This window comes from Dromaius novaehollandiae, chromosome 3 (assembly GCF_036370855.1).
Source record: "Dromaius novaehollandiae isolate bDroNov1 chromosome 3, bDroNov1.hap1, whole genome shotgun sequence".
NCBI classification, from domain to species: domain Eukaryota; kingdom Metazoa; phylum Chordata; class Aves; order Casuariiformes; family Dromaiidae; genus Dromaius; species Dromaius novaehollandiae.
The window spans coordinates 113,060,248-113,337,646 of NC_088100.1; positions in this window are offsets into that span (position 1 = coordinate 113,060,248).

Sequence of the window (277,399 nt, forward strand, 5' to 3'; positions counted from 1 at the left end):
CACGCCAGCCCCCTGGCTGCCACCAGCACACCAAGCCTGCGGCCAGGGCAGCCTGCCTCCACGCCGGCCAGAACACAGAACTCGCCGACACCCCGGGCAACGCTGACAATGGCCTTGGCAACAGGCACCAACTGCCCGGCAAGAGGCACAAGCGCCCCAGCCCCAAACACACCCACCGCGCACCGGCACGCCAGCAAGCATGGCCCAAGGGCCGCGGGCAAGGCACGAGCCCTCGCTCAGAAACCCGGACACTGCTCCCGCCTCACCAGGCCTCTCCAGCACTCCGCATTTGCTCTCGCAGAGTTGTTCTCTGCAGCCCCGCCGCTTCTCTTGCATGCCTAGAGCAGCAAGCAATACCTGCCCTGCGGCACTTCCTCTTTTCACAAAACGACACCGTGCCTCCTCAGACATTGGCACAAAAATCACCATGCACCTGGCAAGGCTCATGCACCATCAAGGAAGCGCCCACAGCTTCTCTCGGGCTCCTCCGCTGTTCTTGCAGGCCTAGTCCAGTCAAACAAGAACTGCGCCGCTGCGCTTCCTCGCTCTTCCCAGACTGACACCATGCCTAACGACACATGCCGACAGACAGTGCCGCGCTGCTATAATGGCTCCCCACCTGCACGTGCTCGCACACTAGTGCTCTCCCGCGCCTCCACTGGCAGTCCTGCCTATTCCGGCCTCCACCAAAGTGCCCCTCTGCACCTCCCGACTCTTGCCAAACTTTCCCCTTACCAAAGGAGAGGTGCGCGCAGCATACAAGCTCTTCTGCAATGGCTCCGCCACCAGCAAGGGCTTGCCGAGGAGCCCTCTTCAGCCCCCACTGGAGCAGTGGCATGCCAGGTGCAGCCGCAGGAGAACTGCCCCTCCACGCTTCCACTTGCGCCTCCCAAACCCACACCGTGCCCACGCAGACACTGGCACAAAATCGCCATGCCCCTCACATGGCTCAGGCACGCAGAGGTTCACGTAGTGGCAGAACAGCTGTCTTGGGCCCCTCCGAGGCATGCCCTCAGGCAGTGCTAGGCAGAGGCCTATTGCAGAGGCAGAGAAGAGCTTGCTGAGATCCGCCCGCCTGCCTCCGCCTTCTCCTGCCCAGGCTGAAGAGGCCCAGCTCGCTCAGCCTCTCCTCGTAGGAGAGCTGCTCCAGTCCCTTCCTCCTCTTGGTGGCCCTTTGCAGGCCTCGCTCCACTCTGTCCGTGCGGATGTTGTCCTGGGGAGCCCAGAACTGCACCCCAGACTCCACGTGTGGCCTCAGCAGGGCTGAGGAGAGCGGAAGGAGCCTGCCCCTGACTCCCACCCCCTCCCTCCCCAGCGGCCCTCTGGCAATGCTCTTCCTGCGGCTTCCCAGGATACCAGCGGCCTTCGTGGCCACAAGCGCACATTGCTGGCTCACGGTCAGCTGGTGAAGAAAGCCTTCAGGACATCTGTGTTTTCAGTGTCCTTTGTCCCCAGGGCCCCTGCCCCCGCCTTTAGCAGCAGGCTGCCCTTTGCCCTCGCCTTCCTTTTGCTGCTGGTGCACTTGTAGGAGCCTTGCCGCTTGCCTTTCCTGGCCCTTGCCAGCTTCAGCTCCAGGTGGCCTTTGGCTTTCCTCACGCCAGCCCTGCAGCCTCAGGCAGTGTCTCCAGGCATTTGTCCTGGGGCACCTCTCCCTCCTTCCCCCTCACACGCTTGCAATGTTCTTGGCACGCCTGCCTGCTCCTTGGTGCCGGAATCAGTTCTGGGCAAAAAGCTACAGGCCAAAAGTTAGAAAAAGAGAGAAAGGCCAGAGTGCTGGCACACTCGGCAGCCAGGTCAGTAGGCTAAGCCCTTGGGTTAACAGGCTCGTGAGGTAAGGAGAGCTGTGCTCAAGCAGCCTCTCTCTGGCGGTGGCCAGCAGCAGAGGGCCAGTGCCGAGCAGAAGAGCAAGGCCTAGCTGGAGAGCGGCCTGTGCCAGCCCCACACCCTTCCCACGGGCAAGTGCTCAGGGATTTCCTGAGCGGGGAAAAAGAGCAGCCGTGGCAGTTTCCCGAGGGCAAAAGAGCCACCAGCGGTCTTGGGCCAAAAACGGGGTGAATGATTTTGGAAGCGCCAGGGAGGTTTTTGGCTTTGCCAGCATGCTGCCACATGGCATGCAGAATGTGCCTGTGTGGGGGCTAGCCCACCTTTGGCAGAGCATCAAGAGAAAGGGGCGAGCAACTCCCCGCCTTGGGAAAGGGCCTGGCGCAGGCAGACGCCTCTGCATCTTCCAGGCCTACAGTGCCTTCTGAAAGACATGCTGCTGCTTTGAGGTCTCAGAAGCCAAGCTCTCATAAGCATCCTTAAAAAGCTCAAAACCCAACACAGGCGCTCGCTCAGAGGTCTTGAGCGACCTCGCAGCAGGGTGTCTTCTCCGCTGCAAGGCCTTCTTACAAGGGGATAGAGGAGGGCAGCCTGGAGGAATCTCCTTTCGGAAAGGTACCCCCAGCAGCAGCAACAGCAATAGGCAAACACAAAGAGGCACTCAGCTGACGAGACACAAGTTGCTCCTGATGAGTGCGAATGCCGCCAGCTGCTGCTGGTGTGCTGGCCTCCAGCGCCGAGATGCAGGGCCCTGGGATGCCATCGGGAGCTGCTCAGCACCGTGCTCGGCCGCCGGGCAAAGCAAAAGGAGGAGTGAGGCCATCAGTGGATGATGCCAGTGCCAGCCCCCCAAGAGACAAGCCCCGCGGGAGCCAGATTCCCCGGCCCTAGGGCATTACCTTCCCGCTGCCCTGGGGCACTGCACTGAGATCCCCAAGGCACCAGGCGGCACCACCCAAAGGGCCCTGGCCCCTCTCCCCAACCTCCCCAGCACCCCGGGTCCCTGCACGCGGCCGCTGACCTGCCCTGTGGCAAAGGCCGCCCTCCGCACACCACTGCTGACGTGCTCGCCTGCACACTGCACCGCAGCAGCCCGGGACGTCCTCGGGAGCTGCCCGCAGCCACGCTCGGCCACCGGGCAGAGAAGAAGGAGGAGCAAGGCCAGCAGCGGCTGCCGCCGGGCCACAGCCCCCAAGAAACAAGCCCCGCGCAGCCCCATGGCGCCACGGCTCAAGAGGACCCTCCTCTCACCGCTGTGGCGGACTCCATCGAGACCCCCGAGGCACCAGGCAGGACCACCCAGAAGGGTCCTGCGCTCTCTCCCACCCCTCCCAAGGACCCGCAACTCCCCGGGGCCTGACACGCGACTCCTTACCTGCCACACAGCACAGGCCCCCTCCACACACCAACGCCGGCGTGCTCGCCTGTGCTGCATGGGCCCGGCATGTCCTCGGGAGCTGCTCAGCGCCACGCCACGCTCGGCCGGCGTGCAAAGCAAAGGAGGAGAGAAGGCTTCAGTGGCTGCTGCCAGCACCCGTGCCCTCAACAAGTCCCCACAGCTCCCTCTGCACCAACGCCCAGAGGCAGCTCATGGCCCCCACACACTACCCCAGGCCGATGACGGTGCCGGGCCCCACGCCAGCCCCCTGGCTGCCACCAGCACACCAAGCCTGCGGCCAGGGCAGCCTGCCTCCACGCCGGCCAGAACACAGAACTCGCCGACACCCCGGGCAACGCTGACAATGGCCTTGGCAACAGGCACCAACTGCCCGGCAAGAGGCACAAGCGCCCCAGCCCCAAACACACCCACCGCGCACCGGCACGCCAGCAAGCATGGCCCAAGGGCCGCGGGCAAGGCACGAGCCCTCGCTCAGAAACCCGGACACTGCTCCCGCCTCACGAGGCCTCTCCAGCGCTCCGCATTTGCTCTCGCAGAGTTGTTCTCTGCAGCCCCGCCGCTTCTCTTGCATGCCTAGAGCAGCAAGCAATACCTGCCCTGCGGCACTTCCTCTTTTCACAAAACGACACCGTGCCTCCTCAGACATTGGCACAAAAATCACCATGCACCTGGCAAGGCTCATGCACCATCAAGGAAGCGCCCACAGCTTCTCTCGGGCTCCTCCGCTGTTCTTGCAGGCCTAGTCCAGTCAAACAAGAACTGCGCCGCTGCGCTTCCTCGCTCTTCCCAGACTGACACCATGCCTAACGACACATGCCGACAGACAGTGCCGCGCTGCTATAACGGCTCCCCACCTGCACGTGCTCGCACACTAGTGCTCTCCCGCGCCTCCACTGGCAGTCCTGCCTATTCCGGCCTCCACCAAAGTGCCCCTCTGCACCTCCCGACTCTTGCCAAACTTTCCCCTTACCAAAGGAGAGGTGCGCGCAGCATACAAGCTCTTCTGCAATGGCTCCGCCACCAGCAAGGGCTTGCCGAGGAGCCCTCTTCAGCCCCCACTGGAGCAGTGGCATGCCAGGTACAGCCTCAGGAGAACTGCCCCTCCACGCTTCCACTTGCGCCTCCCAAACCCACACCGTGCCCATGCAGACACTGGCACAAAATCGCCATGCCCCTCACATGGCTCAGGCACGCAGAGGTTCACGTAGTGGCAGAACAGCTGTCTTGGGCCCCTCCGAGGCATGCCCTCAGGCAGTGCTAGGCAGAGGCCTATTGCAGAGGCAGAGAAGAGCTTGCTGAGATCCGCCCGCCTGCCTCCGCCTTCTCCTGCCCAGGCTGAAGAGGCCCAGCTCGCTCAGCCTCTCCTCGTAGGAGAGCTGCTCCAGTCCCTTCCTCCTCTTGGTGGCCCTTTGCAGGCCTCGCTCCACTCTGTCCGTGCGGATGTTGTCCTGGGGAGCCCAGAACTGCACCCCAGACTCCACGTGTGGCCTCAGCAGGGCTGAGGAGAGCGGAAGGAGCCTGCCCCTGACTCCCACCCCCTCCCTCCCCAGCGGCCCTCTGGCAATGCTCTTCCTGCGGCTTCCCAGGATACCAGCGGCCTTCGTGGCCACAAGCGCACATTGCTGGCTCACGGTCAGCTGGTGAAGAAAGCCTTCAGGACATCTGTGTTTTCAGTGTCCTTTGTCCCCAGGGCCCCTGCCCCTGCCTTTAGCAGCAGGCTGCCCTTTGCCCTCGCCTTCCTTTTGCTGCTGGTGCACTTGTAGGAGCCTTGCCGCTTGCCTTTCCTGGCCCTTGCCAGCTTCAGCTCCAGGTGGCCTTTGGCTTTCCTCACGCCAGCCCTGCAGCCTCAGGCAGTGTCTCCAGGCATTTGTCCTGGGGCACCTCTCCCTCCTTCCCCCTCACACGCTTGCGATGTTCTTGGCACGCCTGCCTGCTCCTTGGTGCCGGAATCAGTTCTGGGCAAAAAGCTACAGGCCAAAAGTTAGAAAAAGAGAGAAAGGCCAGAGTGCTGGCACACTCGGCAGCCATGTCAGTAGGCTAAGCCCTTGGGTTAACAGGCTCGTGAGGTAAGGAGAGCTGTGCTCAAGCAGCCTCTCTCTGGCGGTGGCCAGCAGCAGAGGGCCAGTGCCGAGCAGAAGAGCAAGGCCTAGCTGGAGAGCGGCCTGTGCCAGCCCCACACCCTTCCCACGGGCAAGTGCTCAGGGATTTCCTGAGCGGGGAAAAAGAGCAGCCGTGGCAGTTTCCCGAGGGCAAAAGAGCCACCAGCGGTCTTGGGCCAAAAACGGGGTGAATGATTTTGGAAGCGCCAGGGAGGTTTTTGGCTTCGCCAGCATGCTGCCACATGGCATGCAGAATGTGCCTGTGTGGGGGCTAGCCCACCTTTGGCAGAGCATCAAGAGAAAGGGGCGAGCAACTCCCCGCCTTGGGAAAGGGCCTGGCGCAGGCAGACGCCTCTGCATCTTCCAGGCCTACAGTGCCTTCTGAAAGACATGCTGCTGCTTTGAGGTCTCAGAAGCCAAGCTCTCACAAGCATCCTTAAAAAGCTCAAAACCCAACACAGGCGCTCGCTCAGAGGTCTTGAGCGACCTCGCAGCAGGGTGTCTTCTCTGCTGCAAGGCCTTCTTACAAGGGGATAGAGGAGGGCAGCCTGGAGGAATCTCCTTTCGGAAAGGTAGCCGCAGCAGCAACAGCAATAGGCAAACACAAAGAGGCACTCAGCTGACGAGACACAAGTTGCTCCTGATGAGTGCGAATGCCGCCAGCTGCTGCTGGTGTGCTGGCCTCCAGCGCCGAGATGCAGGGCCCTGGGATGCCGTCGGGAGCTGCTCAGCACCGTGCTCGGCCGCCGGGCAAAGCAAAAGGAGGAGTGAGGCCATCAGTGGATGATGCCAGTGCCAGCACCCCAAGAGACAAGCCCCGCGGGAGCCAGATTCCCCGGCCCTAGGGCATTACCTTCCCGCTGCCCTGGGGCACTGCACTGAGATCCCCAAGGCACCAGGCGGCACCACCCAAAGGGCCCTGGCCCCTCTCCCCAACCTCCCCAGCACCCCGGGTCCCTGCACGCGGCCGCTGACCTGCCCTGTGGCAAAGGCCGCCCTCTGCACACCACTGCTGACGTGCTCGCCTGCACACTGCACCGCAGCAGCCCGGGATGTCCTCGGGAGCTGCCCACAGCCACGCTCGGCCACCGGGCAGAGAAGAAGGAGGAGCAAGGCCAGCAGCGGCTGCCGCCAGGCCACAGCCCCCAAGAAACAAGCCCCGCGCAGCCCCATGGCGCCACGGCTCAAGAGGACCCTCCTCTCACCGCTGTGGCGGACTCCATCGAGACCCCCGAGGCACCAAGCAGGACCACCCAGAAGGGTCCTGCGCTCTCTCCCACCCCTCCCAAGGACCCGCAACTCCCCGGGGCCTGACACGCGACTCCTTACCTGCCACACAGCACAGGCCCCCTCCACACACCAACGCCGGCGTGCTCGCCTGTGCTGCATGGGCCCGGCATGTCCTCGGGAGCTGCTCAGCGCCACGCCACGCTCGGCCGGCGTGCAAAGCAAAGGAGGAGAGAAGGCTTCAGTGGCTGCTGCCAGCACCCGTGCCCTCAACAAGTCCCCACAGCTCCCTCTGCACCAACGCCCAGAGGCAGCTCATGGCCCCCACACACTACCCCAGGCCGATGACGGTGCCGGGCCCCACGCCAGCCCCCTGGCTGCCACCAGCACACCAAGCCTGCGGCCAGGGCAGCCTGCCTCCACGCCGGCCAGAACACAGAACTCGCCGACACCCCGGGCAACGCTGACAATGGCCTTGGCAACAGGCACCAACTGCCCGGCAAGAGGCACAAGCGCCCCAGCCCCAAACACACCCACCGCGCACCGGCACGCCAGCAAGCATGGCCCAAGGGCCGCGGGCAAGGCACGAGCCCTCGCTCAGAAACCCGGACACTGCTCCCGCCTCACCAGGCCTCTCCAGCACTCCGCATTTGCTCTCGCAGAGTTGTTCTCTGCAGCCCCGCCGCTTCTCTTGCATGCCTAGAGCAGCAAGCAATACCTGCCCTGCGGCACTTCCTCTTTTCACAAAACGACACCGTGCCTCCTCAGACATTGGCACAAAAATCACCATGCACCTGGCAAGGCTCATGCACCATCAAGGAAGCGCCCACAGCTTCTCTCGGGCTCCTCCGCTGTTCTTGCAGGCCTAGTCCAGTCAAACAAGAACTGCGCCGCTGCGCTTCCTCGCTCTTCCCAGACTGACACCATGCCTAACGACACATGCCGACAGACAGTGCCGCGCTGCTATAACGGCTCCCCACCTGCACGTGCTCGCACACTAGTGCTCTCCCGCGCCTCCACTGGCAGTCCTGCCTATTCCGGCCTCCACCAAAGTGCCCCTCTGCACCTCCCGACTCTTGCCAAACTTTCCCCTTACCAAAGGAGAGGTGCGCGCAGCATACAAGCTCTTCTGCAATGGCTCCGCCACCAGCAAGGGCTTGCCGAGGAGCCCTCTTCAGCCCCCACTGGAGCAGTGGCATGCCAGGTGCAGCCGCAGGAGAACTGCCCCTCCACGCTTCCACTTGCGCCTCCCAAACCCACACCGTGCCCACGCAGACACTGGCACAAAATCGCCATGCCCCTCACATGGCTCAGGCACGCAGAGGTTCACGTAGTGGCAGAACAGCTGTCTTGGGCCCCTCCGAGGCATGCCCTCAGGCAGTGCTAGGCAGAGGCCTATTGCAGAGGCAGAGAAGAGCTTGCTGAGATCCGCCCGCCTGCCTCCGCCTTCTCCTGCCCAGGCTGAAGAGGCCCAGCTCGCTCAGCCTCTCCTCGTAGGAGAGCTGCTCCAGTCCCTTCCTCCTCTTGGTGGCCCTTTGCAGGCCTCGCTCCACTCTGTCCGTGCGGATGTTGTCCTGGGGAGCCCAGAACTGCACCCCAGACTCCACGTGTGGCCTCAGCAGGGCTGAGGAGAGCGGAAGGAGCCTGCCCCTGACTCCCACCCCCTCCCTCCCCAGCGGCCCTCTGGCAATGCTCTTCCTGCGGCTTCCCAGGATACCAGCGGCCTTCGTGGCCACAAGCGCACATTGCTGGCTCACGGTCAGCTGGTGAAGAAAGCCTTCAGGACATCTGTGTTTTCAGTGTCCTTTGTCCCCAGGGCCCCTGCCCCTGCCTTTAGCAGCAGGCTGCCCTTTGCCCTCGCCTTCCTTTTGCTGCTGGTGCACTTGTAGGAGCCTTGCCGCTTGCCTTTCCTGGCTCTTGCCAGCTTCAGCTCCAGGTGGCCTTTGGCTTTCCTCACGCCAGCCCTGCAGCCTCAGGCAGTGTCTCCAGGCATTTGTCCTGGGGCACCTCTCCCTCCTTCCCCCTCACACGCTTGCGATGTTCTTGGCACGCCTGCCTGCTCCTTGGTGCCGGAATCAGTTCTGGGCAAAAAGCTACAGGCCAAAAGTTAGAAAAAGAGAGAAAGGCCAGAGTGCTGGCACACTCGGCAGCCATGTCAGTAGGCTAAGCCCTTGGGTTAACAGGCTCGTGAGGTAAGGAGAGCTGTGCTCAAGCAGCCTCTCTCTGGCGGTGGCCAGCAGCAGAGGGCCAGTGCCGAGCAGAAGAGCAAGGCCTAGCTGGAGAGCGGCCTGTGCCAGCCCCACACCCTTCCCACGGGCAAGTGCTCAGGGATTTCCTGAGCGGGGAAAAAGAGCAGCCGTGGCAGTTTCCCGAGGGCAAAAGAGCCACCAGCGGTCTTGGGCCAAAAACGGGGTGAATGATTTTGGAAGCGCCAGGGAGGTTTTTGGCTTCGCCAGCATGCTGCCACATGGCATGCAGAATGTGCCTGTGTGGGGGCTAGCCCACCTTTGGCAGAGCATCAAGAGAAAGGGGCGAGCAACTCCCCGCCTTGGGAAAGGGCCTGGCGCAGGCAGACGCCTCTGCATCTTCCAGGCCTACAGTGCCTTCTGAAAGACATGCTGCTGCTTTGAGGTCTCAGAAGCCAAGCTCTCACAAGCATCCTTAAAAAGCTCAAAACCCAACACAGGCGCTCGCTCAGAGGTCTTGAGCGACCTCGCAGCAGGGTGTCTTCTCTGCTGCAAGGCCTTCTTACAAGGGGATAGAGGAGGGCAGCCTGGAGGAATCTCCTTTCGGAAAGGTAGCCGCAGCAGCAACAGCAATAGGCAAACACAAAGAGGCACTCAGCTGACGAGACACAAGTTGCTCCTGATGAGTGCGAATGCCGCCAGCTGCTGCTGGTGTGCTGGCCTCCAGCGCCGAGATGCAGGGCCCTGGGATGCCGTCGGGAGCTGCTCAGCACCGTGCTCGGCCGCCGGGCAAAGCAAAAGGAGGAGTGAGGCCATCAGTGGATGATGCCAGTGCCAGCACCCCAAGAGACAAGCCCCGCGGGAGCCAGATTCCCCGGCCCTAGGGCATTACCTTCCCGCTGCCCTGGGGCACTGCACTGAGATCCCCAAGGCACCAGGCGGCACCACCCAAAGGGCCCTGGCCCCTCTCCCCAACCTCCCCAGCACCCCGGGTCCCTGCACGCGGCCGCTGACCTGCCCTGTGGCAAAGGCCGCCCTCTGCACACCACTGCTGACGTGCTCGCCTGCACACTGCACCGCAGCAGCCCGGGATGTCCTCGGGAGCTGCCCACAGCCACGCTCGGCCACCGGGCAGAGAAGAAGGAGGAGCAAGGCCAGCAGCGGCTGCCGCCAGGCCACAGCCCCCAAGAAACAAGCCCCGCGCAGCCCCATGGCGCCACGGCTCAAGAGGACCCTCCTCTCACCGCTGTGGCGGACTCCATCGAGACCCCCGAGGCACCAGGCAGGACCACCCAGAAGGGTCCTGCGCTCTCTCCCACCCCTCCCAAGGACCCGCAACTCCCCGGGGCCTGACACGCGACTCCTTACCTGCCACACAGCACAGGCCCCCTCCACACACCAACGCCGGCGTGCTCGCCTGTGCTGCATGGGCCCGGCATGTCCTCGGGAGCTGCTCAGCGCCACGCCACGCTCGGCCGGCGTGCAAAGCAAAGGAGGAGAGAAGGCTTCAGTGGCTGCTGCCAGCACCCGTGCCCTCAACAAGTCCCCACAGCTCCCTCTGCACCAACGCCCAGAGGCAGCTCATGGCCCCCACACACTACCCCAGGCCGATGACGGTGCCGGGCCCCACGCCAGCCCCCTGGCTGCCACCAGCACACCAAGCCTGCGGCCAGGGCAGCCTGCCTCCACGCCGGCCAGAACACAGAACTCGCCGACACCCCGGGCAACGCTGACAATGGCCTTGGCAACAGGCACCAACTGCCCGGCAAGAGGCACAAGCGCCCCAGCCCCAAACACACCCACCGCGCACCGGCACGCCAGCAAGCATGGCCCAAGGGCCGCGGGCAAGGCACGAGCCCTCGCTCAGAAACCCGGACACTGCTCCCGCCTCACCAGGCCTCTCCAGCACTCCGCATTTGCTCTCGCAGAGTTGTTCTCTGCAGCCCCGCCGCTTCTCTTGCATGCCTAGAGCAGCAAGCAATACCTGCCCTGCGGCACTTCCTCTTTTCACAAAACGACACCGTGCCTCCTCAGACATTGGCACAAAAATCACCATGCACCTGGCAAGGCTCATGCACCATCAAGGAAGCGCCCACAGCTTCTCTCGGGCTCCTCCGCTGTTCTTGCAGGCCTAGTCCAGTCAAACAAGAACTGCGCCGCTGCGCTTCCTCGCTCTTCCCAGACTGACACCATGCCTAACGACACATGCCGACAGACAGTGCCGCGCTGCTATAACGGCTCCCCACCTGCACGTGCTCGCACACTAGTGCTCTCCCGCGCCTCCACTGGCAGTCCTGCCTATTCCGGCCTCCACCAAAGTGCCCCTCTGCACCTCCCGACTCTTGCCAAACTTTCCCCTTACCAAAGGAGAGGTGCGCGCAGCATACAAGCTCTTCTGCAATGGCTCCGCCACCAGCAAGGGCTTGCCGAGGAGCCCTCTTCAGCCCCCACTGGAGCAGTGGCATGCCAGGTGCAGCCGCAGGAGAACTGCCCCTCCACGCTTCCACTTGCGCCTCCCAAACCCACACCGTGCCCACGCAGACACTGGCACAAAATCGCCATGCCCCTCACATGGCTCAGGCACGCAGAGGTTCACGTAGTGGCAGAACAGCTGTCTTGGGCCCCTCCGAGGCATCCCCTCAGGCAGTGCTAGGCAGAGGCCTATTGCAGAGGCAGAGAAGAGCTTGCTGAGATCCGCCCGCCTGCCTCCGCCTTCTCCTGCCCAGGCTGAAGAGGCCCAGCTCGCTCAGCCTCTCCTCGTAGGAGAGCTGCTCCAGTCCCTTCCTCCTCTTGGTGGCCCTTTGCAGGCCTCGCTCCACTCTGTCCGTGCGGATGTTGTCCTGGGGAGCCCAGAACTGCACCCCAGACTCCACGTGTGGCCTCAGCAGGGCTGAGGAGAGCGGAAGGAGCCTGCCCCTGACTCCCACCCCCTCCCTCCCCAGCGGCCCTCTGGCAATGCTCTTCCTGCGGCTTCCCAGGATACCAGCGGCCTTCGTGGCCACAAGCGCACATTGCTGGCTCACGGTCAGCTGGTGAAGAAAGCCTTCAGGACATCTGTGTTTTCAGTGTCCTTTGTCCCCAGGGCCCCTGCCCCCCGCCTTTAGCAGCAGGCTGCCCTTTGCCCTCGCCTTCCTTTTGCTGCTGGTGCACTTGTAGGAGCCTTGCCGCTTGCCTTTCCTGGCCCTTGCCAGCTTCAGCTCCAGGTGGCCTTTGGCTTTCCTCACGCCAGCCCTGCAGCCTCAGGCAGTGTCTCCAGGCATTTGTCCTGGGGCACCTCTCCCTCCTTCCCCCTCACACGCTTGCGATGTTCTTGGCACGCCTGCCTGCTCCTTGGTGCCGGAATCAGTTCTGGGCAAAAAGCTACAGGCCAAAAGTTAGAAAAAGAGAGAAAGGCCAGAGTGCTGGCACACTCGGCAGCCATGTCAGTAGGCTAAGCCCTTGGGTTAACAGGCTCGTGAGGTAAGGAGAGCTGTGCTCAAGCAGCCTCTCTCTGGCGGTGGCCAGCAGCAGAGGGCCAGTGCCGAGCAGAAGAGCAAGGCCTAGCTGGAGAGCGGCCTGTGCCAGCCCCACACCCTTCCCACGGGCAAGTGCTCAGGGATTTCCTGAGCGGGGAAAAAGAGCAGCCGTGGCAGTTTCCCGAGGGCAAAAGAGCCACCAGCGGTCTTGGGCCAAAAACGGGGTGAATGATTTTGGAAGCGCCAGGGAGGTTTTTGGCTTCGCCAGCATGCTGCCACATGGCATGCAGAATGTGCCTGTGTGGGGGCTAGCCCACCTTTGGCAGAGCATCAAGAGAAAGGGGCGAGCAACTCCCCGCCTTGGGAAAGGGCCTGGCGCAGGCAGACGCCTCTGCATCTTCCAGGCCTACAGTGCCTTCTGAAAGACATGCTGCTGCTTTGAGGTGTCAGAAGCCAAGCTCTCACAAGCATCCTTAAAAAGCTCAAACCCCAACACAGGCGCTCGCTCAGAGGTCTTGAGCGACCTCGCAGCAGGGTGTCTTCTCCGCTGCAAGGCCTTCTTACAAGGGGATAGAGGAGGGCAGCCTGGAGGAATCTCCTTTTGGAAAGGTAGCCGCAGCAGCAACAGCAATAGGCAAACACAAAGAGGCACTCAGCTGACGAGACACAAGTTGCTCCTGATGAGTGCGAATGCCGCCAGCTGCTGCTGGTGTGCTGGCCTCCAGCGCCGAGATGCAGGGCCCTGGGATGCCGTCGGGAGCTGCTCAGCACCGTGCTCGGCCGCCGGGCAAAGCAAAAGGAGGAGTGAGGCCATCAGTGGATGATGCCAGTGCCAGCACCCCAAGAGACAAGCCCCGCGGGAGCCAGATTCCCCGGCCCTAGGGCATTACCTTCCCGCTGCCCTGGGGCACTGCACTGAGATCCCCAAGGCACCAGGCGGCACCACCCAAAGGGCCCTGGCCCCTCTCCCCAACCTCCCCAGCACCCCGGGTCCCTGCACGCGGCCGCTGACCTGCCCTGTGGCAAAGGCCGCCCTCCGCACACCACTGCTGACGTGCTCGCCTGCACACTGCACCGCAGCAGCCCGGGACATCCTCGGGACCTGCCCGCAGCCACGCTCGGCCACCGGGCAGAGAAGAAGGAGGAGCAAGGCCAGCAGCGGCTGCCGCCGGGCCACAGCCCCCAAGAAACAAGCCCCGCGCAGCCCCATGGCGCCACGGCTCAAGAGGACCCTCCTCTCACCGCTGTGGCGGACTCCATCGAGACCCACGAGGCACCAGGCAGGACCACCCAGAAGGGTCCTGCGCTCTCTCCCACCCCTCCCAAGGACCCGCAACTCCCCGGGGCCTGACACGCGACTCCTTACCTGCCACACAGCACAGGCCCCCTCCACACACCAACGCCGGCGTGCTCGCCTGTGCTGCATGGGCCCGGCATGTCCTCGGGAGCTGCTCAGCGCCACGCCACGCTCGGCCGGCGTGCAAAGCAAAGGAGGAGAGAAGGCTTCAGTGGCTGCTGCCAGCACCCGTGCCCTCAACAAGTCCCCACAGCTCCCTCTGCACCAACGCCCAGAGGCAGCTCATGGCCCCCACACACTACCCCAGGCCGATGACGGTGCCGGGCCCCACGCCAGCCCCCTGGCTGCCACCAGCACACCAAGCCTGCGGCCAGGGCAGCCTGCCTCCACGCCGGCCAGAACACAGAACTCGCCGACACCCCGGGCAACGCTGACAATGGCCTTGGCAACAGGCACCAACTGCCCGGCAAGAGGCACAAGCGCCCCAGCCCCAAACACACCCACCGCGCACCGGCACGCCAGCAAGCATGGCCCAAGGGCCGCGGGCAAGGCACGAGCCCTCGCTCAGAAACCCGGACACTGCTCCCGCCTCACCAGGCCTCTCCAGCACTCCGCATTTGCTCTCGCAGAGTTGTTCTCTGCAGCCCCGCCGCTTCTCTTGCATGCCTAGAGCAGCAAGCAATACCTGCCCTGCGGCACTTCCTCTTTTCACAAAACGACACCGTGCCTCCTCAGACATTGGCACAAAAATCACCATGCACCTGGCAAGGCTCATGCACCATCAAGGAAGCGCCCACAGCTTCTCTCGGGCTCCTCCGCTGTTCTTGCAGGCCTAGTCCAGTCAAACAAGAACTGCGCCGCTGCGCTTCCTCGCTCTTCCCAGACTGACACCATGCCTAACGACACATGCCGACAGACAGTGCCGCGCTGCTATAACGGCTCCCCACCTGCACGTGCTCGCACACTAGTGCTCTCCCGCGCCTCCACTGGCAGTCCTGCCTATTCCGGCCTCCACCAAAGTGCCCCTCTGCACCTCCCGACTCTTGCCAAACTTTCCCCTTACCAAAGGAGAGGTGCGCGCAGCATACAAGCTCTTCTGCAATGGCTCCGCCACCAGCAAGGGCTTGCCGAGGAGCCCTCTTCAGCCCCCCACTGGAGCAGTGGCATGCCAGGTACAGCCTCAGGAGAACTGCCCCTCCACGCTTCCACTTGTGCCTCCCAAACCCACACCGTGCCCACGCAGACACTGGCACAAAATCGCCATGCCCCTCACATGGCTCAGGCACGCAGAGGTTCACGTAGTGGCAGAACAGCTGTCTTGGGCCCCTCCGAGGCATCCCCTCAGGCAGTGCTAGGCAGAGGCCTATTGCAGAGGCAGAGAAGAGCTTGCTGAGATCCGCCCGCCTGCCTCCGCCTTCTCCTGCCCAGGCTGAAGAGGCCCAGCTCGCTCAGCCTCTCCTGGCAGGAGAGCTGCTCCAGTCCCTTCCTCCTCTTGGTGGCCCTTTGCAGGCCTCGCTCCACTCCGTCCGTGCGGATGTTGTCCTGGGGAGCCCAGAACTGCACCCCAGACTCCACGTGTGGCCTCAGCAGGGCTGAGGAGAGCGGAAGGAGCCTGCCCCTGACTCCCACCCCCTCCCTCCCCAGCGGCCCTCTGGCAATGCTCTTCCTGCGGCTTCCCAGGATACCAGCGGCCTTCGTGGCCACAAGCGCACATTGCTGGCTCACGGTCAGCTGGTGAAGAAAGCCTTCAGGACATCTGTGTTTTCAGTGTCCTTTGTCCCCAGGGCCCCTGCCCCCCGCCTTTAGCAGCAGGCTGCCCTTTGCCCTCGCCTTCCTTTTGCTGCTGGTGCACTTGTAGGAGCCTTGCCGCTTGCCTTTCCTGGCCCTTGCCAGCTTCAGCTCCAGGTGGCCTTTGGCTTTCCTCACGCCAGCCCTGCAGCCTCAGGCAGTGTCTCCAGGCATTTGTCCTGGGGCACCTCTCCCTCCTTCCCCCTCACACGCTTGCGATGTTCTTGGCACGCCTGCCTGCTCCTTGGTGCCGGAATCAGTTCTGGGCAAAAAGCTACAGGCCAAAAGTTAGAAAAAGAGAGAAAGGCCAGAGTGCTGGCACACTCGGCAGCCATGTCAGTAGGCTAAGCCCTTGGGTTAACAGGCTCGTGAGGTAAGGAGAGCTGTGCTCAAGCAGCCTCTCTCTGGCGGTGGCCAGCAGCAGAGGGCCAGTGCCGAGCAGAAGAGCAAGGCCTAGCTGGAGAGCGGCCTGTGCCAGCCCCACACCCTTCCCACGGGCAAGTGCTCAGGGATTTCCTGAGCGGGGAAAAAGAGCAGCCGTGGCAGTTTCCCGAGGGCAAAAGAGCCACCAGCGGTCTTGGGCCAAAAACGGGGTGAATGATTTTGGAAGCGCCAGGGAGGTTTTTGGCTTCGCCAGCATGCTGCCACATGGCATGCAGAATGTGCCTGTGTGGGGGCTAGCCCACCTTTGGCAGAGCATCAAGAGAAAGGGGCGAGCAACTCCCCGCCTTGGGAAAGGGCCTGGCGCAGGCAGACGCCTCTGCATCTTCCAGGCCTACAGTGCCTTCTGAAAGACATGCTGCTGCTTTGAGGTCTCAGAAGCCAAGCTCTCACAAGCATCCTTAAAAAGCTCAAACCCCAACACAGGCGCTCGCTCAGAGGTCTTGAGCGACCTCGCAGCAGGGTGTCTTCTCCGCTGCAAGGCCTTCTTACAAGGGGATAGAGGAGGGCAGCCTGGAGGAATCTCCTTTCGGAAAGGTACCCCCAGCAGCAACAGCAATAGGCAAACACAAAGAGGCACTCAGCTGACGAGACACAAGTTGCTCCTGATGAGTGCGAATGCCGCCAGCTGCTGCTGGTGTGCTGGCCTCCAGCGCCGAGATGCAGGGCCCTGGGATGCCGTCGGGAGCTGCTCAGCACCGTGCTCGGCCGCCGGGCAAAGCAAAAGGAGGAGTGAGGCCATCAGTGGATGATGCCAGTGCCAGCACCCCAAGAGACAAGCCCCGCGGGAGCCAGATTCCCCGGCCCTAGGGCATTACCTTCCCGCTGCCCTGGGGCACTGCACTGAGATCCCCAAGGCACCAGGCGGCACCACCCAAAGGGCCCTGGCCCCTCTCCCCAACCTCCCCAGCACCCCGGGTCCCTGCACGCGGCCGCTGACCTGCCCTGTGGCAAAGGCCGCCCTCCGCACACCACTGCTGACGTGCTCGCCTGCACACTGCACCGCAGCAGCCCGGGACGTCCTCGGGAGCTGCCCGCAGCCACGCTCGGCCACCGGGCAGAGAAGAAGGAGGAGCAAGGCCAGCAGCGGCTGCCGCCGGGCCACAGCCCCCAAGAAACAAGCCCCGCGCAGCCCCATGGCGCCACGGCTCAAGAGGACCCTCCTCTCACCGCTGTGGCGGACTCCATCGAGACCCACGAGGCACCAGGCAGGACCACCCAGAAGGGTCCTGCGCTCTCTCCCACCCCTCCCAAGGACCCGCAACTCCCCGGGGCCTGACACGCGACTCCTTACCTGCCACACAGCACAGGCCCCCTCCACACACCAACGCCGGCGTGCTCGCCTGTGCTGCATGGGCCCGGCATGTCCTCGGGAGCTGCTCAGCGCCACGCCACGCTCGGCCGGCGTGCAAAGCAAAGGAGGAGAGAAGGCTTCAGTGGCTGCTGCCAGCACCCGTGCCCTCAACAAGTCCCCACAGCTCCCTCTGCACCAACGCCCAGAGGCAGCTCATGGCCCCCACACACTACCCCAGGCCGATGACGGTGCCGGGCCCCACGCCAGCCCCCTGGCTGCCACCAGCACACCAAGCCTGCGGCCAGGGCAGCCTGCCTCCACGCCGGCCAGAACACAGAACTCGCCGACACCCCGGGCAACGCTGACAATGGCCTTGGCAACAGGCACCAACTGCCCGGCAAGAGGCACAAGCGCCCCAGCCCCAAACACACCCACCGCGCACCGGCACGCCAGCAAGCATGGCCCAAGGGCCGCGGGCAAGGCACGAGCCCTCGCTCAGAAACCCGGACACTGCTCCCGCCTCACCAGGCCTCTCCAGCACTCCGCATTTGCTCTCGCAGAGTTGTTCTCTGCAGCCCCGCCGCTTCTCTTGCATGCCTAGAGCAGCAAGCAATACCTGCCCTGCGGCACTTCCTCTTTTCACAAAACGACACCGTGCCTCCTCAGACATTGGCACAAAAATCACCATGCACCTGGCAAGGCTCATGCACCATCAAGGAAGCGCCCACAGCTTCTCTCGGGCTCCTCCGCTGTTCTTGCAGGCCTAGTCCAGTCAAACAAGAACTGCGCCGCTGCGCTTCCTCGCTCTTCCCAGACTGACACCATGCCTAACGACACATGCCGACAGACAGTGCCGCGCTGCTATAACGGCTCCCCACCTGCACGTGCTCGCACACTAGTGCTCTCCCGCGCCTCCACTGGCAGTCCTGCCTATTCCGGCCTCCACCAAAGTGCCCCTCTGCACCTCCCGACTCTTGCCAAACTTTCCCCTTACCAAAGGAGAGGTGCGCGCAGCATACAAGCCCTTCTGCAATGGCTCCGCCACCAGCAAGGGCTTGCCGAGGAGCCCTCTTCAGCCCCCACTGGAGCAGTGGCATGCCAGGTGCAGCCGCAGGAGAACTGCCCCTCCACGCTTCCACTTGCGCCTCCCAAACCCACACCGTGCCCACGCAGACACTGGCACAAAATTCGCATGCCCCTCACATGGCTCAGGCACGCAGAGGTTCACGTAGTGGCAGAACAGCTGTCTTGGGCCCCTCCGAGGCATGCCCTCAGGCAGTGCTAGGCAGAGGCCTATTGCAGAGGCAGAGAAGAGCTTGCTGAGATCCGCCCGCCTGCCTCCGCCTTCTCCTGCCCAGGCTGAAGAGGCCCAGCTCGCTCAGCCTCTCCTGGCAGGAGAGCTGCTCCAGTCCCTTCCTCCTCTTGGTGGCCCTTTGCAGGCCTCGCTCCACTCCGTCCGTGCGGATGTTGTCCTGGGGAGCCCAGAACTGCACCCCAGACTCCACGTGTGGCCTCAGCAGGGCTGAGGAGAGCGGAAGGAGCCTGCCCCTGACTCCCACCCCCTCCCTCCCCAGCGGCCCTCTGGCAATGCTCTTCCTGCGGCTTCCCAGGATACCAGCGGCCTTCGTGGCCACAAGCGCACATTGCTGGCTCACGGTCAGCTGGTGAAGAAAGCCTTCAGGACATCTGTGTTTTCAGTGTCCTTTGTCCCCAGGGCCCCTGCCCCCCGCCTTTAGCAGCAGGCTGCCCTTTGCCCTCGCCTTCCTTTTGCTGCTGGTGCACTTGTAGGAGCCTTGCCGCTTGCCTTTCCTGGCCCTTGCCAGCTTCAGCTCCAGGTGGCCTTTGGCTTTCCTCACGCCAGCCCTGCAGCCTCAGGCAGTGTCTCCAGGCATTTGTCCTGGGGCACCTCTCCCTCCTTCCCCCTCACACGCTTGCGATGTTCTTGGCACGCCTGCCTGCTCCTTGGTGCCGGAATCAGTTCTGGGCAAAAAGCTACAGGCCAAAAGTTAGAAAAAGAGAGAAAGGCCAGAGTGCTGGCACACTCGGCAGCCATGTCAGTAGGCTAAGCCCTTGGGTTAACAGGCTCGTGAGGTAAGGAGAGCTGTGCTCAAGCAGCCTCTCTCTGGCGGTGGCCAGCAGCAGAGGGCCAGTGCCGAGCAGAAGAGCAAGGCCTAGCTGGAGAGCGGCCTGTGCCAGCCCCACACCCTTCCCACGGGCAAGTGCTCAGGGATTTCCTGAGCGGGGAAAAAGAGCAGCCGTGGCAGTTTCCCGAGGGCAAAAGAGCCACCAGCGGTCTTGGGCCAAAAACGGGGTGAATGATTTTGGAAGCGCCAGGGAGGTTTTTGGCTTTGCCAGCATGCTGCCACATGGCATGCAGAATGTGCCTGTGTGGGGGCTAGCCCACCTTTGGCAGAGCATCAAGAGAAAGGGGCGAGCAACTCCCCGCCTTGGGAAAGGGCCTGGCGCAGGCAGACGCCTCTGCATCTTCCAGGCCTACAGTGCCTTCTGAAAGACATGCTGCTGCTTTGAGGTGTCAGAAGCCAAGCTCTCACAAGCATCCTTAAAAAGCTCAAAACCCAACACAGGCGCTCGCTCAGAGGTCTTGAGCGACCTCGCAGCAGGGTGTCTTCTCCGCTGCAAGGCCTTCTTACAAGGGGATAGAGGAGGGCAGCCTGGAGGAATCTCCTTTCGGAAAGGTACCCCCAGCAGCAGCAACAGCAATAGGCAAACACAAAGAGGCACTCAGCTGACGAGACACAAGTTGCTCCTGATGAGTGCGAATGCCGCCAGCTGCTGCTGGTGTGCTGGCCTCCAGCGCCGAGATGCAGGGCCCTGGGATGCCGTCGGGAGCTGCTCAGCACCGTGCTCGGCCGCCGGGCAAAGCAAAAGGAGGAGTGAGGCCATCAGTGGATGATGCCAGTGCCAGCACCCCAAGAGACAAGCCCCGCGGGAGCCAGATTCCCCGGCCCTAGGGCATTACCTTCCCGCTGCCCTGGGGCACTGCACTGAGATCCCCAAGGCACCAGGCGGCACCACCCAAAGGGCCCTGGCCCCTCTCCCCAACCTCCCCAGCACCCCGGGTCCCTGCACGCGGCCGCTGACCTGCCCTGTGGCAAAGGCCGCCCTCTGCACACCACTGCTGACGTGCTCGCCTGCACACTGCACCGCAGCAGCCCGGGATGTCCTCGGGAGCTGCCCACAGCCACGCTCGGCCACCGGGCAGAGAAGAAGGAGGAGCAAGGCCAGCAGCGGCTGCCGCCAGGCCACAGCCCCCAAGAAACAAGCCCCGCGCAGCCCCATGGCGCCACGGCTCAAGAGGACCCTCCTCTCACCGCTGTGGCGGACTCCATCGAGACCCCCGAGGCACCAGGCAGGACCACCCAGAAGGGTCCTGCGCTCTCTCCCACCCCTCCCAAGGACCCGCAACTCCCCGGGGCCTGACACGCGACTCCTTACCTGCCACACAGCACAGGCCCCCTCCACACACCAACGCCGGCGTGCTCGCCTGTGCTGCATGGGCCCGGCATGTCCTCGGGAGCTACTCAGCGCCACACCACGCTTGGCCGGCGTGCAAAGCAAAGGAGGAGAGAAGGCTTCAGTGGCTGCTGCCAGCACCCGTGCCCTCAACAAGTCCCCACAGCTCCCTCTGCACCAACGCCCAGAGGCAGCTCATGGCCCCCACACACTACCCCAGGCCGATGACGGTGCCGGGCCCCATGCCAGCCGCCTGGCTGCCACCAGCACACCAAGCCTGCGGCCAGGGCAGCCTGCCTCCACGCCGGCCAGAACACAGAACTCGCCGACACCCCGGGCAACGCTGACAATGGCCTTGGCAACAGGCACCAACTGCCCGGCAAGAGGCACAAGCGCCCCAGCCCCAAACACACCCACCGCGCACCGGCACGCCAGCAAGCATGGCCCAAGGGCCGCGGGCAAGGCACGAGCCCTCGCTCAGAAACCCGGACACTGCTCCCGCCTCACCAGGCCTCTCCAGCACTCCGCATTTGCTCTCGCAGAGTTGTTCTCTGCAGCCCCGCCGCTTCTCTTGCATGCCTAGAGCAGCAAGCAATACCTGCCCTGCGGCACTTCCTCTTTTCACAAAACGACACCGTGCCTCCTCAGACATTGGCACAAAAAATCACCATGCACCTGGCAAGGCTCATGCACCATCAAGGAAGCGCCCACAGCTTCTCTCGGGCTCCTCCGCTGTTCTTGCAGGCCTAGTCCAGTCAAACAAGAACTGCGCCGCTGCGCTTCCTCGCTCTTCCCAGACTGACACCATGCCTAACGACACATGCCGACAGACAGTGCCGCGCTGCTATAACGGCTCCCCACCTGCACGTGCTCGCACACTAGTGCTCTCCCGCGCCTCCACTGGCAGTCCTGCCTATTCCGGCCTCCACCAAAGTGCCCCTCTGCACCTCCCGACTCTTGCCAAACTTTCCCCTTACCAAAGGAGAGGTGCGCGCAGCATACAAGCTCTTCTGCAATGGCTCCGCCACCAGCAAGGGCTTGCCGAGGAGCCCTCTTCAGCCCCCCACTGGAGCAGTGGCATGCCAGGTACAGCCTCAGGAGAACTGCCCCTCCACGCTTCCACTTGTGCCTCCCAAACCCACACCGTGCCCACGCAGACACTGGCACAAAATCGCCATGCCCCTCACATGGCTCAGGCACGCAGAGGTTCACGTAGTGGCAGAACAGCTGTCTTGGGCCCCTCCGAGGCATGCCCTCAGGCAGTGCTAGGCAGAGGCCTATTGCAGAGGCAGAGAAGAGCTTGCTGAGATCCGCCCGCCTGCCTCCGCCTTCTCCTGCCCAGGCTGAAGAGGCCCAGCTCGCTCAGCCTCTCCTGGCAGGAGAGCTGCTCCAGTGCCTTCCTCCTCTTGGTGGCCCTTTGCAGGCCTCGCTCCACTCCGTCCGTGCGGATGTTGTCCTGGGGAGCCCAGAACTGCACCCCAGACTCCACGTGTGGCCTCAGCAGGGCTGAGGAGAGCGGAAGGAGCCTGCCCCTGACTCCCACCCCCTCCCTCCCCAGCGGCCCTCTGGCAATGCTCTTCCTGCGGCTTCCCAGGATACCAGCGGCCTTCGTGGCCACAAGCGCACATTGCTGGCTCACGGTCAGCTGGTGAAGAAAGCCTTCAGGACATCTGTGTTTTCAGTGTCCTTTGTCCCCAGGGCCCCTGCCCCCCGCCTTTAGCAGCAGGCTGCCCTTTGCCCTCGCCTTCCTTTTGCTGCTGGTGCACTTGTAGGAGCCTTGCCGCTTGCCTTTCCTGGCCCTTGCCAGCTTCAGCTCCAGGTGGCCTTTGGCTTTCCTCACGCCAGCCCTGCAGCCTCAGGCAGTGTCTCCAGGCAATTGTCCTGGGGCACCTCTCCCTCCTTCCCCCTCACACGCTTGCGATGTTCTTGGCACGCCTGCCTGCTCCTTGGTGCAGGAATCAGTTCTGGGCAAAAAGCTACAGGCCAAAAGTTAGAAAAAGAGAGAAAGGCCAGAGTGCTGGCACACTCGGCAGCCATGTCAGTAGGCTAAGCCCTTGGGTTAACAGGCTCGTGAGGTAAGGAGAGCTGTGCTCAAGCAGCCTCTCTCTGGCGGTGGCCAGCAGCAGAGGGCCAGTGCCGAGCAGAAGAGCAAGGCCTAGCTGGAGAGCGGCCTGTGCCAGCCCCACACCCTTCCCACGGGCAAGTGCTCAGGGATTTCCTGAGCGGGGAAAAAGAGCAGCCGTGGCAGTTTCCCGAGGGCAAAAGAGCCACCAGCGGTCTTGGGCCAAAAACGGGGTGAATGATTTTGGAAGCGCCAGGGAGGTTTTTGGCTTCGCCAGCATGCTGCCACATGGCATGCAGAATGTGCCTGTGTGGGGGCTAGCCCACCTTTGGCAGAGCATCAAGAGAAAGGGGCGAGCAACTCCCCGCCTTGGGAAAGGGCCTGGCGCAGGCAGACGCCTCTGCATCTTCCAGGCCTACAGTGCCTTCTGAAAGACATGCTGCTGCTTTGAGGTCTCAGAAGCCAAGCTCTCACAAGCATCCTTAAAAAGCTCAAAACCCAACACAGGCGCTCGCTCAGAGGTCTTGAGCGACCTCGCAGCAGGGTGTCTTCTCTGCTGCAAGGCCTTCTTACAAGGGGATAGAGGAGGGCAGCCTGGAGGAATCTCCTTTTGGAAAGGTAGCCGCAGCAGCAACAGCAATAGGCAAACACAAAGAGGCACTCAGCTGACGAGACACAAGTTGCTCCTGATGAGTGCGAATGCCGCCAGCTGCTGCTGGTGTGCTGGCCTCCAGCGCCGAGATGCAGGGCCCTGGGATGCCGTCGGGAGCTGCTCAGCACCGTGCTCGGCCGCCGGGCAAAGCAAAAGGAGGAGTGAGGCCATCAGTGGATGATGCCAGTGCCAGCACCCCAAGAGACAAGCCCCGCGGGAGCCAGATTCCCCGGCCCTAGGGCATTACCTTCCCGCTGCCCTGGGGCACTGCACTGAGATCCCCAAGGCACCAGGCGGCACCACCCAAAGGGCCCTGGCCCCTCTCCCCAACCTCCCCAGCACCCCGGGTCCCTGCACGCGGCCGCTGACCTGCCCTGTGGCAAAGGCCGCCCTCCGCACACCACTGCTGACGTGCTCGCCTGCACACTGCACCGCAGCAGCCCGGGACGTCCTCGGGAGCTGCCCGCAGCCACGCTCGGCCACCGGGCAGAGAAGAAGGAGGAGCAAGGCCAGCAGCGGCTGCCGCCGGGCCACAGCCCCCAAGAAACAAGCCCCGCGCAGCCCCATGGCGCCACGGCTCAAGAGGACCCTCCTCTCACCGCTGTGGCGGACTCCATCGAGACCCCCGAGGCACCAGGCAGGACCACCCAGAAGGGTCCTGCGCTCTCTCCCACCCCTCCCAAGGACCCGCAACTCCCCGGGGCCTGACACGCGACTCCTTACCTGCCACACAGCACAGGCCCCCTCCACACACCAACGCCGGCGTGCTCGCCTGTGCTGCATGGGCCCGGCATGTCCTCGGGAGCTGCTCAGCGCCACGCCACGCTCGGCCGGCGTGCAAAGCAAAGGAGGAGAGAAGGCTTCAGTGGCTGCTGCCAGCACCCGTGCCCTCAACAAGTCCCCACAGCTCCCTCTGCACCAACGCCCAGAGGCAGCTCATGGCCCCCACACACTACCCCAGGCCGATGACGGTGCCGGGCCCCATGCCAGCCGCCTGGCTGCCACCAGCACACCAAGCCTGCGGCCAGGGCAGCCTGCCTCCACGCCGGCCAGAACACAGAACTCGCCGACACCCCGGGCAACGCTGACAATGGCCTTGGCAACAGGCACCAACTGCCCGGCAAGAGGCACAAGCGCCCCAGCCCCAAACACACCCACCGCGCACCGGCACGCCAGCAAGCATGGCCCAAGGGCCGCGGGCAAGGCACGAGCCCTCGCTCAGAAACCCGGACACTGCTCCCGCCTCACCAGGCCTCTCCAGCACTCCGCATTTGCTCTCGCAGAGTTGTTCTCTGCAGCCCCGCCGCTTCTCTTGCATGCCTAGAGCAGCAAGCAATACCTGCCCTGCGGCACTTCCTCTTTTCACAAAACGACACCGTGCCTCCTCAGACATTGGCACAAAAAATCACCATGCACCTGGCAAGGCTCATGCACCATCAAGGAAGCGCCCACAGCTTCTCTCGGGCTCCTCCGCTGTTCTTGCAGGCCTAGTCCAGTCAAACAAGAACTGCGCCGCTGCGCTTCCTCGCTCTTCCCAGACTGACACCATGCCTAACGACACATGCCGACAGACAGTGCCGCGCTGCTATAACGGCTCCCCACCTGCACGTGCTCGCACACTAGTGCTCTCCCGCGCCTCCACTGGCAGTCCTGCCTATTCCAGCCTCCACCAAAGTGCCCCTCTGCACCTCCCGACTCTTGCCAAACTTTCCCCTTACCAAAGGAGAGGTGCGCGCAGCATACAAGCTCTTCTGCAATGGCTCCGCCACCAGCAAGGGCTTGCCGAGGAGTCCTCTTCAGCCCCCCACTGGAGCAGTGGCATGCCAGGTACAGCCTCAGGAGAACTGCCCCTCCACGCTTCCACTTGTGCCTCCCAAACCCACACCGTGCCCACGCAGACACTGGCACAAAATCGCCATGCCCCTCACATGGCTCAGGCACGCAGAGGTTCACGTAGTGGCAGAACAGCTGTCTTGGGCCCCTCCGAGGCATCCCCTCAGGCAGTGCTAGGCAGAGGCCTATTGCAGAGGCAGAGAAGAGCTTGCTGAGATCCGCCCGCCTGCCTCCGCCTTCTCCTGCCCAGGCTGAAGAGGCCCAGCTCGCTCAGCCTCTCCTGGCAGGAGAGCTGCTCCAGTCCCTTCCTCCTCTTGGTGGCCCTTTGCAGGCCTCGCTCCACTCCGTCCGTGCGGATGTTGTCCTGGGGAGCCCAGAACTGCACCCCAGACTCCACGTGTGGCCTCAGCAGGGCTGAGGAGAGCGGAAGGAGCCTGCCCCTGACTCCCACCCCCTCCCTCCCCAGCGGCCCTCTGGCAATGCTCTTCCTGCGGCTTCCCAGGATACCAGCGGCCTTCGTGGCCACAAGCGCACATTGCTGGCTCACGGTCAGCTGGTAAAGAAAGCCTTCAGGACATCTGTGTTTTCAGTGTCCTTTGTCCCCAGGGCCCCTGCCCCCCGCCTTTAGCAGCAGGCTGCCCTTTGCCCTCGCCTTCCTTTTGCTGCTGGTGCACTTGTAGGAGCCTTGCCGCTTGCCTTTCCTGGCCCTTGCCAGCTTCAGCTCCAGGTGGCCTTTGGCTTTCCTCACGCCAGCCCTGCAGCCTCAGGCAGTGTCTCCAGGCATTTGTCCTGGGGCACCTCTCCCTCCTTCCCCCTCACACGCTTGCGATGTTCTTGGCACGCCTGCCTGCTCCTTGGTGCCGGAATCAGTTCTGGGCAAAAAGCTACAGGCCAAAAGTTAGAAAAAGAGAGAAAGGCCAGAGTGCTGGCACACTCGGCAGCCATGTCAGTAGGCTAAGCCCTTGGGTTAACAGGCTCGTGAGGTAAGGAGAGCTGTGCTCAAGCAGCCTCTCTCTGGCGGTGGCCAGCAGCAGAGGGCCAGTGCCGAGCAGAAGAGCAAGGCCTAGCTGGAGAGCGGCCTGTGCCAGCCCCACACCCTTCCCACGGGCAAGTGCTCAGGGATTTCCTGAGCGGGGAAAAAGAGCAGCCGTGGCAGTTTCCCGAGGGCAAAAGAGCCACCAGCGGTCTTGGGCCAAAAACGGGGTGAATGATTTTGGAAGCGCCAGGGAGGTTTTTGGCTTTGCCAGCATGCTGCCACATGGCATGCAGAATGTGCCTGTGTGGGGGCTAGCCCACCTTTGGCAGAGCATCAAGAGAAAGGGGCGAGCAACTCCCCGCCTTGGGAAAGGGCCTGGCGCAGGCAGACGCCTCTGCATCTTCCAGGCCTACAGTGCCTTCTGAAAGACATGCTGCTGCTTTGAGGTCTCAGAAGCCAAGCTCTCACAAGCATCCTTAAAAAGCTCAAAACCCAACACAGGCGCTCGCTCAGAGGTCTTGAGCGACCTCGCAGCAGGGTGTCTTCTCTGCTGCAAGGCCTTCTTACAAGGGGATAGAGGAGGGCAGCCTGGAGGAATCTCCTTTTGGAAAGGTAGCCGCAGCAGCAACAGCAATAGGCAAACACAAAGAGGCACTCAGCTGACGAGACACAAGTTGCTCCTGATGAGTGCGAATGCCGCCAGCTGCTGCTGGTGTGCTGGCCTCCAGCGCCGAGATGCAGGGCCCTGGGATGCCGTCGGGAGCTGCTCAGCACCGTGCTCGGCCGCCGGGCAAAGCAAAAGGAGGAGTGAGGCCATCAGTGGATGATGCCAGTGCCAGCACCCCAAGAGACAAGCCCCGCGGGAGCCAGATTCCCCGGCCCTAGGGCATTACCTTCCCGCTGCCCTGGGGCACTGCACTGAGATCCCCAAGGCACCAGGCGGCACCACCCAAAGGGCCCTGGCCCCTCTCCCCAACCTCCCCAGCACCCCGGGTCCCTGCACGCGGCCGCTGACCTGCCCTGTGGCAAAGGCCGCCCTCCGCACACCACTGCTGACGTGCTCGCCTGCACACTGCACCGCAGCAGCCCGGGACGTCCTCGGGAGCTGCCCGCAGCCACGCTCGGCCACCGGGCAGAGAAGAAGGAGGAGCAAGGCCAGCAGCGGCTGCCGCCGGGCCACAGCCCCCAAGAAACAAGCCCTGCGCAGCCCCATGGCGCCACGGCTCAAGAGGACCCTCCTCTCACCGCTGTGGCGGACTCCATCGAGACCCCCGAGGCACCAGGCAGGACCACCCAGAAGGGTCCTGCGCTCTCTCCCACCCCTCCCAAGGACCCGCAACTCCCCGGGGCCTGACACGCGACTCCTTACCTGCCACACAGCACAGGCCCCCTCCACACACCAACGCCGGCGTGCTCGCCTGTGCTGCATGGGCCCGGCATGTCCTCGGGAGCTGCTCAGCGCCACGCCACGCTCGGCCGGCGTGCAAAGCAAAGGAGGAGAGAAGGCTTCAGTGGCTGCTGCCAGCACCCGTGCCCTCAACAAGTCCCCACAGCTCCCTCTGCACCAACGCCCAGAGGCAGCTCTTGGCCCCCACACACTACCCCAGGCCGATGACGGTGCCGGGCCCCACGCCAGCCCCCTGGCTGCCACCAGCACACCAAGCCTGCGGCCAGGGCAGCCTGCCTCCACGCCGGCCAGAACACAGAACTCGCCGACACCCTGGGCAACGCTGACAATGGCCTTGGCAACAGGCACCAACTGCCCGGCAAGAGGCACAAGCGCCCCAGCCCCAAACACACCCACCGTGCACCGGCACGCCAGCAAGCATGGCCCAAGGGCCGCGGGCAAGGCACGAGCCCTCGCTCAGAAACCCGGACACTGCTCCCGCCTCACCAGGCCTCTCCAGCACTCCGCATTTGCTCTCGCAGAGTTGTTCTCTGCAGCCCCGCCGCTTCTCTTGCATGCCTAGAGCAGCAAGCAATACCTGCCCTGCGGCACTTCCTCTTTTCACAAACTGACACCGTGCCTCCTCAGACATTGGCACAAAAATCACCATGCACCTGGCAAGGCTCATGCACCATCAAGGAAGCGCCCACAGCTTCTCTCGGGCTCCTCCGCTGTTCTTGCAGGCCTAGTCCAGTCAAACAAGAACTGCGCCGCTGCGCTTCCTTGCTCTTCCCAGACTGACACCATGCCTAACGACACATGCCGACAGACAGTGCCGCGCTGCTATAACGGCTCCCCACCTGCACGTGCTCGCACACTAGTGCTCTCCCGCGCCTCCACTGGCAGTCCTGCCTATTCCGGCCTCCACCAAAGTGCCCCTCTGCACCTCCCGACTCTTGCCAAACTTTCCCCTTACCAAAGGAGAGGTGCGCGCAGCATACAAGCTCTTCTGCAATGGCTCCGCCACCAGCAAGGGCTTGCCGAGGAGCCCTCTTCAGCCCCCACTGGAGCAGTGGCATGCCAGGTGCAGCCGCAGGAGAACTGCCCCTCCACGCTTCCACTTGCGCCTCCCAAACCCACACCGTGCCCACGCAGACACTGGCACAAAATTCGCATGCCCCTCACATGGCTCAGGCACGCAGAGGTTCACGTAGTGGCAGAACAGCTGTCTTGGGCCCCTCCGAGGCATCCCCTCAGGCAGTGCTAGGCAGAGGCCTATTGCAGAGGCAGAGAAGAGCTTGCTGAGATCCGCCCGCCTGCCTCCGCCTTCTCCTGCCCAGGCTGAAGAGGCCCAGCTCGCTCAGCCTCTCCTGGCAGGAGAGCTGCTCCAGTCCCTTCCTCCTCTTGGTGGCCCTTTGCAGGCCTCGCTCCACTCCGTCCGTGCGGATGTTGTCCTGGGGAGCCCAGAACTGCACCCCAGACTCCACGTGTGGCCTCAGCAGGGCTGAGGAGAGCGGAAGGAGCCTGCCCCTGACTCCCACCCCCTCCCTCCCCAGCGGCCCTCTGGCAATGCTCTTCCTGCGGCTTCCCAGGATACCAGCGGCCTTCGTGGCCACAAGCGCACATTGCTGGCTCACGGTCAGCTGGTGAAGAAAGCCTTCAGGACATCTGTGTTTTCAGTGTCCTTTGTCCCCAGGGCCCCTGCCCCCCGCCTTTAGCAGCAGGCTGCCCTTTGCCCTCGCCTTCCTTTTGCTGCTGGTGCACTTGTAGGAGCCTTGCCGCTTGCCTTTCCTGGCCCTTGCCAGCTTCAGCTCCAGGTGGCCTTTGGCTTTCCTCACGCCAGCCCTGCAGCCTCAGGCAGTGTCTCCAGGCATTTGTCCTGGGGCACCTCTCCCTCCTTCCCCCTCACACGCTTGCGATGTTCTTGGCACGCCTGCCTGCTCCTTGGTGCCGGAATCAGTTCTGGGCAAAAAGCTACAGGCCAAAAGTTAGAAAAAGAGAGAAAGGCCAGAGTGCTGGCACACTCGGCAGCCATGTCAGTAGGCTAAGCCCTTGGGTTAACAGGCTCGTGAGGTAAGGAGAGCTGTGCTCAAGCAGCCTCTCTCTGGCGGTGGCCAGCAGCAGAGGGCCAGTGCCGAGCAGAAGAGCAAGGCCTAGCTGGAGAGCGGCCTGTGCCAGCCCCACACCCTTCCCACGGGCAAGTGCTCAGGGATTTCCTGAGCGGGGAAAAAGAGCAGCCGTGGCAGTTTCCCGAGGGCAAAAGAGCCACCAGCGGTCTTGGGCCAAAAACGGGGTGAATGATTTTGGAAGCGCCAGGGAGGTTTTTGGCTTCGCCAGCATGCTGCCACATGGCATGCAGAATGTGCCTGTGTGGGGGCTAGCCCACCTTTGGCAGAGCATCAAGAGAAAGGGGCGAGCAACTCCCCGCCTTGGGAAAGGGCCTGGCGCAGGCAGACGCCTCTGCATCTTCCAGGCCTACAGTGCCTTCTGAAAGACATGCTGCTGCTTTGAGGTCTCAGAAGCCAAGCTCTCACAAGCATCCTTAAAAAGCTCAAAACCCAACACAGGCGCTCGCTCAGAGGTCTTGAGCGACCTCGCAGCAGGGCGTCTTCTCCGCTGCAAGGCCTTCTTACAAGGGGATAGAGGAGGGCAGCCTGGAGGAATCTCCTTTTGGAAAGGTACCCCCAGCAGCAGCAGCCGCAGCAGCAACAGCAATAGGCAAACACAAAGAGGCACTCAGCTGACGAGACACAAGTTGCTCCTGATGAGTGCGAATGCTGCCAGCTGCTGCTGGTGTGCTGGCCTCCAGCGCCGAGATGCAGGGCCCTGGGATGCCATCGGGAGCTGCTCAGCACCGTGCTCGGCCGCCGGGCAAAGCAAAAGGAGGAGTGAGGCCATCAGTGGATGATGCCAGTGCCAGCACCCCAAGAGACAAGCCCCGCGGGAGCCAGATTCCCCGGCCCCAGGGCATTACCTTCCCGCTGCCCTGGGGCACTGCACTGAGATCCCCAAGGCACCAGGCGGCACCACCCAAAGGGCCCTGGCCCCTCTCCCCAACCTCCCCAGCACCCCGGGTCCCTGCACGCGGCCGCTGACCTGCCCTGTGGCAAAGGCCGCCCTCCGCACACCACTGCTGACGTGCTCGCCTGCACACTGCACCGCAGCAGCCCGGGACGTCCTCGGGAGCTGCCCGCAGCCACGCTCGGCCACCGGGCAGAGAAGAAGGAGGAGCAAGGCCAGCAGCGGCTGCCGCCGGGCCACAGCCCCCAAGAAACAAGCCCTGCGCAGCCCCATGGCGCCACGGCTCAAGAGGACCCTCCTCTCACCGCTGTGGCGGACTCCATCGAGACCCCCGAGGCACCAGGCAGGACCACCCAGAAGGGTCCTGCGCTCTCTCCCACCCCTCCCAAGGACCCGCAACTCCCCGGGGCCTGACACGCGACTCCTTACCTGCCACACAGCACAGGCCCCCTCCACACACCAACGCCGGCGTGCTCGCCTGTGCTGCATGGGCCCGGCATGTCCTCGGGAGCTGCTCAGCGCCACGCCACGCTCGGCCGGCGTGCAAAGCAAAGGAGGAGAGAAGGCTTCAGTGGCTGCTGCCAGCACCCGTGCCCTCAACAAGTCCCCACAGCTCCCTCTGCACCAACGCCCAGAGGCAGCTCTTGGCCCCCACACACTACCCCAGGCCGATGACGGTGCCGGGCCCCACGCCAGCCCCCTGGCTGCCACCAGCACACCAAGCCTGCGGCCAGGGCAGCCTGCCTCCACGCCGGCCAGAACACAGAACTCGCCGACACCCTGGGCAACGCTGACAATGGCCTTGGCAACAGGCACCAACTGCCCGGCAAGAGGCACAAGCGCCCCAGCCCCAAACACACCCACCGTGCACCGGCACGCCAGCAAGCATGGCCCAAGGGCCGCGGGCAAGGCACGAGCCCTCGCTCAGAAACCCGGACACTGCTCCCGCCTCACCAGGCCTCTCCAGCACTCCGCATTTGCTCTCGCAGAGTTGTTCTCTGCAGCCCCGCCGCTTCTCTTGCATGCCTAGAGCAGCAAGCAATACCTGCCCTGCGGCACTTCCTCTTTTCACAAACTGACACCGTGCCTCCTCAGACATTGGCACAAAAATCACCATGCACCTGGCAAGGCTCATGCACCATCAAGGAAGCGCCCACAGCTTCTCTCGGGCTCCTCCGCTGTTCTTGCAGGCCTAGTCCAGTCAAACAAGAACTGCGCCGCTGCGCTTCCTCGCTCTTCCCAGACTGACACCATGCCTAACGACACATGCCGACAGACAGTGCCGCGCTGCTATAACGGCTCCCCACCTGCACGTGCTCGCACACTAGTGCTCTCCCGCGCCTCCACTGGCAGTCCTGCCTATTCCGGCCTCCACCAAAGTGCCCCTCTGCACCTCCCGACTCTTGCCAAACTTTCCCCTTACCAAAGGAGAGGTGCGCGCAGCATACAAGCCCTTCTGCAATGGCTCCGCCACCAGCAAGGGCTTGCCGAGGAGCCCTCTTCAGCCCCCACTGGAGCAGTGGCATGCCAGGTGCAGCCGCAGGAGAACTGCCCCTCCACGCTTCCACTTGCGCCTCCCAAACCCACACCGTGCCCACGCAGACACTGGCACAAAATTCGCATGCCCCTCACATGGCTCAGGCACGCAGAGGTTCACGTAGTGGCAGAACAGCTGTCTTGGGCCCCTCCGAGGCATCCCCTCAGGCAGTGCTAGGCAGAGGCCTATTGCAGAGGCAGAGAAGAGCTTGCTGAGATCCGCCCGCCTGCCTCCGCCTTCTCCTGCCCAGGCTGAAGAGGCCCAGCTCGCTCAGCCTCTCCTGGCAGGAGAGCTGCTCCAGTCCCTTCCTCCTCTTGGTGGCCCTTTGCAGGCCTCGCTCCACTCCGTCCGTGCGGATGTTGTCCTGGGGAGCCCAGAACTGCACCCCAGACTCCACGTGTGGCCTCAGCAGGGCTGAGGAGAGCGGAAGGAGCCTGCCCCTGACTCCCACCCCCTCCCTCCCCAGCGGCCCTCTGGCAATGCTCTTCCTGCGGCTTCCCAGGATACCAGCGGCCTTCGTGGCCACAAGCGCACATTGCTGGCTCACGGTCAGCTGGTGAAGAAAGCCTTCAGGACATCTGTGTTTTCAGTGTCCTTTGTCCCCAGGGCCCCTGCCCCCCGCCTTTAGCAGCAGGCTGCCCTTTGCCCTCGCCTTCCTTTTGCTGCTGGTGCACTTGTAGGAGCCTTGCCGCTTGCCTTTCCTGGCCCTTGCCAGCTTCAGCTCCAGGTGGCCTTTGGCTTTCCTCACGCCAGCCCTGCAGCCTCAGGCAGTGTCTCCAGGCATTTGTCCTGGGGCACCTCTCCCTCCTTCCCCCTCACACGCTTGCGATGTTCTTGGCACGCCTGCCTGCTCCTTGGTGCCGGAATCAGTTCTGGGCAAAAAGCTACAGGCCAAAAGTTAGAAAAAGAGAGAAAGGCCAGAGTGCTGGCACACTCGGCAGCCATGTCAGTAGGCTAAGCCCTTGGGTTAACAGGCTCGTGAGGTAAGGAGAGCTGTGCTCAAGCAGCCTCTCTCTGGCGGTGGCCAGCAGCAGAGGGCCAGTGCCGAGCAGAAGAGCAAGGCCTAGCTGGAGAGCGGCCTGTGCCAGCCCCACACCCTTCCCACGGGCAAGTGCTCAGGGATTTCCTGAGCGGGGAAAAAGAGCAGCCGTGGCAGTTTCCCGAGGGCAAAAGAGCCACCAGCGGTCTTGGGCCAAAAACGGGGTGAATGATTTTGGAAGCGCCAGGGAGGTTTTTGGCTTCGCCAGCATGCTGCCACATGGCATGCAGAATGTGCCTGTGTGGGGGCTAGCCCACCTTTGGCAGAGCATCAAGAGAAAGGGGCGAGCAACTCCCCGCCTTGGGAAAGGGCCTGGCGCAGGCAGACGCCTCTGCATCTTCCAGGCCTACAGTGCCTTCTGAAAGACATGCTGCTGCTTTGAGGTCTCAGAAGCCAAGCTCTCACAAGCATCCTTAAAAAGCTCAAAACCCAACACAGGCGCTCGCTCAGAGGTCTTGAGCGACCTCGCAGCAGGGCGTCTTCTCCGCTGCAAGGCCTTCTTACAAGGGGATAGAGGAGGGCAGCCTGGAGGAATCTCCTTTTGGAAAGGTACCCCCAGCAGCAGCAGCCGCAGCAGCAACAGCAATAGGCAAACACAAAGAGGCACTCAGCTGACGAGACACAAGTTGCTCCTGATGAGTGCGAATGCTGCCAGCTGCTGCTGGTGTGCTGGCCTCCAGCGCCGAGATGCAGGGCCCTGGGATGCCATCGGGAGCTGCTCAGCACCGTGCTCGGCCGCCGGGCAAAGCAAAAGGAGGAGTGAGGCCATCAGTGGATGATGCCAGTGCCAGCACCCCAAGAGACAAGCCCCGCGGGAGCCAGATTCCCCGGCCCCAGGGCATTACCTTCCCGCTGCCCTGGGGCACTGCACTGAGATCCCCAAGGCACCAGGCGGCACCACCCAAAGGGCCCTGGCCCCTCTCCCCAACCTCCCCAGCACCCCGGGTCCCTGCACGCGGCCGCTGACCTGCCCTGTGGCAAAGGCCGCCCTCCGCACACCACTGCTGACGTGCTCGCCTGCACACTGCACCGCAGCAGCCCGGGACGTCCTCGGGAGCTGCCCGCAGCCACGCTCGGCCACCGGGCAGAGAAGAAGGAGGAGCAAGGCCAGCAGCGGCTGCCGCCGGGCCACAGCCCCCAAGAAACAAGCCCCGCGCAGCCCCATGGCGCCACGGCTCAAGAGGACCCTCCTCTCACCGCTGTGGCGGACTCCATCGAGACCCCGAGGCACCAGGCAGGACCACCCAGAAGGGTCCTGCGCTCTCTCCCACCCCTCCCAAGGACCCGCAACTCCCCGGGGCCTGACACGCGACTCCTTACCTGCCACACAGCACAGGCCCCCTCCACACACCAACGCCGGCGTGCTCGCCTGTGCTGCATGGGCCCGGCATGTCCTCGGGAGCTGCTCAGCGCCACGCCACGCTCGGCCGGCGTGCAAAGCAAAGGAGGAGAGAAGGCTTCAGTGGCTGCTGCCAGCACCCGTGCCCTCAACAAGTCCCCACAGCTCCCTCTGCACCAACGCCCAGAGGCAGCTCATGGCCCCCACACACTACCCCAGGCCGATGACGGTGCCGGGCCCCACGCCAGCCCCCTGGCTGCCACCAGCACACCAAGCCTGCGGCCAGGGCAGCCTGCCTCCACGCCGGCCAGAACACAGAACTCGCCGACACCCCGGGCAACGCTGACAATGGCCTTGGCAACAGGCACCAACTGCCCGGCAAGAGGCACAAGCGCCCCAGCCCCAAACACACCCACCGCGCACCGGCACGCCAGCAAGCATGGCCCAAGGGCCGCGGGCAAGGCACGAGCCCTCGCTCAGAAACCCGGACACTGCTCCCGCCTCACCAGGCCTCTCCAGCACTCCGCATTTGCTCTCGCAGAGTTGTTCTCTGCAGCCCCGCCGCTTCTCTTGCATGCCTAGAGCAGCAAGCAATACCTGCCCTGCGGCACTTCCTCTTTTCACAAACTGACACCGTGCCTCCTCAGACATTGGCACAAAAATCACCATGCACCTGGCAAGGCTCATGCACCATCAAGGAAGCGCCCACAGCTTCTCTCGGGCTCCTCCGCTGTTCTTGCAGGCCTAGTCCAGTCAAACAAGAACTGCGCCGCTGCGCTTCCTCGCTCTTCCCAGACTGACACCATGCCTAACGACACATGCCGACAGACAGTGCTGCGCTGCTATAACGGCTCCCCACCTGCACGTGCTCGCACACTAGTGCTCTCCCGCGCCTCCACTGGCAGTCCTGCCTATTCCGGCCTCCACCAAAGTGCCCCTCTGCACCTCCCGACTCTTGCCAAACTTTCCCCTTACCAAAGGAGAGGTGCGCGCAGCATACAAGCTCTTCTGCAATGGCTCCGCCACCAGCAAGGGCTTGCCGAGGAGCCCTCTTCAGCCCCCACTGGAGCAGTGGCATGCCAGGTGCAGCCTCAGGAGAACTGCCCCTCCACGCTTCCACTTGCGCCTCCCAAACCCACACCGTGCCCACGCAGACACTGGCACAAAATCGCCACGCCCCTCACATGGCTCAGGCACGCAGAGGTTCACGTAGTGGCAGAACAGCTGTCTTGGGCCCCTCCGAGGCATGCCCTCAGGCAGTGCTAGGCAGAGGCCTATTGCAGAGGCAGAGAAGAGCTTGCTGAGATCCGCCCGCCTGCCTCCGCCTTCTCCTGCCCAGGCTGAAGAGGCCCAGCTCGCTCAGCCTCTCCTCGTAGGAGAGCTGCTCCAGTGCCTTCCTCCTCTTGGTGGCCCTTTGCAGGCCTCGCTCCACTCTGTCCGTGCGGATGTTGTCCTGGGGAGCCCAGAACTGCACCCCAGACTCCACGTGTGGCCTCAGCAGGGCTGAGGAGAGCGGAAGGAGCCTGCCCCTGACTCCCACCCCCTCCCTCCCCAGCGGCCCTCTGGCAATGCTCTTCCTGCGGCTTCCCAGGATACCAGCGGCCTTCGTGGCCACAAGCGCACATTGCTGGCTCACGGTCAGCTGGTGAAGAAAGCCTTCAGGACATCTGTGTTTTCAGTGTCCTTTGTCCCCAGGGCCCCTGCCCCCCGCCTTTAGCAGCAGGCTGCCCTTTGCCCTCGCCTTCCTTTTGCTGCTGGTGCACTTGTAGGAGCCTTGCCGCTTGCCTTTCCTGGCCCTTGCCAGCTTCAGCTCCAGGTGGCCTTTGGCTTTCCTCACGCCAGCCCTGCAGCCTCAGGCAGTGTCTCCAGGCAATTGTCCTGGGGCACCTCTCCCTCCTTCCCCCTCACACGCTTGCGATGTTCTTGGCACGCCTGCCTGCTCCTTGGTGCAGGAATCAGTTCTGGGCAAAAAGCTACAGGCCAAAAGTTAGAAAAAGAGAGAAAGGCCAGAGTGCTGGCACACTCGGCAGCCATGTCAGTAGGCTAAGCCCTTGGGTTAACAGGCTCGTGAGGTAAGGAGAGCTGTGCTCAAGCAGCCTCTCTCTCTGGCGGTGGCCAGCAGCAGAGGGCCAGTGCCGAGCAGAAGAGCAAGGCCTAGCTGGAGAGCGGCCTGTGCCAGCCCCACACCCTTCCCACGGGCAAGTGCTCAGGGATTTCCTGAGCGGGGAAAAAGAGCAGCCGTGGCAGTTTCCCGAGGGCAAAAGAGCCACCAGCGGTCTTGGGCCAAAAACGGGGTGAATGATTTTGGAAGCGCCAGGGAGGTTTTTGGCTTTGCCAGCATGCTGCCACATGGCATGCAGAATGTGCCTGTGTGGGGGCTAGCCCACCTTTGGCAGAGCATCAAGAGAAAGGGGCGAGCAACTCCCCGCCTTGGGAAAGGGCCTGGCGCAGGCAGACGCCTCTGCATCTTCCAGGCCTACAGTGCCTTCTGAAAGACATGCTGCTGCTTTGAGGTCTCAGAAGCCAAGCTCTCACAAGCATCCTTAAAAAGCTCAAAACCCAACACAGGCGCTCGCTCAGAGGTCTTGAGCGACCTCGCAGCAGGGCGTCTTCTCCGCTGCAAGGCCTTCTTACAAGGGGATAGAGGAGGGCAGCCTGGAGGAATCTCCTTTTGGAAAGGTACCCCCAGCAGCAGCAGCCGCAGCAGCAACAGCAATAGGCAAACACAAAGAGGCACTCAGCTGACGAGACACAAGTTGCTCCTGATGAGTGCGAATGCTGCCAGCTGCTGCTGGTGTGCTGGCCTCCAGCGCCGAGATGCAGGGCCCTGGGATGCCATCGGGAGCTGCTCAGCACCGTGCTCGGCCGCCGGGCAAAGCAAAAGGAGGAGTGAGGCCATCAGTGGATGATGCCAGTGCCAGCACCCCAAGAGACAAGCCCCGCGGGAGCCAGATTCCCCGGCCCCAGGGCATTACCTTCCCGCTGCCCTGGGGCACTGCACTGAGATCCCCAAGGCACCAGGCGGCACCACCCAAAGGGCCCTGGCCCCTCTCCCCAACCTCCCCAGCACCCCGGGTCCCTGCACGCGGCCGCTGACCTGCCCTGTGGCAAAGGCCGCCCTCCGCACACCACTGCTGACGTGCTCGCCTGCACACTGCACCGCAGCAGCCCGGGACGTCCTCGGGAGCTGCCCGCAGCCACGCTCGGCCACCGGGCAGAGAAGAAGGAGGAGCAAGGCCAGCAGCGGCTGCCGCCGGGCCACAGCCCCCAAGAAACAAGCCCCGCGCAGCCCCATGGCGCCACGGCTCAAGAGGACCCTCCTCTCACCGCTGTGGCGGACTCCATCGAGACCCCCGAGGCACCAGGCAGGACCACCCAGAAGGGTCCTGCGCTCTCTCCCACCCCTCCCAAGGACCCGCAACTCCCCGGGGCCTGACACGCGACTCCTTACCTGCCACACAGCACAGGCCCCCTCCACACACCAACGCCGGCGTGCTCGCCTGTGCTGCATGGGCCCGGCATGTCCTCGGGAGCTGCTCAGCGCCACGCCACGCTCGGCCGGCGTGCAAAGCAAAGGAGGAGAGAAGGCTTCAGTGGCTGCTGCCAGCACCCGTGCCCTCAACAAGTCCCCACAGCTCCCTCTGCACCAACGCCCAGAGGCAGCTCATGGCCCCCACACACTACCCCAGGCCGATGACGGTGCCGGGCCCCACGCCAGCCCCCTGGCTGCCACCAGCACACCAAGCCTGCGGCCAGGGCAGCCTGCCTCCACGCCGGCCAGAACACAGAACTCGCCGACACCCCGGGCAACGCTGACAATGGCCTTGGCAACAGGCACCAACTGCCCGGCAAGAGGCACAAGCGCCCCAGCCCCAAACACACCCACCGCGCACCGGCACGCCAGCAAGCATGGCCCAAGGGCCGCGGGCAAGGCACGAGCCCTCGCTCAGAAACCCGGACACTGCTCCCGCCTCACCAGGCCTCTCCAGCACTCCGCATTTGCTCTCGCAGAGTTGTTCTCTGCAGCCCCGCCGCTTCTCTTGCATGCCTAGAGCAGCAAGCAATACCTGCCCTGCGGCACTTCCTCTTTTCACAAAACGACACCGTGCCTCCTCAGACATTGGCACAAAAATCACCATGCACCTGGCAAGGCTCATGCACCATCAAGGAAGCGCCCACAGCTTCTCTCGGGCTCCTCCGCTGTTCTTGCAGGCCTAGTCCAGTCAAACAAGAACTGCGCCGCTGCGCTTCCTCGCTCTTCCCAGACTGACACCATGCCTAACGACACATGCCGACAGACAGTGCCGCGCTGCTATAACGGCTCCCCACCTGCACGTGCTCGCACACTAGTGCTCTCCCGCGCCTCCACTGGCAGTCCTGCCTATTCCGGCCTCCGCCAAAGTGCCCCTCTGCACCTCCCGACTCTTGCCAAACTTTCCCCTTACCAAAGGAGAGGTGCGCGCAGCATACAAGCTCTTCTGCAATGGCTCCGCCACCAGCAAGGGCTTGCCGAGGAGCCCTCTTCAGCCCCCACTGGAGCAGTGGCATGCCAGGTGCAGCTGCAGGAGAACTGCCCCTCCACGCTTCCACTTGCGCCTCCCAAACCCACACCGTGCCCACGCAGACACTGGCACAAAATCGCCATGCCCCTCACATGGCTCAGGCACGCAGAGGTTCACGTAGTGGCAGAACAGCTGTCTTGGGCCCCTCCGAGGCATCCCCTCAGGCAGTGCTAGGCAGAGGCCTATTGCAGAGGCAGAGAAGAGCTTGCTGAGATCTGCCCGCCTGCCTCCGCCTTCTCCTGCCCAGGCTGAAGAGGCCCAGCTCGCTCAGCCTCTCCTGGTAGGAGAGCTGCTCCAGTCCCTTCCTCCTCTTGGTGGCCCTTTGCAGGCCTCGCTCCACTCTGTCCGTGCGGATGTTGTCCTGGGGAGCCCAGAACTGCACCCCAGACTCCACGTGTGGCCTCAGCAGGGCTGAGGAGAGCGGAAGGAGCCTGCCCCTGACTCCCACCCCCTCCCTCCCCAGCGGCCCTCTGGCAATGCTCTTCCTGCGGCTTCCCAGGATACCAGCGGCCTTCGTGGCCACAAGCGCACATTGCTGGCTCACGGTCAGCTGGTGAAGAAAGCCTTCAGGACATCTGTGTTTTCAGTGTCCTTTGTCCCCAGGGCCCCTGCCCCCCGCCTTTAGCAGCAGGCTGCCCTTTGCCCTCGCCTTCCTTTTGCTGCTGGTGCACTTGTAGGAGCCTTGCCGCTTGCCTTTCCTGGCCCTTGCCAGCTTCAGCTCCAGGTGGCCTTTGGCTTTCCTCACGCCAGCCCTGCAGCCTCAGGCAGTGTCTCCAGGCAATTGTCCTGGGCACCTCTCCCTCCTTCCCCCTCACACGCTTGCGATGTTCTTGGCACGCCTGCCTGCTCCTTGGTGCCGGAATCAGTTCTGGGCAAAAAGCTACAGGCCAAAAGTTAGAAAAAGAGAGAAAGGCCAGAGTGCTGGCACACTCGGCAGCCATGTCAGTAGGCTAAGCCCTTGGGTTAACAGGCTCGTGAGGTAAGGAGAGCTGTGCTCAAGCAGCCTCTCTCTGGCGGTGGCCAGCAGCAGAGGGCCAGTGCCGAGCAGAAGAGCAAGGCCTAGCTGGAGAGCGGCCTGTGCCAGCCCCACACCCTTCCCACGGGCAAGTGCTCAGGGATTTCCTGAGCGGGGAAAAAGAGCAGCCGTGGCAGTTTCCCGAGGGCAAAAGAGCCACCAGCGGTCTTGGGCCAAAAACGGGGTGAATGATTTTGGAAGCGCCAGGGAGGTTTTTGGCTTCGCCAGCATGCTGCCACATGGCATGCAGAATGTGCCTGTGTGGGGGCTAGCCCACCTTTGGCAGAGCATCAAGAGAAAGGGGCGAGCAACTCCCCGCCTTGGGAAAGGGCCTGGCGCAGGCAGACGCCTCTGCATCTTCCAGGCCTACAGTGCCTTCTGAAAGACATGCTGCTGCTTTGAGGTCTCAGAAGCCAAGCTCTCACAAGCATCCTTAAAAAGCTCAAAACCCAACACAGGCGCTCGCTCAGAGGTCTTGAGCGACCTCGCAGCAGGGTGTCTTCTCCGCTGCAAGGCCTTCTTACAAGGGGATAGAGGAGGGCAGCCTGGAGGAATCTCCTTTCGGAAAGGTACCCCCAGCAGCAGCAGCAACAGCAATAGGCAAACACAAAGAGGCACTCAGCTGACGAGACACAAGTTGCTCCTGATGAGTGCGAATGCCGCCAGCTGCTGCTGGTGTGCTGGCCTCCAGCGCCGAGATGCAGGGCCCTGGGATGCCATCGGGAGCTGCTCAGCACCGTGCTCGGCCGCCAGGCAAAGCAAAAGGAGGAGTGAGGCCATCAGTGGATGATGCCAGTGCCAGCACCCCAAGAGACAAGCCCCGCGGGAGCCAGATTCCCCGGCCCTAGGGCATTACCTTCCCGCTGCCCTGGGGCACTGCACTGAGATCCCCAAGGCACCAGGCGGCACCACCCAAAGGGCCCTGGCCCCTCTCCCCAACCTCCCCAGCACCCCAGGTCCCTGCACGCGGCCGCTGACCTGCCCTGTGGCAAAGGCCGCCCTCCGCACACCACTGCTGACGTGCTCGCCTGCACACTGCACCGCAGCAGCCCGGGAAGTCCTCGGGAGCTGCCCGCAGCCACGCTCGGCCACCGGGCAGAGAAGAAGGAGGAGCAAGGCCAGCAGCGGCTGCCGCCGGGCCACAGCCCCCAAGAAACAAGCCCCGCGCAGCCCCATGGCGCCACGGCTCAAGAGGACCCTCCTCTCACCGCTGTGGCGGACTCCATCGAGACCCCCGAGGCACCAGGCAGGACCACCCAGAAGGGTCCTGCGCTCTCTCCCACCCCTCCCAAGGACCCGCAACTCCCCGGGGCCTGACACGCGACTCCTTACCTGCCACACAGCACAGGCCCCCTCCACACACCAATGCCGGCGTGCTCGCCTGTGCTGCATGGGCCCGGCATGTCCTCGGGAGCTGCTCAGCGCCACGCCACGCTCGGCCGGCGTGCAAAGCAAAGGAGGAGAGAAGGCTTCAGTGGCTGCTGCCAGCACCCGTGCCCTCAACAAGTCCCCACAGCTCCCTCTGCACCAACGCCCAGAGGCAGCTCATGGCCCCCACACACTACCCCAGGCCGATGACGGTGCCGGGCCCCACGCCAGCCCCCTGGCTGCCACCAGCACACCAAGCCTGCGGCCAGGGCAGCCTGCCTCCACGCCGGCCAGAACACAGAACTCGCCGACACCCCGGGCAACGCTGACAATGGCCTTGGCAACAGGCACCAACTGCCCGGCAAGAGGCACAAGCGCCCCAGCCCCAAACACACCCACCGCGCACCGGCACGCCAGCAAGCATGGCCCAAGGGCCGCGGGCAAGGCACGAGCCCTCGCTCAGAAACCCGGACACTGCTCCCGCCTCACCAGGCCTCTCCAGCACTCCGCATTTGCTCTCGCAGAGTTGTTCTCTGCAGCCCCGCCGCTTCTCTTGCATGCCTAGAGCAGCAAGCAATACCTGCCCTGCGGCACTTCCTCTTTTCACAAAACGACACCGTGCCTCCTCAGACATTGGCACAAAAATCACCATGCACCTGGCAAGGCTCATGCACCATCAAGGAAGCGCCCACAGCTTCTCTCGGGCTCCTCCGCTGTTCTTGCAGGCCTAGTCCAGTCAAACAAGAACTGCGCCGCTGCGCTTCCTCGCTCTTCCCAGACTGACACCATGCCTAACGACACATGCCGACAGACAGTGCCGCGCTGCTATAACGGCTCCCCACCTGCACGTGCTCGCACACTAGTGCTCTCCCGCGCCTCCACTGGCAGTCCTGCCTATTCCGGCCTCCACCAAAGTGCCCCTCTGCACCTCCCGACTCTTGCCAAACTTTCCCCTTACCAAAGGAGAGGTGCGCGCAGCATACAAGCTCTTCTGCAATGGCTCCGCCACCAGCAAGGGCTTGCCGAGGAGCCCTCTTCAGCCCCCACTGGAGCAGTGGCATGCCAGGTGCAGCCGCAGGAGAACTGCCCCTCCACGCTTCCACTTGCGCCTCCCAAACCCACACCGTGCCCACGCAGACACTGGCACAAAATTCGCATGCCCCTCACATGGCTCAGGCACGCAGAGGTTCACGTAGTGGCAGAACAGCTGTCTTGGGCCCCTCCAAGGCATCCCCTCAGGCAGTGCTAGGCAGAGGCCTATTGCAGAGGCAGAGAAGAGCTTGCTGAGATCCGCCCGCCTGCCTCCGCCTTCTCCTGCCCAGGCTGAAGAGGCCCAGCTCGCTCAGCCTCTCCTCGTAGGAGAGCTGCTCCAGTGCCTTCCTCCTCTTGGTGGCCCTTTGCAGGCCTCGCTCCACTCCGTCCGTGCGGATGTTGTCCTGGGGAGCCCAGAACTGCACCCCAGACTCCACGTGTGGCCTCAGCAGGGCTGAGGAGAGCGGAAGGAGCCTGCCCCTGACTCCCACCCCCTCCCTCCCCAGCGGCCCTCTGGCAATGCTCTTCCTGCGGCTTCCCAGGATACCAGCGGCCTTCGTGGCCACAAGCGCACATTGCTGGCTCACGGTCAGCTGGTGAAGAAAGCCTTCAGGACATCTGTGTTTTCAGTGTCCTTTGTCCCCAGGGCCCCTGCCCCCCGCCTTTAGCAGCAGGCTGCCCTTTGCCCTCGCCTTCCTTTTGCTGCTGGTGCACTTGTAGGAGCCTTGCCGCTTGCCTTTCCTGGCCCTTGCCAGCTTCAGCTCCAGGTGGCCTTTGGCTTTCCTCACGCCAGCCCTGCAGCCTCAGGCAGTGTCTCCAGGCATTTGTCCTGGGGCACCTCTCCCTCCTTCCCCCTCACACGCTTGCGATGTTCTTGGCACGCCTGCCTGCTCCTTGGTGCCGGAATCAGTTCTGGGCAAAAAGCTACAGGCCAAAAGTTAGAAAAAGAGAGAAAGGCCAGAGTGCTGGCACACTCGGCAGCCATGTCAGTAGGCTAAGCCCTTGGGTTAACAGGCTCGTGAGGTAAGGAGAGCTGTGCTCAAGCAGCCTCTCTCTCTGGCGGTGGCCAGCAGCAGAGGGCCAGTGCCGAGCAGAAGAGCAAGGCCTAGCTGGAGAGCGGCCTGTGCCAGCCCCACACCCTTCCCACGGGCAAGTGCTCAGGGATTTCCTGAGCGGGGAAAAAGAGCAGCCGTGGCAGTTTCCCGAGGGCAAAAGAGCCACCAGCGGTCTTGGGCCAAAAACGGGGTGAATGATTTTGGAAGCGCCAGGGAGGTTTTTGGCTTTGCCAGCATGCTGCCACATGGCATGCAGAATGTGCCTGTGTGGGGGCTAGCCCACCTTTGGCAGAGCATCAAGAGAAAGGGGTGAGCAACTCCCCGCCTTGGGAAAGGGCCTGGCGCAGGCAGACGCCTCTGCATCTTCCAGGCCTACAGTGCCTTCTGAAAGACATGCTGCTGCTTTGAGGTCTCAGAAGCCAAGCTCTCACAAGCATCCTTAAAAAGCTCAAAACCCAACACAGGCGCTCGCTCAGAGGTCTTGAGCGACCTCGCAGCAGGGCGTCTTCTCCGCTGCAAGGCCTTCTTACAAGGGGATAGAGGAGGGCAGCCTGGAGGAATCTCCTTTTGGAAAGGTACCCCCAGCAGCAGCCGCAGCAGCAACAGCAATAGGCAAACACAAAGAGGCACTCAGCTGACGAGACACAAGTTGCTCCTGATGAGTGCGAATGCCGCCAGCTGCTGCTGGTGTGCTGGCCTCCAGCGCCGAGATGCAGGGCCCTGGGATGCCATCGGGAGCTGCTCAGCACCGTGCTCGGCCGCCGGGCAAAGCAAAAGGAGGAGTGAGGCCATCAGTGGATGATGCCAGTGCCAGCCCCCCAAGAGACAAGCCCCGCGGGAGCCAGATTCCCCGGCCCTAGGGCATTACCTTCCCGCTGCCCTGGGGCACTGCACTGAGATCCCCAAGGCACCAGGCGGCACCACCCAAAGGGCCCTGGCCCCTCTCCCCAACCTCCCCAGCACCCCGGGTCCCTGCACGCGGCCGCTGACCTGCCCTGTGGCAAAGGCCGCCCTCCGCACACCACTGCTGACGTGCTCGCCTGCACACTGCACCGCAGCAGCCCGGGAAGTCCTCGGGAGCTGCCCGCAGCCACGCTCGGCCACCGGGCAGAGAAGAAGGAGGAGCAAGGCCAGCAGCGGCTGCCGCCGGGCCACAGCCCCCAAGAAACAAGCCCCGCGCAGCCCCATGGCGCCACGGCTCAAGAGGACCCTCCTCTCACCGCTGTGGCGGACTCCATCGAGACCCCCGAGGCACCAGGCAGGACCACCCAGAAGGGTCCTGCGCTCTCTCCCACCCCTCCCAAGGACCCGCAACTCCCCGGGGCCTGACACGCGACTCCTTACCTGCCACACAGCACAGGCCCCCTCCACACACCAACGCCGGCGTGCTCGCCTGTGCTGCATGGGCCCGGCATGTCCTCGGGAGCTGCTCAGCGCCACGCCACGCTCGGCCGGCGTGCAAAGCAAAGGAGGAGAGAAGGCTTCAGTGGCTGCTGCCAGCACCCGTGCCCTCAACAAGTCCCCACAGCTCCCTCTGCACCAACGCCCAGAGGCAGCTCATGGCCCCCACACACTACCCCAGGCCGATGACGGTGCCGGGCCCCACGCCAGCCCCCTGGCTGCCACCAGCACACCAAGCCTGCGGCCAGGGCAGCCTGCCTCCACGCCGGCCAGAACACAGAACTCGCCGACACCCCGGGCAACGCTGACAATGGCCTTGGCAACAGGCACCAACTGCCCGGCAAGAGGCACAAGCGCCCCAGCCCCAAACACACCCACCGCGCACCGGCACGCCAGCAAGCATGGCCCAAGGGCCGCGGGCAAGGCACGAGCCCTCGCTCAGAAACCCGGACACTGCTCCCGCCTCACCAGGCCTCTCCAGCACTCCGCATTTGCTCTCGCAGAGTTGTTCTCTGCAGCCCCGCCGCTTCTCTTGCATGCCTAGAGCAGCAAGCAATACCTGCCCTGCGGCACTTCCTCTTTTCACAAAACGACACCGTGCCTCCTCAGACATTGGCACAAAAATCACCATGCACCTGGCAAGGCTCATGCACCATCAAGGAAGCGCCCACAGCTTCTCTCGGGCTCCTCCGCTGTTCTTGCAGGCCTAGTCCAGTCAAACAAGAACTGCGCCGCTGCGCTTCCTCGCTCTTCCCAGACTGACACCATGCCTAACGACACATGCCGACAGACAGTGCCGCGCTGCTATAACGGCTCCCCACCTGCACGTGCTCACACACTAGTGCTCTCCCGCGCCTCCACTGGCAGTCCTGCCTATTCCGGCCTCCACCAAAGTGCCCCTCTGCACCTCCCGACTCTTGCCAAACTTTCCCCTTACCAAAGGAGAGGTGCGCGCAGCATACAAGCTCTTCTGCAATGGCTCCGCCACCAGCAAGGGCTTGCCGAGGAGCCCTCTTCAGCCCCCCACTGGAGCAGTGGCATGCCAGGTACAGCCTCAGGAGAACTGCCCCTCCACGCTTCCACTTGCGCCTCCCAAACCCACACCGTGCCCACGCAGACACTGGCACAAAATCGCCATGCCCCTCACATGGCTCAGGCATGCAGAGGTTCACGTAGTGGCAGAACAGCTGTCTTGGGCCCCTCCGAGGCATCCCCTCAGGCAGTGCTAGGCAGAGGCCTATTGCAGAGGCAGAGAAGAGCTTGCTGAGATCCACCCGCCTGCCTCCGCCTTCTCCTGCCCAGGCTGAAGAGGCCCAGCTCGCTCAGCCTCTCCTGGCAGGAGAGCTGCTCCAGTCCCTTCCTCCTCTTGGTGGCCCTTTGCAGGCCTCGCTCCACTCCGTCCGTGCGGATGTTGTCCTGGGGAGCCCAGAACTGCACCCCAGACTCCACGTGTGGCCTCAGCAGGGCTGAGGAGAGCGGAAGGAGCCTGCCCCTGACTCCCACCCCCTCCCTCCCCAGCGGCCCTCTGGCAATGCTCTTCCTGCGGCTTCCCAGGATACCAGCGGCCTTCGTGGCCACAAGCGCACATTGCTGGCTCACGGTCAGCTGGTGAAGAAAGCCTTCAGGACATCTGTGTTTTCAGTGTCCTTTGTCCCCAGGGCCCCTGCCCCCCGCCTTTAGCAGCAGGCTGCCCTTTGCCCTCGCCTTCCTTTTGCTGCTGGTGCACTTGTAGGAGCCTTGCCGCTTGCCTTTCCTGGCCCTTGCCAGCTTCAGCTCCAGGTGGCCTTTGGCTTTCCTCACGCCAGCCCTGCAGCCTCAGGCAGTGTCTCCAGGCATTTGTCCTGGGGCACCTCTCCCTCCTTCCCCCTCACACGCTTGCGATGTTCTTGGCACGCCTGCCTGCTCCTTGGTGCCGGAATCAGTTCTGGGCAAAAAGCTACAGGCCAAAAGTTAGAAAAAGAGAGAAAGGCCAGAGTGCTGGCACACTCGGCAGCCATGTCAGTAGGCTAAGCCCTTGGGTTAACAGGCTCGTGAGGTAAGGAGAGCTGTGCTCAAGCAGCCTCTCTCTGGCGGTGGCCAGCAGCAGAGGGCCAGTGCCGAGCAGAAGAGCAAGGCCTAGCTGGAGAGCGGCCTGTGCCAGCCCCACACCCTTCCCACGGGCAAGTGCTCAGGGATTTCCTGAGCGGGGAAAAAGAGCAGCCGTGGCAGTTTCCCGAGGGCAAAAGAGCCACCAGCGGTCTTGGGCCAAAAACGGGGTGAATGATTTTGGAAGCGCCAGGGAGGTTTTTGGCTTTGCCAGCATGCTGCCACATGGCATGCAGAATGTGCCTGTGTGGGGGCTAGCCCACCTTTGGCAGAGCATCAAGAGAAAGGGGCGAGCAACTCCCCGCCTTGGGAAAGGGCCTGGCGCAGGCAGACGCCTCTGCATCTTCCAGGCCTACAGTGCCTTCTGAAAGACATGCTGCTGCTTTGAGGTCTCAGAAGCCAAGCTCTCACAAGCATCCTTAAAAAGCTCAAAACCCAACACAGGCGCTCGCTCAGAGGTCTTGAGCGACCTCGCAGCAGGGTGTCTTCTCTGCTGCAAGGCCTTCTTACAAGGGGATAGAGGAGGGCAGCCTGGAGGAATCTCCTTTTGGAAAGGTAGCCGCAGCAGCAACAGCAATAGGCAAACACAAAGAGGCACTCAGCTGACGAGACACAAGTTGCTCCTGATGAGTGCGAATGCCGCCAGCTGCTGCTGGTGTGCTGGCCTCCAGCGCCGAGATGCAGGGCCCTGGGATGCCGTCGGGAGCTGCTCAGCACCGTGCTCGGCCGCCGGGCAAAGCAAAAGGAGGAGTGAGGCCATCAGTGGATGATGCCAGTGCCAGCACCCCAAGAGACAAGCCCCGCGGGAGCCAGATTCCCCGGCCCTAGGGCATTACCTTCCCGCTGCCCTGGGGCACTGCACTGAGATCCCCAAGGCACCAGGCGGCACCACCCAAAGGGCCCTGGCCCCTCTCCCCAACCTCCCCAGCACCCCGGGTCCCTGCACGCGGCCGCTGACCTGCCCTGTGGCAAAGGCCGCCCTCCGCACACCACTGCTGACGTGCTCGCCTGCACACTGCACCGCAGCAGCCCGGGACGTCCTCGGGAGCTGCCCGCAGCCACGCTCGGCCACCGGGCAGAGAAGAAGGAGGAGCAAGGCCAGCAGCGGCTGCCGCCGGGCCACAGCCCCCAAGAAACAAGCCCCGCGCAGCCCCATGGCACCACGGCTCAAGAGGACCCTCCTCTCACCGCTGTGGCGGACTCCATCGAGACCCCCGAGGCACCAGGCAGGACCACCCAGAAGGGTCCTGCGCTCTCTCCCACCCCTCCCAAGGACCCGCAACTCCCCGGGGCCTGACACGCGACTCCTTACCTGCCACACAGCACAGGCCCCCTCCACACACCAACGCCGGCGTGCTCGCCTGTGCTGCATGGGCCCGGCATGTCCTCGGGAGCTGCTCAGCGCCACGCCACGCTCGGCCGGCGTGCAAAGCAAAGGAGGAGAGAAGGCTTCAGTGGCTGCTGCCAGCACCCGTGCCCTCAACAAGTCCCCACAGCTCCCTCTGCACCAACGCCCAGAGGCAGCTCATGGCCCCCACACACTACCCCAGGCCGATGACGGTGCCGGGCCCGACGCCAGCCCCCTGGCTGCCACCAGCACACCAAGCCTGCGGCCAGGGCAGCCTGCCTCCACGCCGGCCAGAACACAGAACTCGCCGACACCCCGGGCAACGCTCACAATGGCCTTGGCAACAGGCACCAACTGCCCGGCAAGAGGCACAAGCGCCCCAGCCCCAAACACACCCACCGCGCACCGGCACGCCAGCAAGCATGGCCCAAGGGCCGCGGGCAAGGCACGAGCCCTCGCTCAGAAACCCGGACACTGCTCCCGCCTCACCAGGCCTCTCCAGCACTCCGCATTTGCTCTCGCAGAGTTGTTCTCTGCAGCCCCGCCGCTTCTCTTGCATGCCTAGAGCAGCAAGCAATACCTGCCCTGCGGCACTTCCTCTTTTCACAAAACGACACCGTGCCTCCTCAGACATTGGCACAAAAATCACCATGCACCTGGCAAGGCTCATGCACCATCAAGGAAGCGCCCACAGCTTCTCTCGGGCTCCTCCGCTGTTCTTGCAGGCCTAGTCCAGTCAAACAAGAACTGCGCCGCTGCGCTTCCTCGCTCTTCCCAGACTGACACCATGCCTAACGACACATGCCGACAGACAGTGCCGCGCTGCTATAACGGCTCCCCACCTGCACGTGCTCGCACACTAGTGCTCTCCCGCGCCTCCACTGGCAGTCCTGCCTATTCCGGCCTCCACCAAAGTGCCCCTCTGCACCTCCCGACTCTTGCCAAACTTTCCCCTTACCAAAGGAGAGGTGCGCGCAGCATACAAGCTCTTCTGCAATGGCTCCGCCACCAGCAAGGGCTTGCCGAGGAGCCCTCTTCAGCCCCCACTGGAGCAGTGGCATGCCAGGTGCAGCTGCAGGAGAACTGCCCCTCCACGCTTCCACTTGCGCCTCCCAAACCCACACCGTGCCCACGCAGACACTGGCACAAAATTCGCATGCCCCTCACATGGCTCAGGCACGCAGAGGTTCACGTAGTGGCAGAACAGCTGTCTTGGGCCCCTCCGAGGCATCCCCTCAGGCAGTGCTAGGCAGAGGCCTATTGCAGAGGCAGAGAAGAGCTTGCTGAGATCCGCCCGCCTGCCTCCGCCTTCTCCTGCCCAGGCTGAAGAGGCCCAGCTCGCTCAGCCTCTCCTCGTAGGAGAGCTGCTCCAGTCCCTTCCTCCTCTTGGTGGCCCTTTGCAGGCCTCGCTCCACTCCGTCCGTGCGGATGTTGTCCTGGGGAGCCCAGAACTGCACCCCAGACTCCACGTGTGGCCTCAGCAGGGCTGAGGAGAGCGGAAGGAGCCTGCCCCTGACTCCCACCCCCTCCCTCCCCAGCGGCCCTCTGGCAATGCTCTTCCTGCGGCTTCCCAGGATACCAGCGGCCTTCGTGGCCACAAGCGCACATTGCTGGCTCACGGTCAGCTGGTGAAGAAAGCCTTCAGGACATCTGTGTTTTCAGTGTCCTTTGTCCCCAGGGCCCCTGCCCCCCGCCTTTAGCAGCAGGCTGCCCTTTGCCCTCGCCTTCCTTTTGCTGCTGGTGCACTTGTAGGAGCCTTGCCGCTTGCCTTTCCTGGCCCTTGCCAGCTTCAGCTCCAGGTGGCCTTTGGCTTTCCTCACGCCAGCCCTGCAGCCTCAGGCAGTGTCTCCAGGCATTTGTCCTGGGGCACCTCTCCCTCCTTCCCCCTCACACGCTTGCGATGTTCTTGGCACGCCTGCCTGCTCCTTGGTGCCGGAATCAGTTCTGGGCAAAAAGCTACAGGCCAAAAGTTAGAAAAAGAGAGAAAGGCCAGAGTGCTGGCACACTCGGCAGCCATGTCAGTAGGCTAAGCCCTTGGGTTAACAGGCTCGTGAGGTAAGGAGAGCTGTGCTCAAGCAGCCTCTCTCTGGCGGTGGCCAGCAGCAGAGGGCCAGTGCCGAGCAGAAGAGCAAGGCCTAGCTGGAGAGCGGCCTGTGCCAGCCCCACACCCTTCCCACGGGCAAGTGCTCAGGGATTTCCTGAGCGGGGAAAAAGAGCAGCCGTGGCAGTTTCCCGAGGGCAAAAGAGCCACCAGCGGTCTTGGGCCAAAAACGGGGTGAATGATTTTGGAAGCGCCAGGGAGGTTTTTGGCTTTGCCAGCATGCTGCCACATGGCATGCAGAATGTGCCTGTGTGGGGGCTAGCCCACCTTTGGCAGAGCATCAAGAGAAAGGGGCGAGCAACTCCCCGCCTTGGGAAAGGGCCTGGCGCAGGCAGACGCCTCTGCATCTTCCAGGCCTACAGTGCCTTCTGAAAGACATGCTGCTGCTTTGAGGTCTCAGAAGCCAAGCTCTCACAAGCATCCTTAAAAAGCTCAAAACCCAACACAGGCGCTCGCTCAGAGGTCTTGAGCGACCTCGCAGCAGGGCGTCTTCTCCGCTGCAAGGCCTTCTTACAAGGGGATAGAGGAGGGCAGCCTGGAGGAATCTCCTTTCGGAAAGGTACCCCCAGCAGCAGCCGCAGCAGCAACAGCAATAGGCAAACACAAAGAGGCACTCAGCTGACGAGACACAAGTTGCTCCTGATGAGTGCGAATGCCGCCAGCTGCTGCTGGTGTGCTGGCCTCCAGCGCCGAGATGCAGGGCCCTGGGATGCCATCGGGAGCTGCTCAGCACCGTGCTCGGCCGCCGGGCAAAGCAAAAGGAGGAGTGAGGCCATCAGTGGATGATGCCAGTGCCAGCCCCCCAAGAGACAAGCCCCGCGGGAGCCAGATTCCCCGGCCCTAGGGCATTACCTTCCCGCTGCCCTGGGGCACTGCACTGAGATCCCCAAGGCACCAGGCGGCACCACCCAAAGGGCCCTGGCCCCTCTCCCCAACCTCCCCAGCACCCCGGGTCCCTGCACGCGGCCGCTGACCTGCCCTGTGGCAAAGGCCGCCCTCCGCACACCACTGCTGACGTGCTCGCCTGCACACTGCACCGCAGCAGCCCGGGAAGTCCTCGGGAGCTGCCCGCAGCCACGCTCGGCCACCGGGCAGAGAAGAAGGAGGAGCAAGGCCAGCAGCGGCTGCCGCCGGGCCACAGCCCCCAAGAAACAAGCCCCGCGCAGCCCCATGGCGCCACGGCTCAAGAGGACCCTCCTCTCACCGCTGTGGCGGACTCCATCGAGACCCCCGAGGCACCAGGCAGGACCACCCAGAAGGGTCCTGCGCTCTCTCCCACCCCTCCCAAGGACCCGCAACTCCCCGGGGCCTGACACGCGACTCCTTACCTGCCACACAGCACAGGCCCCCTCCACACACCAATGCCGGCGTGCTCGCCTGTGCTGCATGGGCCCGGCATGTCCTCGGGAGCTGCTCAGCGCCACGCCACGCTCGGCCGGCGTGCAAAGCAAAGGAGGAGAGAAGGCTTCAGTGGCTGCTGCCAGCACCCGTGCCCTCAACAAGTCCCCACAGCTCCCTCTGCACCAACGCCCAGAGGCAGCTCATGGCCCCCACACACTACCCCAGGCCGATGACGGTGCCGGGCCCCACGCCAGCCCCCTGGCTGCCACCAGCACACCAAGCCTGCGGCCAGGGCAGCCTGCCTCCACGCCGGCCAGAACACAGAACTCGCCGACACCCCGGGCAACGCTGACAATGGCCTTGGCAACAGGCACCAACTGCCCGGCAAGAGGCACAAGCGCCCCAGCCCCAAACACACCCACCGCGCACCGGCACGCCAGCAAGCATGGCCCAAGGGCCGCGGGCAAGGCACGAGCCCTCGCTCAGAAACCCGGACACTGCTCCCGCCTCACCAGGCCTCTCCAGCACTCCGCATTTGCTCTCGCAGAGTTGTTCTCTGCAGCCCCGCCGCTTCTCTTGCATGCCTAGAGCAGCAAGCAATACCTGCCCTGCGGCACTTCCTCTTTTCACAAAACGACACCGTGCCTCCTCAGACATTGGCACAAAAATCACCATGCACCTGGCAAGGCTCATGCACCATCAAGGAAGCGCCCACAGCTTCTCTCGGGCTCCTCCGCTGTTCTTGCAGGCCTAGTCCAGTCAAACAAGAACTGCGCCGCTGCGCTTCCTCGCTCTTCCCAGACTGACACCATGCCTAACGACACATGCCGACAGACAGTGCCGCGCTGCTATAACGGCTCCCCACCTGCACGTGCTCGCACACTAGTGCTCTCCCGCGCCTCCACTGGCAGTCCTGCCTATTCCGGCCTCCGCCAAAGTGCCCCTCTGCACCTCCCGACTCTTGCCAAACTTTCCCCTTACCAAAGGAGAGGTGCACGCAGCATACAAGCTCTTCTGCAATGGCTCCGCCACCAGCAAGGGCTTGCCGAGGAGCCCTCTTCAGCCCCCACTGGAGCAGTGGCATGCCAGGTGCAGCCGCAGGAGAACTGCCCCTCCACGCTTCCACTTGCGCCTCCCAAACCCACACCGTGCCCACGCAGACACTGGCACAAAATCGCCATGCCCCTCACATGGCTCAGGCACGCAGAGGTTCACGTAGTGGCAGAACAGCTGTCTTGGGCCCCTCCGAGGCATCCCCTCAGGCAGTGCTAGGCAGAGGCCTATTGCAGAGGCAGAGAAGAGCTTGCTGAGATCCGCCCGCCTGCCTCCGCCTTCTCCTGCCCAGGCTGAAGAGGCCCAGCTCGCTCAGCCTCTCCTCGTAGGAGAGCTGCTCCAGTGCCTTCCTCCTCTTGGTGGCCCTTTGCAGGCCTCGCTCCACTCCGTCCGTGCGGATGTTGTCCTGGGGAGCCCAGAACTGCACCCCAGACTCCACGTGTGGCCTCAGCAGGGCTGAGGAGAGCGGAAGGAGCCTGCCCCTGACTCCCACCCCCTCCCTCCCCAGCGGCCCTCTGGCAATGCTCTTCCTGCGGCTTCCCAGGATACCAGCGGCCTTCGTGGCCACAAGCGCACATTGCTGGCTCACGGTCAGCTGGTGAAGAAAGCCTTCAGGACATCTGTGTTTTCAGTGTCCTTTGTCCCCAGGGCCCCTGCCCCCCGCCTTTAGCAGCAGGCTGCCCTTTGCCCTCGCCTTCCTTTTGCTGCTGGTGCACTTGTAGGAGCCTTGCCGCTTGCCTTTCCTGGCCCTTGCCAGCTTCAGCTCCAGGTGGCCTTTGGCTTTCCTCACGCCAGCCCTGCAGCCTCAGGCAGTGTCTCCAGGCATTTGTCCTGGGGCACCTCTCCCTCCTTCCCCCTCACACGCTTGCGATGTTCTTGGCACGCCTGCCTGCTCCTTGGTGCCGGAATCAGTTCTGGGCAAAAAGCTACAGGCCAAAAGTTAGAAAAAGAGAGAAAGGCCAGAGTGCTGGCACACTCGGCAGCCATGTCAGTAGGCTAAGCCCTTGGGTTAACAGGCTCGTGAGGTAAGGAGAGCTGTGCTCAAGCAGCCTCTCTCTCTGGCGGTGGCCAGCAGCAGAGGGCCAGTGCCGAGCAGAAGAGCAAGGCCTAGCTGGAGAGCGGCCTGTGCCAGCCCCACACCCTTCCCACGGGCAAGTGCTCAGGGATTTCCTGAGCGGGGAAAAAGAGCAGCCGTGGCAGTTTCCCGAGGGCAAAAGAGCCACCAGCGGTCTTGGGCCAAAAACGGGGTGAATGATTTTGGAAGCGCCAGGGAGGTTTTTGGCTTTGCCAGCATGCTGCCACATGGCATGCAGAATGTGCCTGTGTGGGGGCTAGCCCACCTTTGGCAGAGCATCAAGAGAAAGGGGCGAGCAACTCCCCGCCTTGGGAAAGGGCCTGGCGCAGGCAGACGCCTCTGCATCTTCCAGGCCTACAGTGCCTTCTGAAAGACATGCTGCTGCTTTGAGGTGTCAGAAGCCAAGCTCTCACAAGCATCCTTAAAAAGCTCAAAACCCAACACAGGCGCTCGCTCAGAGGTCTTGAGCGACCTCGCAGCAGGGCGTCTTCTCCGCTGCAAGGCCTTCTTACAAGGGGATAGAGGAGGGCAGCCTGGAGGAATCTCCTTTCGGAAACGTACCCCCAGCAGCAGCCGCAGCAGCAACAGCAATAGGCAAACACAAAGAGGCACTCAGCTGACGAGACACAAGTTGCTCCTGATGAGTGCGAATGCCGCCAGCTGCTGCTGGTGTGCTGGCCTCCAGCGCCGAGATGCAGGGCCCTGGGATGCCATCGGGAGCTGCTCAGCACCGTGCTCGGCCGCCGGGCAAAGCAAAAGGAGGAGTGAGGCCATCAGTGGATGATGCCAGTGCCAGCACCCCAAGAGACAAGCCCCGCGGGAGCCAGATTCCCCGGCCCTAGGGCATTACCTTCCCGCTGCCCTGGGGCACTGCACTGAGATCCCCAAGGCACCAGGCGGCACCACCCAAAGGGCCCTGGCCCCTCTCCCCAACCTCCCCAGCACCCCGGGTCCCTGCACGCGGCCGCTGACCTGCCCTGTGGCAAAGGCCGCCCTCCGCACACCACTGCTGACGTGCTCGCCTGCACACTGCACCGCAGCAGCCCGGGACGTCCTCGGGAGCTGCCCGCAGCCACGCTCGGCCACCGGGCAGAGAAGAAGGAGGAGCAAGGCCAGCAGCGGCTGCCGCCGGGCCACAGCCCCCAAGAAACAAGCCCCGCGCAGCCCCATGGCGCCACGGCTCAAGAGGACCCTCCTCTCACCGCTGTGGCGGACTCCATCGAGACCCCCGAGGCACCAGGCAGGACCACCCAGAAGGGTCCTGCGCTCTCTCCCACCCCTCCCAAGGACCCGCAACTCCCCGGGGCCTGACACGCGACTCCTTACCTGCCACACAGCACAGGCCCCCTCCACACACCAACGCCGGCGTGCTCGCCTGTGCTGCATGGGCCCGGCATGTCCTCGGGAGCTGCTCAGCGCCACGCCACGCTCGGCCGGCGTGCAAAGCAAAGGAGGAGAGAAGGCTTCAGTGGCTGCTGCCAGCACCCGTGCCCTCAACAAGTCCCCACAGCTCCCTCTGCACCAACGCCCAGAGGCAGCTCATGGCCCCCACACACTACCCCAGGCCGATGACGGTGCCGGGCCCGACGCCAGCCCCCTGGCTGCCACCAGCACACCAAGCCTGCGGCCAGGGCAGCCTGCCTCCACGCCGGCCAGAACACAGAACTCGCCGACACCCCGGGCAACGCTGACAATGGCCTTGGCAACAGGCACCAACTGCCCGGCAAGAGGCACAAGCGCCCCAGCCCCAAACACACCCACCGCGCACCGGCACGCCAGCAAGCATGGCCCAAGGGCCGCGGGCAAGGCACGAGCCCTCGCTCAGAAACCCGGACACTGCTCCCGCCTCACCAGGCCTCTCCAGCACTCCGCATTTGCTCTCGCAGAGTTGTTCTCTGCAGCCCCGCCGCTTCTCTTGCATGCCTAGAGCAGCAAGCAATACCTGCCCTGCGGCACTTCCTCTTTTCACAAAACGACACCGTGCCTCCTCAGACATTGGCACAAAAATCACCATGCACCTGGCAAGGCTCATGCACCATCAAGGAAGCGCCCACAGCTTCTCTCGGGCTCCTCCGCTGTTCTTGCAGGCCTAGTCCAGTCAAACAAGAACTGCGCCGCTGCGCTTCCTCGCTCTTCCCAGACTGACACCATGCCTAACGACACATGCCGACAGACAGTGCCGCGCTGCTATAACGGCTCCCCACCTGCACGTGCTCGCACACTAGTGCTCTCCCGCGCCTCCACTGGCAGTCCTGCCTATTCCGGCCTCCACCAAAGTGCCCCTCTGCACCTCCCGACTCTTGCCAAACTTTCCCCTTACCAAAGGAGAGGTGCGCGCAGCATACAAGCTCTTCTGCAATGGCTCCGCCACCAGCAAGGGCTTGCCGAGGAGCCCTCTTCAGCCCCCACTGGAGCAGTGGCATGCCAGGTGCAGCCTCAGGAGAACTGCCCCTCCACGCTTCCACTTGCGCCTCCCAAACCCACACCGTGCCCATGCAGACACTGGCACAAAATCGCCATGCCCCTCACATGGCTCAGGCACGCAGAGGTTCACGTAGTGGCAGAACAGCTGTCTTGGGCCCCTCCGAGGCATGCCCTCAGGCAGTGCTAGGCAGAGGCCTATTGCAGAGGCAGAGAAGAGCTTGCTGAGATCCGCCCGCCTGCCTCCGCCTTCTCCTGCCCAGGCTGAAGAGGCCCAGCTCGCTCAGCCTCTCCTCGTAGGAGAGCTGCTTAGTCCCTTCCTCCTCTTGGTGGCCCTTTGCAGGCCTCGCTCCACTCCGTCCGTGCGGATGTTGTCCTGGGGAGCCCAGAACTGCACCCCAGACTCCACGTGTGGCCTCAGCAGGGCTGAGGAGAGCGGAAGGAGCCTGCCCCTGACTCCCACCCCCTCCCTCCCCAGCGGCCCTCTGGCAATGCTCTTCCTGCGGCTTCCCAGGATACCAGCGGCCTTCGTGGCCACAAGCGCACATTGCTGGCTCACGGTCAGCTGGTGAAGAAAGCCTTCAGGACATCTGTGTTTTCAGTGTCCTTTGTCCCCAGGGCCCCTGCCCCCCGCCTTTAGCAGCAGGCTGCCCTTTGCCCTCGCCTTCCTTTTGCTGCTGGTGCACTTGTAGGAGCCTTGCCGCTTGCCTTTCCTGGCCCTTGCCAGCTTCAGCTCCAGGTGGCCTTTGGCTTTCCTCACGCCAGCCCTGCAGCCTCAGGCAGTGTCTCCAGGCATTTGTCCTGGGGCACCTCTCCCTCCTTCCCCCTCACACGCTTGCGATGTTCTTGGCACGCCTGCCTGCTCCTTGGTGCCGGAATCAGTTCTGGGCAAAAAGCTACAGGCCAAAAGTTAGAAAAAGAGAGAAAGGCCAGAGTGCTGGCACACTCGGCAGCCATGTCAGTAGGCTAAGCCCTTGGGTTAACAGGCTCGTGAGGTAAGGAGAGCTGTGCTCAAGCAGCCTCTCTCTCTGGCGGTGGCCAGCAGCAGAGGGCCAGTGCCGAGCAGAAGAGCAAGGCCTAGCTGGAGAGCGGCCTGTGCCAGCCCCACACCCTTCCCACGGGCAAGTGCTCAGGGATTTCCTGAGCGGGGAAAAAGAGCAGCCGTGGCAGTTTCCCGAGGGCAAAAGAGCCACCAGCGGTCTTGGGCCAAAAACGGGGTGAATGATTTTGGAAGCGCCAGGGAGGTTTTTGGCTTTGCCAGCATGCTACCACATGGCATGCAGAATGTGCCTGTGTGGGGGCTAGCCCACCTTTGGCAGAGCATCAAGAGAAAGGGGCGAGCAACTCCCCACCTTGGGAAAGGGCCTGGCGCAGGCAGACGCCTCTGCATCTTCCAGGCCTACAGTTGCCTTCTGAAAGACATGCTGCTGCTTTGAGGTCTCAGAAGCCAAGCTCTCACAAGCATCCTTAAAAAGCTCAAAACCCAACACAGGCGCTCGCTCAGAGGTCTTGAGCGACCTCGCAGCAGGGCGTCTTCTCCGCTGCAAGGCCTTCTTACAAGGGGATAGAGGAGGGCAGCCTGGAGGAATCTCCTTTCGGAAAGGTACCCCCAGCAGCAGCAGCAACAGCAATAGGCAAACACAAAGAGGCACTCAGCTGACGAGACACAAGTTGCTCCTGATGAGTGCGAATGCCGCCAGCTGCTGCTGGTGTGCTGGCCTCCAGCGCCGAGATGCAGGGCCCTGGGATGCCATCGGGAGCTGCTCAGCACCGTGCTCGGCCGCCGGGCAAAGCAAAAGGAGGAGTGAGGCCATCAGTGGATGATGCCAGTGCCAGCACCCCAAGAGACAAGCCCCGCGGGAGCCAGATTCCCCGGCCCTAGGGCATTACCTTCCCGCTGCCCTGGGGCACTGCACTGAGATCCCCAAGGCACCAGGCGGCACCACCCAAAGGGCCCTGGCCCCTCTCCCCAACCTCCCCAGCACCCCGGGTCCCTGCACGCGGCCGCTGACCTGCCCTGTGGCAAAGGCCGCCCTCCGCACACCACTGCTGACGTGCTCGCCTGCACACTGCACCGCAGCAGCCCGGGACGTCCTCGGGAGCTGCCCGCAGCCACGCTCGGCCACCGGGCAGAGAAGAAGGAGGAGCAAGGCCAGCAGCGGCTGCCGCCGGGCCACAGCCCCCAAGAAACAAGCCCCGCGCAGCCCCATGGCGCCACGGCTCAAGAGGACCCTCCTCTCACCGCTGTGGCGGACTCCATCGAGACCCCCGAGGCACCAGGCAGGACCACCCAGAAGGGTCCTGCGCTCTCTCCCACCCCTCCCAAGGACCCGCAACTCCCCGGGGCCTGACACGCGACTCCTTACCTGCCACACAGCACAGGCCCCCTCCACACACCAACGCCGGCGTGCTCGCCTGTGCTGCATGGGCCCGGCATGTCCTCGGGAGCTGCTCAGCGCCACGCCACGCTCGGCCGGCGTGCAAAGCAAAGGAGGAGAGAAGGCTTCAGTGGCTGCTGCCAGCACCCGTGCCCTCAACAAGTCCCCACAGCTCCCTCTGCACCAATGCCCAGAGGCAGCTCATGGCCCCCACACACTACCCCAGGCCGATGACGGTGCCGGGCCCCACGCCAGCCCCCTGGCTGCCACCAGCACACCAAGCCTGCGGCCAGGGCAGCCTGCCTCCACGCCGGCCAGAACACAGAACTCGCCGACACCCCGGGCAACGCTGACAATGGCCTTGGCAACAGGCACCAACTGCCCGGCAAGAGGCACAAGCGCCCCAGCCCCAAACACACCCACCGCGCACCGGCACGCCAGCAAGCATGGCCCAAGGGCCGCGGGCAAGGCACGAGCCCTCGCTCAGAAACCCGGACACTGCTCCCGCCTCACCAGGCCTCTCCAGCACTCCGCATTTGCTCTCGCAGAGTTGTTCTCTGCAGCCCCGCCGCTTCTCTTGCATGCCTAGAGCAGCAAGCAATACCTGCCCTGCGGCACTTCCTCTTTTCACAAAACGACACCGTGCCTCCTCAGACATTGGCACAAAAATCACCATGCACCTGGCAAGGCTCATGCACCATCAAGGAAGCGCCCACAGCTTCTCTCGGGCTCCTCCGCTGTTCTTGCAGGCCTAGTCCAGTCAAACAAGAACTGCGCCGCTGCGCTTCCTCGCTCTTCCCAGACTGACACCATGCCTAACGACACATGCCGACAGACAGTGCCGCGCTGCTATAACGGCTCCCCACCTGCACGTGCTCGCACACTAGTGCTCTCCCGCGCCTCCACTGGCAGTCCTGCCTATTCCGGCCTCCACCAAAGTGCCCCTCTGCACCTCCCGACTCTTGCCAAACTTTCCCCTTACCAAAGGAGAGGTGCGCGCAGCATACAAGCTCTTCTGCAATGGCTCCGCCACCAGCAAGGGCTTGCCGAGGAGCCCTCTTCAGCCCCCACTGGAGCAGTGGCATGCCAGGTGCAGCCGCAGGAGAACTGCCCCTCCACGCTTCCACTTGCGCCTCCCAAACCCACACCGTGCCCACGCAGACACTGGCACAAAATTCGCATGCCCCTCACATGGCTCAGGCACGCAGAGGTTCACGTAGTGGCAGAACAGCTGTCTTGGGCCCCTCCGAGGCATGCCCTCAGGCAGTGCTAGGCAGAGGCCTATTGCAGAGGCAGAGAAGAGCTTGCTGAGATCCGCCCGCCTGCCTCCGCCTTCTCCTGCCCAGGCTGAAGAGGCCCAGCTCGCTCAGCCTCTCCTCGTAGGAGAGCTGCTTAGTCCCTTCCTCCTCTTGGTGGCCCTTTGCAGGCCTCGCTCCACTCCGTCCGTGCGGATGTTGTCCTGGGGAGCCCAGAACTGCACCCCAGACTCCACGTGTGGCCTCAGCAGGGCTGAGGAGAGCGGAAGGAGCCTGCCCCTGACTCCCACCCCCTCCCTCCCCAGCGGCCCTCTGGCAATGCTCTTCCTGCGGCTTCCCAGGATACCAGCGGCCTTCGTGGCCACAAGCGCACATTGCTGGCTCACGGTCAGCTGGTGAAGAAAGCCTTCAGGACATCTGTGTTTTCAGTGTCCTTTGTCCCCAGGGCCCCTGCCCCCCGCCTTTAGCAGCAGGCTGCCCTTTGCCCTCGCCTTCCTTTTGCTGCTGGTGCACTTGTAGGAGCCTTGCCGCTTGCCTTTCCTGGCCCTTGCCAGCTTCAGCTCCAGGTGGCCTTTGGCTTTCCTCACGCCAGCCCTGCAGCCTCAGGCAGTGTCTCCAGGCATTTGTCCTGGGGCACCTCTCCCTCCTTCCCCCTCACACGCTTGCGATGTTCTTGGCACGCCTGCCTGCTCCTTGGTGCCGGAATCAGTTCTGGGCAAAAAGCTACAGGCCAAAAGTTAGAAAAAGAGAGAAAGGCCAGAGTGCTGGCACACTCGGCAGCCATGTCAGTAGGCTAAGCCCTTGGGTTAACAGGCTCGTGAGGTAAGGAGAGCTGTGCTCAAGCAGCCTCTCTCTCTGGCGGTGGCCAGCAGCAGAGGGCCAGTGCCGAGCAGAAGAGCAAGGCCTAGCTGGAGAGTGGCCTGTGCCAGCCCCACACCCTTCCCATGGGCAAGTGCTCAGGGATTTCCTGAGCGGGGAAAAAGAGCAGCCGTGGCAGTTTCCCGAGGGCAAAAGAGCCACCAGCGGTCTTGGGCCAAAAACGGGGTGAATGATTTTGGAAGCGCCAGGGAGGTTTTTGGCTTTGCCAGCATGCTGCCACATGGCATGCAGAATGTGCCTGTGTGGGGGCTAGCCCACCTTTGGCAGAGCATCAAGAGAAAGGGGCGAGCAACTCCCCGCCTTGGGAAAGGGCCTGGCGCAGGCAGACGCCTCTGCATCTTCCAGGCCTACAGTGCCTTCTGAAAGACATGCTGCTGCTTTGAGGTCTCAGAAGCCAAGCTCTCACAAGCATCCTTAAAAAGCTCAAACCCCAACACAGGCGCTCGCTCAGAGGTCTTGAGCGACCTCGCAGCAGGGCGTCTTCTCCGCTGCAAGGCCTTCTTACAAGGGGATAGAGGAGGGCAGCCTGGAGGAATCTCCTTTCGGAAAGGTACCCCCAGCAGCAGCCGCAGCAGCAACAGCAATAGGCAAACACAAAGAGGCACTCAGCTGACGAGACACAAGTTGCTCCTGATGAGAGCGAATGCCGCCAGCTGCTGCTGGTGTGCTGGCCTCCAGCGCCGAGATGCAGGGCCCTGGGATGCCATCGGGAGCTGCTCAGCACCGTGCTCGGCCGCCGGGCAAAGCAAAAGGAGGAGTGAGGCCATCAGTGGATGATGCCAGTGCCAGCCCCTCAAGAGACAAGCCCCGCGGGAGCCAGATTCCCCGGCCCTAGGGCATTACCTTCCCGCTGCCCTGGGGCACTGCACTGAGATCCCCAAGGCACCAGGCGGCACCACCCAAAGGGCCCTGGCCCCTCTCCCCAACCTCCCCAGCACCCCGGGTCCCTGCACGCGGCCGCTGACCTGCCCTGTGGCAAAGGCCGCCCTCCGCACACCACTGCTGACGTGCTCGCCTGCACACTGCACCGCAGCAGCCCGGGACGTCCTCGGGAGCTGCCCGCAGCCACGCTCGGCCACCGGGCAGAGAAGAAGGAGGAGCAAGGCCAGCAGCGGCTGCCGCCGGGCCACAGCCCCCAAGAAACAAGCCCCGCGCAGCCCCATGGCGCCACGGCTCAAGAGGACCCTCCTCTCACCGCTGTGGCGGACTCCATCGAGACCCCCGAGGCACCAGGCAGGACCACCCAGAAGGGTCCTGCGCTCTCTCCCACCCCTCCCAAGGACCCGCAACTCCCCGGGGCCTGACACGCGACTCCTTACCTGCCACACAGCACAGGCCCCCCTCCACACACCAACGCCGGCGTGCTCGCCTGTGCTGCATGGGCCCGGCATGTCCTCGGGAGCTGCTCAGCGCCACGCCACGCTTGGCCGGCGTGCAAAGCAAAGGAGGAGAGAAGGCTTCAGTGGCTGCTGCCAGCACCCGTGCCCTCAACAAGTCCCCACAGCTCCCTCTGCACCAACGCCCAGAGGCAGCTCATGGCCCCCACACACTACCCCAGGCCGATGACGGTGCCGGGCCCCACGCCAGCCCCCTGGCTGCCACCAGCACACCAAGCCTGCGGCCAGGGCAGCCTGCCTCCACGCCGGCCAGAACACAGAACTCGCCGACACCCCGGGCAACGCTGACAATGGCCTTGGCAACAGGCACCAACTGCCCGGCAAGAGGCACAAGCGCCCCAGCCCCAAACACACCCACCGCGCACCGGCACGCCAGCAAGCATGGCCCAAGGGCCGCGGGCAAGGCACGAGCCCTCGCTCAGAAACCCGGACACTGCTCCCGCCTCACCAGGCCTCTCCAGCACTCCGCATTTGCTCTCGCAGAGTTGTGCTCTGCAGCCCCGCCGCTTCTCTTGCATGCCTAGAGCAGCAAGCAATACCTGCCCTGCGGCACTTCCTCTTTTCACAAACTGACACCGTGCCTCCTCAGACATTGGCACAAAAATCACCATGCACCTGGCAAGGCTCATGCACCATCAAGGAAGCGCCCACAGCTTCTCTCGGGCTCCTCCGCTGTTCTTGCAGGCCTAGTCCAGTCAAACAAGAACTGCGCCGCTGCGCTTCCTCGCTCTTCCCAGACTGACACCATGCCTAACGACACATGCCGACAGACAGTGCCGCGCTGCTATAACGGCTCCCCACCTGCACGTGCTCGCACACTAGTGCTCTCCCGCGCCTCCACTGGCAGTCCTGCCTATTCCGGCCTCCACCAAAGTGCCCCTCTGCACCTCCCGACTCTTGCCAAACTTTCCCCTTACCAAAGGAGAGGTGCGCGCAGCATACAAGCTCTTCTGCAATGGCTCCGCCACCAGCAAGGGCTTGCCGAGGAGCCCTCTTCAGCCCCCACTGGAGCAGTGGCATGCCAGGTACAGCCTCAGGAGAACTGCCCCTCCACGCTTCCACTTGTGCCTCCCAAACCCACACCGTGCCCACGCAGACACTGGCACAAAATCGCCATGCCCCTCACATGGCTCAGGCACGCAGAGGTTCACGTAGTGGCAGAACAGCTGTCTTGGGCCCCTCCGAGGCATGCCCTCAGGCAGTGCTAGGCAGAGGCCTATTGCAGAGGCAGAGAAGAGCTTGCTGAGATCCGCCCGCCTGCCTCCGCCTTCTCCTGCCCAGGCTGAAGAGGCCCAGCTCGCTCAGCCTCTCCTGGCAGGAGAGCTGCTCCAGTGCCTTCCTCCTCTTGGTGGCCCTTTGCAGGCCTCGCTCCACTCCGTCCGTGCGGATGTTGTCCTGGGGAGCCCAGAACTGCACCCCAGACTCCACGTGTGGCCTCAGCAGGGCTGAGGAGAGCGGAAGGAGCCTGCCCCTGACTCCCACCCCCTCCCTCCCCAGCGGCCCTCTGGCAATGCTCTTCCTGCGGCTTCCCAGGATACCAGCGGCCTTCGTGGCCACAAGCGCACATTGCTGGCTCACGGTCAGCTGGTGAAGAAAGCCTTCAGGACATCTGTGTTTTCAGTGTCCTTTGTCCCCAGGGCCCCTGCCCCCCGCCCTTAGCAGCAGGCTGCCCTTTGCCCTCGCCTTCCTTTTGCTGCTGGTGCACTTGTAGGAGCCTTGCCGCTTGCCTTTCCTGGCCCTTGCCAGCTTCAGCTCCAGGTGGCCTTTGGCTTTCCTCACGCCAGCCCTGCAGCCTCAGGCAGTGTCTCCAGGCATTTGTCCTGGGGCACCTCTCCCTCCTTCCCCCTCACACGCTTGCGATGTTCTTGGCACGCCTGCCTGCTCCTTGGTGCCGGAATCAGTTCTGGGCAAAAAGCTACAGGCCAAAAGTTAGAAAAAGAGAGAAAGGCCAGAGTGCTGGCACACTCGGCAGCCATGTCAGTAGGCTAAGCCCTTGGGTTAACAGGCTCGTGAGGTAAGGAGAGCTGTGCTCAAGCAGCCTCTCTCTGGCGGTGGCCAGCAGCAGAGGGCCAGTGCCGAGCAGAAGAGCAAGGCCTAGCTGGAGAGCGGCCTGTGCCAGCCCCACACCCTTCCCACGGGCAAGTGCTCAGGGATTTCCTGAGCGGGGAAAAAGAGCAGCCGTGGCAGTTTCCCGAGGGCAAAAGAGCCACCAGCGGTCTTGGGCCAAAAACGGGGTGAATGATTTTGGAAGCGCCAGGGAGGTTTTTGGCTTCGCCAGCATGCTGCCACATGGCATGCAGAATGTGCCTGTGTGGGGGCTAGCCCACCTTTGGCAGAGCATCAAGAGAAAGGGGCGAGCAACTCCCCGCCTTGGGAAAGGGCCTGGCGCAGGCAGACGCCTCTGCATCTTCCAGGCCTACAGTGCCTTCTGAAAGACATGCTGCTGCTTTGAGGTCTCAGAAGCCAAGCTCTCACAAGCATCCTTAAAAAGCTCAAAACCCAACACAGGCGCTCGCTCAGAGGTCTTGAGCGACCTCGCAGCAGGGTGTCTTCTCCGCTGCAAGGCCTTCTTACAAGGGGATAGAGGAGGGCAGCCTGGAGGAATCTCCTTTCGGAAAGGTACCCCCAGCAGCAGCAACAGCAATAGGCAAACACAAAGAGGCACTCAGCTGACGAGACACAAGTTGCTCCTGATGAGTGCGAATGCCGCCAGCTGCTGCCGGTGCGCTGGCCTCCAGCGCCGAGATGCAGGGCCCTGGGATGCCATCGGGAGCTGCTCAGCACCGTGCTCGGCCGCCGGGCAAAGCAAAAGGAGGAGTGAGGCCATCAGTGGATGATGCCAGTGCCAGCCCCTCAAGAGACAAGCCCCGCGGGAGCCAGATTCCCCGGCCCTAGGGCATTACCTTCCCGCTGCCCTGGGGCACTGCACTGAGATCCCCAAGGCACCAGGCGGCACCACCCAAAGGGCCCTGGCCCCTCTCCCCAACCTCCCCAGCACCCCGGGTCCCTGCACGCGGCCGCTGACCTGCCCTGTGGCAAAGGCCGCCCTCCGCACACCACTGCTGACGTGCTCGCCTGCACACTGCACCGCAGCAGCCCGGGACGTCCTCGGGAGCTGCCCGCAGCCACGCTCGGCCACCGGGCACAGAAGAAGGAGGAGCAAGGCCAGCAGCGGCTGCCGCCGGGCCACAGCCCCCAAGAAACAAGCCCCGCGCAGCCCCATGGCCCCACGGCTCAAGAGGACCCTCCTCTCACCGCTGTGGCGGACTCCATCGAGGCACCAGGCAGGACCACCCAGAAGGGTCCTGCGCTCTCTCCCACCCCTCCCAAGGACCCGCAACTCCCCGGGGCCTGACACGCGACTCCTTACCTGCCACACAGCACAGGCCCCCTCCACACACCAACGCCGGCGTGCTCGCCTGTGCTGCATGGGCCCGGCATGTCCTCGGGAGCTGCTCAGCGCCACGCCACGCTCGGCCGGCGTGCAAAGCAAAGGAGGAGAGAAGGCTTCAGTGGCTGCTGCCAGCACCCGTGCCCTCAACAAGTCCCCACAGCTCCCTCTGCACCAACGCCCAGAGGCAGCTCATGGCCCCCACACACTACCCCAGGCCGATGACGGTGCCGGGCCCCACGCCAGCCCCCTGGCTGCCACCAGCACACCAAGCCTGCGGCCAGGGCAGCCTGCCTCCACGCCGGCCAGAACACAGAACTCGCCGACACCCCGGGCAACGCTGACAATGGCCTTGGCAACAGGCACCAACTGCCCGGCAAGAGGCACAAGCGCCCCAGCCCCAAACACACCCACCGCGCACCGGCACGCCAGCAAGCATGGCCCAAGGGCCGCGGGCAAGGCACGAGCCCTCGCTCAGAAACCCGGACACTGCTCCCGCCTCACCAGGCCTCTCCAGCACTCCGCATTTGCTCTCGCAGAGTTGTTCTCTGCAGCCCCGCCGCTTCTCTTGCATGCCTAGAGCAGCAAGCAATACCTGCCCTGCGGCACTTCCTCTTTTCACAAAACGACACCGTGCCTCCTCAGACATTGGCACAAAAATCACCATGCACCTGGCAAGGCTCATGCACCATCAAGGAAGCGCCCACAGCTTCTCTCGGGCTCCTCCGCTGTTCTTGCAGGCCTAGTCCAGTCAAACAAGAACTGCGCCGCTGCGTTTCCTCGCTCTTCCCAGACTGACACCATGCCTAACGACACATGCCGACAGACAGTGCCGCGCTGCTATAACGGCTCCCCACCTGCACGTGCTCGCACACTAGTGCTCTCCCGCGCCTCCGCTGGCAGTCCTGCCTATTCCGGCCTCCACCAAAGTGCCCCTCTGCACCTCCCGACTCTTGCCAAACTTTCCCCTTACCAAAGGAGAGGTGCGCGCAGCATACAAGCTCTTCTGCAATGGCTCCGCCACCAGCAAGGGCTTGCCGAGGAGCCCTCTTCAGCCCCCACTGGAGCAGTGGCATGCCAGGTACAGCCTCAGGAGAACTGCCCCTCCACGCTTCCACTTGCGCCTCCCAAACCCACACCGTGCCCATGCAGACACTGGCACAAAATCGCCATGCCCCTCACATGGCTCAGGCACGCAGAGGTTCACGTAGTGGCAGAACAGCTGTCTTGGGCCCCTCCGAGGCATGCCCTCAGGCAGTGCTAGGCAGAGGCCTATTGCAGAGGCAGAGAAGAGCTTGCTGAGATCCGCCCGCCTGCCTCCGCCTTCTCCTGCCCAGGCTGAAGAGGCCCAGCTCGCTCAGCCTCTCCTCGTAGGAGAGCTGCTCCAGTCCCTTCCTCCTCTTGGTGGCCCTTTGCAGGCCTCGCTCCACTCTGTCCGTGCGGATGTTGTCCTGGGGAGCCCAGAACTGCACCCCAGACTCCACGTGTGGCCTCAGCAGGGCTGAGGAGAGCGGAAGGAGCCTGCCCCTGACTCCCACCCCCTCCCTCCCCAGCGGCCCTCTGGCAATGCTCTTCCTGCGGCTTCCCAGGATACCAGCGGCCTTCGTGGCCACAAGCGCACATTGCTGGCTCACGGTCAGCTGGTGAAGAAAGCCTTCAGGACATCTGTGTTTTCAGTGTCCTTTGTCCCCAGGGCCCCTGCCCCCCGCCTTTAGCAGCAGGCTGCCCTTTGCCCTCGCCTTCCTTTTGCTGCTGGTGCACTTGTAGGAGCCTTGCCGCTTGCCTTTCCTGGCCCTTGCCAGCTTCAGCTCCAGGTGGCCTTTGGCTTTCCTCACGCCAGCCCTGCAGCCTCAGGCAGTCTCCAGGCATTTGTCCTGGGGCACCTCTCCCTCCTTCCCCCTCACACGCTTGCGATGTTCTTGGCACGCCTGCCTGCTCCTTGGTGCCGGAATCAGTTCTGGGCAAAAAGCTACAGGCCAAAAGTTAGAAAAAGAGAGAAAGGCCAGAGTGCTGGCACACTCGGCAGCCATGTCAGTAGGCTAAGCCCTTGGGTTAACAGGCTCGTGAGGTAAGGAGAGCTGTGCTCAAGCAGCCTCTCTCTGGCGGTGGCCAGCAGCAGAGGGCCAGTGCCGAGCAGAAGAGCAAGGCCTAGCTGGAGAGCGGCCTGTGCCAGCCCCACACCCTTCCCACGGGCAAGTGCTCAGGGATTTCCTGAGCGGGGAAAAAGAGCAGCCGTGGCAGTTTCCTGAGGGCAAAAGAGCCACCAGCGGTCTTGGGCCAAAAACGGGGTGAATGATTTTGGAAGCGCCAGGGAGGTTTTTGGCTTTGCCAGCATGCTGCCACATGGCATGCAGAATGTGCCTGTGTGGGGGCTAGCCCACCTTTGGCAGAGCATCAAGAGAAAGGGGCGAGCAACTCCCCGCCTTGGGAAAGGGCCTGGCGCAGGCAGACGCCTCTGCATCTTCCAGGCCTACAGTGCCTTCTGAAAGACATGCTGCTGCTTTGAGGTCTCAGAAGCCAAGCTCTCACAAGCATCCTTAAAAAGCTCAAAACCCAACACAGGCGCTCGCTCAGAGGTCTTGAGCGACCTCGCAGCAGGGCGTCTTCTCCGCTGCAAGGCCTTCTTACAAGGGGATAGAGGAGGGCAGCCTGGAGGAATCTCCTTTTGGAAAGGTACCCCCAGCAGCCGCAGCAGCAACAGCAATAGGCAAACACAAAGAGGCACTCAGCTGACGAGACACAAGTTGCTCCTGATGAGTGCGAATGCCGCCAGCTGCTGCTGGTGTGCTGGCCTCCAGCGCCGAGATGCAGGGCCCTGGGATGCCATCGGGAGCTGCTCAGCACCGTGCTCGGCCGCCGGGCAAAGCAAAAGGAGGAGTGAGGCCATCAGTGGATGATGCCAGTGCCAGCCCCCCAAGAGACAAGCCCCGCGGGAGCCAGATTCCCCGGCCCCAGGGCATTACCTTCCCGCTGCCCTGGGGCACTGCACTGAGATCCCCAAGGCACCAGGCGGCACCACCCAAAGGGCCCTGGCCCCTCTCCCCAACCTCCCCAGCACCCCGGGTCCCTGCACGCGGCCGCTGACCTGCCCTGTGGCAAAGGCCGCCCTCCGCACACCACTGCTGACGTGCTCGCCTGCACACTGCACCGCAGCAGCCCGGGACGTCCTCGGGAGCTGCCCGCAGCCACGCTCGGCCACCGGGCAGAGAAGAAGGAGGAGCAAGGCCAGCAGCGGCTGCCGCCGGGCCACAGCCCCCAAGAAACAAGCCCCGCGCAGCCCCATGGCCCCACGGCTCAAGAGGACCCTCCTCCCACCGCTGTGGCGGACTCCATCGAGACCCCCGAGGCACCAGGCAGGACCACCCAGAAGGGTCCTGCGCTCTCTCCCACCCCTCCCAAGGACCCGCAACTCCCCGGGGCCTGACACGCGACTCCTTACCTGCCACACAGCACAGGCCCCCTCCACACACCAACGCCGGTGTGCTCGCCTGTGCTGCATGGGCCCGGCATGTCCTCGGGAGCTGCTCAGCGCCACGCCACGCTCGGCCGGCGTGCAAAGCAAAGGAGGAGAGAAGGCTTCAGTGGCTGCTGCCAGCACCCGTGCCCTCAACAAGTCCCCACAGCTCCCTCTGCACCAACGCCCAGAGGCAGCTCATGGCCCCCACACACTACCCCAGGCCGATGACGGTGCCGGGCCCCACGCCAGCCCCCTGGCTGCCACCAGCACACCAAGCCTGCGGCCAGGGCAGCCTGCCTCCACGCCGGCCAGAACACAGAACTCGCCGACACCCCGGGCAACGCTGACAATGGCCTTGGCAACAGGCACCAACTGCCCGGCAAGAGGCACAAGCGCCCCAGCCCCAAACACACCCACCGCGCACCGGCACGCCAGCAAGCATGGCCCAAGGGCCGTGGGCAAGGCACGAGCCCTCGCTCAGAAACCCGGACACTGCTCCCGCCTCACCAGGCCTCTCCAGCACTCCGCATTTGCTCTCGCAGAGTTGTTCTCTGCAGCCCCGCCGCTTCTCTTGCATGCCTAGAGCAGCAAGCAATACCTGCCCTGCGGCACTTCCTCTTTTCACAAAACGACACCGTGCCTCCTCAGACATTGGCACAAAAATCACCATGCACCTGGCAAGGCTCATGCACCATCAAGGAAGCGCCCACAGCTTCTCTCGGGCTCCTCCGCTGTTCTTGCAGGCCTAGTCCAGTCAAACAAGAACTGCGCCGCTGCGCTTCCTCGCTCTTCCCAGACTGACACCATGCCTAACGACACATGCCGACAGACAGTGCCGCGCTGCTATAACGGCTCCCCACCTGCACGTGCTCGCACACTAGTGCTCTCCCGCGCCTCCGCTGGCAGTCCTGCCTATTCCGGCCTCCACCAAAGTGCCCCTCTGCACCTCCCGACTCTTGCCAAACTTTCCCCTTACCAAAGGAGAGGTGCGCGCAGCATACAAGCTCTTCTGCAATGGCTCCGCCACCAGCAAGGGCTTGCCGAGGAGCCCTCTTCAGCCCCCACTGGAGCAGTGGCATGCCAGGTACAGCCTCAGGAGAACTGCCCCTCCACGCTTCCACTTGCGCCTCCCAAACCCACACCGTGCCCATGCAGACACTGGCACAAAATCGCCATGCCCCTCACATGGCTCAGGCACGCAGAGGTTCACGTAGTGGCAGAACAGCTGTCTTGGGCCCCTCCGAGGCATGCCCTCAGGCAGTGCTAGGCAGAGGCCTATTGCAGAGGCAGAGAAGAGCTTGCTGAGATCCGCCCGCCTGCCTCCGCCTTCTCCTGCCCAGGCTGAAGAGGCCCAGCTCGCTCAGCCTCTCCTCGTAGGAGAGCTGCTCCAGTCCCTTCCTCCTCTTGGTGGCCCTTTGCAGGCCTCGCTCCACTCTGTCCGTGCGGATGTTGTCCTGGGGAGCCCAGAACTGCACCCCAGACTCCACGTGTGGCCTCAGCAGGGCTGAGGAGAGCGGAAGGAGCCTGCCCCTGACTCCCACCCCCTCCCTCCCCAGCGGCCCTCTGGCAATGCTCTTCCTGCGGCTTCCCAGGATACCAGCGGCCTTCGTGGCCACAAGCGCACATTGCTGGCTCACGGTCAGCTGGTGAAGAAAGCCTTCAGGACATCTGTGTTTTCAGTGTCCTTTGTCCCCAGGGCCCCTGCCCCCCGCCTTTAGCAGCAGGCTGCCCTTTGCCCTCACCTTCCTTTTGCTGCTGGTGCACTTGTAGGAGCCTTGCCGCTTGCCTTTCCTGGCCCTTGCCAGCTTCAGCTCCAGGTGGCCTTTGGCTTTCCTCACGCCAGCCCTGCAGCCTCAGGCAGTCTCCAGGCATTTGTCCTGGGGCACCTCTCCCTCCTTCCCCCTCACACGCTTGCGATGTTCTTGGCACGCCTGCCTGCTCCTTGGTGCCGGAATCAGTTCTGGGCAAAAAGCTACAGGCCAAAAGTTAGAAAAAGAGAGAAAGGCCAGAGTGCTGGCACACTCGGCAGCCATGTCAGTAGGCTAAGCCCTTGGGTTAACAGGCTCGTGAGGTAAGGAGAGCTGTGCTCAAGCAGCCTCTCTCTGGCGGTGGCCAGCAGCAGAGGGCCAGTGCCGAGCAGAAGAGCAAGGCCTAGCTGGAGAGCGGCCTGTGCCAGCCCCACACCCTTCCCACGGGCAAGTGCTCAGGGATTTCCTGAGCGGGGAAAAAGAGCAGCCGTGGCAGTTTCCCGAGGGCAAAAGAGCCACCAGCGGTCTTGGGCCAAAAAACGGGGTGAATGATTTTGGAAGCGCCAGGGAGGTTTTTGGCTTTGCCAGCATGCTGCCACATGGCATGCAGAATGTGCCTGTGTGGGGGCTAGCCCACCTTTGGCAGAGCATCAAGAGAAAGGGGCGAGCAACTCCCCGCCTTGGGAAAGGGCCTGGCGCAGGCAGACGCCTCTGCATCTTCCAGGCCTACAGTGCCTTCTGAAAGACATGCTGCTGCTTTGAGGTCTCAGAAGCCAAGCTCTCACAAGCATCCTTAAAAAGCTCAAAACCCAACACAGGCGCTCGCTCAGAGGTCTTGAGCGACCTCGCAGCAGGGTGTCTTCTCCGCTGCAAGGCCTTCTTACAAGGGGATAGAGGAGGGCAGCCTGGAGGAATCTCCTTTCGGAAAGGTACCCCCAGCAGCAGCAACAGCAATAGGCAAACACAAAGAGGCACTCAGCTGACGAGACACAAGTTGCTCCTGATGAGTGCGAATGCCGCCAGCTGCTGCTGGTGTGCTGGCCTCCAGCGCCGAGATGCAGGGCCCTGGGATGCCGTCGGGAGCTGCTCAGCACCGTGCTCGGCCGCCGGGCAAAGCAAAAGGAGGAGTGAGGCCATCAGTGGATGATGCCAGTGCCAGCCCCCCAAGAGACAAGCCCTGCGGGAGCCAGATTCCCCGGCCCTAGGGCATTACCTTCCCGCTGCCCTGGGGCACTGCACTGAGATCCCCAAGGCACCAGGCGGCACCACCCAAAGGGCCCTGGCCCCTCTCCCCAACCTCCCCAGCACCCCGGGTCCCTGCACGCGGCCGCTGACCTGCCCTGTGGCAAAGGCCGCCCTCCGCACACCACTGCTGACGTGCTCGCCTGCACACTGCACTGCAGCAGCCCGGGACGTCCTCGGGAGCTGCCCGCAGCCACGCTCGGCCACCGGGCAGAGAAGAAGGAGGAGCAAGGCCAGCAGCGGCTGCCGCCGGGCCACAGCCCCCAAGAAACAAGCCCCGCGCAGCCCCATGGCCCCACGGCTCAAGAGGACCCTCCTCCCACCGCTGTGGCGGACTCCATCGAGACCCCCGAGGCACCAGGCAGGACCACCCAGAAGGGTCCTGCGCTCTCTCCCACCCCTCCCAAGGACCCGCAACTCCCCGGGGCCTGACACGCGACTCCTTACCTGCCACACAGCACAGGCCCCCTCCACACACCAACGCCGGCGTGCTCGCCTGTGCTGCATGGGCCCGGCATGTCCTCGGGAGCTGCTCAGCGCCACGCCACGCTCAGCCGGCGTGCAAAGCAAAGGAGGAGAGAAGGCTTCAGTGGCTGCTGCCAGCACCCGTGCCCTCAACAAGTCCCCACAGCTCCCTCTGCACCAACGCCCAGAGGCAGCTCATGGCCCCCACACACTACCCCAGGCCGATGACGGTGCCGGGCCCCATGCCAGCCCCCTGGCTGCCACCAGCACACCAAGCCTGCGGCCAGGGCAGCCTGCCTCCACGCCGGCCAGAACACAGAACTCGCCGACACCCCGGGCAACGCTGACAATGGCCTTGGCAACAGGCACCAACTGCCCGGCAAGAGGCACAAGCGCCCCAGCCCCAAACACACCCACCGCGCACCGGCACGCCAGCAAGCATGGCCCAAGGGCCGCGGGCAAGGCACGAGCCCTCGCTCAGAAACCCGGACACTGCTCCCGCCTCACCAGGCCTCTCCAGCACTCCGCATTTGCTCTCGCAGAGTTGTTCTCTGCAGCCCCGCCGCTTCTCTTGCATGCCTAGAGCAGCAAGCAATACCTGCCCTGCGGCACTTCCTCTTTTCACAAACTGACACCGTGCCTCCTCAGACATTGGCACAAAAATCACCATGCACCTGGCAAGGCTCATGCACCATCAAGGAAGCGCCCACAGCTTCTCTTGGGCTCCTCCGCTGTTCTTGCAGGCCTAGTCCAGTCAAACAAGAACTGCGCCGCTGCGCTTCCTCGCTCTTCCCAGACTGACACCATGCCTAACGACACATGCCGACAGACAGTGCCGCGCTGCTATAACGGCTCCCCACCTGCACGTGCTCGCACACTAGTGCTCTCCCGCGCCTCCGCTGGCAGTCCTGCCTATTCCGGCCTCCACCAAAGTGCCCCTCTGCACCTCCCGACTCTTGCCAAACTTTCCCCTTACCAAAGGAGAGGTGCGCGCAGCATACAAGCTCTTCTGCAATGGCTCCGCCACCAGCAAGGGCTTGCCGAGGAGCCCTCTTCAGCCCCCACTGGAGCAGTGGCATGCCAGGTACAGCCTCAGGAGAACTGCCCCTCCACGCTTCCACTTGCGCCTCCCAAACCCACACCGTGCCCATGCAGACACTGGCACAAAATCGCCATGCCCCTCACATGGCTCAGGCACGCAGAGGTTCACGTAGTGGCAGAACAGCTGTCTTGGGCCCCTCCGAGGCATGCCCTCAGGCAGTGCTAGGCAGAGGCCTATTGCAGAGGCAGAGAAGAGCTTGCTGAGATCCGCCCGCCTGCCTCCGCCTTCTCCTGCCCAGGCTGAAGAGGCCCAGCTCGCTCAGCCTCTCCTGGCAGGAGAGCTGCTCCAGTCCCTTCCTCCTCTTGGTGGCCCTTTGCAGGCCTCGCTCCACTCCGTCCGTGCGGATGTTGTCCTGGGGAGCCCAGAACTGCACCCCAGACTCCACGTGTGGCCTCAGCAGGGCTGAGGAGAGCGGAAGGAGCCTGCCCCTGACTCCCACCCCCTCCCTCCCCAGCGGCCCTCTGGCAATGCTCTTCCTGCGGCTTCCCAGGATACCAGCGGCCTTCGTGGCCACAAGCGCACATTGCTGGCTCACGGTCAGCTGGTGAAGAAAGCCTTCAGGACATCTGTGTTTTCAGTGTCCTTTGTCCCCAGGGCCCCTGCCCCCCGCCTTAAGCAGCAGGCTGCCCTTTGCCCTCGCCTTCCTTTTGCTGCTGGTGCACTTGTAGGAGCCTTGCCGCTTGCCTTTCCTGGCCCTTGCCAGCTTCAGCTCCAGGTGGCCTTTGGCTTTCCTCACGCCAGCCCTGCAGCCTCAGGCAGTGTCTCCAGGCATTTGTCCTGGGGCACCTCTCCCTCCTTCCCCCTCACACGCTTGCGATGTTCTTGGCACGCCTGCCTGCTCCTTGGTGCCGGAATCAGTTCTGGGCAAAAAGCTACAGGCCAAAAGTTAGAAAAAGAGAGAAAGGCCAGAGTGCTGGCACACTCGGCAGCCATGTCAGTAGGCTAAGCCCTTGGGTTAACAGGCTCGTGAGGTAAGGAGAGCTGTGCTCAAGCAGCCTCTCTCTGGCGGTGGCCAGCAGCAGAGGGCCAGTGCCGAGCAGAAGAGCAAGGCCTAGCTGGAGAGCGGCCTGTGCCAGCCCCACACCCTTCCCACGGGCAAGTGCTCAGGGATTTCCTGAGCGGGGAAAAAGAGCAGCCGTGGCAGTTTCCCGAGGGCAAAAGAGCCACCAGCGGTCTTGGGCCAAAAACGGGGTGAATGATTTTGGAAGCGCCAGGGAGGTTTTTGGCTTTGCCAGCATGCTGCCACATGGCATGCAGAATGTGCCTGTGTGGGGGCTAGCCCACCTTTGGCAGAGCATCAAGAGAAAGGGGCGAGCAACTCCCCGCCTTGGGAAAGGGCCTGGCGCAGGCAGACGCCTCTGCATCTTCCAGGCCTACAGTGCCTTCTGAAAGACATGCTGCTGCTTTGAGGTCTCAGAAGCCAAGCTCTCACAAGCATCCTTAAAAAGCTCAAAACCCAACACAGGCGCTCGCTCAGAGGTCTTGAGCGACCTCGCAGCAGGGTGTCTTCTCTGCTGCAAGGCCTTCTTACAAGGGGATAGAGGAGGGCAGCCTGGAGGAATCTCCTTTTGGAAAGGTAGCCGCAGCAGCAACAGCAATAGGCAAACACAAAGAGGCACTCAGCTGACGAGACACAAGTTGCTCCTGATGAGTGCGAATGCCGCCAGCTGCTGCTGGTGTGCTGGCCTCCAGCGCCGAGATGCAGGGCCCTGGGATGCCGTCGGGAGCTGCTCAGCACCGTGCTCGGCCGCCGGGCAAAGCAAAAGGAGGAGTGAGGCCATCAGTGGATGATGCCAGTGACAGCACCCCAAGAGACAAGCCCCGCGGGAGCCAGATTCCCCGGCCCTAGGGCATTACCTTCCCGCTGCCCTGGGGCACTGCACTGAGATCCCCAAGGCACCAGGCGGCACCACCCAAAGGGCCCTGGCCCCTCTCCCCAACCTCCCCAGCACCCCGGGTCCCTGCACGCGGCCGCTGACCTGCCCTGTGGCAAAGGCCGCCCTCCGCACACCACTGCTGACGTGCTCGCCTGCACACTGCACCGCAGCAGCCCGGGACGTCCTCGGGAGCTGCCCGCAGCCACGCTCGGCCACCGGGCAGAGAAGAAGGAGGAGCAAGGCCAGCAGCGGCTGCCGCCGGGCCACAGCCCCCAAGAAACAAGCCCCGCGCAGCCCCATGGCGCCACGGCTCAAGAGGACCCTCCTCTCACCGCTGTGGCGGACTCCATCGAGACCCACGAGGCACCAGGCAGGACCACCCAGAAGGGTCCTGCGCTCTCTCCCACCCCTCCCAAGGACCCGCAACTCCCCGGGGCCTGACACGCGACTCCTTACCTGCCACACAGCACAGGCCCCCTCCACACACCAACGCCGGCGTGCTCGCCTGTGCTGCATGGGCCCGGCATGTCCTCGGGAGCTGCTCAGCGCCACGCCACGCTCGGCCGGCGTGCAAAGCAAAGGAGGAGAGAAGGCTTCAGTGGCTGCTGCCAGCACCCGTGCCCTCAACAAGTCCCCACAGCTCCCTCTGCACCAACGCCCAGAGGCAGCTCATGGCCCCCACACACTACCCCAGGCCGATGACGGTGCCGGGCCCCACGCCAGCCCCCTGGCTGCCACCAGCACACCAAGCCTGCGGCCAGGGCAGCCTGCCTCCACGCCGGCCAGAACACAGAACTCGCCGACACCCCGGGCAACACTGACAATGGCCTTGGCAACAGGCACCAACTGCCCGGCAAGAGGCACAAGCGCCCCAGCCCCAAACACACCCACCGCGCACCGGCACGCCAGCAAGCATGGCCCAAGGGCCGCGGGCAAGGCACGAGCCCTCGCTCAGAAACCCGGACACTGCTCCCGCCTCACCAGGCCTCTCCAGCACTCCGCATTTGCTCTCGCAGAGTTGTTCTCTGCAGCCCCGCCGCTTCTCTTGCATGCCTAGAGCAGCAAGCAATACCTGCCCTGCGGCACTTCCTCTTTTCACAAACTGACACCGTGCCTCCTCAGACATTGGCACAAAAATCACCATGCACCTGGCAAGGCTCATGCACCATCAAGGAAGCGCCCACAGCTTCTCTCGGGCTCCTCCGCTGTTCTTGCAGGCCTAGTCCAGTCAAACAAGAACTGCGCCGCTGCGCTTCCTCGCTCTTCCCAGACTGACACCATGCCTAACGACACATGCCGACAGACAGTGCCGCGCTGCTATAACGGCTCCCCACCTGCACGTGCTCGCACACTAGTGCTCTCCCGCGCCTCCACTGGCAGTCCTGCCTATTCCGGCCTCCGCCAAAGTGCCCCTCTGCACCTCCCGACTCTTGCCAAACTTTCCCCTTACCAAAGGAGAGGTGCGCGCAGCATACAAGCTCTTCTGCAATGGCTCCGCCACCAGCAAGGGCTTGCCGAGGAGCCCTCTTCAGCCCCCACTGGAGCAGTGGCATGCCAGGTGCAGCCGCAGGAGAACTGCCCCTCCACGCTTCCACTTGCGCCTCCCAAACCCACACCGTGCCCACGCAGACACTGGCACAAAATCGCCATGCCCCTCACATGGCTCAGGCACGCAGAGGTTCACGTAGTGGCAGAACAGCTGTCTTGGGCCCCTCCGAGGCATCCCCTCAGGCAGTGCTAGGCAGAGGCCTATTGCAGAGGCAGAGAAGAGCTTGCTGAGATCTGCCCGCCTGCCTCCGCCTTCTCCTGCCCAGGCTGAAGAGGCCCAGCTCGCTCAGCCTCTCCTGGTAGGAGAGCTGCTCCAGTCCCTTCCTCCTCTTGGTGGCCCTTTGCAGGCCTCGCTCCACTCTGTCCGTGCGGATGTTGTCCTGGGGAGCCCAGAACTGCACCCCAGACTCCACGTGTGGCCTCAGCAGGGCTGAGGAGAGCGGAAGGAGCCTGCCCCTGACTCCCACCCCCTCCCTCCCCAGCGGCCCTCTGGCAATGCTCTTCCTGCGGCTTCCCAGGATACCAGCGGCCTTCGTGGCCACAAGCGCACATTGCTGGCTCACGGTCAGCTGGTGAAGAAAGCCTTCAGGACATCTGTGTTTTCAGTGTCCTTTGTCCCCAGGGCCCCTGCCCCCCGCCTTTAGCAGCAGGCTGCCCTTTGCCCTCGCCTTCCTTTTGCTGCTGGTGCACTTGTAGGAGCCTTGCCGCTTGCCTTTCCTGGCCCTTGCCAGCTTCAGCTCCAGGTGGCCTTTGGCTTTCCTCACGCCAGCCCTGCAGCCTCAGGCAGTGTCTCCAGGCAATTGTCCTGGGCACCTCTCCCTCCTTCCCCCTCACACGCTTGCGATGTTCTTGGCACGCCTGCCTGCTCCTTGGTGCCGGAATCAGTTCTGGGCAAAAAGCTACAGGCCAAAAGTTAGAAAAAGAGAGAAAGGCCAGAGTGCTGGCACACTCGGCAGCCATGTCAGTAGGCTAAGCCCTTGGGTTAACAGGCTCGTGAGGTAAGGAGAGCTGTGCTCAAGCAGCCTCTCTCTGGCGGTGGCCAGCAGCAGAGGGCCAGTGCCGAGCAGAAGAGCAAGGCCTAGCTGGAGAGCGGCCTGTGCCAGCCCCACACCCTTCCCACGGGCAAGTGCTCAGGGATTTCCTGAGCGGGGAAAAAGAGCAGCCGTGGCAGTTTCCCGAGGGCAAAAGAGCCACCAGCGGTCTTGGGCCAAAAACGGGGTGAATGATTTTGGAAGCGCCAGGGAGGTTTTTGGCTTTGCCAGCATGCTGCCACATGGCATGCAGAATGTGCCTGTGTGGGGGCTAGCCCACCTTTGGCAGAGCATCAAGAGAAAGGGGCGAGCAACTCCCCGCCTTGGGAAAGGGCCTGGCGCAGGCAGACGCCTCTGCATCTTCCAGGCCTACAGTGCCTTCTGAAAGACATGCTGCTGCTTTGAGGTCTCAGAAGCCAAGCTCTCACAAGCATCCTTAAAAAGCTCAAAACCCAACACAGGCGCTCGCTCAGAGGTCTTGAGCGACCTCGCAGCAGGGTGTCTTCTCTGCTGCAAGGCCTTCTTACAAGGGGATAGAGGAGGGCAGCCTGGAGGAATCTCCTTTTGGAAGGGTAGCCGCAGCAGCAACAGCAATAGGCAAACACAAAGAGGCACTCAGCTGACGAGACACAAGTTGCTCCTGATGAGTGCGAATGCCGCCAGCTGCTGCTGGTGTGCTGGCCTCCAGCGCCGAGATGCAGGGCCCTGGGATGCCGTCGGGAGCTGCTCAGCACCGTGCTCGGCCGCCGGGCAAAGCAAAAGGAGGAGTGAGGCCATCAGTGGATGATGCCAGTGCCAGCACCCCAAGAGACAAGCCCCGCGGGAGCCAGATTCCCCGGCCCTAGGGCATTACCTTCCCGCTGCCCTGGGGCACTGCACTGAGATCCCCAAGGCACCAGGCGGCACCACCCAAAGGGCCCTGGCCCCTCTCCCCAACCTCCCCAGCACCCCGGGTCCCTGCACGCGGCCACTGACCTGCCCTGTGGCAAAGGCCGCCCTCCGCACACCACTGCTGACGTGCTCGCCTGCACACTGCACCGCAGCAGCCCGGGACGTCCTCGGGAGCTGCCCGCAGCCACGCTCGGCCACCGGGCAGAGAAGAAGGAGGAGCAAGGCCAGCAGCGGCTGCCGCCGGGCCACAGCCCCCCAAGAAACAAGCCCCGCGCAGCCCCATGGCCCCACGGCTCAAGAGGACCCTCCTCCCACCGCTGTGGCGGACTCCATCAAGACCCCCGAGGCACCAGGCAGGACCACCCAGAAGGGTCCTGCGCTCTCTCCCACCCCTCCCAAGGACCCGCAACTCCCCGGGGCCTGACACGCGACTCCTTACCTGCCACACAGCACAGGCCCCTCCACACACCAACGCCGGCGTGCTCGCCTGTGCTGCATGGGCCCGGCATGTCCTCGGGAGCTGCTCAGCGCCACGCCACGCTCGGCCGGCGTGCAAAGCAAAGGAGGAGAGAAGGCTTCAGTGGCTGCTGCCAGCACCCGTGCCCTCAACAAGTCCCCACAGCTCCCTCTGCACCAACGCCCAGAGGCAGCTCATGGCCCCCACACACTACCCCAGGCCGATGACGGTGCCGGGCCCCACGCCAGCCCCCTGGCTGCCACCAGCACACCAAGCCTGCGGCCAGGGCAGCCTGCCTCCACGCCGGCCAGAACACAGAACTCGCCGACACCCCGGGCAACGCTGACAATGGCCTTGGCAACAGGCACCAACTGCCCGGCAAGAGGCACAAGCGCCCCAGCCCCAAACACACCCACCGCGCACCGGCACGCCAGCAAGCATGGCCCAAGGGCCGCGGGCAAGGCACGAGCCCTCGCTCAGAAACCCGGACACTGCTCCCGCCTCACCAGGCCTCTCCAGCACTCCGCATTTGCTCTCGCAGAGTTGTTCTCTGCAGCCCCGCCGCTTCTCTTGCATGCCTAGAGCAGCAAGCAATACCTGCCCTGCGGCACTTCCTCTTTTCACAAACTGACACCGTGCCTCCTCAGACATTGGCACAAAAATCACCATGCACCTGGCAAGGCTCATGCACCATCAAGGAAGCGCCCACAGCTTCTCTCGGGCTCCTCCGCTGTTCTTGCAGGCCTAGTCCAGTCAAACAAGAACTGCGCCGCTGCGCTTCCTCGCTCTTCCCAGACTGACACCATGCCTAACGACACATGCCGACAGACAGTGCCGCGCTGCTATAACGGCTCCCCACCTGCACGTGCTCGCACACTAGTGCTCTCCCGCGCCTCCACTGGCAGTCCTGCCTATTCCGGCCTCCGCCAAAGTGCCCCTCTGCACCTCCCGACTCTTGCCAAACTTTCCCCTTACCAAAGGAGAGGTGCGCGCAGCATACAAGCTCTTCTGCAATGGCTCCGCCACCAGCAAGGGCTTGCCGAGGAGCCCTCTTCAGCCCCCCACTGGAGCAGTGGCATGCCAGGTACAGCCTCAGGAGAACTGCCCCTCCACGCTTCCACTTGTGCCTCCCAAACCCACACCGTGCCCACGCAGACACTGGCACAAAATTCGCATGCCCCTCACATGGCTCAGGCACGCAGAGGTTCACGTAGTGGCAGAACAGCTGTCTTGGGCCCCTCCGAGGCATGCCCTCAGGCAGTGCTAGGCAGAGGCCTATTGCAGAGGCAGAGAAGAGCTTGCTGAGATCCGCCCGCCTGCCTCCGCCTTCTCCTGCCCAGGCTGAAGAGGCCCAGCTCGCTCAGCCTCTCCTGGCAGGAGAGCTGCTCCAGTCCCTTCCTCCTCTTGGTGGCCCTTTGCAGGCCTCGCTCCACTCCGTCCGTGCGGATGTTGTCCTGGGGAGCCCAGAACTGCACCCCAGACTCCACGTGTGGCCTCAGCAGGGCTGAGGAGAGCGGAAGGAGCCTGCCCCTGACTCCCACCCCCTCCCTCCCCAGCGGCCCTCTGGCAATGCTCTTCCTGCGGCTTCCCAGGATACCAGCGGCCTTCGTGGCCACAAGCGCACATTGCTGGCTCACGGTCAGCTGGTGAAGAAAGCCTTCAGGACATCTGTGTTTTCAGTGTCCTTTGTCCCCAGGGCCCCTGCCCCCCGCCTTTAGCAGCAGGCTGCCCTTTGCCCTCGCCTTCCTTTTGCTGCTGGTGCACTTGTAGGAGCCTTGCCGCTTGCCTTTCCTGGCCCTTGCCAGCTTCAGCTCCAGGTGGCCTTTGGCTTTCCTCACGCCAGCCCTGCAGCCTCAGGCAGTGTCTCCAGGCATTTGTCCTGGGGCACCTCTCCCTCCTTCCCCCTCACACGCTTGCGATGTTCTTGGCACGCCTGCCTGCTCCTTGGTGCCGGAATCAGTTCTGGGCAAAAAGCTACAGGCCAAAAGTTAGAAAAAGAGAGAAAGGCCAGAGTGCTGGCACACTCGGCAGCCATGTCAGTAGGCTAAGCCCTTGGGTTAACAGGCTCGTGAGGTAAGGAGAGCTGTGCTCAAGCAGCCTCTCTCTGGCGGTGGCCAGCAGCAGAGGGCCAGTGCCGAGCAGAAGAGCAAGGCCTAGCTGGAGAGCGGCCTGTGCCAGCCCCACACCCTTCCCACGGGCAAGTGCTCAGGGATTTCCTGAGCGGGGAAAAAGAGCAGCCGTGGCAGTTTCCCGAGGGCAAAAGAGCCACCAGCGGTCTTGGGCCAAAAACGGGGTGAATGATTTTGGAAGCGCCAGGGAGGTTTTTGGCTTTGCCAGCATGCTGCCACATGGCATGCAGAATGTGCCTGTGTGGGGGCTAGCCCACCTTTGGCAGAGCATCAAGAGAAAGGGGCGAGCAACTCCCCGCCTTGGGAAAGGGCCTGGCGCAGGCAGACGCCTCTGCATCTTCCAGGCCTACAGTGCCTTCTGAAAGACATGCTGCTGCTTTGAGGTCTCAGAAGCCAAGCTCTCACAAGCATCCTTAAAAAGCTCAAAACCCAACACAGGCGCTCGCTCAGAGGTCTTGAGCGACCTCGCAGCAGGGTGTCTTCTCCGCTGCAAGGCCTTCTTACAAGGGGATAGAGGAGGGCAGCCTGGAGGAATCTCCTTTCGGAAAGGTACCCCCAGCAGCAGCAACAGCAATAGGCAAACACAAAGAGGCACTCAGCTGACGAGACACAAGTTGCTCCTGATGAGTGCGAATGCCGCCAGCTGCTGCTGGTGTGCTGGCCTCCAGCGCCGAGATGCAGGGCCCTGGGATGCTGTCGGGAGCTGCTCAGCACCGTGCTCGGCCGCCGGGCAAAGCAAAAGGAGGAGTGAGGCCATCAGTGGATGATGCCAGTGCCAGCACCCCAAGAGACAAGCCCCGCGGGAGCCAGATTCCCCGGCCCTAGGGCATTACCTTCCCGCTGCCCTGGGGCACTGCACTGAGATCCCCAAGGCACCAGGCGGCACCACCCAAAGGGCCCTGGCCCCTCTCCCCAACCTCCCCAGCACCCCGGGTCCCTGCACGCGGCCGCTGACCTGCCCTGTGGCAAAGGCCGCCCTCTGCACACCACTGCTGACGTGCTCGCCTGCACACTGCACCGCAGCAGCCCGGGATGTCCTCGGGAGCTGCCCACAGCCACGCTCGGCCACCGGGCAGAGAAGAAGGAGGAGCAAGGCCAGCAGCGGCTGCCGCCAGGCCACAGCCCCCAAGAAACAAGCCCCGCGCAGCCCCATGGCGCCACGGCTCAAGAGGACCCTCCTCCCACCGCTGTGGCGGACTCCATCGAGACCCCCGAGGCACCAGGCAGGACCACCCAGAAGGGTCCTGCGCTCTCTCCCACCCCTCCCAAGGACCCGCAACTCCCCGGGGCCTGACACGCGACTCCTTACCTGCCACACAGCACAGGCCCCCTCCACACACCAACGCCGGCGTGCTCGCCTGTGCTGCATGGGCCCGGCATGTCCTCGGGAGCTACTCAGCGCCACACCACGCTTGGCCGGCGTGCAAAGCAAAGGAGGAGAGAAGGCTTCAGTGGCTGCTGCCAGCACCCGTGCCCTCAACAAGTCCCCACAGCTCCCTCTGCACCAACGCCCAGAGGCAGCTCATGGCCCCCACACACTACCCCAGGCCGATGACGGTGCCGGGCCCCATGCCAGCCGCCTGGCTGCCACCAGCACACCAAGCCTGCGGCCAGGGCAGCCTGCCTCCACGCCGGCCAGAACACAGAACTCGCCGACACCCCGGGCAACGCTGACAATGGCCTTGGCAACAGGCACCAACTGCCCGGCAAGAGGCACAAGCGCCCCAGCCCCAAACACACCCACCGCGCACCGGCACGCCAGCAAGCATGGCCCAAGGGCCGCGGGCAAGGCACGAGCCCTCGCTCAGAAACCCGGACACTGCTCCCGCCTCACCAGGCCTCTCCAGCACTCCGCATTTGCTCTCGCAGAGTTGTTCTCTGCAGCCCCGCCGCTTCTCTTGCATGCCTAGAGCAGCAAGCAATACCTGCCCTGCGGCACTTCCTCTTTTCACAAAACGACACCGTGCCTCCTCAGACATTGGCACAAAAAATCACCATGCACCTGGCAAGGCTCATGCACCATCAAGGAAGCGCCCACAGCTTCTCTCGGGCTCCTCCGCTGTTCTTGCAGGCCTAGTCCAGTCAAACAAGAACTGCGCCGCTGCGCTTCCTCGCTCTTCCCAGACTGACACCATGCCTAACGACACATGCCGACAGACAGTGCCGCGCTGCTATAACGGCTCCCCACCTGCACGTGCTCGCACACTAGTGCTCTCCCGCGCCTCCACTGGCAGTCCTGCCTATTCCGGCCTCCACCAAAGTGCCCCTCTGCACCTCCCGACTCTTGCCAAACTTTCCCCTTACCAAAGGAGAGGTGCGCGCAGCATACAAGCTCTTCTGCAATGGCTCCGCCACCAGCAAGGGCTTGCCGAGGAGCCCTCTTCAGCCCCCCACTGGAGCAGTGGCATGCCAGGTACAGCCTCAGGAGAACTGCCCCTCCACGCTTCCACTTGTGCCTCCCAAACCCACACCGTGCCCACGCAGACACTGGCACAAAATCGCCATGCCCCTCACATGGCTCAGGCACGCAGAGGTTCACGTAGTGGCAGAACAGCTGTCTTGGGCCCCTCCGAGGCATGCCCTCAGGCAGTGCTAGGCAGAGCCCTATTGCAGAGGCAGAGAAGAGCTTGCTGAGATCCGCCCGCCTGCCTCCGCCTTCTCCTGCCCAGGCTGAAGAGGCCCAGCTCGCTCAGCCTCTCCTGGCAGGAGAGCTGCTCCAGTGCCTTCCTCCTCTTGGTGGCCCTTTGCAGGCCTCGCTCCACTCCGTCCGTGCGGATGTTGTCCTGGGGAGCCCAGAACTGCACCCCAGACTCCACGTGTGGCCTCAGCAGGGCTGAGGAGAGCGGAAGGAGCCTGCCCCTGACTCCCACCCCCTCCCTCCCCAGCGGCCCTCTGGCAATGCTCTTCCTGCGGCTTCCCAGGATACCAGCGGCCTTCGTGGCCACAAGCGCACATTGCTGGCTCACGGTCAGCTGGTGAAGAAAGCCTTCAGGACATCTATGTTTTCAGTGTCCTTTGTCCCCAGGGCCCCTGCCCCCCGCCCTTAGCAGCAGGCTGCCCTTTGCCCTCGCCTTCCTTTTGCTGCTGGTGCACTTGTAGGAGCCTTGCCGCTTGCCTTTCCTGGCCCTTGCCAGCTTCAGCTCCAGGTGGCCTTTGGCTTTCCTCACGCCAGCCCTGCAGCCTCAGGCAGTGTCTCCAGGCATTTGTCCTGGGGCACCTCTCCCTCCTTCCCCCTCACACGCTTGCGATGTTCTTGGCACGCCTGCCTGCTCCTTGGTGCCGGAATCAGTTCTGGGCAAAAAGCTACAGGCCAAAAGTTAGAAAAAGAGAGAAAGGCCAGAGTGCTGGCACACTCGGCAGCCATGTCAGTAGGCTAAGCCCTTGGGTTAACAGGCTCGTGAGGTAAGGAGAGCTGTGCTCAAGCAGCCTCTCTCTGGCGGTGGCCAGCAGCAGAGGGCCAGTGCCGAGCAGAAGAGCAAGGCCTAGCTGGAGAGCGGCCTGTGCCAGCCCCACACCCTTCCCACGGGCAAGTGCTCAGGGATTTCCTGAGCGGGGAAAAAGAGCAGCCGTGGCAGTTTCCCGAGGGCAAAAGAGCCACCAGCGGTCTTGGGCCAAAAACGGGGTGAATGATTTTGGAAGCGCCAGGGAGGTTTTTGGCTTCGCCAGCATGCTGCCACATGGCATGCAGAATGTGCCTGTGTGGGGGCTAGCCCACCTTTGGCAGAGCATCAAGAGAAAGGGGCGAGCAACTCCCCGCCTTGGGAAAGGGCCTGGCGCAGGCAGACGCCTCTGCATCTTCCAGGCCTACAGTGCCTTCTGAAAGACATGCTGCTGCTTTGAGGTCTCAGAAGCCAAGCTCTCACAAGCATCCTTAAAAAGCTCAAAACCCAACACAGGCGCTCGCTCAGAGGTCTTGAGCGACCTCGCAGCAGGGTGTCTTCTCTGCTGCAAGGCCTTCTTACAAGGGGATAGAGGAGGGCAGCCTGGAGGAATCTCCTTTTGGAAAGGTAGCCGCAGCAGCAACAGCAATAGGCAAACACAAAGAGGCACTCAGCTGACGAGACACAAGTTGCTCCTGATGAGTGCGAATGCTGCCAGCTGCTGCTGGTGTGCTGGCCTCCAGCGCCGAGATGCAGGGCCCTGGGATGCCATCGGGAGCTGCTCAGCACCGTGCTCGGCCGCCGGGCAAAGCAAAAGGAGGAGTGAGGCCATCAGTGGATGATGCCAGTGCCAGCACCCCAAGAGACAAGGCCCGCGGGAGCCAGATTCCCCGGCCCTAGGGCATTACCTTCCCGCTGCCCTGGGGCACTGCACTGAGATCCCCAAGGCACCAGGCGGCACCACCCAAAGGGCCCTGGCCCCTCTCCCCAACCTCCCCAGCACCCCGGGTCCCTGCACGCGGCCGCTGACCTGCCCTGTGGCAAAGGCCGCCCTCCGCACACCACTGCTGACGTGCTCGCCTGCACACTGCACCGCAGCAGCCCGGGACGTCCTCGGGAGCTGCCCGCAGCCACGCTCGGCCACCGGGCAGAGAAGAAGGAGGAGCAAGGCCAGCAGCGGCTGCCGCCGGGCCACAGCCCCCAAGAAACAAGCCCCGCGCAGCCCCATGGCCCCACGGCTCAAGAGGACCCTCCTCTCACCGCTGTGGCGGACTCCATCGAGACCCCCGAGGCACCAGGCAGGACCACCCAGAAGGGTCCTGCGCTCTCTCCCACCCCTCCCAAGGACCCGCAACTCCCCGGGGCCTGACACGCGACTCCTTACCTGCCACACAGCACAGGCCCCCTCCACACACCAACGCCGGCGTGCTCGCCTGTGCTGCATGGGCCCGGCATGTCCTCGGGAGCTGCTCAGCGCCACGCCACGCTCGGCCGGCGTGCAAAGCAAAGGAGGAGAGAAGGCTTCAGTGGCTGCTGCCAGCACCCGTGCCCTCAACAAGTCCCCACAGCTCCCTCTGCACCAACGCCCAGAGGCAGCTCATGGCCCCCACACACTACCCCAGGCCGATGACGGTGCCGGGCCCCATGCCAGCCCCCTGGCTGCCACCAGCACACCAAGCCTGCGGCCAGGGCAGCCTGCCTCCACGCCGGCCAGAACACAGAACTCGCCGACACCCCGGGCAACGCTGACAATGGCCTTGGCAACAGGCACCAACTGCCCGGCAAGAGGCACAAGCGCCCCAGCCCCAAACACACCCACCGCGCACCGGCACGCCAGCAAGCATGGCCCAAGGGCCGCGGGCAAGGCACGAGCCCTCGCTCAGAAACCCGGACACTGCTCCCGCCTCACCAGGCCTCTCCAGCACTCCGCATTTGCTCTCGCAGAGTTGTTCTCTGCAGCCCCGCCGCTTCTCTTGCATGCCTAGAGCAGCAAGCAATACCTGCCCTGCGGCACTTCCTCTTTTCACAAAACGACACCGTGCCTCCTCAGACATTGGCACAAAAATCACCATGCACCTGGCAAGGCTCATGCACCATCAAGGAAGCGCCCACAGCTTCTCTCGGGCTCCTCCGCTGTTCTTGCAGGCCTAGTCCAGTCAAACAAGAACTGCGCCGCTGCGCTTCCTCGCTCTTCCCAGACTGACACCATGCCTAACGACACATGCCGACAGACAGTGCCGCGCTGCTATAACGGCTCCCCACCTGCACGTGCTCGCACACTAGTGCTCTCCCGCGCCTCCACTGGCAGTCCTGCCTATTCCGGCCTCCACCAAAGTGCCCCTCTGCACCTCCCGACTCTTGCCAAACTTTCCCCTTACCAAAGGAGAGGTGCGCGCAGCATACAAGCTCTTCTGCAATGGCTCCGCCACCAGCAAGGGCTTGCCGAGGAGCCCTCTTCAGCCCCCACTGGAGCAGTGGCATGCCAGGTGCAGCCGCAGGAGAACTGCCCCTCCACGCTTCCACTTGCGCCTCCCAAACCCACACCGTGCCCACGCAGACACTGGCACAAAATTCGCATGCCCCTCACATGGCTCAGGCACGCAGAGGTTCACGTAGTGGCAGAACAGCTGTCTTGGGCCCCTCCGAGGCATGCCCTCAGGCAGTGCTAGGCAGAGGCCTATTGCAGAGGCAGAGAAGAGCTTGCTGAGATCCGCCCGCCTGCCTCCGCCTTCTCCTGCCCAGGCTGAAGAGGCCCAGCTCGCTCAGCCTCTCCTGGCAGGAGAGCTGCTCCAGTCCCTTCCTCCTCTTGGTGGCCCTTTGCAGGCCTCGCTCCACTCCGTCCGTGCGGATGTTGTCCTGGGGAGCCCAGAACTGCACCCCAGACTCCACGTGTGGCCTCAGCAGGGCTGAGGAGAGCGGAAGGAGCCTGCCCCTGACTCCCACCCCCTCCCTCCCCAGCGGCCCTCTGGCAATGCTCTTCCTGCGGCTTCCCAGGATACCAGCGGCCTTCGTGGCCACAAGCGCACATTGCTGGCTCACGGTCAGCTGGTGAAGAAAGCCTTCAGGACATCTGTGTTTTCAGTGTCCTTTGTCCCCAGGGCCCCTGCCCCCCGCCTTTAGCAGCAGGCTGCCCTTTGCCCTCGCCTTCCTTTTGCTGCTGGTGCACTTGTAGGAGCCTTGCCGCTTGCCTTTCCTGGCCCTTGCCAGCTTCAGCTCCAGGTGGCCTTTGGCTTTCCTCACGCCAGCCCTGCAGCCTCAGGCAGTGTCTCCAGGCAATTGTCCTGGGGCACCTCTCCCTCCTTCCCCCTCACACGCTTGCGATGTTCTTGGCACGCCTGCCTGCTCCTTGGTGCCGGAATCAGTTCTGGGCAAAAAGCTACAGGCCAAAAGTTAGAAAAAGAGAGAAAGGCCAGAGTGCTGGCACACTCGGCAGCCATGTCAGTAGGCTAAGCCCTTGGGTTAACAGGCTCGTGAGGTAAGGAGAGCTGTGCTCAAGCAGCCTCTCTCTCTGGCGGTGGCCAGCAGCAGAGGGCCAGTGCCGAGCAGAAGAGCAAGGCCTAGCTGGAGAGCGGCCTGTGCCAGCCCCACACCCTTCCCACGGGCAAGTGCTCAGGGATTTCCTGAGCGGGGAAAAAGAGCAGCCGTGGCAGTTTCCCGAGGGCAAAAGAGCCACCAGCGGTCTTGGGCCAAAAACGGGGTGAATGATTTTGGAAGCGCCAGGGAGGTTTTTGGCTTCGCCAGCATGCTGCCACATGGCATGCAGAATGTGCCTGTGTGGGGGCTAGCCCACCTTTGGCAGAGCATCAAGAGAAAGGGGCGAGCAACTCCCCGCCTTGGGAAAGGGCCTGGCGCAGGCAGACGCCTCTGCATCTTCCAGGCCTACAGTGCCTTCTGAAAGACATGCTGCTGCTTTGAGGTCTCAGAAGCCAAGCTCTCACAAGCATCCTTAAAAAGCTCAAAACCCAACACAGGCGTTCGCTCAGAGGTCTTGAGCGACCTCGCAGCAGGGTGTCTTCTCCGCTGCAAGGCCTTCTTACAAGGGGATAGAGGAGGGCAGCCTGGAGGAATCTCCTTTCGGAAAGGTACCCCCAGCAGCAGCAGCAACAGCAATAGGCAAACACAAAGAGGCACTCAGCTGACGAGACACAAGTTGCTCCTGATGAGTGCGAATGCCGCCAGCTGCTGCCGGTGCGCTGGCCTCCAGCGCCGAGATGCAGGGCCCTGGGATGCCATCGGGAGCTGCTCAGCACCGTGCTCGGCCGCCGGGCAAAGCAAAAGGAGGAGTGAGGCCATCAGTGGATGATGCCAGTGCCAGCCCCCCAAGAGACAAGCCCCGCGGGAGCCAGATTCCCCGGCCCTAGGGCATTACCTTCCCGCTGCCCTGGGGCACTGCACTGAGATCCCCAAGGCACCAGGCGGCACCACCCAAAGGGCCCTGGCCCCTCTCCCCAACCTCCCCAGCATCCCGGGTCCCTGCACGCGGCCGCTGACCTGCCCTGTGGCAAAGGCTGCCCTCCGCACACCACTGCTGACGTGCTCGCCTGCACACTGCACCGCAGCAGCCCGGGACGTCCTCGGGAGCTGCCCGCAGCCACGCTCGGCCTACGGGCAGAGAAGAAGGAGGAGCAAGGCCAGCAGCGGCTGCCGCCGGGCCACAGCCCCCAAGAAACAAGCCCCGCGCAGCCCCATGGCGCCACGGCTCAAGAGGACCCTCCTCTCACCGCTGTGGCGGACTCCATCGAGACCCCCGAGGCACCAGGCAGGACCACCCAGAAGGGTCCTGCGCTCTCTCCCACCCCTCCCAAGGACCCCCAAGTCCCCGGGGCCTGACACGCGCCTCCTTACCTGCCACACAGCACAGGCCCCTCCACACACCAACGCCGGCGTGCTTGCCTGTGCTGCATTGGCCCGGCATGTCCTCGGGAGCTGCTCAGCGCCACGCCACGCTCGGCCGGCGTGCAAAGCAAAGGAGGAGAGAAGGCTTCAGTGGCTGCTGCCAGCACCCGTGCCCTCAACAAGTCCCCACAGCTCCCTCTGCACCAACGCCCAGAGGCAGCTCATGGCCCCCACACACTACCCCAGGCCGATGACGGTGCCGGGCCCCACGCCAGCCCCCTGGCTGCCACCAGCACACCAAGCCTGCGGCCAGGGCAGCCTGCCTCCACGCCGGCCAGAACACAGAACTCGCCGACACCCCGGGCAACGCTGACAATGGCCTTGGCAACAGGCACCAACTGCCCGGCAAGAGGCACAAGCGCCCCAGCCCCAAACACACCCACCGCGCACCGGCACGCCAGCAAGCATGGCCCAAGGGCCGCGGGCAAGGCACGAGCCCTCGCTCAGAAACCCGGACACTGCTCCCGCCTCACCAGGCCTCTCCAGCACTCCGCATTTGCTCTCGCAGAGTTGTTCTCTGCAGCCCCGCCGCTTCTCTTGCATGCCTAGAGCAGCAAGCAATACCTGCCCTGCGGCACTTCCTCTTTTCACAAAACGACACCGTGCCTCCTCAGACATTGGCACAAAAATCACCATGCACCTGGCAAGGCTCATGCACCATCAAGGAAGCGCCCACAGCTTCTCTCGGGCTCCTCCGCTGTTCTTGCAGGCCTAGTCCAGTCAAACAAGAACTGCGCCGCTGCGCTTCCTCGCTCTTCCCAGACTGACACCATGCCTAACGACACATGCCGACAGACAGTGCCGCGCTGCTATAACGGCTCCCCACCTGCACGTGCTCGCACACTAGTGCTCTCCCGCGCCTCCACTGGCAGTCCTGCCTATTCCGGCCTCCGCCAAAGTGCCCCTCTGCACCTCCCGACTCTTGCCAAACTTTCCCCTTACCAAAGGAGAGGTGCGCGCAGCATACAAGCTCTTCTGCAATGGCTCCGCCACCAGCAAGGGCTTGCCGAGGAGCCCTCTTCAGCCCCCACTGGAGCAGTGGCATGCCAGGTGCAGCCGCAGGAGAACTGCCCCTCCACGCTTCCACTTGCGCCTCCCAAACCCACACCGTGCCCACGCAGACACTGGCACAAAATCGCCATGCCCCTCACATGGCTCAGGCACGCAGAGGTTCACGTAGTGGCAGAACAGCTGTCTTGGGCCCCTCCGAGGCATCCCCTCAGGCAGTGCTAGGCAGAGGCCTATTGCAGAGGCAGAGAAGAGCTTGCTGAGATCCGCCCGCCTGCCTCCGCCTTCTCCTGCCCAGGCTGAAGAGGCCCAGCTCGCTCAGCCTCTCCTCGTAGGAGAGCTGCTCCAGTCCCTTCCTCCTCTTGGTGGCCCTTTGCAGGCCTCGCTCCACTCCGTCCGTGCGGATGTTGTCCTGGGGAGCCCAGAACTGCACCCCAGACTCCACGTGTGGCCTCAGCAGGGCTGAGGAGAGCGGAAGGAGCCTGCCCCTGACTCCCACCCCCTCCCTCCCCAGCGGCCCTCTGGCAATGCTCTTCCTGCGGCTTCCCAGGATACCAGCGGCCTTCGTGGCCACAAGCGCACATTGCTGGCTCACGGTCAGCTGGTGAAGAAAGCCTTCAGGACATCTGTGTTTTCAGTGTCCTTTGTCCCCAGGGCCCCTGCCCCCCGCCTTTAGCAGCAGGCTGCCCTTTGCCCTCGCCTTCCTTTTGCTGCTGGTGCACTTGTAGGAGCCTTGCCGCTTGCCTTTCCTGGCCCTTGCCAGCTTCAGCTCCAGGTGGCCTTTGGCTTTCCTCACGCCAGCCCTGCAGCCTCAGGCAGTGTCTCCAGGCAATTGTCCTGGGGCACCTCTCCCTCCTTCCCCCTCACACGCTTGCAATGTTCTTGGCACGCCTGCCTGCTCCTTGGTGCCGGAATCAGTTCTGGGCAAAAAGCTACAGGCCAAAAGTTAGAAAAAGAGAGAAAGGCCAGAGTGCTGGCACACTCGGCAGCCATGTCAGTAGGCTAAGCCCTTGGGTTAACAGGCTCGTGAGGTAAGGAGAGCTGTGCTCAAGCAGCCTCTCTCTCTGGCGGTGGCCAGCAGCAGAGGGCCAGTGCCGAGCAGAAGAGCAAGGCCTAGCTGGAGAGTGGCCTGTGCCAGCCCCACACCCTTCCCACGGGCAAGTGCTCAGGGATTTCCTGAGCGGGGAAAAAGAGCAGCCGTGGCAGTTTCCCGAGGGCAAAAGAGCCACCAGCGGTCTTGGGCCAAAAACGGGGTGAATGATTTTGGAAGCGCCAGGGAGGTTTTTGGCTTCGCCAGCATGCTGCCACATGGCATGCAGAATGTGTCTGTGTGGGGGCTAGCCCACCTTTGGCAGAGCATCAAGAGAAAGGGGCGAGCAACTCCCCGCCTTGGGAAAGGGCCTGGCGCAGGCAGACGCCTCTGCATCTTCCAGGCCTACAGTGCCTTCTGAAAGACATGCTGCTGCTTTGAGGTCTCAGAAGCCAAGCTCTCACAAGCATCCTTAAAAAGCTCAAAACCCAACACAGGCGTTCGCTCAGAGGTCTTGAGCGACCTCGCAGCAGGGTGTCTTCTCCGCTGCAAGGCCTTCTTACAAGGGGATAGAGGAGGGCAGCCTGGAGGAATCTCCTTTCGGAAAGGTACCCCCAGCAGCAGCCGCAGCAGCAACAGCAATAGGCAAACACAAAGAGGCACTCAGCTGACGAGACACAAGTTGCTCCTGATGAGTGCGAATGCCGCCAGCTGCTGCCGGTGCGCTGGCCTCCAGCGCCGAGATGCAGGGCCCTGGGATGCCATCGGGAGCTGCTCAGCACCGTGCTCGGCCGCCGGGCAAAGCAAAAGGAGGAGTGAGGCCATCAGTGGATGATGCCAGTGCCAGCCCCCCAAGAGACAAGCCCCGCGGGAGCCAGATTCCCCGGCCCTAGGGCATTACCTTCCCGCTGCCCTGGGGCACTGCACTGAGATCCCCAAGGCACCAGGCGGCACCACCCAAAGGGCCCTGGCCCCTCTCCCCAACCTCCCCAGCATCCCGGGTCCCTGCACGCGGCCGCTGACCTGCCCTGTGGCAAAGGCTGCCCTCCGCACACCACTGCTGACGTGCTCGCCTGCACACTGCACCGCAGCAGCCCGGGACGTCCTCGGGAGCTGCCCGCAGCCACGCTCGGCCACCGGGCAGAGAAGAAGGAGGAGCAAGGCCAGCAGCGGCTGCCGCCGGGCCACAGCCCCCAAGAAACAAGCCCCGCGCAGCCCCATGGCGCCACGGCTCAAGAGGACCCTCCTCTCACCGCTGTGGCGGACTCCATCGAGACCCCCGAGGCACCAGGCAGGACCACCCAGAAGGGTCCTGCGCTCTCTCCCACCCCTCCCAAGGACCCCCAAGTCCCCGGGGCCTGACACGCGCCTCCTTACCTGCCACACAGCACAGGCCCCTCCACACACCAACGCCGGCGTGCTTGCCTGTGCTGCATTGGCCCGGCATGTCCTCGGGAGCTGCTCAGCGCCACGCCACGCTTGGCCGGCGTGCAAAGCAAAGGAGGAGAGAAGGCTTCAGTGGCTGCTGCCAGCACCCGTGCCCTCAACAAGTCCCCACAGCTCCCTCTGCACCAACGCCCAGAGGCAGCTCATGGCCCCCACACACTACCCCAGGCCGATGACGGTGCCGGGCCCCACGCCAGCCCCCTGGCTGCCACCAGCACACCAAGCCTGCGGCCAGGGCAGCCTGCCTCCACGCCGGCCAGAACACAGAACTCGCCGACACCCCGGGCAACGCTGACAATGGCCTTGGCAACAGGCACCAACTGCCCGGCAAGAGGCACAAGCACCCCAGCCCCAAACACACCCACCGCGCACCGGCACGCCAGCAAGCATGGCCCAAGGGCCGCGGGCAAGGCACGAGCCCTCGCTCAGAAACCCGGACACTGCTCCCGCCTCACCAGGCCTCTCCAGCACTCCGCATTTGCTCTCGCAGAGTTGTTCTCTGCAGCCCCGCCGCTTCTCTTGCATGCCTAGAGCAGCAAGCAATACCTGCCCTGCGGCACTTCCTCTTTTCACAAAACGACACCGTGCCTCCTCAGACATTGGCACAAAAATCACCATGCACCTGGCAAGGCTCATGCACCATCAAGGAAGCGCCCACAGCTTCTCTCGGGCTCCTCCGCTGTTCTTGCAGGCCTAGTCCAGTCAAACAAGAACTGCGCCGCTGCGCTTCCTCGCTCTTCCCAGACTGACACCATGCCTAACGACACATGCCGACAGACAGTGCCGCGCTGCTATAACGGCTCCCCACCTGCACGTGCTCGCACACTAGTGCTCTCCCGCGCCTCCACTGGCAGTCCTGCCTATTCCGGCCTCCGCCAAAGTGCCCCTCTGCACCTCCCGACTCTTGCCAAACTTTCCCCTTACCAAAGGAGAGGTGCGCGCAGCATACAAGCTCTTCTGCAATGGCTCCGCCACCAGCAAGGGCTTGCCGAGGAGCCCTCTTCAGCCCCCACTGGAGCAGTGGCATGCCAGGTGCAGCCGCAGGAGAACTGCCCCTCCACGCTTCCACTTGCGCCTCCCAAACCCACACCGTGCCCACGCAGACACTGGCACAAAATCGCCATGCCCCTCACATGGCTCAGGCACGCAGAGGTTCACGTAGTGGCAGAACAGCTGTCTTGGGCCCCTCCAAGGCATCCCCTCAGGCAGTGCTAGGCAGAGGCCTATTGCAGAGGCAGAGAAGAGCTTGCTGAGATCCGCCCGCCTGCCTCCGCCTTCTCCTGCCCAGGCTGAAGAGGCCCAGCTCGCTCAGCCTCTCCTCGTAGGAGAGCTGCTCCAGTCCCTTCCTCCTCTTGGTGGCCCTTTGCAGGCCTCGCTCCACTCCGTCCGTGCGGATGTTGTCCTGGGGAGCCCAGAACTGCACCCCAGACTCCACGTGTGGCCTCAGCAGGGCTGAGGAGAGCGGAAGGAGCCTGCCCCTGACTCCCACCCCCTCCCTCCCCAGCGGCCCTCTGGCAATGCTCTTCCTGCGGCTTCCCAGGATACCAGCGGCCTTCGTGGCCACAAGCGCACATTGCTGGCTCACGGTCAGCTGGTGAAGAAAGCCTTCAGGACATCTGTGTTTTCAGTGTCCTTTGTCCCCAGGGCCCCTGCCCCCCGCCTTTAGCAGCAGGCTGCCCTTTGCCCTCGCCTTCCTTTTGCTGCTGGTGCACTTGTAGGAGCCTTGCCGCTTGCCTTTCCTGGCCCTTGCCAGCTTCAGCTCCAGGTGGCCTTTGGCTTTCCTCACGCCAGCCCTGCAGCCTCAGGCAGTGTCTCCAGGCAATTGTCCTGGGGCACCTCTCCCTCCTTCCCCCTCACACGCTTGCAATGTTCTTGGCACGCCTGCCTGCTCCTTGGTGCCGGAATCAGTTCTGGGCAAAAAGCTACAGGCCAAAAGTTAGAAAAAGAGAGAAAGGCCAGAGTGCTGGCACACTCGGCAGCCATGTCAGTAGGCTAAGCCCTTGGGTTAACAGGCTCGTGAGGTAAGGAGAGCTGTGCTCAAGCAGCCTCTCTCTCTGGCGGTGGCCAGCAGCAGAGGGCCAGTGCCGAGCAGAAGAGCAAGGCCTAGCTGGAGAGTGGCCTGTGCCAGCCCCACACCCTTCCCATGGGCAAGTGCTCAGGGATTTCCTGAGCGGGGAAAAAGAGCAGCCGTGGCAGTTTCCCGAGGGCAAAAGAGCCACCAGCGGTCTTGGGCCAAAAACGGGGTGAATGATTTTGGAAGCGCCAGGGAGGTTTTTGGCTTCGCCAGCATGCTGCCACATGGCATGCAGAATGTGCCTGTGTGGGGGCTAGCCCACCTTTGGCAGAGCATCAAGAGAAAGGGGCGAGCAACTCCCCGCCTTGGGAAAGGGCCTGGCGCAGGCAGACGCCTCTGCATCTTCCAGGCCTACAGTGCCTTCTGAAAGACATGCTGCTGCTTTGAGGTCTCAGAAGCCAAGCTCTCACAAGCATCCTTAAAAAGCTCAAAACCCAACACAGGCGTTCGCTCAGAGGTCTTGAGCGACCTCGCAGCAGGGCGTCTTCTCCGCTGCAAGGCCTTCTTACAAGGGGATAGAGGAGGGCAGCCTGGAGGAATCTCCTTTCGGAAAGGTACCCCCAGCAGCAGCCGCAGCAGCAACAGCAATAGGCAAACACAAAGAGGCACTCAGCTGACGAGACACAAGTTGCTCCTGATGAGTGCGAATGCCGCCAGCTGCTGCCGGTGCGCTGGCCTCCAGCGCCGAGATGCAGGGCCCTGGGATGCCATCGGGAGCTGCTCAGCACCGTGCTCGGCCGCCGGGCAAAGCAAAAGGAGGAGTGAGGCCATCAGTGGATGATGCCAGTGCCAGCCCCCCCAAGAGACAAGCCCCGCGGGAGCCAGATTCCCCGGCCCTAGGGCATTACCTTCCCGCTGCCCTGGGGCACTGCACTGAGATCCCCAAGGCACCAGGCGGCACCACCCAAAGGGCCCTGGCCCCTCTCCCCAACCTCCCCAGCATCCCGGGTCCCTGCACGCGGCCGCTGACCTGCCCTGTGGCAAAGGCTGCCCTCCGCACACCACTGCTGACGTGCTCGCCTGCACACTGCACCGCAGCAGCCCGGGACGTCCTCGGGAGCTGCCCGCAGCCACGCTCGGCCACCGGGCAGAGAAGAAGGAGGAGCAAGGCCAGCAGCGGCTGCCGCCGGGCCACAGCCCCCAAGAAACAAGCCCCGCGCAGCCCCATGGCGCCACGGCTCAAGAGGACCCTCCTCTCACCGCTGTGGCGGACTCCATCGAGACCCCCGAGGCACCAGGCAGGACCACCCAGAAGGGTCCTGGGGTCTCTCCCACCCCTCCCAAGGACCCCCAAGTCCCCGGGGCCTGACACGCGCCTCCTTACCTGCCACACAGCACAGGCCCCTCCACACACCAACGCCGGCGTGCTCGCCTGTGCTGCATGGGCCCGGCATGTCCTCGGGAGCTGCTCAGCGCCACGCCACGCTCGGCCGGCGTGCAAAGCAAAGGAGGAGAGAAGGCTTCAGTGGCTGCTGCCAGCACCCGTGCCCTCAACAAGTCCCCACAGCTCCCTCTGCACCAACGCCCAGAGGCAGCTCATGGCCCCCACACACTACCCCAGGCCGATGACGGTGCCGGGCCCCACGCCAGCCCCCTGGCTGCCACCAGCACACCAAGCCTGCGGCCAGGGCAGCCTGCCTCCACGCCGGCCAGAACACAGAACTCGCCGACACCCCGGGCAACGCTGACAATGGCCTTGGCAACAGGCACCAACTGCCCGGCAAGAGGCACAAGCGCCCCAGCCCCAAACACACCCACCGCGCACCGGCACGCCAGCAAGCATGGCCCAAGGGCCGCGGGCAAGGCACGAGCCCTCGCTCAGAAACCCGGACACTGCTCCCGCCTCACCAGGCCTCTCCAGCACTCCGCATTTGCTCTCGCAGAGTTGTTCTCTGCAGCCCCGCCGCTTCTCTTGCATGCCTAGAGCAGCAAGCAATACCTGCCCTGCGGCACTTCCTCTTTTCACAAACTGACACCGTGCCTCCTCAGACATTGGCACAAAAATCACCATGCACCTGGCAAGGCTCATGCACCATCAAGGAAGCGCCCACAGCTTCTCTCGGGCTCCTCCGCTGTTCTTGCAGGCCTAGTCCAGTCAAACAAGAACTGCGCCGCTGCGCTTCCTCGCTCTTCCCAGACTGACACCATGCCTAACGACACATGCCGACAGACAGTGCCGCGCTGCTATAACGGCTCCCCACCTGCACGTGCTCGCACACTAGTGCTCTCCCGCGCCTCCACTGGCAGTCCTGCCTATTCCGGCCTCCGCCAAAGTGCCCCTCTGCACCTCCCGACTCTTGCCAAACTTTCCCCTTACCAAAGGAGAGGTGCGCGCAGCATACAAGCTCTTCTGCAATGGCTCCGCCACCAGCAAGGGCTTGCCGAGGAGCCCTCTTCAGCCCCCACTGGAGCAGTGGCATGCCAGGTGCAGCCGCAGGAGAACTGCCCCTCCACGCTTCCACTTGCGCCTCCCAAACCCACACCGTGCCCACGCAGACACTGGCACAAAATCGCCATGCCCCTCACATGGCTCAGGCACGCAGAGGTTCACGTAGTGGCAGAACAGCTGTCTTGGGCCCCTCCGAGGCATCCCCTCAGGCAGTGCTAGGCAGAGGCCTATTGCAGAGGCAGAGAAGAGCTTGCTGAGATCTGCCCGCCTGCCTCCGCCTTCTCCTGCCCAGGCTGAAGAGGCCCAGCTCGCTCAGCCTCTCCTGGTAGGAGAGCTGCTCCAGTCCCTTCCTCCTCTTGGTGGCCCTTTGCAGGCCTCGCTCCACTCTGTCCGTGCGGATGTTGTCCTGGGGAGCCCAGAACTGCACCCCAGACTCCACGTGTGGCCTCAGCAGGGCTGAGGAGAGCGGAAGGAGCCTGCCCCTGACTCCCACCCCCTCCCTCCCCAGCGGCCCTCTGGCAATGCTCTTCCTGCGGCTTCCCAGGATACCAGCGGCCTTCGTGGCCACAAGCGCACATTGCTGGCTCACGGTCAGCTGGTGAAGAAAGCCTTCAGGACATCTGTGTTTTCAGTGTCCTTTGTCCCCAGGGCCCCTGCCCCCCGCCTTTAGCAGCAGGCTGCCCTTTGCCCTCGCCTTCCTTTTGCTGCTGGTGCACTTGTAGGAGCCTTGCCGCTTGCCTTTCCTGGCCCTTGCCAGCTTCAGCTCCAGGTGGCCTTTGGCTTTCTTCACGCCAGCCCTGCAGCCTCAGGCAGTGTCTCCAGGCAATTGTCCTGGGCACCTCTCCCTCCTTCCCCCTCACACGCTTGCGATGTTCTTGGCACGCCTGCCTGCTCCTTGGTGCCGGAATCAGTTCTGGGCAAAAAGCTACAGGCCAAAAGTTAGAAAAAGAGAGAAAGGCCAGAGTGCTGGCACACTCGGCAGCCATGTCAGTAGGCTAAGCCCTTGGGTTAACAGGCTCGTGAGGTAAGGAGAGCTGTGCTCAAGCAGCCTCTCTCTGGCGGTGGCCAGCAGCAGAGGGCCAGTGCCGAGCAGAAGAGCAAGGCCTAGCTGGAGAGCGGCCTGTGCCAGCCCCACACCCTTCCCACGGGCAAGTGCTCAGGGATTTCCTGAGCGGGGAAAAAGAGCAGCCGTGGCAGTTTCCCGAGGGCAAAAGAGCCACCAGCGGTCTTGGGCCAAAAACGGGGTGAATGATTTTGGAAGCGCCAGGGAGGTTTTTGGCTTCGCCAGCATGCTGCCACATGGCATGCAGAATGTGCCTGTGTGGGGGCTAGCCCACCTTTGGCAGAGCATCAAGAGAAAGGGGCGAGCAACTCCCCGCCTTGGGAAAGGGCCTGGCGCAGGCAGACGCCTCTGCATCTTCCAGGCCTACAGTGCCTTCTGAAAGACATGCTGCTGCTTTGAGGTCTCAGAAGCCAAGCTCTCACAAGCATCCTTAAAAAGCTCAAAACCCAACACAGGCGCTCGCTCAGAGGTCTTGAGCGACCTCGCAGCAGGGTGTCTTCTCCGCTGCAAGGCCTTCTTACAAGGGGATAGAGGAGGGCAGCCTGGAGGAATCTCCTTTCGGAAAGGTACCCCCAGCAGCAGCCGCAGCAGCAACAGCAATAGGCAAACACAAAGAGGCACTCAGCTGACGAGACACAAGTTGCTCCTGATGAGTGCGAATGCCGCCAGCTGCTGCCGGTGCGCTGGCCTCCAGCGCCGAGATGCAGGGCCCTGGGATGCCATCGGGAGCTGCTCAGCACCATGCTCGGCCGCCGGGCAAAGCAAAAGGAGGAGTGAGGCCATCAGTGGATGATGCCAGTGCCAGCCCCCCAAGAGACAAGCCCCGCGGGAGCCAGATTCCCCGGCCCTAGGGCATTACCTTCCCGCTGCCCTGGGGCACTGCACTGAGATCCCCAAGGCACCAGGCGGCACCACCCAAAGGGCCCTGGCCCCTCTCCCCAACCTCCCCAGCATCCCGGGTCCCTGCACGCGGCCGCTGACCTGCCCTGTGGCAAAGGCTGCCCTCCGCACACCACTGCTGACGTGCTCGCCTGCACACTGCACCGCAGCAGCCCGGGACGTCCTCGGGAGCTGCCCGCAGCCACGCTCGGCCACCGGGCAGAGAAGAAGGAGGAGCAAGGCCAGCAGCGGCTGCCGCCGGGCCACAGCCCCCAAGAAACAAGCCCCGCGCAGCCCCATGGCGCCACGGCTCAAGAGGACCCTCCTCTCACCGCTGTGGCGGACTCCATCGAGACCCCCGAGGCACCAGGCAGGACCACCCAGAAGGGTCCTGCGCTCTCTCCCACCCCTCCCAAGGACCCCCAAGTCCCCGGGGCCTGACACGCGCCTCCTTACCTGCCACACAGCACAGGCCCCTCCACACACCAACGCCGGCGTGCTTGCCTGTGCTGCATTGGCCCGGCATGTCCTCGGGAGCTGCTCAGCACCACGCCACGCTCGGCCGGCGTGCAAAGCAAAGGAGGAGAGAAGGCTTCAGTGGCTGCTGCCAGCACCCGTGCCCTCAACAAGTCCCCACAGCTCCCTCTGCACCAACGCCCAGAGGCAGCTCATGGCCCCCACACACTACCCCAGGCCGATGACGGTGCCGGGCCCCACGCCAGCCCCCTGGCTGCCACCAGCACACCAAGCCTGCGGCCAGGGCAGCCTGCCTCCACGCCGGCCAGAACACAGAACTCGCCGACACCCCGGGCAACGCTGACAATGGCCTTGGCAACAGGCACCAACTGCCCGGCAAGAGGCACAAGCGCCCCAGCCCCAAACACACCCACCGCGCACCGGCACGCCAGCAAGCATGGCCCAAGGGCCGCGGGCAAGGCACGAGCCCTCGCTCAGAAACCCGGACACTGCTCCCGCCTCACCAGGCCTCTCCAGCACTCCGCATTTGCTCTCGCAGAGTTGTTCTCTGCAGCCCCGCCGCTTCTCTTGCATGCCTAGAGCAGCAAGCAATACCTGCCCTGCGGCACTTCCTCTTTTCACAAAACGACACCGTGCCTCCTCAGACATTGGCACAAAAATCACCATGCACCTGGCAAGGCTCATGCACCATCAAGGAAGCGCCCACAGCTTCTCTCGGGCTCCTCCGCTGTTCTTGCAGGCCTAGTCCAGTCAAACAAGAACTGCGCCGCTGCGCTTCCTCGCTCTTCCCAGACTGACACCATGCCTAACGACACATGCCGACAGACAGTGCCGCGCTGCTATAACGGCTCCCCACCTGCACGTGCTCGCACACTAGTGCTCTCCCGCGCCTCCACTGGCAGTCCTGCCTATTCCGGCCTCCGCCAAAGTGCCCCTCTGCACCTCCCGACTCTTGCCAAACTTTCCCCTTACCAAAGGAGAGGTGCGCGCAGCATACAAGCTCTTCTGCAATGGCTCCGCCACCAGCAAGGGCTTGCCGAGGAGCCCTCTTCAGCCCCCACTGGAGCAGTGGCATGCCAGGTGCAGCCGCAGGAGAACTGCCCCTCCACGCTTCCACTTGCGCCTCCCAAACCCACACCGTGCCCACGCAGACACTGGCACAAAATCGCCATGCCCCTCACATGGCTCAGGCACGCAGAGGTTCACGTAGTGGCAGAACAGCTGTCTTGGGCCCCTCCGAGGCATCCCCTCAGGCAGTGCTAGGCAGAGGCCTATTGCAGAGGCAGAGAAGAGCTTGCTGAGATCCGCCCGCCTGCCTCCGCCTTCTCCTGCCCAGGCTGAAGAGGCCCAGCTCGCTCAGCCTCTCCTCGTAGGAGAGCTGCTCCAGTCCCTTCCTCCTCTTGGTGGCCCTTTGCAGGCCTCGCTCCACTCCGTCCGTGCGGATGTTGTCCTGGGGAGCCCAGAACTGCACCCCAGACTCCACGTGTGGCCTCAGCAGGGCTGAGGAGAGCGGAAGGAGCCTGCCCCTGACTCCCACCCCCTCCCTCCCCAGCGGCCCTCTGGCAATGCTCTTCCTGCGGCTTCCCAGGATACCAGCGGCCTTCGTGGCCACAAGCGCACATTGCTGGCTCACGGTCAGCTGGTGAAGAAAGCCTTCAGGACATCTGTGTTTTCAGTGTCCTTTGTCCCCAGGGCCCCTGCCCCCCGCCTTTAGCAGCAGGCTGCCCTTTGCCCTCGCCTTCCTTTTGCTGCTGGTGCACTTGTAGGAGCCTTGCCGCTTGCCTTTCCTGGCCCTTGCCAGCTTCAGCTCCAGGTGGCCTTTGGCTTTCCTCACGCCAGCCCTGCAGCCTCAGGCAGTGTCTCCAGGCAATTGTCCTGGGGCACCTCTCCCTCCTTCCCCCTCACACGCTTGCAATGTTCTTGGCACGCCTGCCTGCTCCTTGGTGCCGGAATCAGTTCTGGGCAAAAAGCTACAGGCCAAAAGTTAGAAAAAGAGAGAAAGGCCAGAGTGCTGGCACACTCGGCAGCCATGTCAGTAGGCTAAGCCCTTGGGTTAACAGGCTCGTGAGGTAAGGAGAGCTGTGCTCAAGCAGCCTCTCTCTCTGGCGGTGGCCAGCAGCAGAGGGCCAGTGCCGAGCAGAAGAGCAAGGCCTAGCTGGAGAGCGGCCTGTGCCAGCCCCACACCCTTCCCATGGGCAAGTGCTCAGGGATTTCCTGAGCGGGGAAAAAGAGCAGCCGTGGCAGTTTCCCGAGGGCAAAAGAGCCACCAGCGGTCTTGGGCCAAAAACGGGGTGAATGATTTTGGAAGCGCCAGGGAGGTTTTTGGCTTTGCCAGCATGCTGCCACATGGCATGCAGAATGTGCCTGTGTGGGGGCTAGCCCACCTTTGGCAGAGCATCAAGAGAAAGGGGCGAGCAACTCCCCGCCTTGGGAAAGGGCCTGGCGCAGGCAGACGCCTCTGCATCTTCCAGGCCTACAGTGCCTTCTGAAAGACATGCTGCTGCTTTGAGGTCTCAGAAGCCAAGCTCTCACAAGCATCCTTAAAAAGCTCAAAACCCAACACAGGCGTTCGCTCAGAGGTCTTGAGCGACCTCGCAGCAGGGCGTCTTCTCCGCTGCAAGGCCTTCTTACAAGGGGATAGAGGAGGGCAGCCTGGAGGAATCTCCTTTCGGAAAGGTACCCCCAGCAGCAGCCGCAGCAGCAACAGCAATAGGCAAACACAAAGAGGCACTCAGCTGACGAGACACAAGTTGCTCCTGATGAGTGCGAATGCCGCCAGCTGCTGCCGGTGCGCTGGCCTCCAGCGCCGAGATGCAGGGCCCTGGGATGCCATCGGGAGCTGCTCAGCACCGTGCTCGGCCGCCGGGCAAAGCAAAAGGAGGAGTGAGGCCATCAGTGGATGATGCCAGTGCCAGCCCCCCCAAGAGACAAGCCCCGCGGGAGCCAGATTCCCCGGCCCTAGGGCATTACCTTCCCGCTGCCCTGGGGCACTGCACTGAGATCCCCAAGGCACCAGGCGGCACCACCCAAAGGGCCCTGGCCCCTCTCCCCAACCTCCCCAGCATCCCGGGTCCCTGCACGCGGCCGCTGACCTGCCCTGTGGCAAAGGCTGCCCTCCGCACACCACTGCTGACGTGCTCGCCTGCACACTGCACCGCAGCAGCCCGGGACGTCCTCGGGAGCTGCCCGCAGCCACGCTCGGCCACCGGGCAGAGAAGAAGGAGGAGCAAGGCCAGCAGCGGCTGCCGCCGGGCCACAGCCCCCAAGAAACAAGCCCCGCGCAGCCCCATGGCGCCACGGCTCAAGAGGACCCTCCTCTCACCGCTGTGGCGGACTCCATCGAGACCCCCGAGGCACCAGGCAGGACCACCCAGAAGGGTCCTGCGCTCTCTCCCACCCCTCCCAAGGACCCCCAAGTCCCCGGGGCCTGACACGCGCCTCCTTACCTGCCACACAGCACAGGCCCCTCCACACACCAACGCCGGCGTGCTCGCCTGTGCTGCATGGGCCCGGCATGTCCTCGGGAGCTGCTCAGCGCCACGCCACGCTCGGCCGGCGTGCAAAGCAAAGGAGGAGAGAAGGCTTCAGTGGCTGCTGCCAGCACCCGTGCCCTCAACAAGTCCCCACAGCTCCCTCTGCACCAACGCCCAGAGGCAGCTCATGGCCCCCACACACTACCCCAGGCCGATGACGGTGCCGGGCCCCACGCCAGCCCCCTGGCTGCCACCAGCACACCAAGCCTGCGGCCAGGGCAGCCTGCCTCCACGCCGGCCAGAACACAGAACTCGCCGACACCCCGGGCAACGCTGACAATGGCCTTGGCAACAGGCACCAACTGCCCGGCAAGAGGCACAAGCGCCCCAGCCCCAAACACACCCACCGCGCACCGGCACGCCAGCAAGCATGGCCCAAGGGCCGCGGGCAAGGCACGAGCCCTCGCTCAGAAACCCGGACACTGCTCCCGCCTCACCAGGCCTCTCCAGCACTCCGCATTTGCTCTCGCAGAGTTGTTCTCTGCAGCCCCGCCGCTTCTCTTGCATGCCTAGAGCAGCAAGCAATACCTGCCCTGCGGCACTTCCTCTTTTCACAAACTGACACCGTGCCTCCTCAGACATTGGCACAAAAATCACCATGCACCTGGCAAGGCTCATGCACCATCAAGGAAGCGCCCACAGCTTCTCTCGGGCTCCTCCGCTGTTCTTGCAGGCCTAGTCCAGTCAAACAAGAACTGCGCCGCTGCGCTTCCTCGCTCTTCCCAGACTGACACCATGCCTAACGACACATGCCGACAGACAGTGCCGCGCTGCTATAACGGCTCCCCACCTGCACGTGCTCGCACACTAGTGCTCTCCCGCGCCTCCACTGGCAGTCCTGCCTATTCCGGCCTCCGCCAAAGTGCCCCTCTGCACCTCCCGACTCTTGCCAAACTTTCCCCTTACCAAAGGAGAGGTGCGCGCAGCATACAAGCTCTTCTGCAATGGCTCCGCCACCAGCAAGGGCTTGCCGAGGAGCCCTCTTCAGCCCCCACTGGAGCAGTGGCATGCCAGGTGCAGCCGCAGGAGAACTGCCCCTCCACGCTTCCACTTGCGCCTCCCAAACCCACACCGTGCCCACGCAGACACTGGCACAAAATCGCCATGCCCCTCACATGGCTCAGGCACGCAGAGGTTCACGTAGTGGCAGAACAGCTGTCTTGGGCCCCTCCGAGGCATCCCCTCAGGCAGTGCTAGGCAGAGGCCTATTGCAGAGGCAGAGAAGAGCTTGCTGAGATCTGCCCGCCTGCCTCCGCCTTCTCCTGCCCAGGCTGAAGAGGCCCAGCTCGCTCAGCCTCTCCTGGTAGGAGAGCTGCTCCAGTCCCTTCCTCCTCTTGGTGGCCCTTTGCAGGCCTCGCTCCACTCTGTCCGTGCGGATGTTGTCCTGGGGAGCCCAGAACTGCACCCCAGACTCCACGTGTGGCCTCAGCAGGGCTGAGGAGAGCGGAAGGAGCCTGCCCCTGACTCCCACCCCCTCCCTCCCCAGCGGCCCTCTGGCAATGCTCTTCCTGCGGCTTCCCAGGATACCAGCGGCCTTCGTGGCCACAAGCGCACATTGCTGGCTCACGGTCAGCTGGTGAAGAAAGCCTTCAGGACATCTGTGTTTTCAGTGTCCTTTGTCCCCAGGGCCCCTGCCCCCCGCCTTTAGCAGCAGGCTGCCCTTTGCCCTCGCCTTCCTTTTGCTGCTGGTGCACTTGTAGGAGCCTTGCCGCTTGCCTTTCCTGGCCCTTGCCAGCTTCAGCTCCAGGTGGCCTTTGGCTTTCCTCACGCCAGCCCTGCAGCCTCAGGCAGTGTCTCCAGGCAATTGTCCTGGGCACCTCTCCCTCCTTCCCCCTCACACGCTTGCGATGTTCTTGGCACGCCTGCCTGCTCCTTGGTGCCGGAATCAGTTCTGGGCAAAAAGCTACAGGCCAAAAGTTAGAAAAAGAGAGAAAGGCCAGAGTGCTGGCACACTCGGCAGCCATGTCAGTAGGCTAAGCCCTTGGGTTAACAGGCTCGTGAGGTAAGGAGAGCTGTGCTCAAGCAGCCTCTCTCTGGCGGTGGCCAGCAGCAGAGGGCCAGTGCCGAGCAGAAGAGCAAGGCCTAGCTGGAGAGCGGCCTGTGCCAGCCCCACACCCTTCCCACGGGCAAGTGCTCAGGGATTTCCTGAGCGGGGAAAAAGAGCAGCCGTGGCAGTTTCCCGAGGGCAAAAGAGCCACCAGCGGTCTTGGGCCAAAAACGGGGTGAATGATTTTGGAAGCGCCAGGGAGGTTTTTGGCTTCGCCAGCATGCTGCCACATGGCATGCAGAATGTGCCTGTGTGGGGGCTAGCCCACCTTTGGCAGAGCATCAAGAGAAAGGGGCGAGCAACTCCCCGCCTTGGGAAAGGGCCTGGCGCAGGCAGACGCCTCTGCATCTTCCAGGCCTACAGTGCCTTCTGAAAGACATGCTGCTGCTTTGAGGTCTCAGAAGCCAAGCTCTCACAAGCATCCTTAAAAAGCTCAAAACCCAACACAGGCGCTCGCTCAGAGGTCTTGAGCGACCTCGCAGCAGGGTGTCTTCTCCGCTGCAAGGCCTTCTTACAAGGGGATAGAGGAGGGCAGCCTGGAGGAATCTCCTTTCGGAAAGGTAGCCCCAGCCGCAGCAGCAACAGCAATAGGCAAACACAAAGAGGCACTCAGCTGACGAGACACAAGTTGCTCCTGATGAGTGCGAATGCCGCCAGCTGCTGCCGGTGCGCTGGCCTCCAGCGCCGAGATGCAGGGCCCTGGGATGCCGTCGGGAGCTGCTCAGCACCGTGCTCGGCCGCCAGGCAAAGCAAAAGGAGGAGTGAGGCCATCAGTGGATGATGCCAGTGCCAGCCCCCCAAGAGACAAGCCCCGCGGGAGCCAGATTCCCCGGCCCTAGGGCATTACCTTCCCGCTGCCCTGGGGCACTGCACTGAGATCCCCAAGGCACCAGGCGGCACCACCCAAAGGGCCCTGGCCCCTCTCCCCAACCTCCCCAGCACCCCGGGACCCTGCACGCGGCCGCTGACCTGCCCTGTGGCAAAGGCCGCCCTCCGCACACCACTGCTGACGTGCTCGCCTGCACACTGCACCGCAGCAGCCCGGGACGTCCTCGGGAGCTGCCCGCAGCCACGCTCGGCCACCGGGCAGAGAAGAAGGAGGAGCAAGGCCAGCAGCGGCTGCCGCCGGGCCACAGCCCCCAAGAAACAAGCCCCGCGCAGCCCCATGGCGCCACGGCTCAAGAGGACCCTCCTCTCACCGCTGTGGCGGACTCCATCGAGACCCCCGAGGCACCAGGCAGGACCACCCAGAAGGGTCCTGCGCTCTCTCCCACCCCTCCCAAGGACCCCCAACTCCCCGGGGCCTGACACGCGACTCCTTACCTGCCACACAGCACAGGCCCCCTCCACACACCAACGCCGGCGTGCTCGCCTGTGCTGCATGGGCCCGGCATGTCCTCGGGAGCTGCTCAGCGCCATGCCACGCTCGGCCGGCGTGCAAAGCAAAGGAGGAGAGAAGGCTTCAGTGGCTGCTGCCAGCACCCGTGCCCTCAACAAGTCCCCACAGCTCCCTCTGCACCAACGCCCAGAGGCAGCTCATGGCCCCCACACACTACCCCAGGCCGATGACGGTGCCGGGCCCCACGCCAGCCCCCTGGCTGCCACCAGCACACCAAGCCTGCGGCCAGGGCAGCCTGCCTCCACGCCGGCCAGAACACAGAACTCGCCGACACCCCGGGCAACGCTGACAATGGCCTTGGCAACAGGCACCAACTGCCCGGCAAGAGGCACAAGCGCCCCAGCCCCAAACACACCCACCGCGCACCGGCACGCCAGCAAGCATGGCCCAAGGGCCGCGGGCAAGGCACGAGCCCTCGCTCAGAAACCCGGACACTGCTCCCGCCTCACCAGGCCTCTCCAGCACTCCGCATTTGCTCTCGCAGAGTTGTTCTCTGCAGCCCCGCCGCTTCTCTTGCATGCCTAGAGCAGCAAGCAATACCTGCCCTGCGGCACTTCCTCTTTTCACAAAACGACACCGTGCCTCCTCAGACATTGGCACAAAAATCACCATGCACCTGGCAAGGCTCATGCACCATCAAGGAAGCGCCCACAGCTTCTCTCGGGCTCCTCCGCTGTTCTTGCAGGCCTAGTCCAGTCAAACAAGAACTGCGCCGCTGCGCTTCCTCGCTCTTCCCAGACTGACACCATGCCTAACGACACATGCCGACAGACAGTGCCGCGCTGCTATAACGGCTCCCCACCTGCACGTGCTCGCACACTAGTGCTCTCCCGCGCCTCCACTGGCAGTCCTGCCTATTCCGGCCTCCACCAAAGTGCCCCTCTGCACCTCCCGACTCTTGCCAAACTTTCCCCTTACCAAAGGAGAGGTGCGCGCAGCATACAAGCTCTTCTGCAATGGCTCCGCCACCAGCAAGGGCTTGCCGAGGAGCCCTCTTCAGCCCCCACTGGAGCAGTGGCATGCCAGGTGCAGCCGCAGGAGAACTGCCCCTCCACGCTTCCACTTGTGCCTCCCAAACCCACACCGTGCCCACGCAGACACTGGCACAAAATCGCCATGCCCCTCACATGGCTCAGGCACGCAGAGGTTCACGTAGTGGCAGAACAGCTGTCTTGGGCCCCTCCGAGGCATCCCCTCAGGCAGTGCTAGGCAGAGGCCTATTGCAGAGGCAGAGAAGAGCTTGCTGAGATCCGCCCGCCTGCCTCCGCCTTCTCCTGCCCAGGCTGAAGAGGCCCAGCTCGCTCAGCCTCTCCTCGTAGGAGAGCTGCTCCAGTCCCTTCCTCCTCTTGGTGGCCCTTTGCAGGCCTCGCTCCACTCCGTCCGTGCGGATGTTGTCCTGGGGAGCCCAGAACTGCACCCCAGACTCCACGTGTGGCCTCAGCAGGGCTGAGGAGAGCGGAAGGAGCCTGTCCCTGACTCCCACCCCCTCCCTCCCCAGCGGCCCTCTGGCAATGCTCTTCCTGCGGCTTCCCAGGATACCAGCGGCCTTCGTGGCCACAAGCGCACATTGCTGGCTCACGGTCAGCTGGTGAAGAAAGCCTTCAGGACATCTGTGTTTTCAGTGTCCTTTGTCCCCAGGGCCCCTGCCCCCCGCCTTTAGCAGCAGGCTGCCCTTTGCCCTCGCCTTCCTTTTGCTGCTGGTGCACTTGTAGGAGCCTTGCCGCTTGCCTTTCCTGGCCCTTGCCAGCTTCAGCTCCAGGTGGCCTTTGGCTTTCCTCACGCCAGCCCTGCAGCCTCAGGCAGTGTCTCCAGGCAATTGTCCTGGGGCACCTCTCCCTCCTTCCCCCTCACACGCTTGCGATGTTCTTGGCACGCCTGCCTGCTCCTTGGTGCCGGAATCAGTTCTGGGCAAAAAGCTACAGGCCAAAAGTTAGAAAAAGAGAGAAAGGCCAGAGTGCTGGCACACTCGGCAGCCATGTCAGTAGGCTAAGCCCTTGGGTTAACAGGCTCGTGAGGTAAGGAGAGCTGTGCTCAAGCAGCCTCTCTCTGGCGGTGGCCAGCAGCAGAGGGCCAGTGCCGAGCAGAAGAGCAAGGCCTAGCTGGAGAGCGGCCTGTGCCAGCCCCACACCCTTCCCACGGGCAAGTGCTCAGGGATTTCCTGAGCGGGGAAAAAGAGCAGCCGTGGCAGTTTCCCGAGGGCAAAAGAGCCACCAGCGGTCTTGGGCCAAAAACGGGGTGAATGATTTTGGAAGCGCCAGGGAGGTTTTTGGCTTCGCCAGCATGCTGCCACATGGCATGCAGAATGTGCCTGTGTGGGGGCTAGCCCACCTTTGGCAGAGCATCAAGAGAAAGGGGCGAGCAACTCCCCGCCTTGGGAAAGGGCCTGGCGCAGGCAGACGCCTCTGCATCTTCCAGGCCTACAGTGCCTTCTGAAAGACATGCTGCTGCTTTGAGGTCTCAGAAGCCAAGCTCTCACAAGCATCCTTAAAAAGCTCAAAACCCAACACAGGCGCTCGCTCAGAGGTCTTGAGCGACCTCGCAGCAGGGTGTCTTCTCCGCTGCAAGGCCTTCTTACAAGGGGATAGAGGAGGGCAGCCTGGAGGAATCTCCTTTCGGAAAGGTAGCCCCAGCCGCAGCAGCAACAGCAATAGGCAAACACAAAGAGGCACTCAGCTGACGAGACACAAGTTGCTCCTGATGAGTGCGAATGCCGCCAGCTGCTGCCGGTGCGCTGGCCTCCAGCGCCGAGATGCAGGGCCCTGGGATGCCGTCGGGAGCTGCTCAGCACCGTGCTCGGCCGCCAGGCAAAGCAAAAGGAGGAGTGAGGCCATCAGTGGATGATGCCAGTGCCAGCCCCCCAAGAGACAAGCCCCGCGGGAGCCAGATTCCCCGGCCCTAGGGCATTACCTTCCCGCTGCCCTGGGGCACTGCACTGAGATCCCCAAGGCACCAGGCGGCACCACCCAAAGGGCCCTGGCCCCTCTCCCCAACCTCCCCAGCACCCCGGGTCCCTGCACGCGGCCGCTGACCTGCCCTGTGGCAAAGGCCGCCCTCCGCACACCACTGCTGACGTGCTCGCCTGCACACTGCACCGCAGCAGCCCGGGACGTCCTCGGGAGCTGCCCGCAGCCACGCTCGGCCACCGGGCAGAGAAGAAGGAGGAGCAAGGCCAGCAGCGGCTGCCGCCGGGCCACAGCCCCCAAGAAACAAGCCCCGCGCAGCCCCATGGCGCCACGGCTCAAGAGGACCCTCCTCTCACCGCTGTGGCGGACTCCATCGAGACCCCCGAGGCACCAGGCAGGACCACCCAGAAGGGTCCTGCGCTCTCTCCCACCCCTCCCAAGGACCCCCAACTCCCCGGGGCCTGACACGCGACTCCTTACCTGCCACACAGCACAGGCCCCCTCCACACACCAACGCCGGCGTGCTCGCCTGTGCTGCATGGGCCCGGCATGTCCTCGGGAGCTGCTCAGCGCCATGCCACGCTCGGCCGGCGTGCAAAGCAAAGGAGGAGAGAAGGCTTCAGTGGCTGCTGCCAGCACCCGTGCCCTCAACAAGTCCCCACAGCTCCCTCTGCACCAACGCCCAGAGGCAGCTCATGGCCCCCACACACTACCCCAGGCCGATGACGGTGCCGGGCCCCACGCCAGCCCCCTGGCTGCCACCAGCACACCAAGCCTGCGGCCAGGGCAGCCTGCCTCCACGCCGGCCAGAACACAGAACTCGCCGACACCCCGGGCAACGCTGACAATGGCCTTGGCAACAGGCACCAACTGCCCGGCAAGAGGCACAAGCGCCCCAGCCCCAAACACACCCACCGCGCACCGGCACGCCAGCAAGCATGGCCCAAGGGCCGCGGGCAAGGCACGAGCCCTCGCTCAGAAACCCGGACACTGCTCCCGCCTCACCAGGCCTCTCCAGCACTCCGCATTTGCTCTCGCAGAGTTGTTCTCTGCAGCCCCGCCGCTTCTCTTGCATGCCTAGAGCAGCAAGCAATACCTGCCCTGCGGCACTTCCTCTTTTCACAAAACGACACCGTGCCTCCTCAGACATTGGCACAAAAATCACCATGCACCTGGCAAGGCTCATGCACCATCAAGGAAGCGCCCACAGCTTCTCTCGGGCTCCTCCGCTGTTCTTGCAGGCCTAGTCCAGTCAAACAAGAACTGCGCCGCTGCGCTTCCTCGCTCTTCCCAGACTGACACCATGCCTAACGACACATGCCGACAGACAGTGCCGCGCTGCTATAACGGCTCCCCACCTGCACGTGCTCGCACACTAGTGCTCTCCCGCGCCTCCACTGGCAGTCCTGCCTATTCCGGCCTCCACCAAAGTGCCCCTCTGCACCTCCCGACTCTTGCCAAACTTTCCCCTTACCAAAGGAGAGGTGCGCGCAGCATACAAGCTCTTCTGCAATGGCTCCGCCACCAGCAAGGGCTTGCCGAGGAGCCCTCTTCAGCCCCCACTGGAGCAGTGGCATGCCAGGTGCAGCCGCAGGAGAACTGCCCCTCCACGCTTCCACTTGTGCCTCCCAAACCCACACCGTGCCCACGCAGACACTGGCACAAAATCGCCATGCCCCTCACATGGCTCAGGCACGCAGAGGTTCACGTAGTGGCAGAACAGCTGTCTTGGGCCCCTCCGAGGCATCCCCTCAGGCAGTGCTAGGCAGAGGCCTATTGCAGAGGCAGAGAAGAGCTTGCTGAGATCCGCCCGCCTGCCTCCGCCTTCTCCTGCCCAGGCTGAAGAGGCCCAGCTCGCTCAGCCTCTCCTCGTAGGAGAGCTGCTCCAGTCCCTTCCTCCTCTTGGTGGCCCTTTGCAGGCCTCGCTCCACTCCGTCCGTGCGGATGTTGTCCTGGGGAGCCCAGAACTGCACCCCAGACTCCACGTGTGGCCTCAGCAGGGCTGAGGAGAGCGGAAGGAGCCTGTCCCTGACTCCCACCCCCTCCCTCCCCAGCGGCCCTCTGGCAATGCTCTTCCTGCGGCTTCCCAGGATACCAGCGGCCTTCGTGGCCACAAGCGCACATTGCTGGCTCACGGTCAGCTGGTGAAGAAAGCCTTCAGGACATCTGTGTTTTCAGTGTCCTTTGTCCCCAGGGCCCCTGCCCCCCGCCTTTAGCAGCAGGCTGCCCTTTGCCCTCGCCTTCCTTTTGCTGCTGGTGCACTTGTAGGAGCCTTGCCGCTTGCCTTTCCTGGCCCTTGCCAGCTTCAGCTCCAGGTGGCCTTTGGCTTTCCTCACGCCAGCCCTGCAGCCTCAGGCAGTGTCTCCAGGCAATTGTCCTGGGGCACCTCTCCCTCCTTCCCCCTCACACGCTTGCAATGTTCTTGGCACGCCTGCCTGCTCCTTGGTGCCGGAATCAGTTCTGGGCAAAAAGCTACAGGCCAAAAGTTAGAAAAAGAGAGAAAGGCCAGAGTGCTGGCACACTCGGCAGCCATGTCAGTAGGCTAAGCCCTTGGGTTAACAGGCTCGTGAGGTAAGGAGAGCTGTGCTCAAGCAGCCTCTCTCTCTGGCGGTGGCCAGCAGCAGAGGGCCAGTGCCGAGCAGAAGAGCAAGGCCTAGCTGGAGAGCGGCCTGTGCCAGCCCCACACCCTTCCCACGGGCAAGTGCTCAGGGATTTCCTGAGCGGGGAAAAAGAGCAGCCGTGGCAGTTTCCCGAGGGCAAAAGAGCCACCAGCGGTCTTGGGCCAAAAACGGGGTGAATGATTTTGGAAGCGCCAGGGAGGTTTTTGGCTTCGCCAGCATGCTGCCACATGGCATGCAGAATGTGCCTGTGTGGGGGCTAGCCCACCTTTGGCAGAGCATCAAGAGAAAGGGGCGAGCAACTCCCCGCCTTGGGAAAGGGCCTGGCGCAGGCAGACGCCTCTGCATCTTCCAGGCCTACAGTGCCTTCTGAAAGACATGCTGCTGCTTTGAGGTCTCAGAAGCCAAGCTCTCACAAGCATCCTTAAAAAGCTCAAAACCCAACACAGGCGCTCGCTCAGAGGTCTTGAGCGACCTCGCAGCAGGGTGTCTTCTCTGCTGCAAGGCCTTCTTACAAGGGGATAGAGGAGGGCAGCCTGGAGGAATCTCCTTTTGGAAAGGTAGCCGCAGCAGCAACAGCAATAGGCAAACACAAAGAGGCACTCAGCTGACGAGACACAAGTTGCTCCTGATGAGTGCGAATGCCGCCAGCTGCTGCTGGTGTGCTGGCCTCCAGCGCCGAGATGCAGGGCCCTGGGATGCCGTCGGGAGCTGCTCAGCACCGTGCTCGGCCGCCGGGCAAAGCAAAAGGAGGAGTGAGGCCATCAGTGGATGATGCCAGTGCCAGCACCCCAAGAGACAAGCCCCGCGGGAGCCAGATTCCCCGGCCCTAGGGCATTACCTTCCCGCTGCCCTGGGGCACTGCACTGAGATCCCCAAGGCACCAGGCGGCACCACCCAAAGGGCCCTGGCCCCTCTCCCCAACCTCCCCAGCACCCCGGGTCCCTGCACGCGGCCGCTGACCTGCCCTGTGGCAAAGGCCGCCCTCTGCACACCACTGCTGACGTGCTCGCCTGCACACTGCACCGCAGCAGCCCGGGATGTCCTCGGGAGCTGCCCACAGCCACGCTCGGCCACCGGGCAGAGAAGAAGGAGGAGCAAGGCCAGCAGCGGCTGCCGCCAGGCCACAGCCCCCAAGAAACAAGCCCCGCGCAGCCCCATGGCGCCACGGCTCAAGAGGACCCTCCTCTCACCGCTGTGGCGGACTCCATCGAGACCCCCGAGGCACCAGGCAGGACCACCCAGAAGGGTCCTGCGCTCTCTCCCACCCCTCCCAAGGACCCGCAACTCCCCGGGGCCTGACACGCGACTCCTTACCTGCCACACAGCACAGGCCCCCTCCACACACCAACGCCGGCGTGCTCGCCTGTGCTGCATGGGCCCGGCATGTCCTCGGGAGCTACTCAGCGCCACACCACGCTTGGCCGGCGTGCAAAGCAAAGGAGGAGAGAAGGCTTCAGTGGCTGCTGCCAGCACCCGTGCCCTCAACAAGTCCCCACAGCTCCCTCTGCACCAACGCCCAGAGGCAGCTCATGGCCCCCACACACTACCCCAGGCCGATGACGGTGCCGGGCCCCACGCCAGCCCCCTGGCTGCCACCAGCACACCAAGCCTGCGGCCAGGGCAGCCTGCCTCCACGCCGGCCAGAACACAGAACTCGCCGACACCCCGGGCAACGCTCACAATGGCCTTGGCAACAGGCACCAACTGCCCGGCAAGAGGCACAAGCGCCCCAGCCCCAAACACACCCACCGCGCACCGGCACGCCAGCAAGCATGGCCCAAGGGCCGCGGGCAAGGCACGAGCCCTCGCTCAGAAACCCGGACACTGCTCCCGCCTCACCAGGCCTCTCCAGCACTCCGCATTTGCTCTCGCAGAGTTGTTCTCTGCAGCCCCGCCGCTTCTCTTGCATGCCTAGAGCAGCAAGCAATACCTGCCCTGCGGCACTTCCTCTTTTCACAAAACGACACCGTGCCTCCTCAGACATTGGCACAAAAATCACCATGCACCTGGCAAGGCTCATGCACCATCAAGGAAGCGCCCACAGCTTCTCTCGGGCTCCTCCGCTGTTCTTGCAGGCCTAGTCCAGTCAAACAAGAACTGCGCCGCTGCGCTTCCTCGCTCTTCCCAGACTGACACCATGCCTAACGACACATGCCGACAGACAGTGCCGCGCTGCTATAACGGCTCCCCACCTGCACGTGCTCGCACACTAGTGCTCTCCCGCGCCTCCACTGGCAGTCCTGCCTATTCCGGCCTCCACCAAAGTGCCCCTCTGCACCTCCCGACTCTTGCCAAACTTTCCCCTTACCAAAGGAGAGGTGCGCGCAGCATACAAGCTCTTCTGCAATGGCTCCGCCACCAGCAAGGGCTTGCCGAGGAGCCCTCTTCAGCCCCCACTGGAGCAGTGGCATGCCAGGTGCAGCCGCAGGAGAACTGCCCCTCCACGCTTCCACTTGCGCCTCCCAAACCCACACCGTGCCCACGCAGACACTGGCACAAAATTCGCATGCCCCTCACATGGCTCAGGCACGCAGAGGTTCACGTAGTGGCAGAACAGCTGTCTTGGGCCCCTCCGAGGCATCCCCTCAGGCAGTGCTAGGCAGAGGCCTATTGCAGAGGCAGAGAAGAGCTTGCTGAGATCCGCCCGCCTGCCTCCGCCTTCTCCTGCCCAGGCTGAAGAGGCCCAGCTCGCTCAGCCTCTCCTCGTAGGAGAGCTGCTCCAGTGCCTTCCTCCTCTTGGTGGCCCTTTGCAGGCCTCGCTCCACTCCGTCCGTGCGGATGTTGTCCTGGGGAGCCCAGAACTGCACCCCAGACTCCACGTGTGGCCTCAGCAGGGCTGAGGAGAGCGGAAGGAGCCTGCCCCTGACTCCCACCCCCTCCCTCCCCAGCGGCCCTCTGGCAATGCTCTTCCTGCGGCTTCCCAGGATACCAGCGGCCTTCGTGGCCACAAGCGCACATTGCTGGCTCACGGTCAGCTGGTGAAGAAAGCCTTCAGGACATCTGTGTTTTCAGTGTCCTTTGTCCCCAGGGCCCCTGCCCCCCGCCTTTAGCAGCAGGCTGCCCTTTGCCCTCGCCTTCCTTTTGCTGCTGGTGCACTTGTAGGAGCCTTGCCGCTTGCCTTTCCTGGCCCTTGCCAGCTTCAGCTCCAGGTGGCCTTTGGCTTTCCTCACGCCAGCCCTGCAGCCTCAGGCAGTGTCTCCAGGCATTTGTCCTGGGGCACCTCTCCCTCCTTCCCCCTCACACGCTTGCGATGTTCTTGGCACGCCTGCCTGCTCCTTGGTGCCGGAATCAGTTCTGGGCAAAAAGCTACAGGCCAAAAGTTAGAAAAAGAGAGAAAGGCCAGAGTGCTGGCACACTCGGCAGCCATGTCAGTAGGCTAAGCCCTTGGGTTAACAGGCTCGTGAGGTAAGGAGAGCTGTGCTCAAGCAGCCTCTCTCTCTGGCGGTGGCCAGCAGCAGAGGGCCAGTGCCGAGCAGAAGAGCAAGGCCTAGCTGGAGAGCGGCCTGTGCCAGCCCCACACCCTTCCCACGGGCAAGTGCTCAGGGATTTCCTGAGCGGGGAAAAAGAGCAGCCGTGGCAGTTTCCCGAGGGCAAAAGAGCCACCAGCGGTCTTGGGCCAAAAACGGGGTGAATGATTTTGGAAGCGCCAGGGAGGTTTTTGGCTTTGCCAGCATGCTGCCACATGGCATGCAGAATGTGCCTGTGTGGGGGCTAGCCCACCTTTGGCAGAGCATCAAGAGAAAGGGGCGAGCAACTCCCCGCCTTGGGAAAGGGCCTGGCGCAGGCAGACGCCTCTGCATCTTCCAGGCCTACAGTGCCTTCTGAAAGACATGCTGCTGCTTTGAGGTCTCAGAAGCCAAGCTCTCACAAGCATCCTTAAAAAGCTCAAAACCCAACACAGGCGCTCGCTCAGAGGTCTTGAGCGACCTCGCAGCAGGGCGTCTTCTCCGCTGCAAGGCCTTCTTACAAGGGGATAGAGGAGGGCAGCCTGGAGGAATCTCCTTTCGGAAAGGTACCCCCAGCAGCAGCCGCAGCAGCAACAGCAATAGGCAAACACAAAGAGGCACTCAGCTGACGAGACACAAGTTGCTCCTGATGAGTGCGAATGCCGCCAGCTGCTGCTGGTGTGCTGGCCTCCAGCGCCGAGATGCAGGGCCCTGGGATGCCATCGGGAGCTGCTCAGCACCGTGCTCGGCCGCCGGGCAAAGCAAAAGGAGGAGTGAGGCCATCAGTGGATGATGCCAGTGCCAGCACCCCAAGAGACAAGCCCCGCGGGAGCCAGATTCCCCGGCCCTAGGGCATTACCTTCCCGCTGCCCTGGGGCACTGCACTGAGATCCCCAAGGCACCAGGCGGCACCACCCAAAGGGCCCTGGCCCCTCTCCCCAACCTCCCCAGCACCCCAGGTCCCTGCACGCGGCCGCTGACCTGCCCTGTGGCAAAGGCCGCCCTCCGCACACCACTGCTGACGTGCTCGCCTGCACACTGCACCGCAGCAGCCCGGGAAGTCCTCGGGAGCTGCCCGCAGCCACGCTCGGCCACCGGGCAGAGAAGAAGGAGGAGCAAGGCCAGCAGCGGCTGCCGCCGGGCCACAGCCCCCAAGAAACAAGCCCCGCGCAGCCCCATGGCGCCACGGCTCAAGAGGACCCTCCTCTCACCGCTGTGGCGGACTCCATCGAGACCCCCGAGGCACCAGGCAGGACCACCCAGAAGGGTCCTGCGCTCTCTCCCACCCCTCCCAAGGACCCGCAACTCCCCGGGGCCTGACACGCGACTCCTTACCTGCCACACAGCACAGGCCCCCTCCACACACCAATGCCGGCGTGCTCGCCTGTGCTGCATGGGCCCGGCATGTCCTCGGGAGCTGCTCAGCGCCACGCCACGCTCGGCCGGCGTGCAAAGCAAAGGAGGAGAGAAGGCTTCAGTGGCTGCTGCCAGCACCCGTGCCCTCAACAAGTCCCCACAGCTCCCTCTGCACCAACGCCCAGAGGCAGCTCATGGCCCCCACACACTACCCCAGGCCGATGACGGTGCCGGGCCCCACGCCAGCCCCCTGGCTGCCACCAGCACACCAAGCCTGCGGCCAGGGCAGCCTGCCTCCACGCCGGCCAGAACACAGAACTCGCCGACACCCCGGGCAACGCTGACAATGGCCTTGGCAACAGGCACCAACTGCCCGGCAAGAGGCACAAGCGCCCCAGCCCCAAACACACCCACCGCGCACCGGCACGCCAGCAAGCATGGCCCAAGGGCCGCGGGCAAGGCACGAGCCCTCGCTCAGAAACCCGGACACTGCTCCCGCCTCACCAGGCCTCTCCAGCACTCCGCATTTGCTCTCGCAGAGTTGTTCTCTGCAGCCCCGCCGCTTCTCTTGCATGCCTAGAGCAGCAAGCAATACCTGCCCTGCGGCACTTCCTCTTTTCACAAAACGACACCGTGCCTCCTCAGACATTGGCACAAAAATCACCATGCACCTGGCAAGGCTCATGCACCATCAAGGAAGCGCCCACAGCTTCTCTCGGGCTCCTCCGCTGTTCTTGCAGGCCTAGTCCAGTCAAACAAGAACTGCGCCGCTGCGCTTCCTCGCTCTTCCCAGACTGACACCATGCCTAACGACACATGCCGACAGACAGTGCCGCGCTGCTATAACGGCTCCCCACCTGCACGTGCTCGCACACTAGTGCTCTCCCGCGCCTCCACTGGCAGTCCTGCCTATTCCGGCCTCCACCAAAGTGCCCCTCTGCACCTCCCGACTCTTGCCAAACTTTCCCCTTACCAAAGGAGAGGTGCGCGCAGCATACAAGCTCTTCTGCAATGGCTCCGCCACCAGCAAGGGCTTGCCGAGGAGCCCTCTTCAGCCCCCACTGGAGCAGTGGCATGCCAGGTGCAGCCGCAGGAGAACTGCCCCTCCACGCTTCCACTTGCGCCTCCCAAACCCACACCGTGCCCACGCAGACACTGGCACAAAATTCGCATGCCCCTCACATGGCTCAGGCACGCAGAGGTTCACGTAGTGGCAGAACAGCTGTCTTGGGCCCCTCCAAGGCATCCCCTCAGGCAGTGCTAGGCAGAGGCCTATTGCAGAGGCAGAGAAGAGCTTGCTGAGATCCGCCCGCCTGCCTCCGCCTTCTCCTGCCCAGGCTGAAGAGGCCCAGCTCGCTCAGCCTCTCCTCGTAGGAGAGCTGCTCCAGTGCCTTCCTCCTCTTGGTGGCCCTTTGCAGGCCTCGCTCCACTCCGTCCGTGCGGATGTTGTCCTGGGGAGCCCAGAACTGCACCCCAGACTCCACGTGTGGCCTCAGCAGGGCTGAGGAGAGCGGAAGGAGCCTGCCCCTGACTCCCACCCCCTCCCTCCCCAGCGGCCCTCTGGCAATGCTCTTCCTGCGGCTTCCCAGGATACCAGCGGCCTTCGTGGCCACAAGCGCACATTGCTGGCTCACGGTCAGCTGGTGAAGAAAGCCTTCAGGACATCTGTGTTTTCAGTGTCCTTTGTCCCCAGGGCCCCTGCCCCCCGCCTTTAGCAGCAGGCTGCCCTTTGCCCTCGCCTTCCTTTTGCTGCTGGTGCACTTGTAGGAGCCTTGCCGCTTGCCTTTCCTGGCCCTTGCCAGCTTCAGCTCCAGGTGGCCTTTGGCTTTCCTCACGCCAGCCCTGCAGCCTCAGGCAGTGTCTCCAGGCATTTGTCCTGGGGCACCTCTCCCTCCTTCCCCCTCACACGCTTGCGATGTTCTTGGCACGCCTGCCTGCTCCTTGGTGCCGGAATCAGTTCTGGGCAAAAAGCTACAGGCCAAAAGTTAGAAAAAGAGAGAAAGGCCAGAGTGCTGGCACACTCGGCAGCCATGTCAGTAGGCTAAGCCCTTGGGTTAACAGGCTCGTGAGGTAAGGAGAGCTGTGCTCAAGCAGCCTCTCTCTCTGGCGGTGGCCAGCAGCAGAGGGCCAGTGCCGAGCAGAAGAGCAAGGCCTAGCTGGAGAGCGGCCTGTGCCAGCCCCACACCCTTCCCACGGGCAAGTGCTCAGGGATTTCCTGAGCGGGGAAAAAGAGCAGCCGTGGCAGTTTCCCGAGGGCAAAAGAGCCACCAGCGGTCTTGGGCCAAAAACGGGGTGAATGATTTTGGAAGCGCCAGGGAGGTTTTTGGCTTTGCCAGCATGCTGCCACATGGCATGCAGAATGTGCCTGTGTGGGGGCTAGCCCACCTTTGGCAGAGCATCAAGAGAAAGGGGCGAGCAACTCCCCGCCTTGGGAAAGGGCCTGGCGCAGGCAGACGCCTCTGCATCTTCCAGGCCTACAGTGCCTTCTGAAAGACATGCTGCTGCTTTGAGGTCTCAGAAGCCAAGCTCTCACAAGCATCCTTAAAAAGCTCAAAACCCAACACAGGCGCTCGCTCAGAGGTCTTGAGCGACCTCGCAGCAGGGCGTCTTCTCCGCTGCAAGGCCTTCTTACAAGGGGATAGAGGAGGGCAGCCTGGAGGAATCTCCTTTTGGAAAGGTACCCCCAGCAGCAGCCGCAGCAGCAACAGCAATAGGCAAACACAAAGAGGCACTCAGCTGACGAGACACAAGTTGCTCCTGATGAGTGCGAATGCCGCCAGCTGCTGCTGGTGTGCTGGCCTCCAGCGCCGAGATGCAGGGCCCTGGGATGCCATCGGGAGCTGCTCAGCACCGTGCTCGGCCGCCGGGCAAAGCAAAAGGAGGAGTGAGGCCATCAGTGGATGATGCCAGTGCCAGCACCCCAAGAGACAAGCCCCGCGGGAGCCAGATTCCCCGGCCCTAGGGCATTACCTTCCCGCTGCCCTGGGGCACTGCACTGAGATCCCCAAGGCACCAGGCGGCACCACCCAAAGGGCCCTGGCCCCTCTCCCCAACCTCCCCAGCACCCCGGGTCCCTGCACGCGGCCGCTGACCTGCCCTGTGGCAAAGGCCGCCCTCCGCACACCACTGCTGACGTGCTCGCCTGCACACTGCACCGCAGCAGCCCGGGAAGTCCTCGGGAGCTGCCCGCAGCCACGCTCGGCCACCGGGCAGAGAAGAAGGAGGAGCAAGGCCAGCAGCGGCTGCCGCCGGGCCACAGCCCCCAAGAAACAAGCCCCGCGCAGCCCCATGGCGCCACGGCTCAAGAGGACCCTCCTCTCACCGCTGTGGCGGACTCCATCGAGACCCCCGAGGCACCAGGCAGGACCACCCAGAAGGGTCCTGCGCTCTCTCCCACCCCTCCCAAGGACCCGCAACTCCCCGGGGCCTGACACGCGACTCCTTACCTGCCACACAGCACAGGCCCCCTCCACACACCAACGCCGGCGTGCTCGCCTGTGCTGCATGGGCCCGGCATGTCCTCGGGAGCTGCTCAGCGCCACGCCACGCTCGGCCGGCGTGCAAAGCAAAGGAGGAGAGAAGGCTTCAGTGGCTGCTGCCAGCACCCGTGCCCTCAACAAGTCCCCACAGCTCCCTCTGCACCAACGCCCAGAGGCAGCTCATGGCCCCCACACACTACCCCAGGCCGATGACGGTGCCGGGCCCCACGCCAGCCCCCTGGCTGCCACCAGCACACCAAGCCTGCGGCCAGGGCAGCCTGCCTCCACGCCGGCCAGAACACAGAACTCGCCGACACCCCGGGCAACGCTGACAATGGCCTTGGCAACAGGCACCAACTGCCCGGCAAGAGGCACAAGCGCCCCAGCCCCAAACACACCCACCGCGCACCGGCACGCCAGCAAGCATGGCCCAAGGGCCGCGGGCAAGGCACGAGCCCTCGCTCAGAAACCCGGACACTGCTCCCGCCTCACCAGGCCTCTCCAGCACTCCGCATTTGCTCTCGCAGAGTTGTTCTCTGCAGCCCCGCCGCTTCTCTTGCATGCCTAGAGCAGCAAGCAATACCTGCCCTGCGGCACTTCCTCTTTTCACAAAACGACACCGTGCCTCCTCAGACATTGGCACAAAAATCACCATGCACCTGGCAAGGCTCATGCACCATCAAGGAAGCGCCCACAGCTTCTCTCGGGCTCCTCCGCTGTTCTTGCAGGCCTAGTCCAGTCAAACAAGAACTGCGCCGCTGCGCTTCCTCGCTCTTCCCAGACTGACACCATGCCTAACGACACATGCCGACAGACAGTGCCGCGCTGCTATAACGGCTCCCCACCTGCACGTGCTCGCACACTAGTGCTCTCCCGCGCCTCCACTGGCAGTCCTGCCTATTCCGGCCTCCACCAAAGTGCCCCTCTGCACCTCCCGACTCTTGCCAAACTTTCCCCTTACCAAAGGAGAGGTGTGCGCAGCATACAAGCTCTTCTGCAATGGCTCCGCCACCAGCAAGGGCTTGCCGAGGAGCCCTCTTCAGCCCCCACTGGAGCAGTGGCATGCCAGGTGCAGCCGCAGGAGAACTGCCCCTCCACGCTTCCACTTGCGCCTCCCAAACCCACACCGTGCCCACGCAGACACTGGCACAAAATTCGCATGCCCCTCACATGGCTCAGGCACGCAGAGGTTCACGTAGTGGCAGAACAGCTGTCTTGGGCCCCTCCAAGGCATCCCCTCAGGCAGTGCTAGGCAGAGGCCTATTGCAGAGGCAGAGAAGAGCTTGCTGAGATCCGCCCGCCTGCCTCCGCCTTCTCCTGCCCAGGCTGAAGAGGCCCAGCTCGCTCAGCCTCTCCTCGTAGGAGAGCTGCTCCAGTGCCTTCCTCCTCTTGGTGGCCCTTTGCAGGCCTCGCTCCACTCCGTCCGTGCGGATGTTGTCCTGGGGAGCCCAGAACTGCACCCCAGACTCCACGTGTGGCCTCAGCAGGGCTGAGGAGAGCGGAAGGAGCCTGCCCCTGACTCCCACCCCCTCCCTCCCCAGCGGCCCTCTGGCAATGCTCTTCCTGCGGCTTCCCAGGATACCAGCGGCCTTCGTGGCCACAAGCGCACATTGCTGGCTCACGGTCAGCTGGTGAAGAAAGCCTTCAGGACATCTGTGTTTTCAGTGTCCTTTGTCCCCAGGGCCCCTGCCCCCCGCCTTTAGCAGCAGGCTGCCCTTTGCCCTCGCCTTCCTTTTGCTGCTGGTGCACTTGTAGGAGCCTTGCCGCTTGCCTTTCCTGGCCCTTGCCAGCTTCAGCTCCAGGTGGCCTTTGGCTTTCCTCACGCCAGCCCTGCAGCCTCAGGCAGTGTCTCCAGGCATTTGTCCTGGGGCACCTCTCCCTCCTTCCCCCTCACACGCTTGCGATGTTCTTGGCACGCCTGCCTGCTCCTTGGTGCCGGAATCAGTTCTGGGCAAAAAGCTACAGGCCAAAAGTTAGAAAAAGAGAGAAAGGCCAGAGTGCTGGCACACTCGGCAGCCATGTCAGTAGGCTAAGCCCTTGGGTTAACAGGCTCGTGAGGTAAGGAGAGCTGTGCTCAAGCAGCCTCTCTCTCTGGCGGTGGCCAGCAGCAGAGGGCCAGTGCCGAGCAGAAGAGCAAGGCCTAGCTGGAGAGCGGCCTGTGCCAGCCCCACACCCTTCCCACGGGCAAGTGCTCAGGGATTTCCTGAGCGGGGAAAAAGAGCAGCCGTGGCAGTTTCCCGAGGGCAAAAGAGCCACCAGCGGTCTTGGGCCAAAAACGGGGTGAATGATTTTGGAAGCGCCAGGGAGGTTTTTGGCTTTGCCAGCATGCTGCCACATGGCATGCAGAATGTGCCTGTGTGGGGGCTAGCCCACCTTTGGCAGAGCATCAAGAGAAAGGGGCGAGCAACTCCCCGCCTTGGGAAAGGGCCTGGCGCAGGCAGACGCCTCTGCATCTTCCAGGCCTACAGTGCCTTCTGAAAGACATGCTGCTGCTTTGAGGTCTCAGAAGCCAAGCTCTCACAAGCATCCTTAAAAAGCTCAAAACCCAACACAGGCGCTCGCTCAGAGGTCTTGAGCGACCTCGCAGCAGGGCGTCTTCTCCGCTGCAAGGCCTTCTTACAAGGGGATAGAGGAGGGCAGCCTGGAGGAATCTCCTTTTGGAAAGGTACCCCCAGCAGCAGCCGCAGCAGCAACAGCAATAGGCAAACACAAAGAGGCACTCAGCTGACGAGACACAAGTTGCTCCTGATGAGTGCGAATGCCGCCAGCTGCTGCTGGTGTGCTGGCCTCCAGCGCCGAGATGCAGGGCCCTGGGATGCCATCGGGAGCTGCTCAGCACCGTGCTCGGCCGCCGGGCAAAGCAAAAGGAGGAGTGAGGCCATCAGTGGATGATGCCAGTGCCAGCACCCCAAGAGACAAGCCCCGCGGGAGCCAGATTCCCCGGCCCTAGGGCATTACCTTCCCGCTGCCCTGGGGCACTGCACTGAGATCCCCAAGGCACCAGGCGGCACCACCCAAAGGGCCCTGGCCCCTCTCCCCAACCTCCCCAGCACCCCGGGTCCCTGCACGCGGCCGCTGACCTGCCCTGTGGCAAAGGCCGCCCTCCGCACACCACTGCTGACGTGCTCGCCTGCACACTGCACCGCAGCAGCCCGGGAAGTCCTCGGGAGCTGCCCGCAGCCACGCTCGGCCACCGGGCAGAGAAGAAGGAGGAGCAAGGCCAGCAGCGGCTGCCGCCGGGCCACAGCCCCCAAGAAACAAGCCCCGCGCAGCCCCATGGCGCCACGGCTCAAGAGGACCCTCCTCTCACCGCTGTGGCGGACTCCATCGAGACCCCCGAGGCACCAGGCAGGACCACCCAGAAGGGTCCTGCGCTCTCTCCCACCCCTCCCAAGGACCCGCAACTCCCCGGGGCCTGACACGCGACTCCTTACCTGCCACACAGCACAGGCCCCCTCCACACACCAACGCCGGCGTGCTCGCCTGTGCTGCATGGGCCCGGCATGTCCTCGGGAGCTGCTCAGCGCCACGCCACGCTCGGCCGGCGTGCAAAGCAAAGGAGGAGAGAAGGCTTCAGTGGCTGCTGCCAGCACCCGTGCCCTCAACAAGTCCCCACAGCTCCCTCTGCACCAACGCCCAGAGGCAGCTCATGGCCCCCACACACTACCCCAGGCCGATGACGGTGCCGGGCCCCACGCCAGCCCCCTGGCTGCCACCAGCACACCAAGCCTGCGGCCAGGGCAGCCTGCCTCCACGCCGGCCAGAACACAGAACTCGCCGACACCCCGGGCAACGCTGACAATGGCCTTGGCAACAGGCACCAACTGCCCGGCAAGAGGCACAAGCGCCCCAGCCCCAAACACACCCACCGCGCACCGGCACGCCAGCAAGCATGGCCCAAGGGCCGCGGGCAAGGCACGAGCCCTCGCTCAGAAACCCGGACACTGCTCCCGCCTCACCAGGCCTCTCCAGCACTCCGCATTTGCTCTCGCAGAGTTGTTCTCTGCAGCCCCGCCGCTTCTCTTGCATGCCTAGAGCAGCAAGCAATACCTGCCCTGCGGCACTTCCTCTTTTCACAAAACGACACCGTGCCTCCTCAGACATTGGCACAAAAATCACCATGCACCTGGCAAGGCTCATGCACCATCAAGGAAGCGCCCACAGCTTCTCTCGGGCTCCTCCGCTGTTCTTGCAGGCCTAGTCCAGTCAAACAAGAACTGCGCCGCTGCGCTTCCTCGCTCTTCCCAGACTGACACCATGCCTAACGACACATGCCGACAGACAGTGCCGCGCTGCTATAACGGCTCCCCACCTGCACGTGCTCGCACACTAGTGCTCTCCCGCGCCTCCACTGGCAGTCCTGCCTATTCCGGCCTCCACCAAAGTGCCCCTCTGCACCTCCCGACTCTTGCCAAACTTTCCCCTTACCAAAGGAGAGGTGCGCGCAGCATACAAGCTCTTCTGCAATGGCTCCGCCACCAGCAAGGGCTTGCCGAGGAGCCCTCTTCAGCCCCCACTGGAGCAGTGGCATGCCAGGTGCAGCCGCAGGAGAACTGCCCCTCCACGCTTCCACTTGCGCCTCCCAAACCCACACCGTGCCCACGCAGACACTGGCACAAAATCGCCATGCCCCTCACATGGCTCAGGCACGCAGAGGTTCACGTAGTGGCAGAACAGCTGTCTTGGGCCCCTCCAAGGCATGCCCTCAGGCAGTGCTAGGCAGAGGCCTATTGCAGAGGCAGAGAAGAGCTTGCTGAGATCCGCCCGCCTGCCTCCGCCTTCTCCTGCCCAGGCTGAAGAGGCCCAGCTCGCTCAGCCTCTCCTCGTAGGAGAGCTGCTCCAGTGCCTTCCTCCTCTTGGTGGCCCTTTGCAGGCCTCGCTCCACTCCGTCCGTGCGGATGTTGTCCTGGGGAGCCCAGAACTGCACCCCAGACTCCACGTGTGGCCTCAGCAGGGCTGAGGAGAGCGGAAGGAGCCTGCCCCTGACTCCCACCCCCTCCCTCCCCAGCGGCCCTCTGGCAATGCTCTTCCTGCGGCTTCCCAGGATACCAGCGGCCTTCGTGGCCACAAGCGCACATTGCTGGCTCACGGTCAGCTGGTGAAGAAAGCCTTCAGGACATCTGTGTTTTCAGTGTCCTTTGTCCCCAGGGCCCCTGCCCCCCGCCTTTAGCAGCAGGCTGCCCTTTGCCCTCGCCTTCCTTTTGCTGCTGGTGCACTTGTAGGAGCCTTGCCGCTTGCCTTTCCTGGCCCTTGCCAGCTTCAGCTCCAGGTGGCCTTTGGCTTTCCTCACGCCAGCCCTGCAGCCTCAGGCAGTGTCTCCAGGCATTTGTCCTGGGGCACCTCTCCCTCCTTCCCCCTCACACGCTTGCGATGTTCTTGGCACGCCTGCCTGCTCCTTGGTGCCGGAATCAGTTCTGGGCAAAAAGCTACAGGCCAAAAGTTAGAAAAAGAGAGAAAGGCCAGAGTGCTGGCACACTCGGCAGCCATGTCAGTAGGCTAAGCCCTTGGGTTAACAGGCTCGTGAGGTAAGGAGAGCTGTGCTCAAGCAGCCTCTCTCTCTGGCGGTGGCCAGCAGCAGAGGGCCAGTGCCGAGCAGAAGAGCAAGGCCTAGCTGGAGAGCGGCCTGTGCCAGCCCCACACCCTTCCCACGGGCAAGTGCTCAGGGATTTCCTGAGCGGGGAAAAAGAGCAGCCGTGGCAGTTTCCCGAGGGCAAAAGAGCCACCAGCGGTCTTGGGCCAAAAACGGGGTGAATGATTTTGGAAGCGCCAGGGAGGTTTTTGGCTTTGCCAGCATGCTGCCACATGGCATGCAGAATGTGCCTGTGTGGGGGCTAGCCCACCTTTGGCAGAGCATCAAGAGAAAGGGGCGAGCAACTCCCCGCCTTGGGAAAGGGCCTGGTGCAGGCAGACGCCTCTGCATCTTCCAGGCCTACAGTGCCTTCTGAAAGACATGCTGCTGCTTTGAGGTCTCAGAAGCCAAGCTCTCACAAGCATCCTTAAAAAGCTCAAAACCCAACACAGGCGCTCGCTCAGAGGTCTTGAGCGACCTCGCAGCAGGGCGTCTTCTCCGCTGCAAGGCCTTCTTACAAGGGGATAGAGGAGGGCAGCCTGGAGGAATCTCCTTTCGGAAAGGTACCCCCAGCAGCAGCCGCAGCAGCAACAGCAATAGGCAAACACAAAGAGGCACTCAGCTGACGAGACACAAGTTGCTCCTGATGAGTGCGAATGCCGCCAGCTGCTGCTGGTGTGCTGGCCTCCAGCGCCGAGATGCAGGGCCCTGGGATGCCATCGGGAGCTGCTCAGCACCGTGCTCGGCCGCCGGGCAAAGCAAAAGGAGGAGTGAGGCCATCAGTGGATGATGCCAGTGCCAGCACCCCAAGAGACAAGCCCCGCGGGAGCCAGATTCCCCGGCCCTAGGGCATTACCTTCCCGCTGCCCTGGGGCACTGCACTGAGATCCCCAAGGCACCAGGCGGCACCACCCAAAGGGCCCTGGCCCCTCTCCCCAACCTCCCCAGCACCCCGGGTCCCTGCACGCGGCCGCTGACCTGCCCTGTGGCAAAGGCCGCCCTCCGCACACCACTGCTGACGTGCTCGCCTGCACACTGCACCGCAGCAGCCCGGGACGTCCTCGGGAGCTGCCCGCAGCCACGCTCGGCCACCGGGCAGAGAAGAAGGAGGAGCAAGGCCAGCAGCGGCTGCCGCCGGGCCACAGCCCCCAAGAAACAAGCCCCGCGCAGCCCCATGGCGCCACGGCTCAAGAGGACCCTCCTCTCACCGCTGTGGCGGACTCCATCGAGACCCCCGAGGCACCAGGCAGGACCACCCAGAAGGGTCCTGCGCTCTCTCCCACCCCTCCCAAGGACCCGCAACTCCCCGGGGCCTGACACGCGACTCCTTACCTGCCACACAGCACAGGCCCCCTCCACACACCAACGCCGGCGTGCTCGCCTGTGCTGCATGGGCCCGGCATGTCCTCGGGAGCTGCTCAGCGCCACGCCACGCTCGGCCGGCGTGCAAAGCAAAGGAGGAGAGAAGGCTTCAGTGGCTGCTGCCAGCACCCGTGCCCTCAACAAGTCCCCACAGCTCCCTCTGCACCAACGCCCAGAGGCAGCTCATGGCCCCCACACACTACCCCAGGCCGATGACGGTGCCGGGCCCCACGCCAGCCCCCTGGCTGCCACCAGCACACCAAGCCTGCGGCCAGGGCAGCCTGCCTCCACGCCGGCCAGAACACAGAACTCGCCGACACCCCGGGCAACGCTGACAATGGCCTTGGCAACAGGCACCAACTGCCCGGCAAGAGGCACAAGCGCCCCAGCCCCAAACACACCCACCGCGCACCGGCACGCCAGCAAGCATGGCCCAAGGGCCGCGGGCAAGGCACGAGCCCTCGCTCAGAAACCCGGACACTGCTCCCGCCTCACCAGGCCTCTCCAGCACTCCGCATTTGCTCTCGCAGAGTTGTTCTCTGCAGCCCCGCCGCTTCTCTTGCATGCCTAGAGCAGCAAGCAATACCTGCCCTGCGGCACTTCCTCTTTTCACAAAACGACACCGTGCCTCCTCAGACATTGGCACAAAAATCACCATGCACCTGGCAAGGCTCATGCACCATCAAGGAAGCGCCCACAGCTTCTCTCGGGCTCCTCCGCTGTTCTTGCAGGCCTAGTCCAGTCAAACAAGAACTGCGCCGCTGCGCTTCCTCGCTCTTCCCAGACTGACACCATGCCTAACGACACATGCCGACAGACAGTGCCGCGCTGCTATAACGGCTCCCCACCTGCACGTGCTCGCACACTAGTGCTCTCCCGCGCCTCCACTGGCAGTCCTGCCTATTCCGGCCTCCACCAAAGTGCCCCTCTGCACCTCCCGACTCTTGCCAAACTTTCCCCTTACCAAAGGAGAGGTGCGCGCAGCATACAAGCTCTTCTGCAATGGCTCCGCCACCAGCAAGGGCTTGCCGAGGAGCCCTCTTCAGCCCCCACTGGAGCAGTGGCATGCCAGGTGCAGCCGCAGGAGAACTGCCCCTCCACGCTTCCACTTGCGCCTCCCAAACCCACACCGTGCCCACGCAGACACTGGCACAAAATCGCCATGCCCCTCACATGGCTCAGGCACGCAGAGGTTCACGTAGTGGCAGAACAGCTGTCTTGGGCCCCTCCGAGGCATCCCCTCAGGCAGTGCTAGGCAGAGGCCTATTGCAGAGGCAGAGAAGAGCTTGCTGAGATCCGCCCGCCTGCCTCCGCCTTCTCCTGCCCAGGCTGAAGAGGCCCAGCTCGCTCAGCCTCTCCTCGTAGGAGAGCTGCTCCAGTCCCTTCCTCCTCTTGGTGGCCCTTTGCAGGCCTCGCTCCACTCCGTCCGTGCGGATGTTGTCCTGGGGAGCCCAGAACTGCACCCCAGACTCCACGTGTGGCCTCAGCAGGGCTGAGGAGAGCGGAAGGAGCCTGCCCCTGACTCCCACCCCCTCCCTCCCCAGCGGCCCTCTGGCAATGCTCTTCCTGCGGCTTCCCAGGATACCAGCGGCCTTCGTGGCCACAAGCGCACATTGCTGGCTCACGGTCAGCTGGTGAAGAAAGCCTTCAGGACATCTGTGTTTTCAGTGTCCTTTGTCCCCAGGGCCCCTGCCCCCCGCCTTTAGCAGCAGGCTGCCCTTTGCCCTCGCCTTCCTTTTGCTGCTGGTGCACTTGTAGGAGCCTTGCCGCTTGCCTTTCCTGGCCCTTGCCAGCTTCAGCTCCAGGTGGCCTTTGGCTTTCCTCACGCCAGCCCTGCAGCCTCAGGCAGTGTCTCCAGGCAATTGTCCTGGGGCACCTCTCCCTCCTTCCCCCTCACACGCTTGCGATGTTCTTGGCACGCCTGCCTGCTCCTTGGTGCCGGAATCAGTTCTGGGCAAAAAGCTACAGGCCAAAAGTTAGAAAAAGAGAGAAAGGCCAGAGTGCTGGCACACTCGGCAGCCATGTCAGTAGGCTAAGCCCTTGGGTTAACAGGCTCGTGAGGTAAGGAGAGCTGTGCTCAAGCAGCCTCTCTCTCTGGCGGTGACCAGCAGCAGAGGGCCAGTGCCGAGCAGAAGAGCAAGGCCTAGCTGGAGAGCGGCCTGTGCCAGCCCCACACCCTTCCCACGGGCAAGTGCTCAGGGATTTCCTGAGCGGGGAAAAAGAGCAGCCGTGGCAGTTTCCCGAGGGCAAAAGAGCCACCAGCGGTCTTGGGCCAAAAACGGGGTGAATGATTTTGGAAGCGCCAGGGAGGTTTTTGGCTTCGCCAGCATGCTGCCACATGGCATGCAGAATGTGCCTGTGTGGGGGCTAGCCCACCTTTGGCAGAGCATCAAGAGAAAGGGGCGAGCAACTCCCCGCCTTGGGAAAGGGCCTGGCGCAGGCAGACGCCTCTGCATCTTCCAGGCCTACAGTGCCTTCTGAAAGACATGCTGCTGCTTTGAGGTCTCAGAAGCCAAGCTCTCACAAGCATCCTTAAAAAGCTCAAAACCCAACACAGGCGCTCGCTCAGAGGTCTTGAGCGACCTCGCAGCAGGGCGTCTTCTCCGCTGCAAGGCCTTCTTACAAGGGGATAGAGGAGGGCAGCCTGGAGGAATCTCCTTTTGGAAAGGTACCCCCAGCAGCAGCCGCAGCAGCAACAGCAATAGGCAAACACAAAGAGGCACTCAGCTGACGAGACACAAGTTGCTCCTGATGAGTGCGAATGCCGCCAGCTGCTGCCGGTGCGCTGGCCTCCAGCGCCGAGATGCAGGGCCCTGGGATGCCATCGGGAGCTGCTCAGCACCGTGCTCGGCCGCCGGGCAAAGCAAAAGGAGGAGTGAGGCCATCAGTGGATGATGCCAGTGCCAGCCCCCCAAGAGACAAGCCCCGCGGGAGCCAGATTCCCCGGCCCTGGGGCATTACCTTCCCGCTGCCCTGGGGCACTCCAATGAGATCCCCAAGGCACCAGGCGGCACCACCCAAAGGGCCCTGGCCCCTCTCCCCAACCTCCCCAGCACCCCAGGTCCCTGCACGCGGCCGCTGACCTGCCCTGTGGCAAAGGCCGCCCTCCGCACACCACTGCTGACGTGCTCGCCTGCACACTGCACCGCAGCAGCCCGGGACGTCCTCGGGAGCTGCCCGCAGCCACGCTCGGCCACCGGGCAGAGAAGAAGGAGGAGCAAGGCCAGCAGCGGCTGCCGCCGGGCCACAGCCCCCAAGAAACAAGCCCCGCGCAGCCCCATGGCGCCACGGCTCAAGAGGACCCTCCTCTCACCGCTGTGGCGGACTCCATTGAGACCCCCGAGGCACCAGGCAGGACCACCCAGAAGGGTCCTGGGGTCTCTCCCACCCCTCCCAAGGACCCCCAACTCCCCGGGGCCTGACACGCGCCTCCTTACCTGCCACACAGCACAGGCCCCTCCACACACCAACGCCGGCGTGCTCGCCTGTGCTGCATGGGCCCGGCATGTCCTCGGGAGCTGCTCAGCGCCACGCCACGCTCGGCCGGCGTGCAAAGCAAAGGAGGAGAGAAGGCTTCAGTGGCTGCTGCCAGCACCCGTGCCCTCAACAAGTCCCCACAGCTCCCTCTGCACCAACGCCCAGAGGCAGCTCATGGCCCCCACACACTACCCCAGGCCGATGACGGTGCCGGGCCCCACGCCAGCCCCCTGGCTGCCACCAGCACACCAAGCCTGCGGCCAGGGCAGCCTGCCTCCACGCCGGCCAGAACACAGAACTCGCCGACACCCCGGGCAACGCTGACAATGGCCTTGGCAACAGGCACCAACTGCCCGGCAAGAGGCACAAGCGCCCCAGCCCCAAACACACCCACCGCGCACCGGCACGCCAGCAAGCATGGCCCAAGGGCCGCGGGCAAGGCACGAGCCCTCGCTCAGAAACCCGGACACTGCTCCCGCCTCACCAGGCCTCTCCAGCACTCCGCATTTGCTCTCGCAGAGTTGTTCTCTGCAGCCCCGCCGCTTCTCTTGCATGCCTAGAGCAGCAAGCAATACCTGCCCTGCGGCACTTCCTCTTTTCACAAACTGACACCGTGCCTCCTCAGACATTGGCACAAAAATCACCATGCACCTGGCAAGGCTCATGCACCATCAAGGAAGCGCCCACAGCTTCTCTCGGGCTCCTCCGCTGTTCTTGCAGGCCTAGTCCAGTCAAACAAGAACTGCGCCGCTGCGCTTCCTCGCTCTTCCCAGACTGACACCATGCCTAACGACACATGCCGACAGACAGTGCCGCGCTGCTATAACGGCTCCCCACCTGCACGTGCTCGCACACTAGTGCTCTCCCGCGCCTCCACTGGCAGTCCTGCCTATTCCGGCCTCCACCAAAGTGCCCCTCTGCACCTCCCGACTCTTGCCAAACTTTCCCCTTACCAAAGGAGAGGTGCGCGCAGCATACAAGCTCTTCTGCAATGGCTCCGCCACCAGCAAGGGCTTGCCGAGGAGCCCTCTTCAGCCCCCACTGGAGCAGTGGCATGCCAGGTGCAGCCGCAGGAGAACTGCCCCTCCACGCTTCCACTTGCGCCTCCCAAACCCACACCGTGCCCATGCAGACACTGGCACAAAATCGCCATGCCCCTCACATGGCTCAGGCACGCAGAGGTTCACGTAGTGGCAGAACAGCTGTCTTGGGCCCCTCCGAGGCATGCCCTCAGGCAGTGCTAGGCAGAGGCCTATTGCAGAGGCAGAGAAGAGCTTGCTGAGATCCGCCCGCCTGCCTCCGCCTTCTCCTGCCCAGGCTGAAGAGGCCCAGCTCGCTCAGCCTCTCCTGGCAGGAGAGCTGCTCCAGTGCCTTCCTCCTCTTGGTGGCCCTTTGCAGGCCTCGCTCCACTCCGTCCGTGCGGATGTTGTCCTGGGGAGCCCAGAACTGCACCCCAGACTCCACGTGTGGCCTCAGCAGGGCTGAGGAGAGCGGAAGGAGCCTGCCCCTGACTCCCACCCCCTCCCTCCCCAGCGGCCCTCTGGCAATGCTCTTCCTGCGGCTTCCCAGGATACCAGCGGCCTTCGTGGCCACAAGCGCACATTGCTGGCTCACGGTCAGCTGGTGAAGAAAGCCTTCAGGACATCTGTGTTTTCAGTGTCCTTTGTCCCCAGGGCCCCTGCCCCCCGCCTTTAGCAGCAGGCTGCCCTTTGCCCTCGCCTTCCTTTTGCTGCTGGTGCACTTGTAGGAGCCTTGCCGCTTGCCTTTCCTGGCCCTTGCCAGCTTCAGCTCCAGGTGGCCTTTGGCTTTCCTCACGCCAGCCCTGCAGCCTCAGGCAGTGTCTCCAGGCAATTGTCCTGGGGCACCTCTCCCTCCTTCCCCCTCACACGCTTGCGATGTTCTTGGCACGCCTGCCTGCTCCTTGGTGCCGGAATCAGTTCTGGGCAAAAAGCTACAGGCCAAAAGTTAGAAAAAGAGAGAAAGGCCAGAGTGCTGGCACACTCGGCAGCCATGTCAGTAGGCTAAGCCCTTGGGTTAACAGGCTCGTGAGGTAAGGAGAGCTGTGCTCAAGCAGCCTCTCTCTGGCGGTGGCCAGCAGCAGAGGGCCAGTGCCGAGCAGAAGAGCAAGGCCTAGCTGGAGAGCGGCCTGTGCCAGCCCCACACCCTTCCCACGGGCAAGTGCTCAGGGATTTCCTGAGCGGGGAAAAAGAGCAGCCGTGGCAGTTTCCCGAGGGCAAAAGAGCCACCAGCGGTCTTGGGCCAAAAACGGGGTGAATGATTTTGGAAGCGCCAGGGAGGTTTTTGGCTTTGCCAGCATGCTGCCACATGGCATGCAGAATGTGCCTGTGTGGGGGCTAGCCCACCTTTGGCAGAGCATCAAGAGAAAGGGGCGAGCAACTCCCCGCCTTGGGAAAGGGCCTGGCGCAGGCAGACGCCTCTGCATCTTCCAGGCCTACAGTGCCTTCTGAAAGACATGCTGCTGCTTTGAGGTCTCAGAAGCCAAGCTCTCACAAGCATCCTTAAAAAGCTCAAAACCTAACACAGGCGCTCGCTCAGAGGTCTTGAGCGACCTCGCAGCAGGGCGTCTTCTCCGCTGCAAGGCCTTCTTACAAGGGGATAGAGGAGGGCAGCCTGGAGGAATCTCCTTTTGGAAAGGTACCCCCAGCAGCAGCCGCAGCAGCAACAGCAATAGGCAAACACAAAGAGGCACTCAGCTGACGAGACACAAGTTGCTCCTGATGAGTGCGAATGCCGCCAGCTGCTGCCGGTGCGCTGGCCTCCAGCGCCGAGATGCAGGGCCCTGGGATGCCGTCGGGAGCTGCTCAGCACCGTGCTCGGCCGCCGGGCAAAGCAAAAGGAGGAGTGAGGCCATCAGTGGATGATGCCAGTGCCAGCCCCTCAAGAGACAAGCCCCGCGGGAGCCAGATTCCCCGGCCCCAGGGCATTACCTTCCCGCTGCCCTGGGGCACTGCACTGAGATCCCCAAGGCACCAGGCGGCACCACCCAAAGGGCCCTGGCCCCTCTCCCCAACCTCCCCAGCACCCCGGGTCCCTGCACGCGGCCGCTGACCTGCCCTGTGGCAAAGGCCGCCCTGCGCACACCACTGCTGACGTGCTCGCCTGCACACTGCACCGCAGCAGCCCGGGACGTCCTCGGGAGCTGCCCACAGCCACGCTCGGCCACCGGGCAGAGAAGAAGGAGGAGCAAGGCCAGCAGCGGCTGCCGCCGGGCCACAGCCCCCAAGAAACAAGCCCCGCGCAGCCCCATGGCGCCACGGCTCAAGAGGACCCTCCTCTCACCGCTGTGGCGGACTCCATCGAGACCCCCGAGGCACCAGGCAGGACCACCCAGAAGGGTCCTGCGCTCTCTCCCACCCCTCCCAAGGACCCGCAACTCCCCGGGGCCTGACACGCGACTCCTTACCTGCCACACAGCACAGGCCCCCTCCACACACCAACGCCGGCGTGCTCGCCTGTGCTGCATGGGCCCGGCATGTCCTCGGGAGCTGCTCAGCGCCACGCCACGCTCGGCCGGCGTGCAAAGCAAAGGAGGAGAGAAGGCTTCAGTGGCTGCTGCCAGCACCCGTGCCCTCAACAAGTCCCCCACAGCTCCCTCTGCACCAACGCCCAGAGGCAGCTCATGGCCCCCCACACACTACCCCAGGCCGATGACGGTGCCGGGCCCCACGCCAGCCCCCTGGCTGCCACCAGCACACCAAGCCTGCGGCCAGGGCAGCCTGCCTCCACGCCGGCCAGAACACAGAACTCGCCGACACCCCGGGCAACGCTGACAATGGCCTTGGCAACAGGCACCAACTGCCCGGCAAGAGGCACAAGCGCCCCAGCCCCAAACACACCCACCGCGCACCGGCACGCCAGCAAGCATGGCCCAAGGGCCGCGGGCAAGGCACGAGCCCTCGCTCAGAAACCCGGACACTGCTCCCGCCTCACCAGGCCTCTCCAGCACTCCGCATTTGCTCTCGCAGAGTTGTTCTCTGCAGCCCCGCCGCTTCTCTTGCATGCCTAGAGCAGCAAGCAATACCTGCCCTGCGGCACTTCCTCTTTTCACAAACTGACATCGTGCCTCCTCAGACATTGGCACAAAAATCACCATGCACCTGGCAAGGCTCATGCACCATCAAGGAAGCGCCCACAGCTTCCCTCAGGCTCCTCCGCTGTTCTTGCAGGCCTAGTCCAGTCAAACAAGAACTGCGCCGCTGCGCTTCCTCGCTCTTCCCAGACTGACACCATGCCTAACGACACATGCCGACAGACAGTGCCGCGCTGCTATAACGGCTCCCCACCTGCACGTGCTCGCACACTAGTGCTCTCCCGCGCCTCCACTGGCAGTCCTGCCTATTCCGGCCTCCACCAAAGTGCCCCTCTGCACCTCCCGACTCTTGCCAAACTTTCCCCTTACCAAAGGAGAGGTGCGCGCAGCATACAAGCTCTTCTGCAATGGCTCCGCCACCAGCAAGGGCTTGCCGAGGAGCCCTCTTCAGCCCCCACTGGAGCAGTGGCATGCCAGGTGCAGCCTCAGGAGAACTGCCCCTCCACGCTTCCACTTGTGCCTCCCAAAACCACACCGTGCCCACGCAGACACTGGCACAAAATCGCCATGCCCCTCACATGGCTCAGGCACGCAGAGGTTCACGTAGTGGCAGAACAGCTGTCTTGGGCCCCTCCGAGGCATGCCCTCAGGCAGTGCTAGGCAGAGGCCTATTGCAGAGGCAGAGAAGAGCTTGCTGAGATCCGCCCGCCTGCCTCCGCCTTCTCCTGCCCAGGCTGAAGAGGCCCAGCTCGCTCAGCCTCTCCTGGCAGGAGAGCTGCTCCAGTGCCTTCCTCCTCTTGGTGGCCCTTTGCAGGCCTCGCTCCACTCCGTCCGTGCGGATGTTGTCCTGGGGAGCCCAGAACTGCACCCCAGACTCCACGTGTGGCCTCAGCAGGGCTGAGGAGAGCGGAAGGAGCCTGCCCCTGACTCCCACCCCCTCCCTCCCCAGCGGCCCTCTGGCAATGCTCTTCCTGCGGCTTCCCAGGATACCAGCGGCCTTCGTGGCCACAAGCGCACATTGCTGGCTCACGGTCAGCTGGTGAAGAAAGCCTTCAGGACATCTGTGTTTTCAGTGTCCTTTGTCCCCAGGGCCCCTGCCCCCCGCCTTTAGCAGCAGGCTGCCCTTTGCCCTCGCCTTCCTTTTGCTGCTGGTGCACTTGTAGGAGCCTTGCCGCTTGCCTTTCCTGGCCCTTGCCAGCTTCAGCTCCAGGTGGCCTTTGGCTTTCCTCACGCCAGCCCTGCAGCCTCAGGCAGTGTCTCCAGGCATTTGTCCTGGGGCACCTCTCCCTCCTTCCCCCTCACACGCTTGCGATGTTCTTGGCACGCCTGCCTGCTCCTTGGTGCCGGAATCAGTTCTGGGCAAAAAGCTACAGGCCAAAAGTTAGAAAAAGAGAGAAAGGCCAGAGTGCTGGCACACTCGGCAGCCATGTCAGTAGGCTAAGCCCTTGGGTTAACAGGCTCGTGAGGTAAGGAGAGCTGTGCTCAAGCAGCCTCTCTCTGGCGGTGGCCAGCAGCAGAGGGCCAGTGCCGAGCAGAAGAGCAAGGCCTAGCTGGAGAGCGGCCTGTGCCAGCCCCACACCCTTCCCACGGGCAAGTGCTCAGGGATTTCCTGAGCGGGGAAAAAGAGCAGCCGTGGCAGTTTCCCGAGGGCAAAAGAGCCACCAGCGGTCTTGGGCCAAAAACGGGGTGAATGATTTTGGAAGCGCCAGGGAGGTTTTTGGCTTCGCCAGCATGCTGCCACATGGCATGCAGAATGTGCCTGTGTGGGGGCTAGCCCACCTTTGGCAGAGCATCAAGAGAAAGGGGCGAGCAACTCCCCGCCTTGGGAAAGGGCCTGGCGCAGGCAGACGCCTCTGCATCTTCCAGGCCTACAGTGCCTTCTGAAAGACATGCTGCTGCTTTGAGGTCTCAGAAGCCAAGCTCTCACAAGCATCCTTAAAAAGCTCAAAACCCAACACAGGCGCTCGCTCAGAGGTCTTGAGCGACCTCGCAGCAGGGCGTCCTCTCCGCTGCAAGGCCTTCTTACAAGGGGATAGAGGAGGGCAGCCTGGAGGAATCTCCTTTTGGAAAGGTACCCCCAGCAGCAGCCGCAGCAGCAACAGCAATAGGCAAACACAAAGAGGCACTCAGCTGACGAGACACAAGTTGCTCCTGATGAGAGCGAATGCCGCCAGCTGCTGCTGGTGCGCTGGCCTCCAGCGCCGAGATGCAGGGCCCTGGGATGCCGTCGGGAGCTGCTCAGCACCGTGCTCGGCCGCCGGGCAAAGCAAAAGGAGGAGTGAGGCCATCAGTGGATGCCCCCCAAGAGACAAGCCCCGCGGGAGCCAGATTCCCCGGCCCTAGGGCATTACCTTCCCGCTGCCCTGGGGCACTGCACTGAGATCCCCAAGGCACCAGGCGGCACCACCCAAAGGGCCCTGGCCCCTCTCCCCAACCTCCCCAGCACCCCGGGACCCTGCACGCGGCCGCTGACCTGCCCTGTGGCAAAGGCCGCCCTCCGCACACCACTGCTGACGTGCTCGCCTGCACACTGCACCGCAGCAGCCCGGGACGTCCTCGGGAGCTGCCCACAGCCACGCTCGGCCACCGGGCAGAGAAGAAGGAGGAGCAAGGCCAGCAGCGGCTGCCGCCGGGCCACAGCCCCCCAAGAAACAAGCCCCGCGCAGCCCCATGGCCCCACGGCTCAAGAGGACCCTCCTCCCACCGCTGTGGCGGACTCCATCGAGGCACCAGGCAGGACCACCCAGAAGGGTCCTGCGCTCTCTCCCACCCCTCCCAAGGACCCCCAACTCCCCGGGGCCTGACACGCGACTCCTTACCTGCCACACAGCACAGGCCCCCTCCACACACCAACGCCGGCGTGCTCGCCTGTGCTGCATGGGCCCGGCATGTCCTCGGGAGCTGCGCAGCGCCACGCCACGCTCGGCAGCCGTGCAAAGCAAAGGAGGAGAGAAGGCTTCAGTGGCTGCTGCCAGCACCCGTGCCCTCAACAAGTCCCCCACAGCTCCCTCTGCACCAACGCCCAGAGGCAGCTCATGGCCCCCCACACACTACCCCAGGCCGATGACGGTGCCGGGCCCCATGCCAGCCCCCTGGCTGCCACCAGCACACCAAGCCTGCGGCCAGGGCAGCCTGCCTCCACGCCGGCCAGAACACAGAACTCGCCGACACCCCGGGCAACGCTGACAATGGCCTTGGCAACAGGCACCAACTGCCCGGCAAGAGGCACAAGCGCCCCAAGGCACGAGCCCTCGCTCAGAAACCCGGACACTGCTCCCGCCTCACCAGGCCTCTCCAGCACTCCGCATTTGCTCTCGCAGAGTTGTTCTCTGCAGCCCCGCCGCTTCTCTTGCATGCCTAGAGCAGCAAGCAATACCTGCCCTGCGGCACTTCCTCTTTTCACAAACTGACATCGTGCCTCCTCAGACATTGGCACAAAAATCACCATGCACCTGGCAAGGCTCATGCACCATCAAGGAAGCGCCCACAGCTTCCCTCAGGCTCCTCCGCTGTTCTTGCAGGCCTAGTCCAGTCAAACAAGAACTGCGCCGCTGCGCTTCCTCGCTCTTCCCAGACTGACACCATGCCTAACGACACATGCCGACAGACAGTGCCGCGCTGCTATAACGGCTCCCCACCTGCACGTGCTCGCACACTAGTGCTCTCCCGCGCCTCCACTGGCAGTCCTGCCTATTCCGGCCTCCACCAAAGTGCCCCTCTGCACCTCCCGACTCTTGCCAAACTTTCCCCTTACCAAAGGAGAGGTGCGTGCAGCATACAAGCTCTTCTGCAATGGCTCCGCCACCAGCAAGGGCTTGCCGAGGAGCCCTCTTCAGCCCCCCACTGGAGCAGTGGCATGCCAGGTGCAGCCTCAGGAGAACTGCCCCTCCACGCTTCCACTTGTGCCTCCCAAAACCACACCGTGCCCACGCAGACACTGGCACAAAATCGCCATGCCCCTCACATGGCTCAGGCACGCAGAGGTTCACGTAGTGGCAGAACAGCTGTCTTGGGCCCCTCCGAGGCATGCCCTCAGGCAGTGCTAGGCAGAGGCCTATTGCAGAGGCAGAGAAGAGCTTGCTGAGATCCGCCCGCCTGCCTCCGCCTTCTCCTGCCCAGGCTGAAGAGGCCCAGCTCGCTCAGCCTCTCCTGGCAGGAGAGCTGCTCCAGTGCCTTCCTCCTCTTGGTGGCCCTTTGCAGGCCTCGCTCCACTCCGTCCGTGCGGATGTTGTCCTGGGGAGCCCAGAACTGCACCCCAGACTCCACGTGTGGCCTCAACAGGGCTGAGGAGAGCGGAAGGAGCCTGCCCCTGACTCCCACCCCCTCCCTCCCCAGCGGCCCTCTGGCAATGCTCTTCCTGCGGCTTCCCAGGATACCAGCGGCCTTCGTGGCCACAAGCGCACATTGCTGGCTCACGGTCAGCTGGTGAAGAAAGCCTTCAGGACATCTGTGTTTTCAGTGTCCTTTGTCCCCAGGGCCCCTGCCCCCCGCCTTTAGCAGCAGGCTGCCCTTTGCCCTCGCCTTCCTTTTGCTGCTGGTGCACTTGTAGGAGCCTTGCCGCTTGCCTTTCCTGGCCCTTGCCAGCTTCAGCTCCAGGTGGCCTTTGGCTTTCCTCACGCCAGCCCTGCAGCCTCAGGCAGTGTCTCCAGGCATTTGTCCTGGGGCACCTCTCCCTCCTTCCCCCTCACACGCTTGCGATGTTCTTGGCACGCCTGCCTGCTCCTTGGTGCCGGAATCAGTTCTGGGCAAAAAGCTACAGGCCAAAAGTTAGAAAAAGAGAGAAAGGCCAGAGTGCTGGCACACTCGGCAGCCATGTCAGTAGGCTAAGCCCTTGGGTTAACAGGCTCGTGAGGTAAGGAGAGCTGTGCTCAAGCAGCCTCTCTCTGGCGGTGGCCAGCAGCAGAGGGCCAGTGCCGAGCAGAAGAGCAAGGCCTAGCTGGAGAGCGGCCTGTGCCAGCCCCACACCCTTCCCACGGGCAAGTGCTCAGGGATTTCCTGAGCGGGGAAAAAGAGCAGCCGTGGCAGTTTCCCGAGGGCAAAAGAGCCACCAGCGGTCTTGGGCCAAAAACGGGGTGAATGATTTTGGAAGCGCCAGGGAGGTTTTTGGCTTCGCCAGCATGCTGCCACATGGCATGCAGAATGTGCCTGTGTGGGGGCTAGCCCACCTTTGGCAGAGCATCAAGAGAAAGGGGCGAGCAACTCCCCGCCTTGGGAAAGGGCCTGGCGCAGGCAGACGCCTCTGCATCTTCCAGGCCTACAGTGCCTTCTGAAAGACATGCTGCTGCTTTGAGGTCTCAGAAGCCAAGCTCTCACAAGCATCCTTAAAAAGCTCAAAACCCAACACAGGCGCTCGCTCAGAGGTCTTGAGCGACCTCGCAGCAGGGCGTCCTCTCCGCTGCAAGGCCTTCTTACAAGGGGATAGAGGAGGGCAGCCTGGAGGAATCTCCTTTTGGAAAGGTACCCCCAGCAGCAGCCGCAGCAGCAACAGCAATAGGCAAACACAAAGAGGCACTCAGCTGACGAGACACAAGTTGCTCCTGATGAGAGCGAATGCCGCCAGCTGCTGCTGGTGCGCTGGCCTCCAGCGCCGAGATGCAGGGCCCTGGGATGCCGTCGGGAGCTGCTCAGCACCGTGCTCGGCCGCCGGGCAAAGCAAAAGGAGGAGTGAGGCCATCAGTGGATGCCCCCCAAGAGACAAGCCCCGCGGGAGCCAGATTCCCCGGCCCTAGGGCATTACCTTCCCGCTGCCCTGGGGCACTGCACTGAGATCCCCAAGGCACCAGGCGGCACCACCCAAAGGGCCCTGGCCCCTCTCCCCAACCTCCCCAGCACCCCGGGACCCTGCACGCGGCCGCTGACCTGCCCTGTGGCAAAGGCCGCCCTCCGCACACCACTGCTGACGTGCTCGCCTGCACACTGCACCGCAGCAGCCCGGGACGTCCTCGGGAGCTGCCCACAGCCACGCTCGGCCACCGGGCAGAGAAGAAGGAGGAGCAAGGCCAGCAGCGGCTGCCGCCGGGCCACAGCCCCCCAAGAAACAAGCCCCGCGCAGCCCCATGGCCCCACGGCTCAAGAGGACCCTCCTCCCACCGCTGTGGCGGACTCCATCGAGGCACCAGGCAGGACCACCCAGAAGGGTCCTGCGCTCTCTCCCACCCCTCCCAAGGACCCCCAACTCCCCGGGGCCTGACACGCAACTCCTTACCTGCCACACAGCACAGGCCCCCTCCACACACCAACGCCGGCGTGCTCGCCTGTGCTGCATGGGCCCGGCATGTCCTCGGGAGCTGCGCAGCGCCACGCCACGCTCGGCAGCCGTGCAAAGCAAAGGAGGAGAGAAGGCTTCAGTGGCTGCTGCCAGCACCCGTGCCCTCAACAAGTCCCCCACAGCTCCCTCTGCACCAACGCCCAGAGGCAGCTCATGGCCCCCCACACACTACCCCAGGCCGATGACGGTGCCGGGCCCCATGCCAGCCCCCTGGCTGCCACCAGCACACCAAGCCTGCGGCCAGGGCAGCCTGCCTCCACGCCGGCCAGAACACAGAACTCGCCGACACCCCGGGCAACGCTGACAATGGCCTTGGCAACAGGCACCAACTGCCCGGCAAGAGGCACAAGCGCCCCAAGGCACGAGCCCTCGCTCAGAAACCCGGACACTGCTCCCGCCTCACCAGGCCTCTCCAGCACTCCGCATTTGCTCTCGCAGAGTTGTTCTCTGCAGCCCCGCCGCTTCTCTTGCATGCCTAGAGCAGCAAGCAATACCTGCCCTGCGGCACTTCCTCTTTTCACAAACTGACACCGTGCCTCCTCAGACATTGGCACAAAAATCACCATGCACCTGGCAAGGCTCATGCACCATCAAGGAAGCGCCCACAGCTTCCCTCGGGCTCCTCCGCTGTTCTTGCAGGCCTAGTCCAGTCAAACAAGAACTGCGCCGCTGCGCTTCCTCACTCTTCCCAGACTGACACCATGCCTAACGACACATGCCGACAGACAGTGCCGCGCTGCTATAACGGCTCCCCACCTGCACGTGCTCGCACACTAGTGCTCTCCCGCGCCTCCACTGGCAGTCCTGCCTATTCCGGCCTCCACCAAAGTGCCCCTCTGCACCTCCCGACTCTTGCCAAACTTTCCCCTTACCAAAGGAGAGGTGCGCGCAGCATACAAGCTCTTCTGCAATGGCTCCGCCACCAGCAAGGGCTTGCCGAGGAGCCCTCTTCAGCCCCCACTGGAGCAGTGGCATGCCAGGTACAGCCTCAGGAGAACTGCCCCTCCACGCTTCCACTTGTGCCTCCCAAAACCACACCGTGCCCACGCAGACACTGGCACAAAATCGCCATGCCCCTCACATGGCTCAGGCACGCAGAGGTTCACGTAGTGGCAGAACAGCTGTCTTGGGCCCCTCCGAGGCATGCCCTCAGGCAGTGCTAGGCAGAGGCCTATTGCAGAGGCAGAGAAGAGCTTGCTGAGATCCGCCCGCCTGCCTCCGCCTTCTCCTGCCCAGGCTGAAGAGGCCCAGCTCGCTCAGCCTCTCCTGGCAGGAGAGCTGCTCCAGTGCCTTCCTCCTCTTGGTGGCCCTTTGCAGGCCTCGCTCCACTCCGTCCGTGCGGATGTTGTCCTGGGGAGCCCAGAACTGCACCCCAGACTCCACGTGTGGCCTCAGCAGGGCTGAGGAGAGCGGAAGGAGCCTGCCCCTGACTCCCACCCCCTCCCTCCCCAGCGGCCCTCTGGCAATGCTCTTCCTGCGGCTTCCCAGGATACCAGCGGCCTTCGTGGCCACAAGCGCACATTGCTGGCTCACGGTCAGCTGGTGAAGAAAGCCTTCAGGACATCTGTGTTTTCAGTGTCCTTTGTCCCCAGGGCCCCTGCCCCCCGCCTTTAGCAGCAGGCTGCCCTTTGCCCTCGCCTTCCTTTTGCTGCTGGTGCACTTGTAGGAGCCTTGCCGCTTGCCTTTCCTGGCCCTTGCCAGCTTCAGCTCCAGGTGGCCTTTGGCTTTCCTCACGCCAGCCCTGCAGCCTCAGGCAGTGTCTCCAGGCATTTGTCCTGGGGCACCTCTCCCTCCTTCCCCCTCACACGCTTGCAATGTTCTTGGCACGCCTGCCTGCTCCTTGGTGCCGGAATCAGTTCTGGGCAAAAAGCTACAGGCCAAAAGTTAGAAAAAGAGAGAAAGGCCAGAGTGCTGGCACACTCGGCAGCCATGTCAGTAGGCTAAGCCCTTGGGTTAACAGGCTCGTGAGGTAAGGAGAGCTGTGCTCAAGCAGCCTCTCTCTGGCGGTGGCCAGCAGCAGAGGGCCAGTGCCGAGCAGAAGAGCAAGGCCTAGCTGGAGAGCGGCCTGTGCCAGCCCCACACCCTTCCCACGGGCAAGTGCTCAGGGATTTCCTGAGCGGGGAAAAAGAGCAGCCGTGGCAGTTTCCCGAGGGCAAAAGAGCCACCAGCGGTCTTGGGCCAAAAACGGGGTGAATGATTTTGGAAGCGCCAGGGAGGTTTTTGGCTTCGCCAGCATGCTGCCACATGGCATGCAGAATGTGCCTGTGTGGGGGCTAGCCCACCTTTGGCAGAGCATCAAGAGAAAGGGGCGAGCAACTCCCCGCCTTGGGAAAGGGCCTGGCGCAGGCAGACGCCTCTGCATCTTCCAGGCCTACAGTGCCTTCTGAAAGACATGCTGCTGCTTTGAGGTCTCAGAAGCCAAGCTCTCACAAGCATCCTTAAAAAGCTCAAAACCCAACACAGGCGCTCGCTCAGAGGTCTTGAGCGACCTCGCAGCAGGGCGTCCTCTCCGCTGCAAGGCCTTCTTACAAGGGGATAGAGGAGGGCAGCCTGGAGGAATCTCCTTTCGGAAAGGTACCCCCAGCAGCAGCCGCAGCAGCAACAGCAATAGGCAAACACAAAGAGGCACTCAGCTGACGAGACACAAGTTGCTCCTGATGAGTGCGAATGCCGCCAGCTGCTGCTGGTGTGCTGGCCTCCAGCGCCGAGATGCAGGGCCCTGGGATGCCGTCGGGAGCTGCTCAGCACCGTGCTCGGCCGCCGGGCAAAGCAAAAGGAGGAGTGAGGCCATCAGTGGATGATGCCAGTGCCAGCACCCCAAGAGACAAGGCCCGCGGGAGCCAGATTCCCCGGCCCTAGGGCATTACCTTCCCGCTGCCCTGGGGCACTGCACTGAGATCCCCAAGGCACCAGGCGGCACCACCCAAAGGGCCCTGGCCCCTCTCCCCAACCTCCCCAGCACCCCAGGTCCCTGCACGCGGCCGCTGACCTGCCCTGTGGCAAAGGCCGCCCTCCGCACACCACTGCTGACGTGCTCGCCTGCACACTGCACCGCAGCAGCCCGGGACATCCTCGGGAGCTGCCCGCAGCCACGCTCGGCCACCAGGCAGAGAAGAAGGAGGAGCAAGGCCAGCAGCGGCTGCCGCCGGGCCACAGCCCCCAAGAAACAAGCCCCGCGCAGCCCCATGGCCCCACGGCTCAAGAGGACCTTCCTCTCACCGCTGTGGCGGACTCCATCCGAGACCCCCGAGGCACCAGGCAGGACCACCCAGAAGGGTCCTGCGCTCTCTCCCACCCCTCCCAAGGACCCCCAACTCCCCGGGGCCTGACACGCGCCTCCTTACCTGCCACACAGCACAGGCCCCCTCCACACACCAACGCCGGCGTGCTCGCCTGTGCTGCATGGGCCCGGCATGTCCTCGGGAGCTGCTCAGCGCCACGCCACGCTCGGCCGGCGTGCAAAGCAAAGGAGGAGAGAAGGCTTCAGTGGCTGCTGCCAGCACCCGTGCCCTCAACAAGTCCCCACAGCTCCCTCTGCACCAACGCCCAGAGGCAGCTCATGGCCCCCACACACTACCCCAGGCCGATGACGGTGCCGGGCCCCACGCCAGCCCCCTGGCTGCCACCAGCACACCAAGCCTGCGGCCAGGGCAGCCTGCCTCCACGCCGGCCAGAACACAGAACTCGCCGACACCCCGGGCAACGCTGACAATGGCCTTGGCAACAGGCATCAACTGCCCGGCAAGAGGCACAAGCGCCCCAGCCCCAAACACACCCACCGCGCACCGGCACGCCAGCAAGCATGGCCCAAGGACCGCGGGCAAGGCACGAGCCCTCGCTCAGAAACCCGGACACTGCTCCCGCCTCACCAGGCCTCTCCAGCACTCCGCATTTGCTCTCGCAGAGTTGTTCTCTGCAGCCCCGCCGCTTCTCTTGCATGCCTAGAGCAGCAAGCAATACCTGCCCTGCGGCACTTCCTCTTTTCACAAACTGACACCGTGCCTCCTCAGACATTGGCACAAAAATCACCATGCACCTGGCAAGGCTCATGCACCATCAAGGAAGCGCCCACAGCTTCCCTCGGGCTCCTCCGCTGTTCTTGCAGGCCTAGTCCAGTCAAACAAGAACTGCGCCGCTGCGCTTCCTCGCTCTTCCCAGACTGACACCATGCCTAACGACACATGCCGACAGACAGTGCCGCGCTGCTATAACGGCTCCCCACCTGCACGTGCTCGCACACTAGTGCTCTCCCGCGCCTCCACTGGCAGTCCTGCCTATTCCGGCCTCCGCCAAAGTGCCCCTCTGCACCTCCCGACTCTTGCCAAACTTTCCCCTTACCAAAGGAGAGGTGCGCGCAGCATACAAGCTCTTCTGCAATGGCTCCGCCACCAGCAAGGGCTTGCCGAGGAGCCCTCTTCAGCCCCCACTGGAGCAGTGGCATGCCAGGTGCAGCCGCAGGAGAACTGCCCCTCCACGCTTCCACTTGCGCCTCCCAAACCCACACCGTGCCCACGCAGACACTGGCACAAAATCGCCATGCCCCTCACATGGCTCAGGCACGCAGAGGTTCACGTAGTGGCAGAACAGCTGTCTTGGGCCCCTCCGAGGCATGCCCTCAGGCAGTGCTAGGCAGAGGCCTATTGCAGAGGCAGAGAAGAGCTTGCTGAGATCTGCCCGCCTGCCTCCGCCTTCTCCTGCCCAGGCTGAAGAGGCCCAGCTCGCTCAGCCTCTCCTGGCAGGAGAGCTGCTCCAGTGCCTTCCTCCTCTTGGTGGCCCTTTGCAGGCCTCGCTCCACTCTGTCCGTGCGGATGTTGTCCTGGGGAGCCCAGAACTGCACCCCAGACTCCACGTGTGGCCTCAGCAGGGCTGAGGAGAGCGGAAGGAGCCTGCCCCTGACTCCCACCCCCTCCCTCCCCAGCGGCCCTCTGGCAATGCTCTTCCTGCGGCTTCCCAGGATACCAGCGGCCTTCGTGGCCACAAGCGCACATTGCTGGCTCACGGTCAGCTGGTGAAGAAAGCCTTCAGGACATCTGTGTTTTCAGTGTCCTTTGTCCCCAGGGCCCCTGCCCCCCGCCTTTAGCAGCAGGCTGCCCTTTGCCCTCGCCTTCCTTTTGCTGCTGGTGCACTTGTAGGAGCCTTGCCGCTTGCCTTTCCTGGCCCTTGCCAGCTTCAGCTCCAGGTGGCCTTTGGCTTTCCTCACGCCAGCCCTGCAGCCTCAGGCAGTGTCTCCAGGCAATTGTCCTGGGGCACCTCTCCCTCCTTCCCCCTCACACGCTTGCAATGTTCTTGGCACGCCTGCCTGCTCCTTGGTGCCGGAATCAGTTCTGGGCAAAAAGCTACAGGCCAAAAGTTAGAAAAAGAGAGAAAGGCCAGAGTGCTGGCACACTCGGCAGCCATGTCAGTAGGCTAAGCCCTTGGGTTAACAGGCTCGTGAGGTAAGGAGAGCTGTGCTCAAGCAGCCTCTCTCTCTGGCGGTGGCCAGCAGCAGAGGGCCAGTGCCGAGCAGAAGAGCAAGGCCTAGCTGGAGAGCGGCCTGTGCCAGCCCCACACCCTTCCCATGGGCAAGTGCTCAGGGATTTCCTGAGCGGGGAAAAAGAGCAGCCGTGGCAGTTTCCCGAGGGCAAAAGAGCCACCAGCGGTCTTGGGCCAAAAACGGGGTGAATGATTTTGGAAGCGCCAGGGAGGTTTTTGGCTTCGCCAGCATGCTGCCACATGGCATGCAGAATGTGCCTGTGTGGGGGCTAGCCCACCTTTGGCAGAGCATCAAGAGAAAGGGGCGAGCAACTCCCCGCCTTGGGAAAGGGCCTGGCGCAGGCAGACGCCTCTGCATCTTCCAGGCCTACAGTGCCTTCTGAAAGACATGCTGCTGCTTTGAGGTGTCAGAAGCCAAGCTCTCACAAGCATCCTTAAAAAGCTCAAAACCCAACACAGGCGTTCGCTCAGAGGTCTTGAGCGACCTCGCAGCAGGGCGTCTTCTCCGCTGCAAGGCCTTCTTACAAGGGGATAGAGGAGGGCAGCCTGGAGGAATCTCCTTTCGGAAAGGTACCCCCAGCAGCAGCCGCAGCAGCAACAGCAATAGGCAAACACAAAGAGGCACTCAGCTGACGAGACACAAGTTGCTCCTGATGAGTGCGAATGCCGCCAGCTGCTGCCGGTGCGCTGGCCTCCAGCGCCGAGATGCAGGGCCCTGGGATGCCATCGGGAGCTGCTCAGCACCGTGCTCGGCCGCCGGGCAAAGCAAAAGGAGGAGTGAGGCCATCAGTGGATGATGCCAGTGCCAGCCCCCCAAGAGACAAGCCCCGCGGGAGCCAGATTCCCCGGCCCTGGGGCATTACCTTCCCGCTGCCCTGGGGCACTGCACTGAGATCCCCAAGGCACCAGGCGGCACCACCCAAAGGGCCCTGGCCCCTCTCCCCAACCTCCCCAGCACCCCAGGTCCCTGCACGCGGCCGCTGACCTGCCCTGTGGCAAAGGCCGCCCTCCGCACACCACTGCTGACGTGCTCGCCTGCACACTGCACCGCAGCAGCCCGGGACGTCCTCGGGAGCTGCCCGCAGCCACGCTCGGCCACCAGGCAGAGAAGAAGGAGGAGCAAGGCCAGCAGCGGCTGCCGCCGGGCCACAGCCCCCAAGAAACAAGCCCCGCGCAGCCCCATGGCGCCACGGCTCAAGAGGACCCTCCTCTCACCGCTGTGGCGGACTCCATTGAGACCCCCGAGGCACCAGGCAGGACCACCCAGAAGGGTCCTGGGGTCTCTCCCACCCCTCCCAAGGACCCGCAACTCCCCGGGGCCTGACACGCGCCTCCTTACCTGCCACACAGCACAGGCCCCTCCACACACCAACGCCGGCGTGCTCGCCTGTGCTGCATGGGCCCGGCATGTCCTCGGGAGCTGCTCAGCGCCACGCCACGCTCAGCCGGCGTGCAAAGCAAAGGAGGAGAGAAGGCTTCAGTGGCTGCTGCCAGCACCCGTGCCCTCAACAAGTCCCCACAGCTCCCTCTGCACCAACGCCCAGAGGCAGCTCATGGCCCCCACACACTACCCCAGGCCGATGACGGTGCCGGGCCCCACGCCAGCCCCCTGGCTGCCACCAGCACACCAAGCCTGCGGCCAGGGCAGCCTGCCTCCACGCCGGCCAGAACACAGAACTCGCCGACACCCCGGGCAACGCTGACAATGGCCTTGGCAACAGGCACCAACTGCCCGGCAAGAGGCACAAGCGCCCCAGCCCCAAACACACCCACCGCGCACCGGCACGCCAGCAAGCATGGCCCAAGGGCCGCGGGCAAGGCACGAGCCCTCGCTCAGAAACCCGGACACTGCTCCCGCCTCACCAGGCCTCTCCAGCACTCCGCATTTGCTCTCGCAGAGTTGTTCTCTGCAGCCCCGCCGCTTCTCTTGCATGCCTAGAGCAGCAAGCAATACCTGCCCTGCGGCACTTCCTCTTTTCACAAACTGACATCGTGCCTCCTCAGACATTGGCACAAAAATCACCATGCACCTGGCAAGGCTCATGCACCATCAAGGAAGCGCCCACAGCTTCTCTCGGGCTCCTCCGCTGTTCTTGCAGGCCTAGTCCAGTCAAACAAGAACTGCGCCGCTGCGCTTCCTCGCTCTTCCCAGACTGACACCATGCCTAACGACACATGCCGACAGACAGTGCCGCGCTGCTATAACGGCTCCCCACCTGCACGTGCTCGCACACTAGTGCTCTCCCGCGCCTCCACTGGCAGTCCTGCCTATTCCGGCCTCCGCCAAAGTGCCCCTCTGCACCTCCCGACTCTTGCCAAACTTTCCCCTTACCAAAGGAGAGGTGCGCGCAGCATACAAGCTCTTCTGCAATGGCTCCGCCACCAGCAAGGGCTTGCCGAGGAGCCCTCTTCAGCCCCCACTGGAGCAGTGGCATGCCAGGTGCAGCCGCAGGAGAACTGCCCCTCCACGCTTCCACTTGCGCCTCCCAAACCCACACCGTGCCCACGCAGACACTGGCACAAAATCGCCATGCCCCTCACATGGCTCAGGCACGCAGAGGTTCACGTAGTGGCAGAACAGCTGTCTTGGGCCCCTCCGAGGCATCCCCTCAGGCAGTGCTAGGCAGAGGCCTATTGCAGAGGCAGAGAAGAGCTTGCTGAGATCCGCCCGCCTGCCTCCGCCTTCTCCTGCCCAGGCTGAAGAGGCCCAGCTCGCTCAGCCTCTCCTGGCAGGAGAGCTGCTCCAGTGCCTTCCTCCTCTTGGTGGCCCTTTGCAGGCCTCGCTCCACTCCGTCCGTGCGGATGTTGTCCTGGGGAGCCCAGAACTGCACCCCAGACTCCACGTGTGGCCTCAGCAGGGCTGAGGAGAGCGGAAGGAGCCTGCCCCTGACTCCCACCCCCTCCCTCCCCAGCGGCCCTCTGGCAATGCTCTTCCTGCGGCTTCCCAGGATACCAGCGGCCTTCGTGGCCACAAGCGCACATTGCTGGCTCACGGTCAGCTGGTGAAGAAAGCCTTCAGGACATCTGTGTTTTCAGTGTCCTTTGTCCCCAGGGCCCCTGCCCCCCGCCTTTAGCAGCAGGCTGCCCTTTGCCCTCGCCTTCCTTTTGCTGCTGGTGCACTTGTAGGAGCCTTGCCGCTTGCCTTTCCTGGCCCTTGCCAGCTTCAGCTCCAGGTGGCCTTTGGCTTTCCTCACGCCAGCCCTGCAGCCTCAGGCAGTGTCTCCAGGCATTTGTCCTGGGGCACCTCTCCCTCCTTCCCCCTCACACGCTTGCGATGTTCTTGGCACGCCTGCCTGCTCCTTGGTGCCGGAATCAGTTCTGGGCAAAAAGCTACAGGCCAAAAGTTAGAAAAAGAGAGAAAGGCCAGAGTGCTGGCACACTCGGCAGCCATGTCAGTAGGCTAAGCCCTTGGGTTAACAGGCTCGTGAGGTAAGGAGAGCTGTGCTCAAGCAGCCTCTCTCTGGCGGTGGCCAGCAGCAGAGGGCCAGTGCCGAGCAGAAGAGCAAGGCCTAGCTGGAGAGCGGCCTGTGCCAGCCCCACACCCTTCCCACGGGCAAGTGCTCAGGGATTTCCTGAGCGGGGAAAAAGAGCAGCCGTGGCAGTTTCCCGAGGGCAAAAGAGCCACCAGCGGTCTTGGGCCAAAAACGGGGTGAATGATTTTGGAAGCGCCAGGGAGGTTTTTGGCTTCGCCAGCATGCTGCCACATGGCATGCAGAATGTGCCTGTGTGGGGGCTAGCCCACCTTTGGCAGAGCATCAAGAGAAAGGGGCGAGCAACTCCCCGCCTTGGGAAAGGGCCTGGCGCAGGCAGACGCCTCTGCATCTTCCAGGCCTACAGTGCCTTCTGAAAGACATGCTGCTGCTTTGAGGTCTCAGAAGCCAAGCTCTCACAAGCATCCTTAAAAAGCTCAAAACCCAACACAGGCGCTCGCTCAGAGGTCTTGAGCGACCTCGCAGCAGGGCGTCTTCTCCGCTGCAAGGCCTTCTTACAAGGGGATAGAGGAGGGCAGCCTGGAGGAATCTCCTTTCGGAAAGGTACCCCCAGCAGCAGCCGCAGCAGCAACAGCAATAGGCAAACACAAAGAGGCACTCAGCTGACGAGACACAAGTTGCTCCTGATGAGTGCGAATGCCGCCAGCTGCTGCTGGTGTGCTGGCCTCCAGCGCCGAGATGCAGGGCCCTGGGATGCCGTCGGGAGCTGCTCAGCACCGTGCTCGGCCGCCGGGCAAAGCAAAAGGAGGAGTGAGGCCATCAGTGGATGATGCCAGTGCCAGCACCCCAAGAGACAAGCCCCGCGGGAGCCAGATTCCCCGGCCCTAGGGCATTACCTTCCCGCTGCCCTGGGGCACTCCACTGAGATCCCCAAGGCACCAGGCGGCACCACCCAAAGGGCCCTGGCCCCTCTCCCCAACCTCCCCAGCACCCCAGGTCCCTGCACGCGGCCGCTGACCTGCCCTGTGGCAAAGGCCGCCCTCCGCACACCACTGCTGACGTGCTCGCCTGCACACTGCACCGCAGCAGCCCGGGACATCCTCGGGAGCTGCCCGCAGCCACGCTCGGCCACCAGGCAGAGAAGAAGGAGGAGCAAGGCCAGCAGCGGCTGCCGCCGGGCCACAGCCCCCAAGAAACAAGCCCCGCGCAGCCCCATGGCCCCACGGCTCAAGAGGACCTTCCTCTCACCGCTGTGGCGGACTCCATCCGAGACCCCCGAGGCACCAGGCAGGACCACCCAGAAGGGTCCTGCGCTCTCTCCCACCCCTCCCAAGGACCCCCAACTCCCCGGGGCCTGACACGCGACTCCTTACCTGCCACACAGCACAGGCCCCCTCCACACACCAACGCCGGCGTGCTCGCCTGTGCTGCATGGGCCCGGCATGTCCTCGGGAGCTGCTCAGCGCCACGCCACGCTCGGCCGGCGTGCAAAGCAAAGGAGGAGAGAAGGCTTCAGTGGCTGCTGCCAGCACCCGTGCCCTCAACAAGTCCCCACAGCTCCCTCTGCACCAACGCCCAGAGGCAGCTCATGGCCCCCACACACTACCCCAGGCCGATGACGGTGCCGGGCCCCACGCCAGCCCCCTGGCTGCCACCAGCACACCAAGCCTGCGGCCAGGGCAGCCTGCCTCCACGCCGGCCAGAACACAGAACTCGCCGACACCCCGGGCAACGCTGACAATGGCCTTGGCAACAGGCATCAACTGCCCGGCAAGAGGCACAAGCGCCCCAGCCCCAAACACACCCACCGCGCACCGGCACGCCAGCAAGCATGGCCCAAGGGCCGCGGGCAAGGCACGAGCCCTCGCTCAGAAACCCGGACACTGCTCCCGCCTCACCAGGCCTCTCCAGCACTCCGCATTTGCTCTCGCAGAGTTGTTCTCTGCAGCCCCGCCGCTTCTCTTGCATGCCTAGAGCAGCAAGCAATACCTGCCCTGCGGCACTTCCTCTTTTCACAAACTGACACCGTGCCTCCTCAGACATTGGCACAAAAATCACCATGCACCTGGCAAGGCTCATGCACCATCAAGGAAGCGCCCACAGCTTCCCTCGGGCTCCTCCGCTGTTCTTGCAGGCCTAGTCCAGTCAAACAAGAACTGCGCCGCTGCGCTTCCTCGCTCTTCCCAGACTGACACCATGCCTAACGACACATGCCGACAGACAGTGCCGCGCTGCTATAACGGCTCCCCACCTGCACGTGCTCGCACACTAGTGCTCTCCCGCGCCTCCACTGGCAGTCCTGCCTATTCCGGCCTCCGCCAAAGTGCCCCTCTGCACCTCCCGACTCTTGCCAAACTTTCCCCTTACCAAAGGAGAGGTGCGCGCAGCATACAAGCTCTTCTGCAATGGCTCCGCCACCAGCAAGGGCTTGCCGAGGAGCCCTCTTCAGCCCCCACTGGAGCAGTGGCATGCCAGGTGCAGCCGCAGGAGAACTGCCCCTCCACGCTTCCACTTGCGCCTCCCAAACCCACACCGTGCCCACGCAGACACTGGCACAAAATCGCCATGCCCCTCACATGGCTCAGGCACGCAGAGGTTCACGTAGTGGCAGAACAGCTGTCTTGGGCCCCTCCGAGGCATGCCCTCAGGCAGTGCTAGGCAGAGGCCTATTGCAGAGGCAGAGAAGAGCTTGCTGAGATCTGCCCGCCTGCCTCCGCCTTCTCCTGCCCAGGCTGAAGAGGCCCAGCTCGCTCAGCCTCTCCTGGCAGGAGAGCTGCTCCAGTGCCTTCCTCCTCTTGGTGGCCCTTTGCAGGCCTCGCTCCACTCCGTCCGTGCGGATGTTGTCCTGGGGAGCCCAGAACTGCACCCCAGACTCCACGTGTGGCCTCAGCAGGGCTGAGGAGAGCGGAAGGAGCCTGCCCCTGACTCCCACCCCCTCCCTCCCCAGCGGCCCTCTGGCAATGCTCTTCCTGCGGCTTCCCAGGATACCAGCGGCCTTCGTGGCCACAAGCGCACATTGCTGGCTCACGGTCAGCTGGTGAAGAAAGCCTTCAGGACATCTGTGTTTTCAGTGTCCTTTGTCCCCAGGGCCCCTGCCCCCCGCCTTTAGCAGCAGGCTGCCCTTTGCCCTCGCCTTCCTTTTGCTGCTGGTGCACTTGTAGGAGCCTTGCCGCTTGCCTTTCCTGGCCCTTGCCAGCTTCAGCTCCAGGTGGCCTTTGGCTTTCCTCACGCCAGCCCTGCAGCCTCAGGCAGTGTCTCCAGGCAATTGTCCTGGGGCACCTCTCCCTCCTTCCCCCTCACACGCTTGCAATGTTCTTGGCACGCCTGCCTGCTCCTTGGTGCCGGAATCAGTTCTGGGCAAAAAGCTACAGGCCAAAAGTTAGAAAAAGAGAGAAAGGCCAGAGTGCTGGCACACTCGGCAGCCAGGTCAGTAGGCTAAGCCCTTGGGTTAACAGGCTCGTGAGGTAAGGAGAGCTGTGCTCAAGCAGCCTCTCTCTCTCTGGCGGTGGCCAGCAGCAGAGGGCCAGTGCCGAGCAGAAGAGCAAGGCCTAGCTGGAGAGCGGCCTGTGCCAGCCCCACACCCTTCCCACGGGCAAGTGCTCAGGGATTTCCTGAGCGGGGAAAAAGAGCAGCCGTGGCAGTTTCCCGAGGGCAAAAGAGCCACCAGCGGTCTTGGGCCAAAAACGGGGTGAATGATTTTGGAAGCGCCAGGGAGGTTTTTGGCTTTGCCAGCATGCTGCCACATGGCATGCAGAATGTGCCTGTGTGGGGGCTAGCCCACCTTTGGCAGAGCATCAAGAGAAAGGGGCGAGCAACTCCCCGCCTTGGGAAAGGGCCTGGCGCAGGCAGACGCCTCTGCATCTTCCAGGCCTACAGTGCCTTCTGAAAGACATGCTGCTGCTTTGAGGTCTCAGAAGCCAAGCTCTCACAAGCATCCTTAAAAAGCTCAAAACCCAACACAGGCGCTCGCTCAGAGGTCTTGAGCGACCTCGCAGCAGGGCGTCTTCTCCGCTGCAAGGCCTTCTTACAAGGGGATAGAGGAGGGCAGCCTGGAGGAATCTCCTTTCGGAAAGGTACCCCCAGCAGCAGCCGCAGCAGCAACAGCAATAGGCAAACACAAAGAGGCACTCAGCTGACGAGACACAAGTTGCTCCTGATGAGTGCGAATGCCGCCAGCTGCTGCTGGTGTGCTGGCCTCCAGCGCCGAGATGCAGGGCCCTGGGATGCCGTCGGGAGCTGCTCAGCACCGTGCTCGGCCGCCGGGCAAAGCAAAAGGAGGAGTGAGGCCATCAGTGGATGATGCCAGTGCCAGCACCCCAAGAGACAAGCCCCGCGGGAGCCAGATTCCCCGGCCCTAGGGCATTACCTTCCCGCTGCCCTGGGGCACTCCACTGAGATCCCCAAGGCACCAGGCGGCACCACCCAAAGGGCCCTGGCCCCTCTCCCCAACCTCCCCAGCACCCCAGGTCCCTGCACGCGGCCGCTGACCTGCCCTGTGGCAAAGGCCGCCCTCCGCACACCACTGCTGACGTGCTCGCCTGCACACTGCACCGCAGCAGCCCGGGACATCCTCGGGAGCTGCCCGCAGCCACGCTCGGCCACCAGGCAGAGAAGAAGGAGGAGCAAGGCCAGCAGCGGCTGCCGCCGGGCCACAGCCCCCAAGAAACAAGCCCCGCGCAGCCCCATGGCCCCACGGCTCAAGAGGACCTTCCTCTCACCGCTGTGGCGGACTCCATCCGAGACCCCCGAGGCACCAGGCAGGACCACCCAGAAGGGTCCTGCGCTCTCTCCCACCCCTCCCAAGGACCCCCAACTCCCCGGGGCCTGACACGCGACTCCTTACCTGCCACACAGCACAGGCCCCCTCCACACACCAACGCCGGCGTGCTCGCCTGTGCTGCATGGGCCCGGCATGTCCTCGGGAGCTGCTCAGCGCCACGCCACGCTCGGCCGGCGTGCAAAGCAAAGGAGGAGAGAAGGCTTCAGTGGCTGCTGCCAGCACCCGTGCCCTCAACAAGTCCCCACAGCTCCCTCTGCACCAACGCCCAGAGGCAGCTCATGGCCCCCACACACTACCCCAGGCCGATGACGGTGCCGGGCCCCACGCCAGCCCCCTGGCTGCCACCAGCACACCAAGCCTGCGGCCAGGGCAGCCTGCCTCCACGCCGGCCAGAACACAGAACTCGCCGACACCCCGGGCAACGCTGACAATGGCCTTGGCAACAGGCATCAACTGCCCGGCAAGAGGCACAAGCGCCCCAGCCCCAAACACACCCACCGCGCACCGGCACGCCAGCAAGCATGGCCCAAGGGCCGCGGGCAAGGCACGAGCCCTCGCTCAGAAACCCGGACACTGCTCCCGCCTCACCAGGCCTCTCCAGCACTCCGCATTTGCTCTCGCAGAGTTGTTCTCTGCAGCCCCGCCGCTTCTCTTGCATGCCTAGAGCAGCAAGCAATACCTGCCCTGCGGCACTTCCTCTTTTCACAAACTGACACCGTGCCTCCTCAGACATTGGCACAAAAATCACCATGCACCTGGCAAGGCTCATGCACCATCAAGGAAGCGCCCACAGCTTCCCTCGGGCTCCTCCGCTGTTCTTGCAGGCCTAGTCCAGTCAAACAAGAACTGCGCCGCTGCGCTTCCTCGCTCTTCCCAGACTGACACCATGCCTAACGACACATGCCGACAGACAGTGCCGCGCTGCTATAACGGCTCCCCACCTGCACGTGCTCGCACACTAGTGCTCTCCCGCGCCTCCACTGGCAGTCCTGCCTATTCCGGCCTCCGCCAAAGTGCCCCTCTGCACCTCCCGACTCTTGCCAAACTTTCCCCTTACCAAAGGAGAGGTGCGCGCAGCATACAAGCTCTTCTGCAATGGCTCCGCCACCAGCAAGGGCTTGCCGAGGAGCCCTCTTCAGCCCCCACTGGAGCAGTGGCATGCCAGGTGCAGCCGCAGGAGAACTGCCCCTCCACGCTTCCACTTGCGCCTCCCAAACCCACACCGTGCCCACGCAGACACTGGCACAAAATCGCCATGCCCCTCACATGGCTCAGGCACGCAGAGGTTCACGTAGTGGCAGAACAGCTGTCTTGGGCCCCTCCGAGGCATGCCCTCAGGCAGTGCTAGGCAGAGGCCTATTGCAGAGGCAGAGAAGAGCTTGCTGAGATCTGCCCGCCTGCCTCCGCCTTCTCCTGCCCAGGCTGAAGAGGCCCAGCTCGCTCAGCCTCTCCTGGCAGGAGAGCTGCTCCAGTGCCTTCCTCCTCTTGGTGGCCCTTTGCAGGCCTCGCTCCACTCCGTCCGTGCGGATGTTGTCCTGGGGAGCCCAGAACTGCACCCCAGACTCCACGTGTGGCCTCAGCAGGGCTGAGGAGAGCGGAAGGAGCCTGCCCCTGACTCCCACCCCCTCCCTCCCCAGCGGCCCTCTGGCAATGCTCTTCCTGCGGCTTCCCAGGATACCAGCGGCCTTCGTGGCCACAAGCGCACATTGCTGGCTCACGGTCAGCTGGTGAAGAAAGCCTTCAGGACATCTGTGTTTTCAGTGTCCTTTGTCCCCAGGGCCCCTGCCCCCCGCCTTTAGCAGCAGGCTGCCCTTTGCCCTCGCCTTCCTTTTGCTGCTGGTGCACTTGTAGGAGCCTTGCCGCTTGCCTTTCCTGGCCCTTGCCAGCTTCAGCTCCAGGTGGCCTTTGGCTTTCCTCACGCCAGCCCTGCAGCCTCAGGCAGTGTCTCCAGGCAATTGTCCTGGGGCACCTCTCCCTCCTTCCCCCTCACACGCTTGCAATGTTCTTGGCACGCCTGCCTGCTCCTTGGTGCCGGAATCAGTTCTGGGCAAAAAGCTACAGGCCAAAAGTTAGAAAAAGAGAGAAAGGCCAGAGTGCTGGCACACTCGGCAGCCAGGTCAGTAGGCTAAGCCCTTGGGTTAACAGGCTCGTGAGGTAAGGAGAGCTGTGCTCAAGCAGCCTCTCTCTCTCTGGCGGTGGCCAGCAGCAGAGGGCCAGTGCCGAGCAGAAGAGCAAGGCCTAGCTGGAGAGCGGCCTGTGCCAGCCCCACACCCTTCCCACGGGCAAGTGCTCAGGGATTTCCTGAGCGGGGAAAAAGAGCAGCCGTGGCAGTTTCCCGAGGGCAAAAGAGCCACCAGCGGTCTTGGGCCAAAAACGGGGTGAATGATTTTGGAAGCGCCAGGGAGGTTTTTGGCTTTGCCAGCATGCTGCCACATGGCATGCAGAATGTGCCTGTGTGGGGGCTAGCCCACCTTTGGCAGAGCATCAAGAGAAAGGGGCGAGCAACTCCCCGCCTTGGGAAAGGGCCTGGCGCAGGCAGACGCCTCTGCATCTTCCAGGCCTACAGTGCCTTCTGAAAGACATGCTGCTGCTTTGAGGTCTCAGAAGCCAAGCTCTCACAAGCATCCTTAAAAAGCTCAAAACCCAACACAGGCGCTCGCTCAGAGGTCTTGAGCGACCTCGCAGCAGGGCGTCTTCTCCGCTGCAAGGCCTTCTTACAAGGGGATAGAGGAGGGCAGCCTGGAGGAATCTCCTTTCGGAAAGGTACCCCCAGCAGCAGCCGCAGCAGCAACAGCAATAGGCAAACACAAAGAGGCACTCAGCTGACGAGACACAAGTTGCTCCTGATGAGTGCGAATGCCGCCAGCTGCTGCTGGTGTGCTGGCCTCCAGCGCCGAGATGCAGGGCCCTGGGATGCCATCGGGAGCTGCTCAGCACCGTGCTCGGCCGCCGGGCAAAGCAAAAGGAGGAGTGAGGCCATCAGTGGATGATGCCAGTGCCAGCACCCCAAGAGACAAGCCCCGCGGGAGCCAGATTCCCCGGCCCTAGGGCATTACCTTCCCGCTGCCCTGGGGCACTGCACTGAGATCCCCAAGGCACCAGGCGGCACCACCCAAAGGGCCCTGGCCCCTCTCCCCAACCTCCCCAGCACCCCGGGTCCCTGCACGCGGCCGCTGACCTGCCCTGTGGCAAAGGCCGCCCTCCGCACACCACTGCTGACGTGCTCGCCTGCACACTGCACCGCAGCAGCCCGGGAAGTCCTCGGGAGCTGCCCGCAGCCACGCTCGGCCACCGGGCAGAGAAGAAGGAGGAGCAAGGCCAGCAGCGGCTGCCGCCGGGCCACAGCCCCCAAGAAACAAGCCCCGCGCAGCCCCATGGCGCCACGGCTCAAGAGGACCCTCCTCTCACCGCTGTGGCGGACTCCATCGAGACCCCCGAGGCACCAGGCAGGACCACCCAGAAGGGTCCTGCGCTCTCTCCCACCCCTCCCAAGGACCCGCAACTCCCCGGGGCCTGACACGCGACTCCTTACCTGCCACACAGCACAGGCCCCCTCCACACACCAATGCCGGCGTGCTCGCCTGTGCTGCATGGGCCCGGCATGTCCTCGGGAGCTGCTCAGCGCCACGCCACGCTCGGCCGGCGTGCAAAGCAAAGGAGGAGAGAAGGCTTCAGTGGCTGCTGCCAGCACCCGTGCCCTCAACAAGTCCCCACAGCTCCCTCTGCACCAACGCCCAGAGGCAGCTCATGGCCCCCACACACTACCCCAGGCCGATGACGGTGCCGGGCCCCACGCCAGCCCCCTGGCTGCCACCAGCACACCAAGCCTGCGGCCAGGGCAGCCTGCCTCCACGCCGGCCAGAACACAGAACTCGCCGACACCCCGGGCAACGCTGACAATGGCCTTGGCAACAGGCACCAACTGCCCGGCAAGAGGCACAAGCGCCCCAGCCCCAAACACACCCACCGCGCACCGGCACGCCAGCAAGCATGGCCCAAGGGCCGCGGGCAAGGCACGAGCCCTCGCTCAGAAACCCGGACACTGCTCCCGCCTCACCAGGCCTCTCCAGCACTCCGCATTTGCTCTCGCAGAGTTGTTCTCTGCAGCCCCGCCGCTTCTCTTGCATGCCTAGAGCAGCAAGCAATACCTGCCCTGCGGCACTTCCTCTTTTCACAAAACGACACCGTGCCTCCTCAGACATTGGCACAAAAATCACCATGCACCTGGCAAGGCTCATGCACCATCAAGGAAGCGCCCACAGCTTCTCTCGGGCTCCTCCGCTGTTCTTGCAGGCCTAGTCCAGTCAAACAAGAACTGCGCCGCTGCGCTTCCTCGCTCTTCCCAGACTGACACCATGCCTAACGACACATGCCGACAGACAGTGCCGCGCTGCTATAACGGCTCCCCACCTGCACGTGCTCGCACACTAGTGCTCTCCCGCGCCTCCACTGGCAGTCCTGCCTATTCCGGCCTCCACCAAAGTGCCCCTCTGCACCTCCCGACTCTTGCCAAACTTTCCCCTTACCAAAGGAGAGGTGCGCGCAGCATACAAGCTCTTCTGCAATGGCTCCGCCACCAGCAAGGGCTTGCCGAGGAGCCCTCTTCAGCCCCCACTGGAGCAGTGGCATGCCAGGTGCAGCCGCAGGAGAACTGCCCCTCCACGCTTCCACTTGCGCCTCCCAAACCCACACCGTGCCCACGCAGACACTGGCACAAAATTCGCATGCCCCTCACATGGCTCAGGCACGCAGAGGTTCACGTAGTGGCAGAACAGCTGTCTTGGGCCCCTCCAAGGCATCCCCTCAGGCAGTGCTAGGCAGAGGCCTATTGCAGAGGCAGAGAAGAGCTTGCTGAGATCCGCCCGCCTGCCTCCGCCTTCTCCTGCCCAGGCTGAAGAGGCCCAGCTCGCTCAGCCTCTCCTCGTAGGAGAGCTGCTCCAGTGCCTTCCTCCTCTTGGTGGCCCTTTGCAGGCCTCGCTCCACTCCGTCCGTGCGGATGTTGTCCTGGGGAGCCCAGAACTGCACCCCAGACTCCACGTGTGGCCTCAGCAGGGCTGAGGAGAGCGGAAGGAGCCTGCCCCTGACTCCCACCCCCTCCCTCCCCAGCGGCCCTCTGGCAATGCTCTTCCTGCGGCTTCCCAGGATACCAGCGGCCTTCGTGGCCACAAGCGCACATTGCTGGCTCACGGTCAGCTGGTGAAGAAAGCCTTCAGGACATCTGTGTTTTCAGTGTCCTTTGTCCCCAGGGCCCCTGCCCCCCGCCTTTAGCAGCAGGCTGCCCTTTGCCCTCGCCTTCCTTTTGCTGCTGGTGCACTTGTAGGAGCCTTGCCGCTTGCCTTTCCTGGCCCTTGCCAGCTTCAGCTCCAGGTGGCCTTTGGCTTTCCTCACGCCAGCCCTGCAGCCTCAGGCAGTGTCTCCAGGCATTTGTCCTGGGGCACCTCTCCCTCCTTCCCCCTCACACGCTTGCGATGTTCTTGGCACGCCTGCCTGCTCCTTGGTGCCGGAATCAGTTCTGGGCAAAAAGCTACAGGCCAAAAGTTAGAAAAAGAGAGAAAGGCCAGAGTGCTGGCACACTCGGCAGCCATGTCAGTAGGCTAAGCCCTTGGGTTAACAGGCTCGTGAGGTAAGGAGAGCTGTGCTCAAGCAGCCTCTCTCTCTGGCGGTGGCCAGCAGCAGAGGGCCAGTGCCGAGCAGAAGAGCAAGGCCTAGCTGGAGAGCGGCCTGTGCCAGCCCCACACCCTTCCCACGGGCAAGTGCTCAGGGATTTCCTGAGCGGGGAAAAAGAGCAGCCGTGGCAGTTTCCCGAGGGCAAAAGAGCCACCAGCGGTCTTGGGCCAAAAACGGGGTGAATGATTTTGGAAGCGCCAGGGAGGTTTTTGGCTTTGCCAGCATGCTGCCACATGGCATGCAGAATGTGCCTGTGTGGGGGCTAGCCCACCTTTGGCAGAGCATCAAGAGAAAGGGGCGAGCAACTCCCCGCCTTGGGAAAGGGCCTGGCGCAGGCAGACGCCTCTGCATCTTCCAGGCCTACAGTGCCTTCTGAAAGACATGCTGCTGCTTTGAGGTCTCAGAAGCCAAGCTCTCACAAGCATCCTTAAAAAGCTCAAAACCCAACACAGGCGCTCGCTCAGAGGTCTTGAGCGACCTCGCAGCAGGGCGTCTTCTCCGCTGCAAGGCCTTCTTACAAGGGGATAGAGGAGGGCAGCCTGGAGGAATCTCCTTTCGGAAAGGTACCCCCAGCAGCAGCCGCAGCAGCAACAGCAATAGGCAAACACAAAGAGGCACTCAGCTGACGAGACACAAGTTGCTCCTGATGAGTGCGAATGCCGCCAGCTGCTGCTGGTGTGCTGGCCTCCAGCGCCGAGATGCAGGGCCCTGGGATGCCATCGGGAGCTGCTCAGCACCGTGCTCGGCCGCCGGGCAAAGCAAAAGGAGGAGTGAGGCCATCAGTGGATGATGCCAGTGCCAGCACCCCAAGAGACAAGCCCCGCGGGAGCCAGATTCCCCGGCCCTAGGGCATTACCTTCCCGCTGCCCTGGGGCACTGCACTGAGATCCCCAAGGCACCAGGCGGCACCACCCAAAGGGCCCTGGCCCCTCTCCCCAACCTCCCCAGCACCCCGGGTCCCTGCACGCGGCCGCTGACCTGCCCTGTGGCAAAGGCCGCCCTCCGCACACCACTGCTGACGTGCTCGCCTGCACACTGCACCGCAGCAGCCCGGGAAGTCCTCGGGAGCTGCCCGCAGCCACGCTCGGCCACCGGGCAGAGAAGAAGGAGGAGCAAGGCCAGCAGCGGCTGCCGCCGGGCCACAGCCCCCAAGAAACAAGCCCCGCGCAGCCCCATGGCGCCACGGCTCAAGAGGACCCTCCTCTCACCGCTGTGGCGGACTCCATCGAGACCCCCGAGGCACCAGGCAGGACCACCCAGAAGGGTCCTGCGCTCTCTCCCACCCCTCCCAAGGACCCGCAACTCCCCGGGGCCTGACACGCGACTCCTTACCTGCCACACAGCACAGGCCCCCTCCACACACCAACGCCGGCGTGCTCGCCTGTGCTGCATGGGCCCGGCATGTCCTCGGGAGCTGCTCAGCGCCACGCCACGCTCGGCCGGCGTGCAAAGCAAAGGAGGAGAGAAGGCTTCAGTGGCTGCTGCCAGCACCCGTGCCCTCAACAAGTCCCCACAGCTCCCTCTGCACCAACGCCCAGAGGCAGCTCATGGCCCCCACACACTACCCCAGGCCGATGACGGTGCCGGGCCCCACGCCAGCCCCCTGGCTGCCACCAGCACACCAAGCCTGCGGCCAGGGCAGCCTGCCTCCACGCCGGCCAGAACACAGAACTCGCCGACACCCCGGGCAACGCTGACAATGGCCTTGGCAACAGGCACCAACTGCCCGGCAAGAGGCACAAGCGCCCCAGCCCCAAACACACCCACCGCGCACCGGCACGCCAGCAAGCATGGCCCAAGGGCCGCGGGCAAGGCACGAGCCCTCGCTCAGAAACCCGGACACTGCTCCCGCCTCACCAGGCCTCTCCAGCACTCCGCATTTGCTCTCGCAGAGTTGTTCTCTGCAGCCCCGCCGCTTCTCTTGCATGCCTAGAGCAGCAAGCAATACCTGCCCTGCGGCACTTCCTCTTTTCACAAAACGACACCGTGCCTCCTCAGACATTGGCACAAAAATCACCATGCACCTGGCAAGGCTCATGCACCATCAAGGAAGCGCCCACAGCTTCTCTCGGGCTCCTCCGCTGTTCTTGCAGGCCTAGTCCAGTCAAACAAGAACTGCGCCGCTGCGCTTCCTCGCTCTTCCCAGACTGACACCATGCCTAACGACACATGCCGACAGACAGTGCCGCGCTGCTATAACGGCTCCCCACCTGCACGTGCTCGCACACTAGTGCTCTCCCGCGCCTCCACTGGCAGTCCTGCCTATTCCGGCCTCCACCAAAGTGCCCCTCTGCACCTCCCGACTCTTGCCAAACTTTCCCCTTACCAAAGGAGAGGTGCGCGCAGCATACAAGCTCTTCTGCAATGGCTCCGCCACCAGCAAGGGCTTGCCGAGGAGCCCTCTTCAGCCCCCACTGGAGCAGTGGCATGCCAGGTGCAGCCGCAGGAGAACTGCCCCTCCACGCTTCCACTTGCGCCTCCCAAACCCACACCGTGCCCACGCAGACACTGGCACAAAATCGCCATGCCCCTCACATGGCTCAGGCACGCAGAGGTTCACGTAGTGGCAGAACAGCTGTCTTGGGCCCCTCCAAGGCATCCCCTCAGGCAGTGCTAGGCAGAGGCCTATTGCAGAGGCAGAGAAGAGCTTGCTGAGATCCGCCCGCCTGCCTCCGCCTTCTCCTGCCCAGGCTGAAGAGGCCCAGCTCGCTCAGCCTCTCCTCGTAGGAGAGCTGCTCCAGTGCCTTCCTCCTCTTGGTGGCCCTTTGCAGGCCTCGCTCCACTCCGTCCGTGCGGATGTTGTCCTGGGGAGCCCAGAACTGCACCCCAGACTCCACGTGTGGCCTCAGCAGGGCTGAGGAGAGCGGAAGGAGCCTGCCCCTGACTCCCACCCCCTCCCTCCCCAGCGGCCCTCTGGCAATGCTCTTCCTGCGGCTTCCCAGGATACCAGCGGCCTTCGTGGCCACAAGCGCACATTGCTGGCTCACGGTCAGCTGGTGAAGAAAGCCTTCAGGACATCTGTGTTTTCAGTGTCCTTTGTCCCCAGGGCCCCTGCCCCCCGCCTTTAGCAGCAGGCTGCCCTTTGCCCTCGCCTTCCTTTTGCTGCTGGTGCACTTGTAGGAGCCTTGCCGCTTGCCTTTCCTGGCCCTTGCCAGCTTCAGCTCCAGGTGGCCTTTGGCTTTCCTCACGCCAGCCCTGCAGCCTCAGGCAGTGTCTCCAGGCATTTGTCCTGGGGCACCTCTCCCTCCTTCCCCCTCACACGCTTGCGATGTTCTTGGCACGCCTGCCTGCTCCTTGGTGCCGGAATCAGTTCTGGGCAAAAAGCTACAGGCCAAAAGTTAGAAAAAGAGAGAAAGGCCAGAGTGCTGGCACACTCGGCAGCCATGTCAGTAGGCTAAGCCCTTGGGTTAACAGGCTCGTGAGGTAAGGAGAGCTGTGCTCAAGCAGCCTCTCTCTGGCGGTGGCCAGCAGCAGAGGGCCAGTGCCGAGCAGAAGAGCAAGGCCTAGCTGGAGAGCGGCCTGTGCCAGCCCCACACCCTTCCCACGGGCAAGTGCTCAGGGATTTCCTGAGCGGGGAAAAAGAGCAGCCGTGGCAGTTTCCCGAGGGCAAAAGAGCCACCAGCGGTCTTGGGCCAAAAACGGGGTGAATGATTTTGGAAGCGCCAGGGAGGTTTTTGGCTTCGCCAGCATGCTGCCACATGGCATGCAGAATGTGCCTGTGTGGGGGCTAGCCCACCTTTGGCAGAGCATCAAGAGAAAGGGGCGAGCAACTCCCCGCCTTGGGAAAGGGCCTGGCGCAGGCAGACGCCTCTGCATCTTCCAGGCCTACAGTGCCTTCTGAAAGACATGCTGCTGCTTTGAGGTCTCAGAAGCCAAGCTCTCACAAGCATCCTTAAAAAGCTCAAAACCCAACACAGGCGCTCGCTCAGAGGTCTTGAGCGACCTCGCAGCAGGGCGTCTTCTCCGCTGCAAGGCCTTCTTACAAGGGGATAGAGGAGGGCAGCCTGGAGGAATCTCCTTTCGGAAAGGTACCCCCAGCAGCAGCCGCAGCAGCAACAGCAATAGGCAAACACAAAGAGGCACTCAGCTGACGAGACACAAGTTGCTCCTGATGAGTGCGAATGCCGCCAGCTGCTGCTGGTGTGCTGGCCTCCAGCGCCGAGATGCAGGGCCCTGGGATGCCGTCGGGAGCTGCTCAGCACCGTGCTCGGCCGCCGGGCAAAGCAAAAGGAGGAGTGAGGCCATCAGTGGATGATGCCAGTGCCAGCACCCCAAGAGACAAGCCCCGCGGGAGCCAGATTCCCCGGCCCTAGGGCATTACCTTCCCGCTGCCCTGGGGCACTCCACTGAGATCCCCAAGGCACCAGGCGGCACCACCCAAAGGGCCCTGGCCCCTCTCCCCAACCTCCCCAGCACCCCAGGTCCCTGCACGCGGCCGCTGACCTGCCCTGTGGCAAAGGCCGCCCTCCGCACACCACTGCTGACGTGCTCGCCTGCACACTGCACCGCAGCAGCCCGGGACATCCTCGGGAGCTGCCCGCAGCCACGCTCGGCCACCAGGCAGAGAAGAAGGAGGAGCAAGGCCAGCAGCGGCTGCCGCCGGGCCACAGCCCCCAAGAAACAAGCCCCGCGCAGCCCCATGGCCCCACGGCTCAAGAGGACCTTCCTCTCACCGCTGTGGCGGACTCCATCCGAGACCCCCGAGGCACCAGGCAGGACCACCCAGAAGGGTCCTGCGCTCTCTCCCACCCCTCCCAAGGACCCCCAACTCCCCGGGGCCTGACACGCGACTCCTTACCTGCCACACAGCACAGGCCCCCTCCACACACCAACGCCGGCGTGCTCGCCTGTGCTGCATGGGCCCGGCATGTCCTCGGGAGCTGCTCAGCGCCACGCCACGCTCGGCCGGCGTGCAAAGCAAAGGAGGAGAGAAGGCTTCAGTGGCTGCTGCCAGCACCCGTGCCCTCAACAAGTCCCCACAGCTCCCTCTGCACCAACGCCCAGAGGCAGCTCATGGCCCCCACACACTACCCCAGGCCGATGACGGTGCCGGGCCCCACGCCAGCCCCCTGGCTGCCACCAGCACACCAAGCCTGCGGCCAGGGCAGCCTGCCTCCACGCCGGCCAGAACACAGAACTCGCCGACACCCCGGGCAACGCTGACAATGGCCTTGGCAACAGGCATCAACTGCCCGGCAAGAGGCACAAGCGCCCCAGCCCCAAACACACCCACCGCGCACCGGCACGCCAGCAAGCATGGCCCAAGGGCCGCGGGCAAGGCACGAGCCCTCGCTCAGAAACCCGGACACTGCTCCCGCCTCACCAGGCCTCTCCAGCACTCCGCATTTGCTCTCGCAGAGTTGTTCTCTGCAGCCCCGCCGCTTCTCTTGCATGCCTAGAGCAGCAAGCAATACCTGCCCTGCGGCACTTCCTCTTTTCACAAACTGACACCGTGCCTCCTCAGACATTGGCACAAAAATCACCATGCACCTGGCAAGGCTCATGCACCATCAAGGAAGCGCCCACAGCTTCCCTCGGGCTCCTCCGCTGTTCTTGCAGGCCTAGTCCAGTCAAACAAGAACTGCGCCGCTGCGCTTCCTCGCTCTTCCCAGACTGACACCATGCCTAACGACACATGCCGACAGACAGTGCCGCGCTGCTATAACGGCTCCCCACCTGCACGTGCTCGCACACTAGTGCTCTCCCGCGCCTCCACTGGCAGTCCTGCCTATTCCGGCCTCCGCCAAAGTGCCCCTCTGCACCTCCCGACTCTTGCCAAACTTTCCCCTTACCAAAGGAGAGGTGCGCGCAGCATACAAGCTCTTCTGCAATGGCTCCGCCACCAGCAAGGGCTTGCCGAGGAGCCCTCTTCAGCCCCCACTGGAGCAGTGGCATGCCAGGTGCAGCCGCAGGAGAACTGCCCCTCCACGCTTCCACTTGCGCCTCCCAAACCCACACCGTGCCCACGCAGACACTGGCACAAAATCGCCATGCCCCTCACATGGCTCAGGCACGCAGAGGTTCACGTAGTGGCAGAACAGCTGTCTTGGGCCCCTCCGAGGCATGCCCTCAGGCAGTGCTAGGCAGAGGCCTATTGCAGAGGCAGAGAAGAGCTTGCTGAGATCTGCCCGCTTGCCTCCGCCTTCTCCTGCCCAGGCTGAAGAGGCCCAGCTCGCTCAGCCTCTCCTGGCAGGAGAGCTGCTCCAGTGCCTTCCTCCTCTTGGTGGCCCTTTGCAGGCCTCGCTCCACTCCGTCCGTGCGGATGTTGTCCTGGGGAGCCCAGAACTGCACCCCAGACTCCACGTGTGGCCTCAGCAGGGCTGAGGAGAGCGGAAGGAGCCTGCCCCTGACTCCCACCCCCTCCCTCCCCAGCGGCCCTCTGGCAATGCTCTTCCTGCGGCTTCCCAGGATACCAGCGGCCTTCGTGGCCACAAGCGCACATTGCTGGCTCACGGTCAGCTGGTGAAGAAAGCCTTCAGGACATCTGTGTTTTCAGTGTCCTTTGTCCCCAGGGCCCCTGCCCCCCGCCTTTAGCAGCAGGCTGCCCTTTGCCCTCGCCTTCCTTTTGCTGCTGGTGCACTTGTAGGAGCCTTGCCGCTTGCCTTTCCTGGCCCTTGCCAGCTTCAGCTCCAGGTGGCCTTTGGCTTTCCTCACGCCAGCCCTGCAGCCTCAGGCAGTGTCTCCAGGCAATTGTCCTGGGGCACCTCTCCCTCCTTCCCCCTCACACGCTTGCAATGTTCTTGGCACGCCTGCCTGCTCCTTGGTGCCGGAATCAGTTCTGGGCAAAAAGCTACAGGCCAAAAGTTAGAAAAAGAGAGAAAGGCCAGAGTGCTGGCACACTCGGCAGCCAGGTCAGTAGGCTAAGCCCTTGGGTTAACAGGCTCGTGAGGTAAGGAGAGCTGTGCTCAAGCAGCCTCTCTCTCTCTGGCGGTGGCCAGCAGCAGAGGGCCAGTGCCGAGCAGAAGAGCAAGGCCTAGCTGGAGAGCGGCCTGTGCCAGCCCCACACCCTTCCCACGGGCAAGTGCTCAGGGATTTCCTGAGCGGGGAAAAAGAGCAGCCGTGGCAGTTTCCCGAGGGCAAAAGAGCCACCAGCGGTCTTGGGCCAAAAACGGGGTGAATGATTTTGGAAGCGCCAGGGAGGTTTTTGGCTTTGCCAGCATGCTGCCACATGGCATGCAGAATGTGCCTGTGTGGGGGCTAGCCCACCTTTGGCAGAGCATCAAGAGAAAGGGGCGAGCAACTCCCCGCCTTGGGAAAGGGCCTGGCGCAGGCAGACGCCTCTGCATCTTCCAGGCCTACAGTGCCTTCTGAAAGACATGCTGCTGCTTTGAGGTCTCAGAAGCCAAGCTCTCACAAGCATCCTTAAAAAGCTCAAAACCCAACACAGGCGCTCGCTCAGAGGTCTTGAGCGACCTCGCAGCAGGGCGTCTTCTCCGCTGCAAGGCCTTCTTACAAGGGGATAGAGGAGGGCAGCCTGGAGGAATCTCCTTTCGGAAAGGTACCCCCAGCAGCAGCCGCAGCAGCAACAGCAATAGGCAAACACAAAGAGGCACTCAGCTGACGAGACACAAGTTGCTCCTGATGAGTGCGAATGCCGCCAGCTGCTGCTGGTGTGCTGGCCTCCAGCGCCGAGATGCAGGGCCCTGGGATGCCATCGGGAGCTGCTCAGCACCGTGCTCGGCCGCCGGGCAAAGCAAAAGGAGGAGTGAGGCCATCAGTGGATGATGCCAGTGCCAGCACCCCAAGAGACAAGCCCCGCGGGAGCCAGATTCCCCGGCCCTAGGGCATTACCTTCCCGCTGCCCTGGGGCACTGCACTGAGATCCCCAAGGCACCAGGCGGCACCACCCAAAGGGCCCTGGCCCCTCTCCCCAACCTCCCCAGCACCCCAGGTCCCTGCACGCGGCCGCTGACCTGCCCTGTGGCAAAGGCCGCCCTCCGCACACCACTGCTGACGTGCTCGCCTGCACACTGCACCGCAGCAGCCCGGGAAGTCCTCGGGAGCTGCCCGCAGCCACGCTCGGCCACCGGGCAGAGAAGAAGGAGGAGCAAGGCCAGCAGCGGCTGCCGCCGGGCCACAGCCCCCAAGAAACAAGCCCCGCGCAGCCCCATGGCGCCACGGCTCAAGAGGACCCTCCTCTCACCGCTGTGGCGGACTCCATCGAGACCCCCGAGGCACCAGGCAGGACCACCCAGAAGGGTCCTGCGCTCTCTCCCACCCCTCCCAAGGACCCGCAACTCCCCGGGGCCTGACACGCGACTCCTTACCTGCCACACAGCACAGGCCCCCTCCACACACCAATGCCGGCGTGCTCGCCTGTGCTGCATGGGCCCGGCATGTCCTCGGGAGCTGCTCAGCGCCACGCCACGCTCGGCCGGCGTGCAAAGCAAAGGAGGAGAGAAGGCTTCAGTGGCTGCTGCCAGCACCCGTGCCCTCAACAAGTCCCCACAGCTCCCTCTGCACCAACGCCCAGAGGCAGCTCATGGCCCCCACACACTACCCCAGGCCGATGACGGTGCCGGGCCCCACGCCAGCCCCCTGGCTGCCACCAGCACACCAAGCCTGCGGCCAGGGCAGCCTGCCTCCACGCCGGCCAGAACACAGAACTCGCCGACACCCCGGGCAACGCTGACAATGGCCTTGGCAACAGGCACCAACTGCCCGGCAAGAGGCACAAGCGCCCCAGCCCCAAACACACCCACCGCGCACCGGCACGCCAGCAAGCATGGCCCAAGGGCCGCGGGCAAGGCACGAGCCCTCGCTCAGAAACCCGGACACTGCTCCCGCCTCACCAGGCCTCTCCAGCACTCCGCATTTGCTCTCGCAGAGTTGTTCTCTGCAGCCCCGCCGCTTCTCTTGCATGCCTAGAGCAGCAAGCAATACCTGCCCTGCGGCACTTCCTCTTTTCACAAAACGACACCGTGCCTCCTCAGACATTGGCACAAAAATCACCATGCACCTGGCAAGGCTCATGCACCATCAAGGAAGCGCCCACAGCTTCTCTCGGGCTCCTCCGCTGTTCTTGCAGGCCTAGTCCAGTCAAACAAGAACTGCGCCGCTGCGCTTCCTCGCTCTTCCCAGACTGACACCATGCCTAACGACACATGCCGACAGACAGTGCCGCGCTGCTATAACGGCTCCCCACCTGCACGTGCTCGCACACTAGTGCTCTCCCGCGCCTCCACTGGCAGTCCTGCCTATTCCGGCCTCCACCAAAGTGCCCCTCTGCACCTCCCGACTCTTGCCAAACTTTCCCCTTACCAAAGGAGAGGTGCGCGCAGCATACAAGCTCTTCTGCAATGGCTCCGCCACCAGCAAGGGCTTGCCGAGGAGCCCTCTTCAGCCCCCACTGGAGCAGTGGCATGCCAGGTGCAGCCGCAGGAGAACTGCCCCTCCACGCTTCCACTTGCGCCTCCCAAACCCACACCGTGCCCACGCAGACACTGGCACAAAATTCGCATGCCCCTCACATGGCTCAGGCACGCAGAGGTTCACGTAGTGGCAGAACAGCTGTCTTGGGCCCCTCCAAGGCATCCCCTCAGGCAGTGCTAGGCAGAGGCCTATTGCAGAGGCAGAGAAGAGCTTGCTGAGATCCGCCCGCCTGCCTCCGCCTTCTCCTGCCCAGGCTGAAGAGGCCCAGCTCGCTCAGCCTCTCCTCGTAGGAGAGCTGCTCCAGTCCCTTCCTCCTCTTGGTGGCCCTTTGCAGGCCTCGCTCCACTCCGTCCGTGCGGATGTTGTCCTGGGGAGCCCAGAACTGCACCCCAGACTCCACGTGTGGCCTCAGCAGGGCTGAGGAGAGCGGAAGGAGCCTGCCCCTGACTCCCACCCCCTCCCTCCCCAGCGGCCCTCTGGCAATGCTCTTCCTGCGGCTTCCCAGGATACCAGCGGCCTTCGTGGCCACAAGCGCACATTGCTGGCTCACGGTCAGCTGGTGAAGAAAGCCTTCAGGACATCTGTGTTTTCAGTGTCCTTTGTCCCCAGGGCCCCTGCCCCCCGCCTTTAGCAGCAGGCTGCCCTTTGCCCTCGCCTTCCTTTTGCTGCTGGTGCACTTGTAGGAGCCTTGCCGCTTGCCTTTCCTGGCCCTTGCCAGCTTCAGCTCCAGGTGGCCTTTGGCTTTCCTCACGCCAGCCCTGCAGCCTCAGGCAGTGTCTCCAGGCATTTGTCCTGGGGCACCTCTCCCTCCTTCCCCCTCACACGCTTGCGATGTTCTTGGCACGCCTGCCTGCTCCTTGGTGCCGGAATCAGTTCTGGGCAAAAAGCTACAGGCCAAAAGTTAGAAAAAGAGAGAAAGGCCAGAGTGCTGGCACACTCGGCAGCCATGTCAGTAGGCTAAGCCCTTGGGTTAACAGGCTCGTGAGGTAAGGAGAGCTGTGCTCAAGCAGCCTCTCTCTCTGGCGGTGGCCAGCAGCAGAGGGCCAGTGCCGAGCAGAAGAGCAAGGCCTAGCTGGAGAGCGGCCTGTGCCAGCCCCACACCCTTCCCACGGGCAAGTGCTCAGGGATTTCCTGAGCGGGGAAAAAGAGCAGCCGTGGCAGTTTCCCGAGGGCAAAAGAGCCACCAGCGGTCTTGGGCCAAAAACGGGGTGAATGATTTTGGAAGCGCCAGGGAGGTTTTTGGCTTTGCCAGCATGCTGCCACATGGCATGCAGAATGTGCCTGTGTGGGGGCTAGCCCACCTTTGGCAGAGCATCAAGAGAAAGGGGCGAGCAACTCCCCGCCTTGGGAAAGGGCCTGGCGCAGGCAGACGCCTCTGCATCTTCCAGGCCTACAGTGCCTTCTGAAAGACATGCTGCTGCTTTGAGGTCTCAGAAGCCAAGCTCTCACAAGCATCCTTAAAAAGCTCAAAACCCAACACAGGCGCTCGCTCAGAGGTCTTGAGCGACCTCGCAGCAGGGCGTCTTCTCCGCTGCAAGGCCTTCTTACAAGGGGATAGAGGAGGGCAGCCTGGAGGAATCTCCTTTCGGAAAGGTACCCCCAGCAGCAGCCGCAGCAGCAACAGCAATAGGCAAACACAAAGAGGCACTCAGCTGACGAGACACAAGTTGCTCCTGATGAGTGCGAATGCCGCCAGCTGCTGCTGGTGTGCTGGCCTCCAGCGCCGAGATGCAGGGCCCTGGGATGCCATCGGGAGCTGCTCAGCACCGTGCTCGGCCGCCGGGCAAAGCAAAAGGAGGAGTGAGGCCATCAGTGGATGATGCCAGTGCCAGCACCCCAAGAGACAAGCCCCGCGGGAGCCAGATTCCCCGGCCCTAGGGCATTACCTTCCCGCTGCCCTGGGGCACTGCACTGAGATCCCCAAGGCACCAGGCGGCACCACCCAAAGGGCCCTGGCCCCTCTCCCCAACCTCCCCAGCACCCCGGGTCCCTGCACGCGGCCGCTGACCTGCCCTGTGGCAAAGGCCGCCCTCCGCACACCACTGCTGACGTGCTCACCTGCACACTGCACCGCAGCAGCCCGGGACGTCCTCGGGAGCTGCCCGCAGCCACGCTCGGCCACCGGGCAGAGAAGAAGGAGGAGCAAGGCCAGCAGCGGCTGCCGCCGGGCCACAGCCCCCAAGAAACAAGCCCCGCGCAGCCCCATGGCGCCACGGCTCAAGAGGACCCTCCTCTCACCGCTGTGGCGGACTCCATCGAGACCCACGAGGCACCAGGCAGGACCACCCAGAAGGGTCCTGCGCTCTCTCCCACCCCTCCCAAGGACCCGCAACTCCCCGGGGCCTGACACGCGACTCCTTACCTGCCACACAGCACAGGCCCCCTCCACACACCAACGCCGGCGTGCTCGCCTGTGCTGCATGGGCCCGGCATGTCCTCGGGAGCTGCTCAGCGCCACGCCACGCTCGGCCGGCGTGCAAAGCAAAGGAGGAGAGAAGGCTTCAGTGGCTGCTGCCAGCACCCGTGCCCTCAACAAGTCCCCACAGCTCCCTCTGCACCAACGCCCAGAGGCAGCTCATGGCCCCCACACACTACCCCAGGCCGATGACGGTGCCGGGCCCCACGCCAGCCCCCTGGCTGCCACCAGCACACCAAGCCTGCGGCCAGGGCAGCCTGCCTCCACGCCGGCCAGAACACAGAACTCGCCGACACCCCGGGCAACGCTGACAATGGCCTTGGCAACAGGCACCAACTGCCCGGCAAGAGGCACAAGCGCCCCAGCCCCAAACACACCCACCGCGCACCGGCACGCCAGCAAGCATGGCCCAAGGGCCGCGGGCAAGGCACGAGCCCTCGCTCAGAAACCCGGACACTGCTCCCGCCTCACCAGGCCTCTCCAGCACTCCGCATTTGCTCTCGCAGAGTTGTTCTCTGCAGCCCCGCCGCTTCTCTTGCATGCCTAGAGCAGCAAGCAATACCTGCCCTGCGGCACTTCCTCTTTTCACAAACTGACACCGTGCCTCCTCAGACATTGGCACAAAAATCACCATGCACCTGGCAAGGCTCATGCACCATCAAGGAAGCGCCCACAGCTTCTCTCGGGCTCCTCCGCTGTTCTTGCAGGCCTAGTCCAGTCAAACAAGAACTGCGCCGCTGCGCTTCCTCGCTCTTCCCAGACTGACACCATGCCTAACGACACATGCCGACAGACAGTGCCGCGCTGCTATAACGGCTCCCCACCTGCACGTGCTCGCACACTAGTGCTCTCCCGCGCCTCCACTGGCAGTCCTGCCTATTCCGGCCTCCACCAAAGTGCCCCTCTGCACCTCCCGACTCTTGCCAAACTTTCCCCTTACCAAAGGAGAGGTGCGCGCAGCATACAAGCTCTTCTGCAATGGCTCCGCCACCAGCAAGGGCTTGCCGAGGAGCCCTCTTCAGCCCCCACTGGAGCAGTGGCATGCCAGGTGCAGCCGCAGGAGAACTGCCCCTCCACGCTTCCACTTGCGCCTCCCAAACCCACACCGTGCCCACGCAGACACTGGCACAAAATCGCCATGCCCCTCACATGGCTCAGGCACGCAGAGGTTCACGTAGTGGCAGAACAGCTGTCTTGGGCCCCTCCAAGGCATCCCCTCAGGCAGTGCTAGGCAGAGGCCTATTGCAGAGGCAGAGAAGAGCTTGCTGAGATCCGCCCGCCTGCCTCCGCCTTCTCCTGCCCAGGCTGAAGAGGCCCAGCTCGCTCAGCCTCTCCTCGTAGGAGAGCTGCTCCAGTGCCTTCCTCCTCTTGGTGGCCCTTTGCAGGCCTCGCTCCACTCCGTCCGTGCGGATGTTGTCCTGGGGAGCCCAGAACTGCACCCCAGACTCCACGTGTGGCCTCAGCAGGGCTGAGGAGAGCGGAAGGAGCCTGCCCCTGACTCCCACCCCCTCCCTCCCCAGCGGCCCTCTGGCAATGCTCTTCCTGCGGCTTCCCAGGATACCAGCGGCCTTCGTGGCCACAAGCGCACATTGCTGGCTCACGGTCAGCTGGTGAAGAAAGCCTTCAGGACATCTGTGTTTTCAGTGTCCTTTGTCCCCAGGGCCCCTGCCCCCCGCCTTTAGCAGCAGGCTGCCCTTTGCCCTCGCCTTCCTTTTGCTGCTGGTGCACTTGTAGGAGCCTTGCCGCTTGCCTTTCCTGGCCCTTGCCAGCTTCAGCTCCAGGTGGCCTTTGGCTTTCCTCACGCCAGCCCTGCAGCCTCAGGCAGTGTCTCCAGGCATTTGTCCTGGGGCACCTCTCCCTCCTTCCCCCTCACACGCTTGCGATGTTCTTGGCACGCCTGCCTGCTCCTTGGTGCCGGAATCAGTTCTGGGCAAAAAGCTACAGGCCAAAAGTTAGAAAAAGAGAGAAAGGCCAGAGTGCTGGCACACTCGGCAGCCATGTCAGTAGGCTAAGCCCTTGGGTTAACAGGCTCGTGAGGTAAGGAGAGCTGTGCTCAAGCAGCCTCTCTCTCTGGCGGTGGCCAGCAGCAGAGGGCCAGTGCCGAGCAGAAGAGCAAGGCCTAGCTGGAGAGCGGCCTGTGCCAGCCCCACACCCTTCCCACGGGCAAGTGCTCAGGGATTTCCTGAGCGGGGAAAAAGAGCAGCCGTGGCAGTTTCCCGAGGGCAAAAGAGCCACCAGCGGTCTTGGGCCAAAAACGGGGTGAATGATTTTGGAAGCGCCAGGGAGGTTTTTGGCTTTGCCAGCATGCTGCCACATGGCATGCAGAATGTGCCTGTGTGGGGGCTAGCCCACCTTTGGCAGAGCATCAAGAGAAAGGGGCGAGCAACTCCCCGCCTTGGGAAAGGGCCTGGTGCAGGCAGACGCCTCTGCATCTTCCAGGCCTACAGTGCCTTCTGAAAGACATGCTGCTGCTTTGAGGTCTCAGAAGCCAAGCTCTCACAAGCATCCTTAAAAAGCTCAAAACCCAACACAGGCGCTCGCTCAGAGGTCTTGAGCGACCTCGCAGCAGGGCGTCTTCTCCGCTGCAAGGCCTTCTTACAAGGGGATAGAGGAGGGCAGCCTGGAGGAATCTCCTTTCGGAAAGGTACCCCCAGCAGCAGCCGCAGCAGCAACAGCAATAGGCAAACACAAAGAGGCACTCAGCTGACGAGACACAAGTTGCTCCTGATGAGTGCGAATGCCGCCAGCTGCTGCTGGTGTGCTGGCCTCCAGCGCCGAGATGCAGGGCCCTGGGATGCCATCGGGAGCTGCTCAGCACCGTGCTCGGCCGCCGGGCAAAGCAAAAGGAGGAGTGAGGCCATCAGTGGATGATGCCAGTGCCAGCCCCCCAAGAGACAAGCCCCGCGGGAGCCAGATTCCCCGGCCCTAGGGCATTACCTTCCCGCTGCCCTGGGGCACTGCACTGAGATCCCCAAGGCACCAGGCGGCACCACCCAAAGGGCCCTGGCCCCTCTCCCCAACCTCCCCAGCACCCCGGGTCCCTGCACGCGGCCGCTGACCTGCCCTGTGGCAAAGGCCGCCCTCCGCACACCACTGCTGACGTGCTCGCCTGCACACTGCACCGCAGCAGCCCGGGACGTCCTCGGGAGCTGCCCGCAGCCACGCTCGGCCACCGGGCAGAGAAGAAGGAGGAGCAAGGCCAGCAGCGGCTGCCGCCGGGCCACAGCCCCCAAGAAACAAGCCCCGCGCAGCCCCATGGCGCCACGGCTCAAGAGGACCCTCCTCTCACCGCTGTGGCGGACTCCATCGAGACCCCCGAGGCACCAGGCAGGACCACCCAGAAGGGTCCTGCGCTCTCTCCCACCCCTCCCAAGGACCCGCAACTCCCCGGGGCCTGACACGCGACTCCTTACCTGCCACACAGCACAGGCCCCCTCCACACACCAACGCCGGCGTGCTCGCCTGTGCTGCATGGGCCCGGCATGTCCTCGGGAGCTGCTCAGCGCCACGCCACGCTCGGCCGGCGTGCAAAGCAAAGGAGGAGAGAAGGCTTCAGTGGCTGCTGCCAGCACCCGTGCCCTCAACAAGTCCCCACAGCTCCCTCTGCACCAACGCCCAGAGGCAGCTCATGGCCCCCACACACTACCCCAGGCCGATGACGGTGCCGGGCCCCACGCCAGCCCCCTGGCTGCCACCAGCACACCAAGCCTGCGGCCAGGGCAGCCTGCCTCCACGCCGGCCAGAACACAGAACTCGCCGACACCCCGGGCAACGCTGACAATGGCCTTGGCAACAGGCACCAACTGCCCGGCAAGAGGCACAAGCGCCCCAGCCCCAAACACACCCACCGCGCACCGGCACGCCAGCAAGCATGGCCCAAGGGCCGCGGGCAAGGCACGAGCCCTCGCTCAGAAACCCGGACACTGCTCCCGCCTCACCAGGCCTCTCCAGCACTCCGCATTTGCTCTCGCAGAGTTGTTCTCTGCAGCCCCGCCGCTTCTCTTGCATGCCTAGAGCAGCAAGCAATACCTGCCCTGCGGCACTTCCTCTTTTCACAAAACGACACCGTGCCTCCTCAGACATTGGCACAAAAATCACCATGCACCTGGCAAGGCTCATGCACCATCAAGGAAGCGCCCACAGCTTCTCTCGGGCTCCTCCGCTGTTCTTGCAGGCCTAGTCCAGTCAAACAAGAACTGCGCCGCTGCGCTTCCTCGCTCTTCCCAGACTGACACCATGCCTAACGACACATGCCGACAGACAGTGCCGCGCTGCTATAACGGCTCCCCACCTGCACGTGCTCGCACACTAGTGCTCTCCCGCGCCTCCACTGGCAGTCCTGCCTATTCCGGCCTCCACCAAAGTGCCCCTCTGCACCTCCCGACTCTTGCCAAACTTTCCCCTTACCAAAGGAGAGGTGCGCGCAGCATACAAGCTCTTCTGCAATGGCTCCGCCACCAGCAAGGGCTTGCCGAGGAGCCCTCTTCAGCCCCCACTGGAGCAGTGGCATGCCAGGTGCAGCCTCAGGAGAACTGCCCCTCCACGCTTCCACTTGTGCCTCCCAAAACCACACCGTGCCCATGCAGACACTGGCACAAAATCGCCATGCCCCTCACATGGCTCAGGCACGCAGAGGTTCACGTAGTGGCAGAACAGCTGTCTTGGGCCCCTCCGAGGCATGCCCTCAGGCAGTGCTAGGCAGAGGCCTATTGCAGAGGCAGAGAAGAGCTTGCTGAGATCCGCCCGCCTGCCTCCGCCTTCTCCTGCCCAGGCTGAAGAGGCCCAGCTCACTCAGCCTCTCCTGGCAGGAGAGCTGCTCCAGTGCCTTCCTCCTCTTGGTGGCCCTTTGCAGGCCTCGCTCCACTCTGTCCGTGCGGATGTTGTCCTGGGGAGCCCAGAACTGCACCCCAGACTCCACGTGTGGCCTCAGCAGGGCTGAGGAGAGCGGAAGGAGCCTGCCCCTGACTCCCACCCCCTCCCTCCCCAGCGGCCCTCTGGCAATGCTCTTCCTGCGGCTTCCCAGGATACCAGCGGCCTTCGTGGCCACAAGCGCACATTGCTGGCTCACGGTCAGCTGGTGAAGAAAGCCTTCAGGACATCTGTGTTTTCAGTGTCCTTTGTCCCCAGGGCCCCTGCCCCCCGCCTTTAGCAGCAGGCTGCCCTTTGCCCTCGCCTTCCTTTTGCTGCTGGTGCACTTGTAGGAGCCTTGCCGCTTGCCTTTCCTGGCCCTTGCCAGCTTCAGCTCCAGGTGGCCTTTGGCTTTCCTCACGCCAGCCCTGCAGCCTCAGGCAGTGTCTCCAGGCAATTGTCCTGGGGCACCTCTCCCTCCTTCCCCCTCACACGCTTGCGATGTTCTTGGCACGCCTGCCTGCTCCTTGGTGCCGGAATCAGTTCTGGGCAAAAAGCTACAGGCCAAAAGTTAGAAAAAGAGAGAAAGGCCAGAGTGCTGGCACACTCGGCAGCCATGTCAGTAGGCTAAGCCCTTGGGTTAACAGGCTCGTGAGGTAAGGAGAGCTGTGCTCAAGCAGCCTCTCTCTGGCGGTGGCCAGCAGCAGAGGGCCAGTGCCGAGCAGAAGAGCAAGGCCTAGCTGGAGAGCGGCCTGTGCCAGCCCCACACCCTTCCCACGGGCAAGTGCTCAGGGATTTCCTGAGCGGGGAAAAAGAGCAGCCGTGGCAGTTTCCCGAGGGCAAAAGAGCCACCAGCGGTCTTGGGCCAAAAACGGGGTGAATGATTTTGGAAGCGCCAGGGAGGTTTTTGGCTTCGCCAGCATGCTGCCACATGGCATGCAGAATGTGCCTGTGTGGGGGCTAGCCCACCTTTGGCAGAGCATCAAGAGAAAGGGGCGAGCAACTCCCCGCCTTGGGAAAGGGCCTGGCGCAGGCAGACGCCTCTGCATCTTCCAGGCCTACAGTGCCTTCTGAAAGACATGCTGCTGCTTTGAGGTCTCAGAAGCCAAGCTCTCACAAGCATCCTTAAAAAGCTCAAAACCTAACACAGGCGCTCGCTCAGAGGTCTTGAGCGACCTCGCAGCAGGGCGTCTTCTCCGCTGCAAGGCCTTCTTACAAGGGGATAGAGGAGGGCAGCCTGGAGGAATCTCCTTTTGGAAAGGTACCCCCAGCAGCAGCCGCAGCAGCAACAGCAATAGGCAAACACAAAGAGGCACTCAGCTGACGAGACACAAGTTGCTCCTGATGAGTGCGAATGCCGCCAGCTGCTGCCGGTGCGCTGGCCTCCAGCGCCGAGATGCAGGGCCCTGGGATGCCATCGGGAGCTGCTCAGCACCGTGCTCGGCCGCCGGGCAAAGCAAAAGGAGGAGTGAGGCCATCAGTGGATGATGCCAGTGCCAGCCCCTCAAGAGACAAGCCCCGCGGGAGCCAGATTCCCCGGCCCCAGGGCATTACCTTCCCGCTGCCCTGGGGCACTGCACTGAGATCCCCAAGGCACCAGGCGGCACCACCCAAAGGGCCCTGGCCCCTCTCCCCAACCTCCCCAGCACCCCGGGTCCCTGCACGCGGCCGCTGACCTGCCCTGTGGCAAAGGCCGCCCTGCGCACACCACTGCTGACGTGCTCGCCTGCACACTGCACCGCAGCAGCCCGGGACGTCCTCGGGAGCTGCCCACAGCCACGCTCGGCCACCGGGCAGAGAAGAAGGAGGAGCAAGGCCAGCAGCGGCTGCCGCCGGGCCACAGCCCCCAAGAAACAAGCCCCGCGCAGCCCCATGGCGCCACGGCTCAAGAGGACCCTCCTCTCACCGCTGTGGCGGACTCCATCAAGACCCCCGAGGCACCAGGCAGGACCACCCAGAAGGGTCCTGCGCTCTCTCCCACCCCTCCCAAGGACCCGCAACTCCCCGGGGCCTGACACGCGACTCCTTACCTGCCACACAGCACAGGCCCCCTCCACACACCAACGCCGGCGTGCTCGCCTGTGCTGCATGGGCCCGGCATGTCCTCGGGAGCTGCTCAGCGCCACGCCACGCTCGGCCGGCGTGCAAAGCAAAGGAGGAGAGAAGGCTTCAGTGGCTGCTGCCAGCACCCGTGCCCTCAACAAGTCCCCCACAGCTCCCTCTGCACCAACGCCCAGAGGCAGCTCATGGCCCCCACACACTACCCCAGGCCGATGACGGTGCCGGGCCCCACGCCAGCCCCCTGGCTGCCACCAGCACACCAAGCCTGCGGCCAGGGCAGCCTGCCTCCACGCCGGCCAGAACACAGAACTCGCCGACACCCCGGGCAACGCTGACAATGGCCTTGGCAACAGGCACCAACTGCCCGGCAAGAGGCACAAGCGCCCCAGCCCCAAACACACCCACCGCGCACCGGCACGCCAGCAAGCATGGCCCAAGGGCCGCGGGCAAGGCACGAGCCCTCGCTCAGAAACCCGGACACTGCTCCCGCCTCACCAGGCCTCTCCAGCACTCCGCATTTGCTCTCGCAGAGTTGTTCTCTGCAGCCCCGCCGCTTCTCTTGCATGCCTAGAGCAGCAAGCAATACCTGCCCTGCGGCACTTCCTCTTTTCACAAACTGACATCGTGCCTCCTCAGACATTGGCACAAAAATCACCATGCACCTGGCAAGGCTCATGCACCATCAAGGAAGCGCCCACAGCTTCCCTCAGGCTCCTCCGCTGTTCTTGCAGGCCTAGTCCAGTCAAACAAGAACTGCGCCGCTGCGCTTCCTCGCTCTTCCCAGACTGACACCATGCCTAACGACACATGCCGACAGACAGTGCCGCGCTGCTATAACGGCTCCCCACCTGCACGTGCTCGCACACTAGTGCTCTCCCGCGCCTCCACTGGCAGTCCTGCCTATTCCGGCCTCCACCAAAGTGCCCCTCTGCACCTCCCGACTCTTGCCAAACTTTCCCCTTACCAAAGGAGAGGTGCGCGCAGCATACAAGCTCTTCTGCAATGGCTCCGCCACCAGCAAGGGCTTGCCGAGGAGCCCTCTTCAGCCCCCCACTGGAGCAGTGGCATGCCAGGTGCAGCCTCAGGAGAACTGCCCCTCCACGCTTCCACTTGTGCCTCCCAAAACCACACCGTGCCCACGCAGACACTGGCACAAAATCGCCATGCCCCTCACATGGCTCAGGCACGCAGAGGTTCACGTAGTGGCAGAACAGCTGTCTTGGGCCCCTCCGAGGCATGCCCTCAGGCAGTGCTAGGCAGAGGCCTATTGCAGAGGCAGAGAAGAGCTTGCTGAGATCCGCCCGCCTGCCTCCGCCTTCTCCTGCCCAGGCTGAAGAGGCCCAGCTCGCTCAGCCTCTCCTGGCAGGAGAGCTGCTCCAGTGCCTTCCTCCTCTTGGTGGCCCTTTGCAGGCCTCGCTCCACTCCGTCCGTGCGGATGTTGTCCTGGGGAGCCCAGAACTGCACCCCAGACTCCACGTGTGGCCTCAGCAGGGCTGAGGAGAGCGGAAGGAGCCTGCCCCTGACTCCCACCCCCTCCCTCCCCAGCGGCCCTCTGGCAATGCTCTTCCTGCGGCTTCCCAGGATACCAGCGGCCTTCGTGGCCACAAGCGCACATTGCTGGCTCACGGTCAGCTGGTGAAGAAAGCCTTCAGGACATCTGTGTTTTCAGTGTCCTTTGTCCCCAGGGCCCCTGCCCCCCGCCTTTAGCAGCAGGCTGCCCTTTGCCCTCGCCTTCCTTTTGCTGCTGGTGCACTTGTAGGAGCCTTGCCGCTTGCCTTTCCTGGCCCTTGCCAGCTTCAGCTCCAGGTGGCCTTTGGCTTTCCTCACGCCAGCCCTGCAGCCTCAGGCAGTGTCTCCAGGCATTTGTCCTGGGGCACCTCTCCCTCCTTCCCCCTCACACGCTTGCGATGTTCTTGGCACGCCTGCCTGCTCCTTGGTGCCGGAATCAGTTCTGGGCAAAAAGCTACAGGCCAAAAGTTAGAAAAAGAGAGAAAGGCCAGAGTGCTGGCACACTCGGCAGCCATGTCAGTAGGCTAAGCCCTTGGGTTAACAGGCTCGTGAGGTAAGGAGAGCTGTGCTCAAGCAGCCTCTCTCTGGCGGTGGCCAGCAGCAGAGGGCCAGTGCCGAGCAGAAGAGCAAGGCCTAGCTGGAGAGCGGCCTGTGCCAGCCCCACACCCTTCCCACGGGCAAGTGCTCAGGGATTTCCTGAGCGGGGAAAAAGAGCAGCCGTGGCAGTTTCCCGAGGGCAAAAGAGCCACCAGCGGTCTTGGGCCAAAAACGGGGTGAATGATTTTGGAAGCGCCAGGGAGGTTTTTGGCTTCGCCAGCATGCTGCCACATGGCATGCAGAATGTGCCTGTGTGGGGGCTAGCCCACCTTTGGCAGAGCATCAAGAGAAAGGGGCGAGCAACTCCCCGCCTTGGGAAAGGGCCTGGCGCAGGCAGACGCCTCTGCATCTTCCAGGCCTACAGTGCCTTCTGAAAGACATGCTGCTGCTTTGAGGTCTCAGAAGCCAAGCTCTCACAAGCATCCTTAAAAAGCTCAAAACCCAACACAGGCGCTCGCTCAGAGGTCTTGAGCGACCTCGCAGCAGGGCGTCCTCTCCGCTGCAAGGCCTTCTTACAAGGGGATAGAGGAGGGCAGCCTGGAGGAATCTCCTTTTGGAAAGGTACCCCCAGCAGCAGCCGCAGCAGCAACAGCAATAGGCAAACACAAAGAGGCACTCAGCTGACGAGACACAAGTTGCTCCTGATGAGAGCGAATGCCGCCAGCTGCTGCTGGTGCGCTGGCCTCCAGCGCCGAGATGCAGGGCCCTGGGATGCCGTCGGGAGCTGCTCAGCACCGTGCTCGGCCGCCGGGCAAAGCAAAAGGAGGAGTGAGGCCATCAGTGGATGCCCCCCAAGAGACAAGCCCCGCGGGAGCCAGATTCCCCGGCCCTAGGGCATTACCTTCCCGCTGCCCTGGGGCACTGCACTGAGATCCCCAAGGCACCAGGCGGCACCACCCAAAGGGCCCTGGCCCCTCTCCCCAACCTCCCCAGCACCCCGGGACCCTGCACGCGGCCGCTGACCTGCCCTGTGGCAAAGGCCGCCCTCCGCACACCACTGCTGACGTGCTCGCCTGCACACTGCACCGCAGCAGCCCGGGACATCCTCGGGAGCTGCCCACAGCCACGCTCGGCCACCGGGCAGAGAAGAAGGAGGAGCAAGGCCAGCAGCGGCTGCCGCCGGGCCACAGCCCCCCAAGAAACAAGCCCCGCGCAGCCCCATGGCCCCACGGCTCAAGAGGACCCTCCTCCCACCGCTGTGGCGGACTCCATCGAGGCACCAGGCAGGACCACCCAGAAGGGTCCTGCGCTCTCTCCCACCCCTCCCAAGGACCCCCAACTCCCCGGGGCCTGACACGCGACTCCTTACCTGCCACACAGCACAGGCCCCCTCCACACACCAACGCCGGCGTGCTCGCCTGTGCTGCATGGGCCCGGCATGTCCTCGGGAGCTGCGCAGCGCCACGCCACGCTCGGCAGCCGTGCAAAGCAAAGGAGGAGAGAAGGCTTCAGTGGCTGCTGCCAGCACCCGTGCCCTCAACAAGTCCCCCACAGCTCCCTCTGCACCAACGCCCAGAGGCAGCTCATGGCCCCCCACACACTACCCCAGGCCGATGACGGTGCCGGGCCCCATGCCAGCCCCCTGGCTGCCACCAGCACACCAAGCCTGCGGCCAGGGCAGCCTGCCTCCACGCCGGCCAGAACACAGAACTCGCCGACACCCCGGGCAACGCTGACAATGGCCTTGGCAACAGGCACCAACTGCCCGGCAAGAGGCACAAGCGCCCCAAGGCACGAGCCCTCGCTCAGAAACCCGGACACTGCTCCCGCCTCACCAGGCCTCTCCAGCACTCCGCATTTGCTCTCGCAGAGTTGTTCTCTGCAGCCCCGCCGCTTCTCTTGCATGCCTAGAGCAGCAAGCAATACCTGCCCTGCGGCACTTCCTCTTTTCACAAACTGACATCGTGCCTCCTCAGACATTGGCACAAAAATCACCATGCACCTGGCAAGGCTCATGCACCATCAAGGAAGCGCCCACAGCTTCCCTCAGGCTCCTCCGCTGTTCTTGCAGGCCTAGTCCAGTCAAACAAGAACTGCGCCGCTGCGCTTCCTCGCTCTTCCCAGACTGACACCATGCCTAACGACACATGCCGACAGACAGTGCCGCGCTGCTATAACGGCTCCCCACCTGCACGTGCTCGCACACTAGTGCTCTCCCGCGCCTCCACTGGCAGTCCTGCCTATTCCGGCCTCCACCAAAGTGCCCCTCTGCACCTCCCGACTCTTGCCAAACTTTCCCCTTACCAAAGGAGAGGTGCGTGCAGCATACAAGCTCTTCTGCAATGGCTCCGCCACCAGCAAGGGCTTGCCGAGGAGCCCTCTTCAGCCCCCCACTGGAGCAGTGGCATGCCAGGTGCAGCCTCAGGAGAACTGCCCCTCCACGCTTCCACTTGTGCCTCCCAAAACCACACCGTGCCCACGCAGACACTGGCACAAAATCGCCATGCCCCTCACATGGCTCAGGCACGCAGAGGTTCACGTAGTGGCAGAACAGCTGTCTTGGGCCCCTCCGAGGCATGCCCTCAGGCAGTGCTAGGCAGAGGCCTATTGCAGAGGCAGAGAAGAGCTTGCTGAGATCCGCCCGCCTGCCTCCGCCTTCTCCTGCCCAGGCTGAAGAGGCCCAGCTCGCTCAGCCTCTCCTGGCAGGAGAGCTGCTCCAGTGCCTTCCTCCTCTTGGTGGCCCTTTGCAGGCCTCGCTCCACTCCGTCCGTGCGGATGTTGTCCTGGGGAGCCCAGAACTGCACCCCAGACTCCACGTGTGGCCTCAACAGGGCTGAGGAGAGCGGAAGGAGCCTGCCCCTGACTCCCACCCCCTCCCTCCCCAGCGGCCCTCTGGCAATGCTCTTCCTGCGGCTTCCCAGGATACCAGCGGCCTTCGTGGCCACAAGCGCACATTGCTGGCTCACGGTCAGCTGGTGAAGAAAGCCTTCAGGACATCTGTGTTTTCAGTGTCCTTTGTCCCCAGGGCCCCTGCCCCCCGCCTTTAGCAGCAGGCTGCCCTTTGCCCTCGCCTTCCTTTTGCTGCTGGTGCACTTGTAGGAGCCTTGCCGCTTGCCTTTCCTGGCCCTTGCCAGCTTCAGCTCCAGGTGGCCTTTGGCTTTCCTCACGCCAGCCCTGCAGCCTCAGGCAGTGTCTCCAGGCATTTGTCCTGGGGCACCTCTCCCTCCTTCCCCCTCACACGCTTGCGATGTTCTTGGCACGCCTGCCTGCTCCTTGGTGCCGGAATCAGTTCTGGGCAAAAAGCTACAGGCCAAAAGTTAGAAAAAGAGAGAAAGGCCAGAGTGCTGGCACACTCGGCAGCCATGTCAGTAGGCTAAGCCCTTGGGTTAACAGGCTCGTGAGGTAAGGAGAGCTGTGCTCAAGCAGCCTCTCTCTGGCGGTGGCCAGCAGCAGAGGGCCAGTGCCGAGCAGAAGAGCAAGGCCTAGCTGGAGAGCGGCCTGTGCCAGCCCCACACCCTTCCCACGGGCAAGTGCTCAGGGATTTCCTGAGCGGGGAAAAAGAGCAGCCGTGGCAGTTTCCCGAGGGCAAAAGAGCCACCAGCGGTCTTGGGCCAAAAACGGGGTGAATGATTTTGGAAGCGCCAGGGAGGTTTTTGGCTTCGCCAGCATGCTGCCACATGGCATGCAGAATGTGCCTGTGTGGGGGCTAGCCCACCTTTGGCAGAGCATCAAGAGAAAGGGGCGAGCAACTCCCCGCCTTGGGAAAGGGCCTGGCGCAGGCAGACGCCTCTGCATCTTCCAGGCCTACAGTGCCTTCTGAAAGACATGCTGCTGCTTTGAGGTCTCAGAAGCCAAGCTCTCACAAGCATCCTTAAAAAGCTCAAAACCCAACACAGGCGCTCGCTCAGAGGTCTTGAGCGACCTCGCAGCAGGGCGTCCTCTCCGCTGCAAGGCCTTCTTACAAGGGGATAGAGGAGGGCAGCCTGGAGGAATCTCCTTTTGGAAAGGTACCCCCAGCAGCAGCCGCAGCAGCAACAGCAATAGGCAAACACAAAGAGGCACTCAGCTGACGAGACACAAGTTGCTCCTGATGAGTGCGAATGCCGCCAGCTGCTGCTGGTGCGCTGGCCTCCAGCGCCGAGATGCAGGGCCCTGGGATGCCGTCGGGAGCTGCTCAGCACCGTGCTCGGCCGCCGGGCAAAGCAAAAGGAGGAGTGAGGCCATCAGTGGATGCCCCCCAAGAGACAAGCCCCGCGGGAGCCAGATTCCCCGGCCCTAGGGCATTACCTTCCCGCTGCCCTGGGGCACTGCACTGAGATCCCCAAGGCACCAGGCGGCACCACCCAAAGGGCCCTGGCCCCTCTCCCCAACCTCCCCAGCACCCCGGGACCCTGCACGCGGCCGCTGACCTGCCCTGTGGCAAAGGCCGCCCTCCGCACACCACTGCTGACGTGCTCGCCTGCACACTGCACCGCAGCAGCCCGGGACGTCCTCGGGAGCTGCCCACAGCCACGCTCGGCCACCGGGCAGAGAAGAAGGAGGAGCAAGGCCAGCAGCGGCTGCCGCCGGGCCACAGCCCCCCAAGAAACAAGCCCCGCGCAGCCCCATGGCCCCACGGCTCAAGAGGACCCTCCTCCCACCGCTGTGGCGGACTCCATCGAGGCACCAGGCAGGACCACCCAGAAGGGTCCTGCGCTCTCTCCCACCCCTCCCAAGGACCCCCAACTCCCCGGGGCCTGACACGCAACTCCTTACCTGCCACACAGCACAGGCCCCCTCCACACACCAACGCCGGCGTGCTCGCCTGTGCTGCATGGGCCCGGCATGTCCTCGGGAGCTGCGCAGCGCCACGCCACGCTCGGCAGCCGTGCAAAGCAAAGGAGGAGAGAAGGCTTCAGTGGCTGCTGCCAGCACCCGTGCCCTCAACAAGTCCCCCACAGCTCCCTCTGCACCAACGCCCAGAGGCAGCTCATGGCCCCCCACACACTACCCCAGGCCGATGACGGTGCCGGGCCCCATGCCAGCCCCCTGGCTGCCACCAGCACACCAAGCCTGCGGCCAGGGCAGCCTGCCTCCACGCCGGCCAGAACACAGAACTCGCCGACACCCCGGGCAACGCTGACAATGGCCTTGGCAACAGGCACCAACTGCCCGGCAAGAGGCACAAGCGCCCCAAGGCACGAGCCCTCGCTCAGAAACCCGGACACTGCTCCCGCCTCACCAGGCCTCTCCAGCACTCCGCATTTGCTCTCGCAGAGTTGTTCTCTGCAGCCCCGCCGCTTCTCTTGCATGCCTAGAGCAGCAAGCAATACCTGCCCTGCGGCACTTCCTCTTTTCACAAACTGACACCGTGCCTCCTCAGACATTGGCACAAAAATCACCATGCACCTGGCAAGGCTCATGCACCATCAAGGAAGCGCCCACAGCTTCCCTCGGGCTCCTCCGCTGTTCTTGCAGGCCTAGTCCAGTCAAACAAGAACTGCGCCGCTGCGCTTCCTCACTCTTCCCAGACTGACACCATGCCTAACGACACATGCCGACAGACAGTGCCGCGCTGCTATAACGGCTCCCCACCTGCACGTGCTCGCACACTAGTGCTCTCCCGCGCCTCCACTGGCAGTCCTGCCTATTCCGGCCTCCACCAAAGTGCCCCTCTGCACCTCCCGACTCTTGCCAAACTTTCCCCTTACCAAAGGAGAGGTGCGCGCAGCATACAAGCTCTTCTGCAATGGCTCCGCCACCAGCAAGGGCTTGCCGAGGAGCCCTCTTCAGCCCCCACTGGAGCAGTGGCATGCCAGGTACAGCCTCAGGAGAACTGCCCCTCCACGCTTCCACTTGTGCCTCCCAAAACCACACCGTGCCCACGCAGACACTGGCACAAAATCGCCATGCCCCTCACATGGCTCAGGCACGCAGAGGTTCACGTAGTGGCAGAACAGCTGTCTTGGGCCCCTCCGAGGCATGCCCTCAGGCAGTGCTAGGCAGAGGCCTATTGCAGAGGCAGAGAAGAGCTTGCTGAGATCCGCCCGCCTGCCTCCGCCTTCTCCTGCCCAGGCTGAAGAGGCCCAGCTCGCTCAGCCTCTCCTGGCAGGAGAGCTGCTCCAGTGCCTTCCTCCTCTTGGTGGCCCTTTGCAGGCCTCGCTCCACTCCGTCCGTGCGGATGTTGTCCTGGGGAGCCCAGAACTGCACCCCAGACTCCACGTGTGGCCTCAGCAGGGCTGAGGAGAGCGGAAGGAGCCTGCCCCTGACTCCCACCCCCTCCCTCCCCAGCGGCCCTCTGGCAATGCTCTTCCTGCGGCTTCCCAGGATACCAGCGGCCTTCGTGGCCACAAGCGCACATTGCTGGCTCACGGTCAGCTGGTGAAGAAAGCCTTCAGGACATCTGTGTTTTCAGTGTCCTTTGTCCCCAGGGCCCCTGCCCCCCGCCTTTAGCAGCAGGCTGCCCTTTGCCCTCGCCTTCCTTTTGCTGCTGGTGCACTTGTAGGAGCCTTGCCGCTTGCCTTTCCTGGCCCTTGCCAGCTTCAGCTCCAGGTGGCCTTTGGCTTTCCTCACGCCAGCCCTGCAGCCTCAGGCAGTGTCTCCAGGCATTTGTCCTGGGGCACCTCTCCCTCCTTCCCCCTCACACGCTTGCGATGTTCTTGGCACGCCTGCCTGCTCCTTGGTGCCGGAATCAGTTCTGGGCAAAAAGCTACAGGCCAAAAGTTAGAAAAAGAGAGAAAGGCCAGAGTGCTGGCACACTCGGCAGCCATGTCAGTAGGCTAAGCCCTTGGGTTAACAGGCTCGTGAGGTAAGGAGAGCTGTGCTCAAGCAGCCTCTCTCTGGCGGTGGCCAGCAGCAGAGGGCCAGTGCCGAGCAGAAGAGCAAGGCCTAGCTGGAGAGCGGCCTGTGCCAGCCCCACACCCTTCCCACGGGCAAGTGCTCAGGGATTTCCTGAGCGGGGAAAAAGAGCAGCCGTGGCAGTTTCCCGAGGGCAAAAGAGCCACCAGCGGTCTTGGGCCAAAAACGGGGTGAATGATTTTGGAAGCGCCAGGGAGGTTTTTGGCTTCGCCAGCATGCTGCCACATGGCATGCAGAATGTGCCTGTGTGGGGGCTAGCCCACCTTTGGCAGAGCATCAAGAGAAAGGGGCGAGCAACTCCCCGCCTTGGGAAAGGGCCTGGCGCAGGCAGACGCCTCTGCATCTTCCAGGCCTACAGTGCCTTCTGAAAGACATGCTGCTGCTTTGAGGTCTCAGAAGCCAAGCTCTCACAAGCATCCTTAAAAAGCTCAAAACCCAACACAGGCGCTCGCTCAGAGGTCTTGAGCGACCTCGCAGCAGGGCGTCCTCTCCGCTGCAAGGCCTTCTTACAAGGGGATAGAGGAGGGCAGCCTGGAGGAATCTCCTTTTGGAAAGGTACCCCCAGCAGCAGCCGCAGCAGCAACAGCAATAGGCAAACACAAAGAGGCACTCAGCTGACGAGACACAAGTTGCTCCTGATGAGTGCGAATGCCGCCAGCTGCTGCTGGTGCGCTGGCCTCCAGCGCCGAGATGCAGGGCCCTGGGATGCCGTCGGGAGCTGCTCAGCACCGTGCTCGGCCGCCGGGCAAAGCAAAAGGAGGAGTGAGGCCATCAGTGGATGATGCCAGTGCCAGCCCCCCAAGAGACAAGCCCCGCGGGAGCCAGATTCCCCGGCCCCAGGGCATTACCTTCCCGCTGCCCTGGGGCACTGCACTGAGATCCCCAAGGCACCAGGCGGCACCACCCAAAGGGCCCTGGCCCCTCTCCCCAACCTCCCCAGCACCCCGGGACCCTGCACGCGGCCGCTGACCTGCCCTGTGGCAAAGGCCGCCCTCCGCACACCACTGCTGACGTGCTCGCCTGCACACTGCACCGCAGCAGCCCGGGACGTCCTCGGGAGCTGCCCACAGCCACGCTCGGCCACCGGGCAGAGAAGAAGGAGGAGCAAGGCCAGCAGCGGCTGCCGCCGGGCCACAGCCCCCCAAGAAACAAGCCCCGCGCAGCCCCATGGCCCCACGGCTCAAGAGGACCCTCCTCCCACCGCTGTGGCGGACTCCATCGAGGCACCAGGCAGGACCACCCAGAAGGGTCCTGCGCTCTCTCCCACCCCTCCCAAGGACCCCCAACTCCCCAGGGCCTGACACGCAACTCCTTACCTGCCACACAGCACAGGCCCCCTCCACACACCAACGCCGGCGTGCTCGCCTGTGCTGCATGGGCCCGGCATGTCCTCGGGAGCTGCTCAGCGCCACGCCACGCTCGGCCGGCGTGCAAAGCAAAGGAGGAGAGAAGGCTTCAGTGGCTGCTGCCAGCACCCGTGCCCTCAACAAGTCCCCCACAGCTCCCTCTGCACCAACGCCCAGAGGCAGCTCATGGCCCCCCACACACTACCCCAGGCCGATGACGGTGCCGGGCCCCATGCCAGCCCCCTGGCTGCCACCAGCACACCAAGCCTGCGGCCAGGGCAGCCTGCCTCCACGCCGGCCAGAACACAGAACTCGCCGACACCCCGGGCAACGCTGACAATGGCCTTGGCAACAGGCACCAACTGCCCGGCAAGAGGCACAAGCGCCCCAAGGCACGAGCCCTCGCTCAGAAACCCGGACACTGCTCCCGCCTCACCAGGCCTCTCCAGCACTCCGCATTTGCTCTCGCAGAGTTGTTCTCTGCAGCCCCGCCGCTTCTCTTGCATGCCTAGAGCAGCAAGCAATACCTGCCCTGCGGCACTTCCTCTTTTCACAAACTGACATCGTGCCTCCTCAGACATTGGCACAAAAATCACCATGCACCTGGCAAGGCTCATGCACCATCAAGGAAGCGCCCACAGCTTCCCTCGGGCTCCTCCGCTGTTCTTGCAGGCCTAGTCCAGTCAAACAAGAACTGCGCCGCTGCGCTTCCTCGCTCTTCCCAGACTGACACCATGCCTAACGACACATGCCGACAGACAGTGCCGCGCTGCTATAACGGCTCCCCACCTGCACGTGCTCGCACACTAGTGCTCTCCCGCGCCTCCACTGGCAGTCCTGCCTATTCCGGCCTCCACCAAAGTGCCCCTCTGCACCTCCCGACTCTTGCCAAACTTTCCCCTTACCAAAGGAGAGGTGCGCGCAGCATACAAGCTCTTCTGCAATGGCTCCGCCACCAGCAAGGGCTTGCCGAGGAGCCCTCTTCAGCCCCCCACTGGAGCAGTGGCATGCCAGGTGCAGCCTCAGGAGAACTGCCCCTCCACGCTTCCACTTGTGCCTCCCAAAACCACACCGTGCCCACGCAGACACTGGCACAAAATCGCCATGCCCCTCACATGGCTCAGGCACGCAGAGGTTCACGTAGTGGCAGAACAGCTGTCTTGGGCCCCTCCGAGGCATGCCCTCAGGCAGTGCTAGGCAGAGGCCTATTGCAGAGGCAGAGAAGAGCTTGCTGAGATCCGCCCGCCTGCCTCCGCCTTCTCCTGCCCAGGCTGAAGAGGCCCAGCTCGCTCAGCCTCTCCTGGCAGGAGAGCTGCTCCAGTGCCTTCCTCCTCTTGGTGGCCCTTTGCAGGCCTCGCTCCACTCCGTCCGTGCGGATGTTGTCCTGGGGAGCCCAGAACTGCACCCCAGACTCCACGTGTGGCCTCAGCAGGGCTGAGGAGAGCGGAAGGAGCCTGCCCCTGACTCCCACCCCCTCCCTCCCCAGCGGCCCTCTGGCAATGCTCTTCCTGCGGCTTCCCAGGATACCAGCGGCCTTCGTGGCCACAAGCGCACATTGCTGGCTCACGGTCAGCTGGTGAAGAAAGCCTTCAGGACATCTGTGTTTTCAGTGTCCTTTGTCCCCAGGGCCCCTGCCCCCCGCCTTTAGCAGCAGGCTGCCCTTTGCCCTCGCCTTCCTTTTGCTGCTGGTGCACTTGTAGGAGCCTTGCCGCTTGCCTTTCCTGGCCCTTGCCAGCTTCAGCTCCAGGTGGCCTTTGGCTTTCCTCACGCCAGCCCTGCAGCCTCAGGCAGTGTCTCCAGGCATTTGTCCTGGGGCACCTCTCCCTCCTTCCCCCTCACACGCTTGCGATGTTCTTGGCACGCCTGCCTGCTCCTTGGTGCCGGAATCAGTTCTGGGCAAAAAGCTACAGGCCAAAAGTTAGAAAAAGAGAGAAAGGCCAGAGTGCTGGCACACTCGGCAGCCATGTCAGTAGGCTAAGCCCTTGGGTTAACAGGCTCGTGAGGTAAGGAGAGCTGTGCTCAAGCAGCCTCTCTCTGGCGGTGGCCAGCAGCAGAGGGCCAGTGCCGAGCAGAAGAGCAAGGCCTAGCTGGAGAGCGGCCTGTGCCAGCCCCACACCCTTCCCACGGGCAAGTGCTCAGGGATTTCCTGAGCGGGGAAAAAGAGCAGCCGTGGCAGTTTCCCGAGGGCAAAAGAGCCACCAGCGGTCTTGGGCCAAAAACGGGGTGAATGATTTTGGAAGCGCCAGGGAGGTTTTTGGCTTCGCCAGCATGCTGCCACATGGCATGCAGAATGTGCCTGTGTGGGGGCTAGCCCACCTTTGGCAGAGCATCAAGAGAAAGGGGCGAGCAACTCCCCGCCTTGGGAAAGGGCCTGGCGCAGGCAGACGCCTCTGCATCTTCCAGGCCTACAGTGCCTTCTGAAAGACATGCTGCTGCTTTGAGGTCTCAGAAGCCAAGCTCTCACAAGCATCCTTAAAAAGCTCAAAACCCAACACAGGCGCTCGCTCAGAGGTCTTGAGCGACCTCGCAGCAGGGCGTCCTCTCCGCTGCAAGGCCTTCTTACAAGGGGATAGAGGAGGGCAGCCTGGAGGAATCTCCTTTTGGAAAGGTACCCCCAGCAGCAGCCGCAGCAGCAACAGCAATAGGCAAACACAAAGAGGCACTCAGCTGACGAGACACAAGTTGCTCCTGATGAGAGCGAATGCCGCCAGCTGCTGCTGGTGCGCTGGCCTCCAGCGCCGAGATGCAGGGCCCTGGGATGCCGTCGGGAGCTGCTCAGCACCGTGCTCGGCCGCCGGGCAAAGCAAAAGGAGGAGTGAGGCCATCAGTGGATGCCCCCCAAGAGACAAGCCCCGCGGGAGCCAGATTCCCCGGCCCTAGGGCATTACCTTCCCGCTGCCCTGGGGCACTGCACTGAGATCCCCAAGGCACCAGGCGGCACCACCCAAAGGGCCCTGGCCCCTCTCCCCAACCTCCCCAGCACCCCGGGACCCTGCACGCGGCCGCTGACCTGCCCTGTGGCAAAGGCCGCCCTCCGCACACCACTGCTGACGTGCTCGCCTGCACACTGCACCGCAGCAGCCCGGGACGTCCTCGGGAGCTGCCCACAGCCACGCTCGGCCACCGGGCAGAGAAGAAGGAGGAGCAAGGCCAGCAGCGGCTGCCGCCGGGCCACAGCCCCCCAAGAAACAAGCCCCGCGCAGCCCCATGGCCCCACGGCTCAAGAGGACCCTCCTCCCACCGCTGTGGCGGACTCCATCGAGGCACCAGGCAGGACCACCCAGAAGGGTCCTGCGCTCTCTCCCACCCCTCCCAAGGACCCCCAACTCCCCGGGGCCTGACACGCGACTCCTTACCTGCCACACAGCACAGGCCCCCTCCACACACCAACGCCGGCGTGCTCGCCTGTGCTGCATGGGCCCGGCATGTCCTCGGGAGCTGCGCAGCGCCACGCCACGCTCGGCAGCCGTGCAAAGCAAAGGAGGAGAGAAGGCTTCAGTGGCTGCTGCCAGCACCCGTGCCCTCAACAAGTCCCCCACAGCTCCCTCTGCACCAACGCCCAGAGGCAGCTCATGGCCCCCCACACACTACCCCAGGCCGATGACGGTGCCGGGCCCCATGCCAGCCCCCTGGCTGCCACCAGCACACCAAGCCTGCGGCCAGGGCAGCCTGCCTCCACGCCGGCCAGAACACAGAACTCGCCGACACCCCGGGCAACGCTGACAATGGCCTTGGCAACAGGCACCAACTGCCCGGCAAGAGGCACAAGCGCCCCAAGGCACGAGCCCTCGCTCAGAAACCCGGACACTGCTCCCGCCTCACCAGGCCTCTCCAGCACTCCGCATTTGCTCTCGCAGAGTTGTTCTCTGCAGCCCCGCCGCTTCTCTTGCATGCCTAGAGCAGCAAGCAATACCTGCCCTGCGGCACTTCCTCTTTTCACAAACTGACATCGTGCCTCCTCAGACATTGGCACAAAAATCACCATGCACCTGGCAAGGCTCATGCACCATCAAGGAAGCGCCCACAGCTTCCCTCAGGCTCCTCCGCTGTTCTTGCAGGCCTAGTCCAGTCAAACAAGAACTGCGCCGCTGCGCTTCCTCGCTCTTCCCAGACTGACACCATGCCTAACGACACATGCCGACAGACAGTGCCGCGCTGCTATAACGGCTCCCCACCTGCACGTGCTCGCACACTAGTGCTCTCCCGCGCCTCCACTGGCAGTCCTGCCTATTCCGGCCTCCACCAAAGTGCCCCTCTGCACCTCCCGACTCTTGCCAAACTTTCCCCTTACCAAAGGAGAGGTGCGTGCAGCATACAAGCTCTTCTGCAATGGCTCCGCCACCAGCAAGGGCTTGCCGAGGAGCCCTCTTCAGCCCCCCACTGGAGCAGTGGCATGCCAGGTGCAGCCTCAGGAGAACTGCCCCTCCACGCTTCCACTTGTGCCTCCCAAAACCACACCGTGCCCACGCAGACACTGGCACAAAATCGCCATGCCCCTCACATGGCTCAGGCACGCAGAGGTTCACGTAGTGGCAGAACAGCTGTCTTGGGCCCCTCCGAGGCATGCCCTCAGGCAGTGCTAGGCAGAGCCCTATTGCAGAGGCAGAGAAGAGCTTGCTGAGATCCGCCCGCCTGCCTCCGCCTTCTCCTGCCCAGGCTGAAGAGGCCCAGCTCGCTCAGCCTCTCCTGGCAGGAGAGCTGCTCCAGTGCCTTCCTCCTCTTGGTGGCCCTTTGCAGGCCTCGCTCCACTCCGTCCGTGCGGATGTTGTCCTGGGGAGCCCAGAACTGCACCCCAGACTCCACGTGTGGCCTCAGCAGGGCTGAGGAGAGCGGAAGGAGCCTGCCCCTGACTCCCACCCCCTCCCTCCCCAGCGGCCCTCTGGCAATGCTCTTCCTGCGGCTTCCCAGGATACCAGCGGCCTTCGTGGCCACAAGCGCACATTGCTGGCTCACGGTCAGCTGGTGAAGAAAGCCTTCAGGACATCTGTGTTTTCAGTGTCCTTTGTCCCCAGGGCCCCTGCCCCCCGCCTTTAGCAGCAGGCTGCCCTTTGCCCTCGCCTTCCTTTTGCTGCTGGTGCACTTGTAGGAGCCTTGCCGCTTGCCTTTCCTGGCCCTTGCCAGCTTCAGCTCCAGGTGGCCTTTGGCTTTCCTCACGCCAGCCCTGCAGCCTCAGGCAGTGTCTCCAGGCATTTGTCCTGGGGCACCTCTCCCTCCTTCCCCCTCACACGCTTGCGATGTTCTTGGCACGCCTGCCTGCTCCTTGGTGCCGGAATCAGTTCTGGGCAAAAAGCTACAGGCCAAAAGTTAGAAAAAGAGAGAAAGGCCAGAGTGCTGGCACACTCGGCAGCCATGTCAGTAGGCTAAGCCCTTGGGTTAACAGGCTCGTGAGGTAAGGAGAGCTGTGCTCAAGCAGCCTCTCTCTGGCGGTGGCCAGCAGCAGAGGGCCAGTGCCGAGCAGAAGAGCAAGGCCTAGCTGGAGAGCGGCCTGTGCCAGCCCCACACCCTTCCCACGGGCAAGTGCTCAGGGATTTCCTGAGCGGGGAAAAAGAGCAGCCGTGGCAGTTTCCCGAGGGCAAAAGAGCCACCAGCGGTCTTGGGCCAAAAACGGGGTGAATGATTTTGGAAGCGCCAGGGAGGTTTTTGGCTTCGCCAGCATGCTGCCACATGGCATGCAGAATGTGCCTGTGTGGGGGCTAGCCCACCTTTGGCAGAGCATCAAGAGAAAGGGGCGAGCAACTCCCCGCCTTGGGAAAGGGCCTGGCGCAGGCAGACGCCTCTGCATCTTCCAGGCCTACAGTGCCTTCTGAAAGACATGCTGCTGCTTTGAGGTCTCAGAAGCCAAGCTCTCACAAGCATCCTTAAAAAGCTCAAAACCCAACACAGGCGCTCGCTCAGAGGTCTTGAGCGACCTCGCAGCAGGGCGTCCTCTCCGCTGCAAGGCCTTCTTACAAGGGGATAGAGGAGGGCAGCCTGGAGGAATCTCCTTTTGGAAAGGTACCCCCAGCAGCAGCCGCAGCAGCAACAGCAATAGGCAAACACAAAGAGGCACTCAGCTGACGAGACACAAGTTGCTCCTGATGAGTGCGAATGCCGCCAGCTGCTGCTGGTGCGCTGGCCTCCAGCGCCGAGATGCAGGGCCCTGGGATGCCGTCGGGAGCTGCTCAGCACCGTGCTCGGCCGCCGGGCAAAGCAAAAGGAGGAGTGAGGCCATCAGTGGATGATGCCAGTGCCAGCCCCCCAAGAGACAAGCCCCGCGGGAGCCAGATTCCCCGGCCCCAGGGCATTACCTTCCCGCTGCCCTGGGGCACTGCACTGAGATCCCCAAGGCACCAGGCGGCACCACCCAAAGGGCCCTGGCCCCTCTCCCCAACCTCCCCAGCACCCCGGGACCCTGCACGCGGCCGCTGACCTGCCCTGTGGCAAAGGCCGCCCTCCGCACACCACTGCTGACGTGCTCGCCTGCACACTGCACCGCAGCAGCCCGGGACGTCCTCGGGAGCTGCCCACAGCCACGCTCGGCCACCGGGCAGAGAAGAAGGAGGAGCAAGGCCAGCAGCGGCTGCCGCCGGGCCACAGCCCCCCAAGAAACAAGCCCCGCGCAGCCCCATGGCCCCACGGCTCAAGAGGACCCTCCTCCCACCGCTGTGGCGGACTCCATCGAGGCACCAGGCAGGACCACCCAGAAGGGTCCTGCGCTCTCTCCCACCCCTCCCAAGGACCCCCAACTCCCCAGGGCCTGACACGCAACTCCTTACCTGCCACACAGCACAGGCCCCCTCCACACACCAACGCCGGCGTGCTCGCCTGTGCTGCATGGGCCCGGCATGTCCTCGGGAGCTGCTCAGCGCCACGCCACGCTCGGCCGGCGTGCAAAGCAAAGGAGGAGAGAAGGCTTCAGTGGCTGCTGCCAGCACCCGTGCCCTCAACAAGTCCCCCACAGCTCCCTCTGCACCAACGCCCAGAGGCAGCTCATGGCCCCCCACACACTACCCCAGGCCGATGACGGTGCCGGGCCCCATGCCAGCCCCCTGGCTGCCACCAGCACACCAAGCCTGCGGCCAGGGCAGCCTGCCTCCACGCCGGCCAGAACACAGAACTCGCCGACACCCCGGGCAACGCTGACAATGGCCTTGGCAACAGGCACCAACTGCCCGGCAAGAGGCACAAGCGCCCCAAGGCACGAGCCCTCGCTCAGAAACCCGGACACTGCTCCCGCCTCACCAGGCCTCTCCAGCACTCCGCATTTGCTCTCGCAGAGTTGTTCTCTGCAGCCCCGCCGCTTCTCTTGCATGCCTAGAGCAGCAAGCAATACCTGCCCTGCGGCACTTCCTCTTTTCACAAACTGACATCGTGCCTCCTCAGACATTGGCACAAAAATCACCATGCACCTGGCAAGGCTCATGCACCATCAAGGAAGCGCCCACAGCTTCCCTCGGGCTCCTCCGCTGTTCTTGCAGGCCTAGTCCAGTCAAACAAGAACTGCGCCGCTGCGCTTCCTCGCTCTTCCCAGACTGACACCATGCCTAACGACACATGCCGACAGACAGTGCCGCGCTGCTATAACGGCTCCCCACCTGCACGTGCTCGCACACTAGTGCTCTCCCGCGCCTCCACTGGCAGTCCTGCCTATTCCGGCCTCCACCAAAGTGCCCCTCTGCACCTCCCGACTCTTGCCAAACTTTCCCCTTACCAAAGGAGAGGTGCGCGCAGCATACAAGCTCTTCTGCAATGGCTCCGCCACCAGCAAGGGCTTGCCGAGGAGCCCTCTTCAGCCCCCCACTGGAGCAGTGGCATGCCAGGTGCAGCCTCAGGAGAACTGCCCCTCCACGCTTCCACTTGTGCCTCCCAAAACCACACCGTGCCCACGCAGACACTGGCACAAAATCGCCATGCCCCTCACATGGCTCAGGCACGCAGAGGTTCACGTAGTGGCAGAACAGCTGTCTTGGGCCCCTCCGAGGCATGCCCTCAGGCAGTGCTAGGCAGAGGCCTATTGCAGAGGCAGAGAAGAGCTTGCTGAGATCCGCCCGCCTGCCTCCGCCTTCTCCTGCCCAGGCTGAAGAGGCCCAGCTCGCTCAGCCTCTCCTGGCAGGAGAGCTGCTCCAGTGCCTTCCTCCTCTTGGTGGCCCTTTGCAGGCCTCGCTCCACTCCGTCCGTGCGGATGTTGTCCTGGGGAGCCCAGAACTGCACCCCAGACTCCACGTGTGGCCTCAGCAGGGCTGAGGAGAGCGGAAGGAGCCTGCCCCTGACTCCCACCCCCTCCCTCCCCAGCGGCCCTCTGGCAATGCTCTTCCTGCGGCTTCCCAGGATACCAGCGGCCTTCGTGGCCACAAGCGCACATTGCTGGCTCACGGTCAGCTGGTGAAGAAAGCCTTCAGGACATCTGTGTTTTCAGTGTCCTTTGTCCCCAGGGCCCCTGCCCCCCGCCTTTAGCAGCAGGCTGCCCTTTGCCCTCGCCTTCCTTTTGCTGCTGGTGCACTTGTAGGAGCCTTGCCGCTTGCCTTTCCTGGCCCTTGCCAGCTTCAGCTCCAGGTGGCCTTTGGCTTTCCTCACGCCAGCCCTGCAGCCTCAGGCAGTGTCTCCAGGCATTTGTCCTGGGGCACCTCTCCCTCCTTCCCCCTCACACGCTTGCGATGTTCTTGGCACGCCTGCCTGCTCCTTGGTGCCGGAATCAGTTCTGGGCAAAAAGCTACAGGCCAAAAGTTAGAAAAAGAGAGAAAGGCCAGAGTGCTGGCACACTCGGCAGCCATGTCAGTAGGCTAAGCCCTTGGGTTAACAGGCTCGTGAGGTAAGGAGAGCTGTGCTCAAGCAGCCTCTCTCTGGCGGTGGCCAGCAGCAGAGGGCCAGTGCCGAGCAGAAGAGCAAGGCCTAGCTGGAGAGCGGCCTGTGCCAGCCCCACACCCTTCCCACGGGCAAGTGCTCAGGGATTTCCTGAGCGGGGAAAAAGAGCAGCCGTGGCAGTTTCCCGAGGGCAAAAGAGCCACCAGCGGTCTTGGGCCAAAAACGGGGTGAATGATTTTGGAAGCGCCAGGGAGGTTTTTGGCTTCGCCAGCATGCTGCCACATGGCATGCAGAATGTGCCTGTGTGGGGGCTAGCCCACCTTTGGCAGAGCATCAAGAGAAAGGGGCGAGCAACTCCCCGCCTTGGGAAAGGGCCTGGCGCAGGCAGACGCCTCTGCATCTTCCAGGCCTACAGTGCCTTCTGAAAGACATGCTGCTGCTTTGAGGTCTCAGAAGCCAAGCTCTCACAAGCATCCTTAAAAAGCTCAAAACCCAACACAGGCGCTCGCTCAGAGGTCTTGAGCGACCTCGCAGCAGGGCGTCCTCTCCGCTGCAAGGCCTTCTTACAAGGGGATAGAGGAGGGCAGCCTGGAGGAATCTCCTTTTGGAAAGGTACCCCCAGCAGCAGCCGCAGCAGCAACAGCAATAGGCAAACACAAAGAGGCACTCAGCTGACGAGACACAAGTTGCTCCTGATGAGAGCGAATGCCGCCAGCTGCTGCTGGTGCGCTGGCCTCCAGCGCCGAGATGCAGGGCCCTGGGATGCCGTCGGGAGCTGCTCAGCACCGTGCTCGGCCGCCGGGCAAAGCAAAAGGAGGAGTGAGGCCATCAGTGGATGCCCCCCAAGAGACAAGCCCCGCGGGAGCCAGATTCCCCGGCCCTAGGGCATTACCTTCCCGCTGCCCTGGGGCACTGCACTGAGATCCCCAAGGCACCAGGCGGCACCACCCAAAGGGCCCTGGCCCCTCTCCCCAACCTCCCCAGCACCCCGGGACCCTGCACGCGGCCGCTGACCTGCCCTGTGGCAAAGGCCGCCCTCCGCACACCACTGCTGACGTGCTCGCCTGCACACTGCACCGCAGCAGCCCGGGACGTCCTCGGGAGCTGCCCACAGCCACGCTCGGCCACCGGGCAGAGAAGAAGGAGGAGCAAGGCCAGCAGCGGCTGCCGCCGGGCCACAGCCCCCCAAGAAACAAGCCCCGCGCAGCCCCATGGCCCCACGGCTCAAGAGGACCCTCCTCCCACCGCTGTGGCGGACTCCATCGAGGCACCAGGCAGGACCACCCAGAAGGGTCCTGCGCTCTCTCCCACCCCTCCCAAGGACCCCCAACTCCCCGGGGCCTGACACGCGACTCCTTACCTGCCACACAGCACAGGCCCCCTCCACACACCAACGCCGGCGTGCTCGCCTGTGCTGCATGGGCCCGGCATGTCCTCGGGAGCTGCGCAGCGCCACGCCACGCTCGGCAGCCGTGCAAAGCAAAGGAGGAGAGAAGGCTTCAGTGGCTGCTGCCAGCACCCGTGCCCTCAACAAGTCCCCCACAGCTCCCTCTGCACCAACGCCCAGAGGCAGCTCATGGCCCCCCACACACTACCCCAGGCCGATGACGGTGCCGGGCCCCATGCCAGCCCCCTGGCTGCCACCAGCACACCAAGCCTGCGGCCAGGGCAGCCTGCCTCCACGCCGGCCAGAACACAGAACTCGCCGACACCCCGGGCAACGCTGACAATGGCCTTGGCAACAGGCACCAACTGCCCGGCAAGAGGCACAAGCGCCCCAAGGCACGAGCCCTCGCTCAGAAACCCGGACACTGCTCCCGCCTCACCAGGCCTCTCCAGCACTCCGCATTTGCTCTCGCAGAGTTGTTCTCTGCAGCCCCGCCGCTTCTCTTGCATGCCTAGAGCAGCAAGCAATACCTGCCCTGCGGCACTTCCTCTTTTCACAAACTGACATCGTGCCTCCTCAGACATTGGCACAAAAATCACCATGCACCTGGCAAGGCTCATGCACCATCAAGGAAGCGCCCACAGCCTCTCTCGGGCTCCTCCGCTGTTCTTGCAGGCCTAGTCCAGTCAAACAAGAACTGCGCCGCTGCGCTTTCTCGCTCTTCCCAGACTGACACCATGCCTAACGACACATGCCGACAGACAGTGCCGCGCTGCTATAACGGCTCCCCACCTGCACGTGCTCGCACACTAGTGCTCTCCCGCGCCTCCACTGGCAGTCCTGCCTATTCCGGCCTCCACCAAAGTGCCCCTCTGCACCTCCCGACTCTTGCCAAACTTTCCCCTTACCAAAGGAGAGGTGTGCGCAGCATACAAGCTCTTCTGCAATGGCTCCGCCACCAGCAAGGGCTTGCCGAGGAGCCCTCTTCAGCCCTCACTGGAGCAGTGGCATGCCAGGTGCAGCCGCAGGAGAACTGCCCCTCCACGCTTCCACTTGTGCCTCCCAAACCCACACCGTGCCCACGCAGACACTGGCACAAAATCGCCACGCCCCTCACATGGCTCAGGCACGCAGAGGTTCACGTAGTGGCAGAACAGCTGTCTTGGGCCCCTCCGAGGCATGCCCTCAGGCAGTGCTAGGCAGAGGCCTATTGCAGAGGCAGAGAAGAGCTTGCGGAGATCCGCCCGCCTGCCTCCGCCTTCTCCTGCCCAGGCTGAAGAGGCCCAGCTCGCTCAGCCTCTCCTGGCAGGAGAGCTGCTCCAGTGCCTTCCTCCTCTTGGTGGCCCTTTGCAGGCCTCGCTCCACTCCGTCCGTGCGGATGTTGTCCTGGGGAGCCCAGAACTGCACCCCAGACTCCACGTGTGGCCTCAGCAGGGCTGAGGAGAGCGGAAGGAGCCTGCCCCTGACTCCCACCCCCTCCCTCCCCAGCGGCCCTCTGGCAATGCTCTTCCTGCGGCTTCCCAGGATACCAGCGGCCTTCGTGGCCACAAGCGCACATTGCTGGCTCACGGTCAGCTGGTGAAGAAAGCCTTCAGGACATCTGTGTTTTCAGTGTCCTTTGTCCCCAGGGCCCCTGCCCCCCGCCTTTAGCAGCAGGCTGCCCTTTGCCCTCGCCTTCCTTTTGCTGCTGGTGCACTTGTAGGAGCCTTGCCGCTTGCCTTTCCTGGCCCTTGCCAGCTTCAGCTCCAGGTGGCCTTTGGCTTTCCTCACGCCAGCCCTGCAGCCTCAGGCAGTGTCTCCAGGCATTTGTCCTGGGGCACCTCTCCCTCCTTCCCCCTCACACGCTTGCGATGTTCTTGGCACGCCTGCCTGCTCCTTGGTGCCGGAATCAGTTCTGGGCAAAAAGCTACAGGCCAAAAGTTAGAAAAAGAGAGAAAGGCCAGAGTGCTGGCACACTCGGCAGCCATGTCAGTAGGCTAAGCCCTTGGGTTAACAGGCTCGTGAGGTAAGGAGAGCTGTGCTCAAGCAGCCTCTCTCTGGCGGTGGCCAGCAGCAGAGGGCCAGTGCCGAGCAGAAGAGCAAGGCCTAGCTGGAGAGCGGCCTGTGCCAGCCCCACACCCTTCCCACGGGCAAGTGCTCAGGGATTTCCTGAGCGGGGAAAAAGAGCAGCCGTGGCAGTTTCCCGAGGGCAAAAGAGCCACCAGCGGTCTTGGGCCAAAAACGGGGTGAATGATTTTGGAAGCGCCAGGGAGGTTTTTGGCTTCGCCAGCATGCTGCCACATGGCATGCAGAATGTGCCTGTGTGGGGGCTAGCCCACCTTTGGCAGAGCATCAAGAGAAAGGGGCGAGCAACTCCCCGCCTTGGGAAAGGGCCTGGCGCAGGCAGACGCCTCTGCATCTTCCAGGCCTACAGTGCCTTCTGAAAGACATGCTGCTGCTTTGAGGTCTCAGAAGCCAAGCTCTCACAAGCATCCTTAAAAAGCTCAAAACCCAACACAGGCGCTCGCTCAGAGGTCTTGAGCGACCTCGCAGCAGGGCGTCTTCTCCGCTGCAAGGCCTTCTTACAAGGGGGTAGAGGAGGGCAGCCTGGAGGAATCTCCTTTCGGAAAGGTACCCCCAGCAGCAGCAGCAACAGCAATAGGCAAATACAAAGAGGCACTCAGCTGACGAGACACAAGTTGCTCCTGATGAGTGCGAATGCCGCCAGCTGCTGCTGGTGTGCTGGCCTCCAGCGCCGAGATGCAGGGCCCTGGGATGCCATCGGGAGCTGCTCAGCACCGTGCTCGGCCGCCGGGCAAGGCAAAAGGAGGAGTGAGGCCATCAGTGGATGATGCCAGTGCCAGCACCCCAAGAGACAAGCCCCGTGGGAGCCAGATTCCCCGGCCCTAGGGCATTACCTTCCCGCTGCCCTGGGGCACTGCACTGAGATCCCCAAGGCACCAGGCGGCACCACCCAAAGGGCCCTGGCCCCTCTCCCCAACCTCCCCAGCACCCCAGGTCCCTGCACGCGGCCGCTGACCTGCCCTGTGGCAAAGGCCGCCCTCCGCACACAACTGCTGACGTGCTCGCCTGCACACTGCACCGCAGCAGCCCGGGACTTCCTCGGGAGCTGCCCACAGCCACGCTCGGCCACCGGGCAGAGAAGAAGGAGGAGCAAGGCCAGCAGCGGCTGCCGCCGGGCCACAGCCCCCAAGAAACAAGCCCCGCGCAGCCCCATGGCGCCACGGCTCAAGAGGACCCTCCTCTCACCGCTGTGGCGGACTCCATCGAGACCCCCGAGGCACCAGGCAGGACCACCCAGAAGGGTCCTGCGCTCTCTCCCACCCCTCCCAAGGACCCGCAACTCCCCGGGGCCTGACACGCGACTCCTTACCTGCCACACAGCACAGGCCCCCTCCACACACCAACGCCGGCGTGCTCGCCTGTGCTGCATGGGCCCGGCATGTCCTCGGGAGCTGCTCAGCGCCACGCCACGCTTGGCCGGCGTGCAAAGCAAAGGAGGAGAGAAGGCTTCAGTGGCTGCTGCCAGCACCCGTGCCCTCAACAAGTCCCCCACAGCTCCCTCTGCACCAACGCCCAGAGGCAGCTCATGGCCCCCCACACACTACCCCAGGCCGATGACGGTGCCGGGCCCCACGCCAGCCCCCTGGCTGCCACCAGCACACCAAGCCTGCGGCCAGGGCAGCCTGCCTCCACGCCGGCCAGAACACAGAACTCGCCGACACCCCGGGCAACGCTGACAATGGCCTTGGCAACAGGCACCAACTGCCCGGCAAGAGGCACAAGCGCCCCAGCCCCAAACACACCCACCGCGCACCGGCACGCCAGCAAGCATGGCCCAAGGGCCACGGGCAAGGCACGAGCCCTCGCTCAGAAACCCGGACACTGCTCCCGCCTCACCAGGCCTCTCCAGCACTCCGCATTTGCTCTCGCAGAGTTGTTCTCTGCAGCCCCGCCGCTTCTCTTGCATGCCTAGAGCAGCAAGCAATACCTGCCCTGCGGCACTTCCTCTTTTCACAAACTGACACCGTGCCTCCTCAGACATTGGCACAAAAATCACCATGCACCTGGCAAGGCTCATGCACCATCAAGGAAGCGCCCACAGCCTCTCTCGGGCTCCTCCGCTGTTCTTGCAGGCCTAGTCCAGTCAAACAAGAACTGCGCCGCTGCGCTTTCTCGCTCTTCCCAGACTGACACCATGCCTAACGACACATGCCGACAGACAGTGCCGCGCTGCTATAACGGCTCCCCACCTGCACGTGCTCGCACACTAGTGCTCTCCCGCGCCTCCACTGGCAGTCCTGCCTATTCCGGCCTCCACCAAAGTGCCCCTCTGCACCTCCCGACTCTTGCCAAACTTTCCCCTTACCAAAGGAGAGGTGTGCGCAGCATACAAGCTCTTCTGCAATGGCTCCGCCACCAGCAAGGGCTTGCCGAGGAGCCCTCTTCAGCCCTCACTGGAGCAGTGGCATGCCAGGTGCAGCCGCAGGAGAACTGCCCCTCCACGCTTCCACTTGTGCCTCCCAAACCCACACCGTGCCCACGCAGACACTGGCACAAAATCGCCACGCCCCTCACATGGCTCAGGCACGCAGAGGTTCACGTAGTGGCAGAACAGCTGTCTTGGGCCCCTCCGAGGCATGCCCTCAGGCAGTGCTAGGCAGAGGCCTATTGCAGAGGCAGAGAAGAGCTTGCGGAGATCCGCCCGCCTGCCTCCGCCTTCTCCTGCCCAGGCTGAAGAGGCCCAGCTCGCTCAGCCTCTCCTGGCAGGAGAGCTGCTCCAGTGCCTTCCTCCTCTTGGTGGCCCTTTGCAGGCCTCGCTCCACTCCGTCCGTGCGGATGTTGTCCTGGGGAGCCCAGAACTGCACCCCAGACTCCACGTGTGGCCTCAGCAGGGCTGAGGAGAGCGGAAGGAGCCTGCCCCTGACTCCCACCCCCTCCCTCCCCAGCGGCCCTCTGGCAATGCTCTTCCTGCGGCTTCCCAGGATACCAGCGGCCTTCGTGGCCACAAGCGCACATTGCTGGCTCACGGTCAGCTGGTGAAGAAAGCCTTCAGGACATCTGTGTTTTCAGTGTCCTTTGTCCCCAGGGCCCCTGCCCCCCGCCTTTAGCAGCAGGCTGCCCTTTGCCCTCGCCTTCCTTTTGCTGCTGGTGCACTTGTAGGAGCCTTGCCGCTTGCCTTTCCTGGCCCTTGCCAGCTTCAGCTCCAGGTGGCCTTTGGCTTTCCTCACGCCAGCCCTGCAGCCTCAGGCAGTGTCTCCAGGCATTTGTCCTGGGGCACCTCTCCCTCCTTCCCCCTCACACGCTTGCGATGTTCTTGGCACGCCTGCCTGCTCCTTGGTGCCGGAATCAGTTCTGGGCAAAAAGCTACAGGCCAAAAGTTAGAAAAAGAGAGAAAGGCCAGAGTGCTGGCACACTCGGCAGCCATGTCAGTAGGCTAAGCCCTTGGGTTAACAGGCTCGTGAGGTAAGGAGAGCTGTGCTCAAGCAGCCTCTCTCTGGCGGTGGCCAGCAGCAGAGGGCCAGTGCCGAGCAGAAGAGCAAGGCCTAGCTGGAGAGCGGCCTGTGCCAGCCCCACACCCTTCCCACGGGCAAGTGCTCAGGGATTTCCTGAGCGGGGAAAAAGAGCAGCCGTGGCAGTTTCCCGAGGGCAAAAGAGCCACCAGCGGTCTTGGGCCAAAAACGGGGTGAATGATTTTGGAAGCGCCAGGGAGGTTTTTGGCTTCGCCAGCATGCTGCCACATGGCATGCAGAATGTGCCTGTGTGGGGGCTAGCCCACCTTTGGCAGAGCATCAAGAGAAAGGGGCGAGCAACTCCCCGCCTTGGGAAAGGGCCTGGCGCAGGCAGACGCCTCTGCATCTTCCAGGCCTACAGTGCCTTCTGAAAGACATGCTGCTGCTTTGAGGTCTCAGAAGCCAAGCTCTCACAAGCATCCTTAAAAAGCTCAAAACCCAACACAGGCGCTCGCTCAGAGGTCTTGAGCGACCTCGCAGCAGGGCGTCTTCTCCGCTGCAAGGCCTTCTTACAAGGGGGTAGAGGAGGGCAGCCTGGAGGAATCTCCTTTCGGAAAGGTACCCCCAGCAGCAGCAGCAACAGCAATAGGCAAATACAAAGAGGCACTCAGCTGACGAGACACAAGTTGCTCCTGATGAGTGCGAATGCCGCCAGCTGCTGCTGGTGTGCTGGCCTCCAGCGCCGAGATGCAGGGCCCTGGGATGCCATCGGGAGCTGCTCAGCACCGTGCTCGGCCGCCGGGCAAGGCAAAAGGAGGAGTGAGGCCATCAGTGGATGATGCCAGTGCCAGCACCCCAAGAGACAAGCCCCGTGGGAGCCAGATTCCCCGGCCCTAGGGCATTACCTTCCCGCTGCCCTGGGGCACTGCACTGAGATCCCCAAGGCACCAGGCGGCACCACCCAAAGGGCCCTGGCCCCTCTCCCCAACCTCCCCAGCACCCCAGGTCCCTGCACGCGGCCGCTGACCTGCCCTGTGGCAAAGGCCGCCCTCCGCACACAACTGCTGACGTGCTCGCCTGCACACTGCACCGCAGCAGCCCGGGACTTCCTCGGGAGCTGCCCACAGCCACGCTCGGCCACCGGGCAGAGAAGAAGGAGGAGCAAGGCCAGCAGCGGCTGCCGCCGGGCCACAGCCCCCAAGAAACAAGCCCCGCGCAGCCCCATGGCGCCACGGCTCAAGAGGACCCTCCTCTCACCGCTGTGGCGGACTCCATCGAGACCCCCGAGGCACCAGGCAGGACCACCCAGAAGGGTCCTGCGCTCTCTCCCACCCCTCCCAAGGACCCGCAACTCCCCGGGGCCTGACACGCGACTCCTTACCTGCCACACAGCACAGGCCCCCTCCACACACCAACGCCGGCGTGCTCGCCTGTGCTGCATGGGCCCGGCATGTCCTCGGGAGCTGCTCAGCGCCACGCCACGCTTGGCCGGCGTGCAAAGCAAAGGAGGAGAGAAGGCTTCAGTGGCTGCTGCCAGCACCCGTGCCCTCAACAAGTCCCCCACAGCTCCCTCTGCACCAACGCCCAGAGGCAGCTCATGGCCCCCCACACACTACCCCAGGCCGATGACGGTGCCGGGCCCCACGCCAGCCCCCTGGCTGCCACCAGCACACCAAGCCTGCGGCCAGGGCAGCCTGCCTCCACGCCGGCCAGAACACAGAACTCGCCGACACCCCGGGCAACGCTGACAATGGCCTTGGCAACAGGCACCAACTGCCCGGCAAGAGGCACAAGCGCCCCAGCCCCAAACACACCCACCGCGCACCGGCACGCCAGCAAGCATGGCCCAAGGGCCGCGGGCAAGGCACGAGCCCTCGCTCAGAAACCCGGACACTGCTCCCGCCTCACCAGGCCTCTCCAGCACTCCGCATTTGCTCTCGCAGAGTTGTTCTCTGCAGCCCCGCCGCTTCTCTTGCATGCCTAGAGCAGCAAGCAATACCTGCCCTGCGGCACTTCCTCTTTTCACAAACTGACACCGTGCCTCCTCAGACATTGGCACAAAAATCACCATGCACCTGGCAAGGCTCATGCACCATCAAGGAAGCGCCCACAGCCTCTCTCGGGCTCCTCCGCTGTTCTTGCAGGCCTAGTCCAGTCAAACAAGAACTGCGCCGCTGCGCTTTCTCGCTCTTCCCAGACTGACACCATGCCTAACGACACATGCCGACAGACAGTGCCGCGCTGCTATAACGGCTCCCCACCTGCACGTGCTCGCACACTAGTGCTCTCCCGCGCCTCCACTGGCAGTCCTGCCTATTCCGGCCTCCACCAAAGTGCCCCTCTGCACCTCCCGACTCTTGCCAAACTTTCCCCTTACCAAAGGAGAGGTGTGCGCAGCATACAAGCTCTTCTGCAATGGCTCCGCCACCAGCAAGGGCTTGCCGAGGAGCCCTCTTCAGCCCCCACTGGAGCAGTGGCATGCCAGGTGCAGCCGCAGGAGAACTGCCCCTCCACGCTTCCACTTGTGCCTCCCAAACCCACACCGTGCCCACGCAGACACTGGCACAAAATCGCCACGCCCCTCACATGGCTCAGGCACGCAGAGGTTCACGTAGTGGCAGAACAGCTGTCTTGGGCCCCTCCGAGGCATGCCCTCAGGCAGTGCTAGGCAGAGGCCTATTGCAGAGGCAGAGAAGAGCTTGCTGAGATCCGCCCGCCTGCCTCCGCCTTCTCCTGCCCAGGCTGAAGAGGCCCAGCTCGCTCAGCCTCTCCTGGCAGGAGAGCTGCTCCAGTGCCTTCCTCCTCTTGGTGGCCCTTTGCAGGCCTCGCTCCACTCCGTCCGTGCGGATGTTGTCCTGGGGAGCCCAGAACTGCACCCCAGACTCCACGTGTGGCCTCAGCAGGGCTGAGGAGAGCGGAAGGAGCCTGCCCCTGACTCCCACCCCCTCCCTCCCCAGCGGCCCTCTGGCAATGCTCTTCCTGCGGCTTCCCAGGATACCAGCGGCCTTCGTGGCCACAAGCGCACATTGCTGGCTCACGGTCAGCTGGTGAAGAAAGCCTTCAGGACATCTGTGTTTTCAGTGTCCTTTGTCCCCAGGGCCCCTGCCCCCCGCCTTTAGCAGCAGGCTGCCCTTTGCCCTCGCCTTCCTTTTGCTGCTGGTGCACTTGTAGGAGCCTTGCCGCTTGCCTTTCCTGGCCCTTGCCAGCTTCAGCTCCAGGTGGCCTTTGGCTTTCCTCACGCCAGCCCTGCAGCCTCAGGCAGTGTCTCCAGGCATTTGTCCTGGGGCACCTCTCCCTCCTTCCCCCTCACACGCTTGCGATGTTCTTGGCACGCCTGCCTGCTCCTTGGTGCCGGAATCAGTTCTGGGCAAAAAGCTACAGGCCAAAAGTTAGAAAAAGAGAGAAAGGCCAGAGTGCTGGCACACTCGGCAGCCATGTCAGTAGGCTAAGCCCTTGGGTTAACAGGCTCGTGAGGTAAGGAGAGCTGTGCTCAAGCAGCCTCTCTCTGGCGGTGGCCAGCAGCAGAGGGCCAGTGCCGAGCAGAAGAGCAAGGCCTAGCTGGAGAGCGGCCTGTGCCAGCCCCACACCCTTCCCACGGGCAAGTGCTCAGGGATTTCCTGAGCGGGGAAAAAGAGCAGCCGTGGCAGTTTCCCGAGGGCAAAAGAGCCACCAGCGGTCTTGGGCCAAAAACGGGGTGAATGATTTTGGAAGCGCCAGGGAGGTTTTTGGCTTCGCCAGCATGCTGCCACATGGCATGCAGAATGTGCCTGTGTGGGGGCTAGCCCACCTTTGGCAGAGCATCAAGAGAAAGGGGCGAGCAACTCCCCGCCTTGGGAAAGGGCCTGGCGCAGGCAGACGCCTCTGCATCTTCCAGGCCTACAGTGCCTTCTGAAAGACATGCTGCTGCTTTGAGGTCTCAGAAGCCAAGCTCTCACAAGCATCCTTAAAAAGCTCAAAACCCAACACAGGCGCTCGCTCAGAGGTCTTGAGCGACCTCGCAGCAGGGCGTCTTCTCCGCTGCAAGGCCTTCTTACAAGGGGATAGAGGAGGGCAGCCTGGAGGAATCTCCTTTCGGAAAGGTACCCCCAGCAGCAGCCGCAGCAGCAACAGCAATAGGCAAACACAAAGAGGCACTCAGCTGACGAGACACAAGTTGCTCCTGATGAGTGCGAATGCCGCCAGCTGCTGCCGGTGCGCTGGCCTCCAGCGCCGAGATGCAGGGCCCTGGGATGCCATCGGGAGCTGCTCAGCACCGTGCTCGGCCGCCGGGCAAAGCAAAAGGAGGAGTGAGGCCATCAGTGGATGATGCCAGTGCCAGCCCCCCAAGAGACAAGCCCCGCGGGAGCCAGATTCCCCGGCCCTGGGGCATTACCTTCCCGCTGCCCTGGGGCACTGCACTGAGATCCCCAAGGCACCAGGCGGCACCACCCAAAGGGCCCTGGCCCCTCTCCCCAACCTCCCCAGCACCCCAGGTCCCTGCACGCGGCCGCTGACCTGCCCTGTGGCAAAGGCCGCCCTCCGCACACCACTGCTGACGTGCTCGCCTGCACACTGCACCGCAGCAGCCCGGGACGTCCTCGGGAGCTGCCCGCAGCCACGCTCGGCCACCAGGCAGAGAAGAAGGAGGAGCAAGGCCAGCAGCGGCTGCCGCCGGGCCACAGCCCCCCAAGAAACAAGCCCCGCGCAGCCCCATGGCGCCACGGCTCAAGAGGACCCTCCTCTCACCGCTGTGGCCGACTCCATTGAGACCCCCGAGGCACCAGGCAGGACCACCCAGAAGGGTCCTGGGGTCTCTCCCACCCCTCCCAAGGACCCCCAAGTCCCCGGGGCCTGACACGCGCCTCCTTACCTGCCACACAGCACAGGCCCCTCCACACACCAACGCCGGCGTGCTCGCCTGTGCTGCATGGGCCCGGCATGTCCTCGGGAGCTGCTCAGCGCCACGCCACGCTCGGCCGGCGTGCAAAGCAAAGGAGGAGAGAAGGCTTCAGTGGCTGCTGCCAGCACCCGTGCCCTCAACAAGTCCCCACAGCTCCCTCTGCACCAACGCCCAGAGGCAGCTCATGGCCCCCACACACTACCCCAGGCCGATGACGGTGCCGGGCCCCACGCCAGCCCCCTGGCTGCCACCAGCACACCAAGCCTGCGGCCAGGGCAGCCTGCCTCCACGCCGGCCAGAACACAGAACTCGCCGACACCCCGGGCAACGCTGACAATGGCCTTGGCAACAGGCATCAACTGCCCGGCAAGAGGCACAAGCGCCCCAGCCCCAAACACACCCACCGCGCACCGGCACGCCAGCAAGCATGGCCCAAGGGCCGCGGGCAAGGCACGAGCCCTCGCTCAGAAACCCGGACACTGCTCCCGCCTCACCAGGCCTCTCCAGCACTCCGCATTTGCTCTCGCAGAGTTGTTCTCTGCAGCCCCGCCGCTTCTCTTGCATGCCTAGAGCAGCAAGCAATACCTGCCCTGCGGCACTTCCTCTTTTCACAAACTGACACCGTGCCTCCTCAGACATTGGCACAAAAATCACCATGCACCTGGCAAGGCTCATGCACCATCAAGGAAGCGCCCACAGCTTCCCTCGGGCTCCTCCGCTGTTCTTGCAGGCCTAGTCCAGTCAAACAAGAACTGCGCCGCTGCGCTTCCTCGCTCTTCCCAGACTGACACCATGCCTAACGACACATGCCGACAGACAGTGCCGCGCTGCTATAACGGCTCCCCACCTGCACGTGCTCGCACACTAGTGCTATCCCGCGCCTCCGCTGGCAGTCCTGCCTATTCCGGCCTCCACCAAAGTGCCCCTCTGCACCTCCCGACTCTTGCCAAACTTTCCCCTTACCAAAGGAGAGGTGTGCGCAGCATACAAGCTCTTCTGCAATGGCTCCGCCACCAGCAAGGGCTTGCCGAGGAGCCCTCTTCAGCCCCCACTGGAGCAGTGGCATGCCAGGTGCAGCCGCAGGAGAACTGCCCCTCCACGCTTCCACTTGCGCCTCCCAAACCCACACCGTGCCCATGCAGACACTGGCACAAAATCGCCATGCCCCTCACATGGCTCAGGCACGCAGAGGTTCACGTAGTGGCAGAACAGCTGTCTTGGGCCCCTCCGAGGCATCCCCTCAGGCAGTGCTAGGCAGAGGCCTATTGCAGAGGCAGAGAAGAGCTTGCTGAGATCTGCCCGCCTGCCTCCGCCTTCTCCTGCCCAGGCTGAAGAGGCCCAGCTCGCTCAGCCTCTCCTGGTAGGAGAGCTGCTCCAGTCCCTTCCTCCTCTTGGTGGCCCTTTGCAGGCCTCGCTCCACTCTGTCCGTGCGGATGTTGTCCTGGGGAGCCCAGAACTGCACCCCAGACTCCACGTGTGGCCTCAGCAGGGCTGAGGAGAGCGGAAGGAGCCTGCCCCTGACTCCCACCCCCTCCCTCCCCAGCGGCCCTCTGGCAATGCTCTTCCTGCGGCTTCCCAGGATACCAGCGGCCTTCGTGGCCACAAGCGCACATTGCTGGCTCACGGTCAGCTGGTGAAGAAAGCCTTCAGGACATCTGTGTTTTCAGTGTCCTTTGTCCCCAGGGCCCCTGCCCCCCGCCTTTAGCAGCAGGCTGCCCTTTGCCCTCACCTTCCTTTTGCTGCTGGTGCACTTGTAGGAGCCTTGCCGCTTGCCTTTCCTGGCCCTTGCCAGCTTCAGCTCCAGGTGGCCTTTGGCTTTCCTCACGCCAGCCCTGCAGCCTCAGGCAGTGTCTCCAGGCAATTGTCCTGGGCACCTCTCCCTCCTTCCCCCTCACACGCTTGCGATGTTCTTGGCACGCCTGCCTGCTCCTTGGTGCCGGAATCAGTTCTGGGCAAAAAGCTACAGGCCAAAAGTTAGAAAAAGAGAGAAAGGCCAGAGTGCTGGCACACTCGGCAGCCATGTCAGTAGGCTAAGCCCTTGGGTTAACAGGCTCGTGAGGTAAGGAGAGCTGTGCTCAAGCAGCCTCTCTCTGGCGGTGGCCAGCAGCAGAGGGCCAGTGCCGAGCAGAAGAGCAAGGCCTAGCTGGAGAGCGGCCTGTGCCAGCCCCACACCCTTCCCACGGGCAAGTGCTCAGGGATTTCCTGAGCGGGGAAAAAGAGCAGCCGTGGCAGTTTCCCGAGGGCAAAAGAGCCACCAGCGGTCTTGGGCCAAAAACGGGGTGAATGATTTTGGAAGCGCCAGGGAGGTTTTTGGCTTCGCCAGCATGCTGCCACATGGCATGCAGAATGTGCCTGTGTGGGGGCTAGCCCACCTTTGGCAGAGCATCAAGAGAAAGGGGCGAGCAACTCCCCGCCTTGGGAAAGGGCCTGGCGCAGGCAGACGCCTCTGCATCTTCCAGGCCTACAGTGCCTTCTGAAAGACATGCTGCTGCTTTGAGGTCTCAGAAGCCAAGCTCTCACAAGCATCCTTAAAAAGCTCAAAACCCAACACAGGCGCTCGCTCAGAGGTCTTGAGCGACCTCGCAGCAGGGCGTCTTCTCCGCTGCAAGGCCTTCTTACAAGGGGGTAGAGGAGGGCAGCCTGGAGGAATCTCCTTTCGGAAAGGTACCCCCAGCAGCAGCAGCAACAGCAATAGGCAAATACAAAGAGGCACTCAGCTGATGAGACACAAGTTGCTCCTGATGAGTGCGAATGCCGCCAGCTGCTGCTGGTGTGCTGGCCTCCAGCGCCGAGATGCAGGGCCCTGGGATGCCATCGGGAGCTGCTCAGCACCGTGCTCGGCCGCCGGGCAAGGCAAAAGGAGGAGTGAGGCCATCAGTGGATGATGCCAGTGCCAGCACCCCAAGAGACAAGCCCCGTGGGAGCCAGATTCCCCGGCCCTAGGGCATTACCTTCCCGCTGCCCTGGGGCACTGCACTGAGATCCCCAAGGCACCAGGCGGCACCACCCAAAGGGCCCTGGCCCCTCTCCCCAACCTCCCCAGCACCCCAGTCCCTGCACGCGGCCGCTGACCTGCCCTGTGGCAAAGGCCGCCCTCCGCACACAACTGCTGACGTGCTCGCCTGCACACTGCACCGCAGCAGCCCGGGACTTCCTCGGGAGCTGCCCACAGCCACGCTCGGCCACCGGGCAGAGAAGAAGGAGGAGCAAGGCCAGCAGCGGCTGCCGCCGGGCCACAGCCCCCAAGAAACAAGCCCCGCGCAGCCCCATGGCGCCACGGCTCAAGAGGACCCTCCTCTCACCGCTGTGGCGGACTCCATCGAGACCCCCGAGGCACCAGGCAGGACCACCCAGAAGGGTCCTGCGCTCTCTCCCACCCCTCCCAAGGACCCGCAACTCCCCGGGGCCTGACACGCGACTCCTTACCTGCCACACAGCACAGGCCCCCTCCACACACCAACGCCGGCGTGCTCGCCTGTGCTGCATGGGCCCGGCATGTCCTCGGGAGCTGCTCAGCGCCACGCCACGCTTGGCCGGCGTGCAAAGCAAAGGAGGAGAGAAGGCTTCAGTGGCTGCTGCCAGCACCCGTGCCCTCAACAAGTCCCCCACAGCTCCCTCTGCACCAACGCCCAGAGGCAGCTCATGGCCCCCCACACACTACCCCAGGCCGATGACGGTGCCGGGCCCCACGCCAGCCCCCTGGCTGCCACCAGCACACCAAGCCTGCGGCCAGGGCAGCCTGCCTCCACGCCGGCCAGAACACAGAACTCGCCGACACCCCGGGCAACGCTGACAATGGCCTTGGCAACAGGCACCAACTGCCCGGCAAGAGGCACAAGCGCCCCAGCCCCAAACACACCCACCGCGCACCGGCACGCCAGCAAGCATGGCCCAAGGGCCACGGGCAAGGCACGAGCCCTCGCTCAGAATCCCGGACACTGCTCCCGCCTCACCAGGCCTCTCCAGCACTCCGCATTTGCTCTCGCAGAGTTGTTCTCTGCAGCCCCGCCGCTTCTCTTGCATGCCTAGAGCAGCAAGCAATACCTGCCCTGCGGCACTTCCTCTTTTCACAAACTGACACCGTGCCTCCTCAGACATTGGCACAAAAATCACCATGCACCTGGCAAGGCTCATGCACCATCAAGGAAGCGCCCACAGCCTCTCTCGGGCTCCTCCGCTGTTCTTGCAGGCCTAGTCCAGTCAAACAAGAACTGCGCCGCTGCGCTTTCTCGCTCTTCCCAGACTGACACCATGCCTAACGACACATGCCGACAGACAGTGCCGCGCTGCTATAACGGCTCCCCACCTGCACGTGCTCGCACACTAGTGCTCTCCCGCGCCTCCACTGGCAGTCCTGCCTATTCCGGCCTCCACCAAAGTGCCCCTCTGCACCTCCCGACTCTTGCCAAACTTTCCCCTTACCAAAGGAGAGGTGTGCGCAGCATACAAGCTCTTCTGCAATGGCTCCGCCACCAGCAAGGGCTTGCCGAGGAGCCCTCTTCAGCCCTCACTGGAGCAGTGGCATGCCAGGTGCAGCCGCAGGAGAACTGCCCCTCCACGCTTCCACTTGTGCCTCCCAAACCCACACCGTGCCCACGCAGACACTGGCACAAAATCGCCACGCCCCTCACATGGCTCAGGCACGCAGAGGTTCACGTAGTGGCAGAACAGCTGTCTTGGGCCCCTCCGAGGCATCCCCTCAGGCAGTGCTAGGCAGAGGCCTATTGCAGAGGCAGAGAAGAGCTTGCGGAGATCCGCCCGCCTGCCTCCGCCTTCTCCTGCCCAGGCTGAAGAGGCCCAGCTCGCTCAGCCTCTCCTGGCAGGAGAGCTGCTCCAGTGCCTTCCTCCTCTTGGTGGCCCTTTGCAGGCCTCGCTCCACTCCGTCCGTGCGGATGTTGTCCTGGGGAGCCCAGAACTGCACCCCAGACTCCACGTGTGGCCTCAGCAGGGCTGAGGAGAGCGGAAGGAGCCTGCCCCTGACTCCCACCCCCTCCCTCCCCAGCGGCCCTCTGGCAATGCTCTTCCTGCGGCTTCCCAGGATACCAGCGGCCTTCGTGGCCACAAGCGCACATTGCTGGCTCACGGTCAGCTGGTGAAGAAAGCCTTCAGGACATCTGTGTTTTCAGTGTCCTTTGTCCCCAGGGCCCCTGCCCCCCGCCTTTAGCAGCAGGCTGCCCTTTGCCCTCGCCTTCCTTTTGCTGCTGGTGCACTTGTAGGAGCCTTGCCGCTTGCCTTTCCTGGCCCTTGCCAGCTTCAGCTCCAGGTGGCCTTTGGCTTTCCTCACGCCAGCCCTGCAGCCTCAGGCAGTGTCTCCAGGCATTTGTCCTGGGGCACCTCTCCCTCCTTCCCCCTCACACGCTTGCGATGTTCTTGGCACGCCTGCCTGCTCCTTGGTGCCGGAATCAGTTCTGGGCAAAAAGCTACAGGCCAAAAGTTAGAAAAAGAGAGAAAGGCCAGAGTGCTGGCACACTCGGCAGCCATGTCAGTAGGCTAAGCCCTTGGGTTAACAGGCTCGTGAGGTAAGGAGAGCTGTGCTCAAGCAGCCTCTCTCTGGCGGTGGCCAGCAGCAGAGGGCCAGTGCCGAGCAGAAGAGCAAGGCCTAGCTGGAGAGCGGCCTGTGCCAGCCCCACACCCTTCCCACGGGCAAGTGCTCAGGGATTTCCTGAGCGGGGAAAAAGAGCAGCCGTGGCAGTTTCCCGAGGGCAAAAGAGCCACCAGCGGTCTTGGGCCAAAAACGGGGTGAATGATTTTGGAAGCGCCAGGGAGGTTTTTGGCTTCGCCAGCATGCTGCCACATGGCATGCAGAATGTGCCTGTGTGGGGGCTAGCCCACCTTTGGCAGAGCATCAAGAGAAAGGGGCGAGCAACTCCCCGCCTTGGGAAAGGGCCTGGCGCAGGCAGACGCCTCTGCATCTTCCAGGCCTACAGTGCCTTCTGAAAGACATGCTGCTGCTTTGAGGTCTCAGAAGCCAAGCTCTCACAAGCATCCTTAAAAAGCTCAAAACCCAACACAGGCGCTCGCTCAGAGGTCTTGAGCGACCTCGCAGCAGGGCGTCTTCTCCGCTGCAAGGCCTTCTTACAAGGGGGTAGAGGAGGGCAGCCTGGAGGAATCTCCTTTCGGAAAGGTACCCCCAGCAGCAGCAGCAACAGCAATAGGCAAATACAAAGAGGCACTCAGCTGACGAGACACAAGTTGCTCCTGATGAGTGCGAATGCCGCCAGCTGCTGCTGGTGTGCTGGCCTCCAGCGCCGAGATGCAGGGCCCTGGGATGCCATCGGGAGCTGCTCAGCACCGTGCTCGGCCGCCGGGCAAGGCAAAAGGAGGAGTGAGGCCATCAGTGGATGATGCCAGTGCCAGCACCCCAAGAGACAAGCCCCGTGGGAGCCAGATTCCCCGGCCCTAGGGCATTACCTTCCCGCTGCCCTGGGGCACTGCACTGAGATCCCCAAGGCACCAGGCGGCACCACCCAAAGGGCCCTGGCCCCTCTCCCCAACCTCCCCAGCACCCCAGGTCCCTGCACGCGGCCGCTGACCTGCCCTGTGGCAAAGGCCGCCCTCCGCACACAACTGCTGACGTGCTCGCCTGCACACTGCACCGCAGCAGCCCGGGACTTCCTCGGGAGCTGCCCACAGCCACGCTCGGCCACCGGGCAGAGAAGAAGGAGGAGCAAGGCCAGCAGCGGCTGCCGCCGGGCCACAGCCCCCAAGAAACAAGCCCCGCGCAGCCCCATGGCGCCACGGCTCAAGAGGACCCTCCTCTCACCGCTGTGGCGGACTCCATCGAGACCCCCGAGGCACCAGGCAGGACCACCCAGAAGGGTCCTGCGCTCTCTCCCACCCCTCCCAAGGACCCGCAACTCCCCGGGGCCTGACACGCGACTCCTTACCTGCCACACAGCACAGGCCCCCTCCACACACCAACGCCGGCGTGCTCGCCTGTGCTGCATGGGCCCGGCATGTCCTCGGGAGCTGCTCAGCGCCACGCCACGCTTGGCCGGCGTGCAAAGCAAAGGAGGAGAGAAGGCTTCAGTGGCTGCTGCCAGCACCCGTGCCCTCAACAAGTCCCCCACAGCTCCCTCTGCACCAACGCCCAGAGGCAGCTCATGGCCCCCCACACACTACCCCAGGCCGATGACGGTGCCGGGCCCCACGCCAGCCCCCTGGCTGCCACCAGCACACCAAGCCTGCGGCCAGGGCAGCCTGCCTCCACGCCGGCCAGAACACAGAACTCGCCGACACCCCGGGCAACGCTGACAATGGCCTTGGCAACAGGCACCAACTGCCCGGCAAGAGGCACAAGCGCCCCAGCCCCAAACACACCCACCGCGCACCGGCACGCCAGCAAGCATGGCCCAAGGGCCACGGGCAAGGCACGAGCCCTCGCTCAGAAACCCGGACACTGCTCCCGCCTCACCAGGCCTCTCCAGCACTCCGCATTTGCTCTCGCAGAGTTGTTCTCTGCAGCCCCGCCGCTTCTCTTGCATGCCTAGAGCAGCAAGCAATACCTGCCCTGCGGCACTTCCTCTTTTCACAAACTGACACCGTGCCTCCTCAGACATTGGCACAAAAATCACCATGCACCTGGCAAGGCTCATGCACCATCAAGGAAGCGCCCACAGCCTCTCTCGGGCTCCTCCGCTGTTCTTGCAGGCCTAGTCCAGTCAAACAAGAACTGCGCCGCTGCGCTTTCTCGCTCTTCCCAGACTGACACCATGCCTAACGACACATGCCGACAGACAGTGCCGCGCTGCTATAACGGCTCCCCACCTGCACGTGCTCGCACACTAGTGCTCTCCCGCGCCTCCACTGGCAGTCCTGCCTATTCCGGCCTCCACCAAAGTGCCCCTCTGCACCTCCCGACTCTTGCCAAACTTTCCCCTTACCAAAGGAGAGGTGTGCGCAGCATACAAGCTCTTCTGCAATGGCTCCGCCACCAGCAAGGGCTTGCCGAGGAGCCCTCTTCAGCCCCCACTGGAGCAGTGGCATGCCAGGTGCAGCCGCAGGAGAACTGCCCCTCCACGCTTCCACTTGTGCCTCCCAAACCCACACCGTGCCCACGCAGACACTGGCACAAAATCGCCACGCCCCTCACATGGCTCAGGCACGCAGAGGTTCACGTAGTGGCAGAACAGCTGTCTTGGGCCCCTCCGAGGCATGCCCTCAGGCAGTGCTAGGCAGAGGCCTATTGCAGAGGCAGAGAAGAGCTTGCGGAGATCCGCCCGCCTGCCTCCGCCTTCTCCTGCCCAGGCTGAAGAGGCCCAGCTCGCTCAGCCTCTCCTGGCAGGAGAGCTGCTCCAGTGCCTTCCTCCTCTTGGTGGCCCTTTGCAGGCCTCGCTCCACTCCGTCCGTGCGGATGTTGTCCTGGGGAGCCCAGAACTGCACCCCAGACTCCACGTGTGGCCTCAGCAGGGCTGAGGAGAGCGGAAGGAGCCTGCCCCTGACTCCCACCCCCTCCCTCCCCAGCGGCCCTCTGGCAATGCTCTTCCTGCGGCTTCCCAGGATACCAGCGGCCTTCGTGGCCACAAGCGCACATTGCTGGCTCACGGTCAGCTGGTGAAGAAAGCCTTCAGGACATCTGTGTTTTCAGTGTCCTTTGTCCCCAGGGCCCCTGCCCCCCGCCTTTAGCAGCAGGCTGCCCTTTGCCCTCGCCTTCCTTTTGCTGCTGGTGCACTTGTAGGAGCCTTGCCGCTTGCCTTTCCTGGCCCTTGCCAGCTTCAGCTCCAGGTGGCCTTTGGCTTTCCTCACGCCAGCCCTGCAGCCTCAGGCAGTGTCTCCAGGCATTTGTCCTGGGGCACCTCTCCCTCCTTCCCCCTCACACGCTTGCGATGTTCTTGGCACGCCTGCCTGCTCCTTGGTGCCGGAATCAGTTCTGGGCAAAAAGCTACAGGCCAAAAGTTAGAAAAAGAGAGAAAGGCCAGAGTGCTGGCACACTCGGCAGCCATGTCAGTAGGCTAAGCCCTTGGGTTAACAGGCTCGTGAGGTAAGGAGAGCTGTGCTCAAGCAGCCTCTCTCTGGCGGTGGCCAGCAGCAGAGGGCCAGTGCCGAGCAGAAGAGCAAGGCCTAGCTGGAGAGCGGCCTGTGCCAGCCCCACACCCTTCCCACGGGCAAGTGCTCAGGGATTTCCTGAGCGGGGAAAAAGAGCAGCCGTGGCAGTTTCCCGAGGGCAAAAGAGCCACCAGCGGTCTTGGGCCAAAAACGGGGTGAATGATTTTGGAAGCGCCAGGGAGGTTTTTGGCTTCGCCAGCATGCTGCCACATGGCATGCAGAATGTGCCTGTGTGGGGGCTAGCCCACCTTTGGCAGAGCATCAAGAGAAAGGGGCGAGCAACTCCCCGCCTTGGGAAAGGGCCTGGCGCAGGCAGACGCCTCTGCATCTTCCAGGCCTACAGTGCCTTCTGAAAGACATGCTGCTGCTTTGAGGTCTCAGAAGCCAAGCTCTCACAAGCATCCTTAAAAAGCTCAAAACCCAACACAGGCGCTCGCTCAGAGGTCTTGAGCGACCTCGCAGCAGGGCGTCTTCTCCGCTGCAAGGCCTTCTTACAAGGGGGTAGAGGAGGGCAGCCTGGAGGAATCTCCTTTCGGAAAGGTACCCCCAGCAGCAGCAGCAACAGCAATAGGCAAATACAAAGAGGCACTCAGCTGACGAGACACAAGTTGCTCCTGATGAGTGCGAATGCCGCCAGCTGCTGCTGGTGTGCTGGCCTCCAGCGCCGAGATGCAGGGCCCTGGGATGCCATCGGGAGCTGCTCAGCACCGTGCTCGGCCGCCGGGCAAGGCAAAAGGAGGAGTGAGGCCATCAGTGGATGATGCCAGTGCCAGCACCCCAAGAGACAAGCCCCGTGGGAGCCAGATTCCCCGGCCCTAGGGCATTACCTTCCCGCTGCCCTGGGGCACTGCACTGAGATCCCCAAGGCACCAGGCGGCACCACCCAAAGGGCCCTGGCCCCTCTCCCCAACCTCCCCAGCACCCCAGGTCCCTGCACGCGGCCGCTGACCTGCCCTGTGGCAAAGGCCGCCCTCCGCACACAACTGCTGACGTGCTCGCCTGCACACTGCACCGCAGCAGCCCGGGACTTCCTCGGGAGCTGCCCACAGCCACGCTCGGCCACCGGGCAGAGAAGAAGGAGGAGCAAGGCCAGCAGCGGCTGCCGCCGGGCCACAGCCCCCAAGAAACAAGCCCCGCGCAGCCCCATGGCGCCACGGCTCAAGAGGACCCTCCTCTCACCGCTGTGGCGGACTCCATCGAGACCCCCGAGGCACCAGGCAGGACCACCCAGAAGGGTCCTGCGCTCTCTCCCACCCCTCCCAAGGACCCGCAACTCCCCGGGGCCTGACACGCGACTCCTTACCTGCCACACAGCACAGGCCCCCTCCACACACCAACGCCGGCGTGCTCGCCTGTGCTGCATGGGCCCGGCATGTCCTCGGGAGCTGCTCAGCGCCACGCCACGCTTGGCCGGCGTGCAAAGCAAAGGAGGAGAGAAGGCTTCAGTGGCTGCTGCCAGCACCCGTGCCCTCAACAAGTCCCCCACAGCTCCCTCTGCACCAACGCCCAGAGGCAGCTCATGGCCCCCCACACACTACCCCAGGCCGATGACGGTGCCGGGCCCCACGCCAGCCCCCTGGCTGCCACCAGCACACCAAGCCTGCGGCCAGGGCAGCCTGCCTCCACGCCGGCCAGAACACAGAACTCGCCGACACCCCGGGCAACGCTGACAATGGCCTTGGCAACAGGCACCAACTGCCCGGCAAGAGGCACAAGCGCCCCAGCCCCAAACACACCCACCGCGCACCGGCACGCCAGCAAGCATGGCCCAAGGGCCACGGGCAAGGCACGAGCCCTCGCTCAGAAACCCGGACACTGCTCCCGCCTCACCAGGCCTCTCCAGCACTCCGCATTTGCTCTCGCAGAGTTGTTCTCTGCAGCCCCGCCGCTTCTCTTGCATGCCTAGAGCAGCAAGCAATACCTGCCCTGCGGCACTTCCTCTTTTCACAAACTGACACCGTGCCTCCTCAGACATTGGCACAAAAATCACCATGCACCTGGCAAGGCTCATGCACCATCAAGGAAGCGCCCACAGCCTCTCTCGGGCTCCTCCGCTGTTCTTGCAGGCCTAGTCCAGTCAAACAAGAACTGCGCCGCTGCGCTTTCTCGCTCTTCCCAGACTGACACCATGCCTAACGACACATGCCGACAGACAGTGCCGCGCTGCTATAACGGCTCCCCACCTGCACGTGCTCGCACACTAGTGCTCTCCCGCGCCTCCACTGGCAGTCCTGCCTATTCCGGCCTCCACCAAAGTGCCCCTCTGCACCTCCCGACTCTTGCCAAACTTTCCCCTTACCAAAGGAGAGGTGTGCGCAGCATACAAGCTCTTCTGCAATGGCTCCGCCACCAGCAAGGGCTTGCCGAGGAGCCCTCTTCAGCCCCCACTGGAGCAGTGGCATGCCAGGTGCAGCCGCAGGAGAACTGCCCCTCCACGCTTCCACTTGTGCCTCCCAAACCCACACCGTGCCCACGCAGACACTGGCACAAAATCGCCACGCCCCTCACATGGCTCAGGCACGCAGAGGTTCACGTAGTGGCAGAACAGCTGTCTTGGGCCCCTCCGAGGCATGCCCTCAGGCAGTGCTAGGCAGAGGCCTATTGCAGAGGCAGAGAAGAGCTTGCGGAGATCCGCCCGCCTGCCTCCGCCTTCTCCTGCCCAGGCTGAAGAGGCCCAGCTCGCTCAGCCTCTCCTGGCAGGAGAGCTGCTCCAGTGCCTTCCTCCTCTTGGTGGCCCTTTGCAGGCCTCGCTCCACTCCGTCCGTGCGGATGTTGTCCTGGGGAGCCCAGAACTGCACCCCAGACTCCACGTGTGGCCTCAGCAGGGCTGAGGAGAGCGGAAGGAGCCTGCCCCTGACTCCCACCCCCTCCCTCCCCAGCGGCCCTCTGGCAATGCTCTTCCTGCGGCTTCCCAGGATACCAGCGGCCTTCGTGGCCACAAGCGCACATTGCTGGCTCACGGTCAGCTGGTGAAGAAAGCCTTCAGGACATCTGTGTTTTCAGTGTCCTTTGTCCCCAGGGCCCCTGCCCCCCGCCTTTAGCAGCAGGCTGCCCTTTGCCCTCGCCTTCCTTTTGCTGCTGGTGCACTTGTAGGAGCCTTGCCGCTTGCCTTTCCTGGCCCTTGCCAGCTTCAGCTCCAGGTGGCCTTTGGCTTTCCTCACGCCAGCCCTGCAGCCTCAGGCAGTGTCTCCAGGCATTTGTCCTGGGGCACCTCTCCCTCCTTCCCCCTCACACGCTTGCGATGTTCTTGGCACGCCTGCCTGCTCCTTGGTGCCGGAATCAGTTCTGGGCAAAAAGCTACAGGCCAAAAGTTAGAAAAAGAGAGAAAGGCCAGAGTGCTGGCACACTCGGCAGCCATGTCAGTAGGCTAAGCCCTTGGGTTAACAGGCTCGTGAGGTAAGGAGAGCTGTGCTCAAGCAGCCTCTCTCTGGCGGTGGCCAGCAGCAGAGGGCCAGTGCCGAGCAGAAGAGCAAGGCCTAGCTGGAGAGCGGCCTGTGCCAGCCCCACACCCTTCCCACGGGCAAGTGCTCAGGGATTTCCTGAGCGGGGAAAAAGAGCAGCCGTGGCAGTTTCCCGAGGGCAAAAGAGCCACCAGCGGTCTTGGGCCAAAAACGGGGTGAATGATTTTGGAAGCGCCAGGGAGGTTTTTGGCTTCGCCAGCATGCTGCCACATGGCATGCAGAATGTGCCTGTGTGGGGGCTAGCCCACCTTTGGCAGAGCATCAAGAGAAAGGGGCGAGCAACTCCCCGCCTTGGGAAAGGGCCTGGCGCAGGCAGACGCCTCTGCATCTTCCAGGCCTACAGTGCCTTCTGAAAGACATGCTGCTGCTTTGAGGTCTCAGAAGCCAAGCTCTCACAAGCATCCTTAAAAAGCTCAAAACCCAACACAGGCGCTCGCTCAGAGGTCTTGAGCGACCTCGCAGCAGGGCGTCTTCTCCGCTGCAAGGCCTTCTTACAAGGGGGTAGAGGAGGGCAGCCTGGAGGAATCTCCTTTCGGAAAGGTACCCCCAGCAGCAGCAGCAACAGCAATAGGCAAATACAAAGAGGCACTCAGCTGACGAGACACAAGTTGCTCCTGATGAGTGCGAATGCCGCCAGCTGCTGCTGGTGTGCTGGCCTCCAGCGCCGAGATGCAGGGCCCTGGGATGCCATCGGGAGCTGCTCAGCACCGTGCTCGGCCGCCGGGCAAGGCAAAAGGAGGAGTGAGGCCATCAGTGGATGATGCCAGTGCCAGCACCCCAAGAGACAAGCCCCGTGGGAGCCAGATTCCCCGGCCCTAGGGCATTACCTTCCCGCTGCCCTGGGGCACTGCACTGAGATCCCCAAGGCACCAGGCGGCACCACCCAAAGGGCCCTGGCCCCTCTCCCCAACCTCCCCAGCACCCCAGGTCCCTGCACGCGGCCGCTGACCTGCCCTGTGGCAAAGGCCGCCCTCCGCACACAACTGCTGACGTGCTCGCCTGCACACTGCACCGCAGCAGCCCGGGACTTCCTCGGGAGCTGCCCACAGCCACGCTCGGCCACCGGGCAGAGAAGAAGGAGGAGCAAGGCCAGCAGCGGCTGCCGCCGGGCCACAGCCCCCAAGAAACAAGCCCCGCGCAGCCCCATGGCGCCACGGCTCAAGAGGACCCTCCTCTCACCGCTGTGGCGGACTCCATCGAGACCCCCGAGGCACCAGGCAGGACCACCCAGAAGGGTCCTGCGCTCTCTCCCACCCCTCCCAAGGACCCGCAACTCCCCGGGGCCTGACACGCGACTCCTTACCTGCCACACAGCACAGGCCCCCTCCACACACCAACGCCGGCGTGCTCGCCTGTGCTGCATGGGCCCGGCATGTCCTCGGGAGCTGCTCAGCGCCACGCCACGCTTGGCCGGCGTGCAAAGCAAAGGAGGAGAGAAGGCTTCAGTGGCTGCTGCCAGCACCCGTGCCCTCAACAAGTCCCCCACAGCTCCCTCTGCACCAACGCCCAGAGGCAGCTCATGGCCCCCCACACACTACCCCAGGCCGATGACGGTGCCGGGCCCCACGCCAGCCCCCTGGCTGCCACCAGCACACCAAGCCTGCGGCCAGGGCAGCCTGCCTCCACGCCGGCCAGAACACAGAACTCGCCGACACCCCGGGCAACGCTGACAATGGCCTTGGCAACAGGCACCAACTGCCCGGCAAGAGGCACAAGCGCCCCAGCCCCAAACACACCCACCGCGCACCGGCACGCCAGCAAGCATGGCCCAAGGGCCACGGGCAAGGCACGAGCCCTCGCTCAGAAACCCGGACACTGCTCCCGCCTCACCAGGCCTCTCCAGCACTCCGCATTTGCTCTCGCAGAGTTGTTCTCTGCAGCCCCGCCGCTTCTCTTGCATGCCTAGAGCAGCAAGCAATACCTGCCCTGCGGCACTTCCTCTTTTCACAAACTGACACCGTGCCTCCTCAGACATTGGCACAAAAATCACCATGCACCTGGCAAGGCTCATGCACCATCAAGGAAGCGCCCACAGCCTCTCTCGGGCTCCTCCGCTGTTCTTGCAGGCCTAGTCCAGTCAAACAAGAACTGCGCCGCTGCGCTTTCTCGCTCTTCCCAGACTGACACCATGCCTAACGACACATGCCGACAGACAGTGCCGCGCTGCTATAACGGCTCCCCACCTGCACGTGCTCGCACACTAGTGCTCTCCCGCGCCTCCACTGGCAGTCCTGCCTATTCCGGCCTCCACCAAAGTGCCCCTCTGCACCTCCCGACTCTTGCCAAACTTTCCCCTTACCAAAGGAGAGGTGTGCGCAGCATACAAGCTCTTCTGCAATGGCTCCGCCACCAGCAAGGGCTTGCCGAGGAGCCCTCTTCAGCCCCCACTGGAGCAGTGGCATGCCAGGTGCAGCCGCAGGAGAACTGCCCCTCCACGCTTCCACTTGTGCCTCCCAAACCCACACCGTGCCCACGCAGACACTGGCACAAAATCGCCACGCCCCTCACATGGCTCAGGCACGCAGAGGTTCACGTAGTGGCAGAACAGCTGTCTTGGGCCCCTCCGAGGCATGCCCTCAGGCAGTGCTAGGCAGAGGCCTATTGCAGAGGCAGAGAAGAGCTTGCGGAGATCCGCCCGCCTGCCTCCGCCTTCTCCTGCCCAGGCTGAAGAGGCCCAGCTCGCTCAGCCTCTCCTGGCAGGAGAGCTGCTCCAGTGCCTTCCTCCTCTTGGTGGCCCTTTGCAGGCCTCGCTCCACTCCGTCCGTGCGGATGTTGTCCTGGGGAGCCCAGAACTGCACCCCAGACTCCACGTGTGGCCTCAGCAGGGCTGAGGAGAGCGGAAGGAGCCTGCCCCTGACTCCCACCCCCTCCCTCCCCAGCGGCCCTCTGGCAATGCTCTTCCTGCGGCTTCCCAGGATACCAGCGGCCTTCATGGCCACAAGCGCACATTGCTGGCTCACGGTCAGCTGGTGAAGAAAGCCTTCAGGACATCTGTGTTTTCAGTGTCCTTTGTCCCCAGGGCCCCTGCCCCCCGCCTTTAGCAGCAGGCTGCCCTTTGCCCTCGCCTTCCTTTTGCTGCTGGTGCACTTGTAGGAGCCTTGCCGCTTGCCTTTCCTGGCCCTTGCCAGCTTCAGCTCCAGGTGGCCTTTGGCTTTCCTCACGCCAGCCCTGCAGCCTCAGGCAGTGTCTCCAGGCATTTGTCCTGGGGCACCTCTCCCTCCTTCCCCCTCACACGCTTGCGATGTTCTTGGCACGCCTGCCTGCTCCTTGGTGCCGGAATCAGTTCTGGGCAAAAAGCTACAGGCCAAAAGTTAGAAAAAGAGAGAAAGGCCAGAGTGCTGGCACACTCGGCAGCCATGTCAGTAGGCTAAGCCCTTGGGTTAACAGGCTCGTGAGGTAAGGAGAGCTGTGCTCAAGCAGCCTCTCTCTGGCGGTGGCCAGCAGCAGAGGGCCAGTGCCGAGCAGAAGAGCAAGGCCTAGCTGGAGAGCGGCCTGTGCCAGCCCCACACCCTTCCCACGGGCAAGTGCTCAGGGATTTCCTGAGCGGGGAAAAAGAGCAGCCGTGGCAGTTTCCCGAGGGCAAAAGAGCCACCAGCGGTCTTGGGCCAAAAACGGGGTGAATGATTTTGGAAGCGCCAGGGAGGTTTTTGGCTTCGCCAGCATGCTGCCACATGGCATGCAGAATGTGCCTGTGTGGGGGCTAGCCCACCTTTGGCAGAGCATCAAGAGAAAGGGGCGAGCAACTCCCCGCCTTGGGAAAGGGCCTGGCGCAGGCAGACGCCTCTGCATCTTCCAGGCCTACAGTGCCTTCTGAAAGACATGCTGCTGCTTTGAGGTCTCAGAAGCCAAGCTCTCACAAGCATCCTTAAAAAGCTCAAAACCCAACACAGGCGCTCGCTCAGAGGTCTTGAGCGACCTCGCAGCAGGGCGTCTTCTCCGCTGCAAGGCCTTCTTACAAGGGGGTAGAGGAGGGCAGCCTGGAGGAATCTCCTTTCGGAAAGGTACCCCCAGCAGCAGCAGCAACAGCAATAGGCAAATACAAAGAGGCACTCAGCTGACGAGACACAAGTTGCTCCTGATGAGTGCGAATGCCGCCAGCTGCTGCTGGTGTGCTGGCCTCCAGCGCCGAGATGCAGGGCCCTGGGATGCCATCGGGAGCTGCTCAGCACCGTGCTCGGCCGCCGGGCAAGGCAAAAGGAGGAGTGAGGCCATCAGTGGATGATGCCAGTGCCAGCACCCCAAGAGACAAGCCCCGTGGGAGCCAGATTCCCCGGCCCTAGGGCATTACCTTCCCGCTGCCCTGGGGCACTGCACTGAGATCCCCAAGGCACCAGGCGGCACCACCCAAAGGGCCCTGGCCCCTCTCCCCAACCTCCCCAGCACCCCAGGTCCCTGCACGCGGCCGCTGACCTGCCCTGTGGCAAAGGCCGCCCTCCGCACACAACTGCTGACGTGCTCGCCTGCACACTGCACCGCAGCAGCCCGGGACTTCCTCGGGAGCTGCCCACAGCCACGCTCGGCCACCGGGCAGAGAAGAAGGAGGAGCAAGGCCAGCAGCGGCTGCCGCCGGGCCACAGCCCCCAAGAAACAAGCCCCGCGCAGCCCCATGGCGCCACGGCTCAAGAGGACCCTCCTCTCACCGCTGTGGCGGACTCCATCGAGACCCCCGAGGCACCAGGCAGGACCACCCAGAAGGGTCCTGCGCTCTCTCCCACCCCTCCCAAGGACCCGCAACTCCCCGGGGCCTGACACGCGACTCCTTACCTGCCACACAGCACAGGCCCCCTCCACACACCAACGCCGGCGTGCTCGCCTGTGCTGCATGGGCCCGGCATGTCCTCGGGAGCTGCTCAGCGCCACGCCACGCTTGGCCGGCGTGCAAAGCAAAGGAGGAGAGAAGGCTTCAGTGGCTGCTGCCAGCACCCGTGCCCTCAACAAGTCCCCCACAGCTCCCTCTGCACCAACGCCCAGAGGCAGCTCATGGCCCCCCACACACTACCCCAGGCCGATGACGGTGCCGGGCCCCACGCCAGCCCCCTGGCTGCCACCAGCACACCAAGCCTGCGGCCAGGGCAGCCTGCCTCCACGCCGGCCAGAACACAGAACTCGCCGACACCCCGGGCAACGCTGACAATGGCCTTGGCAACAGGCACCAACTGCCCGGCAAGAGGCACAAGCGCCCCAGCCCCAAACACACCCACCGCGCACCGGCACGCCAGCAAGCATGGCCCAAGGGCCACGGGCAAGGCACGAGCCCTCGCTCAGAAACCCGGACACTGCTCCCGCCTCACCAGGCCTCTCCAGCACTCCGCATTTGCTCTCGCAGAGTTGTTCTCTGCAGCCCCGCCGCTTCTCTTGCATGCCTAGAGCAGCAAGCAATACCTGCCCTGCGGCACTTCCTCTTTTCACAAACTGACACCGTGCCTCCTCAGACATTGGCACAAAAATCACCATGCACCTGGCAAGGCTCATGCACCATCAAGGAAGCGCCCACAGCCTCTCTCGGGCTCCTCCGCTGTTCTTGCAGGCCTAGTCCAGTCAAACAAGAACTGCGCCGCTGCGCTTTCTCGCTCTTCCCAGACTGACACCATGCCTAACGACACATGCCGACAGACAGTGCCGCGCTGCTATAACGGCTCCCCACCTGCACGTGCTCGCACACTAGTGCTCTCCCGCGCCTCCACTGGCAGTCCTGCCTATTCCGGCCTCCACCAAAGTGCCCCTCTGCACCTCCCGACTCTTGCCAAACTTTCCCCTTACCAAAGGAGAGGTGTGCGCAGCATACAAGCTCTTCTGCAATGGCTCCGCCACCAGCAAGGGCTTGCCGAGGAGCCCTCTTCAGCCCCCACTGGAGCAGTGGCATGCCAGGTGCAGCCGCAGGAGAACTGCCCCTCCACGCTTCCACTTGTGCCTCCCAAACCCACACCGTGCCCACGCAGACACTGGCACAAAATCGCCACGCCCCTCACATGGCTCAGGCACGCAGAGGTTCACGTAGTGGCAGAACAGCTGTCTTGGGCCCCTCCGAGGCATGCCCTCAGGCAGTGCTAGGCAGAGGCCTATTGCAGAGGCAGAGAAGAGCTTGCGGAGATCCGCCCGCCTGCCTCCGCCTTCTCCTGCCCAGGCTGAAGAGGCCCAGCTCGCTCAGCCTCTCCTGGCAGGAGAGCTGCTCCAGTGCCTTCCTCCTCTTGGTGGCCCTTTGCAGGCCTCGCTCCACTCCGTCCGTGCGGATGTTGTCCTGGGGAGCCCAGAACTGCACCCCAGACTCCACGTGTGGCCTCAGCAGGGCTGAGGAGAGCGGAAGGAGCCTGCCCCTGACTCCCACCCCCTCCCTCCCCAGCGGCCCTCTGGCAATGCTCTTCCTGCGGCTTCCCAGGATACCAGCGGCCTTCGTGGCCACAAGCGCACATTGCTGGCTCACGGTCAGCTGGTGAAGAAAGCCTTCAGGACATCTGTGTTTTCAGTGTCCTTTGTCCCCAGGGCCCCTGCCCCCCGCCTTTAGCAGCAGGCTGCCCTTTGCCCTCGCCTTCCTTTTGCTGCTGGTGCACTTGTAGGAGCCTTGCCGCTTGCCTTTCCTGGCCCTTGCCAGCTTCAGCTCCAGGTGGCCTTTGGCTTTCCTCACGCCAGCCCTGCAGCCTCAGGCAGTGTCTCCAGGCATTTGTCCTGGGGCACCTCTCCCTCCTTCCCCCTCACACGCTTGCGATGTTCTTGGCACGCCTGCCTGCTCCTTGGTGCCGGAATCAGTTCTGGGCAAAAAGCTACAGGCCAAAAGTTAGAAAAAGAGAGAAAGGCCAGAGTGCTGGCACACTCGGCAGCCATGTCAGTAGGCTAAGCCCTTGGGTTAACAGGCTCGTGAGGTAAGGAGAGCTGTGCTCAAGCAGCCTCTCTCTGGCGGTGGCCAGCAGCAGAGGGCCAGTGCCGAGCAGAAGAGCAAGGCCTAGCTGGAGAGCGGCCTGTGCCAGCCCCACACCCTTCCCACGGGCAAGTGCTCAGGGATTTCCTGAGCGGGGAAAAAGAGCAGCCGTGGCAGTTTCCCGAGGGCAAAAGAGCCACCAGCGGTCTTGGGCCAAAAACGGGGTGAATGATTTTGGAAGCGCCAGGGAGGTTTTTGGCTTCGCCAGCATGCTGCCACATGGCATGCAGAATGTGCCTGTGTGGGGGCTAGCCCACCTTTGGCAGAGCATCAAGAGAAAGGGGCGAGCAACTCCCCGCCTTGGGAAAGGGCCTGGCGCAGGCAGACGCCTCTGCATCTTCCAGGCCTACAGTGCCTTCTGAAAGACATGCTGCTGCTTTGAGGTCTCAGAAGCCAAGCTCTCACAAGCATCCTTAAAAAGCTCAAAACCCAACACAGGCGCTCGCTCAGAGGTCTTGAGCGACCTCGCAGCAGGGCGTCTTCTCCGCTGCAAGGCCTTCTTACAAGGGGGTAGAGGAGGGCAGCCTGGAGGAATCTCCTTTCAGAAAGGTACCCCCAGCAGCAGCAGCAACAGCAATAGGCAAATACAAAGAGGCACTCAGCTGACGAGACACAAGTTGCTCCTGATGAGTGCGAATGCCGCCAGCTGCTGCTGGTGTGCTGGCCTCCAGCGCCGAGATGCAGGGCCCTGGGATGCCATCGGGAGCTGCTCAGCACCGTGCTCGGCCGCCGGGCAAGGCAAAAGGAGGAGTGAGGCCATCAGTGGATGATGCCAGTGCCAGCACCCCAAGAGACAAGCCCCGTGGGAGCCAGATTCCCCGGCCCTAGGGCATTACCTTCCCGCTGCCCTGGGGCACTGCACTGAGATCCCCAAGGCACCAGGCGGCACCACCCAAAGGGCCCTGGCCCCTCTCCCCAACCTCCCCAGCACCCCAGGTCCCTGCACGCGGCCGCTGACCTGCCCTGTGGCAAAGGCCGCCCTCCGCACACAACTGCTGACGTGCTCGCCTGCACACTGCACCGCAGCAGCCCGGGACTTCCTCGGGAGCTGCCCACAGCCACGCTCGGCCACCGGGCAGAGAAGAAGGAGGAGCAAGGCCAGCAGCGGCTGCCGCCGGGCCACAGCCCCCAAGAAACAAGCCCCGCGCAGCCCCATGGCGCCACGGCTCAAGAGGACCCTCCTCTCACCGCTGTGGCGGACTCCATCGAGACCCCCGAGGCACCAGGCAGGACCACCCAGAAGGGTCCTGCGCTCTCTCCCACCCCTCCCAAGGACCCGCAACTCCCCGGGGCCTGACACGCGACTCCTTACCTGCCACACAGCACAGGCCCCCTCCACACACCAACGCCGGCGTGCTCGCCTGTGCTGCATGGGCCCGGCATGTCCTCGGGAGCTGCTCAGCGCCACGCCACGCTTGGCCGGCGTGCAAAGCAAAGGAGGAGAGAAGGCTTCAGTGGCTGCTGCCAGCACCCGTGCCCTCAACAAGTCCCCCACAGCTCCCTCTGCACCAACGCCCAGAGGCAGCTCATGGCCCCCCACACACTACCCCAGGCCGATGACGGTGCCGGGCCCCACGCCAGCCCCCTGGCTGCCACCAGCACACCAAGCCTGCGGCCAGGGCAGCCTGCCTCCACGCCGGCCAGAACACAGAACTCGCCGACACCCCGGGCAACGCTGACAATGGCCTTGGCAACAGGCACCAACTGCCCGGCAAGAGGCACAAGCGCCCCAGCCCCAAACACACCCACCGCGCACCGGCACGCCAGCAAGCATGGCCCAAGGGCCACGGGCAAGGCACGAGCCCTCGCTCAGAAACCCGGACACTGCTCCCGCCTCACCAGGCCTCTCCAGCACTCCGCATTTGCTCTCGCAGAGTTGTTCTCTGCAGCCCCGCCGCTTCTCTTGCATGCCTAGAGCAGCAAGCAATACCTGCCCTGCGGCACTTCCTCTTTTCACAAACTGACACCGTGCCTCCTCAGACATTGGCACAAAAATCACCATGCACCTGGCAAGGCTCATGCACCATCAAGGAAGCGCCCACAGCCTCTCTCGGGCTCCTCCGCTGTTCTTGCAGGCCTAGTCCAGTCAAACAAGAACTGCGCCGCTGCGCTTTCTCGCTCTTCCCAGACTGACACCATGCCTAACGACACATGCCGACAGACAGTGCCGCGCTGCTATAACGGCTCCCCACCTGCACGTGCTCGCACACTAGTGCTCTCCCGCGCCTCCACTGGCAGTCCTGCCTATTCCGGCCTCCACCAAAGTGCCCCTCTGCACCTCCCGACTCTTGCCAAACTTTCCCCTTACCAAAGGAGAGGTGTGCGCAGCATACAAGCTCTTCTGCAATGGCTCCGCCACCAGCAAGGGCTTGCCGAGGAGCCCTCTTCAGCCCCCACTGGAGCAGTGGCATGCCAGGTGCAGCCGCAGGAGAACTGCCCCTCCACGCTTCCACTTGTGCCTCCCAAACCCACACCGTGCCCACGCAGACACTGGCACAAAATCGCCACGCCCCTCACATGGCTCAGGCACGCAGAGGTTCACGTAGTGGCAGAACAGCTGTCTTGGGCCCCTCCGAGGCATGCCCTCAGGCAGTGCTAGGCAGAGGCCTATTGCAGAGGCAGAGAAGAGCTTGCGGAGATCCGCCCGCCTGCCTCCGCCTTCTCCTGCCCAGGCTGAAGAGGCCCAGCTCGCTCAGCCTCTCCTGGCAGGAGAGCTGCTCCAGTGCCTTCCTCCTCTTGGTGGCCCTTTGCAGGCCTCGCTCCACTCCGTCCGTGCGGATGTTGTCCTGGGGAGCCCAGAACTGCACCCCAGACTCCACGTGTGGCCTCAGCAGGGCTGAGGAGAGCGGAAGGAGCCTGCCCCTGACTCCCACCCCCTCCCTCCCCAGCGGCCCTCTGGCAATGCTCTTCCTGCGGCTTCCCAGGATACCAGCGGCCTTCGTGGCCACAAGCGCACATTGCTGGCTCACGGTCAGCTGGTGAAGAAAGCCTTCAGGACATCTGTGTTTTCAGTGTCCTTTGTCCCCAGGGCCCCTGCCCCCCGCCTTTAGCAGCAGGCTGCCCTTTGCCCTCGCCTTCCTTTTGCTGCTGGTGCACTTGTAGGAGCCTTGCCGCTTGCCTTTCCTGGCCCTTGCCAGCTTCAGCTCCAGGTGGCCTTTGGCTTTCCTCACGCCAGCCCTGCAGCCTCAGGCAGTGTCTCCAGGCATTTGTCCTGGGGCACCTCTCCCTCCTTCCCCCTCACACGCTTGCGATGTTCTTGGCACGCCTGCCTGCTCCTTGGTGCCGGAATCAGTTCTGGGCAAAAAGCTACAGGCCAAAAGTTAGAAAAAGAGAGAAAGGCCAGAGTGCTGGCACACTCGGCAGCCAGGTCAGTAGGCTAAGCCCTTGGGTTAACAGGCTCGTGAGGTAAGGAGAGCTGTGCTCAAGCAGCCTCTCTCTGGCGGTGGCCAGCAGCAGAGGGCCAGTGCCGAGCAGAAGAGCAAGGCCTAGCTGGAGAGCGGCCTGTGCCAGCCCCACACCCTTCCCACGGGCAAGTGCTCAGGGATTTCCTGAGCGGGGAAAAAGAGCAGCCGTGGCAGTTTCCCGAGGGCAAAAGAGCCACCAGCGGTCTTGGGCCAAAAACGGGGTGAATGATTTTGGAAGCGCCAGGGAGGTTTTTGGCTTCGCCAGCATGCTGCCACATGGCATGCAGAATGTGCCTGTGTGGGGGCTAGCCCACCTTTGGCAGAGCATCAAGAGAAAGGGGCGAGCAACTCCCCGCCTTGGGAAAGGGCCTGGCGCAGGCAGACGCCTCTGCATCTTCCAGGCCTACAGTGCCTTCTGAAAGACATGCTGCTGCTTTGAGGTCTCAGAAGCCAAGCTCTCACAAGCATCCTTAAAAAGCTCAAAACCCAACACAGGCGCTCGCTCAGAGGTCTTGAGCGACCTCGCAGCAGGGCGTCTTCTCCGCTGCAAGGCCTTCTTACAAGGGGATAGAGGAGGGCAGCCTGGAGGAATCTCCTTTCGGAAAGGTACCCCCAGCAGCAGCCGCAGCAGCAACAGCAATAGGCAAACACAAAGAAGCACTCAGCTGACGAGACACAAGTTGCTCCTGATGAGTGCGAATGCCGCCAGCTGCTGCCGGTGCGCTGGCCTCCAGCGCCGAGATGCAGGGCCCTGGGATGCCGTCGGGAGCTGCTCAGCACCGTGCTCGGCCGCCGGGCAAAGCAAAAGGAGGAGTGAGGCCATCAGTGGATGATGCCAGTGCCAGCCCCTCAAGAGACAAGCCCCGCGGGAGCCAGATTCCCCGGCCCTAGGGCATTACCTTCCCGCTGCCCTGGGGCACTGCACTGAGATCCCCAAGGCACCAGGCGGCACCACCCAAAGGGCCCTGGCCCCTCTCCCCAACCTCCCCAGCACCCCGGGTCCCTGCACGCGGCCGCTGACCTGCCCTGTGGCAAAGGCCGCCCTGCGCACACCACTGCTGACGTGCTCGCCTGCACACTGCACCGCAGCAGCCCGGGACGTCCTCGGGAGCTGCCCACAGCCACGCTCGGCCACCGGGCAGAGAAGAAGGAGGAGCAAGGCCAGCAGCGGCTGCCGCCGGGCCACAGCCCCCCAAGAAACAAGCCCCGCGCAGCCCCATGGCCCCACGGCTCAAGAGGACCCTCCTCCCACCGCTGTGGCGGACTCCATCGAGGCACCAGGCAGGACCACCCAGAAGGGTCCTGCGCTCTCTCCCACCCCTCCCAAGGACCCGCAACTCCCCGGGGCCTGACACGCGACTCCTTACCTGCCACACAGCACAGGCCCCCTCCACACACCAACGCCGGCGTGCTCGCCTGTGCTGCATGGGCCCGGCATGCCCTCGGGAGCTGCGCAGCGCCACGCCACGCTCGGCCGGCGTGCAAAGCAAAGGAGGAGAGAAGGCTTCAGTGGCTGCTGCCAGCACCCGTGCCCTCAACAAGTCCCCCACAGCTCCCTCTGCACCAACGCCCAGAGGCAGCTCATGGCCCCCCACACACTACCCCAGGCCGATGACGGTGCCGGGCCCCACGCCAGCCCCCTGGCTGCCACCAGCACACCAAGCCTGCGGCCAGGGCAGCCTGCCTCCACGCCGGCCAGAACACAGAACTCGCCGACACCCCGGGCAACGCTGACAATGGCCTTGGCAACAGGCACCAACTGCCCGGCAAGAGGCACAAGCGCCCCAGCCCCAAACACACCCACCGCGCACCGGCACGCCAGCAAGCATGGCCCAAGGGCCGCGGGCAAGGCACGAGCCCTCGCTCAGAAACCCGGACACTGCTCCCGCCTCACCAGGCCTCTCCAGCACTCCGCATTTGCTCTCGCAGAGTTGTTCTCTGCAGCCCCGCCGCTTCTCTTGCATGCCTAGAGCAGCAAGCAATACCTGCCCTGCGGCACTTCCTCTTTTCACAAACTGACACCGTGCCTCCTCAGACATTGGCACAAAAATCACCATGCACCTGGCAAGGCTCATGCACCATCAAGGAAGCGCCCACAGCCTCTCTCGGGCTCCTCCGCTGTTCTTGCAGGCCTAGTCCAGTCAAACAAGAACTGCGCCGCTGCGCTTTCTCGCTCTTCCCAGACTGACACCATGCCTAACGACACATGCCGACAGACAGTGCCGCGCTGCTATAACGGCTCCCCACCTGCACGTGCTCGCACACTAGTGCTCTCCCGCGCCTCCACTGGCAGTCCTGCCTATTCCGGCCTCCACCAAAGTGCCCCTCTGCACCTCCCGACTCTTGCCAAACTTTCCCCTTACCAAAGGAGAGGTGTGCGCAGCATACAAGCTCTTCTGCAATGGCTCCGCCACCAGCAAGGGCTTGCCGAGGAGCCCTCTTCAGCCCCCACTGGAGCAGTGGCATGCCAGGTGCAGCCGCAGGAGAACTGCCCCTCCACGCTTCCACTTGCGCCTCCCAAACCCACACCGTGCCCACGCAGACACTGGCACAAAATCGCCATGCCCCTCACATGGCTCAGGCACGCAGAGGTTCACGTAGTGGCAGAACAGCTGTCTTGGGCCCCTCCGAGGCATGCCCTCAGGCAGTGCTAGGCAGAGGCCTATTGCAGAGGCAGAGAAGAGCTTGCTGAGATCCGCCCGCCTGCCTCCGCCTTCTCCTGCCCAGGCTGAAGAGGCCCAGCTCGCTCAGCCTCTCCTGGCAGGAGAGCTGCTCCAGTGCCTTCCTCCTCTTGGTGGCCCTTTGCAGGCCTCGCTCCACTCCGTCCGTGCGGATGTTGTCCTGGGGAGCCCAGAACTGCACCCCAGACTCCACGTGTGGCCTCAGCAGGGCTGAGGAGAGCGGAAGGAGCCTGCCCCTGACTCCCACCCCCTCCCTCCCCAGCGGCCCTCTGGCAATGCTCTTCCTGCGGCTTCCCAGGATACCAGCGGCCTTCGTGGCCACAAGCGCACATTGCTGGCTCACGGTCAGCTGGTGAAGAAAGCCTTCAGGACATCTGTGTTTTCAGTGTCCTTTGTCCCCAGGGCCCCTGCCCCCCGCCTTTAGCAGCAGGCTGCCCTTTGCCCTCGCCTTCCTTTTGCTGCTGGTGCACTTGTAGGAGCCTTGCCGCTTGCCTTTCCTGGCCCTTGCCAGCTTCAGCTCCAGGTGGCCTTTGGCTTTCCTCACGCCAGCCCTGCAGCCTCAGGCAGTGTCTCCAGGCATTTGTCCTGGGGCACCTCTCCCTCCTTCCCCCTCACACGCTTGCGATGTTCTTGGCACGCCTGCCTGCTCCTTGGTGCCGGAATCAGTTCTGGGCAAAAAGCTACAGGCCAAAAGTTAGAAAAAGAGAGAAAGGCCAGAGTGCTGGCACACTCGGCAGCCAGGTCAGTAGGCTAAGCCCTTGGGTTAACAGGCTCGTGAGGTAAGGAGAGCTGTGCTCAAGCAGCCTCTCTCTGGCGGTGGCCAGCAGCAGAGGGCCAGTGCCGAGCAGAAGAGCAAGGCCTAGCTGGAGAGCGGCCTGTGCCAGCCCCACACCCTTCCCACGGGCAAGTGCTCAGGGATTTCCTGAGCGGGGAAAAAGAGCAGCCGTGGCAGTTTCCCGAGGGCAAAAGAGCCACCAGCGGTCTTGGGCCAAAAACGGGGTGAATGATTTTGGAAGCGCCAGGGAGGTTTTTGGCTTCGCCAGCATGCTGCCACATGGCATGCAGAATGTGCCTGTGTGGGGGCTAGCCCACCTTTGGCAGAGCATCAAGAGAAAGGGGCGAGCAACTCCCCGCCTTGGGAAAGGGCCTGGCGCAGGCAGACGCCTCTGCATCTTCCAGGCCTACAGTGCCTTCTGAAAGACATGCTGCTGCTTTGAGGTCTCAGAAGCCAAGCTCTCACAAGCATCCTTAAAAAGCTCAAAACCCAACACAGGCGCTCGCTCAGAGGTCTTGAGCGACCTCGCAGCAGGGCGTCTTCTCCGCTGCAAGGCCTTCTTACAAGGGGATAGAGGAGGGCAGCCTGGAGGAATCTCCTTTCGGAAAGGTACCCCCAGCAGCAGCCGCAGCAGCAACAGCAATAGGCAAACACAAAGAAGCACTCAGCTGACGAGACACAAGTTGCTCCTGATGAGTGCGAATGCCGCCAGCTGCTGCCGGTGCGCTGGCCTCCAGCGCCGAGATGCAGGGCCCTGGGATGCCGTCGGGAGCTGCTCAGCACCGTGCTCGGCCGCCGGGCAAAGCAAAAGGAGGAGTGAGGCCATCAGTGGATGATGCCAGTGCCAGCCCCTCAAGAGACAAGCCCCGCGGGAGCCAGATTCCCCGGCCCTAGGGCATTACCTTCCCGCTGCCCTGGGGCACTGCACTGAGATCCCCAAGGCACCAGGCGGCACCACCCAAAGGGCCCTGGCCCCTCTCCCCAACCTCCCCAGCACCCCGGGTCCCTGCACGCGGCCGCTGACCTGCCCTGTGGCAAAGGCCGCCCTGCGCACACCACTGCTGACGTGCTCGCCTGCACACTGCACCGCAGCAGCCCGGGACGTCCTCGGGAGCTGCCCACAGCCACGCTCGGCCACCGGGCAGAGAAGAAGGAGGAGCAAGGCCAGCAGCGGCTGCCGCCGGGCCACAGCCCCCCAAGAAACAAGCCCCGCGCAGCCCCATGGCCCCACGGCTCAAGAGGACCCTCCTCCCACCGCTGTGGCGGACTCCATCGAGGCACCAGGCAGGACCACCCAGAAGGGTCCTGCGCTCTCTCCCACCCCTCCCAAGGACCCGCAACTCCCCGGGGCCTGACACGCGACTCCTTACCTGCCACACAGCACAGGCCCCCTCCACACACCAACGCCGGCGTGCTCGCCTGTGCTGCATGGGCCCGGCATGCCCTCGGGAGCTGCGCAGCGCCACGCCACGCTCGGCCGGCGTGCAAAGCAAAGGAGGAGAGAAGGCTTCAGTGGCTGCTGCCAGCACCCGTGCCCTCAACAAGTCCCCCACAGCTCCCTCTGCACCAACGCCCAGAGGCAGCTCATGGCCCCCCACACACTACCCCAGGCCGATGACGGTGCCGGGCCCCACGCCAGCCCCCTGGCTGCCACCAGCACACCAAGCCTGCGGCCAGGGCAGCCTGCCTCCACGCCGGCCAGAACACAGAACTCGCCGACACCCCGGGCAACGCTGACAATGGCCTTGGCAACAGGCACCAACTGCCCGGCAAGAGGCACAAGCGCCCCAGCCCCAAACACACCCACCGCGCACCGGCACGCCAGCAAGCATGGCCCAAGGGCCGCGGGCAAGGCACGAGCCCTCGCTCAGAAACCCGGACACTGCTCCCGCCTCACCAGGCCTCTCCAGCACTCCGCATTTGCTCTCGCAGAGTTGTTCTCTGCAGCCCCGCCGCTTCTCTTGCATGCCTAGAGCAGCAAGCAATACCTGCCCTGCGGCACTTCCTCTTTTCACAAACTGACACCGTGCCTCCTCAGACATTGGCACAAAAATCACCATGCACCTGGCAAGGCTCATGCACCATCAAGGAAGCGCCCACAGCCTCTCTCGGGCTCCTCCGCTGTTCTTGCAGGCCTAGTCCAGTCAAACAAGAACTGCGCCGCTGCGCTTCCTCGCTCTTCCCAGACTGACACCATGCCTAACGACACATGCCGACAGACAGTGCCGCGCTGCTATAACGGCTCCCCACCTGCACGTGCTCGCACACTAGTGCTCTCCCGCGCCTCCACTGGCAGTCCTGCCTATTCCGGCCTCCACCAAAGTGCCCCTCTGCACCTCCCGACTCTTGCCAAACTTTCCCCTTACCAAAGGAGAGGTGTGCGCAGCATACAAGCTCTTCTGCAATGGCTCCGCCACCAGCAAGGGCTTGCCGAGGAGCCCTCTTCAGCCCCCACTGGAGCAGTGGCATGCCAGGTGCAGCCGCAGGAGAACTGCCCCTCCACGCTTCCACTTGCGCCTCCCAAACCCACACCGTGCCCACGCAGACACTGGCACAAAATCGCCATGCCCCTCACATGGCTCAGGCACGCAGAGGTTCACGTAGTGGCAGAACAGCTGTCTTGGGCCCCTCCGAGGCATGCCCTCAGGCAGTGCTAGGCAGAGGCCTATTGCAGAGGCAGAGAAGAGCTTGCTGAGATCCGCCCGCCTGCCTCCGCCTTCTCCTGCCCAGGCTGAAGAGGCCCAGCTCGCTCAGCCTCTCCTGGCAGGAGAGCTGCTCCAGTGCCTTCCTCCTCTTGGTGGCCCTTTGCAGGCCTCGCTCCACTCCGTCCGTGCGGATGTTGTCCTGGGGAGCCCAGAACTGCACCCCAGACTCCACGTGTGGCCTCAGCAGGGCTGAGGAGAGCGGAAGGAGCCTGCCCCTGACTCCCACCCCCTCCCTCCCCAGCGGCCCTCTGGCAATGCTCTTCCTGCGGCTTCCCAGGATACCAGCGGCCTTCGTGGCCACAAGCGCACATTGCTGGCTCACGGTCAGCTGGTGAAGAAAGCCTTCAGGACATCTGTGTTTTCAGTGTCCTTTGTCCCCAGGGCCCCTGCCCCCCGCCTTTAGCAGCAGGCTGCCCTTTGCCCTCGCCTTCCTTTTGCTGCTGGTGCACTTGTAGGAGCCTTGCCGCTTGCCTTTCCTGGCCCTTGCCAGCTTCAGCTCCAGGTGGCCTTTGGCTTTCCTCACGCCAGCCCTGCAGCCTCAGGCAGTGTCTCCAGGCATTTGTCCTGGGGCACCTCTCCCTCCTTCCCCCTCACACGCTTGCGATGTTCTTGGCACGCCTGCCTGCTCCTTGGTGCCGGAATCAGTTCTGGGCAAAAAGCTACAGGCCAAAAGTTAGAAAAAGAGAGAAAGGCCAGAGTGCTGGCACACTCGGCAGCCATGTCAGTAGGCTAAGCCCTTGGGTTAACAGGCTCGTGAGGTAAGGAGAGCTGTGCTCAAGCAGCCTCTCTCTGGCGGTGGCCAGCAGCAGAGGGCCAGTGCCGAGCAGAAGAGCAAGGCCTAGCTGGAGAGCGGCCTGTGCCAGCCCCACACCCTTCCCACGGGCAAGTGCTCAGGGATTTCCTGAGCGGGGAAAAAGAGCAGCCGTGGCAGTTTCCCGAGGGCAAAAGAGCCACCAGCGGTCTTGGGCCAAAAACGGGGTGAATGATTTTGGAAGCGCCAGGGAGGTTTTTGGCTTCGCCAGCATGCTGCCACATGGCATGCAGAATGTGCCTGTGTGGGGGCTAGCCCACCTTTGGCAGAGCATCAAGAGAAAGGGGCGAGCAACTCCCCGCCTTGGGAAAGGGCCTGGCGCAGGCAGACGCCTCTGCATCTTCCAGGCCTACAGTGCCTTCTGAAAGACATGCTGCTGCTTTGAGGTCTCAGAAGCCAAGCTCTCACAAGCATCCTTAAAAAGCTCAAAACCCAACACAGGCGCTCGCTCAGAGGTCTTGAGCGACCTCGCAGCAGGGCGTCTTCTCCGCTGCAAGGCCTTCTTACAAGGGGATAGAGGAGGGCAGCCTGGAGGAATCTCCTTTTGGAAAGGTACCCCCAGCAGCAGCCGCAGCAGCAACAGCAATAGGCAAACACAAAGAGGCACTCAGCTGATGAGACACAAGTTGCTCCTGATGAGTGCGAATGCCGCCAGCTGCTGCCGGTGCGCTGGCCTCCAGCGCCGAGATGCAGGGCCCTGGGATGCCGTCGGGAGCTGCTCAGCACCGTGCTCGGCCGCTGGGCAAAGCAAAAGGAGGAGTGAGGCCATCAGTGGATGATGCCAGTGCCAGCCCCTCAAGAGACAAGCCCCGCGGGAGCCAGATTCCCCGGCCCCAGGGCATTACCTTCCCGCTGCCCTGGGGCACTGCACTGAGATCCCCAAGGCACCAGGCGGCACCACCCAAAGGGCCCTGGCCCCTCTCCCCAACCTCCCCAGCACCCCGGGTCCCTGCACGCGGCCGCTGACCTGCCCTGTGGCAAAGGCCGCCCTGCGCACACCACTGCTGACGTGCTCGCCTGCACACTGCACCGCAGCAGCCCGGGACGTCCTCGGGAGCTGCCCACAGCCACGCTCGGCCACCGGGCAGAGAAGAAGGAGGAGCAAGGCCAGCAGCGGCTGCCGCCGGGCCACAGCCCCCCAAGAAACAAGCCCCGCGCAGCCCCATGGCCCCACGGCTCAAGAGGACCCTCCTCCCACCGCTGTGGCGGACTCCATCGAGGCACCAGGCAGGACCACCCAGAAGGGTCCTGCGCTCTCTCCCACCCCTCCCAAGGACCCGCAACTCCCCGGGGCCTGACACGCGACTCCTTACCTGCCACACAGCACAGGCCCCCTCCACACACCAACGCCGGCGTGCTCGCCTGTGCTGCATGGGCCCGGCATGCCCTCGGGAGCTGCGCAGCGCCACGCCACGCTCGGCCGGCGTGCAAAGCAAAGGAGGAGAGAAGGCTTCAGTGGCTGCTGCCAGCACCCGTGCCCTCAACAAGTCCCCCACAGCTCCCTCTGCACCAACGCCCAGAGGCAGCTCATGGCCCCCCACACACTACCCCAGGCCGATGACGGTGCCGGGCCCCACGCCAGCCCCCTGGCTGCCACCAGCACACCAAGCCTGCGGCCAGGGCAGCCTGCCTCCACGCCGGCCAGAACACAGAACTCGCCGACACCCCGGGCAACGCTGACAATGGCCTTGGCAACAGGCACCAACTGCCCGGCAAGAGGCACAAGCGCCCCAGCCCCAAACACACCCACCGCGCACCGGCACGCCAGCAAGCATGGCCCAAGGGCCACGGGCAAGGCACGAGCCCTCGCTCAGAAACCCGGACACTGCTCCCGCCTCACCAGGCCTCTCCAGCACTCCGCATTTGCTCTCGCAGAGTTGTTCTCTGCAGCCCCGCCGCTTCTCTTGCATGCCTAGAGCAGCAAGCAATACCTGCCCTGCGGCACTTCCTCTTTTCACAAAACGACACCGTGCCTCCTCAGACATTGGCACAAAAATCACCATGCACCTGGCAAGGCTCATGCACCATCAAGGAAGCGCCCACAGCCTCTCTCGGGCTCCTCCGCTGTTCTTGCAGGCCTAGTCCAGTCAAACAAGAACTGCGCCGCTGCGCTTTCTCGCTCTTCCCAGACTGACACCATGCCTAACGACACATGCCGACAGACAGTGCCGCGCTGCTATAACGGCTCCCCACCTGCACGTGCTCGCACACTAGTGCTCTCCCGCGCCTCCACTGGCAGTCCTGCCTATTCCGGCCTCCACCAAAGTGCCCCTCTGCACCTCCCGACTCTTGCCAAACTTTCCCCTTACCAAAGGAGAGGTGTGCGCAGCATACAAGCTCTTCTGCAATGGCTCCGCCACCAGCAAGGGCTTGCCGAGGAGCCCTCTTCAGCCCCCACTGGAGCAGTGGCATGCCAGGTGCAGCCGCAGGAGAACTGCCCCTCCACGCTTCCACTTGTGCCTCCCAAACCCACACCGTGCCCACGCAGACACTGGCACAAAATCGCCACGCCCCTCACATGGCTCAGGCACGCAGAGGTTCACGTAGTGGCAGAACAGCTGTCTTGGGCCCCTCCGAGGCATGCCCTCAGGCAGTGCTAGGCAGAGGCCTATTGCAGAGGCAGAGAAGAGCTTGCGGAGATCCGCCCGCCTGCCTCCGCCTTCTCCTGCCCAGGCTGAAGAGGCCCAGCTCGCTCAGCCTCTCCTGGCAGGAGAGCTGCTCCAGTGCCTTCCTCCTCTTGGTGGCCCTTTGCAGGCCTCGCTCCACTCCGTCCGTGCGGATGTTGTCCTGGGGAGCCCAGAACTGCACCCCAGACTCCACGTGTGGCCTCAGCAGGGCTGAGGAGAGCGGAAGGAGCCTGCCCCTGACTCCCACCCCCTCCCTCCCCAGCGGCCCTCTGGCAATGCTCTTCCTGCGGCTTCCCAGGATACCAGCGGCCTTCGTGGCCACAAGCGCACATTGCTGGCTCACGGTCAGCTGGTGAAGAAAGCCTTCAGGACATCTGTGTTTTCAGTGTCCTTTGTCCCCAGGGCCCCTGCCCCCCGCCTTTAGCAGCAGGCTGCCCTTTGCCCTCGCCTTCCTTTTGCTGCTGGTGCACTTGTAGGAGCCTTGCCGCTTGCCTTTCCTGGCCCTTGCCAGCTTCAGCTCCAGGTGGCCTTTGGCTTTCCTCACGCCAGCCCTGCAGCCTCAGGCAGTGTCTCCAGGCATTTGTCCTGGGGCACCTCTCCCTCCTTCCCCCTCACACGCTTGCGATGTTCTTGGCACGCCTGCCTGCTCCTTGGTGCCGGAATCAGTTCTGGGCAAAAAGCTACAGGCCAAAAGTTAGAAAAAGAGAGAAAGGCCAGAGTGCTGGCACACTCGGCAGCCATGTCAGTAGGCTAAGCCCTTGGGTTAACAGGCTCGTGAGGTAAGGAGAGCTGTGCTCAAGCAGCCTCTCTCTGGCGGTGGCCAGCAGCAGAGGGCCAGTGCCGAGCAGAAGAGCAAGGCCTAGCTGGAGAGCGGCCTGTGCCAGCCCCACACCCTTCCCACGGGCAAGTGCTCAGGGATTTCCTGAGCGGGGAAAAAGAGCAGCCGTGGCAGTTTCCCGAGGGCAAAAGAGCCACCAGCGGTCTTGGGCCAAAAACGGGGTGAATGATTTTGGAAGCGCCAGGGAGGTTTTTGGCTTCGCCAGCATGCTGCCACATGGCATGCAGAATGTGCCTGTGTGGGGGCTAGCCCACCTTTGGCAGAGCATCAAGAGAAAGGGGCGAGCAACTCCCCGCCTTGGGAAAGGGCCTGGCGCAGGCAGACGCCTCTGCATCTTCCAGGCCTACAGTGCCTTCTGAAAGACATGCTGCTGCTTTGAGGTCTCAGAAGCCAAGCTCTCACAAGCATCCTTAAAAAGCTCAAAACCCAACACAGGCGCTCGCTCAGAGGTCTTGAGCGACCTCGCAGCAGGGCGTCTTCTCCGCTGCAAGGCCTTCTTACAAGGGGATAGAGGAGGGCAGCCTGGAGGAATCTCCTTTTGGAAAGGTACCCCCAGCAGCAGCCGCAGCAGCAACAGCAATAGGCAAACACAAAGAGGCACTCAGCTGACGAGACACAAGTTGCTCCTGATGAGTGCGAATGCCGCCAGCTGCTGCCGGTGCGCTGGCCTCCAGCGCCGAGATGCAGGGCCCTGGGATGCCGTCGGGAGCTGCTCAGCACCGTGCTCGGCCGCCGGGCAAAGCAAAAGGAGGAGTGAGGCCATCAGTGGATGATGCCAGTGCCAGCCCCTCAAGAGACAAGCCCCGCGGGAGCCAGATTCCCCGGCCCCAGGGCATTACCTTCCCGCTGCCCTGGGGCACTGCACTGAGATCCCCAAGGCACCAGGCGGCACCACCCAAAGGGCCCTGGCCCCTCTCCCCAACCTCCCCAGCACCCCAGGTCCCTGCACGCGGCCGCTGACCTGCCCTGTGGCAAAGGCCGCCCTGCGCACACCACTGCTGACGTGCTCGCCTGCACACTGCACCGCAGCAGCCCGGGACGTCCTCGGGAGCTGCCCACAGCCACGCTCGGCCACCGGGCAGAGAAGAAGGAGGAGCAAGGCCAGCAGCGGCTGCCGCCGGGCCACAGCCCCCAAGAAACAAGCCCCGCGCAACCCCATGGCCCCACGGCTCAAGAGGACCCTCCTCCCACCGCTGTGGCGGACTCCATCGAGGCACCAGGCAGGACCACCCAGAAGGGTCCTGCGCTCTCTCCCACCCCTCCCAAGGACCCGCAACTCCCCGGGGCCTGACACGCGACTCCTTACCTGCCACACAGCACAGGCCCCCTCCACACACCAACGCCGGCGTGCTCGCCTGTGCTGCATGGGCCCGGCATGCCCTCGGGAGCTGCGCAGCGCCACGCCACGCTCGGCCGGCGTGCAAAGCAAAGGAGGAGAGAAGGCTTCAGTGGCTGCTGCCAGCACCCGTGCCCTCAACAAGTCCCCCACAGCTCCCTCTGCACCAATGCCCAGAGGCAGCTCATGGCCCCCCACACACTACCCCAGGCCGATGACGGTGCCGGGCCCCACGCCAGCCCCCTGGCTGCCACCAGCACACCAAGCCTGCGGCCAGGGCAGCCTGCCTCCACGCCGGCCAGAACACAGAACTCGCCGACACCCCGGGCAACGCTGACAATGGCCTTGGCAACAGGCACCAACTGCCCGGCAAGAGGCACAAGCGCCCCAGCCCCAAACACACCCACCGCGCACCGGCACGCCAGCAAGCATGGCCCAAGGGCCACGGGCAAGGCACGAGCCCTCGCTCAGAAACCCGGACACTGCTCCCGCCTCACCAGGCCTCTCCAGCACTCCGCATTTGCTCTCGCAGAGTTGTTCTCTGCAGCCCCGCCGCTTCTCTTGCATGCCTAGAGCAGCAAGCAATACCTGCCCTGCGGCACTTCCTCTTTTCACAAACTGACACCGTGCCTCCTCAGACATTGGCACAAAAATCACCATGCACCTGGCAAGGCTCATGCACCATCAAGGAAGCGCCCACAGCCTCTCTCGGGCTCCTCCGCTGTTCTTGCAGGCCTAGTCCAGTCAAACAAGAACTGCGCCGCTGCGCTTTCTCGCTCTTCCCAGACTGACACCATGCCTAACGACACATGCCGACAGACAGTGCCGCGCTGCTATAACGGCTCCCCACCTGCACGTGCTCGCACACTAGTGCTCTCCCGCGCCTCCACTGGCAGTCCTGCCTATTCCGGCCTCCACCAAAGTGCCCCTCTGCACCTCCCGACTCTTGCCAAACTTTCCCCTTACCAAAGGAGAGGTGTGCGCAGCATACAAGCTCTTCTGCAATGGCTCCGCCACCAGCAAGGGCTTGCCGAGGAGCCCTCTTCAGCCCCCACTGGAGCAGTGGCATGCCAGGTGCAGCCGCAGGAGAACTGCCCCTCCACGCTTCCACTTGTGCCTCCCAAACCCACACCGTGCCCACGCAGACACTGGCACAAAATCGCCACGCCCCTCACATGGCTCAGGCACGCAGAGGTTCACGTAGTGGCAGAACAGCTGTCTTGGGCCCCTCCGAGGCATGCCCTCAGGCAGTGCTAGGCAGAGGCCTATTGCAGAGGCAGAGAAGAGCTTGCGGAGATCCGCCCGCCTGCCTCCGCCTTCTCCTGCCCAGGCTGAAGAGGCCCAGCTCGCTCAGCCTCTCCTGGCAGGAGAGCTGCTCCAGTGCCTTCCTCCTCTTGGTGGCCCTTTGCAGGCCTCGCTCCACTCCGTCCGTGCGGATGTTGTCCTGGGGAGCCCAGAACTGCACCCCAGACTCCACGTGTGGCCTCAGCAGGGCTGAGGAGAGCGGAAGGAGCCTGCCCCTGACTCCCACCCCCTCCCTCCCCAGCGGCCCTCTGGCAATGCTCTTCCTGCGGCTTCCCAGGATACCAGCGGCCTTCGTGGCCACAAGCGCACATTGCTGGCTCACGGTCAGCTGGTGAAGAAAGCCTTCAGGACATCTGTGTTTTCAGTGTCCTTTGTCCCCAGGGCCCCTGCCCCCCGCCTTTAGCAGCAGGCTGCCCTTTGCCCTCGCCTTCCTTTTGCTGCTGGTGCACTTGTAGGAGCCTTGCCGCTTGCCTTTCCTGGCCCTTGCCAGCTTCAGCTCCAGGTGGCCTTTGGCTTTCCTCACGCCAGCCCTGCAGCCTCAGGCAGTGTCTCCAGGCATTTGTCCTGGGGCACCTCTCCCTCCTTCCCCCTCACACGCTTGCGATGTTCTTGGCACGCCTGCCTGCTCCTTGGTGCCGGAATCAGTTCTGGGCAAAAAGCTACAGGCCAAAAGTTAGAAAAAGAGAGAAAGGCCAGAGTGCTGGCACACTCGGCAGCCATGTCAGTAGGCTAAGCCCTTGGGTTAACAGGCTCGTGAGGTAAGGAGAGCTGTGCTCAAGCAGCCTCTCTCTGGCGGTGGCCAGCAGCAGAGGGCCAGTGCCGAGCAGAAGAGCAAGGCCTAGCTGGAGAGCGGCCTGTGCCAGCCCCACACCCTTCCCACGGGCAAGTGCTCAGGGATTTCCTGAGCGGGGAAAAAGAGCAGCCGTGGCAGTTTCCCGAGGGCAAAAGAGCCACCAGCGGTCTTGGGCCAAAAACGGGGTGAATGATTTTGGAAGCGCCAGGGAGGTTTTTGGCTTCGCCAGCATGCTGCCACATGGCATGCAGAATGTGCCTGTGTGGGGGCTAGCCCACCTTTGGCAGAGCATCAAGAGAAAGGGGCGAGCAACTCCCCGCCTTGGGAAAGGGCCTGGCGCAGGCAGACGCCTCTGCATCTTCCAGGCCTACAGTGCCTTCTGAAAGACATGCTGCTGCTTTGAGGTCTCAGAAGCCAAGCTCTCACAAGCATCCTTAAAAAGCTCAAAACCCAACACAGGCGCTCGCTCAGAGGTCTTGAGCGACCTCGCAGCAGGGCGTCTTCTCCGCTGCAAGGCCTCTTACAAGGGGATAGAGGAGGGCAGCCTGGAGGAATCTCCTTTTGGAAAGGTACCCCCAGCAGCAGCCGCAGCAGCAACAGCAATAGGCAAACACAAAGAGGCACTCAGCTGACGAGACACAAGTTGCTCCTGATGAGTGCGAATGCCGCCAGCTGCTGCCGGTGCGCTGGCCTCCAGCGCCGAGATGCAGGGCCCTGGGATGCCGTCGGGAGCTGCTCAGCACCGTGCTCGGCCGCCGGGCAAAGCAAAAGGAGGAGTGAGGCCATCAGTGGATGATGCCAGTGCCAGCCCCTCAAGAGACAAGCCCCGCGGGAGCCAGATTCCCCGGCCCCAGGGCATTACCTTCCCGCTGCCCTGGGGCACTGCACTGAGATCCCCAAGGCACCAGGCGGCACCACCCAAAGGGCCCTGGCCCCTCTCCCCAACCTCCCCAGCACCCCGGGTCCCTGCACGCGGCCGCTGACCTGCCCTGTGGCAAAGGCCGCCCTGCGCACACCACTGCTGACGTGCTCGCCTGCACACTGCACCGCAGCAGCCCGGGACGTCCTCGGGAGCTGCCCACAGCCACGCTCGGCCACCGGGCAGAGAAGAAGGAGGAGCAAGGCCAGCAGCGGCTGCCGCCGGGCCACAGCCCCCAAGAAACAAGCCCCGCGCAGCCCCATGGCCCCACGGCTCAAGAGGACCCTCCTCCCACCGCTGTGGCGGACTCCATCGAGGCACCAGGCAGGACCACCCAGAAGGGTCCTGGGGTCTCCCCCACCCCTCCCAAGGACCCGCAACTCCCCGGGGCCTGACACGCGACTCCTTACCTGCCACACAGCACAGGCCCCCTCCACACACCAACGCCGGCGTGCTCGCCTGTGCTGCATGGGCCCGGCATGTCCTCGGGAGCTGCGCAGCGCCACGCCACGCTCGGCCGGCGTGCAAAGCAAAGGAGGAGAGAAGGCTTCAGTGGCTGCTGCCAGCACCCGTGCCCTCAACAAGTCCCCCACAGCTCCCTCTGCACCAACGCCCAGAGGCAGCTCATGGCCCCCCACACACTACCCCAGGCCGATGACGGTGCCGGGCCCCACGCCAGCCCCCTGGCTGCCACCAGCACACCAAGCCTGCGGCCAGGGCAGCCTGCCTCCACGCCGGCCAGAACACAGAACTCGCCGACACCCCGGGCAACGCTGACAATGGCCTTGGCAACAGGCACCAACTGCCCGGCAAGAGGCACAAGCGCCCCAGCCCCAAACACACCCACCGCGCACCGGCACGCCAGCAAGCATGGCCCAAGGGCCACGGGCAAGGCACGAGCCCTCGCTCAGAAACCCGGACACTGCTCCCGCCTCACCAGGCCTCTCCAGCACTCCGCATTTGCTCTCGCAGAGTTGTTCTCTGCAGCCCCGCCGCTTCTCTTGCATGCCTAGAGCAGCAAGCAATACCTGCCCTGCGGCACTTCCTCTTTTCACAAACTGACACCGTGCCTCCTCAGACATTGGCACAAAAATCACCATGCACCTGGCAAGGCTCATGCACCATCAAGGAAGCGCCCACAGCCTCTCTCGGGCTCCTCCGCTGTTCTTGCAGGCCTAGTCCAGTCAAACAAGAACTGCGCCGCTGCGCTTCCTCGCTCTTCCCAGACTGACACCATGCCTAACGACACATGCCGACAGACAGTGCCGCGCTGCTATAACGGCTCCCCACCTGCACGTGCTCGCACACTAGTGCTCTCCCGCGCCTCCACTGGCAGTCCTGCCTATTCCGGCCTCCGCCAAAGTGCCCCTCTGCACCTCCCGACTCTTGCCAAACTTTCCCCTTACCAAAGGAGAGGTGTGCGCAGCATACAAGCTCTTCTGCAATGGCTCCGCCACCAGCAAGGGCTTGCCGAGGAGCCCTCTTCAGCCCCCACTGGAGCAGTGGCATGCCAGGTGCAGCCGCAGGAGAACTGCCCCTCCACGCTTCCACTTGTGCCTCCCAAACCCACACCGTGCCCACGCAGACACTGGCACAAAATCGCCACGCCCCTCACATGGCTCAGGCACGCAGAGGTTCACGTAGTGGCAGAACAGCTGTCTTGGGCCCCTCCGAGGCATGCCCTCAGGCAGTGCTAGGCAGAGGCCTATTGCAGAGGCAGAGAAGAGCTTGCGGAGATCCGCCCGCCTGCCTCCGCCTTCTCCTGCCCAGGCTGAAGAGGCCCAGCTCGCTCAGCCTCTCCTGGCAGGAGAGCTGCTCCAGTGCCTTCCTCCTCTTGGTGGCCCTTTGCAGGCCTCGCTCCACTCCGTCCGTGCGGATGTTGTCCTGGGGAGCCCAGAACTGCACCCCAGACTCCACGTGTGGCCTCAGCAGGGCTGAGGAGAGCGGAAGGAGCCTGCCCCTGACTCCCACCCCCTCCCTCCCCAGCGGCCCTCTGGCAATGCTCTTCCTGCGGCTTCCCAGGATACCAGCGGCCTTCGTGGCCACAAGCGCACATTGCTGGCTCACGGTCAGCTGGTGAAGAAAGCCTTCAGGACATCTGTGTTTTCAGTGTCCTTTGTCCCCAGGGCCCCTGCCCCCGCCTTTAGCAGCAGGCTGCCCTTTGCCCTCGCCTTCCTTTTGCTGCTGGTGCACTTGTAGGAGCCTTGCCGCTTGCCTTTCCTGGCCCTTGCCAGCTTCAGCTCCAGGTGGCCTTTGGCTTTCCTCACGCCAGCCCTGCAGCCTCAGGCAGTGTCTCCAGGCAATTGTCCTGGGCACCTCTCCCTCCTTCCCCCTCACACGCTTGCGATGTTCTTGGCACGCCTGCCTGCTCCTTGGTGCCGGAATCAGTTCTGGGCAAAAAGCTACAGGCCAAAAGTTAGAAAAAGAGAGAAAGGCCAGAGTGCTGGCACACTCGGCAGCCATGTCAGTAGGCTAAGCCCTTGGGTTAACAGGCTCGTGAGGTAAGGAGAGCTGTGCTCAAGCAGCCTCTCTCTGGCGGTGGCCAGCAGCAGAGGGCCAGTGCCGAGCAGAAGAGCAAGGCCTAGCTGGAGAGCGGCCTGTGCCAGCCCCACACCCTTCCCACGGGCAAGTGCTCAGGGATTTCCTGAGCGGGGAAAAAGAGCAGCCGTGGCAGTTTCCCGAGGGCAAAAGAGCCACCAGCGGTCTTGGGCCAAAAACGGGGTGAATGATTTTGGAAGCGCCAGGGAGGTTTTTGGCTTCGCCAGCATGCTGCCACATGGCATGCAGAATGTGCCTGTGTGGGGGCTAGCCCACCTTTGGCAGAGCATCAAGAGAAAGGGGCGAGCAACTCCCCGCCTTGGGAAAGGGCCTGGCGCAGGCAGACGCCTCTGCATCTTCCAGGCCTACAGTGCCTTCTGAAAGACATGCTGCTGCTTTGAGGTCTCAGAAGCCAAGCTCTCACAAGCATCCTTAAAAAGCTCAAAACCCAACACAGGCGCTCGCTCAGAGGTCTTGAGCGACCTCGCAGCAGGGCGTCTTCTCCGCTGCAAGGCCTTCTTACAAGGGGATAGAGGAGGGCAGCCTGGAGGAATCTCCTTTTGGAAAGGTACCCCCAGCAGCAGCCGCAGCAGCAACAGCAATAGGCAAACACAAAGAGGCACTCAGCTGACGAGACACAAGTTGCTCCTGATGAGTGCGAATGCCGCCAGCTGCTGCCGGTGCGCTGGCCTCCAGCGCCGAGATGCAGGGCCCTGGGATGCCGTCGGGAGCTGCTCAGCACCGTGCTCGGCCGCCGGGCAAAGCAAAAGGAGGAGTGAGGCCATCAGTGGATGATGCCAGTGCCAGCCCCCCAAGAGACAAGCCCCGCGGGAGCCAGATTCCCCGGCCCCAGGGCATTACCTTCCCGCTGCCCTGGGGCACTGCACTGAGATCCCCAAGGCACCAGGCGGCACCACCCAAAGGGCCCTGGCCCCTCTCCCCAACCTCCCCAGCACCCCGGGTCCCTGCACGCGGCCGCTGACCTGCCCTGTGGCAAAGGCCGCCCTGCGCACACCACTGCTGACGTGCTCGCCTGCACACTGCACCGCAGCAACCCGGGACGTCCTCGGGAGCTGCCCACAGCCACGCTCGGCCACCGGGCAGAGAAGAAGGAGGAGCAAGGCCAGCAGCGGCTGCCGCCGGGCCACAGCCCCCCAAGAAACAAGCCCCGCGCAGCCCCATGGCCCCACGGCTCAAGAGGACCCTCCTCCCACCGCTGTGGCGGACTCCATCGAGGCACCACCCAGAAGGGTCCTGCGCTCTCTCCCACCCCTCCCAAGGACCCGCAACTCCCCGGGGCCTGACACGCAACTCCTTACCTGCCACACAGCACAGGCCCCCTCCACACACCAACGCCGGCGTGCTCGCCTGTGCTGCATGGGCCCGGCATGTCCTCGGGAGCTGCTCAGCGCCACGCCACGCTCGGCCGGCGTGCAAAGCAAAGGAGGAGAGAAGGCTTCAGTGGCTGCTGCCAGCACCCGTGCCCTCAACAAGTCCCCCACAGCTCCCTCTGCACCAACGCCCAGAGGCAGCTCATGGCCCCCCACACACTACCCCAGGCCGATGACGGTGCCGGGCCCCACGCCAGCCCCCTGGCTGCCACCAGCACACCAAGCCTGCGGCCAGGGCAGCCTGCCTCCACGCCGGCCAGAACACAGAACTCGCCGACACCCCGGGCAACGCTGACAATGGCCTTGGCAACAGGCACCAACTGCCCGGCAAGAGGCACAAGCGCCCCAGCCCCAAACACACCCACCGCGCACCGGCACGCCAGCAAGCATGGCCCAAGGGCCACGGGCAAGGCACGAGCCCTCGCTCAGAAACCCGGACACTGCTCCCGCCTCACCAGGCCTCTCCAGCACTCCGCATTTGCTCTCGCAGAGTTGTTCTCTGCAGCCCCGCCGCTTCTCTTGCATGCCTAGAGCAGCAAGCAATACCTGCCCTGCGGCACTTCCTCTTTTCACAAACTGACACCGTGCCTCCTCAGACATTGGCACAAAAATCACCATGCACCTGGCAAGGCTCATGCACCATCAAGGAAGCGCCCACAGCCTCTCTCGGCCTCCTCCGCTGTTCTTGCAGGCCTAGTCCAGTCAAACAAGAACTGCGCCGCTGCGCTTTCTCGCTCTTCCCAGACTGACACCATGCCTAACGACACATGCCGACAGACAGTGCCGCGCTGCTATAACGGCTCCCCACCTGCACGTGCTCGCACACTAGTGCTCTCCCGCGCCTCCACTGGCAGTCCTGCCTATTCCGGCCTCCACCAAAGTGCCCCTCTGCACCTCCCGACTCTTGCCAAACTTTCCCCTTACCAAAGGAGAGGTGTGCGCAGCATACAAGCTCTTCTGCAATGGCTCCGCCACCAGCAAGGGCTTGCCGAGGAGCCCTCTTCAGCCCCCACTGGAGCAGTGGCATGCCAGGTGCAGCCGCAGGAGAACTGCCCCTCCACGCTTCCACTTGTGCCTCCCAAACCCACACCGTGCCCACGCAGACACTGGCACAAAATCGCCATGCCCCTCACATGGCTCAGGCACGCAGAGGTTCACGTAGTGGCAGAACAGCTGTCTTGGGCCCCTCCGAGGCATGCCCTCAGGCAGTGCTAGGCAGAGGCCTATTGCAGAGGCAGAGAAGAGCTTGCGGAGATCCGCCCGCCTGCCTCCGCCTTCTCCTGCCCAGGCTGAAGAGGCCCAGCTCGCTCAGCCTCTCCTGGCAGGAGAGCTGCTCCAGTGCCTTCCTCCTCTTGGTGGCCCTTTGCAGGCCTCGCTCCACTCCGTCCGTGCGGATGTTGTCCTGGGGAGCCCAGAACTGCACCCCAGACTCCACGTGTGGCCTCAGCAGGGCTGAGGAGAGCGGAAGGAGCCTGCCCCTGACTCCCACCCCCTCCCTCCCCAGCGGCCCTCTGGCAATGCTCTTCCTGCGGCTTCCCAGGATACCAGCGGCCTTCGTGGCCACAAGCGCACATTGCTGGCTCACGGTCAGCTGGTGAAGAAAGCCTTCAGGACATCTGTGTTTTCAGTGTCCTTTGTCCCCAGGGCCCCTGCCCCCCGCCTTTAGCAGCAGGCTGCCCTTTGCCCTCGCCTTCCTTTTGCTGCTGGTGCACTTGTAGGAGCCTTGCCGCTTGCCTTTCCTGGCCCTTGCCAGCTTCAGCTCCAGGTGGCCTTTGGCTTTCCTCACGCCAGCCCTGCAGCCTCAGGCAGTGTCTCCAGGCATTTGTCCTGGGGCACCTCTCCCTCCTTCCCCCTCACACGCTTGCGATGTTCTTGGCACGCCTGCCTGCTCCTTGGTGCCGGAATCAGTTCTGGGCAAAAAGCTACAGGCCAAAAGTTAGAAAAAGAGAGAAAGGCCAGAGTGCTGGCACACTCGGCAGCCATGTCAGTAGGCTAAGCCCTTGGGTTAACAGGCTCGTGAGGTAAGGAGAGCTGTGCTCAAGCAGCCTCTCTCTGGCGGTGGCCAGCAGCAGAGGGCCAGTGCCGAGCAGAAGAGCAAGGCCTAGCTGGAGAGCGGCCTGTGCCAGCCCCACACCCTTCCCACGGGCAAGTGCTCAGGGATTTCCTGAGCGGGGAAAAAGAGCAGCCGTGGCAGTTTCCCGAGGGCAAAAGAGCCACCAGCGGTCTTGGGCCAAAAACGGGGTGAATGATTTTGGAAGCGCCAGGGAGGTTTTTGGCTTCGCCAGCATGCTGCCACATGGCATGCAGAATGTGCCTGTGTGGGGGCTAGCCCACCTTTGGCAGAGCATCAAGAGAAAGGGGCGAGCAACTCCCCGCCTTGGGAAAGGGCCTGGCGCAGGCAGACGCCTCTGCATCTTCCAGGCCTACAGTGCCTTCTGAAAGACATGCTGCTGCTTTGAGGTCTCAGAAGCCAAGCTCTCACAAGCATCCTTAAAAAGCTCAAAACCCAACACAGGCGCTCGCTCAGAGGTCTTGAGCGACCTCGCAGCAGGGCGTCTTCTCCGCTGCAAGGCCTTCTTACAAGGGGATAGAGGAGGGCAGCCTGGAGGAATCTCCTTTTGGAAAGGTACCCCCAGCAGCAGCCGCAGCAGCAACAGCAATAGGCAAACACAAAGAGGCACTCAGCTGACGAGACACAAGTTGCTCCTGATGAGTGCGAATGCCGCCAGCTGCTGCCGGTGCGCTGGCCTCCAGCGCCGAGATGCAGGGCCCTGGGATGCCGTCGGGAGCTGCTCAGCACCGTGCTCGGCCGCCGGGCAAAGCAAAAGGAGGAGTGAGGCCATCAGTGGATGATGCCAGTGCCAGCACCCCAAGAGACAAGCCCCGCGGGAGCCAGATTCCCCGGCCCCAGGGCATTACCTTCCCGCTGCCCTGGGGCACTGCACTGAGATCCCCAAGGCACCAGGCGGCACCACCCAAAGGGCCCTGGCCCCTCTCCCCAACCTCCCCAGCACCCCGGGTCCCTGCACGCGGCCGCTGACCTGCCCTGTGGCAAAGGCCGCCCTGCGCACACCACTGCTGACGTGCTCGCCTGCACACTGCACCGCAGCAACCCGGGACGTCCTCGGGAGCTGCCCGCAGCCACGCTCGGCCACCGGGCAGAGAAGAAGGAGGAGCAAGGCCAGCAGCGGCTGCCGCCGGGCCACAGCCCCCCAAGAAACAAGCCCCGCGCAGCCCCATGGCCCCACGGCTCAAGAGGACCCTCCTCCCACCGCTGTGGCGGACTCCATCGAGGCACCACCCAGAAGGGTCCTGCGCTCTCTCCCACCCCTCCCAAGGACCCGCAACTCCCCGGGGCCTGACACGCGACTCCTTACCTGCCACACAGCACAGGCCCCCTCCACACACCAACGCCGGCGTGCTCGCCTGTGCTGCATGGGCCCGGCATGTCCTCGGGAGCTGCTCAGCGCCACGCCACGCTCGGCCGGCGTGCAAAGCAAAGGAGGAGAGAAGGCTTCAGTGGCTGCTGCCAGCACCCGTGCCCTCAACAAGTCCCCCACAGCTCCCTCTGCACCAACGCCCAGAGGCAGCTCATGGCCCCCCACACACTACCCCAGGCCGATGACGGTGCCGGGCCCCACGCCAGCCCCCTGGCTGCCACCAGCACACCAAGCCTGCGGCCAGGGCAGCCTGCCTCCACGCCGGCCAGAACACAGAACTCGCCGACACCCCGGGCAACGCTGACAATGGCCTTGGCAACAGGCACCAACTGCCCGGCAAGAGGCACAAGCGCCCCAGCCCCAAACACACCCACCGCGCACCGGCACGCCAGCAAGCATGGCCCAAGGGCCACGGGCAAGGCACGAGCCCTCGCTCAGAAACCCGGACACTGCTCCCGCCTCACCAGGCCTCTCCAGCACTCCGCATTTGCTCTCGCAGAGTTGTTCTCTGCAGCCCCGCCGCTTCTCTTGCATGCCTAGAGCAGCAAGCAATACCTGCCCTGCGGCACTTCCTCTTTTCACAAACTGACACCGTGCCTCCTCAGACATTGGCACAAAAATCACCATGCACCTGGCAAGGCTCATGCACCATCAAGGAAGCGCCCACAGCCTCTCTCGGCCTCCTCCGCTGTTCTTGCAGGCCTAGTCCAGTCAAACAAGAACTGCGCCGCTGCGCTTTCTCGCTCTTCCCAGACTGACACCATGCCTAACGACACATGCCGACAGACAGTGCCGCGCTGCTATAACGGCTCCCCACCTGCACGTGCTCGCACACTAGTGCTCTCCCGCGCCTCCACTGGCAGTCCTGCCTATTCCGGCCTCCACCAAAGTGCCCCTCTGCACCTCCCGACTCTTGCCAAACTTTCCCCTTACCAAAGGAGAGGTGTGCGCAGCATACAAGCTCTTCTGCAATGGCTCCGCCACCAGCAAGGGCTTGCCGAGGAGCCCTCTTCAGCCCCCACTGGAGCAGTGGCATGCCAGGTGCAGCCGCAGGAGAACTGCCCCTCCACGCTTCCACTTGTGCCTCCCAAACCCACACCGTGCCCACGCAGACACTGGCACAAAATCGCCACGCCCCTCACATGGCTCAGGCACGCAGAGGTTCACGTAGTGGCAGAACAGCTGTCTTGGGCCCCTCCGAGGCATCCCCTCAGGCAGTGCTAGGCAGAGGCCTATTGCAGAGGCAGAGAAGAGCTTGCGGAGATCCGCCCGCCTGCCTCCGCCTTCTCCTGCCCAGGCTGAAGAGGCCCAGCTCGCTCAGCCTCTCCTGGCAGGAGAGCTGCTCCAGTGCCTTCCTCCTCTTGGTGGCCCTTTGCAGGCCTCGCTCCACTCCGTCCGTGCGGAACAAGGCCAGCAGCGGCTGCCGCCGGGCCACAGCCCCCCAAAAAGCACGCCCCGCTCAGCCCGCGCTGATGACTCTTTTGCCCTCGGGAAACTGCCATGGCTGCTCTTTTTCCCCGCTCAGGAAATCCCTGAGCACTTGCCCGTGGGAAGGGTGTGGGGCTGGCACAGGCCGCTCTCCAGCTAGGCCTTGCTCTTCTGCTCGGCACTGGCCCTCTGCTGCTGGCCACCGCCAGAGAGAGAGGCTGCTTGAGCACAGCTCTCCTTACCTCACGAGCCTGTTAACCCAAGGGCTTATCCTACTGACATGGCTGCCGAGTGTGCCAGCACTCTGGCCTTTCTCTCTTTTTCTAACTTTTGGCCTGTAGCTTTTTGCCCAGAACTGATTCCGGCACCAAGGAGCAGGCAGGCGTGCCAAGAACATCGCAAGCGTGTGAGGGGGAAGGAGGGAGAGGTGCCCCAGGACAAATGCCTGGAGACACTGCCTGAGGCTGCAGGGCTGGCGTGAGGAAAGCCAAAGGCCACCTGGAGCTGAAGCTGGCAAGGGCCAGGAAAGGCAAGCGGCAAGGCTCCTACAAGTGCACCAGCAGCAAAAGGAAGGCGAGGGCAAAGGGCAGCCTGCTGCTAAAGGCGGGGGGCAGGGGCCCTGGGGACAAAGGACACTGAAAACACAGATGTCCTGAAGGCTTTCTTCACCAGCTGACCGTGAGCCAGCAATGTGCGCTTGTGGCCACGAAGGCCGCTGGTATCCTGGGAAGCCGCAGGAAGAGCATTGCCAGAGGGCCGCTGGGGAGGGAGGGGGTGGGAGTCAGGGGCAGGCTCCTTCCGCTCTCCTCAGCCCTGCTGAGGCCACACGTGGAGTCTGGGGTGCAGTTCTGGGCTCCCCAGGACAACATCCGCACGGACGGAGTGGAGCGAGGCCTGCAAAGGGCCACCAAGAGGAGGAAGGCACTGGAGCAGCTCTCCTGCCAGGAGAGGCTGAGCGAGCTGGGCCTCTTCAGCCTGGGCAGGAGAAGGCGGAGGCAGGCGGGCGGATCTCCGCAAGCTCTTCTCTGCCTCTGCAATAGGCCTCTGCCTAGCACTGCCTGAGGGGATGCCTCGGAGGGGCCCAAGACAGCTGTTCTGCCACTACGTGAACCTCTGCGTGCCTGAGCCATGTGAGGGGCATGGCGATTTTGTGCCAGTGTCTGCGTGGGCACGGTGTGGGTTTGGGAGGCGCAAGTGGAAGCGTGGAGGGGCAGTTCTCCTGCGGCTGCACCTGGCATGCCACTGCTCCAGTGGGGGCTGAAGAGGGCTCCTCGGCAAGCCCTTGCTGGTGGCGGAGCCATTGCAGAAGAGCTTGTATGCTGCGCGCACCTCTCCTTTGGTAAGGGGAAAGTTTGGCAAGAGTCGGGAGGTGCAGAGGGGCACTTTGGCGGAGGCCGGAATAGGCAGGACTGCCAGTGGAGGCGCGGGAGAGCACTAGTGTGCGAGCACGTGCAGGTGGGGAGCCGTTATAGCAGCGCGGCACTGTCTGTCGGCATGTGTCGTTAGGCATGGTGTCAGTCTGGGAAGAGCGAGGAAGCGCAGCGGCGCAGTTCTTGTTTGACTGGACTAGGCCTGCAAGAACAGCGGAGGAGCCCGAGAGAAGCTGTGGGCGCTTCCTTGATGGTGCATGAGCCTTGCCAGGTGCATGGTGATTTTTGTGCCAATGTCTGAGGAGGCACGGTGTCAGTTTGTGAAAAGAGGAAGTGCCGCAGGGCAGGTATTGCTTGCTGCTCTAGGCATGCAAGAGAAGCGGCGGGGCTGCAGAGAACAACTCTGCGAGAGCAAATGCGGAGTGCTGGAGAGGCCTGGTGAGGCGGGAGCAGTGTCCGGGTTTCTGAGCGAGGGCTCGTGCCTTGCCCGCGGCCCTTGGGCCATGCTTGCTGGCGTGCCGGTGCGCGGTGGGTGTGTTTGGGGCTGGGGCGCTTGTGCCTCTTGCCGGGCAGTTGGTGCCTGTTGCCAAGGCCATTGTCAGCGTTGCCCGGGGTGTCGGCGAGTTCTGTGTTCTGGCCGGCGTGGAGGCAGGCTGCCCTGGCCGCAGGCTTGGTGTGCTGGTGGCAGCCAGGGGGCTGGCGTGGGGCCCGGCACCGTCATCGGCCTGGGGTAGTGTGTGGGGGGCCATGAGCTGCCTCTGGGCGTTGGTGCAGAGGGAGCTGTGGGGGACTTGTTGAGGGCACGGGTGCTGGCAGCAGCCACTGAAGCCTTCTCTCCTCCTTTGCTTTGCACGGCTGCCGAGCGTGGCGTGGCGCTGCGCAGCTCCCGAGGACATGCCGGGCCCATGCAGCACAGGCGAGCACGCCGGCGTTGGTGTGTGGAGGGGGCCTGTGCTGTGTGGCAGGTAAGGAGTCGCGTGTCAGGCCCCGGGGAGTTGCGGGTCCTTGGGAGGGGTGGGAGAGAGCGCAGGACCCTTCTGGGTGGTCCTGCCTGGTGCCTCGATGGAGTCCGCCACAGCGGTGGGAGGAGGGTCCTCTTGAGCCGTGGGGCCATGGGGCTGCGCGGGGCTTGTTTCTTGGGGGGCTGTGGCCCGGCGGCAGCCGCTGCTGGCCTTGCTCCTCCTTCTTCTCTGCCCGGTGGCCGAGCGTGGCTGTGGGCAGCTCCCGAGGACGTCCCGGGCTGCTGCGGTGCAGTGTGCAGGCGAGCACGTCAGCAGTGGTGTGCGCAGGGCGGCCTTTGCCACAGGGCAGGTCAGCGGCCGCGTGCAGGGTCCCGGGGTGCTGGGGAGGTTGGGGAGAGGGGCCAGGGCCCTTTGGGTGGTGCCGCCTGGTGCCTTGGGGATCTCAGTGCAGTGCCCCAGGGCAGCGGGAAGGTAATGCCCTGGGGCCGGGGAATCTGGCTCCCGCGGGGCTTGTCTCTTGAGGGGCTGGCACTGGCATCATCCACTGATGGCCTCACTCCTCCTTTTGCTTTGCCCGGCGGCCGAGCACGGTGCTGAGCAGCTCCCGACGGCATCCCAGGGCCCTGCATCTCGGCGCTGGAGGCCAGCGCACCGGCAGCAGCTGGCGGCATTCGCACTCATCAGGAGCAACTTGTGTCTCGTCAGCTGAGTGCCTCTTTGTGTTTGCCTATTGCTGTTGCTGCTGCGGCTGCTGCTGGGGGTACCTTTCCAAAAGGAGATTCCTCCAGGCTGCCCTCCTCTATCCCCTTGTAAGAAGGCCTTGCAGCGGAGAAGACGCCCTGCTGCGAGGTCGCTCAAGACCTCTGAGCGAGCGCCTGTGTTGGGTTTTGAGCTTTTTAAGGATGCTTGTGAGAGCTTGGCTTCTGAGACCTCAAAGCAGCAGCATATCTTTCAGAAGGCACTGTAGGCCTGGAAGATGCAGAGGCGTCTGCCTGCGCCAGGCCCTTTCCCAAGGCGGGGAGTTGCTCGCCCCTTTCTCTTGATGCTCTGCCAAAGGTGGGCTAGCCCCCACACAGGCACATTCTGCATGCCATGTGGCAGCATGCTGGCGAAGCCAAAAACCTCCCTGGCGCTTCCAAAATCATTCACCCCGTTTTTGGCCCAAGACCGCTGGTGGCTCTTTTGCCCTCGGGAAACTGCCACGGCTGCTCTTTTTCCCCGCTCAGGAAATCCCTGAGCACTTGCCCGTGGGAAGGGTGTGGGGCTGGCACAGGCCGCTCTCCAGCTAGGCCTTGCTCTTCTGCTCGGCACTGGCCCTCTGCTGCTGGCCACCGCCAGAGAGAGGCTGCTTGAGCACAGCTCTCCTTACCTCACGAGCCTGTTAACCCAAGGGCTTAGCCTACTGACATGGCTGCCGAGTGTGCCAGCACTCTGGCCTTTCTCTCTTTTTCTAACTTTTGGCCTGTAGCTTTTTGCCCAGAACTGATTCCGGCACCAAGGAGCAGGCAGGCGTGCCAAGAACATTGCAAGCGTGTGAGGGGGAAGGAGGGAGAGGTGCCCCAGGACAAATGCCTGGAGACACTGCCTGAGGCTGCAGGGCTGGCGTGAGGAAAGCCAAAGGCCACCTGGAGCTGAAGCTGGCAAGGGCCAGGAAAGGCAAGCGGCAAGGCTCCTACAAGTGCACCAGCAGCAAAAGGAAGGCGAGGGCAAAGGGCAGCCTGCTGCTAAAGGCGGGGGGCAGGGGCCCTGGGGACAAAGGACACTGAAAACACAGATGTCCTGAAGGCTTTCTTCACCAGCTGACCGTGAGCCAGCAATGTGCGCTTGTGGCCACGAAGGCCGCTGGTATCCTGGGAAGCCGCAGGAAGAGCATTGCCAGAGGGCCGCTGGGGAGGGAGGGGGTGGGAGTCAGGGGCAGGCTCCTTCCGCTCTCCTCAGCCCTGCTGAGGCCACACGTGGAGTCTGGGGTGCAGTTCTGGGCTCCCCAGGACAACATCCGCACGGACGGAGTGGAGCGAGGCCTGCAAAGGGCCACCAAGAGGAGGAAGGCACTGGAGCAGCTCTCCTGCCAGGAGAGGCTGAGCGAGCTGGGCCTCTTCAGCCTGGGCAGGAGAAGGCGGAGGCAGGCGGGCGGATCTCAGCAAGCTCTTCTCTGCCTCTGCAATAGGGCTCTGCCTAGCACTGCCTGAGGGCATGCCTCGGAGGGGCCCAAGACAGCTGTTCTGCCACTACGTGAACCTCTGCGTGCCTGAGCCATGTGAGGGGCATGGCGATTTTGTGCCAGTGTCTGCGTGGGCACGGTGTGGGTTTGGGAGGCGCAAGTGGAAGCGTGGAGGGGCAGTTCTCCTGCGGCTGCACCTGGCATGCCACTGCTCCAGTGGGGGCTGAAGAGGGCTCCTCGGCAAGCCCTTGCTGGTGGCGGAGCCATTGCAGAAGAGCTTGTATGCTGCGCACACCTCTCCTTTGGTAAGGGGAAAGTTTGGCAAGAGTCGGGAGGTGCAGAGGGGCACTTTGGTGGAGGCCGGAATAGGCAGGACTGCCAGTGGAGGCGCGGGAGAGCACTAGTGTGCGAGCACGTGCAGGTGGGGAGCCGTTATAGCAGCGCGGCACTGTCTGTCGGCATGTGTCGTTAGGCATGGTGTCAGTCTGGGAAGAGCGAGGAAGCGCAGCGGCGCAGTTCTTGTTTGACTGGACTAGGCCTGCAAGAACAGCGGAGGAGCCCGAGAGAGGCTGTGGGCGCTTCCTTGATGGTGCATGAGCCTTGCCAGGTGCATGGTGATTTTTTGTGCCAATGTCTGAGGAGGCACGGTGTCAGTTTGTGAAAAGAGGAAGTGCCGCAGGGCAGGTATTGCTTGCTGCTCTAGGCATGCAAGAGAAGCAGCGGGGCTGCAGAGAACAACTCTGCGAGAGCAAATGCGGAGTGCTGGAGAGGCCTGGTGAGGCGGGAGCAGTGTCCGGGTTTCTGAGCGAGGGCTCGTGCCTTGCCCGTGGCCCTTGGGCCATGCTTGCTGGCGTGCCGGTGCGCGGTGGGTGTGTTTGGGGCTGGGGCGCTTGTGCCTCTTGCCGGGCAGTTGGTGCCTGTTGCCAAGGCCATTGTCAGCGTTGCCCGGGGTGTCGGCGAGTTCTGTGTTCTGGCCGGCGTGGAGGCAGGCTGCCCTGGCCGCAGGCTTGGTGTGCTGGTGGCAGCCAGGGGGCTGGCGTGGGGCCCGGCACCGTCATCGGCCTGGGGTAGTGTGTGGGGGGCCATGAGCTGCCTCTGGGCGTTGGTGCAGAGGGAGCTGTGGGGGACTTGTTGAGGGCACGGGTGCTGGCAGCAGCCACTGAAGCCTTCTCTCCTCCTTTGCTTTGCACGCCGGCCGAGCGTGGCGTGGCGCTGCGCAGCTCCCGAGGGCATGCCGGGTCCATGCAGCACAGGCGAGCACGCCGGCGTTGGTGTGTGGAGGGGGCCTGTGCTGTGTGGCAGGTAAGGAGTCGCGTGTCAGGCCCCGGGGAGTTGCGGGTCCTTGGGAGGGGTGGGAGAGAGCGCAGGACCCTTCTGGGTGGTCCTGCCTGGTGCCTCGATGGAGTCCGCCACAGCGGTGGGAGGAGGGTCCTCTTGAGCCGTGGGGCCATGGGGCTGCGCGGGGCTTGTTTCTTGGGGGGCTGTGGCCCGGCGGCAGCCGCTGCTGGCCTTGCTCCTCCTTCTTCTCTGCCCGGTGGCCGAGCGTGGCTGTGGGCAGCTCCCGAGGACGTCCCGGGCTGCTGCGGTGCAGTGTGCAGGCGAGCACGTCAGCAGTGGTGTGCGCAGGGCGGCCTTTGCCACAGGGCAGGTCAGCGGCCGCGTGCAGGGACCCGGGGTGCTGGGGAGGTTGGGGAGAGGGGCCAGGGCCCTTTGGGTGGTGCCGCCTGGTGCCTTGGGGATCTCAGTGCAGTGCCCCAGGGCAGCGGGAAGGTAATGCCCTGGGGCCGGGGAATCTGGCTCCCGCGGGGCTTGTCTCTTGAGGGGCTGGCACTGGCATCATCCACTGATGGCCTCACTCCTCCTTTTGCTTTGCCCGGCGGCCGAGCACGGTGCTGAGCAGCTCCCAACGGCATCCCAGGGCCCTGCATCTCGGCGCTGGAGGCCAGCGCACCGGCAGCAGCTGGCGGCATTCGCACTCATCAGGAGCAACTTGTGTCTCGTCAGCTGAGTGCCTCTTTGTGTTTGCCTATTGCTGTTGCTGCTGCGGCTGCTGCTGGGGGTACCTTTCCAAAAGGAGATTCCTCCAGGCTGCCCTCCTCTATCCCCTTGTAAGAAGGCCTTGCAGCGGAGAAGACGCCCTGCTGCGAGGTCGCTCAAGACCTCTGAGCGAGCGCCTGTGTTGGGTTTTGAGCTTTTTAAGGATGCTTGTGAGAGCTTGGCTTCTGAGACCTCAAAGCAGCAGCATGTCTTTCAGAAGGCACTGTAGGCCTGGAAGATGCAGAGGCGTCTGCCTGCGCCAGGCCCTTTCCCAAGGCGGGGAGTTGCTCGCCCCTTTCTCTTGATGCCCTGCCAAAGGTGGGCTAGCCCCCACACAGGCACATTCTGCATGCCATGTGGCAGCATGCTGGCGAAGCCAAAAACCTCCCTGGCGCTTCCAAAATCATTCACCCCGTTTTTGGCCCAAGACCGCTGGTGGCTCTTTTGCCCTCGGGAAACTGCCACGGCTGCTCTTTTTCCCCGCTCAGGAAATCCCTGAGCACTTGCCCGTGGGAAGGGTGTGGGGCTGGCACAGGCCGCTCTCCAGCTAGGCCTTGCTCTTCTGCTCGGCACTGGCCCTCTGCTGCTGGCCACCGCCAGAGAGAGGCTGCTTGAGCACAGCTCTCCTTACCTCACGAGCCTGTTAACCCAAGGGCTTAGCCTACTGACATGGCTGCCGAGTGTGCCAGCACTCTGGCCTTTCTCTCTTTTTCTAACTTTTGGCCTGTAGCTTTTTGCCCAGAACTGATTCCGGCACCAAGGAGCAGGCAGGCGTGCCAAGAACATCGCAAGCGTGTGAGGGGGAAGGAGGGAGAGGTGCCCCAGGACAAATGCCTGGAGACACTGCCTGAGGCTGCAGGGCTGGCGTGAGGAAAGCCAAAGGCCACCTGGAGCTGAAGCTGGCAAGGGCCAGGAAAGGCAAGCGGCAAGGCTCCTACAAGTGCACCAGCAGCAAAAGGAAGGCGAGGGCAAAGGGCAGCCTGCTGCTAAAGGCGGGGGGCAGGGGCCCTGGGGACAAAGGACACTGAAAACACAGATGTCCTGAAGGCTTTCTTCACCAGCTGACCGTGAGCCAGCAATGTGCGCTTGTGGCCACGAAGGCCGCTGGTATCCTGGGAAGCCGCAGGAAGAGCATTGCCAGAGGGCCGCTGGGGAGGGAGGGGGTGGGAGTCAGGGGCAGGCTCCTTCCGCTCTCCTCAGCCCTGCTGAGGCCACACGTGGAGTCTGGGGTGCAGTTCTGGGCTCCCCAGGACAACATCCGCACGGACGGAGTGGAGCGAGGCATGCAAAGGGCCACCAAGAGGAGGAAGGCACTGGAGCAGCTCTCCTGCCAGGAGAGGCTGAGCGAGCTGGGCCTCTTCAGCCTGGGCAGGAGAAGGCGGAGGCAGGCGGGCGGATCTCCGCAAGCTCTTCTCTGCCTCTGCAATAGGCCTCTGCCTAGCACTGCCTGAGGGCATGCCTCGGAGGGGCCCAAGACAGCTGTTCTGCCACTACGTGAACCTCTGCGTGCCTGAGCCATGTGAGGGGCATGGCGATTTTGTGCCAGTGTCTGCGTGGGCACGGTGTGGGTTTGGGAGGCACAAGTGGAAGCGTGGAGGGGCAGTTCTCCTGCGGCTGCACCTGGCATGCCACTGCTCCAGTGGGGGCTGAAGAGGGCTCCTCGGCAAGCCCTTGCTGGTGGCGGAGCCATTGCAGAAGAGCTTGTATGCTGCGCACACCTCTCCTTTGGTAAGGGGAAAGTTTGGCAAGAGTCGGGAGGTGCAGAGGGGCACTTTGGTGGAGGCCGGAATAGGCAGGACTGCCAGTGGAGGCGCGGGAGAGCACTAGTGTGCGAGCACGTGCAGGTGGGGAGCCGTTATAGCAGCGCGGCACTGTCTGTCGGCATGTGTCGTTAGGCATGGTGTCAGTCTGGGAAGAGCGAGAAAGCGCAGCGGCGCAGTTCTTGTTTGACTGGACTAGGCCTGCAAGAACAGCGGAGGAGCCCGAGAGAGGCTGTGGGCGCTTCCTTGATGGTGCATGAGCCTTGCCAGGTGCATGGTGATTTTTGTGCCAATGTCTGAGGAGGCACGGTGTCAGTTTGTGAAAAGAGGAAGTGCCGCAGGGCAGGTATTGCTTGCTGCTCTAGGCATGCAAGAGAAGCGGCGGGGCTGCAGAGAACAACTCTGCGAGAGCAAATGCGGAGTGCTGGAGAGGCCTGGTGAGGCGGGAGCAGTGTCCGGGTTTCTGAGCGAGGGCTCGTGCCTTGCCCGTGGCCCTTGGGCCATGCTTGCTGGCGTGCCGGTGCGCGGTGGGTGTGTTTGGGGCTGGGGCGCTTGTGCCTCTTGCCGGGCAGTTGGTGCCTGTTGCCAAGGCCATTGTCAGCGTTGCCCGGGGTGTCGGCGAGTTCTGTGTTCTGGCCGGCGTGGAGGCAGGCTGCCCTGGCCGCAGGCTTGGTGTGCTGGTGGCAGCCAGGGGGCTGGCGTGGGGCCCGGCACCGTCATCGGCCTGGGGTAGTGTGTGGGGGCCATGAGCTGCCTCTGGGCGTTGGTGCAGAGGGAGCTGTGGGGACTTGTTGAGGGCACGGGTGCTGGCAGCAGCCACTGAAGCCTTCTCTCCTCCTTTGCTTTGCACGCCGGCCGAGCGTGGCGTGGCGCTGCGCAGCTCCCGAGGGCATGCCGGGCCCATGCAGCACAGGCGAGCACGCCGGCGTTGGTGTGTGGAGGGGGCCTGTGCTGTGTGGCAGGTAAGGAGTCGCGTGTCAGGCCCCGGGGAGTTGCGGGTCCTTGGGAGGGGTGGGAGAGAGCGCAGGACCCTTCTGGGTGGTCCTGCCTGGTGCCTCGGGGGTCTCGATGGAGTCCGCCACAGCGGTGGGAGGAGGGTCCTCTTGAGCCGTGGGGCCATGGGGCTGCGCGGGGCTTGTTTCTTGGGGGGCTGTGGCCCGGCGGCAGCCGCTGCTGGCCTTGCTCCTCCTTCTTCTCTGCCCGGTGGCCGAGCGTGGCTGTGGGCAGCTCCCGAGGACGTCCCGGGCTGCTGCGGTGCAGTGTGCAGGCGAGCACGTCAGCAGTGGTGTGCGCAGGGCGGCCTTTGCCACAGGGCAGGTCAGCGGCCGCGTGCAGGGACCCGGGGTGCTGGGGAGGTTGGGGAGAGGGGCCAGGGCCCTTTGGGTGGTGCCGCCTGGTGCCTTGGGGATCTCAGTGCAGTGCCCCAGGGCAGCGGGAAGGTAATGCCCTGGGGCCGGGGAATCTGGCTCCCGCGGGGCTTGTCTCTTGAGGGGCTGGCACTGGCATCGTCGACTGATGGCCTCACTCCTCCTTTTGCTTTGCCCGGCGGCCGAGCACGGTGCTGAGCAGCTCCCGACGGCATCCCAGGGCCCTGCATCTCGGCGCTGGAGGCCAGCGCACCGGCAGCAGCTGGCGGCATTCGCACTCATCAGGAGCAACTTGTGTCTCGTCAGCTGAGTGCCTCTTTGTGTTTGCCTATTGCTGTTGCTGCTGCGGCTGCTGCTGGGGGTACCTTTCCAAAAGGAGATTCCTCCAGGCTGCCCTCCTCTATCCCCTTGTAAGAAGGCCTTGCAGCGGAGAAGACGCCCTGCTGCGAGGTCGCTCAAGACCTCTGAGCGAGCGCCTGTGTTGGGTTTTGAGCTTTTTAAGGATGCTTGTGAGAGCTTGGCTTCTGAGACCTCAAAGCAGCAGCATGTCTTTCAGAAGGCACTGTAGGCCTGGAAGATGCAGAGGCGTCTGCCTGCGCCAGGCCCTTTCCCAAGGCGGGGAGTTGCTCGCCCCTTTCTCTTGATGCTCTGCCAAAGGTGGGCTAGCCCCCACACAGGCACATTCTGCATGCCATGTGGCAGCATGCTGGCGAAGCCAAAAACCTCCCTGGCGCTTCCAAAATCATTCACCCCGTTTTTGGCCCAAGACCGCTGGTGGCTCTTTTGCCCTCGGGAAACTGCCACGGCTGCTCTTTTTCCCCGCTCAGGAAATCCCTGAGCACTTGCCCGTGGGAAGGGTGTGGGGCTGGCACAGGCCGCTCTCCAGCTAGGCCTTGCTCTTCTGCTCGGCACTGGCCCTCTGCTGCTGGCCACCGCCAGAGAGAGGCTGCTTGAGCACAGCTCTCCTTACCTCACGAGCCTGTTAACCCAAGGGCTTAGCCTACTGACATGGCTGCCGAGTGTGCCAGCACTCTGGCCTTTCTCTCTTTTTCTAACTTTTGGCCTGTAGCTTTTTGCCCAGAACTGATTCCGGCACCAAGGAGCAGGCAGGCGTGCCAAGAACATCGCAAGCGTGTGAGGGGGAAGGAGGGAGAGGTGCCCCAGGACAAATGCCTGGAGACACTGCCTGAGGCTGCAGGGCTGGCGTGAGGAAAGCCAAAGGCCACCTGGAGCTGAAGCTGGCAAGGGCCAGGAAAGGCAAGCGGCAAGGCTCCTACAAGTGCACCAGCAGCAAAAGGAAGGCGAGGGCAAAGGGCAGCCTGCTGCTAAAGGCGGGGGGCAGGGGCCCTGGGGACAAAGGACACTGAAAACACAGATGTCCTGAAGGCTTTCTTCACCAGCTGACCGTGAGCCAGCAATGTGCGCTTGTGGCCACGAAGGCCGCTGGTATCCTGGGAAGCCGCAGGAAGAGCATTGCCAGAGGGCCGCTGGGGAGGGAGGGGGTGGGAGTCAGGGGCAGGCTCCTTCCGCTCTCCTCAGCCCTGCTGAGGCCACACGTGGAGTCTGGGGTGCAGTTCTGGGCTCCCCAGGACAACATCCGCACGGACGGAGTGGAGCGAGGCCTGCAAAGGGCCACCAAGAGGAGGAAGGCACTGGAGCAGCTCTCCTGCCAGGAGAGGCTGAGCGAGCTGGGCCTCTTCAGCCTGGGCAGGAGAAGGCGGAGGCAGGCGGGCGGATCTCAGCAAGCTCTTCTCTGCCTCTGCAATAGGCCTCTGCCTAGCACTGCCTGAGGGCATGCCTCGGAGGGGCCCAAGACAGCTGTTCTGCCACTACGTGAACCTCTGCGTGCCTGAGCCATGTGAGGGGCGTGGCGATTTTGTGCCAGTGTCTGCGTGGGCACGGTGTGGGTTTGGGAGGCACAAGTGGAAGCGTGGAGGGGCAGTTCTCCTGCGGCTGCACCTGGCATGCCACTGCTCCAGTGGGGGCTGAAGAGGGCTCCTCGGCAAGCCCTTGCTGGTGGCGGAGCCATTGCAGAAGAGCTTGTATGCTGCGCACACCTCTCCTTTGGTAAGGGGAAAGTTTGGCAAGAGTCGGGAGGTGCAGAGGGGCACTTTGGTGGAGGCCGGAATAGGCAGGACTGCCAGTGGAGGCGCGGGAGAGCACTAGTGTGCGAGCACGTGCAGGTGGGGAGCCGTTATAGCAGCGCGGCACTGTCTGTCGGCATGTGTCGTTAGGCATGGTGTCAGTCTGGGAAGAGCGAGAAAGCGCAGCGGCGCAGTTCTTGTTTGACTGGACTAGGCCTGCAAGAACAGCGGAGGAGCCCGAGAGAGGCTGTGGGCGCTTCCTTGATGGTGCATGAGCCTTGCCAGGTGCATGGTGATTTTTGTGCCAATGTCTGAGGAGGCACGGTGTCAGTTTGTGAAAAGAGGAAGTGCCGCAGGGCAGGTATTGCTTGCTGCTCTAGGCATGCAAGAGAAGCGGCGGGGCTGCAGAGAACAACTCTGCGAGAGCAAATGCGGAGTGCTGGAGAGGCCTGGTGAGGCGGGAGCAGTGTCCGGGTTTCTGAGCGAGGGCTCGTGCCTTGCCCGTGGCCCTTGGGCCATGCTTGCTGGCGTGCCGGTGCGCGGTGGGTGTGTTTGGGGCTGGGGCGCTTGTGCCTCTTGCCGGGCAGTTGGTGCCTGTTGCCAAGGCCATTGTCAGCGTTGCCCGGGGTGTCGGCGAGTTCTGTGTTCTGGCCGGCGTGGAGGCAGGCTGCCCTGGCCGCAGGCTTGGTGTGCTGGTGGCAGCCAGGGGGCTGGCGTGGGGCCCGGCACCGTCATCGGCCTGGGGTAGTGTGTGGGGGCCATGAGCTGCCTCTGGGCGTTGGTGCAGAGGGAGCTGTGGGGGACTTGTTGAGGGCACGGGTGCTGGCAGCAGCCACTGAAGCCTTCTCTCCTCCTTTGCTTTGCACGCCGGCCGAGCGTGGCGTGGCGCTGCGCAGCTCCCGAGGGCATGCCGGGCCCATGCAGCACAGGCGAGCACGCCGGCGTTGGTGTGTGGAGGGGGCCTGTGCTGTGTGGCAGGTAAGGAGTCGCGTGTCAGGCCCCGGGGAGTTGCGGGTCCTTGGGAGGGGTGGGAGAGAGCGCAGGACCCTTCTGGGTGGTCCTGCCTGGTGCCTCGATGGAGTCCGCCACAGCGGTGGGAGGAGGGTCCTCTTGAGCCGTGGGGCCATGGGGCTGCGCGGGGCTTGTTTCTTGGGGGGCTGTGGCCCGGCGGCAGCCGCTGCTGGCCTTGCTCCTCCTTCTTCTCTGCCCGGTGGCCGAGCGTGGCTGTGGGCAGCTCCCGAGGACGTCCCGGGCTGCTGCGGTGCAGTGTGCAGGCGAGCACGTCAGCAGTGGTGTGCGCAGGGCGGCCTTTGCCACAGGGCAGGTCAGCGGCCGCGTGCAGGGACCCGGGGTGCTGGGGAGGTTGGGGAGAGGGGCCAGGGCCCTTTGGGTGGTGCCGCCTGGTGCCTTGGGGATCTCAGTGCAGTGCCCCAGGGCAGCGGGAAGGTAATGCCCTGGGGCCGGGGAATCTGGCTCCCGCGGGGCTTGTCTCTTGAGGGGCTGGCACTGGCATCGTCGACTGATGGCCTCACTCCTCCTTTTGCTTTGCCCGGCGGCCGAGCACGGTGCTGAGCAGCTCCCGACGGCATCCCAGGGCCCTGCATCTCGGCGCTGGAGGCCAGCGCACCGGCAGCAGCTGGCGGCATTCGCACTCATCAGGAGCAACTTGTGTCTCGTCAGCTGAGTGCCTCTTTGTGTTTGCCTATTGCTGTTGCTGCTGCGGCTGCTGCTGGGGGTACCTTTCCAAAAGGAGATTCCTCCAGGCTGCCCTCCTCTATCCCCTTGTAAGAAGGCCTTGCAGCGGAGAAGACGCCCTGCTGCGAGGTCGCTCAAGACCTCTGAGCGAGCGCCTGTGTTGGGTTTTGAGCTTTTTAAGGATGCTTGTGAGAGCTTGGCTTCTGAGACCTCAAAGCAGCAGCATGTCTTTCAGAAGGCACTGTAGGCCTGGAAGATGCAGAGGCGTCTGCCTGCGCCAGGCCCTTTCCCAAGGCGGGGAGTTGCTCGCCCCTTTCTCTTGATGCTCTGCCAAAGGTGGGCTAGCCCCCACACAGGCACATTCTGCATGCCATGTGGCAGCATGCTGGCGAAGCCAAAAACCTCCCTGGCGCTTCCAAAATCATTCACCCCGTTTTTGGCCCAAGACCGCTGGTGGCTCTTTTGCCCTCGGGAAACTGCCACGGCTGCTCTTTTTCCCCGCTCAGGAAATCCCTGAGCACTTGCCCGTGGGAAGGGTGTGGGGCTGGCACAGGCCGCTCTCCAGCTAGGCCTTGCTCTTCTGCTCGGCACTGGCCCTCTGCTGCTGGCCACCGCCAGAGAGAGGCTGCTTGAGCACAGCTCTCCTTACCTCACGAGCCTGTTAACCCAAGGGCTTAGCCTACTGACATGGCTGCCGAGTGTGCCAGCACTCTGGCCTTTCTCTCTTTTTCTAACTTTTGGCCTGTAGCTTTTTGCCCAGAACTGATTCCGGCACCAAGGAGCAGGCAGGCGTGCCAAGAACATCGCAAGCGTGTGAGGGGGAAGGAGGGAGAGGTGCCCCAGGACAAATGCCTGGAGACACTGCCTGAGGCTGCAGGGCTGGCGTGAGGAAAGCCAAAGGCCACCTGGAGCTGAAGCTGGCAAGGGCCAGGAAAGGCAAGCGGCAAGGCTCCTACAAGTGCACCAGCAGCAAAAGGAAGGCGAGGGCAAAGGGCAGCCTGCTGCTAAAGGCGGGGGGCAGGGGCCCTGGGGACAAAGGACACTGAAAACACAGATGTCCTGAAGGCTTTCTTCACCAGCTGACCGTGAGCCAGCAATGTGCGCTTGTGGCCACGAAGGCCGCTGGTATCCTGGGAAGCCGCAGGAAGAGCATTGCCAGAGGGCCGCTGGGGAGGGAGGGGGTGGGAGTCAGGGGCAGGCTCCTTCCGCTCTCCTCAGCCCTGCTGAGGCCACACGTGGAGTCTGGGGTGCAGTTCTGGGCTCCCCAGGACAACATCCGCACGGACGGAGTGGAGCGAGGCCTGCAAAGGGCCACCAAGAGGAGGAAGGCACTGGAGCAGCTCTCCTGCCAGGAGAGGCTGAGCGAGCTGGGCCTCTTCAGCCTGGGCAGGAGAAGGCGGAGGCAGGCGGGCGGATCTCCGCAAGCTCTTCTCTGCCTCTGCAATAGGCCTCTGCCTAGCACTGCCTGAGGGCATGCCTCGGAGGGGCCCAAGACAGCTGTTCTGCCACTACGTGAACCTCTGCGTGCCTGAGCCATGTGAGGGGCGTGGCGATTTTGTGCCAGTGTCTGCGTGGGCACGGTGTGGGTTTGGGAGGCGCAAGTGGAAGCGTGGAGGGGCAGTTCTCCTGCGGCTGCACCTGGCATGCCACTGCTCCAGTGGGGGCTGAAGAGGGCTCCTCGGCAAGCCCTTGCTGGTGGCGGAGCCATTGCAGAAGAGCTTGTATGCTGCGCACACCTCTCCTTTGGTAAGGGGAAAGTTTGGCAAGAGTCGGGAGGTGCAGAGGGGCACTTTGGTGGAGGCCGGAATAGGCAGGACTGCCAGTGGAGGCGCGGGAGAGCACTAGTGTGCGAGCACGTGCAGGTGGGGAGCCGTTATAGCAGCGCGGCACTGTCTGTCGGCATGTGTCGTTAGGCATGGTGTCAGTCTGGGAAGAGCGAGAAAGCGCAGCGGCGCAGTTCTTGTTTGACTGGACTAGGCCTGCAAGAACAGCGGAGGAGCCCGAGAGAGGCTGTGGGCGCTTCCTTGATGGTGCATGAGCCTTGCCAGGTGCATGGTGATTTTTGTGCCAATGTCTGAGGAGGCACGATGTCAGTTTGTGAAAAGAGGAAGTGCCGCAGGGCAGGTATTGCTTGCTGCTCTAGGCATGCAAGAGAAGCGGCGGGGCTGCAGAGAACAACTCTGCGAGAGCAAATGCGGAGTGCTGGAGAGGCCTGGTGAGGCGGGAGCAGTGTCCGGGTTTCTGAGCGAGGGCTCGTGCCTTGCCCGTGGCCCTTGGGCCATGCTTGCTGGCGTGCCGGTGCGCGGTGGGTGTGTTTGGGGCTGGGGCGCTTGTGCCTCTTGCCGGGCAGTTGGTGCCTGTTGCCAAGGCCATTGTCAGCGTTGCCCGGGGTGTCGGCGAGTTCTGTGTTCTGGCCGGCGTGGAGGCAGGCTGCCCTGGCCGCAGGCTTGGTGTGCTGGTGGCAGCCAGGGGGCTGGCGTGGGGCCCGGCACCGTCATCGGCCTGGGGTAGTGTGTGGGGGGCCATGAGCTGCCTCTGGGCGTTGGTGCAGAGGGAGCTGTGGGGGACTTGTTGAGGGCACGGGTGCTGGCAGCAGCCACTGAAGCCTTCTCTCCTCCTTTGCTTTGCACGCCGGCCGAGCGTGGCGTGGCGCTGCGCAGCTCCCGAGGGCATGCCGGGCCCATGCAGCACAGGCGAGCACGCCGGCGTTGGTGTGTGGAGGGGGCCTGTGCTGTGTGGCAGGTAAGGAGTCGCGTGTCAGGCCCCGGGGAGTTGCGGGTCCTTGGGAGGGGTGGGAGAGAGCGCAGGACCCTTCTGGGTGGTCCTGCCTGGTGCCTCGATGGAGTCCGCCACAGCGGTGGGAGGAGGGTCCTCTTGAGCCGTGGGGCCATGGGGCTGCGCGGGGCTTGTTTCTTGGGGGGCTGTGGCCCGGCGGCAGCCGCTGCTGGCCTTGCTCCTCCTTCTTCTCTGCCCGGTGGCCGAGCGTGGCTGTGGGCAGCTCCCGAGGACGTCCCGGGCTGCTGCGGTGCAGTGTGCAGGCGAGCACGTCAGCAGTGGTGTGCGCAGGGCGGCCTTTGCCACAGGGCAGGTCAGCGGCCGCGTGCAGGGACCCGGGGTGCTGGGGAGGTTGGGGAGAGGGGCCAGGGCCCTTTGGGTGGTGCCGCCTGGTGCCTTGGGGATCTCAGTGCAGTGCCCCAGGGCAGCGGGAAGGTAATGCCCTGGGGCCGGGGAATCTGGCTCCCGCGGGGCTTGTCTCTTGGGGGGCTGGCACTGGCATCGTCGACTGATGGCCTCACTCCTCCTTTTGCTTTGCCCAGCGGCCGAGCACGGTGCTGAGCAGCTCCCGACGGCATCCCAGGGCCCTGCATCTCGGCGCTGGAGGCCAGCGCACCGGCAGCAGCTGGCGGCATTCGCACTCATCAGGAGCAACTTGTGTCTCGTCAGCTGAGTGCCTCTTTGTGTTTGCCTATTGCTGTTGCTGCTGCGGCTGCTGCTGGGGGTACCTTTCCAAAAGGAGATTCCTCCAGGCTGCCCTCCTCTATCCCCTTGTAAGAAGGCCTTGCAGCGGAGAAGACGCCCTGCTGCGAGGTCGCTCAAGACCTCTGAGCGAGCGCCTGTGTTGGGTTTTGAGCTTTTTAAGGATGCTTGTGAGAGCTTGGCTTCTGAGACCTCAAAGCAGCAGCATGTCTTTCAGAAGGCACTGTAGGCCTGGAAGATGCAGAGGCGTCTGCCTGCGCCAGGCCCTTTCCCAAGGCGGGGAGTTGCTCGCCCCTTTCTCTTGATGCTCTGCCAAAGGTGGGCTAGCCCCCACACAGGCACATTCTGCATGCCATGTGGCAGCATGCTGGCGAAGCCAAAAACCTCCCTGGCGCTTCCAAAATCATTCACCCCGTTTTTGGCCCAAGACCGCTGGTGGCTCTTTTGCCCTCGGGAAACTGCCACGGCTGCTCTTTTTCCCCGCTCAGGAAATCCCTGAGCACTTGCCCGTGGGAAGGGTGTGGGGCTGGCACAGGCCGCTCTCCAGCTAGGCCTTGCTCTTCTGCTCGGCACTGGCCCTCTGCTGCTGGCCACCGCCAGAGAGAGGCTGCTTGAGCACAGCTCTCCTTACCTCACGAGCCTGTTAACCCAAGGGCTTAGCCTACTGACATGGCTGCCGAGTGTGCCAGCACTCTGGCCTTTCTCTCTTTTTCTAACTTTTGGCCTGTAGCTTTTTGCCCAGAACTGATTCCGGCACCAAGGAGCAGGCAGGCGTGCCAAGAACATTGCAAGCGTGTGAGGGGGAAGGAGGGAGAGGTGCCCCAGGACAATTGCCTGGAGACACTGCCTGAGGCTGCAGGGCTGGCGTGAGGAAAGCCAAAGGCCACCTGGAGCTGAAGCTGGCAAGGGCCAGGAAAGGCAAGCGGCAAGGCTCCTACAAGTGCACCAGCAGCAAAAGGAAGGCGAGGGCAAAGGGCAGCCTGCTGCTAAAGGCGGGGGGCAGGGGCCCTGGGGACAAAGGACACTGAAAACACAGATGTCCTGAAGGCTTTCTTCACCAGCTGACCGTGAGCCAGCAATGTGCGCTTGTGGCCACGAAGGCCGCTGGTATCCTGGGAAGCCGCAGGAAGAGCATTGCCAGAGGGCCGCTGGGGAGGGAGGGGGTGGGAGTCAGGGGCAGGCTCCTTCCGCTCTCCTCAGCCCTGCTGAGGCCACACGTGGAGTCTGGGGTGCAGTTCTGGGCTCCCCAGGACAACATCCGCACGGACGGAGTGGAGCGAGGCCTGCAAAGGGCCACCAAGAGGAGGAAGGCACTGGAGCAGCTCTCCTGCCAGGAGAGGCTGAGCGAGCTGGGCCTCTTCAGCCTGGGCAGGAGAAGGCGGAGGCAGGCGGGCGGATCTCCGCAAGCTCTTCTCTGCCTCTGCAATAGGCCTCTGCCTAGCACTGCCTGAGGGCATGCCTCGGAGGGGCCCAAGACAGCTGTTCTGCCACTACGTGAACCTCTGCGTGCCTGAGCCATGTGAGGGGCATGGCGATTTTGTGCCAGTGTCTGCGTGGGCACGGTGTGGGTTTGGGAGGCACAAGTGGAAGCGTGGAGGGGCAGTTCTCCTGAGGCTGTACCTGGCATGCCACTGCTCCAGTGGGGGCTGAAGAGGGCTCCTCGGCAAGCCCTTGCTGGTGGCGGAGCCATTGCAGAAGAGCTTGTATGCTGCGCACACCTCTCCTTTGGTAAGGGGAAAGTTTGGCAAGAGTCGGGAGGTGCAGAGGGGCACTTTGGTGGAGGCCGGAATAGGCAGGACTGCCAGTGGAGGCGCGGGAGAGCACTAGTGTGCGAGCACGTGCAGGTGGGGAGCCGTTATAGCAGCGCGGCACTGTCTGTCGGCATGTGTCGTTAGGCATGGTGTCAGTCTGGGAAGAGCGAGGAAGCGCAGCGGCGCAGTTCTTGTTTGACTGGACTAGGCCTGCAAGAACAGCGGAGGAGCCCGAGAGAGGCTGTGGGCGCTTCCTTGATGGTGCATGAGCCTTGCCAGGTGCATGGTGATTTTTGTGCCAATGTCTGAGGAGGCACGGTGTCAGTTTGTGAAAAGAGGAAGTGCCGCAGGGCAGGTATTGCTTGCTGCTCTAGGCATGCAAGAGAAGCGGCGGGGCTGCAGAGAACAACTCTGCGAGAGCAAATGCGGAGTGCTGGAGAGGCCTGGTGAGGCGGGAGCAGTGTCCGGGTTTCTGAGCGAGGGCTCGTGCCTTGCCCGTGGCCCTTGGGCCATGCTTGCTGGCGTGCCGGTGCGCGGTGGGTGTGTTTGGGGCTGGGGCGCTTGTGCCTCTTGCCGGGCAGTTGGTGCCTGTTGCCAAGGCCATTGTCAGCGTTGCCCGGGGTGTCGGCGAGTTCTGTGTTCTGGCCGGCGTGGAGGCAGGCTGCCCTGGCCGCAGGCTTGGTGTGCTGGTGGCAGCCAGGGGGCTGGCGTGGGGCCCGGCACCGTCATCGGCCTGGGGTAGTGTGTGGGGGGCCATGAGCTGCCTCTGGGCGTTGGTGCAGAGGGAGCTGTGGGGGACTTGTTGAGGGCACGGGTGCTGGCAGCAGCCACTGAAGCCTTCTCTCCTCCTTTGCTTTGCACGGCTGCCGAGCGTGGCGTGGCGCTGCGCAGCTCCCGAGGACATGCCGGGCCCATGCAGCACAGGCGAGCACGCCGGCGTTGGTGTGTGGAGGGGGCCTGTGCTGTGTGGCAGGTAAGGAGTCGCGTGTCAGGCCCCGGGGAGTTGCGGGTCCTTGGGAGGGGTGGGAGAGAGCGCAGGACCCTTCTGGGTGGTCCTGCCTGGTGCCTCGATGGAGTCCGCCACAGCGGTGGGAGGAGGGTCCTCTTGAGCCGTGGGGCCATGGGGCTGCGCGGGGCTTGTTTCTTGGGGGGCTGTGGCCCGGCGGCAGCCGCTGCTGGCCTTGCTCCTCCTTCTTCTCTGCCCGGTGGCCGAGCGTGGCTGTGGGCAGCTCCCGAGGACGTCCCGGGCTGCTGCGGTGCAGTGTGCAGGCGAGCACGTCAGCAGTGGTGTGCGGAGGGCGGCCTTTGCCACAGGGCAGGTCAGCGGCCGCGTGCAGGGACCCGGGGTGCTGGGGAGGTTGGGGAGAGGGGCCAGGGCCCTTTGGGTGGTGCCGCCTGGTGCCTTGGGGATCTCAGTGCAGTGCCCCAGGGCAGCGGGAAGGTAATGCCCTGGGGCCGGGGAATCTGGCTCCCGCGGGGCTTGTCTCTTGGGGGGCTGGCACTGGCATCGTCGACTGATGGCCTCACTCCTCCTTTTGCTTTGCCCGGCGGCCGAGCACGGTGCTGAGCAGCTCCCGACGGCATCCCAGGGCCCTGCATCTCGGCGCTGGAGGCCAGCGCACCGGCAGCAGCTGGCGGCATTCGCACTCATCAGGAGCAACTTGTGTCTCGTCAGCTGAGTGCCTCTTTGTGTTTGCCTATTGCTGTTGCTGCTGCGGCTGCTGCTGGGGGTACCTTTCCAAAAGGAGATTCCTCCAGGCTGCCCTCCTCTATCCCCTTGTAAGAAGGCCTTGCAGCGGAGAAGACGCCCTGCTGCGAGGTCGCTCAAGACCTCTGAGCGAGCGCCTGTGTTGGGTTTTGAGCTTTTTAAGGATGCTTGTGAGAGCTTGGCTTCTGAGACCTCAAAGCAGCAGCATGTCTTTCAGAAGGCACTGTAGGCCTGGAAGATGCAGAGGCGTCTGCCT